Genomic DNA, 288358 nt, shown 5'->3' on the forward strand with positions numbered 1-288358 from the left:
TACTGCGGTTTATAGTCATAATATCGAAAATAAAATGTCAAAATATAAAAATGTCGAAAACAAATGTCGAAAACAAAAATGTCGAAAACATATATATATATAACACAAAAAGACAATTATTCGAAAACAAAATGTAAAAAAAAAAAAAGTCGACAATGCTAAAATACCAATGTAAAGTGTCAGCAATGGTAACGTTTTTATGATAGGGGGTTCCCCCCCAAAATCCCTCCTGTCACTCAAACCCCAACATTCACCCCATCTGCCCCCCGCACCCCCTCCGCTAACGAAACGCCAACAGAATGACCAGTAGTAAGGGTTAAACAAATAGGTGACAACCACGAGTAAAGAACCTTGTCTAAATACAGAGGAACAGATGACGGTTGTGAAAAACTGCCATTACCTGACAGAACCAAACGTCAGAGCGGACTACAGTAAATTCAATAGAGCTACTTCAGGCTAAAACAGGTAATATTAACATAATAAATATGTAACTAGATATTGAATTAGAAAAATATATTACTATAAATGTGTGACAGGAATAGTAAAACATTTGTTTTTCCTGTTGTTTTAGACTAAAAACTGACAGAAAAGATGGAGTATATAGCTTCACAAAAGGGAGGAAATCAGCTGGTTTACAATGGATATATTTACTATAAAGAAGCAGAAAAAAATAACGCACATATTGGAAGTGCACTGAATATGGAAGAACAAAATGTAGCGCACGAGCAATAACGGAGGCTTCTAATATAAAAATAAAAGGCGTGCACCACCATCTCCCGGATAAAACAACTATTATAATTTAAAAAACACTTCACGAGCTCAAACAAAAGGCAGTAGAAAACCCAGGTCAAGCAAGTGGTACAGTAATATCGACAGTATGTGACAAGTTACCGTTACACATATCGGCACAAATGCCTGGTGAAAAACAAATGCAGCGTACGGTAAACCGAAAAAATCAACAGAAAGAAAATGTCCCACCAGCACCGATGATATACAATGATGTAACCATACCAGATGTGTTTAAATTAACTGAAAAAGGAGACAATTTCCAACATGCAACCATAGAAATAAACAACGAAAAAATATTAATATTTTCAACAGCGACAAATTTCCAGCAACTGAGTCAAAGCCAAATATGGCAAAGTGACGCAACATTCAAGGTATGCCCCCAACCATTTCGGCAATTTTATACCGTTCATGGAACAATAAATAACAAACTTATACCGCTTATTTATGTTTTGATGCCAAAGAAAAGCGGAGAAACTTACAAAATCGTGTTTAACAAAATTAAGAACACTGTACCAGATTCACAACCCACAAATATAATCATGGATTTCGAAATAGCACAAATTAAGGCATTTTCTGCAATGTATAAGGATACAAAGATACACAGGTGTTTTTGTCATTTTACTCAAAGCATTTGGAAGAAACTACAGAAACTGGGACTAAGTACAAAATACACAGAAGACAGTACTAACATAACATAAACAAACTTTTCGGTTTGGCATTTGTTAGAGAGGATCAAGTTATACATTTTTACGAACATTTAATTGACAGTGAATATTATAAAAACCAAGAGGCGGGAAATTCAGACTTGTTAGATTACATAGAGTGCACTTCGTCAGGACAATTAACAAGGAGTGGGACAAGACGAAGGCCCAAATTTAACGTAAAATTATGGAATTGCTACCAAGCAACATTAGAGGGAAACCAAGAATAAACAATGCATTGGAAGGATGGCATAGCCGAATTAATAGAAATGTCAACACAAAAAACCCAAACTTATGGCATTTTTTAAAGGAGTTACAAAATGAACAAACACATCAAGAATTTCGTCTCTCGCAAACCATTTCACTTGCAAACGCAGAAATAAAAAGGAAGAAATACAGAGACTACGAGCAGAAACTTGAACAAATAGTACACAAATTTTAGCCAAGATAATAAAGAAAACTACCTGGATTCTATAGCTTATAATTTAAAGTGTTAAAAGTACTCAGGTTTTCGTAGAATCAGCGATCCAGTATGGCAAAACCCAAACGTATCCAAACACACCAACCACACCAAACAAATCCAGGAATCCCAAAGTCCAAGAAGCAATCCATAGGAAAATCAACAAAAAAATCCAAGCAAAATCAAAATCTGCAGTCTGAAACAGTTAAATCCAGTTTTTTTGTATTTTCGACATTTTTTTTCTTCAAATTAATATTTTCGACATTATGACTTTCGAAAATATTGCATTCGAAAAAAAGACTGCACACCAGCTACTGCTGTCTTTCAAATGGAAAGTTTCCATCATCTGCTCAAAGAGCTCTAAGTGCTCCCAAACAGAGTACTTAGCGTTCTTATGATAAGGCATGATAACGCTCCTTATCGCCTTGATTTATTTTAAGGGGTCCTTAAGGAAGGCCCTTTTTGGCTTATTGGCCTTCTTAGTTCGGGTAACCCTGGACCATTCCTCCTCTGACTCAGAGGCACTGCTGCCAGAGGTGCTCGTCTGGTCTTCTAGGTTCTCCCGGATTCTGCGAGCCTGGGAATGGCTGGCAGAATGTGGGGACCTAGTCTCCTGTGTCCTGGTGCGCTCAGAGGTGCCTTCTGATTCCTCCTTGCTCCCAGGATTTGATGGGTACCCCCCCACTGTCCTAGCTGGGCAGATGTTTTCAAGATGCCCTTAGTGCACCTACTCTCATGGAGTTCCCCACTAAACTTCACAGTATTTGGATACCCATGCCCAGATGCCCGTCCCTTCATTCCTGGGAGGTGCTGGTCTATGAGCCCCATACTTCTGATTGGATTGAAATCTGCCATCCCCGTGGCGCTGGGCTCATGTGCGCCAGTGGACATGGGGGTGGCAGAGTCCAGTGATTGGAAGAGGTGAAGGCCTCTGGTACTAGGGTTCCTGAGGTTATGCTCAGGTGTTTCCCTTTCCCAGCGAACCTCATCTCTATCAGCCCCTGCTCCCTGTTGCCATGCCAGAACCTGAGCTTTCTGTTCCTCAATCAAGGCCTTAGTAGTCTCTATCAATCTCTCTTGCATGAATACCTGCCTGTGGAGCTTGTCATTGTTCTCACAGAGAGCCTCATTTTCTCTCTGTGCTTCCTGGGTTGTTTTTGAGTACTGGGCCAGTCTTTGCTGCAGGAGGGTTACCTCCTGAGTCATGTCCATACTGGCCTGTTCCTTCCTTGCTAGAGCCTCTTCCACCCTCCTGGTGTGCTCTAACAATCTTTCATGCTCTTTTTGGAGGTCACCCAGTCCCTGCAGGGCCAGGTGATTTTCTTCTACTTTCTCTTTTAAGTGACAGACTTCCTGGCCTAAGTTGTCCCTTTTCTGAGCAAGAGCCTGCCTCTTTGCCGCCAGGTCGTCCATCTGTCTTTGAAGCGCACCAGCTTTCTGGCGCTCTTCATCAAACTATGCCTGGGTATCCAGGTCTTTCAGAATTAATGTATTACTCTCCTCTTTTTCTCTGTCTAGTTGGCTTTGCAGGGTGGCTATCTGCTCTGTGCATGCCCTATTGAAATGTATCTGTTGCCTCAGCTTTTTCTGGCTCTGCAGTAGAGAGTCCAAACTTTTTTGGTACTCCTTCTGCAAGGCCAGAATTCTGGTATCCTGTTCTGCCTTTTCCTGCTGCAGGATACCCATGTCCTCTTTTATTTTGACTATGTACTGTCTACTCTAATTTTCGGACTCTTGGCCCCTCTGTAGCCTCTGCTCAGCAGAGTCCAGATCAGTTTGGGCCTTTTTTTTTTCTTTTTTTTTTTTATTTAAAATTTTGTTTTTGATGCAAACGCATCTTTACAAAATATCAATACAATTCTTATGCAATTCATTACTTTACAACATTATATACAAGAACTTTCATAGTTACAAATGTTAAAAAAAATAAAACAAGTGAATATAATGGCTATCCTTGCAACATGTGTCTACAACAAATGAATGAAGGCTTTACAGAAAAAATAATGAATTAGATTTGATTACAAAATTCACTAACATAGAAGTTATAGCATGTGAATTAGAATGAAAAGTAAATGTATCGACTTATAAACTTTAAGTCACATTAAACAAATTTAAGGCTGAATCAATAATTTTCACTAGACGAACAGTTGCCAGAATGATGGAATTACAAGATCCCCACATGCAACGAGACCATATCAATTCTCTCCCGACTTGTGAATGTGTGTTGGTGAAAGCATAGAAGTTAGACATTCTAGCTGTTTCAAAGAAAGGACATATAAGAAATAGATGTTTTGAGGTTTCAGGGATATTCATATCTTTGCAGAATCTGCACGAAGTATTTTCCACGCTCTTAGCATCTTTTACCCAATGTTGTGTGCGTACGTTAGTATGAGAAAGATCTAAACGGACGCGCATATATTGCATTCGAATTTCCGCACTCGGGCATAGCAAAAGATAGGGTAGGCGTGGAACTTGATTGTGTCTAAAGGAAGCATATTCAGAGAATGAAGAATAAGATGCGATTTGATCACAGGTATTTGCCCAATCATTCCAAAAAAGACGTTTATGTGCAGTGATTAATTGATGCTCTAGATCTTGAGGGGCGACATTTATTCCGGAAAGAATCGAGAATATACGCTTTTGAAAATTCTTTATCGACCTTGGATGTAAAGTATGTAACATGAAATAGAGGTCTTCATATAGTGAATTTTCAATTGGAAAATTCATCTTGGCAAAGATTTTGAGAATACGCCAATTATACCGTGCAGACAGCGAATTAAGGCCTAATTTGTGCCGAAGGATAGTATTGGGAAGATATGCAGGTAATCCCAAAGTAGCCTTCCATAAATTCACTTGAAGTTTATTCAAAAAAGTGGATAGATCTAAGAGGCAAATATCAAGACCATATAAAATAATTGCTTCCACTTTCTTGGAATAGTATTCCAGCAAAGGTACCAAGGAAAACCTCCAATATTTTCGAAAAATTATTTTCATTTGATTCTGCAAGGGTATGATTTTTCCACATAAAGCTTTATGCCAAAAGGAAGAAGAGGAATTGTTGGCGAGATTGTAACCAAGATAAATAATTTGGTCAACAATTTGTATACGATTTCGATTTATATGCCAACAAAATTTGCCCACCTTTTTCTTAGAGGATAGAACTAGGATGTTGGATTTAGCAAAATTTATTGTGAGGTTGTTTGCTACACAGAATTGATAGAATATTTTGAGTTTTTTCTGGAGACCTGAGTGTGTGCTATCAAAAAGTAGCACATCGTCCGCATATGCTAGCCATGAGAGTTTAAGCTTGCCAAGTCGAACCGCGTTAATCAATGGAGAATCCCAGAGATCTTCAATATCCGACAGGTAGAGGTTGAAAAGTACTGCCGCGATGTTACAACCTTGTTTCACACCAATTGATGTAGGGATAGCCTCCGTCAGTAGGCCATTGTTGGAAATTCGAACTCTGAAGGAAGTCTGGTGGTGCAGCATAGCTATAAGTGCAACTAGAGGAGTCAGGAATTTTAGTTTTAACATTTTTTCCCAGAGTTTACTGCGAATAACGCCATCAAATGTGGAAGATAGGTCTAGAGAAGCGATAAAGATGGGTCCAGTAAGGGAATTATGTACCCCCGCAGTTAGATGAGCTAAAATAGTTGCATTTAATTGGGTTCCCAGATTTTTTCTGAAACCTGTCTGTACTTTATTTAATATGCTTTTTTCTACAATATGTTTTTCAACATCTTGTAAAAGAAGTAATGCGAACACCTTAGCTGCGACATCAATCAATGCTATGGGCTTAAAATGTAAAGGATTGTTTAGCGGCCCTTTCTTATGTAAGGGGATAATAGTGGAAGAAGTCCATGAGGCTGGATGCCTTTTTGCGACAAAGATAGATTGGAAAATCCTTAGAAGTGTAGCAGCCCAGAATAGCGGGTCATCTTTGATGACACAGGGTGGAAGACCATCAGGGCCTGCACATTTTGAGCTTTTCAATTTAGATATAGCAAAGAGGACATCTTCTAAAGACGAAGGACAAAGCAAAGGAATCTGTGAAAGTAACACCTTAATATCAACTTCTTTAAAGCAACTTGGTAAAAGATATTTTTGTTTAAAGAAAACAGCCCAAGAGTTACCATCTAGGGTGGTTTCAAAAGAGGGTTGAATACAATTGTTAGCACCCCTAAGAATTGTCCATATGTCCCTGATATTTTTATTGCAGATTAGTCTCACCATATTTTGATTCCCAGTTAAATGATGAGAAAGACGCACAGCCTTTATTCTGTTTTTGTGGTTCCTTAATAGATCTTTTTTAGCACCTATGTAGCTAATACTACCCATAGAGGCGAGTTGTTTTTTTAGAGTTCTTAATGCTGTGTTTCTTTCATGCTTGAGTTTGCCTAAGCAGTATGCTAAAAGACTATCAGCATTACTTGCATTTTGGTGTTTTGCCAAGGAGTTTGCAATGGTAATTAAGTGTGATTTTATCATGTTAAGATTCCAGGCTAATATGGTCTGAGCATTGCGATCATCATACCTGGCAAGGGGCCACCAATCACGATTTACCAAAAAGGTTATTTGGTGGCAAGTTGAAGTGTTCCATCTAATTGAAAGAAGATGGCGATCACTGTGGATTAAAGTTAGAATTTGGGATCTATCAAAAGAAACTGATTCCACAGACAAAGTAGTTGATAGTATAGCATGGTCTCCATACGAAGGGAAATTCGTGTTAATAGGAGAGGACAAACCTGAGAGATGGTTAGATACAACTATATAATCAATGGACGAATGAAAGTTACCCCTCTGCCATGCAAAAAAGGATGCTTGACAATGAGGTTGAAGTACAACAAGATCCCAGTGTGAGAGAGATTGCACCCATCTTTTACCATTTGCAAGGGCGTTCTTAAAGTGATGGGATGACATGTTAAGTGAAGCAGAGTTCAAAGGTTCATATAAGAATGCATTAAAATCACCACAAATGATGATCAGATGCAAAAAAGCATCCACCAGCATGACATTCAGAATATGAATAGCATAATCTAAGCAGAGAGATTCAGGATTCCAATATAATGAGACTAGCATAATTTTTGTCTTCACTGAGAGATTAATATCAATAATAGTGGCTAGACACGGTTGGTAATAGTTTGAATTATCGTAAAGAGAAGCTTATTGTTAAGTAACAATGTGAGTCCCCCACTGGGGCGACCAGCCGGGGGAAGAAAAGCACCATTGTGTACAGCAGTAAATCCATCAAATTGAAAATCATAACATTGCATTGTTTCTTGTAAAAAAAAAAGAGAAGGTAGCTCATCAAAGTTCTTGTTGTTATACCATATTTGCAAGTTCTTAAAACCACAACAATTACAACATTGAATAAGGAAATGTTTACATTAGGATTTTGAAATTGATGGAGGGTTAGAAGACACAGCTGCATCAGATAGTATTCCTGAAGGCAAGATTCCTAAAAGACCATTTAAAGCGGATGTCAACGGAGCTAAGTTTGAGAGAATTTTTTCATTTTCTAAGGAAAAGGATGAGACGTTGTCAGCTGTAGCATTGATTTTGGGTGGCGGTGGAGGATTAAATTCAAGGAATTGCATCGCCTTTTCAAGTGAAGGAAAGGCTTGCAATTCAAGCCCCAGAAAAACAAGATCCACCTTGTGTTCCCAGATGACTTTTGCAATGATTGGTGACAATACCTTACACAACATCCTGTTGTTGTTGATCGGAGGGAGCTTTATCCATTCAACATCCTGGGAAACCAAACTGCGCAAGGCAGGAATTTTATAAAGAGCATTCATCAAAAATGAACGATTGATAGACACTCGTCCATTTATTTGAGAATTACTTGACCATCCGATCATAGTCTGAGTTTGGGCCTTTTCTAATGCCTGCAGTTGCCTACTTGCCAGATCTTGGCCTTCTGCATATTTAACCTGTATGGCTCCAATATAGATATGCCGCTATTTTGGCAATCTTGTTTTGCTCATCCTTTGCCTGAGGGGCCATATATAGTTCACTCAGGGCCATATGTAAGGGACCCTGGTCTTTCAATGTATCTAACCCTGCTGCAGTGATATGTTGTGTGATTGCCTGCAACCACGCATTCTGATCCTGCTCTGTCCATTCACCTCTCACAAATAACTTATGCAAAAGGTGATCTCTAACCAATGTCGCCATTCTGGAAATATTGATTTCCTTCCTGATTTACAGAAGTTTTCTTTTATTTTTGCAAAACAGATTGTTTCCTTAAAGCGTTCCCTTTTGAGGGGTGCTTTTACAGTGCAACACAGCGTGGTCGCCCAACAGGATTTATGTACCCTGTCAGTTAGCACACTGTATTAAGCTGTCACAAGTGGTATATCTAATCCAGAAATCCCGTACGAGCCCCCAATCTGTAAATTGTTTCAACCCAGCACTCCAACTAAGTCAATGACTAGCGTGAGAGGCCCAGCTGGGACCCTTGATTATATATTTTTATGTCAAAAGTTATTTTATTTCTGAACGATGTACCCTTATATCACGCCCCTCTCTATGAATCTCCCCGGTCTCACTGAACCAAGAAGTAGATTGTTTTACAGAGTTATAAGATTTATTTGAAGGATTGAACAATATATATTTCACACTTTTATGAATTATGAACAATATCTAGGCCCTGGGTCTCTGCACGCTTCTTGGACTGGATCTGACGGGTTGGTTCTGGGTTACAGCTCTGCTCTACTGGTTTGGATCTCTGGGTTCTAGCAAGCATCTTGGCAAGAAGCAGAAAAACAGCACAGCCCGGCTGTTTAATTGGTTGTGCCCCTTGGAAGTTTGGGGTTAAAATCAGGTTGCAAGATTTTAAAGGCCAGCTGAGAAGGGTTCAGCTTTGGATTGGGACTTCTGCTTCCAGAGTTCTGGAATCTTGATCTGGGTTCTGGAGTCTTGATCTGGGCTCTTCCTGCAGAGCGCTTCACCAGTAAAATCAGTTGATGGGTGAATGTGTCTCTAGGTACTCAACAGTACCTATTTATGTATTTCTTAAGGAGGTGGGTAGGCTAATTATACTATGCCCAACCCTCTAGGCATCCGATAGGTCAGTGAAATTCCTCTCCCCTGATTTGAGAAGGAAACAGTGTGTCATAATGTGTCATAGTGATGCTGCCATTTACAATCCAGGGAGAAACCTCCCCTTTGTTCCTGTACAGAAAATCTGTTTTTCATATAAAACTTATTTCCAATATCAACAACTTGTTAATTATACATATTTACATTACAGATTAAATAATGCACATATCCATCAAAGTCTCAACTTCCTAAGAGTTTCGGTTCACAAATTACAGTTTTTCGAGCTTTTGGTTGGTTACCCAGTGTCAGATCTGTACCAATTTTTCCAGATACATGCACATAACATCTGGTCATACTTCGGTGAAGTTTCATACTTTTAACATTATCACAACTGCTACAAAGTCAATATTTTGATAGTTCAGTCTCTGAACATCGCACAAATTCCAGAGTAGTTTTAAAACGTGACCAACCTTTTAATTTTAACAGCACTATATTTACAGATTTTTACCAATTTTGTTCAGTTTTCTATGAGTCTTTTTTCAAAAAGATATTTTCTATGCTCTCTGAATAAACAAAACTGCTTGTCTCCGCCCCCAAGGTTTTGGGATGGGCCACAGAAGTCCCAGGCTTCTTCCTGCCACCAGTTGTTTTCTGTCACACCCGAATTAGCATTTTCCGTTCAGTCAAGGGAGTCTTTTGTTTCTGGTCAGAGCAACAGGCCAAAGTCCCATCCCATTTCCTTTCACACATCCCTGCCAGTTCTTCAGCAGATGGCAGGGGGGAAGATTCCTTTGTTTGGGGAGAAACTGTGGAATGTCTTTGAAGCTCAGTGTGGCTGGCTTTAACTTACTTTAGAAACAATGTTTAAAATAGTCTTTCACTAAAATACAATTTACATTTTTACAAATATATCCACAAATCGCTTACTTCCAGCCTTTTGTCACCCTATATTGCTTTTGATGGGAAATCTCTTCTTTTCCATACTTTGATTTTAAGTATGAGTTTAAATCGACAGGTTAATTAAATACTGGCTTCTGACACAGGCGAGCAGCGGTACTGCGCCCATTATTAACATATTTTTCCAAGCAAGCATCTTTGAATGTGGATTTTCCTCTGATCAAATATGTTTCTGCTGACATTGTGCTTAGGTGAATACTTTAAATAAAGTGATGTTTAACACCCAACAAGGATTTTGGATCTTTTGTGAGGTTTGAAAACCATGATTTTTGCACTTTCCACAGCCAAGGAAAAATTGATTTCTAAAGCAGTTTGGGTTTTCCTTTGCACTGCTTTTTCAAGTAGTTTTATTTTCCTAAGTGGGCAGCCAAATGATAGGTTTTGGCAGTGGTCTCCTGTGTTACCAGTGACATGGGCAAAATGGATTGGCGGCCTATTTTTCAGGTTTTCCTGTGCACTTTCAGAGATTTTTAGCACAAAGATCTTTTTGGCGGCCATCCTGTTTTTTCTGATGCAGGCAGCGCACAGTGCTGTTGCAGGGCATGGACTAGTGGGTTAAAGCATCCCACAAAAGCTAATTGAAGACTACACAGAGAACACATGACCATTGGTCCATTTATTTAAGGCCACGGTCAAGTGGGAGTGGAGTCCGGGAACAATATGAGGCAGTAAAACTACTCAAGAGGAGTCTTTTCCAAGCCCCCTGTTTGGCTTACCCCATAAAGAACAAGGAGTTATTTTGGAGACAGGGTTCTCAGATACTTGCTTAACAGTGGTGTTATACCAAAAGCCTGACAAGGTCATCAAAGTAATCCTGTACGCAAGCAAGACTTTGTCCTCTGTGGTGGAAAAATTCAACAATTGCAAAAGGACACTTCTGGCAATGGTCTGGGCATTGAAGAATTACCGCCCATTCATCTAGGGGGAACCACCATAGTGGAGACTCCTCACAAACCCTTGCAAAACTGACAAAGAGACCACATCCGAATAGGGAATGTAAGCAATTCCAGAATTACTTCCTGGATTCTGTACATGCAAGGCTTTCCTGTGGAGGTCAGATATGGCCAAAACAAGAAGAGTCCTCTTATCTCAAGGATTGCCTGACAGAAAACTGTCTCAAGGACGAAAGTCTAAGGAAAATCTGGAGGCGTACCTTACTTCCCTGCACAAAGTCTATGAGGAAGGGACGTATCAGAGGATACCCACAGTTTATGTGGATGGGTGCTCCTACTATGTTGACAATCACACAGAAAAATAACTAGTGGCTGGCATTTGGAATCCCTGGGTGAATGATACCCCGGAACCCTTTGCTTGGTACATTATTGGCCCCCCAAGTAGTCAGGTGGCAGATTTGATGGTGGTACATTAAGCCATCCTCATTGTCGTGCAACACCAACTCAAAGAACTGTTCATAATCACTGATTCAGATTATGTCAGGAATGGGTTTGTGGAACAACTGATTAATCAGAAAAATCTATGCATGCTGTGTGCGAATAACAAACCGCACAAGCACCGGAAATGTATCTAATCAATTGATGAGCTGGTAACCTCTAATGAAATGATCATCTATTGAAAAAAGATCAGAGGTCACTCCCAACATAGGGATCAGACCAAACTGGGAATGAATTGGCTGACCAGTTGGCCAAAACAGGATCCATTCACAGGGATCTCATAGAAAACAAATCCCTGTTGGGGGAAATCCAGGTCGCTGCTGTCACCAAGTCAAAGACCCATGCCAAAAATTGAACTCTCAACTGCCCAGTGGAGTAAAGAAACCCCAAATGCAGTTTTGATTACTGCACAAAAAGAGGACCCAATTATTGGGAAATGTTATCAACAAATTGAAGACCCCATGAATTTTCCTCTGACAGAATCCAATTAAACCGGGAAAGAGAATCTCCTGGTGTTAATGAAGTTTTCCAAAAGGTTCAGAATCCAAGACGGTTTGTTGGTACACACATCTATATCTGGATGTGACCAGTGGTGGTACCTACCTTATTCCGAAGCCTGATGTTCAGTTACACCCATGACACAGCCACTATCGGTCATAGGGGTTTCATAGACATTAGAAATCTTTCGCAAAGTCGCATTTTGGCCAAACATGGGCCAGGACTTTGCCATCTACTTAAAGGGGGATCTTGTGTCTTGTGTGTGCTCAGTTTCACCCAAGTTGTTTCACACACAGGGTTCCCATACAGAAAAGGAGAATGCTGTGGTCAGATTTGCAAGTCGATTTTATCAGGCCAATGGTTTCCTCCTCTAGAGAAAACAAGTATATGTTGACCATGACATGCTTGTTTACCAAGTGAGATGCATGTTTTCTGGCCCAAATTTTAAGGCAGAGACAGCTGCTGCACTAATGATCAATCAGATCTTCTCTCATTTTGGCCTGCCCCTAAGGATTGAGTCAGACCGAACAAGTCATTTTATCAGCAAGATGATGACCAAGATGTGAGAGTTACTAGGGGTAAAGAGAAAACTCCACATTTCTACCGCCTAGACTCGAGAGGGGGAGCTGAGAGGTACGATAAAACAAGTGTGGGCATCTTGAAGAAGTTTGTGGTGACTCTGGACCAAGTTGGGACATCCGACTGCAGCTTGTCCTAATGGCCATCAGGTCCACGCCATCTTCTGCAACCAAAATGTCTCCATTTGAGCTCATGACTGGATGAAAAATGGTGCTACTTCAGCATCTGCTCTACAGAACTCAAGAGCAGGCCCTGATCCACAACCCATGAGTACATTGAAAATTTAAGGAAACACCTTCAGCATGCTTTTGCTTATGCTCAGCGCAATTTAGAGAAGTCAACAGAAGGAATGAAAGCCTACTACGACTTAAAAACTACCAAGACGGAGTACGAAGTAGGAGACAGTGGGCCTCATTACACGGACGGCGGTAAGGGTTAACGGTCACCGTTAATGGCAACGGTGACCGTTAACCCTTACCGCCGTACTACGAGGTCCCTTTGCGGGTTGGAGGAATTAACGCCTGCTTCTTGCAGGCGTTAAGTACCAACCCGCTAAGGGACCTCAGAGCTAATTACGGCACCGCAAAATTGCGGTGCCGTAATTAGCGCCTTCCCCATTCCCATAGAGCCCTATGGGGCAGAAATGGGAATGGGGAAGGGCAATGGCGGAAAGGGGATTTACCGCCCCTCCAACCTTGGAATGGGGCGGTAAATCCCCTTTCCGCCAAGGCGGTGCCGGTAATTTACCGGCATGGTCCAGGGTGCTAATAGCACCCTGGATTACCGCCTTCCGTGTAATGAGGCCCAGTGTCTGCCTGTACAATTTCCAAAGGAACCAGATCAAGGAGCGGAAGGTCCTCCTCTCTTAGCACGGTTCCTTTGAAATTGTCAATAAAATCTCACCTGTTGCCTGTAAGATCTGCATTGCTGAAGGAGAACATATGGAAGATAAATGGGTTCATATCAATCAGTTTGTAGAGGAGAAGTACCCCTGCCGGAAGTCCCGCCGTCATCCTGCCTATATGTTGGCAGCCAGAAATTGCAGCATGCGCAAGGTCAGTAATCGTACCTATACCTCGAAGAGTCCTTGAACCAAGGTATCCATTGAAAAAACCCTATATGTATCCGCAAAGAAATGATGGTCTTCTGTTGGAAGTTCTGGAAAGTGAAAGTGAATGAAAGAGAAGACTTGTGACATCACATGAAGCAGAAAAGACGCACCCAGAAGAGATGCCAATGAAGAAAGAATATAGACCTTTTAGACCTTTTAGAATCTGGTTAGGAAGTAACATTTTGAGAGCTAAATGAAGATTGCACGTGCGGAGTGTCAAAAATAGTAAGGGATCATAGGGGATCAACCCCCTCTCCCGAACCACAGAAGCCGAATAGATCAACCTTCCTACCGTGGTTGGCACGGGCGTCTGAATATTAATGTAACAGAGAACCACTTGGCCCCGGGTTCTAATTCAATCACACAATCATATGAGCGATGAGGGGGCAACCTCTCAGCTCCCCCTTTGTCAAACACCCCGGCAAACTCCATAAATGGGTCTGGAATACCAGCAACTACAGATCCCACCTTTTGAATGTCAGATGCTTGGACTGCTAAAAATAGAGCCGGACCACTTTTTTCCTCCAAATGTTCTTCACACCCCACCTTTTCAAACGTCACCTCCCTCATAACCCAATCAATACTGGGGTTATGCTTTACCAACCAGGGCATACGTAAACTGAGGTGCTGCTATCAGGTCAAAAACAATCTCTTCTACATGGCCTGATCCACACCGCATCTGAAGCGGTTGGGTTTGTTGGCAAATAGGACCCGAAATCAAGGGGGACCCATCTACTGACTGTACCCCTTCCACCTGCACTTTCTCCCACAAAGGTAAACCCAACCTCTTGAACTGATGTCAATGAAATTCCCTGTAGCGCCTGAATCCACCATTGCTGACACCAATTGTTTTGTACAAGCAAATAATAATGTTACCAACAAGTACAAATGAGAATTATTCTTTGCTACCGTATTTGCTGCCCAACTGGGGAACTTATTGAAAATAGGACCTGACACTAGAGTTCCCCCTACGGCCGGCCCAATCCTTTTCCCGCCTCCACCTTGTTCCTTTCATTTCTCAGTCCTCTTTTTGGTGTGTTGGGACATGTTCGGATATAATAACCTGGTTGTCCACAGTACAAGCATGGTTTATTAACCTTGCGTTGTTCTTTTTCGGCCACCGACAACGGGCCCCAGACTCCCCCGATTTGCATCGGCTCTCCTTCACTACTCCTCATGCCTCTATTCTTGTCTAATAGTGCAAAACGTACCGCCTCAGTTCTCTTCTTGTCTCCCTTTTGCTCATTCATACGATGATCTAATCTCAATGCCAAATCAATCATAGCTGCACACAATGCAGGTTGCGGTTCGACTTGTGCCATAGCATCCTTTAGTTCTTCTCTCAATCCCTGATAAAACAATACAGTCTGCTTATTCTCCGGCCAATCTGTTTCTATTACTAATCTGTTGAACTGAGTGAGGTAAAATACCAAATCCCACGTTCCCTGTTTTAATGCCAGTAATTCCTCGTCTTGGGCCAAAGAAATGTCTCTACGATCAAACAGCTGTCCAAATTCTGCCAGGAACCCATCCCATTTATATAATAATGGGTCATCTTTTTATACTAATGGCATGGTCCATGCTGCCGCATCCCCTGTTAGATATGAGATTACAAATGCGGTTCAGGCCTGGATGGTTTCAATTACCCCTAATAGGGGGCTGATAATTCTGTCAAAAATCATAAGGGATGATAGGGGATCGACCCCCTCTCCCGAACCATAGAAGCTGAATAGATCGACCCTCCCACCGTGGTTGGCACAGGTGTCTGAATATTAATGTAACAGAGAACCAAGTGGCAGCCAATGGGGGAAGACAGAGTTGAAACACTCTGTGTATAGGCGCGTTACAAATACCATATCATATCATATCATATCATATCAGGGAAAGGGGGTGGATTGACAAAGGAAAGATGGGGAGACAACATACAATTCACAATTCCTAATGTACAACCTCCTACCAAGTCTGTAATCCTAATCCTGATCACCCACCTATTGCAGACTCTAGAGAATCCTACCTAAACCTGACCATACATAAAACATGAATCACCAACATAATGCATCAACATTGACATGGAACCACATAAGCAGCAAGCTGGATGAAACAAACAAGGAAGCTGCTTCCATTATGAACTGGACATGAACACATGGCCCAAAGGGCAGGCAAGCAACATAACAACATTAAGCAGAGCAAAGTATGAGGACAGAACTCTGCCCCCTAGATTCAGAGACTGGTACCCAGTGTCCGGGATTGTTGCACACACATCAGCATAATCATAGCATGAGCTCGTGAATTCCCTGGTAGATATATATATATTTATTCACACTCAAGAAAGGACTATTGCCACCTCATAGACCTTTCTTCTCGCAAAGGCGAGCATAGGGCTCATGTAACTTAATTGGCATACTCCCAAAACATAAAGACTTCAATCAGGAAATAGACACCCTCGTGTCTCATATGAAAAACATGTAACAGCAACCAAAAACACTTATCTGTATGTCTGGGTGCCTCGTAAGCGCACCCGGACTCCCAGCAGTAACACCGTAAACCTCTGTGAACTGGACGCCCACGGCCGAGGAAAGCAACGGTGCACGGAACTCCAGCACTGCGTAATAACTGGTCCAACGTGCTCCCAGCTGTCTCCGGCACCCGTGCCTCCCGCGTGGGACATGCTCACTGCCAAAGAGGGGCAACGATGCATGGAGCTCACGCACCCCTTAACAGCCTGTGCTTCCAGATGTCTCCGGCAAACCGAACCGTCAGCGCAGAATGCAGCGTGGCTCTGCGCATGATTTAAGACCTCGCCTGCATACTTCTTCTTCCTCTGTGAGAAAACCGCTTTGACCGCCCGTGCTGCACAATCAACAATTATCAGCACCAGTGCACGGGCAGCCGATGGTTTAGTTAACGCCTTAATCACCCGCAGCTGGTTAGTGATGCGAGAAAAGAACTACAGTCGCCCTTCAGCCTACTGTGAATTGCAGTTTTCTTGTCATTTCCTGTGATACAGCCGTCTGGGCTTGCCCCAGTTCGAATTTCTGACACGGAGAAGCACTAAATAAAATGCCAAACCATTTTACAATTGTATAGACGCAGTAACGAAGGTAGACAAATTAATCATGAGGCTGGCTACGTAGTGAATAGATTGCAGGTGGTGCACCAATGTATATATATAAGAATGTATTGAATCTGGATGTTCCGCGATGCATTTTAGCATACTTGGACCCCATGAATGAAAGGGCTGGAAGTGTGACACAGCTGAATCGTGTCAAGAGCCAGGGCCGTCAAGAGCCTGGTTATGTACTCGAGAAGATACAATAACGTGACAAGTGAGCTGAGCCCCTGTGTGAGGTTTAATGGAAACACATTGCCAAGGTTTCTTCATTTAATAGTATTGAAAGCAATGAAGGAGCTCAAAACGTGGTCTCGAGTCACATGGTCAGATGAAAATAGACTTTGGGGTGAGCTACACCGAGACCAGAAGATAAGGCCATGCCTTCACTCCCTTTTATTCTCAGGCAGAGTGAGCCTGCACTAGGCTGAGTTCAAACACATTTAATTGAATGGCAGACCGCAGGAGTGATGATGGATGTTGGGCTAATTGGGTGGGGAGGCATGACCAGGCCAACCCCCCAGCACCTGGGGTACCAGCTTGCATGCTGCTAGCAAATGGAATATTCCAGAAGGGTACAAGCGTGCCAACCAATTGTAGAGGGCCACGTAGCAAAGAACCCTATAGTTTTAGAAGCCAATAGAAAATGGTGTATTACCCTAACACGTAAAATGACTTGAACTTGGAGTGGGCTTAGTTGTCCATCTGACTTTAGAGACCAAATCACAACCCCATGCCCCACAGAAAGTATCTGTAGGTGTTACTACTAAGCCTATCATATCCCCTAGAAGGTTCTCTTATTTTGCCATGTAGTATGATGTCACTTATGATGACTTTTTAGTATAAAGTTGTGTTTTTTATGAAATATTTTCGAGAACTCGTTGAGCAAGCTGTGCGGCATCCGTAGAGGTCGGTTGTACTCCCTGTTTTAAAGAATTGTTATTAAAACAGATAATGTTTGCCAACTTCCTGAGTTGGTCGGATTATTAATATATGAGTAAGATCTGCATCCCCATCCATCTCAGATACTGTCACCTCGTCTTAAAGGACCAACTCGGGTTCACTTGGTAGTAGAGAGAGGATGGTTTCAAAGACCCATCGATTAATAGGCTTTTAAAATTTCTGAACATCAGTGTCCTCTGCCATTTAGCTGGCACATCACGATGCGTCCTGTGGAGAGCGGCCGATAAAGAAATCTTGCAAGAAGACTGATACAGATGGGACAGGTCCCTCTTTTACAAAATCTCTCCTGGTTTCCATAGGTGCTGAGCGGACCGAAGGCAACAGTGAAATGCGAATGGTAAGTAGATTGAGCAGACTGGCAAAATATGAGAATGGGGATTGTTGTAAAAGTGTAAGGTAACGGGGGTTGGTTGGTTAATATATGACGAGGAGCGTCCATATAGAGCCCAAAATCCTAAGCTCAAGGAGCTTCTCGGACGAGTCATTTCATAACCCAAAATGGGTACTTTGGCGGCACATGGACAAGGTCCGTGAGAGGGAATGATTCAAACTCCTAACAGGGTATTTTAGGGGCAAAAAAAAGCAAGCAAAGAGCACTGAGGAGATACATGTTGAAGTTGATTAGTTTGTCTGTTTGTGTATTTTATGTATTGAAAAAGTGAAGTGTCAAAGAGCAACAAAGATAGGCTGTGTTGAGTAGAGATCAAAAGCTAATATTTATCTTTTTAGTCATTGTCAGCACAGATTGAAATAGGTAGATTAGAGTGAACTGAGAAGTAGAGGCTTTGAGCGGTGCCTGTTTCTGCACGCTCATATTTGTTATTTTTCTGAAAAGTATTTTGTGTAAATCAATGATAAGTATCGACAGTCAATTGAGACTCTTCATAATGGGGGATGTTACTTAACTGATGCATCTTTGCAAGCAACTGCCAAAACACGCACCCAAGCTCAAACAATATAGTCTGTAGTGGGTTAAGGGTACCGCAGATAAAATGTTCATGCCATGGCCGCAAAGGGGATCTCAGTCAAAGGCGGTTTTGCAACACATGACCACACACTTGCATGCTGCGTACACAGGAAAGAAATTGGAAAAGAGGTTAGCTAGTTTAGAGCTTTGGAAAATGTACCAGGAGGAATGAGAAGATCTGCCTCCTGAGGATTGGTTGCTTAATCAGTGTAGGGAGGAAGGTGTTAAGCCTTCTGCTCCCCATACCGCGCTTGAAGTAAGTGGCAATAGTACAAAAGATGGAGGATTGTACCAATTAAGGGAACTAAAAGCGGCGACAGGATATAGTAATCCGATACATTAACCAGCTGCTTATAGCAGTGACGAGAGCCAAGAAAGGACTGAAGGAAAGGAGGTGATCTTTAAGGTTTTACAAAGCAAAGAGGAGAAAAACACATCCTTAGATAAAGAACTAGCGATTAAGAGATGGAAAGGAGAAAAGGATAAACTGACAGGGTTACGCTCATACAAAACAAATGGGTTGGTGGACAGATATCGCTCAAACTCGATGGGAAGAGTATTGAGGAAGTAAGGCAAGGGGAAGATCAAGACAAACAAGACAAAAAAGATAGGGAACGAGAGAAATGATTGAAAGAAGATGAATATTAAAGGAAGGATAGACAAAGGCGAGAACAAATATATCAGGATGAGCAACAAAGAAAGGAGTAAAGGGCAGAGGAGCAAAGGAAGTATGGCAACAGGCAGAGAGCAATCAAAGAAAGAGACAAACTAGAAAAGAAGAGAGAAGAGGAAGAAGAACCGGAATTATGAGATAAAAGAATGCAAAGACGAATAGACAAAGAGGTGCATAGGGCAAACGAAAGAAGGCAAGAGAAAAGACAGGAGGAGGAACGAGTTACATGGGAAGTGAAGAAACGAAGGAGAATTAGGTGAAGAAATGGAGCAATAAAGGAGACAGAGAGCACGCAACATTGATCACATTCAGAAAGAGCTGATGGAACCGAGTCCAGTAATATCGTGCGGTGACCTAGAAGAGTTTCTCCCGTCGCAAGGAGAAATGGCAGGACAGTCTTGTAAAAACTGATAAAAGGGGGATGCCTGGAATTGTTATCATTAGAGAATCAGTACTTTTTGTTACAGAACCATTGCCCATTATTACCCATTGTTAGAGAACCATTATTTAGTATTATCCCTTTAGGAATCATTGCATCCTGTTTAGCTATCCATTGTGCATTATTGAAGTAGACACTGTCCACATTATTAGACTGCCACTTTGTATGCATTAGCCATTTGCATTATGCATTTGAAGAAAGAAATAGGCCCTGTTTTATGAAGGGTTTGCTTAGTTATGTTATTGCCATATATGACAGAAAGATGTGCTTTTAGAATGATATGTTTGCATTATAGCGCTTGCCATTAGGAGAGAAACGTGCTAGGCACTCGAGAGAACAAATGAGGCCTGAAATGACATACTGTCATATTTGGAAATGCCACATAGAACCATTTAGAATGACACATTGTTATGTTCTTGTAGAGACACATTTAGAGATATGTTACGTACACATGTATGTATGTAGAGTGTGCACTTAGAATATGTTTGATATGTTTGCATATAGATAGCGCTTGGATTTGCGAGAAGAAAGCGTAAACGTTCGGAAGCATTTAGATGGCATAATAAAGCCATTCTGATGGAGACAGAGGGGCACTGGGCTCAGTGCGCAGATGTTATGGTACACTGTGAGGAGGAATTTGTAAACAATTTGGTTGATAAGAGGTCACCTTTGTCCGAGTGGAGACAGCCTGGCTAATCAGCATGGTTGGTGTGCCGTGGAGACAGCAACGGTGGGAGGGAGCGCGACATGGGAAGATGGGAGAGAAGCCTTTTCAGGCAATGAGATGCTTCAAACACAGGCACAGAGAGAGGATTTTGTGATGCAGACAGAGACAACAGTGCAGTGAATGGAGAAATGGAGGAATAGATGGTGTTTTGCACCGCACACAGAAGGCCAAGGCAGAGATATGATGTCCAATGTCACGCTGACAGAACACGACTGGCAGGCATTGGTAACAGAGAAAGAGATATTCTTAGCTTAAAGAATGTAAGTAACCATGGGAATGAGTGCGTCATTGGAAAGTATAACCAGAAGTGGAGTGCGAGAGAGTTGGGGTAAGTTGTGGTGGGAAAATCCGATGGGCTAGTGGCTGTGGGAGATGGTGCTAGATGCGAAGAGGGAGAGGTGTCTTGGTGCAGCAGAACCTGATGAGGCCTTGGTGAGATTGATCTGGCAGAGGGAGAGCGAGGCCCGGCTCTGAATGACTGGCTGATTGCAGAGTAGCGGGAGAGGAGATACTTTTCAAAGACAGAGCTGGAGAGGAGAGAAATGCAAATGGGAAGTATGGTTTATGGCCTAGACTGAACTGATTGATTAGAACAGACACTCACACACAGAGTTTTAGGTTTGGGAGAAGAGGAAATCAGGCAGGGATTGTCTTAGAGAGAGTGAAGTATGATGTGGATTGGATAGGTTTGATCCTGCATGAAGGAGAGGGATGCTGTCGCTTGCATTAGACTGCATTAGAACCACAGGCTTGCATCATAGGCTTGCATTAGAAACCTGTAAATCTTATAGTTATTGCATGGTAGATTTGCCCCAAAATATAAAAGGTGCAAATTAGATGGTTGCAATAGTTTTAGTATTGATTGAATTATGCTTTGCTGTGCATAAATAAATGTATTCTATTGTTATAATTGAATCGATTCATGTGTTTTCTTTGTGTCTTGTGTTATTGTGTCTATAGGTATATGTATTTTAGGAGTAATCTAGGAGTAACACAGTGCACATAGGCCCTGAGACACAGAAGCAGGGGGGCTATAGTGATCCACACCCCCTAGGAGATTGTCTAAGACCGGTGCATGGTTTTCCAGGGGGGCAAGACGACGGTAGGGATTTGTTTTACAAACTAACAGTCTAGGGTAAACCCAGATAAGAATTTTGAGATAGGAAGCATCAGAGATAGGATCGATAAAGCTAATCAGGAGATGAGGACAAAAGGTGAATCGGGAAGCAGGGGAAAAGAAGGTCAATCTAGTCGCCCAGTCACGAGGCAAAGAAGGAAGCATGTTTAGTCTCGAGGACAGAGCCTTGTCCTTAGATAGGCTGACTATAAATAGGGATGAGAAAGATGAAAGCCATACTAGTTGGTGACTAGATATGTCAGACAAAAACAGACAAGCCTTCCATGGGGAGGAGCGAGAGAGTGCATGCGGTCCTGAGGGATCTCGGCAGACAGACAAGGAAGTGAGATGGTTGGATTTTGACCAACCTTAAGATAGGATGCCAGACCCTTTGGTGTACCCAAAGTGACCTAAAGGAATATCATATAGTGAGAGGGGGGAATTGCCACCATATGTGAACAGGCTGAGGTCATTGCCCAGCAGACGGAAATCAGGAACCATTGTCCCCGGATTGCGGATTTGGGTTCACACACTTCCCCTTATTGGAGAAAGGAGGGTCCAGACTGCAGTATATCCCTTGGCCTCTGCTGGACAAGGATACTTTAAGGTCGAAACTCAATAGTTTAATGGCGGGTGTAGGAAAATTGATATATCAGCTAGAAAAGATGACAGGAGGAAGTACTCTAGCCATAGGGGACATTAAGGGTCTCCTAGCAGCTATTCTTGGGGGAAGGGCTGATGACATTTGGACGAGACCAGGTTATTTAAGTGTCACTGCACAGAACACAGCACATGACGGAGCACCATTTAATAGTTGTAGGGTGGCTGTTTGCAAAGGGCTCAGGGTACAGTATCCTGTTACATCAGATATTGGTGAAATTATGGCACATAAGAGAAAAGATGATGAAGATCCGCTTGCTTACATTCAAAGTATTCAGGAACGGTGGACCTTGGAAATGAGGGAGCCGTGGGGGAAATCAGTGCCAGTATTTTACCACATTCTGTGTCAGGGATTGCCAGAACAAGTACAGAGCCAGCTCAAGAAACTACTGAGAATGGAAGTGAAGCCATGGGCAGAAATACAGTTGACTATCACACATCATTGCAGGCTGCTGCATGAGAAAAATAAGAAGGAGGATGCTAGAAAACCTGAGGACGCTATGTTAATTCAGAAGAAATTGTCAAAGTACGCTGTAGGAGGAGCAGTATTGACAAGTGGAAGAGGGTTGGGAATGCAGCAAGCAGTGGGTATGTCACAAGCGAATAACCCACCCAAACAGATCAAGGGGAAAATGGGTTCTCACCGTGAGGCAGAGAGGTGGTTTTCAGAATAATCAAGGTGGCTTTTAAAATAACCAAGACGGGTTTCAGAATATGCAGAATGACAATCAAAATAATAAAGGAGGGCAAAATAGAAGGCTCCCTTCTGTATCTTGGACATGTGGAATGACAGGGCACATTGCATAAACATGTGGAAGCCAAGGGTATTTACAGAATGGGCAATTCTCAAGAGGGGGGATAGCTCATCCTCCAGCATATAGCCCACAGAATAGGGGTGGGTTTGCCCAAGATCAGACAGTGTATCAAGCACAAGTGCTGCAAAATCCAGCAGGCTTTGCAATCACAGCAAGCACCACTGAATCCGCCACAAGGGCAGTCACAGCATGCACCCATGCTGATACAGCAGAGTGCAAACACAGGACAGTTATTGACACCTAGAGTATGGGGTGTCACTGTTGTGGGAGGAAGTCATTTTCCAGGCACAGGATTAAGCATGTACCCACAATAGGACAGCTCACAGGGTAATTTGATGTGTGCAGTACTATCGGTGCCACCAAATCCTCAAGAGGAACCAAGGGTTGATGTTACCATAGGAGGAAGAACCTTTTCTTTATTAGTACACACTGGGGCAACTCGCTCATATATACGAGAGGGAAAATATCAATTTTTGGGAAATGCCATGAATGCTCAGGGCTTCTCTGGAGCTACAAGTACAGTTCCTTTCACTGATGAATTACCGGTCTCAATAGGAGAATGTGACATGTCTGTTCCATTATTATATTCAAGGCAAACACAGGTTAATATTCTGGGCCGAGATTTAATGACGAAGCTTAACATGACCATTTCTTTCACTGATGAAGGCATAGTGTGTTCCGCTCCAGGGATATATTATTTCAAAGTGGGCCAATTTATCATGGAATTTACAGGCCAAATAGCTCTATAAGAAATGCCATTAGAACGAGACGTCTTTCTTTATGGGGTATCCATTTTGTTGACATGGCTACCCGGTTTAGTGGGAACAATTATGAGGCTACCTGATGAGTTTTCCTTCAGGCCACAGATACCTATGGATGAAGAGGGGGGACAGATTATTCCCCCACAGCTGCCGGCAGCCATAGTCCGAGGGGAATTGGCCATGCTCAAAGGATTTCATGACGAGGGCATGCCATGGAGAATGGTAATTGCCATTGGGGAAGGGTATAGATTGACTGACGTCACATATGAAGATATGTTTAAGGATGATCCGTCAGACGATGAAGTAGTATTCAAGATGAGTATTACATATTGCATCAGAATAGAGAGAAGGGAGATCCCACTGCGAATGGTGACAGTGCGGCAACGCACAGAATTTTTTGATGAGGACAAGGAGAAACTGCCAACCTCCTTATGGACTACAGGCCCCTATGATGTAGACCTATTGAGGGGGGTGGGAGAAGTAAAGATTAAGCTTAAAGCAGGAGTTATTTTTACCTCGAGAAAGGCAGTACCCAATGTCTTCAGAGGTGGATGAGGGTTTTTTGTCGACTATATCAGCTATGATGGAACAGGGTATCTTGGTGATGTCAGAGTCACCATGTAATACTGCTGTGTGCCATGTGAAAAAATTTAAAGGGGGTTGTGGAGATTAGGACATGAGACCAATTAACCAGATTTTAGATGCAGAGTTTCCTCTAGTTCCGAATCCTGCCACGATATTTCACTGTGATTGACTTGAAAAATGCATTTTTTCTCAATCCCATTCCATAAGGTCTTCCAAGACCTTACATCATTCACGTTTCGACAGACTAAGCTGAAGAATACTTGTTTGCCCCAGGGGTACTGTGAGTCTCAATCGATCTTTAATAGGGTCCTGCAGATGGACCTAAGCAATATTGATTTGCCAAGTGTCTTGCTGCAGTAGGTAGATTACGTTTTAGTTTGCAGCACTGCAGAAAAGTGCAGACAAGATTCAATTCAGTTAATGACTATCCCTGCACACAAGGGATATAAAGTAGACAAGGATAAATTGCAATATTGTCAGGAGGAGGTATTGTATATAGGCCAGTTAATTTTGCATGAAGGAAAGAAAGTTACACCTGAAAGGGCTGAGGCGATTATGAAAATACCAAAACCTCACACGATAAAGAAAATGTAGCAGTCTCTGGGATTGTGTAACTATGTTAGAGAATGGTTATTTGATTATAGTTCATACACGAGACCCCTTCTGCAGGCTTTAAAAAAAAAGCCCAAGTGAACAAGGAGAAAATAGAATGGTCGGAGGAAATGGAGGAAGGGTATTAGGTATTGAAAAAGCCAATTTGTACAGCTTCAGTTTTAGGAATTCCCAATTATTCTGTGGAGTTCTTCCTGTTTTCACACACAAATGGAACAGTTATGACAGCGGTGCTTACACAGAGGACTACGTTAGCGTACAAACCTCTGGCATATTATAGTGGGATTCTAGATCCAGTTATGAGAGGACATTTTCCTTGTGCACAATCGCTGACAGCAGCCGTGCTCGCTATTGAGAAGTCTACAAGCATTTCGATGGGGTGTTCCATGACTTTATTTGTTGAGCATGCATTGTTTGCTACTTTGGAGAAAACTAAGGGTACACTGACATCTCAGAGGGCTTCTGCATATGAGGTAGTTATATCAAATCCAGCAATTAAAATAGTCAGGTGTAAAATAGGGAACGCTAGCACGTTTGCAGCCGAACCTGTGACAGTGGATGAGCAAGTGCATGATTGCTCCAATTACGAGGAGTTCTATGATGAGATCCCAAGAATGAAGGAAAATGCTCTAGCGGGTGGGGGGGTTCTTTACTGATGGGTCTTAAAAAACTGATAAAAATGATGGGGAAAGGCATTCAGGTTCAGCTTTGGTAAGGCAGAGAAGTAATGGGGAATTTGAAGTGGTAGCAAGTATAAGACTACCGCCTCACTTTTTGGCAAAAGCTGCAGATTTAGTGGCTCTTATTGTCGCATCCGAGAAACACGCAGGGCTAGCGTCAATCGTGCACACAGGGCTAGCACATTGGAAAAGGAGGGGCTACCTCAAAGCGGATGGCACTCCTGTGCAATACGCTGCATTATTGGACAGGCTTATTAAAGCACTACAACTCCCAGTAGCCATCACAATAGTTAAATGTACAGCACATACTAGGAGAACTGATTTTATCTCACGCTGGAACGAAGCCGCAGATAAAGAGGCCAAGAGGGTTGCACATTCTCCAGATATTACTAGTTTTGATACTCCAGATGTAAAGGAAAAAAAAATCACGATTATGATTGTAAACAAAGTATTTAATAATTTGTCTTGAACACAGTTGACGGAAGTTCAAGGCAGTGCTCCACAAGAAGAGATGGAGCTATGGATAGGGGTTCTTTATCCTCCTCTGAAGCATTGTGGCGACAGGACAGCACTGGTAAACGAGTGATGCCTGTAGCCTCATTAAGGGTAGCGCCAGAACAGCTACACTATCCTGTGCATGTAACTAGGGAAAGCCTCGCAGCAGCTATTGCAGAGGACTGGCTTGTACCAAGTTTGTTAGAACACGTTGCCTTTTATCTAGTGTATTGCATCGTATGTCAAAAGTTTACCGCTTGCCACACACTGTGAACAATCAGAGGAGTGATTCCTCGACTGAATGGTCCTTTTAAGCATTTACATGTCGATATGCTGCGAAGTATGTAGTGGATATAGGTGTGCCCCTTTTCGAGATGGATTGAAGCTGCTCCATGTACACACCCTGATGCCACTTTTGGCGTGAAGTTTTTAGTCTGGAAAGTCTTTCCTAGAAGGGGAGTATGTGAGGTGCTGAGATACGACAATGGACCCCATTTTCTTAATGAAGTATTCAAAAAGATTAGCCTATTGCTTAGTATGAAACATACATTTTCTTCTGCTTATCACCTGCAAGCAAGCAGGATATGTGAGAGACTCAATGGTTTTCTCAAGGAAAGAATCGCAAAACTCAAATTGACACTGAAAAAGGGATGGCTGTAATGTCTGCCCCTTGCATTATATGCATTAGATGAGCAACGTGTGTATTTGACATGTATGATCGCTATTTTCTCTGTCATTTTAGATCAACTCATGCAGAATCGGTGTCGATCTCAGGACACAGATGAAGACCATTCAGCAACCGGATCTAAGGAATTACCTGTACCTAAATTGATTGCTGGAGATTTCGTTCTGATACACAACTTCACTAGGAAGTGGCATGAGCCCCATTTCAGTGGAACATACATTGTGGAGAATGTCACTCTCTCAGCAGTAAAAGTTCAAGAAACGCATGCCTGAATTCACTTTGGAGAATTGAAACTGTATGCTGGTGAGACCAATACACCCCCATCCGATTCGGAAGCAAGACATGAAGAAGCAGTTTAGCATGTGCAGATTCGATCAATGACGAGGAAGAAGGACCCTGAGATTTCGGATTAAATAAATGCAAGTGTGCATTTGGACTGTGGCTTGCCTCGAACACTAGATATTTTAGCTGGAGTGCAGAAAGTAGAAAGGAGTGAAGTGCTAAAAAATGCCCAATCTCGATTTTATCTTTGACAATTAGAAGAGGGAGCAGTTCCCAGATCTTTCCTCAATGAGTTTCTCTTTTGTCAGATTCAGGGTCCTATCTGACGTCGTGGTTCATAACTCCTTCTCGCTGTCTTTGTGTTTATACTTAGAGATTACCCTGATCTTGTTGGGCATAGCACTGACATTCATACATTTGTGTAGGATCCTGAGAACAGCCCTGCGATTAGAAGATTGTTGGCAGCGATAATTGAGCAAATTCAGCAGCTACCTGAGCATCTAACAAGGCTGCCTGATTAAAAAGGGGTTTTCCTTCCTTAAAAACACAGGCACAATGTGGTCCATTGAGAATGATGCAGTTCCAGAAAATGAGCAGACTCAATGTTGTGTAGAGAGACGCCAGTGGTGCGGTCTCATATGTGCATAATATATGTATGCTCAGCACTTATCATGATGTTTCTGTTCTGGTAATCCATGCTGCTTACCATGTTGGTTCCAGAAAAGTAGAAGTCCCTTTGATTCTCCCGACTCCAGTGACCTATGCAGAGTTAGATGTTGTAAGGAGACTGAGGCCAGTAACACATGTAAGGTCACCTATTTCTTTGACAGTGTTCCTAGGAATTCCCCTGTAGGAAGGTCTGTTTTTGACATGCACCATGATCCTTTTGTACACACTAATTATACAAGAAAGAGACCCAAGAGAAGTGTAAGGGAGGATGGTTATGAGCTAAATAGTTATCCAGGCAGTACAGCACATTTGGGGAACAACATGCGGAATCAACACATGAAGGAGGTAGGAAAGAGCATCTCTGAGGAGGATTGCTATGCTTATGGTCTCCTATCTTAGGCTATGGGGAAGGCCAAGATATTCATAGCCATAGATGTCCAACAGCTCATTGCCTGACTCACCTTGCACTTTGCCATTACATGAGGTCATTTCCAGGGTCGAACAGCATCCTTGATATGGGTGATGGAATGGTCGGCCCCAGAAGAAGATGATTATGTTCAAGATTTGAAGACTAGAGCAAGAGCAAACACCAGTGATCATGTGATAAGATACCTACAGCCTGGAATGAAGGGAGCAGAAATCCGATGGGAGATAAGCAAGAAGCTCAATTGCCAAGGAAAGGCTCATGAAGAAATATGAAGATGAATGGAAAGAGGCCAGATGCAGATCTGGGGGACAGTACTTTCTCCAGATGGTTGGGAAGAAGGCATAGTCATATGCAGAGCTGTGGCAGTAACAGGACATCACAAACCTGTTATAAATCGTGTGGAAAAGGGATACAAACCTCTATGGCCGAGGCTTGCAAAGTTGCTGGCATTGGCCGAAGACAAAGGAGGCCCATTGCAGATGGCGCCTCTGGTTAGTGCAGAGCTATGCTTCAGAAATAATAGCACAAGAAACGTTGGAGAAAATAATCAGTACAGTCAAATCTTCGATGTACCAGGAATGAAGGGTGGGACAGTAGTTACAATAGATCACTACTGGGCCTGTGGATCCAGAGCATACATGAAGCTGCCCAGAGAATGGGGAGGACTGTGTTCTATAGTGCTTGTTCATGTTCCAGCATTAGTGATTCCAAAGAGTGACCTGAACAATGGTGAGTTTCCAAAAGCAGATGCTCATCTAAGAAAGAGGAGATCAAGTGGATTCCTCAATCAAAGAGGGAGAATTATTTCTTAGCTAAGTAGATAGAAGCCTTCGATTCTGTTGTTCAGCCAGACTTCAGCAGTATTCGCGACAATCTTCATGCCAGGGATCCAGACGATGGCAAATGCCAAATGGTTACAGATAACCATATGGGAGCTTCTACAGACGATCAACACGACCATAAAGGGATTCAATGCTATCAAAGAAGAGCTGAGAGCCATAAGACTGGTGACTCTTCAGAATAGATATGTCTTGGACATGATTACAGCCTTGGATGGAGGTGGTTATGCCAAAATCAGAAAATCATGTTGCAGATGCATACCTTCTCACAATGAAGGGACTGAGATCTTGACAGAGGCCATAAGGATGTTGACAAACTTGCAGGTCAAGATGGAAGATGAAGTGGAAGATATTGCTGATGACAGCTCGTTTGCGTTAATCTTCTCATGGATTCCACAATGGATGGCGATTATATATTCAAGTTTCCTGGAGCCCTGTTGGTGATGATCATGCTTGTATTCTGTGTGGTCAGAATAATAATCATACAGTGCAAGAAGACAGCAAAGAAAGTGACAGGAATGAAGATCATAATTGATGTTTAGTCTGGGTGTGTACCCAAAGAGCTGACAGATGAAGAAATCAGAGACTATGTTAAAGCCAGTATTCATGCACCTGAGGGAACAAAGTTCCTATATCCGAAAAACTACAAGAAGTATATGGGAAGATGGATTTACTGCAACCCGAATGGGCAATGCAGTCTTATGACCTGAAATGTTGATGAACAGGTGAAATCAGCAGGATGTCTGAAAGGTGTGATAAAGATATGGGCCCTCATTCCAAGGTTGGTGGTAGTCATGGCGCTATTAGCGCCTTGACTACCACCAATAACCGGACCGTGTCCGCCCTTGTTCAATGGGGACTTACCGGTCCAGTCCGACCTTGGTGGTACCAGTATGTCCCCATTGAAAAAGCCATTCCCCATTCCCATTTGAAAAAGCCATTCCCCATTCCCATTTGAGCCCCCAGAGGCTCAATGGGAAGGCGCTAATAACGGTACCGCATATTGCGGTACCATTATTAGCTCTGAAGTCCCTTAACAGGCCCCGTCCATAACGCCTGGTAAAACCAGGCTTTAACGAAGGGACCCACTAAGGGACCTCGGAATAGGGCACAAAGGGATTATCGGCACCAATGTCCTTAATGGTGCCCGGTATCCCTTTGCGCTCACCTCGTAATGAGGCCCATATACTCCAAAGAAGCACTTATTCAGAAAATAATGTCAAGATGTGAAGACCGATGGGAGAGTGGTTGATAAATCAATCAGAGGGGGGAGTTTAGAGGAGAAGTCAAGTACCCCTACCAGAAGTCCCACCCCCATCCTGCCTATATGTTGGCAGCCGGAAATTGCGGCATGCACAAAGCCAGTAATGGGACCTATACCGTGAAAAGTCCTTAAAACAAGGTGTCCATTGAGAAAACCCTATATCTATCTGCAAAGAAATGATGGTCTTCTGGAGGAAGTTCCAGAAGAAGTGTGAAAGTGAGTGAAAGAGAAGACTGGTGACATCACATGAAGCAGAAAAGACTCACCAAGAAGAGATGCCAATGAAGAAAGAATAATGACATTATAGAATCTGATGATGAAGTAACAAATTAAGCCACATTTAAGTAACGCAAATAGACAAAGTAATGAGGCTGGCAACGTAGTGAATAAATTGCAGGCAATGTGCCAATGTATATATATAGGAATGTACAGAATCTAGATGTACCACCATGCAGTTTAGCAAACTTGGACCCTGTGAATGAATGGGCTGGAAGTGTGGCACAGCTGAATAGAATAGCTGACAGCGAAGGAAGATTCGAGAATGCTTGCCTGGCCCAGTGTCAAGAGACGGGGCTGCCGGGAGCCTGGTTATCTACTTGAGAAGATACAATAACATGAGAAGTGAACTAAGCTCCTGTGTGAGGTGCAATGGAAAAACACTAGAAGTGCCAAGGTTTCTTCATTTAATAGTATTAAAGCAATGAAGGAGCTCAAAACGTGGTCTTGAGTCACATGGTCAGATGAAAATAGACTTTGGGGCGAGCTACACAGAGACCAGAAGATAAGGCCATGCCTTCACTCCCTTTTATTCTCAGGCACAGTGAGCCTTCACAAGGCTGAGTTCAAACACATTGGGCCTCATTACGAGGTGGGCGGTAAGGGATTACCGGCACGGGTAAGGGCACCGGTGCCGGTAATCCCTTACCGCCCTACTATGAGTTCCCTTTGTGGGTCCTCCCTTAACACCTGGTTTTACCAGCCGTTGAGGACGGGACCCGCAAAGGGACTCCTGAGATAATAACAGTACCGCAATTTGTGGTACCGTTATTAACGCCTTCCCCATTCCCATTGAGCCCTATGGGGGCTCAAATGGGAATGGGGAATGGCTCTGGTGAATGGGGAATTACCAGTCCCGCCGACCTTGGTATGGACCAATAATTGCTCCATTCACCAGGCCGAGTCAGAAGGGTTTTGGAGGCAGCCATGGCTACCTCCAACCTCGTAATGAGGCCCATTTAATTGAATGTCAGACCGCAGGAGTAATGATAGATGTTGGGCTAATTGGGTGGGGAGGCATGACCAGGCCAACCCCCAAGCACCTGGGGTACCGGCTTGCATGGTGCTAGCAAGAGGAATATTCCAGAAGGGTATAAGCGTGCCAACCATAGAGGGCCACGTAGCAAGAAGCCCTGTGATTTGAGAAGCTAATAGAACATTGTGTATTAGGCTAACACGGAAGATGACTTGCACGTGGGGTGGGCTTAGTTGCCCAACTGACTTTAGAGACCTAATCACAGCCCCATACCCCACATAAAGTATATGTAGATGTTCCTATTAAGCCTATCATATCCCCTAATAGGTTTTCTTATTTTGCCACGTAGTATGATGTCACTTATGACGAATGTTTGGTATAAAGTTGTGTTTTTTATTAAATGTTTTCTAGAACTCATTGAGCGAGCTGTGTAACGTCCATAGATGTCTGTTGTACTCCCTGTTTTAAAGAATTTTTATTAAAACAGATCATTTTTGGCAACTTCCTGTGTCAGTCTGATTATTGATGTATGAGTAATATCTGCATCCCCATCCATCTCAGACACTGTTACTTCGTCTGATAGGACACACAAGGGTTCAAGTTGAAGAGCTGTAACCCCAGACAGGCACTACGACTGATTAAAGAACCCAGTGATGCTAGAGCCCAGGAACCATCTGAAGAATGAAAGGAAAGAAGGGAAACCCAGATGGAGAATATCACAAATTTACATTGAGTAAAACAATCCATACTTGTAGAGAATGTATCGAAATTAGAGAAAGATAATGTTGTTGAATTGTGTATGTCAAGTGAAATCAATCTTAACATTTGGTTGCAATGTATAAACTGTTGTTTTGTTGTTCAAGTTGTTTGTCTATTTACTAGGGAAAGAAGTACTGTATGAAATACTTAACCTCCCGTTTACTCTCGGCAGATTCAATAACTCCTCACGTTCAGAGCTTGGGAGGTTGGAGTTTCCAAAAAGGGAGGAGTTTCCAGGACCAAACCCCAAAATCCAAAAAGAGGGAAGTGCAGACCAGAGAGCTACTCCATCAGGACAGGAAAAGAGCGAATGTGCTCCAACGAGGAAATTCATGGAATGAACCAAAGCAAAAAGAAAACAAAATCCCCACTCTCCTTTGCTCTTTTCCATATGGGTCAACCGAGTCAAAGACCCAGGGTGGGGGGGGGACTTGTGGAGTAAAAATACAGTCCCAGAATGACAGTGATGGAGAGGCCATGCCAGGTCCCATTGTGAGAGTGGAGCTGGCTAAACGTGGGGTTCTATTGCAATATAAAAGCCAGTATACAATTGTGATTTCAACATGAGGCCTAGTGAATGAGTGAATGGACCTCCCTCCATTTTGTTAGAATGCACAGGTACGCAGCTGAAGAAGAATGCATCTCAGAACTGAATTATTACTTACATTGTCCAATGTATTCCAAAAAAAACAAGTGGCATTGGAGATGCTAACTTTATAGCTAACATTTTGACCACAAGACCTTTTGGGCTGGGCCCACCAAGGAAACTGGTCTGGTTATCAGTTCAAATGTTAAAAATACAGAGGGAGAGATTGGAACTATGGTTATACATTTTTGGACGATATTTTTTCCTCCTCCTTTAGCTTCCATAACCCATCCCTCCCCACTTCTGGTCCTATCAGCAGCCGGTGGGCGTCTTGGTGGGAGGTGAAGGGAGAGTGCTTGCCAATCCTTAACGTGGGAATTATGATAATGTAGGAGTGCCATCAGACCTATAAGAGGTCAATTGTGTATCAGCACAGGGCTTTTTCACTTTATTCCTGGCGTTTGTCTACTGCTTGACTCTTGCGAGGAACAACTAGCAGAGATGCCTTAATCCTTGCACTGGAGGCAGTGACAGGGAAATCTAGAAGCTAGCTGAGACCCCCATCAGAGGAGCAGAGGAAGCTTGTGTGGAGGAGAAAATCCTTGACTGAAACCCTTGACCAGATATGTGCTGTCCTCACAGGAGCCCTGCTGTTTGTGTGGATGCTGCATAACCAAGCCTCCCATGTAAGTAGACATATCCCAAAGCCATCAAAAGTGTGGGGGGGACTGCCAGCCTTAATCTTCATCTCACATAACGGGTATCGGGCGGTACTGGGAAGACCCTTTGAACATTTTATCAAATCCAATTCAAATTAATTCCACTATAGACAATCACCCTATCCAGTTAAAGTGAATTGTGTTGGGGACTACCTGCCTTAATACTTCCATTAAATTGTGGGGCGGGGATGCTGGGTAGATCCTTAGCCCATTGAATTGAAGTTAAATCAGTTCATTCCCATATAGAAAATCATGGGATGAGTGTTGATAGAGTTCAAAACTAACACAGTTCATGCCCAGTGCGTTAGAGCCAGTATAGACAATAAAGATTTGGGTGACTTTCCTTCTAAAACCCCTGACTCCTGTCCAGAAAGGGGGGTCCTGAATCACAAAAGAAGTAATTCTAAAACATTGCCATTCAAGTGAATGTAGTGTGCAAAACGAAATTTCCCATTGATTCCCTTGCATCCAAACCCAGAATCTCCAAACCCTGCATTTCCTTGGGGAACAAAGTAGTGTGCAAAACAAAATTCCCCATTGATTCACTTGCATCCAAACCCAGAATCTCCAAACCCTCCATTTCCTTGGAGAGCGAATTGTGCAAAACAAATGTTCCCATTTATTCCCAGTGATTCCAAAGTCAGAATTACAAAGCCTTACATCTCATTTATAGGTGTGTTGAAAAACGATTTTCCCATTTAATTCATTTTTCCCAACCTTGCCTTTCACATAAGAGCCTAAAAAACGATTTGCCCATTTGACATCCTTTTCCAAACCTTTCTTTTTAAATAAAAGCTAAAACGATTTTCCCATTGAGTTTCTTTCTCAAACATTGCCTTTCAAAAAATAAAGCCAAAACGATTGTCCCTTTGCGTTTCTTTCTCGAACATTGCCTTTCTCAAAATAAAGCCAAAACTATTTTTCCATTGTATTGTGAAGGTTTCTTATTAGTTAATTTGCAATTAAATCTGATGTAAATTGTGACTGCATATTTCAAATTTCTACCTGTATTGTTTTAATAACAAAAAGTAATTTGGAGTTGTGATATTGTGCAGTGCCACAGCATTGGTGGTTGATGTTGGTTGCTGGTCTTCTTTGTCAAACCTTAAATAAATATATATATTCTTACTATACACTGGCCTGGTTCGTAGCTTATTAGTGGTACATAGGGTATTTGTTGGGATGATGCAAAATAAGTGGGAGGCCTCACTAAAGTTGAATCTGTATAAGCGCTTTCAATCAATCGTGTCGGAAGCGGCCTCTATGCTTGTGGTTGAGTGTACGAAGCATATCGGGGGTGCGGCTTGACATGGCTACACACGCTGCAGTGTCCTTTCCTCTTGCAGTTGGACGTGGACACGGAGGGACGCGGAACGCGGCGCCGCTGGCAGATCGCTGGAAAACTCGCGACTTGCAGCTCGCTGGCTCCGTTTCCTGGTACAGCGGCATCGGCCGGGACCCGGCGTTTTTTCTCTGCGGTGCTGCGCCAACGGGAGCCGCTGCTGCAGTACAGTAACGGCACAGCGGCGGACCAGCGGAATAGCTGTGGTGCGGCTCCGTGTCCTTGCTGGACCTTACTGATTGGCCTTTTTTGTGCAAGGGCCCCCTTGGGACATTGCAGGAGGTGAGTGAAGAGCCGGGAGTGTGCTGCTCGTGGGCTAGTTGTCATGTTATCTGGCCTCCATCCAGTGATCTCTCCTCCTGACGCTCTGTGCACAATAATTGGCCAGTGTAGCACAACTATAGTGCTAAATTAGCTAATTTTACATATTTGACATCTGATGAGACCCTGATTCCTGTGGACCCTTGTAGTGTGCAACCCTTATTTATTTTGGCTTGTTGTTACGCTCACCTGGTGTCCACGGGGGCGTCAATCTGAACTGGGCTGTTGTTACCTCTTTCCACAAAACACGGGGCGCCGAAATGATGGACTGGACCGGACCACCCAGCTTAGCTTGTTTTTCCCGTATGAATATTCTTCTGTAATGGAGAAAAGGGAATTAGCCACCTGCGGGGGCTGGGCGCCAACCTCACCTTTCCCCACTCCTGCGATCTCTTCCCACAAATTACTTCCGAACTCTTGCTATGTTCTCACCTGATAGTTTGGAAAGATGAGCTCTCCATCCTGCCTCGAGGGCAGGGGCGCGTAGATGACCAGTTACTTCACTGGTGTGGGATGTTGGAGAGTTGCAGAACGGTATTGACTCCGTAAGGAAATAGTTTGAAAAGAGTTCAAAAACGTCTGGCCTTCACTCTGTCCAAATTCCCTAGGTTGCCTTAATAGTTCTTGAGAAGAGTTCCAAGTGGCAACCAGTAAGATGCAGGTAAGTGTTTATGAATTCAGTTCAGTTCGATAATGAAGACCTGGTCTAACCTGTGACCCTTTCCTTTTGCAGGCGCTGAATTGGTGGAGGTTCCGGTGATTGCGGCCTCAGGCAGTAATCAGGTAAGTCTGTAGCGGAATTCGGTTTCCCCTACTTGCGCTTTTGTGTTGCTTTAGTTTCCCCTTTGGGGCCGGGGTACGGCGGAGAAGTTGTGGAGGCGCGCCGACCCGAGATGAGGTAAGTACTCCCTGTGGTATCAGGCAAGTCCTGGGGATTGCCTTTATTTTCTGGGAATGCTCCCTTGCTCACCTTATTGTCTTTATTTCCACAGGTGTTGGAGAGCGGCCGCTGGATGCTGAAAAGCGCGATGGAATGCGGAGGATTGCTGCGGGTGAGTTCCCGCGCGGCGCTGCAGGATGCCAAGCGGCGCGCGTCTGATGATTTCTTCCTTCTAGGTCAGAGCCAAGAAGATTCAGGATTCAGGTAAGGATTGCAGGTAAAACTCCGGTTCTAACCTTCCCTCTGCTTTCTTTCAGGTTTTCAGGAGCTCCGGCATCCAGGCGGGTGTGGCTAAAGACTGGAAGCTGCTGCAGGCACGGTGAGCGTTACGCTGCAGGTGCAGAATAACGCGATGCATGGGTTGCTGTCAGGGCGTGGTTTAAATAGCCTTGGAAGTAGTTCCAAGTAAGTATCCTTCCGCGGCCCCACCCGAGTAAAAAATAGTTCCTAGGGAAAAATAGTCCCTCCTAGGCCTCATTTGACTTCTGGTCACTGGCAGCATGGTCTGCCTCAGGTAAGTTAGCAGCATGGTCTGCTTCAGGTAAGTCTTTGACCATGAGCCTGGCGCCCATGGCGCCAGGAATGATTCTGAACTTATGAGCCTGGCGCCATAGGCGCCAGGACTGCACCCAAATAGCCCCTAATTGGGGTTTATGGGCTTGCATTAAATGACATGATGCCGGCTTCCAGAGTAGCTGGGCCAAACCTGGTTTCCCAGGGGCAGGCATCGTGACACTTGTGTGGTCCACAGGTGCAGTTGCTGGGCCTTGTACTGCTGCACCTTCTTGGCTCATTAGAGCAGAAGTTACAAGACACATTTAACCTGGCTTATAGATCACATTCCCAGGAGACTGTGGGCTTTGGTCTTTGATCCTGGGTGCTTCGATACCTTGACTTTCGTCCAATTCTCCGGCCTTTGGGTGTAAGGACTTATTGGTCAACCCCTGAGGCTGTGGTTCACCTTTTGCTATCATCCGGGGTTGAAGGGAATAATAACCATCTCTCATTAACCCGCATATTTATTATCTAAACCTGTACGGGAAAGTTTCCCTTCCTCTGAATAGACAACCTTGGTGGCCATTGACCTCCTTCCCTCCCTTGACATGCAGGAAGGGAAAAAGTCCTCCCATTCGAGCTACAACCTATGGAAAACTAAGACCCTACATCTAGAGGGGAAGATGGAGATCCATACGAAGGGTGACAAATCTAAGAAGAAGGCGAAATACGCCAAGCCAGCGGACCAAGACTCCATCACCGAGTTCTTTCCAGTAAATCCTCCTCCGGAAACAAACTCAACTACTATCGAAGAAACCGCAGTCCCAGGCTCTAATGGCAGTGCTCTAATGAGTACTATCAATTTGACGACATTGACAACAATTCCCTCTTAGACCTGTGCCTAAATATCCAGAGAGGGATGGCATCCCACACACCTCTGACGATAATAAGCGGCTCATTACACCATAATAAAAGCAATATGAGCACTCCTTCTGGACTACATAACTCCATTGGAAGTAGAGGACGTTTGTCTGCCTCCCCTAATTTAGCAATGGCATCTATGGAGGACCCACCTGACAAAGAGGACGTGGACTTGGACTACCAACATCCTGGCTCAACTGAGATTGCCGAGTTGCAGTCATCAGTTGCTGCCCTACAATTTGCACTCAAGATTCTTCTTCAAATGTCAGGTCGTATACTGACTAATACCAACACCCTTATCATGGCATTAGACCAGAAGGATCATCTTCGTGAAGAAGCGGAAGCTAATCTATCTGACGCCTTACATTTTGTGGAAGGAAGTGACAACCAGGACAACATGGAAGGTGTTGTAGCCAAGCCATCAGGAACCATAATCAGTGTTGGAAACCACGACACACCTCAAGAGAATGCTGCTGATCCTGAGACGACACAAAGTCCTTACGTTTTCTTCTCACGGAAACAACATAGACTGGCGAGGAAGGCGCTTAAAAATAAAAAATCCAAAATAAGTGCCTTACCCTCTAATGCTGAGCCACGGTCAGGGCTAGACATACGCTCAAAAAAAGCTACGAAAAAACTAGCTAGAGCAGCTGCTGTCATGATGCCTACCCCCGGAGCACCAGGCCAGGCCCAGCACCCCCGGGAGCAGGCATCACGCCCTCGGGTAAAAGCCCAGCGGCCCTTTATAGGGGCTCTTTGGACTCTGTCCTGGCGCCGTTGGCGCCAGGCTCATGTTGGACATCACTCCTGGCGCCATAGGCGCAAGGCTCATAAGGGGAAGTGTTTGGTGCACTTACCTGAAGCAGACCATGCTGCACACTCACCTGATGCAGACCATGCTGCATGAAGAACCAAGCCAAATGAGGCTTAGGAGGGACTATTTTTCTGAAGGAACTATTTTGTTACTGGGGTGGGGCTGTGGAGGAATACTCACCTGGAACTTCTTCCAAAGCTATTTAAGCCACGCCCGGACAGCCACACATGCTTCGCGTTGTTCTGCATCCCAGCAGCTGAACGCTCACCGTGTCTGCTCCTCCACCTGGACTCCAGCCACGCCCGCCTCGAACCTGGAACACCTGTAAGGGAGTAAGAGAAGAGAAAGGTGAAAACCAAGAACTTATTCAACCTTCTTACCTGCATCCGGAATCTTCACGCCAGCATTCCTGAAGGAAGACTTCCATTTAAAAGCACCACGTTGCTCGCTGCAGCGCCGCGCTTCACTCACCTGTTCCCGAGACGCCGCCCGGCTCCATCGCGGCTCTCAGCACCGGTCGCCACATCTTTGCACCTAGGGGAGAGAAGAAGAGACAAAAGGTGAGCAAGGGAACACAAGAGGAAAGCTGAATTTTCAGCCATATTACTTAACGGCTTTTCTTGGTGAACCATTCCACATCTCAGGTCGGCGCCGCATCTTTGGCAGGTACCGCACCCCGGCCCCTATGGGGAAAGGACATTTCCAGCCATATTACTTACCGGCTTTTCTTGGTGAACCATTCCACATCTCGGGTCGGCGCCGCATCTTTGACAGGTACCGCACCCCGGCCCCTATGGGGAAAGGACAAAAGACATTACTGCGGAATTATAAAGACATTTAGAGGGGTCGCCCTCATCACTAACTCACCTGATTTACCACCGACAATTTAACCCCTCAACGCATCGCCTTTGTTCTGCACCTGAAATAAAGGACAGAAAAGACAACATTAAAAGAGGCTCACACTTGAACTTTTGCATCTTCATACTTACGGCGTATCGCTCAGAAAAGTCAAGTGGATGCGCCAGCGCCATTCTGAAAACCAGTGAAGTAACTGGACGAACGCGCGCCCCTGCACCAGAAGCAGGATGGAGAGTTCATCCTTCCAAACCATAAGGTGAGCTTAAACCGGGGGTTTTGGAGGAATCAGAGAAGAACGAAGAGGGCAAGGGGGGAGCAAGCACACTATTCAGCAGACAGTTAATCCCCTTTCTCATCTGCAGAAGGATATTCCTACGGGCCCGACAAGCAAGATTTGGGGGTCCTGTTCAATCGGTGGTCCGAATTCTGCGCATCACGCTTGAAGAGGCCACAGCAACCCAGACCAGCACCTCCGTGGGAGCCAGGTGAGCGTTACAGCTGCACTGGCGCCAACGGCCAAAGGTTCCCTCGCTGGCTGGTTGGTGCCTGAAGACAAACCCATTAGCCCGGACGTGGGCAAGGAAAGACTTAGACTTGGATGAGGACCTTTTGAAAGATTTAGATCTAGAACTGGAACCTAGCTCACCAGTAGTTACTGATCTACCATCAGCACCCGTACAAGAGAGAAATGTATTGGTGCCTGCACATCCTGAACTTGGGACTGATCCTAAAGACATCAATGCGAACCGAATCTGCCTCATTAAGAACCTCTATCAGAGTGGCAAAAACACTTGGCTTGCGCGATCTGAGCTATTAGTCAGACTCTATTGGATTCCCCAACTTCGAGCATTGATGTCAGACGACTTTATGTTTGTAGAACCTCTGTCAGGTCCGAACCCCTACGTCTCTGCCTTACATTGCACTTTTCTGTCAACAGCACGGCTGATCAGGAAATACAAAGAAGAACTTAGGGCTGTTGACGTAGACATTGACGTGGACCTGAATGAAGTGGACCCTAACATTTGCCCTGACGTCACTGCAGCTCCAGTTACTGCGCTTAATTGCCTTAAGCAAGCGGATATGAAAATTCTTGAACTTGCCGAAGTCCAACAAGTGCTAAAGTGGCTAATGGAATCCCTCCTGGGGGTTCTACACAATCATTGAGCCTTTTCTTTTCTTACCTGGAATTGCAGAGGCTTTGCCCACTTATTGAGGGCAGAGGGTTCCGTTGACTCTCTTGGTAAACATAGCTGCATTTGCCTTCAAGAAACCTGGGCAATGGACCCTCTGTTATGGGATGGTTTTGTTGTATATCAATCTTTCGCAAACCGGGGCATAAGGGGCCGTCCTTTTGGCGGTTTGCTCATTGGGGTGGTAAACACAATGGTTTCCCGAAGGGTCCACTGTGAACTTGAGGATTACCTCATGGCAGTGGAGGTTGAATATGAAGAGGAAAGCTGCTCTTTTAGGTTTCTCCTTGTTAACCTCTACAATCCACCAGGTACTGATATTAGTGAATCCTTACAAGAAACAGTACAGGCCCTAATGTCATCTTGGTTAATGAAACCTGGTAACACCGAAGTGGAAGTCATGGGGGATTTTAACTGCCACATGATTGGGGAGGGTTTTGTATCACCTAATTTCTAGAAGAACGTAATCACGGGGAGAGTGAATCTCTTAAGATACCCTTTTCTAAGGCCCCTACTTACCCGCCCTTTGAAGTTTCCCTGGTGGTCATTTGGAACAAAATTAAAACTCTTAAGTCCTCAAGAGCCCCTGGCCCGAAAGGGCTGGCAAACGTAGTGATTATGAACTACCCCGAATTCTGGGCGCAGGTGTTTACAGTTCTCTTTGAAAAGGTCTTAGCGGAAGGGAGAATCCCGCATTCTTGGCAAACAGCAGTCCTCATCCCCATTTTCAAAAAGGGCAATCATGCCGATCGCAACAATTACAGGCTTTTATCAATGTTGGACATATCAGGCAAACTTTTGCCTCACTGTTGTTAAGCGAAATACAGAAATGGGTTGACGAGGCCAACATACTCAGTAAATTCCAGAGTGGATTTCGGCTGGATTACTCCACCTCACACAACCTCATGGTAATGGACATAATTCGCACACGGGCGCTCCCTAAGGGGCCGCCTCCTTTGCATGCTTTATATATTGACTTTAAGGCTGCCTTTGATTCCATCCCTAGAGACAGGCTGTGGCTGAAACTTGAAGCATTGGGATGTCCGGAAGGTCTCTTGTACTACTTGAGACTCCTGCATCAAAACACTTCTGCTCGCCTCAGGCTAAACCAAGAAGGCAACATGACTAAAAAAGTGATCCAAAACAGGGGGGTAAAGCAGGGTTGCGTTACTGCACCTCTGATCTACAACCTCTATGTTTATGACATTCCTGCAGTACTAGCCGAAACTGATAATTCCCCACCTAAAATCGGCGAGGCGCCTTGTACTGTACTAGCATACGCTGATGGCTGTCCAGTCATTTGGTCGAAAGACATTTGGTCGAAAGACAAATGGTCGACGGAATTTGGTCGAAAGCCAAATGGTCGAATTTTTTTTTATTTATATATATATTTTTTAGGTTTTCATTTAGGGAAAAAAAGGGTTTTTAAGAAAAAAAGGGGGTTGGGGGGGGCCCCCCAAAAAAAAAAAGAAAAGTGAAAATAAAAAAATAAAAATTCGACCATTTGTCTTTCGACCAAATGGTGTCGACCATTTGCCCTGTCAACCTTTTTTTTTTTACCAAATGACTGGTAACCACGCTGATGACCTGGTAGTGTTTGACAACACTATCAGTGGGCTACGGCGCTCTGCTACTACCTTATGGGAATATGCTAGTACGAATGGTTTGACCATCAACTTAGACAAGACTAAAGTGCTCAGATTCATTGGGAAAAGAGTCTCACGAGTTAACTTGATGGTGGGTAAAACAAATATACCTTATGGTCCCTCCTACCGGTATCTCGGAGTTGAAATTGAGCCTAATGGCGATTACCATTTATGTAGACAAGGTCGCAAAATCAGGGCAGCGCAAGTTACTGCATTGATTGCTGCATTTACTAATAAGCAAGCAGGGTGGCTTTACGCTGTGGGGGACACAGCACTTGTATATACAAGTATTCATGCCCATGATCACCTATGGCCTTGAAGCCCTTCTCTCGTTTGACTTAGCTTGGCTCCAAGTGATGGAAGGCAAATTTTGGCGTCGCATATTGGGACTGTCCCCGGGAGTACCGTTGGCTTTGATAAGACTGGAACTGGCCCTTCCATCACTAAAAGCCACGGTACTCAAAAGGAGAGCCGGGTTGTACCTCAAAATGATTAGTTGTTGCTCTAACCCTCTATTGTCTGTGATACACCAAGAGGTGGTCAAAAAACACACCACTTCACCCCTATTTAAAGCAATGACTATATTTTTCGCTGACATCGGTTGGATACATAGAGGGGTAGCTTACACTAAGGAAGTACATAAAGCACTTGGGAAAAGGGTGGACCTTTGGGATTGGCTCGAGAACTTTTCACACTTGAGCACTCTAAAGAGCTATCATTTCATTAAATACAGATTGTACACTTATATGAAGCCCCGAGCCTATCTGAACCTCTGCCCTATGAAAAGACTCAGACGATTTATCATCCTATTTAGATTGGAACAATTACCTACTCTGAGGATCATGGGAGCGAGAGAAAATATCCCAGTCCCTGAGCGAGTCTGTCGCCTTTGCAAGTCACCTGAATGCTTGGAGACAGCTAAACACCTTCTAACGGAATGCCGGTCACTAACTAGCACTATATTACTGCATCTTGGTGAATTTGTACATAACCCCCAATCTATCTGCGAAATGCCTTTTTGGCTATACTGTACTAATACTTGTAATATGCATTTGTTCATAGCCCTTTACAATGTATGGCTAAAACTCGAGCTAAATCTGGGCCCATTGATTTGAGCAACTAGTGACCCGCAATGCGAAGAAAATATAGGGCAGTACGGACTTGTTGTTGGTACAGCTCGAACTTAAGCTGTATATATGAGTTTGATGTGAGTTGCTATTGTAAACACTCATATTACTATGTGCAGTGTACATGTCCTCATAGCATTCCGGGTCAAGTTAATAATAACAATGATATTCTGCATCTTCTTGTTGGCACATGTTATATTCATTTGTTTCTTCTTTTTATTTTATTTTTCTTGTATATTTGTGCACATTTGTTGAACATTACTTGTGTATTGTTTTAAGGACATTTATGAAAATTGTTTTTCTATGAGTAAAGTTTGAATTTACTTTCAATCTGTATCACATTAAATAATAAATAAATAAATAAATAAATAAAAAAATAAATAAATAAGCAAGCGATTTGGGTGTGCGCCACCTTGCTGGGGGGGCAGGGGGAGGGAACTACCTGAGTTGAGTGTGAACAACTAATATAAAGCAACTGTTTCACTAAGAATATTGTGCTATAGTTGCAAAGATGATAAAAAATTATATTTTTCTGATATGGCAGATTCATGAGAGCCTCTAGTTTCATGGCTTTTACATCACAACACCAATTATTAAAAGCTGGAATTCACCTGACACATCAGTATGGAAAGTGCAGTCTTTCCGTATCTAGACGTCTTTCATAATAAAGCATCGCTGAGTTGAATATACAGGGAATGCAGTGTGTCAAACTCTGTTCTCTTTGCAACTGGTGCACACCCACAAATTCTAACCAACAGCATTCTCTCCATACAGTGATTTATTTGTGGTTGCCATAGTTGCCATAGTAGAGATGACTTTCAGACTTTATGATCTACTTGAAATATTTTCGGAAAGAAGAAAACCATTCTACTTTCAGGAAACATTTGATGACTAGGATGTTTGCTTAATCTGGGTCTTGGAGTTTCTGTTTTGCAGTTCTGGATTTGTCTGTTTTTCTATTTTAGCACCTGGATGTCTGAGGGCTTTGGTGCTTTATGAGCAAAAATAGATAGATAGATAGATAGATAGATAGATAGATAGATAGATAGATAGATAGATAGATAGATAGATAGATAGATAGATATGCGAGTCAATTTATACAAATCCTTTCATTTTCAATAATCATTTAAATGACTACTAAATAAGGATTCAATATGCAAGCACAGTTAAGTGAAAACGTACAACATTGTTGAACACTCCCTTCACCATAGAATGTATAGCATAAACTAATAAATAGGTTGAGTGTGGGATCTCTGCTTTGGAACATCTGTAGACATAGCAAATGACAGCAGTTTGTGGTATAAATCACAATGATGTAATATAGCATAACATAACATACATTTGCTATATATAATTTCTTAGGAAAAGGAAAGGTATGTCTTGTTAATAGAATTAACAGAAGGTCAGTTTAACCCTGTTTTCTCTTTTGTTTTTCCCCTCCCACTGTCTTCACAATTGTCTTACTTTAGACTTTGTGTATTTTTTCAGAAAAAAACATTGTTTGAATTATTTGCTTTGGGAAAGCACACATAGATTATAGCATGTTTGTCATCTAATTTGTTCAATAACATATTAAAAATAAGACACAATGAACATTCGTGCCTGGGGAAGGCTGCTCAGCCATTCAGGTGGCTGGAACAGCACGAGAGAAAACTCAGTCTCTGCCGCTGTTTCCAGCCACCCAAGACCCTTCACTGGATGGCACCATCTTTCTTTTTTATGCGGGGAGGCAACAGGGAGCCTCTCCTCCCCACTGCAAAACAACCAACCCCTCTCCCACCTCCTCCCACCCTCCCCACTTACCTACAGGACCGGTGCTCTGGTCCTGGCACTCCTCCTGCACCCGGCTGCCATTGAAAAGGAAAAAGGAATGAGTCCCTTTACCGATGGAGGCTTCAATCTTGGTTTTTCTTTTCCTCGTGAGATTGGCATTGCGCATTAAGTGCAGCCAATCTACAGAGCAAAATTAAAGAAACTATTTTCACCCCAGGCAAACCTCAGGGTGTGAATAGCAATCACGCCCCAGCAGGGGGGTATAGAGGCATGCAACATCCCACAGCCATTGAGAGGTCCTTGCTTCACTCAGGCCTGCAAGGCTTGTGCTTGCGGGCTGTTCCCGACCATGTTCACCCCCTGCTGGTGCATGATTGCTAAATTAATAAAGACACAAATTAATGAATTGTTGCGTTTTGCAATATTTATTGAAAATTGCAAAGTACTCAGATGAGCGTGGGTTCATGAGCAAATGTAATGGGAAAGTTCACTTATTTGGCTTCCTTTGAAACATGTGGGCTTTTTTTATCTACCGTAAATGTAAGATGTGCACATTTATTAGGTACAAGCAAGAATTAATTAAATCAAATCATTCTACAACTGCCAGAAAGCAATATGTTCTACAATGGCAACGCCCCTTGATTTATGCAGACAGAACAATCAAACACCTTTGGGTACAGATTGTCAGTCACGGGGCAGCAATAAGAAAATAGGACACACGTTCTCCTATCACGATACATTTCATTAGCAGTCATGGTTACAAATCAAATGGTATAAAATTCTTTGGCATACGACTCATTCTTGCCATCAAGTGCGGACGCAATTATAAACTTAAATGAAGACAAACAGAATCCAGATGGATAATGATCTTGCATTTTGTGTAAATTGGTTTTAATGTGGACCAAGAGATGCAGATTTTCCTGCATCACTGAACATTCGGGATGTCTATGCTTCATCATTTGATGATTTCTCTCCTCAATCTTGTTCTATCTACAGCTGACATATCTTGTATCTGTCCCCTTTTCTCTCTACTTACATGTAACTGCTCTTTTTTTTCAACAGGGCAACCATGACTCCCAAGACTCATGAGACCTTGACACAGTCCAGACTACATGTGGGGTACAGAACTGAATATACATTTTCTCTCTGCTCTGTCCCTGTATTATACGCCGTTAATGGTACCCTTCGGTACATGTATATATGCTGTATATTTTTGTAACTCACTGTAACTACTGCTTTTTGTAACATGTTTAAGAGAATGGACATGTATATATGCTGTATATATTTGTAACTTCTGTAACTACTGCTTTTTGTAACATGTTTAAGAGTATGCGCCCGGTTGCCCCTGGGCCTGTTTTTTTTGCGCTTTATAAATAAAATAAAATCAAATCAAAATCAAAACCATGCTAATTCTTAAGTAATTGTATCCTCACCTTTGCTCTATAATAAAGATGGCTGGTTCTTTTTGTAATTGGATTGAACACATACGGTTTACAATTAAACATGTGTACTTACAATTCATATCAAATAAACACAATGTTAATATACAATGCATACCTCTCAACAACCATTAAAAAGACATCAAAGCACATTGTTCATCAAGAGGTTCATACAATTTATATACATAGTGAGTTACCACAATTATCATGGAAGTTTGGTTGCCATTCAGAAGACGATGCCAACGCTGCTTTGAACTTACTTCTGCTATATCATGAACGATTTTAGACAACATACTTAAAATGAATTCATGTGTTTTTTCACACTGCATAAAAAGATATTTCACCATTGCACTGGCAGTTGTTAGTTTAGATAGCCTACAATATGTCTTGGTTTGAACTATTCCTATACGAGGTCCTCAAAATCCGATGCGCCTAATAAGTTAAACCTAAAACTCACATTGACCTATATTTATCATGTGGGGAAAAGTCCTAGTATGTAGGCTTTACATCTTGTTTTCTAAAACTGTCCTTGTATTCCTTGAATAATACATATTTGTTCAAGGCTTCATTTTGCTTCGTCCAATCATATTATTATGCTTTATATTTCACCTTACTCTGATTGCTGATTTAACATTCCCAATTCCATCCCAATTCATTCACATACCCCATACCTTCATTGACAAACTTCATAAGCACCTGCGATTTACAACCTGCAACTACCTGGGTTAGAATTTCATACAACGAGCCCTTGATTGGATTGTATATCTTATGTTAATGTTAATGTTAAAGGTCATTTGTACCGCGCACTATCACCACCGAAGTGGTCCCCTGGCAATATCATAATTCAGTTTTATAATGACCAATACATCAATTGCATCCCTAACTTCTGAATGAGTCTGTTATTATTATTCGTGTACCCAGACATAAATGGGGCTGGCCACTTCAGAATCCTGACATAGCAGCTGTTGAGTTTCATATTTAATTTTCCATTATTATCCTCCTGGCATTTTCCATCCAATTCCCAAATAGTTATATTGGCCCTCCTTTCTTTCCCAAATGATTTATTTTCCATTCCAAAATCAAAAAATGTTTTTAACGTATTCATTTTATGTATTTATTGTGGTGTTTTACACAGGGACAGCATGCAGAAAGACCGCTTTGTGGCACTGAAGCAAGATGGTTGTTGGTGAGGGAGCAGGCGAGTGCTAAGGTTGCAAGCATGAGGGCGGAGTCCTGTGGCCCAGGTTGCCTATGGCAACATTGCAAAGCAGGCATGAAGAGAGGAGATAGAGGAGAGGTTGACATCCAAAGCAACCCTGTGTCCTGCATCCCTGGGCTGCAGCGGCTGAAACTGCAAGTGGGGTACGGGGACCAGGCAAATAGTTTTATAGTAAGTATTAGCAAAGGGTTGTCACCTCTGAGGTTCTGGGATTGATGTGGAAGTTTAAGGGAGACAGGGAACCTATAATTAATTAAGCTTTCAATGTATCAGGCAACACCAACAGTATCTTTGACTTCCCAGGGCACTCAATCATAGTGTTTTCAAAGTTAGTGTCCATATCTAAACACATATCATGTTCAGTTGTTTCTTTGTATATGCATCTGTGTGCTTGGGGGATCTGAGAGAGATGAGTGCACTGTGTCAGTAGTCATGCATGACTGGCTACTGGCGCAGGGACATGCCAGAGGTAGGTCCTCTAAAATGGGGAACGGTTTATTAACAAACAATGGCTGCTTTCTACAATAAATCATTGCTGTCAGTTATGATGCTGAATCTATCTTGATTGATCTGGCATTATTTCGCAATTTTCAAGTTACATAAATCAAATGCACAATCGTAAAACGATCTCAATGTAGCAATTAAAATGAGCAAATAACTCATATAGAAAAATATTAACCAACCCTTATGTATCACCAAATTATTTACAAATTTTGAAAAATTGTCATAACAACACAGGAGATTTATTCTGCCATTGAAAGAAGGAAGTATAGTGACAGTTGATATTGTAACAAGCCCTTTTCCTTAAGGAAGGGTCTTAGTATTTTTGTTCTAAGTGGGTTATACAATGGGCAAAAAAAGAGCATAAAATGTATGGATTCCTACACTGTGGAAGAGCAAATACATGTTATTTCCCCATTAGCAATAGGGACACATAAGACACACGCGAGCAAGGGGGAGCATCTTTTATAGCAATTAATTACAGTTATGATGCGGCACAAATCAGTAGTTTGAGCTAAAGCCAAATTAAATGTAACCATTGCTTGTTGTTCTTCTGCATGTTCCCTGTCCTGCTGTAATAAATCCATGAATATGGATTAAAGCTCCACACCAGTTGCTTTTGCTATAATGACTGGGTTCTCCCACCGTTTCTCACCACCAGACACCCAATTGCATTCACTACATTCGAAAACTGTTGAAAGTGTGTTGACTTCTTTACACCAGAATAAGAAATGCGCCAAATGCCCAATTTGAATAGGGTGGGCCAGTGTTTGTACACATCAGCACAATCAATTGCGAATGCTAGGTCCTCCTATGTCACATGAAAAGAGGTGTTAAAACCGTGTACATATTTAAATAATTGCAGGCCCAACCTAAACCCTTACTGCGGAGTATCAGTTTGCTCTAGACTTTAGACACAGTTTCCCAACATGCAGCATTTCATGAAACAACACTTTCCAGATTGTACCTGCCAAGGTGCTCTGGCCCAATTCTTTAGGTACTGGTCAGTGTGGATACTCAATCTCTGGGACCTCCGTACTCTCCACAGGGGCTTGTTCTCTCCCCGTTCCACTGGAGGAATTTGCAGGACTGCAAACTGCCCCTTTGAGCTCATTTATGAATGTTGCTGGCTCTGTTTCTCTCAACATGTCTCTTTATGCCTGTTCTCCCTCAAGTGGGAAGAGCTGAATTAGCATTATCCATTTCCCAAACCTTGGCCTCTCTCGCAACAACCACTTTTATAGCCAAGGAACAGTGGCAAGTGTTACAGTGGTGTTGGTGTACTCATATATTCATTTTATCTAAGGACCTTTTGGTGCGAGCCATGCCCTGGATTTTTGGGTTTCTGCCAGAGCGTGTAGGGCGTTATATAGCTTCACATTGTTCTACCTGTTTTTAAACCTCTCAAATCAAAAATGTGCATTAGAGTTTGGACCAAGCAAGTGACTTCAGATTGTAATTTATCATATCCTTTATAGATCCACTAGTGGAAACGCTTGTGTAGACGGGCTAATGTGCATAAAGAAATATATTTTCAGTGTAAATATATTATGTGGTGTATTTTAACATAATTTATGTTAATAGAGAAAGATTTTTAAAGAATCTTGCTCCTTTTACGTGGTAACCTTAAACAAAATCTCACAATCTATTGAAAGTTAAATATAGTACATACGGTCAATTGTTCTATATGCTCCTCATTGTCTTGGATTCCACTTATGGGTTTTGGACTCAAATATATAATGTTGAGGGATGTCAGAGTAATACAATTGAAGTGCAGCATGATTTGAAGTAGACATGAGATCATAAAATAAAGTCAATTTAAGTGAAATAAAGGTAAAAATGTACTTTCTTTGCCACTTTTCATCAGGCTGACTACTTCTGCACCATACAGTCCCTTTGATTGCATGGAGCTGGCAGGGAGACTTCCTTCCATCATGGCCGCCCGGACGGGATCCTGCCATTGAATGGCTGCACCCACTTCCTCCCCAACAACACTGGTGCCTGGCAGGTGACCGCCGGCCCTTCCCAAGTGCATTGCATATAAATTCCCATATACTGGGGTGAGCCCCCTCTTCACCACTTTTCATCAGGCTCACTTCTTCTGCACCATGCAGTGCCTTCAATTGCATGGAGCCGGCAGGCGACCTCCTTCCATCATGGCTGCCCCATGCAGCATCTGAAACAGCTGATTTTAAAATTTTACCCAGAACCCAAGGAAACCTTTCATTGGCTGGTTGCACCCACTTCCTCTCGACAACACCAGTGCTGGCAGGCGACCATCGGCCCTTCCCAAAGGCCCACACGAAGGCCCATGTCTGAGCCTGTCAGAGCGTGAAGGAGCACCTCTCTGCAAAAACGTTTAGCGAACTTTCAACACTTAGGGTTCCATTTGCTTTCCCACTCGCACTGAAAGCAGCCATGATGCACAACGATCCATCCTCATTGCCTGGACATTATTTCTGTTTTTATCACTGCTGTATGCTTTCTCCCCTTTGTCCCTCGTCAGCTGCCTGTAAACCACTACCCATACCACCACCATGTCATGCATGCCTTAGAGTGCCTTATGTAAAAATCATATCTAAGTGGTCTTTGATCCATGCAAGCATTTTTGTTTTGTGCTTAGAGTGCCTTGTGTAAGAAGTCATATCTAGGTGTTCTTTGATCTATGCAAGCATTTTTGCTTTTGTGCTTAGGGTACCTTTGTGTGCCATTCATGTGGATGAGACCTTTCATCCACATGACCTGTTATAGCCCCCGGTAACATGAGCTGAGGCTTTGCCAGTCTGTGTAATCACACATATTTGACTCATATGCTGCTGGATGTAGCCCCCCGTAACATGAGATGAGGCTTGCAAGTCCATGTAATCATACCTTTTCTTTTTTTTATTTTATTTTTTTTATTTGTTTTAGTTGAAATAAATCAACCTTTCAAATACAAATACAAAATACATAAACATGTAAAACTTTATATCGTAAAATTTATACTAAAATTAAAACATAAACTCAAAAAAACCAAAAAAGAAAACGGGATAAATAAGATGAACCTAAAAGAAAAAAACAAATATTAATTGAAAAAAGGGAAAAGGTACAGAAAAATTAAATACAATTGGATAATCAATTAATTGGTTAATTAGCTGATTGATTACTTAGGCTCTAAGTTTAGGCTTAAAAGAAAATTTACAGTAGCAATCTGTAATGGCAGGTAGCCTGAGCCTAGAACCAGATACCAGGTCAAATCTTGAGATGCGAGATATAAGTAATTGCAGTGTCGCGCATAATGAATTTTGCTCAGGGGACGAAGAACTGTAAATTCCGTGATAAGGTGCATCATGGTTTCACGAATGTCCATCGAAGTGCAAAAGCGGCAAAAGTTCTCCGAGTTACTCAACAGTCTTCTTTTGACTTGTAACTCTCTAGTGCCCCACAAATTAAATCGTAATTTTAAAATATGATGCCGATATTTGGGTGATGGACAACTGATTGAATAAGATGGTAAAGTACGCATTTTCTTGTGTGGAAAACGAGCTTCATCAGCATCATGATATGCAAGACATACAGTTTGAGTTGAAATCCAGTCTGTATTATATATTTTTAGTTTGGCTTTTTCTGGATTTTGGATTAGTAAATCTAATGATACTTCTGCTTGGATTAGCACACGATAGACATTTGTTAACCATGATTTAATGAACAGCTGTTTAGATGAAAAAATATATGATGAAATATATTTTAGTAGGACTTGTGATGTGGTAGACAACAAACATTTCCTAAAGAAGGAACATTTTCACCAATTGAAAAGGGCCTGTATTGAAATTAGACCAAGCTCATGTCTTATCCAGGCAACTGGGATGCAGTTCGGAAGATGTAGTATTCGACACCAGTATTTTGCCTCCCATTTTGCCAATTGTAGAGACGGGATTTCTTGAAAGGTTTCCAAGCCATATAATAGAGCTGGAATAGTTTTTGCTGTCCAAAAATGCCAGGCTGGCAATACCGAGAATTTGCCAAATGTGTACATTAGAATGCTGGCTTGCGATATAAAAGATGTTAATCTTGTTTCCAGCTGCAAAAGGTGGCCTGTTGGATGATTTGAACTCTCAAACATGATGCCCAGATAATTGTAATAGGGCACCCTATTAATCGGGGTATTGTTCAGTGACCACACGTAAGAGAACGGGCATAGCCTTTTTGGAGAGAAGACTACGATTTGGGTTTTTGTAAGATTTACTTTTAATTCATTAGTCTCAGTGTAGTTAAAAAAGGCGTTCAGCAGTCGCTGTAACCCCACTTGGGTTTTGGAGATCAGGACCAAATCGTCTGCATATAAAAGGGTTTGAATTGTATGGCCGTTCAGTTTTGGTGAATCTGAAATGACTGTGGACAGATCCTGTCTTACATCTTGTATAAAGTAGTTGAAGATGGCAGACGCCAACAGACAACCCTGTTTAAGTCCTCGTGAAGTTTGAATTTGCTTTGACAACATCCCATCTAAAGTTAAGCGGACCTTGATTGATGTATTGGAGTGAAGGGCATATATTACATCCAATAGGGTTGCAGGACAATGATCTCTCTGCAATTTCGCCAAAAGAAGAACCCGACTCACTGAATCAAATGCTGCATTGAGATCGATGAATGCAAAAAATACTTGTTGTTTTTGCTGATAGCATTGCAATTTGATTGAATTCAAAGAAAATAAATGTATTGATGTACCCATGCCTGCAACAAAGTCGTTTGATGGGGGTCGCGCAAAAATGCTTGGAGGGTCCAGGCATTGAATTCAGCAAGGATGATTTTAGCAAAAACTTTCCCAGGAGCGTCAAGAAGGGCGATCGGCCGATAGTTGGCTTGGAGGCAGCGATCGCCCTTCTTGAAGATCGGGATTATAATGGATGTTTTCCAGGAGCTAGGAATGATACGAGTACGGACAATGGCCCTCATTACGACCCTGGCGGATTTTTTCCGCCATCGGCGGACTTTTCCGCCATGGCGTAAAGTCCGTTTACGCCATGGCGGATGGCGGACTTACCGCCCCATTCCGAGTTCGGCGGGGCGGTAAGTCACCATTGACCCATTTACCCTTCCCCATTCCCATTTCGGCCCCATAGGGCTCAATGGGAGTGGGGAAGGCGTTAATTACGCCACCGTACATTACGGTGGCGTAATTAACACCAAGGTCCCATAGCGCCATGGATTTTTACGCCCGCAAAAAGCGGGCGGAAAAGTGACCATGGCGCTATGGGAACTCGTAGTTGGCGGTAAGGGGTCGGCGCAGCTAACGCTGGCGCAAACCCCTTACCGCCAGGGTCGTAATGAGGGCCAATGTTATTAAAAATGAGATATAGGATGTGTGACCATTCTTTTGGGTATGCCTTAAACATGGAGTTAGACAGCCCATCGGGACCTTGCGCTCTTGATGAGCTGATTTGCATTATGATAGAACAGATTAATGTGTCTGACAATTGAAGTTGCCAGGGGGAATTGGTGGCTGATATATATTTGAGATCATCAAAAGCTGGGTCAGCACATAGGGTGGAAAAGTGCATGATCCACTCAGCTTCAGAGACGCCATTAATTTGTGCGCCACCCTGTAGATTTGTCTTGTGATTATTTAACAACTGCCACATTAGTGCCAAGTTTTTGTTTGACATGGCGGCTAGCATGGAGATGCTGTCTTGCTGAGACTGGAGCGATTTCCTATTTCTAAGCCAGTTTTTATAACGACATTTGGAGATATTTAAAAGTTGTCGGCAGAACGGACCATTCTGGAAGAGTATTTGTTTTCTAATTTTCCGATATTCAGCTTTCATATTCTTGATTTCAGGATCAAAGATGTGTGGGTGGCAGGCACGATTGTGCCGCAAAATGGTCATATTTTGTATGAAGGGTTTTAAAAGATCTTCATATTGCACCCCATTGGAACGCCACTCATTTTCTTCCAAGATGTTCGCTAGAGTCTGGATCTTGTGAACATTCCAGCTGAGCCGATTTCTTGCGGTGTTAACTGTTGTCACAGCATGTTGGGCTTGAGTGCGCAAGACGTTTTCAAAAGTCCATGTGATCTGTGCAACCAGAGGACAGTGATCGCTATTTGGGTGAGGACTGATGGAAAGATGTTGAACATTTTGAGACTCATATAGATATAATCTAGCGTGCTCGTACTGACTCCACGGTGCCAGGTGTAATTCGATTGAACGTCACCCTCAACCGAACCATTTAACCTATGTAAATTTGGGTCAAACATCATGTTTGTCCATTTTAGTGCCGATTGAGAGGGATTGGATATATCACGACAGTCCAAGTTGAGATCTCCTGCGACAATAATATGCGTGACAGACTGTCTAGAGATGGTGAGATTTAAGATTTCGTTCATGCCATTGTAAAATTCATCGTTGCTCATGGTGGTGGTATTACGATAGATGTTTACCAATGCCAATTCTTGGGAATGACCCAAGATGAGGACTAACTGAATCTGGGCACCTACTGAGGCCCAGGGTGTAATAGAAAAGCCACTATCTCTATGGACGCCCACTAATAGGCCCGAGGAGGGACGACCGCTGCTCAGTTTGGATGGGAGAAGCGAGATTTCATACCCATCCCAAACCGGGCAAGTGATTAGCCAAGTTTCTTGTAAGGCTATTAGATGATGAACAGTGGTGAATTTAGCAATGATAGAGGGCAAATGAGAATGACCCCTACTGTTCCAACTTAAAAAAAGAATCACATCTGTATCACCTACTATTGGTGGTTACTGATGATTAAAGCCATCATTTTGTGTCCCATCAGGCTTCCTCTGTGCTCCACAATAAATGTTGGATTTACGCATGAGCTGTTGAATTTTTGGAGGTGCTTTTTCGGGTTCTTCTACTATGAGAAAGCCCATACTGAACAATTGCATTTTGCATTGCCAGATGGCGTCTCGAACTAGCCCTGAAGGGATCCACAATCTGACGATTGAAGATGATAATTCTGAAATAAATTCTATTTGCTCTATGTCATTGGACGCCAGATTTTTTAGATCTGCGATGTCTCTGAAGATGTTTAGAACACTTTGGCAATTCAAATCGTAACAAGGGAACTTGCCCTCTCTGCATTTTAAAATAAGTGTAAAAAGAAAGTGTTCACGTCGTGGATTTAAATGACGTGAAACTGCCTGAGTGTTGGATTTCTGTGGAGCCCAATGCAGGTAGGGAGTTTCATGATCTGTGTTCGCATGATTGTGGGTATCTACTTCCCTCTCCTCTTGATATGCAGCAGTGGAATTTGGAATGAATTGACCATCCGAGGCTACTGCAGACGAAACTAAGGAATGTTGTGCTTTTGCTAAACTGGGAGCCAAATAGTCATCTATTTTTTGTTTGAAATTCTCCAGCTGAGATATAGATGCAGGAACAGCCGTGAGATCTGTCAAGTTTTGTTCACTTTGTTTGCCGAGTTGATTTACAGGGGCCCCCACATCCACAGATGGCAAATTGTCACAAAGGGTGCCCACTGTAACTCGATTCAAATTATTATTTGATTGTCTATGGCCCATTGTTTCCTGTTTATGATCTTTCACAAAGAATCTCATATGTGCATCATTTTGTAATTTTAAGGCCGCGAGTTGTTTGTCGGCCTCGATATTCTGATCTATGGATAGAACCAGCTGCGACAATGGAGATAAGGGAGCACAAACATGTGTAACATTATCCTGTACGGGTATCCGCAAAGGCATTAACGAGGGCCCAATAGGTAGCTTTGAAAGAACTGGGTGAAATAAGTTTTGTTTGGTACTAACTTTGATTTTATCAGCCAAGACTGTGGCAGCCATGGGCATCAATGAACAGGAATCAGATAAAACGGCCTGACCGGCCCCCTTCAAGGAATGACTGGTCAGAGACGAGCCAGACAAGACTGAAGGTGGCGCAATCAAGGTTGAGGGGACAATTACTGATCCTGTAGACAAGATTTCTTTCTCTTTGAAGGCGGTTGATTTGCCCAAAGCTTTGAAAAAAGAATTCAAAGTCTTTTTGGTTTGCCATATTTTTTGTTTTTTTTAATGCCAGCATTTTTTTTGGAACAACCTTTGGGTTCCGAACTTTCAGGGCATCTAGATGGCCAAGTCCTTGTCCACTTTTTCTTGTACGAGGCAACTCAGAAGGTGGACATGGCACTTCAGGTTCAAATGGTTGATGAATTTGGGCCGTCGAAGCAAACTGTTTCTGCGAGGATACCATGTGGGGTAGTTGCTCGATTGGTTGAATGATACCAGTAATCAAAGGTAGTGCACTAGCCCTAGTACTGGCTACCTCAGCAGCATGAACGAAAGGAACCTTCGGCGTCACTGATTTCCATACTCCCTCCCCCTCAAAAAACTCGTCACTCATTCTGAGCCCAATAGGCGATGACACATTTTTAGAAAGAGAGGAGTTATAGTGAGCCAACAACCATTTCATTAGGTCGTCAAACTGCCTGGATTGATACAACACTTTTGTGTCCAAAGATTCGAACAGTTTGCACAGACTCATGATGGTTGTATTAATGGCTGTCATTGCTGGTTGCATCATGATTGTATGTTGTAAAAACAAATCTGATGCAGTTTTCTTAGATGTTCTAGGAGTGGGAAAGGCAAATTAATGTAACATAGAATGAGGAGACTGTGATTGTGATTGATCGATCGTGGAAAGTTTGCTGCACTGAGAGTCAGCAATTGGGTGGACAGTCGTGCTCCATGGAATGGGGGACTCACTTTGACTGGCATGTATAGACAAGACAGTTTGGTCCTGCAGTAATGGGGGAAAGGAAATTGGAGAAATGGCAATGCGAGAAGAAGAAAGACGCGGGCAATTGCGTGTGGAGGCCAACATTGTGATATCCGATACAGGGCGTGGATTAGCTGTCACACTAGGTGTTTTTAGTGAAGAGGGGATGTCCTGTATGTTGGAGTATTCTAATTTCTTAGTAATCCCTAAGTGGGATGTTGACATTGAAGAAATTGAGACTATGGAAACATCTATATTGTCATCAAAAGTAAATTTAGATTTTGTGGGTAACACAGTGCCTGTTAGAATGCCGGAGTGTGCAGAATAAAAATCTTGTGGTAAGGTCCCGACCTCGTCATAAGTGGCTTGATTTACGCAACTTGTAGAAGTAGCATACAAATTTGGAATTTGCGGCGGCATATTTGTCGTGAGCCGGTACGCCATAACTAGCTAGATTGGATGCTTGAATGCTTAATATTGATAAATCTTTTCTCAACCAAATGACAAAGGTATCTAAATTTGAAATGGAGGTATATGCCAATTTCAAATCTCATTTTTGGGAGCTAAAGTACCCTTGGTTGGTAACAAATGATTAAGGCCAGACTCCCGCACCGCCACTCCGCGCACCTCGCACAGCGAACAGTAAACAGTAGTACTCGCTCTGTGCGCAAGTGTGTGTTGGAAGTCAGGCAGGCAAGGTGTTGCCACTATAGACGTCCTCCAGGCTGGCTTCGAAGAAATTAGCACGGGGAGCGAGAGAGATCCGGGCAGCAGGTCTAGCCAGTAAACAGTACTCGTAGTACTCGCTCTGTGCGCAGTGTGTGTGCGCAATGGCGGCAGTTGATAAGGAAGCGGGAGGAGTCGTGGCCAGTGATGGGGAGGGCACTCTGAGTGGGAAGCCTTGGAGCTTCCTGTGTTGGAAGTCAGGCAGGCAAGGTGTTGCCACTATAGACGTCCTCCAAGCTGGCTTCGAAGAAATTAGCACGGGGAGCGAGAGAGATCCGGGCAGCAGGTCTAGCCAGTAAACAGTACTCGTAGTACTCGCTCTGTGCGCAGCATGTGTGCGCAATGGCAGCAGTTGATAAGGAAGCGGGAGGAGGCGTGGCCAGTGATGGGGAGGGCACTCTGAGTGGGAAGCCTTGGAGCTTCCTGTGTTGGAAGTCAGGCAGGCAAGGTGTTGCCACTATAGACGTCCTCCAGGCTGGCTTCGAAGAAATTAGCACGGGGAGCGAGAGAGATCCGGGCAGCAGGTCTAGCCAGTAAACAGTACTCGTAGTACTCGCTCTGTGCGCAGCGCGTGTGCGCAATGGTGGCAGTTGATAAGGAAGCGGGAGGAGGCGTGGCCAGTGATGGGGAGGGCACTCTGAGTGGGAAGCCTTGGAGCTTCCTGTGTTGGAAGTCAGGCAGGCAAGGTGTTGCCACTATAGACGTCCTCCAGGCTGGCTTTGAAGAAATTAGTATGGGTAGCGAGAGAGATCCGGGCAGCAGGTCTAGCCAGTAAACAGTACTCGCTCTGTGCGCAGTGTGTGTGCGCAATGGCGGCAGTTGATAAGGAAGCGGGAGGAGTCGTGGCCAGTGATGGGGAGGGCACTCTGAGTGGGAAGCCTTGGAGCTTCCTGTGTTGGAAGTCAGGCAGGCAAGATGTTGCCACTATAGACTTCCTCCAGGCTGGCTTCGAAGAAATTAGCACGGGGAGCGAGAGAGATCCGGGCAGCAGGTCTAGCCAGTAAACAGTACTCGTAGTACTCGCTCTGTGCGCAGCACGTGTGCGCAATGGCGGCAGTTGATAAGGAAGCAGGAGGAGGCGTGGCCAGTGATGGGGAGGGCACTCTGAGTGGGAAGCCTTGGAGCTTCCTGTTTTGGAAGTCAGGCAGGCAAGGTGTTGCCACTATAGACGTCCTCCAGGCTGGCTTCAAAGAAATGAACACGGGGAGCGAGAGAGATCCGGGCAGCAGGTCTAGCCAGTAAACAGTACTCATAGTACTCGCTCTGTGCCCATACCTATTTGACTCATATGCTGCCTGATGTCGCCGCCCGTAACATGAGGTGAGACTTGCCAGTCTGTGTAATCCTACCTATTTGACTCATATGCTGCCTGATATAGCCACCCTGTAACATGAGGTCAGTCTTTGCCAGTACGTATAATCATACCTATTTGACTCATATGCTGCCTGATGTATCCCCGTAACATGAGGTGAGGCTTTGCCAGTCCATTTAATGATACGTATTTGACTATTATGTTGTCTGATGTAGCCCCGTAATATGAGGTGTGACTTTGCCAGTCTGTGTACACACCCCATTGTATGTCTGTAACCATATGCTCTTTTTTGCATTCAACCAATGTATCATGCACTTTCTGTAACTAGTGTCTAGATGCCTGAAGGCTTTGTGTGCTGAAATGAATGCAAATTAAAAAATTTAAAACACATGAAGAATATTATTGATATAATAATACATACCAAGAAATATTGCAATGAATAATTACAAAATACATATGTACATTGAAAAGAAATAAAAGTAATTCATTTTGTTAGAGACCTAGTGCTTATTCAAATGAATTTCTGTTTATATGCATTTTAAAAAAATGTACATATTTATTTAGTGTATGCAACTTGAAGTATGCTGGTAAAGTGGAATCCCTGTCTTGGGCCTTTTCTGCAGCTTATTGCATGTTATAATTGTATGAATACATATTTTGTTCACCTGGAAGATGAACTTGAAGTCTTATTGTTGTATGCATAAGGCAACATCTCCCTCTAGCGGTGACAACAGGCGAAGGGGGCTGGGCAGCTTCGAACAAACATACACCTGTTCTTTTATTATATAGTATGATAATGTAACAAAAATAATTGCATTAATAACACACACACATCCACTTTATACTTCATGCATTATCAAACTGAATACTTATTCAGATGAACGAGGCACAAGCAATCACTATTGAAGTCACAATAGGTTGAGCAGTTGTGTTTCATTTACTACTACAGTGCAACTCTTTCGATAAAAAAGGTAATGTGAAAAAGAGAGAAGAGAAAATGACAGAAACATTTAATTCATCATTCAGCAAGGGAGAATAATATTGCATGCTTTACTCCATTAAATAGAAATCATTCAATGGTGCCGGGGTTATCCCCCAACATTTACAAATAAAAGAATGGGAAAGTTAAACCTATGTGCAAAAAAACTCTGCCCTGCCCTTTGATTCAGGAAGGGAGCGAAATAGAGGGATTTGTTTTTCCACTCTTCTTTACACACCACTTGTCACAAAATATGTGAGGAAATAAAAAAAAAGCCTTTAAGGTCACTTATTGAATCGGAAATATCAAAGCTCCCAGAATCTTCTTTGCATGCCTTTATAAACTATGAGGTAATTTAGCAAACAGGATACATGTATTTGATCAGGTGTACCTTCTGAAGAACGAAATTCCAGCCTGCCAGGTGAAAACATTACTTGTGCCAATCAAATCTATACAGATGCATTTAGCATTTGGGGCATGAGCTTAAATTCAATGGACTTCTCAAGATTATTGTTAAATTATCCAGCTGAAGCCTTGGTTAGTTTGCGTATTCACCTGCCTGTAACCACGTGTCCACAGAGATAGTTCCTAGCAACACGGGCACAGGTTTCTCAGCACATACGCTGACCTAGATAATTAGATTCCACTCCCAGTCATGCACCACTGATACAAAGATACACCCAAAAGCCAAAACGAATAACAAAAAGATACAAAAAAACATTTCCGAGATAAGCAGTTTTAAAAGCTCCCCTTCTATACCAGCCTCCTATACATCTTCCTATATGAAGACCATATTTCTGTTTATTGTTTTTCCTTTGCCACTGATTTCCAACTTCTTTCTGACAAATCCAGTATTAAAGACATTGTTGAGTACCCTTTGTCTTTCATGGTTGCAAGGTGAAGATACAGTCCCATCAGCTTCCTTGCCGACCTCAACACCTCATTGTGCATTTTACATTTGTCATGTGTCAATGTGATGCAGTCCTCTTAATCCCCATAGACATACCAGTGATTTAACATAGTTTTGTTTCTTCAGGTTTTTGTTTTTTTAGTTTCAAAAGATTTTATTGTGAGCAATCAACATGCATGCCAATCAATAGTCATTAATAATGAACAAAAGTAGATGTCAAGGATTATACATGGAACATCAACAGTATTGTTTAAGAAAGTGAACATGACTTACAATCATGTCAGGCATGTATCAAAAAATGGGTCTAGTTAGGTGCAACAAAGTTTTGAAAAAAGATAAAGGGAAGTGGGTGACATAACAGTATCAAACAAAACATATAACTAACAAGACAGACAGGACATAACACAAACACGGGTGAGGAGGGGAAGGGTTTGAGGGATACATAGTAATAACATTAATTATAGTCTGCATTAGATAAAAAGTCAAGAAAAGGTTGCCATTTCAACATATGTTTGCTTATTAGATCAGGAGAGGAGGCTATATAATTTTTTAACCTATCAATATTACAAATATTATTCCAACAACAATTATAATGGATGTGATGCAAATTTTTCCAATTGGTAGTAATAGTTTGGAGTGCTGCCAGAGACATAAATCAAAGAGCAATCTAGTATAATCATTGGCTATTACAGTTTGTTAGAGGGAGCTTCCGAAAATGAGAATATCAAAGCTAAAATCTTGTTGGGTTCTGAAAATAAGTTTGATTGTTTGCCATACAGTGATCCAGAAGGGCTTAACATGTTTACATTTTACGAAAATATGCTTAAAAGAGCCTGAGACCTCTGAGCAACTCCAGCAAAGGTCATTAGGTAGAAGGCCACATTTGAAGAGGGAGACAGGTGTAGTAAAGGCCCTGTGGTGAAAGAAAAACAGGGTTTGGGTTAGGCTGGCTGATGAGGTAATTTTCGAGATGTATTTCCACTGTTGAGGCCAGATATATTGAAGGTTTGTCAATGTACAATCGTTTTTCCAGTCATTGTGTAGTACTCCAACTGCTTAAGTAGACATCAGGGATGTATAGATCAAAAGAAGCAGTACTATTAGACTTCAGTATGTAAAACAGTCTTAGCGCATCAGGTGTGCTGGAGTTAAGTAGTTCATAATTTCCAAGCAGAGCTACAATAATGATCAAATATTGTTTCATGGCAGAGGCAGACAACTGGTATTTGATAGCAAAGTCTCTAAAAGTAATGGAAACAGTTTGTTTAAAAAATTGGTTACAATATTAGCAGGGTAATTCATAGATTTTCGCACAAAAGTAGCGCACGCGGCTGGCGCACAGTGTCCCTGTGCGATACACTGTGCCAGTCGCGTGCGATAAAATCCATTTCATCGCACAGCGTATTCATGGATTTTAGCCTCCAAAACCAGCCGTGGCGCAGAGTGGTGCAGCGACCCTGCAGCAGCGCCAGTTACGCCCCCAAGAACGCCCTCGCGCAAGGAAAATCCATCAAAATCCCCAATTCATCGCAAATGTCTGCACTAACCCTGGACCAGTTTACAGGGCTGCCAAACAGCAAATGCCAAGCGGGGAACGTGTATTTCAGGGGTTTGCGGGAAGTTTCACACGCAATCCCAACAGGGTCCGTGTATTTCAGGGGTTCGCGGGAAGTTTCACACGCGATTCCATCAGGGCACGTGTATTTCAGGGTGCGCGGGAAGATCCACACGCGATTGGCCTGGGTACGTGTATTTCGGGGTGCGCGTGAAGTTTCACACGCAAATCCTGCCGGGTAAGTGTATTTCGGGGTGCGCAGGAAGTTTCACATGCGAATTCAGCAGGGTACGTGTATTTCAGGGGTGCGCGGGAAGATCCACACGCGATTGTCCTGGGTACTTGTATTTCGGGGTGCGCGTGAAGTTTCACATGCAAATCCTGCCGGGTACGTGTATTTCGGGGTGCGCGGGAAGTTTCACACGCGAATTCAGCAGGGTACGTGTATTTCAGGGGTGCGCGGGAAGTTCCACACGCGATTGTCCTGGGTACGTGTATTTCGGGGTGCGCGTGAAGTTTCACACGCGAATCCTGCAGGCTACGTGTATTTCTGGGTGCGCGGGAAGTTTCACACGTGAATTCAGCAGGGTACGTGCATTTCAGGGGTGCGCGGGAAGTTCCACACGCGATTGTCCTGGGTACGTGTATTCCAGGGGTGCGCATGAAGTTTCACACGCGATTCCATCAGGGCACGTGTATTTCAGGGGTGCGCGGGAAGTTCCACACGCGATTGCCCTGGGTACGTGTATTTCGGGGTGCACGGGAAGTCTCACACGAGATTTCAGCAGATTATGTGTATTTCAGGGGTTCCGGGGAGTACTACATGTGAATTGGCCGTGTGGGTCCTCCCAGGTGTTCCCTCTACACCCTCCACGGCCCCTGCAGGCAGCCCACAACACAGGGGACTACCCTGCACCCCTGCTCATGTCCCGTAGGCAGCCCATCCACCATGGGCATGCCCCCCCAGCCAAGCCACATTTCACCTTGCACTACTGATCAACAACGCATGTCTCCCAGCACCCCCACCCCCCAGCAGTCAGGGGCACTCTCCACCAGGCCCCCACACATGTCCAACTCATGTCCCCCTGCACCCCCACCCCCCAGCACTGTGGGGCACCTGCCAGCAGGCCCCCACTCATGTCCAACTCATGTCCCCCTGCATCCCCACCCCCCAGCAGTTAGGGGCACCCTCCACCAGGCCCCCACACATGTCTCCCAGCACCCCCACCCCCCAGCAGTCAGGGGCACCCTCCACCAGGCCCCCGCACATGTCCAACTCATGTCCCCCTGCACCCCCACCCACCAGCAGTCAGGGACACCCTCCACCAGGCCCCCACACATGTCTCCCAGCACCCCCACGCCCCAGCAGTCAGGGGCACCCTCCACCAGGCCCCCACACATGTCCAACTCATGTCCCCCTGCACCCCCACCCCCCAGCAATGTGGGGCACCTGCCAGCAGGCCCCCACTCATGTCCAACTCATGTCCCCCTGCATCCCCACCCCCCAGCAGTCAGGGGCACCCTCCACCAGGCCCCCACACATGTCTCCCAGCATCCCCACCCCCCAGCATCCAGGGGCACCCTCCACCAGGCCCCCACTCATGTCCAACTCATGTCCCCCTGCATCCCCACCCCCCAGCAGTGCAGGGCACCTTCCAGCAGGCCCCCATACATGTCCCCCAACACCTCATGACGATCCATAATCATGGCCCCCATGCCCCCTCAATACACTGCCTACGCCACCCCAGTCCGAACACACCACCAGGTATGACATCCACCCCACAAAGAAATCACCAGCACATGATGCATCCCAAATGGCTAGTCTGCACATCAACATATATCCGTCAAACCCACACAATGACAGCATGTGAATGATAAAACACACATTGTGACATGCATGAAACCAAAGAGAGAATACCACACATTGAAGTACCAAATTATAATGTATTAAACAGAAAAGCAAGGCAATGAAATGTAACAAAAGAAAATGGAAATAAAAAATGAAATCCAGCATGTCCAATAAATGAAAAAGATGCATGAAATCCAAATGAAAAGCAATGCAAAAGCAAGTCTCCAGAGTGTCAGTCTGAGAAAATAAATCCAAGGTGCAAAAATAATAAAAAACCATTGATCCATGGAAAAAAAAAATCAGCAATCCAAATCCATTGTCAAACTATGTACAAAGTGAACATCCAGGGTCCATGTTCCCAATCCTTTAAATGAAACCTATAAAATAAAATCCTACCTAATGAAGAACTATATACAAGAAGTTGGGGCATTGTCCAAGCGCCCCAAAATAAAACAAAACTGAAAGGAAACTTAACACTAAAGAACTATTTACAAGGGCAGCGGGCTAGTCCGACGGCTCACTTCTGGATGTTCCGGGCCAGGGCATCATCGAACTCCTGCTCAATGTCCCGAAGGCGGTCCTCTTCCATGGCCCAGAGGGTCCGCAGGGATGATGACATGTTCTCCTCCAACTCCCTGCGGATTGCCTCAAGGCCCTCGGAACGCCTCAGGGCCCTCCACATGGAGTTCTGCGCCCTGACCATCGTGAGCCGTGCCTCTACCGCCCGCTGCCGCTCCGCATCTATGGCGTGGCCCAACCGCTCCCACACGGAAGACACTTCCCGTCCTGGGTCCTCCTGCCCTCCGGCCGATGCCTGCCCCTCCGATGTCGAAGGCCCCGAGCCATCATGGCTCCCACCTCATTGCTGCTGCTGCTGTGCCTGTGCCCGTGCCCTGGCTCCTGCTGCCTGCACATCCTCCACCGGCCGGGGTGCAGTCGTTGATGTGGCCACCCCTGCTGGACGTCCGACTCCCGACTGTGGCAAGGATGTGTCCTCCACCAGCCTGGCCGCACCGTCAGAGGCAGCTCCACAGGGCACCCAGGTGACAAATGGGTGGAAAGATGGCACGGAGGACGACTGGCGCATAGGGTGTTCAGTTGAGGAAGGGGTCGGAACAAGCTCCAGCAAACGGAGGAATCCGGCCTGGGTGACCTGTCCCAGTAGGCCGACGCGGTCAACGAGCCATTCAAGATGACGTGCAGTCTCCTCATGAAAAGACTGCAGGTCACCTCGCATGGCCCATTGATGCAACGCCACACCAGTCAGGACAGGCTCAACCCGTACCTGGATAGCCACGTCCGCAGTTGTTGTAAGCTCATCCCCTGCCTGAAAACGGGTCTGGACGTAGGCATCCCTGCTGGTGCAAGATGATGCAGTGACAGGATCAGTGACAGGATTGCACACAGGCACCTCCGCGGCGGCCTGTGCTGCCTCCTGTCCCTGGTCCTGCACTGCACCACTAGCACCAGTGGAATCCCCACCTCCAGACCCCGTCTCTGTCGCTTGCACGGCCTCCTCCTCCACCAAACCCCCCACCAACCTGGATGACTCCGTGCCATCTTCCCCCGTTGGGCCCTGTGGGGTCCCAGCTGCCCCTTCTGCTGCCGAGGAGTCCAACTCTGACCTCCGCCTCTTGGACCTTCCCCCTGCAGTTGCGGCCTGGGACGCGGCACCGGACTCCTCACTCCCCGACGAGATGACAACCTGGGAGGGGAGCCGGACCTTGCGTCTCCGGCTGGCGGTGCGATCCCTGCCGCTGTGCTCCACAGCACCTTCTCCGCCCTCTTTATCAGTTGACGCTGCAGACAGGGAGAAATAAAACACAGGCATCAGGGCACTGTACAATGGACACATACACACATGACAGTTGTACATGAGTGGCATTGGCAAACCTCAGACATGGCATCACAATCACCAACACACATGTAATTTCAACTCGCACACATGAGCCATACCACAGCCATATCACAACAGCCAGCACCATCCATACACATACAACAGCATGAGCAGGCAAAGGTGAGCCAGACATCACATGCAACACAGGGAGTGCACTACACATGCACACACACCACCACACTTGCATGCATGTGTACACCTCTGCCAACTGTCGCAGTGTTGAGATCGGCATCCATGTCACATCTGCCAATCAGGCTTCCACATCCCGGTGTCACATGCATCCATGTTTCATCACTGTTGCACCCTTGTCAAATACACACACATGCACATGTACACAGTGCAGATACATGCAGCTGAAACCAACATCCATGTGTGACATCACGAACATGCCTACTTACATACACATTCATTCAAACATGTGTGCCCACACATCTGCATTTGGCATGCAAGCCTACACACACAAGCACCATCCATGTCTCACACATGAGAGCCCTCGCATGTGTTAGCCTCACGGCCCTGTACACCCCCCCATACTTGGCCCCATAAAAACACATGTGCAACCTGCACACTACTGGCACACCACCACACGCAGAGCTTACAATCAGGATGCATGTACACTTACCGCTCGACTCCAGACAGGTCTGGCTCTCAAGGACCTGGACGTGAAGCGCTGGGGATATGCGTTCCAGGACCCTCATCTGATCTTCCGACAAGTGGCCCCGGCGCCCCTTAGCATCCGCTGCCTTCACGAGGCGCCGGGCCTTGTTGAGGGTCCTGGACCTGAAGTCCTCCCAGCGCTTCTTGACATGATGGAATAGTCGGACTGCCACCCCCTCCGCGTTGATGGCAGTCACGATGTCCGTCCAGATCCGAGTCCGTCCTTCCTTGTCGGCGCGCAAACTTCTGAAGAGGGCATCATACTGCCCCAGGACTTGCTCCACCAGGACACCAACTTCGGTGGCAGTGAATCTGGTGCCCCTCTGCCTCTCTGGCCGGGGGTTGCCAGTGGTGCCAGATGTTGCAGTGCCCGACATGACAACCCCAGAGGCAGGAGTGGGTGGGCAACTGGGTCCTGGGGCTGGTCTGTGGAGCGATGGAATCCCAGTCGGGAGTCTTCGGTTCCAGCAGGGGTGGTCACAGCAACAGCACCCCTGGCTGATGTGCAGGCAGCAAATGGCAGGGCACGTGGGCAGCAGGCAGTCAGGCAGCAGCAGATGGCAGGTGGGAGCGTGCTTGGGGATATGGGGGGCAGTAATTCGGCCTTCTGGGCAGGAGCGTGGTCTTCCGTGTGCTTACGCGTGGCCAGCTTGATACGGAGTGATACGTGAAAATCCAGCACGTCTGCGTGTAATTCGAGGAAAGGGCCTTAGCGCGTAAGCGCGTCAGCACACGTACGCAAATTCATTGGCCCAAAGGCCCCCAGCGTGTAGGCGCGTCTATGATGTTACGCGCACGTGCGTTTTCCATGGCGCGTAGAAAAAATAAGCACGTCAGAGTGTCATAGCGGGTAATTGGTGGAAAGGGCCTCAGCGCGTATGCGTGTCTGTGACGTGCGTGCGCGGGCGTTTCCCTGTACACGGGTGCATGTTACATGTCCAATGACTGCACGTTAGAGTGTCAGCTCGTGTAATTGGAGGATAGGGCCTTAGCGCGTACACGCGGGAGTGACGCTGGATGTGTGGGCATGTTTAAAAGGTACGTGTAGAACGCCATTTCCTTGTACGTGCTTTTCGTGGAGAGCGAGTGGGTCAAATCTGTACTTCTTGTCGGTTTACACGCGATTTACTTCACGGCGTTCCAAGTTCGTACTCCCTGTTACCTCTGACAGCTTTTTCTCTTTTTGTCTTTTTCCTGGGCCTGTTTCCTCAAACAGCGTTCACTTCTTCTGTTGTCCTGTCTCCTCAGACAGCGTACAATTCTTCTTTTGGCGGGGGTGTTGCCAATGCGCACACACGCGTCTTTTTAATGCTATTTTTCCAGGCAGACGGTGAGTCGCGCATGTATTTAACATCTGTGCTTGCCCCTTGTGTCGCGTACCCCTTCAGAGGTCATTCTAGGCTGCGTGTGACACGCATACGTTCATTTTTGTGTTTCTGGGTGCCACAGCGTAGTGCAGGTTTATTTTTCCACGCACGTGTACGTGCACATTATCTCCCTTTTTTGGGGTGCCTGTGCGTTGCGTGACCCGTCATCTTCCCCCAGGGGTCACATACAGCCTTGCTAGAGCACTAGGGTACGAATTCCATCTAGTACCCTACCCCTTTGACCCCCAATTGCCCAGGACAATAGTTTACTGCAACTCCCATACGCACAACAACATCAGTGCCATGGTTGGGAGGCGAGCACGCGGTAAGGGTGGCAAAGGTGGGCGAGCCTCAAGAGGTGGGCATGGTGGATACGGTAGGGGACGTGGCCGGGACTTGCAGGGTGCCCCTAGTCCCCCATGTGTGGATGACCAGTCAGGGACACCCATGCCCCCCCCCCCCCGGTTGAGGGTAACGTGGCTGACACCATCCCTGCTCAGCCCTTGTTGGACCAGCCCATTGTGGCACCAGACCTGGCACAGGGTGACTCCATGGCTGACTTCCAGGTCAGCAGGTCTAGGCCACGTGTGGCAGTGCACGTTGGTGTCACCAGGCCACGTGGATCAGGGGCAGCTATGTCATCTGCTGCCCCGAGTAGGCAGGGTGGGGAGGCTGCAGGGGCAGCTGCGGCTCCATCCACCCCAGCTCTGAGTCTCCCAGCCAGGACAGTGTTGGTCCCAGTCCATCCTGCTGACGTTCCCCCTGACTACATCACACTTCAGCTAATGCCTGCACCAAGTCCCATGGTGAGTGTTCATTCCCACACTCCTAGTCCACAGTCCACCGGGGCTCCTGCCCCTAGTGTCCAGAGCGGCGTAGGACACTCAGGATCCCCACCACCTTCCAAGAGGAAGAGGAAGAGTGCTTGTCCAGTACAGGCTGATGCCCAAGACACGGCTACACAGTCCGGCCCGCCAAGGAAGCCCAGCTTCAATCAGGCCGAACTTGATGCACTTGTGGAGTATGTGTCCGCACATGACAGCGAAATGGTGATTACTGCAGGATGCAAGACCACACCTGCACAACGTCTGGCACACTGGCAGACCATCGCGGACATCATAATTGCCCTTGGATTCGTGAGGTGCACAGCTAATGATTGCTACAAGCGCTGGAATGACCTGAAGCGCAGGGCAAAGAAAAAGCTGGCCTCAAGTCATGCCGTTACTCTAGTGACTGGAGGTGGGTATCCAGCAGAGGACATTGAACTCACTCCACATGAGTATGTTGCTGGGACCTACGTCACGGAGGGACGGATCCAAGGCGTGGGAGACCTGTCAGATTACGAGGCATTGTCCGGTGAGTGCACATGCATGTGTGTGTCATCCATGTGCATGTTGTGTGTGAGGGCTTCTGATTGAGTGCCAGGTGAGGGTGTGTGTGCCTGAGTGGTTTGGGTCACCCATGTGCTTCATCCAATACATTCTGCGCACCAGGATTTGGGTATTGCAGTATCCCTTCTGGCAACAGTAGACATTTAGCCCAACCTCACGCCAGTTGCCCTTGAAGTGTCATCTTGCGGCAACATTGTTGCGTATTATTCTTTGTTCATTCAGGATGATTGTTTGCATTCCACCACTTTCACTAGGCATTTCTCAGTCCTATTGTCACATGTGTGACATGGCTATGGCACATGCCATCTGTGTGATGGCATGTGTCATGTATGTGTATTGGACATGCCAATCACAGGCCAATGTGTGATGGCACTGGTAGCCAGCATGCAGCAAATGTGTTGGTCTTCCATCTTGGTGTCATCAATGTGTGCCATTTGCCTCCCCTTCATACGCATTGACGGTGCATGCATGGGAGGGTTATAGTCATGTGGGACATGTGTCAATGAAGTACTGGTTCTGTTGCTTCTCAGCCCTAATTGTGTGCCATGGTGCTAATGCCTGTTCCCATTTCTTTTCTTTCATGTCTTTGCAGGGGATGACGCACTTGATAATGCTGGGGTTGTGGAGATGGTGCAGACCCAGGAGGGGTCTCAGGCCTGACCGGGCACCAGCGAGGGACGTGGTGTGGTGGTGGGTGAGAACCCACACTTGCTGCAGACCATTCTCTCGAGGGGTGTCTCTGGGTGCACCTCCCCCGAGCTCTATTCAGGTGTCGATTCGGATGATGAGACCCATGTGGCGTCGCAGGTAAATGTTTCTGGGAGGGATTCTGTACTGTCCAACCCACATGCACCAGGGGTAGAACCCTCATTGGGGATGTCAGTGTTGGTAGGTCCGCCTTTGGTGGTTACGGATGCAGGGTCACACTCCGCAACATATGATCCTGTTCCTGGGCCAGCAGATCAGAGGGGGAATGCAGTCCTGCAGCCTCAGGCAGTGCCGGCACAGCAAGGCGCAGTTCGCCTTTCCCCAGACAGGTGTGGTGCCCGCCGACGCGGTGGCCGTATCCCACATGGCAATACCGCATGGGAGCAATCCATATACGGTATGGCAAACCAACAGGCAGCATCATCTGAGATTATGGCTCAGGCCATGGATAGGGTGGCCACTTCCATTGTCCCGCAAGAAAGGCTGATGGAACAACTACAGCAGGCAACATACTCCATTTGCCAGTCACACAGGGAGGACATGTTGGCGTCCAACAGGGACAGACGGGCGGCACTGGAGACTCTGCGGGAAGCCATTTCTATAGAGTCCCAGGGCCACAGGGAAGCCCTGAGGGTGGAACTCTGTCAGCTCAGGGTGACTCTTGTTGAGCTTGAGGCTTCAACTGACACGAGGACAGAACAGCAGCTGGAGCGGCTCACACGTACGCTCTCAGCTGAGATGCAGGCAACTAGGGAGGAGGTCCGGGCATCCCGTGAGTTGTTGCATGGGGTCCTCCGCACGATTATCCTCCAGAACCAGACCTTCCACACCCGCATGCTTGCTGCCATGGAGGACCAGACTAGGGCTTTGCGTGGGCTGCCTCCCATAGTACCACCACCTCCTGATGCAGCTGCAGAGGGTGAGGAGAGTGACAGCAGCGATTCTCTCACAATAGGGTAGCCGTGCAGGCCATGAGCCCATGGAGGTGTTTTTTTTCCCCAAAATCCACACAGGTGGGTTTTGGTGTGCACCCTGTCCTCTGACCTCCTGGGTGGCCTCCCCCACCCCCCCCCCTAGCCCATACATGGTCATTTTTGATTTTTGATTTTTTTTGCAGTGTGTTGCCTTGTGTGGCTCCCGTGGGCATACGCTGTATTGTGGCTGGGCACATGCAGGCTTGTCCTGAATTTGGGTTAGATGCTTGGGTTTGTGTGACACAAGCCCCTCCTGCTTCCCGTTTCCATGGGCTTGCAAAGGGTGTGCCCAAGTGACATTGACTTACACAGTGACGTTGGACTCCCATTTGCTGTGTGGGCAGTCTGTAGTCAATACTGTGTATACATTCCTAGTGCATATTGTTGTTGTATTGTACACTGCATGGTGTATTGATATGTGCCTCTGCATCCATCTCATCCTCCTAATTTGCAGGTCCATTCCTCATGTCTTCACAAGGCGGTCTACTTTGGAAATGTAGTCCATGTTGTAAGCAGTGCACCTACACTTCTGCGTGGCGCTAACACTGTACAGTTGGAAGTGGTCGAAGTGCTGGCATTATCAGGTAGTGAGACTACCAATTTTTAAAATTCGTACTGTCATGTTTATGGTAGGTTTGAGGTTGTGTAGGTGATTTGTATTATTGCTAAATATTTGGTAATGTGTGTTGTTGGTCCTGCATTACTGTGAGCATTTCATGTGTGGCCAGTTTCCATTAGGGACAATGTACTTTGTGACACTTGTGTCATGTTGTGGGGATTACTTTGTTTGCTCTCACATAGCATGACATGCCATGGTGTGTTGTGTGGCGGTGCCGGGGAGGGGTTGGGTGACATGGCACTGTTCTCGTGTTGTATTTTGCAAGTGGGTATTCATTTTTGCTGCATAGAAGTGTGTCTTTTGATGACACTGCATTGGTGGTGTTTGTGTAGGTAGGGATGCACACATTGTGACACTTCCAGGTGAACAATCTCAGGCTGCTATGGTTCTGACAGTTGACTGTCCCTTCATTCATCATAATTGTCAGATTGAGTCATCATTGATTGTCAGATGGTATGTGCCAGGGCTGTGTGCACTCCACGGGGGTGTGATTTCTATGTGAAGTAATTAGCCACCAGCTGCGTACGGGCTGCCTCACCCCGTGCCCTTTGCCCTCCCATGCACAGCGGGCGTGCATTTGGTTGGGGATGTGGGGGCACCACCATGTCCACAGCCAGGCCCCGGCGTGTTGCAACATTGTGCAGGACACATGCTGCCACTATGATCCTGCACACTACTGGGGGAGCGTATAACAGCTGCCCACCAGAACGGTCAAGGGAGGGAAAGCGTGACTTGAGCACTCCGAATGTGCGCTCCACTATGCCCCGGGTTGCAATATGGGCTGTGTTGTATCTTACCTCGGGAGGCGTGATGGGGTTCCGAATTGGCGTCATCATGTGGGTGCTCAGAGGGTAGGCGCTGTCCCCTGGGGAGGTGGTGATGGGTATCATTAGTGGGGTAGTGACATTACTCTGTATCTGACATGCATGCGTGTGCTGTGGCATTTATACTCACCAAGCAGCCATGCATCGCCATGCCGCCCAGCTTCCATGTCCCGGTTTAGGGTTGACATCCTGTAAATGAAGCTGTCGTGGGTGGACCCTGGATAGTTGGCATATACTGAGGTGATGATTCCCTTGGCATCACATACTACCTGGACGTTGATGGAATGCCAGTGCTTGCGGTTTCTATAGATGTGCTCAGATGCCCTGGGGGGACGTAGAGCCACATGGGTGCAATCAATGGCACCTAGCACTTTGGGGAATTGTGCGACCCTGTAGAAATCCTGGCTGACAGCCTGCCTTTCTGCAGGTGTTCTGGGCAGGAATATGTGCCTGCGGACTGATGGGCGTGCAGTGATGATGTCCAACACCTGGTGTAGGCACCGTGACTGCGTGGCCTGTGACACCCCCCCCACTATGGCACTTGTCCGCTGAAATGATCCGGTAGCCAAGAAGTGCAGTACATTGAGGACCTTCTCCAGGGGGCTGAGTGCTTGGGAGCACAGGGTAGGTGATGTGAGGTCATCCTCCCACTCACTGACCAGGTTGAGTATTATGTGAGGTGGAAACCTGTACCTCCCATACACCTGGTCATCAGGCATACCAAAAAGGCTGGTTCTGGGTGTAAAGATTCTGGCCCTGACTATCCTCCTCCTCCTCCTGTGGTATCCCACGTCCACTGCTGCTAGGAACGGTATATTCATCCTGGCTTGTTTGTTGTTTGCGCACACTTTTATGCTGCGCGGGTCGATGTACGCCTGCTTCCTGCGAGTCGACGTGCGCCTGCTTCATGCTGGCGTACGTGTTTCCGGATTGGACCGTCTTTTTTGGCGCGTTGTAGGCGACCGTGTAAATTTTCCCGCCTACCCCAGGAATACACGTAACACGCTCTCCCAGGCCCAGTCACGCGTAAATCTTCCCGGCCACCCCAGGAATACACGTACCCCACTCTCCCAGGCCCAGTCACGTGTGGAAGTTCACGCGAACCCCGTAATACACGTACCCTGCTAATATCGCGTGTGGAAGTTCATGCGGACCCGTAATACATGTACCCTGCTGAAATCGCGTGTAAAACTACCCGTGCACCCCTGAAATACACGTACCCAGGCCAATCGCACTGCTGGGGGGTGAGGGTGCAGGGGGACATGAGTTGGACATGAGTGCGGGCCTGCTGGCAGGTGCCCCTGACTGCTGGGGGGTGGGGGTGCAGGGAGACATGAGTTGGACATGAGTGGGGGCCTGCTGGTAGGTGCCCCTGGATGCTGGGGGGTGGGGGCGCAGGGGGACATGAGTTGGACATGAGTGGGGGCCTGCTGGCAGGTGCCCTGCACTGCTGGGGGGTGGGGGTGCAGGGAGACATGAGTGGGGGCCTGGTGGAGGGTGCCCCTGACTGCTGGGGGGTGGGGTTGCTGGGAGACATGAGTGGGGGTCTGGTGGAGGGTGCCCCTGACTGCTGGGTGGTGGGGGTGCTGGGAGACATGAGTTGGACATGAGTGGGGGCCTGCTGGCAGGTGCCCTGCACTGCTAGGGTGTGGGGGTGCAGGGAGACATGAGTGGGGGTCTGGTGGAGGGTGCCCCTGACTGCTGGGTGGTGGGGGTGCTGGGAGACATGAGTTGGACATGAGTGGGGGCCTGCTGGCAGGTGCCCTGCACTGCTGGGGTGTGGGGGTGCAGGGAGACATGAGTGGGGGCCTGGTGGAGGGTGCCCCTGACTGCTGGGGGGTGGGGGTGCAGGGAGACATGAGTTGGACATGAGTGGGGGCCTGCTGGCAGGTGCCCTGCACTGCTGGGGGGTGGGGGTGCAGGGAGACATGAGTGGGGGCCTGGTGGAGGGTGCCCCTGACTGCTGGGGGGTGGGGTTGCTGGGAGACATGAGTGGGGGTCTGGTGGAGGGTGCCCCTGACTGCTGGGTGGTGGGGGTGCTGGGAGACATGAGTTGGACATGAGTGGGGGCCTGCTGGCAGGTGCCCTGCACTGCTGGGGTGTGGGGGTGCAGGGAGACATGAGTGGGGGCCTGGTGGAGGGTGCCCCTGACTGCTGGGGGGTGGGGGTGCTGGGAGACATGAGTGGGGGCCTGGTGGAGGGTGCCCCTGACTGCTGGGGGGTGGGTTTGCTGGGAGACATGAGTGGGGGCCTGGTGGAGGGTGCCCTTGGATGCTTGGGGGTGGGGGTGCAGGGAGACATGAGTGGGGGCCTGGTGGAGGGTGCCCCTGACTGCTGGGGGGTGGGGGTGCAGGGAGACATGAGTTGGACATGAGTGGGGGCCTGCTGGCAGGTGCCCCTGGATGCTGGGGGGTGGGGGTGCAGCGAGACATGAGTGGGGGCCTGGTGGAGGGTGCCCCTGGATGCTGGGGGGTGGGGGTGCTGGGAGACATGAGTGGGGGCCTGGTGGAGGGTGCCCCTGACTGCTGGGGGGTGGGGGTGCAGGGAGACATGAGTTGGACATGAGTGGGGGCCTGCTGGCAGGTGCCCCTGGATGCTGGGGGTTGGGGGTGCAGGGAGACATGAGTGGGGGCCTGCTGGCAGGTCCCCGGCACTGCTGGGGGGTGGGGGTGCAGGGGGACATGAGTTGGAAATGAGTGGGGGCCTGCTGTCAGGTGCCCCTGGATCCTGGGGGGTGGGGGAGCAGGGGGACATGAGTGGGGGCCTGGTGGAGGGTGCCCCTGGATGCTGGGGGGTGGGGGTGCTGGGAGACATGAGTGGGGGCCTGGTGGAGGGTGCCCCTGACTGCTGTGGGGTGGGGGTGCAGGGAGACATGAGTTGGACATGAGTGGGGGCCTGCTGGCAGGTGCCCCTGGATGCTGGGGGGTGGGGTGCAGGGGGACATGAGTTGGACATGAGTGGGGGCCTGCTGGCAAGTGCCCTGCACTGCTGGGGGGTGGGGGTGCAGGGAGACATGAGTGGGGGCCTGGTGGAGGGTGCCCCTGACTGCTGGGGGGTAGGGGTGCTGGGAGACATGAGTGGGGGCCTGGTGGAGGGTGCCCCTGACTGCTGGGGGGTGGGGGTGCTGGGAGACATGAGTTGGACATGGGTGGGGGCCTGCTGGCAGGTGCCCCACAGTGCTGGGGGGTGGGGTGCAGGGGGACATGAGTTGGACATGAGTGGGGGCCTGCTGGCAGGTGCCCTGCACTGCTGGGGGGTGGAGGGGCAGGGAGACATGAGTGGGGGCCTGGTGGAGGGTACCCCTGACTGCTGGGGGGTGGGGGTGCTGGGAGACATGAGTGGGGGCCTGGTGGAGGGTGCCCCTGACTTCTGGGGAGTGGGGGTGCTGGGAGACATGAGTTGGACATGAGTGGGGGCCTGCTGGCAGGTGCCCTGCACTGCTGGGGGGTGGGGGTGCAGGGAGACATGAGTGGGGGCCTGGTGGAGGGTGCCCCTGACTGCTGGGGGGTGGGGGTGCTGGGAGACATGAGTGGGGGCCTGGTGGAGGGTGCCCCTGACTGCTGGGGGGTGGGGGTGCAGGGAGACATGAGCTGGACATGAGTGGGGACCTGCTGGCAGGTGCCCCTGGATGCTGGGGGGTGGGGGTGCAGGGAGACATGAGTTGGACATGAGTGGGGGCCTGCTGGCAGGTGCCCCTGGATGCTGGGGGGTGGGGGAGCAGGGGGACATGAGTGGGGGCCTGGTGGAGGGTGCCCCTGGATGCTGGGGGTGGGGGTGCTGGGAGACATGAGTGGGGGCCTGGTGGAGGGTGCCCCTGACTGCTGGGGGGTGGGGGTGCAGGGAGACATGAGTTGGACATGAGTGGGGGCCTGCTGGCAGGTGCCCCTGGATGCTGGGGGGTGGGGGTGCAGGGGGACATGAGTGGGGGCCTGGTGGAGGGTGCCCCTGGATGCTGGGGGGTGGGGGTGCAGGGAGACATGAGTGGGGGCCTGGTGGAGGGTGCCCCTGGATGCTGGGGGGTGGGGGTGCAGGGAGACATGAGTTGGACATGAGTGGGGGCCTGCTGGCACGTGCCCCTGGATGCTGGGGGTGGGGGTGCAGGGGGACATGAGTGGGGGCCTGCTGGCAGGTGCCCCACAGTGCTGGGGGGTGGGAATGCAGGGGGACATGAGTTGGACATGAGTGTGGGCCTGCTGGCAGGTGCCCCTGGATGCTGGGGGGTGGGGGTGCAGGGGGACATGAGTGGGGGCCTGCTGGAGGGTGCCCCTGGATGCTGGGGGGTGGGGGTGCAGGGGGACATGAGTGGGGGCCTGGTGGAGGGTGCCCCTGACTGCTGGGGGGTGGGGGTGCTGGGAGACATGAGTGGGGGCCTGGTGGAGGGTGCCCCTGACTGCGAGGGGTGGGGGTGCAGGGAGACATGAGTTGGACATGTGTGGGGGCATGGTGGAGGGTGCCCCTGACTGCTGGGGGGTGGGGTTGCTGGGAGACATGTGTTGTTGATCAGTAGTGCAAGGTGACATGTGGGTTGGCTGGGGGCATGGCCATGGTGGATGGGCTGCCTGCGGGACATGTGCAGGGGTACAGGGTAGTCCCCTGTGGTGTGGGCTGCCTGCAGGGGCCGTGGAGGGTGTAGAGGGAACAGCTGGGAGGACCCACACGGCCAATTCACGTGTAGTACTCCCCGGCACCCCCAAAATACACGTGGGCTGCTGGATTCACGTGTGGAACTTCCCGCGCACCCGGAGTACACGTACCCTGCTGAAATCACGTGTGGAACTTCACGCGCACCCCGAAATACACGTACCCTGCAAATTTGCGTGTGAAACTTCCCGCGCACCTTGGAATACACGTACCCTGCTGAAATCACGTGTGAAACTTCACGCACACCCCGAAATACACGTATCAAGGACAATCGCGTGTGGAACTTCCCGCGCACCCCGAAATACACGTACCCAGGCCAATCGCGTCTGGAACTTCCCGCGCACCAGGAGTACACGTACCCTGCTGAAATCGCGTGTGGAACTTCACGCGCACCCCGAAATACACGTACCCTGCAAATTTGCATGTGAAACTTCCCGCGCACCCCGAAATACACGTACCAAGGACAATCGCGTGTGGAACTTCCCGCACACCCCGAAATACACGTACCCAGGCCAATCGCGTGTGGAACTTCCTGCGCACCCCGAAATACACACACACGCTATTTTTCACACAGCAGGTGTCCGTGTTTGTCGCGTACCCCTTTGCACCTCATTTGTCCTAGAGGGCTACAGTATGGATCCGTCATCATAGCTGTATATAGGTGCTTTTTGTTAGCGCACATTTTGGCGCACATTTTTTTCAGGCGCAGAGACGCTACCGCCTGCTTTCTTGTGGCGGACTTGTTTGGCCCTGTGCGCGTCTTTGCCCGTGCGCTGGTTTGCCCTATTCGATTCCATGAATACGAGTTGTAGGCGAGCGTGTGGGAGTTCCACGCACTTGCCTCCTGTACTTCCCCCGTGACGCCCACATTTTCACGCGTTGTTCCCCATTCCGAGTGTTACGCCCCGTGTTCCGCCTACTTTTGTTATGTGCGCCGCGCTATGTGCGATTTCGCTGTGGCCGTGGCGCACGCCGTTGGAAGACCTGTGAGCCGGCGTACGCCGCGCACTTTTTCAGCGCACATCCAATATTTTTCTCGCGCACGGACTTCCATGAATCGATGTGCGCTGGTTTCCCTGCGATTTTCGCACTTGCACTGCGATTCGCACGTTTTGGCACCTCTGCGCCGGAATTTTCGGTGCACATTAATTCCATGAATCGGCCAGTTAATGTTTTTAGATAACCATGGCTTCCACAAAATCGATTTGCCTTTTACCTTAATGCCAGATAAGAGGAGAGGTAAAGAAAGAGATTTTGGTAAGAGATGGAAACATATATAGTGTGAGATATGATGCAGATTGGCGGATACAAGAATATTTCATAAGTTTATGCTTGTTCTTAATGAGGTAAACATCTGACAGGGGAATTGGGGAAGCCATGGCTTTCTCCAGAAGCACATAATTGGGTATGTATTCTGATTCCTCTTGGACAAACCACATCTGTACTTGCTTGATAGCAAAGGCCATGTGATATTTTCTCAAATCTGGAAAGTTGACACCACCCAAAGGGCAGTTTTTTTATTTTTTATTTGCTAAGCAGTATTCTACGCCTTCCTTTCCCCCATAGAAATCCGATTAGGCAGGAATCTAAGGATTTGAAAAAGGAAAGGGGAACGGGAATAGGTAACATATATAGAAGATATAGAATAAAAAGGGGGGGGGGCAAAACCATGCCATTTAAGGGTTCTAAATAAAAAATCCAACTCAACTCTGTCAAAAGCCTTTTCATCATCTAGAGGTACTACAGCATTGGGGTCCTTGATTTGGTGTATTCCAAGGACCCCCATGCTGCAGTAGCCCTAGATGCCGAAAATGCTTTTGACAGAGTTGAGTGGGATTTTTTATTTATTAAATCTATAATTCTAGGAAGAGTCTAATGTTGGAGGAGGATACTCTGCCCTTGATGCATCCAGCCTGATCCTTTGAGGATATTGGGAAGAAAAGGGAGGAGTCTTTTGGCAAGAATGTTTGCATAAATCTTACAGTCAGTGTTAATAAAGTGGAATTGGCGATAGCTTTGAGGAAGTTCGGGGTCTTTAGTGGGTTTGGGAAAGACAATAATCATAGCTTCAAGAAAAGAGCCCTGCACCTTCCCTTCTGATATGAAATGAGAACAAAGATCACTAAGTTTAGGAACCAGCAGATTAGAAAAATGGGAGTAGAAATCAGTGGGAAAGCAATCAGGACCGGGAGCTTTGCCTTTCTGAAGAAGTTTGATTGCTTGAAAAATTTCAGCAGGGGTGATTGGATCATTAAGAGATTCAGAATCTATTGGAGAATATGAGTTTCTTGGTAAATTGTGCAAAAAATCATGAATGGAAGAATTATTAGGAAGAGCTTCAGAGGCATATAGTTTAGAGTAGAAATCTGAAAAGATTTGAAGAATATCAGTATCTGAGCGCTTTCTATTCCCTAGGTGGTCTTGCAAGGTGACAACTCTAGATTTTTCTTTTTTTAAATTAAGGTAGGAAGCTAAAGATGTACTTGCCGTATTGGAAAGTTGTTAAACTTTTGATTTATATTTGAGCATACATAGATCCAGACTCCTCCTTTAGTTTTTTCTTTTTATTGGCAACAAAAGATATGATGTTGCCTCTAAGAACAGCTTTGTAGCAGTTCCAATTGTTTGTTGTTGATGTGTCTTGATTTTTGTTTATAGCAAAGTAATTAATATGCTGTAGGGTAATAATGGGTGTAAATGACACATCAGTCAGCAAGCTACTATTAAGTCACAATCTATTTGATGGTTTAGAGTTGCTGGGAGAATGTAGTTGGATAAAAACAGGAGCATGATCAGAGATCGTGATAGATTCTATTTGGGCTTTCAGGAGAAGACTAGCCATGGAGTTGGAAATAACAATATAATCAAGTCTAGAGAAAGATTTATGGGGTGCTGAATAAAAAGTGAAATCAGAATCTGTGGGGTGAAGCACACGCCATGCATGGCTGAGGCCCAGTTCCAATATAAAATCAATGAATTGTTTATGGGATGTAGTATCAGTGAAACAAACACTGGACTTCCTATCAAGAAAGGGTTCTATAACTTGATTACAGTCACCACAAACTATCACATTGCGAGGATTAACCTGGAGCATGTGATTTCTAAGTACCCTCCAGATGTTAGGGTCGGGGGAGGTTGGGCCATAAATGTTGAGTATGGAATACTCTTTAGAGTTAATCAACAAGTTAAGCAAAACCCATCTTCCCATATCATCAGAATCATTAGATTGAATATTACATTTAAGAGACTTGTTATTAAAGTTATAACACCATTTCTTTTTCCATCTGCAGCGCTGGAGAATACCTGACCAACCCAATGCTTCTTGAGTTTTGCTGCTTCTTCAATAGAAACATGTGACTTCTGGATGCAAGCAATTGAGGGTTTCAATCTATTTATATGAGATAGTATTTTTTGTCTCTTAATTGGATTATGTAAACCTTTAATGTTCCAAGAAACTATATTAAGAGGCATGAGTGTGGGTTAAAGTGTTCATAAATCATAAGGTATAGGTGAAAAGAAGCAATATGAAAGTTGCAGACATTATGGTACCAAAAGAGTAAAATGACAAAGCAAATTGATATGAAGTATAACAATGTATCCAGGATAACAAATGAAAACATAAAGGGAGAGACACATAAGGAAGGGGATACAACAGAAGGAGGAGGCATGGAGTTTAGCAACAGTGAATTATACTCAAGAATAATAGGAAATAAGGTGACGAAAAAAAATAGCCACACCAGTCCATGCTACAATAACAGAAACATGTGATGGGGGTGGGGGGGGGGGGAACGACTAGGCCCGCCATTACCTCGCTCCGGTCGAGAAAACAGAAGAGTGGGTTATAAAGTCTTCAAGTGATAGGAGGTAACGTATCCATGTCATTCCTTTTCTGAGATTTGATATATCTACGCAGATCCGATGAATTCTGAAAGGTTGAGGATTGCCCATTGAGAGTAACCTTAAGAGAGGCAGGGTGTATGATGCCATATCTAGCATTCAATTGCCTTAAGACAGGCCTAAAGGCAAGGAGCTCTTTTCTTCTTGCTGCAGTTGCTTTGGTTACATCTTGTGTTGTAAAAATAAAAATAAATCCTTCCCATGACAAATTTTTGATTAGCCTAACTTTTTCCATAATAAGAGTGACATGAGTAAAATCAAGGACAGCAAATATCGTCCTGGGTTGGTTGTTGGATCTTTGCAAGGGTCTAAGAGGGCCAATTTGGTGTGCTCTTTGGATATTTAGTACTGAGGCCGAGAGGTTAAGTTAAGAACGCTAGGAAAAAACATATATAGGAAGGCAGTAGGGTTATCTTTTTCAACCCCCTCAGGAAGGCCAATAACACAAAGATTATTTCTTCTATTCCGATTTTCAAGATTTTCGGTCTGTTGTTGTAGAGCTAATACTGTGGCCTCCAGTGTGGTGACTTTATTAGAAATATCCTCTGCATTACCAACCCGCCTTCCAACCTCATTTATCCTGGCTTCAAAGATAGACCCCGTGTTATCCAGTTGTTCCAGCTCAGTATTAGTGTCTTCCTTGAAAGGTTTAAGAGCTCTGATTTCTAACAATATAGTTTGCATAACCTGGTCAGTTAAGATTCCTATGGGTGGAGGAGATTCACTTTTTTGCCTTTTAAGCGTAGTAGATGATGAGGGTGGCCCATCTTTAGATTGTGCTTTCTTTGCTGCCATGGTGTAAGGTTGTAAATAATACTTTCTCTTTCCCCTCTCTAATTCTCTCTTTGTCTTTTTATCTTACTACTATTTTTACAGCTTTTCTTTTCCTCTTTCCTGTTCTAACTTTCTTTTCCTTTGTCTCCTGCACACCTTTTCCTTTTCTACCCTTTTTCTTAGTGTGTAACTTTATGGTTTTCGTCTCCTTTTATCTCTCTTTCTTTCTCCCTTTCTTCCTCTCTTCTCATTATCCTACACCTCTCCTCCTTTCACCCCAAAAACTGCCACCCTGACCATATAATCACCCTAGTTTTAAAATAGGTGTGAAGCGCCATAGTAAAGCATGTATGTGGAAGCAAAAAAGAGAAAAGGGGGAGTCAGGTTCAATTTTATGAAGGGAGTAAATATAGTGGCGTATATCGTTCTTCTTTCTTTTCCTTTCCTCTTTTATAAAGAAAAATCAGCAGGAAATGGGTGCCAAGTCAGTAAAAGCAAGCAGAACTCTCAAAAACCCTTTCTTTTCCCCTTTACCCGTGTTATAGGCGAAGAGGGATCCCGTGAGAGGCAGCGGCCCAGCCTCCCGGAAGAAGACTTTGTTGAAGAGAGACGCCAGAACATCCACGAACTCCTCCGATGACTGGAAATCAAAGCAGAAGGCTAATCACGGGTAAGAAGATTCAAATGGAGGTAAGTGGATTCGTTTTAAGGATAAATGCGTTCCACGGGAGCAGAGCTGAAGGCTTAGCCTGCCATTCTCCTCGGCGCCAAGCCACACCCCCGTTTCTTCAGGTTTTCAACCGCATATCATTATTGTGGTAGAAGAAAAAAACAAAATGCGACTGAAGGTTGCTTAAATGTCAGTAGCATTTAAGTGACTTGACCACACTTTTGTGTGCTATGTAATCTGTATGCACAGATGCACTTTTAAGTATTAAAAACTTTGCTAATTTCCACGTCATTCAGCCTGCAATGCAATGATTCATCATGGCCCATCAATGATCCTAGCATCCCTGACATCATGCACAACTCCATTTATGCAAAACTCACTTTGGGTCATGGTTTTCTGTTCAGGGTTAATAGCCCTGTGGCTGAGGAATGCATGTTAGTACTCTAACCATCAAGCACAATCCCATCCCCTTAAAATTCTACCTGGGTTAGCGTCTTCTACCCAGGGTCAATGCACCTGCTGCTAAGAAACATATTTTCCATTTTCTTCTTCACAACGTAGATAGCATCCTACGAGCAGCAACATTCAGTGGTGTGGTCTCCTCTCTCTTCATCTTCCTCATACCTTGCCTACACACTTGCCTGGCACCTGTTTTAGGGCACAATGGAATTAAGACATACTCTGGTAGATCTTCCCCACAGAGTCCAAGTCAAATTGAGCAAACTACTGATGGCAGTTCCAAGACACCTTTCAGTTAACCTGGTCACATGACATATGTGGATCAGTATTTGATAGCAGAACTTCAGCCGCTGCACCTAGTAGCCTGGGGATGTGACAGGGCACACGCAGGTACATCAATGATGTTACAGATGTATCTTATCTTGTGAGGCTGCACTTGGCATATAGGGGCTGGGGATATTAGGCTGCAACTGGCACATTATGTTAGTGCTTGGGCATTTGAGGATGTTCTTAAGATATAGGTCTGGACTTTGCCTGTGCTGGCAATATCTATGCATGCTAGCCTACACCACACAAGTAAAGCTGTACCTAGGTGGCAGTATCTGCAATAAAAGAGACTGCACTTAACATATGAAGGTAGCCTATTGTACTATGATCAGGTAGCTACCATGGTACTGATGTAGCTAAACATATGATTGTTATAGCATATAACACAGGAATTCATCTGACCTATTTTCTACCCAGATCCAATAGGCTATACTTAGCAAATGATTGCAGTACTTGGGAATATGAGACCCCAAAAGACATATGAGGCTGAACCTGGAAAATAGTTGCTATGTTTATGTATAAGAGCCGAAATCTGGCATAATAACGGTCTACTTGGGCATATTACTATCAAGCGTTAGCATTTGAGTGTGTATCTGGTATGTTGTGAATCTGCATGGGTGTATAATCTTCCAGAATGTTCGGTTCTGAAACGTTTGCCTGCCACTAGCTCCCTTTGTTGTTTGTCTTGTCTTGTGTTATGTGTGCACTGAGGCCTGAGGAGGAGTTGTGCGTTATAAGAAATAGATAATAATAATAATATAATAGCTTCAGATGAGAATATGGGGTAGCAACCACAATATCACAGCAGTCAATGTGCATGCTAAGTTGCAGTTAGCAGTTAATAGCTCATCTCAGAACATTCTCCTATCCATACACAGCCTCTTGCCCCCACCCACAAAGCCAGCTTGCAAAGCTAGAACAAGGTTTTTTATTGTATTATTATTATTACTAAGGTATTTATTGAGTTCAGAACTAGCTTCGGGAAGCAGAAGAGCACTTTGTAATCATAGGGGTTGAACAGGGTTAGGGAGCAGAGCAACAACGGAGTGGGTATCTAACAACAGGGGAGGAATGCCAGCAGTGGGTCTACAAGTAACCAGGGAAGGAAACACACCCAGTCTCAGGTATAGTGGGGAGTGGATGGTGTATGGACCTAGTTGTTAGAGAGGAGCCATTCCTTGAAGAGGAGGGTCTTGAGCTCCTTCCTGAACTGTTGAAGCGAGGGGGGTGAGTCGGACTTTGATTGAGGGGAGGTTCCAGAGTACTGGGTCTTAAAGGTTTTTCCTTCCTGCACCGGTGGAGTTCAAGTCTGCACATGTCATTACTTCTGGTGGATTGTTGGCCCCGGGAATGCTAAGTTTCTCAGTGAGGTATCTTCGGGGCTTCAGGGTGAGAGCCTTACAGACGATGCAGCAGGATTTTAAGATGGTACAGGCTTGCAGCGGGAGCCAGTGCAGTTCGATGAGGGTCACGCTAATTTGGCTGAATTTGCGCAGTCGGTGGTTGAGTCCTGCTGCAGCATGCAGGACATATGTCACAGGATCCAGGGTAGTTGCTGGGAGCCCTTCCAAAAGGGCATTGCCACCATCCAGTTGGGAGAGGGCCAAGGCTGGAATAGCAGATCTGAAGTTGTTTTCTTGGATGAAGGGCTTGATTTTTGTCAGGAGAGAAAGCTGATACCAAGCCTTTTGTGGCTTTCTTGTTATGTGCTGTTTGATGGGTAGGTGTCTGTTGGTGTCAAATTCAAGGGACTTGTGGCAGGTGGCCAGCTGGGGTGTGAAACCCTCGAGGTCCACAGCAGAGAGCCAGGCCTGGATCTACAGGTGTTCGGTGCTATTTGGTGCTTCACCTTCTATGTATTATATACGGAAGTTGCAGAAAGGGACCCCCATCTCCAAAATGTCATCCTCATAAGATAAACATTGGAAATGGCCATAGCTGTCAAGATTGGACTACTTCAAGAGGGCGCAGATACAATAGGTTTTCCTTAAAAAAAAGCAAAAGCAATAGTTCCAAAACCAACCAAGAAGACGTGTCCTTGTGTGAAAAGATCTGATGCCGGCTTCCAGTGGAGCAAATAATTATGCTGTGCAAAACCCATAGCACCTATTGGTCACCTGGTCCCATGTATCTAAGCAGGCTGACCCAGCACTACAGTCTTCCCCGGAGTCTGACATGTGTGGCGACAGGAACATTTTACCCATCGCCTCTCAATTTTAAAAGGACAACAGCAATAGAGCCCTCGGTGTAGGGGTTTGGCAACATCGGAGAAACTGAAGTCAGATTTGCAATTGGACCAGAATGATTTAAAGCCCATCTTTTTTCCTCATGCTGGTGATTAAATGCGAAAATAGCGTGTTCGCTGCAGGCGAACAGTACAGATGTGTGACTGTACATTACAATACATCAATAATGACATTCTTATTCTGGAACGTTTGCGTTGTCTTTCCTCATGCAATCTCCTGGTTAGCTGCAGAAACGGGAATGCCACTTGAATGTAGCTGTCAAAGTGCTCGGGATCTTCTCTAAATTACTCTCGTGTTAATATAAGGTGACATCTGGAGCGAGATAGCAGCATCTGGACATGTGAGATCCCGCCTAGCATATGCATGTACCCCCGCATATAACAATAATATGATCTCATCAGGCTTTTATACAGAGCTCCATTTCTAGACTTCCCCAACTTCTGTGCGCTTACACCCTGCCATATGATGACTGTGTACTGGTAAATAATACTATACCCAGGAATATCATTGTACACCTGCACAGAAACGCATGCTCCTGGTCAGGTGACACTGTATTTGGGCATATAATGCACGCATATAGCTGAGGATAGCTCAGGGGCAACGTGCTCGCCTTGGACCACAGGTTCGATCCCCGGGTCCACGCTTAGAAACCTCTGGCTATTAAGCGCGTTATTAATAACCTATCATATCATTGGCTAGAACGTGGCATAGGAGGAAACTCATCAACATTTAAAGTGTTTACTATGTTTATAACGCTGCAACTAACACATGATGAAACAATCTATAGATGTGAGACTGCAGCTTGCCTTTGATATCCTTACCATGTCATATAATATGGCACTTGAAAGTAAAGGAGGTGTACTTGACTTCACATGGCATATAATGGCAGTCCATCACCACTAAGGGAGCATTGTGGGGCTATACGCGGGCATGATATGAGGCTGCATCTGGACTTTAATTGCCAGAGATGTGGGCATGATTTAATGGTCTGAGCATATGATTGGAGTACCTCAGCATTGCGGGATGTACCTGGGCATATAAGGCTTTACCAGGAATACACGTCTGTACGCGGGCATGTAGTGTTTAGCACAAGCATGCGAAGCTGAAACCTTTCGGTTTTGGTGATTTTATAATTAGTCTGGCCAACCCATAGCTGCTTGTTGTAATATCTCGCCCATCACGAACTGTTTCTGTGCATCCTTTGTTGGAATTAATTAGATGTTTGTTATGTAACAGACTTGATCTGAACATACATTTTTATTATGGCGCTACAATTGACCTAACCAGTCCTTTGTGAATGCAGGCGCTTCAACTGAGAATGTTTCTGCATCAAATGCTTTCACATTCTTTGAATGTGTGGCTTGCAGATCGATTTCTCATTTTTCCAGAGATCCTGTGCAAATTTGCCAGCAAGCCCTGACGAGCCGTTTAGAAAACAGCTTTAATTATAATTCAACTGCCAGAGAAACCTTATCCAACCACTGCCAGCAGTCTAATTCAGATGCAGTCTAAATTAATGTACTCCTATTGGACAGGGAATGTAATTTGGGGCTGGCAAGCAAAACCAGGACCGCTTTACTTGTCTGAGCTGACAATTACTTCCAGTGAATTGCTTCATCTTCAGGGACAGAACGTTTACATCTACATTACCATGCTTTACTCGCCCTCTCACTGCTCCACTCAGGGCTTCTTGCTATCACTGGTTAGCAGTGGGAAGTAGGCGCATGCTGTTCCCGTGTTTTGCCCTTACAAGATCAGGGGCACTTCAAAGTGGGACTATTTTACTTCCAAGTTGTCAAAGTTGGTAGTAAGATGATTTTTTTTGTGGAATTGTAAGCAACTACCACTCCGATTGAGGGTAAACATTTGACAAGTAAAGGTGCATCTTAAATCTCACACATGAATGGTTTTGTGATTCATTCTTCTTTGCAAATTGTAATTCATGCAAATTAAAAGATGCATTTTTAGCTTAAGTGTCCTCGTCAGATCAGGCAGTAATTTTTGCTTCTTCCTGTGACACTGCTCTTCCGGATGCGAACATTTCTGTATAGCAGTGTTGGGGAAATCAGGGAGCAGGCTCGTATATGCCAGCTCGTTCCTATTTCTTTGTTGGGAGCCTTTTGCCTATTTTGAGGTGGTGAAATGGTTGTTTTGTTGCTTATTTGTAGGGCTGGGAACAGTGGATTTTCTCATTAAAGAGAAGGTTTGGAGGAGGGTTCAAAAGGTTTGGAACTTGCAGACCACCACTGATTCACCGAGAGCTAGGTTTGTGGCAATTGTAAAATGTTTCAGAACAGTAAAGTTGAATACCTGAGACACTGGATGGTTAATATTTCTGATACTGATTGCAAGTGGTTCCATGAGTTAACATCCCGGCAAAAATATCACCGTACCAAAATATCGCCATATTTTTGCGGCGATATTAAGGCATGGAACCTGCGGGGACACCCCCGCAACCCCTGCATTATTTTTAAAGGCACAGGGGACACCTCCGCAACCCCCACTTCCAAAAACCTCAAAAATGATCTCCCCCAAAAATATCACCTATGGCCGTTCCAGACGACCATATATACGGCGATGTTTTTGGTGGGGATAGTATGTAGTGATACCTTGGAAGTATATAAGGCCATACTTGTAATTTGCCTTGTGAGTGAGACAAAGAGATTTGAAGGCTCCTATGATCTACTAACGTCCCTGTGCGTCTTGACCCCTGTGGGGGTGGGGGCAAAGCTACGGTCCAAGCACCCAAGTTCATGAAGTCCAACAAGCCCAACTCAGGTCTCGGTGGAAGGGATACTAATGCCATTTGCAGTCACATGCACCAGGACATGGAGGAGGATTCTGCCCTGGCAGTTGACAGTCATCTATTGCCGGGGGCTGGGGACAGAAGATCGCAAACCCCCTGGCCCCGGATAGATGATGCCCACTTGTGGGCAACGGAAGCCCAAAAAACTCATGATAATGACACCTCGGAAAACACAAATGTAACTCGCATTCCCTAAACGATAGCACCATCTTCCCCTGCCCGAACCCCCAGCCAGCCCGTGCTGATCAACTTCAAAATCATTGCCACCCATTCCTCCAAGTCTGCAGCAATAAGAATGAGGGCGGGGGTGATAAAACACGATCTCCTACCAGCAGATCCCAAACTACCACAACAATAATGGAATGCAATGAACTCCATGTCCGCTGGGGAAGGGGGAGGGGAGTGGAGTTCCTGCAAAAGGACCAACATGGGACCTGCGGATGTGCTGACGCTGGTAGATCTTACGGGGGACAATGGCAGTTTACATTCTGGTGTTGCCCCTTCTGGCATAATATCAATGCCCAATGTTGATCACAATGGGGTGGATGATCAAGGTGCCCATGCTTGCTAATGTAACCTGGGCTTGTTTGAACTGTTGTCCATAAAAAATGTATTATTGTTGCTACTGGAACAACAAGTGAAAGGATGAGCCAAGGGAGAGGCTCTAACCATCTAGGGGAGTATCAGGGGGGACCTAATCACCTCGCCAAATGTGCTGCCATCAGTAACAGCTGCCAATACCACTTTGTGTTCTACAATAGCAAACCCTGATCTTGTCAAGTCGGGGTATACTGGTGGATGTAAAGAAAGCCTGAAAAATGGAAGCCCACCGATTAACACAGGGCAGCTGGCTCCTTTAGTTTTAAGGGGGCATGTGCACAGCACAGGCACACAAGAGCCAACGCCCCACCCACCCTTGCAGCTTTCTGCTAGTCGGGTTGCCATTGGGCCAGAATGCGGGCAGAAGGTGGCTCTGGGCCCAATGCCCCCTCGAGAAAGCCAGCTAGTGGAGTAGATCATGGGTCAACCATTCGTACTGCCATCTGTAGCAAGGTAACAGTGCCTGGCAGGGGGGGAGCAATCTACTTAAACTCCAAAAACTGCCCCATAACAGCCATGACCTAGGGAGGCCGTTGTGAATAAGTGTATTCACTGGATCCGTGTTGTCCGGGGTTGTTTATTTGTAACAAGTGAAAATAATGTAAGGTGCACCATGCTGGCCTATCAGAGGGACAGCTCCCATGACTATGTCCAAATTGAGTTTAGGGTGCCAAGCATGGGAAGAAGCATACTGGGATTAATCAGGAGATGCCACCCCCCAATAATTACTATGATTGAAGTTAGACCTTATCCTTATTGGCCTATAGACCTGCCATTGCTGGTCTGTCCTCACAGGCACAAATGCGGTCCTCTTGGGAAAAAGGCCAGGGGGAAAACTCCCCTGTGATTAAACCCAGTTTGCTAAGTAGGGAGACAGCTGGTTAGTACCATTGGGGAGAAGGATAGACCAATGGAAGTGTGCACTGCCTGGGACACAAGCATGCCACAAGGGGCACGATATACAACCAACTCACAGCAAGGAGGGAATATTTAATTTGTTGTTGTTTTTGATTTTTATGTGTCATGATGTACTTTTATGGCCTTATGACCAAAATAAAGTTGATGATGATGATGGTCTAAAGAAACCAGCAGACATTTTTCTTAGCTTTAGTGGGGTGGCCATAAATCATACAATGGAATATTAACCTTAAAGATTTGTACTGGGTGGTGTGACAAATATTTGGAAGGTTGTCACTTCTCCCTGAGGGGGAGCTCTCCCCAGGAGGCCAGGGAGGTGAGACTGCTACCCGATAGTCCCCCCGGGGAGGCAGAGGGGACCACACCCTGTGGGAGCAGGAACGACTACCCAGGGAGAATACAGTATTCGCCACTTCAATCCCCTCAGCCACACCACCCTTGCATTGTAACCCTATATACATGTGTCAAGTAGACAAAATTGCAAGTACTTGGATGAGAAAGAATCTAGTCAACCCAAGGGAGAAGTATAGTATGAATACTGGGACGAGGAAGAGTCTAGTCTACCCAAAGGAGGACTATAGGACAGATACTGAGACGAGGAGGCAATGAGGAAGCATGAAGAACACTCCTGAAAGCCCTAGTGAACATTCTAGTGATTCCCGAATTCCTATTCATCAAGTCACATTCAAAATAGAAGAGGGAAAACAAGACTGGGAGGTCAGCACCCCTGTCCCCCTTGAAGGTGGTGCAAACAAGTCAGTGGTGTGGCAGAGAGAATCAAGGCAGGCAGGGATGTGAGGAAAGAAGATAAAGCATCTTGCCAGGGTCAGAAGCGGAAAGGTCCTTCTCGCTACTGGAAAGCAGCTGACTTACCTAATGGAGAAAGAGGGACTGCACAGCCCGAGTCAGAGCAGCTCAGAGGGAACCAGCAGCTTTGAAGCTGCCATAGTTGGAATGAAGTAGGCAGAAGTCACGCCAGGACCAAAGGCGAGTCCCAGGACCGACCGAAGCCCACAGCAACTCTCCCTGAAGGTAGGGGCCAACATGGGCCAGTCGGGGGTTACAGAAGAGAGGCTAATGGTCCGATAAGAAGGGTGGAGATACCCTTGGAAGAAGGGCTGAGAAAATAGCCTTGGAAAAATACAGTGGGGAAGTAATATGTGAAGCAGTATGGGTCTGGGACCCGCACCCACAAGAAGGAAAGTTCATCAGTTATCGTCATAGTCACAGTACCTGCCAGGTTAGTGAACCAAGTCTGCCACACTACCAGCAGAGAATCCAATGGTTTTGGGACCCACACCCGCAAAACTGGAAGCCAAGTCTACGTTGGGGAAAAGTATACAAGTCATAGAAAGAGGACACAGGAAGAGAAACATTCCCCCTGGTATTGTGAACTGTGAATTTACCCCGAGTAAAGGCCAGGGGAAGGGAGTAATTCCCTCAGCTAAAGATCTCTTCTAAAAATTGGAACTGTGATCTGTTGTCCAGAAGAAGGGAGCCATTCTTCTGGACCAAGAAGATCCACTACCTCTTTAGTTTAGTTATAAGTGTAAGGAAGAGAAGTAGGATTTTGACACCGGGCAGTGGACTCTTGATTTACACAGACATCCTGACCGAATCCTTAGTATTTTTAGTTTTTAGTTGTGGTAGGGAAACCCCTCTTAGTGTTATGGAGAAGAGTTGCTCTCTTTATTTCCAGTATAATAAATGTTTATGCCAACAGCCATGCCACCTGTGTCTCCGTCTCCTCCTTCTGCACCATTACAGTGGCTTGTTGTTTGGCAGTGGTAGACTGAGGGAGCTCAATATAGATGCAAATGGCATAGTCAAGCCAGGCGAGAATATGTCCTTGATAAGGCTCAATTAGGGGTATGTAAGAAGAAAAGAGGTAACATTGCAGGAAACATTGAGAAGGTAGTTGAAGGTTTGGAAGACTTTGTTAATTTTCTGTTAAAGGGAACATTTGTCAACAAATATAACCCTAAGCTTGCCTATTGATTTGGCATGGGCATTTAAGAAGAAATGGAGGTACTTAGCAGGAAAATCTGGGTTTTATTGCCTGAGTTAATACATGCTTTTTAATATCCTGCGACAGTGTCAATGCAGGATTAAGAGCCATCACAAATATGTATTAGCAAATTGGTGGGTCTAATCACAAGGTAGTTGATGTTGAAACCTTTTAAGATTTTAGCAAAGGCTAACATAGCATGTTTAACACTATGAAAGACTAGGAGGAGCATTGATGGACTTCACAATCGATGTTGTGGCAAGGCAAGTGAAGATTCCAAATGTTATTAGGTTGAATTGGGAAACGGTTTCAGTCAGGACAAAACATGAATAGAAACACACATATTGTGTTCCAGGTTTTACATGAACGTCTCATTGGTGATGTTTCAAGCACAATAGAAAGGTCTAGCATAATTAGAGTCCGAGGCTGGTAGGTGTTACATTCTCAGGATAGCTCATGGGCAGCACATTTGTCTTGGAAGCAAGACAACTCAACGCAACACAAGTTTGAATCCTGATCCCACGGTTAGAAACCACTTGTTGCTATTAAGTGCATAATAAAAAGAACACTTATAATTATAACTATAGAAATTCTCTAATGTCCAAACGTCCATGTGCAGGACAAACGGCATGTAATATGTATGTATGTATGTATGTATGTGTGGGATGTTTAAATCACACCTAGCTAAAAAGTAATACAGTGCTGTATATAAAGAACACACCCAGGGGGTCATACATAGGATGCAGGGGTTTCAGCGGAACTTGAGTGTATATGCAGAGTTAGGTATAGTGAGGATCTGGTTCTGGGAGAGTAGAGATGATTGTTGTGATTAGGGATAGGTGAGATGTTCCCTGGAGTATAGGATGGAAGAAGCCAGCCAAATCTGTGTTGGTAGCTTCTTCAGGAGATATGGTTTGTGGCAGGAAAAGGCATGTTTTCTGTATTCTTCCCTACTGAAGTTCTATGTTTCCAATCAGGTAATGTTTTGACTTCCGGTGGTGCACTGGCCTCCGGAGATGGGGAATTTATTGGCCAGGTAGAGCAGTGTGTATTGGTTGTGACTGCTTTGTAATGTATGCAGGATGAATTGAATATGATGAGCGCTTAACGGGGAAGTGTGTGTGGCTCCTTGGTGATGTTGTTAAATTCTATTAGCCCTGTGATGAAGAATTCTGCAGCATGCTGGACAGCTTTCAGAATGACCAAAGTGGTATCTATGACTCCTGGTGTAGGGCATTGCTTTTATTAATGTTTGTGATGATCAGTGATAAAAAATACTGTTCTTTAACTCGAGGCAGGGATGAAAGCCTTGATTTGGCTGATGAACAAAAGACAGTATAATGTTGCTTGAGTCTTCTTGGTGATGTGTGTTTTGAATGAGAGGACACAATGAATGGTAAAGCCTAGATATGTTGTACAAGGGGAGAGTTGATTGAAATATGTTGAAGTTTGTAGTCCTCAATCATCATTCAGTGTTTCTGGTGTTTCTGGCTGCCAAAAAAGTTGTATATTAAAGTAGAGGGGGAAAAGGGTGAGGCAAACCCAGTACTCGAAATAGAGAACAGAAGGGTGGAAGGGAAACCCGGAGTGGATTCTATGACAATATTGGTAACAGAGGAAAACAGGGAAAAAGCAAAACACAGGCAAGGGTTGAAAAGCCATAGTAGACAAAGAGGACAGAAAGGGGGAAGAAAACCCAGAGTGGAGTTAAAGAGGGAAATAGGAGTAACACAAAAGCGGTAGGGAAAACACAGAGTGGAGTAAAAGTGGTAAGTAGGAACAATACAAGAGGAAATAAAACTTGAAGTGGAGGTGAAGGATGGCATAATATTAGAAGATTGGCGAGAGAAATGTATACCCGAAGTGGAGCAGGAAGCACTGACAAAAGGCCAAAGTAGTAGTGAAGAGTCATTGAGAAATCAGCAGGAGGAGGGCGTAGGCGAAAGTGAGGAAAGTGAGAGTGATACAATGTCAGGTATCCAAATGAGGAAGATGATTTAGGTCTGGATGAGCTTTGGAAAGAGAAATAATAGAGCCATCAAGAAAAGAGGTCACATGGTTAGTAAAATGCTGAAAAGAGAGGCAAGGAGACAGACCGTCTATTTAGAAGTAGGAGGTTCTAGGGGGGGCAGGTCAGGCCCTAGATAGGTTTACTAGGGAGGAGAAGGTTCCAGCTGGGTTCAGGTAGCCTAGTGACAGTACAGTGAGGTGGTGGAAACTTCCAAAGAAAGAAAGAAAGTTAGTATAGAGTAGTCATTTTGTCTTTCTCCTTGTTGACCCCACCAAGATCCTGGTGTAGTCTTGGGGTACGGGTCCCGGAAAGCACGTAACTAGGCTCATAAAAACAGAATGAGAATTTGCAACATATTAAATGGAGAGGATAGAAGTAACTCCTTTGAGACTCTGGAGCAGTGCCGGCAGCTTAAAATCTTGAACTGCCACCCTGACACTCAGAAAACCATTGCAGGAGACAGTGGAAGAAGACACTGTTGTATTATATTTTTCATTGGGAAGACCCTGTTTATATTTCGGTTGGCCCTCCCCTGTACACAGTCTGTAACCAAATTTGTTAACTTTGGTCCTCTGGTCTTGTTGTGCTTCTTGGTCCCAAATGTCCAGTTTGTGACAGTAACCATCGAGACGCTTGGAAAACATTTCATGGTGTGTATGCCAGTGATGCATGTCCCACGCCACTACCCAGGAATGGCCCTGTTAGCCTGGTGGTCAACACTGATTCACAAGCCTGGGGTAGAACACACTAGATAGCTCTGTGGCTGGAGCGGGATACGCTAACGGTGTTTGACAGTTTGGCACACTTTCCACAAAACCCCATATATGCCAGTTTTAACGGATTATGTGAAAAGCATTGCAAAGTGTTTACGTTACTTCTGAAGGTTTGCCTTTAATTCCCTCTTCTCTTCATGCCACAGTTGTAGCCGCTTTGGTGGTTAGTCGCTTAGATTATTGTAATTCTCTTTTTCGTGTCCAACTCCTCTATCTCACTGAGTGGTTCCAGCTTTAGCCAAATCTGCCTGCACAAGTTTCCACTGGTACCCCATATGGATGTCACATTTTACAGATGCTTCAATCCTCCACTAGCTTCCTGTGTCTGAGCGGGTGAAATTTAGGTCGCTATGTATAGCCCACCTTGCAGTCTATGGTCAATGAGTGGAGTACTTGCAACTTAAGTTTCTTCCATACTCTCCTGGGCATTCTTTATGCTCTTTTAAATTGTGGAATTCCATACCCATCACTCTTAAGAGCCACAGAAGACAATCTCCAGTTTAGGTGTCTTTTGAAAACCTTTCTCTTTTAGATACCCTGGCTTGAGCTATGGCTGTTCCCTGTCTTGTTCATTAGCACCAATGTGCCTTTGGCAAATGCTCTCTATATGAATTCATTTAATATCACATAACATAACATACCACAGTGCCGTTCCAAGACCCTAAAGCTATTACCTGCGGCCAACACTGTGTATTCTTTATCAGTCAAATGTTGGAATGGATATCATTATCGGCTGTTCTTAAAATGTACTCGGACAATCGCATGCAAAATGATTGAATGGTGATGAGGTTCATTAACAACAATAGCAAGACATTACATAACGTGAATAGATCTTGCACACTTTTTACAGTCTGGCAGAAATGCAGATTTGTGTGTTCTATTTAGTTTTACACATACGAATAAAATAACTTTTCAAAAATCAACAAGCGTGTGTTATTATACATATTAAATATGACAACATAATAAACATAAACAACCAATCTGTTTATTAATTGTAGAAATATGTATTTATAAAAAATACATATTTAATACAGAAAGGAAAAAAGGTTATAGTTTGTAGTTATACGATGCTTTATTTTTGGACAATTCAGAAGAGCACACGTTTCATCAATACAACATAACATACATACAATTCTTAAAACTACCTCATAGTACATTTAAAAATCTTACTTGATTTCCAACATGACGTACTCTCCATACCCACTTGAGGTATTTGCTAGTGGCGAATACTGCAGGTGTATCAGCTGAATTTAAGCAACAGTCCATTGCCTCAGCAATTGTCCTGCAGCCTCGATCCAAAAAAAGTGGTTTTAGGTAGAACATTCTCAATGGTAATGCAACTGGGCACAGCAATATGAGGTTTTAACCCTTGCTTTGGAATTGGTAGTAATCATGCAGGGATTGCACCAATAATCGTCTAAACCCATATCGCCCAAACACCCCTTAACATGGGATGCCCATTTCAAGGAGGAGCCCCCTTGCTGGCATAGGACATCCATCAGTGCATCTCTGTATTTATAAAGTTTGTCATTGGTCCACAGTCAGACCCAGTAAAGCAATGTTCATAATTGTCACATTGTTTCAATACACTGCATGCCAGTCTCAAAAAGTACTGGTAGGCTTGGTCAACAGGTCGGCAGACCATACATACTTTTAGGTACTTATTCTCAATAATCACCAGGGGTTGAGTGTTCATCTGCCCCCACAGCTCCACCCCATACATTGCTGCTTGCCTGGCCTGAGCTTTATAGGCTTCAAGTGAGATGCGCGCTGCCCCATTACCATGTTCCATAGTGAACCTGGCAAGTGCTCTGCCATACCAGGCCAGCGTTATCCTTGCTTTGTCCAATTGCATGGACCAGCTGCAGGATGCCATCACTCTCACACCCAAATAATTATACAAAGACACTTGCTCCATTTCCCCTTGATCCAGAACCAACTGAGTCCCTTTGGTTTCCCTCTGGCATTAGTGTTAAAGACCATGAATTTTGTCTTACTAACATTAAGTGCCAGGCTATTTCTTTTGCAAAATGCAACAAATATATCCAGCTACTTGCAGACGCCTGTAGATGTTAACAATAAGAGAAATGCGTCATCCGCAAACAGCAAGTCAGGTATATTATCTCCAGCTAGTGATGGGGCTTCTGTAAACTCACTTCAAACAACAAATGATCTGGGTGAACCCGTAACCACAATGACACTTGAAAATGGTTTAATAAGGATTATCACAATGACAAGACATTACATGATTTAGATAATTTGGCCAGAGACCACACATTACCAACATTTAAGATACACTGTATTTAATAGTGATTGTGATACTTGGTACAAGAAAAGAGTATTTCATAAACAATTCATCTACCCAGAAAGGTTAATATGGGAAAGGATTACATACAGGTTTAACACCAGAACTGTGAGTGTGCAGTTTAAACATTGAAAAATCTGTGTTTCGGCCTACGGCATATTCTGTGGGCTACTTGTTTAGTAGACCTTCACCTGGACGGGAAATTGATGCCTGGTCTGAGGCTGGCTGTCCTACAAAACAAATGTAATATGAATGAGTGTGGGTCAGTGTACAGGAAATTTCTTTAAAGTGCTCAAAAATAGCCAAACAAGGCCCTTGAAAAGACACGCTTACTGTGCCTTTATGCGTAAGCACATAGATTCAATGTTTGAAATACGCCAAGGGCGTAACGATCCCCCGGTGGTCCATCTGGGAGTTCTATAAGAAAATGATATAGTGGCCTTTGTTCAATACCCTCACTCCTATTAAGTAATAATGTATATACATAGAGTAGTGTGAACCAGATGAGCCACTTACCCAACTGGTAAGCAATCTGAGGCCTGCGAGGCTCTGCGTGGATACCGTTGGGTAGGCCACAAGGGGGTCCTTGCATGATGCAGTGTCATCCCGTGGGTAGGTTAAAAAATAATAATATACAAGAGCATAAGTTATTGCCCCCAGCTGTTAGAATGTTGTCTAAAGAGAGGCCCAGTCCCAGGGTAGACATATTTTCTCAGGCATGTGGCGGCAGCCTGAAAAGGTGCACTCATCTTGGTGGTCTGACATTCATGAATAAAGGTCTGGGCTGAACATACACAGGGTCAAAATTATCCCTGTTGTGTACGTTTGTGTGAGGGTGAGGTCTGGTAATCATGAATGGTGGTCTGGGTTGAATGTACATAGGGACAACATTATCTCTGTTGTGTATGTTCGTGCAAGGGTGCAAGGGTGTTTTGCCACAGTTTCCCACTGCTGAATGGGGCAAGCAATAAAACCCAACTGTTTTGCAACGTTACTGCACCCGCCTCCGCTGAGTGTGATTCCCAATTCCATTCTCCAAGGATGGCTACTACAATAAGACCTCCCATTCCAATCAGCCACACAGGTGCCCTCAGACATTGGCTGATAACGGCTCTAGTACGTCTCAAGCTGAAAAACTCTCTGTGTGACTCTATCACCTGACCATCACCCACATGTAATTAATCAAGTAGTAACCGACCTCAGCCTCCGGTAAGCTCCAAATGGCAGTAGACATCAACCTTTTGCCAGCTGGCTTATGCCACAAGTGTTCCCAGTCGCAGATTTTAACTCCACAGCAACTTTCTCTTCCTCTCCTCAGTGGGGGTGGGGCCAACTCCTGTGACACTCTCAGGAACCGGGCCAGCTTGCAACAGCAGTAGACAGCACCCTTTTGTCAGCAGGGAAAAAGGTTATACCACAAACATTTCAATATATAGCAAATGGGTCATTCGCACTAATGAGACAACCACCTTTGAGGGATGTGTCTCCTGCAAAGCATCAACACTTCAGAGCTATACAAGGCAAGGTCATAGAATTGTGAGGGTATGGATAAAGATTCCTTAAACCCCCAAGTATTCCACTGGGCTTCGGGAATGGGCGAGTGGGATCTGTTCATAGGCGTAATTGTTCCAGGTGTATTTAGAGGGCTGTGTTTGTTAGAGGGTAGCAGGGGCACCAGGTTTTAGCCTTTCCAGAATGTCTTGTTGGGTATCATTACCTAAAACAGATGTTGGGATATTTAAATCAGCAACCGCCTGCATGAACTATGTCCAGACATTGGGGGCCTTTTTTATAGAAGTGGGCTGTCGACGCGCAATACCCCTTACAACATTGTGGAGGTTCGAGCCCATTACAACCCTACCTCTGTAGAAAGATTCTCCCCTATCGCTGCACGCCGCCACATCATTTACAAGTTCAATTTTATGTAGTAGTTGTTCCGCGATAGGATTATAGCGCTGGCTAAGTATATTCACCATGTCTGCCACAACACGGTCTACCGCCGATGGTGCCTTCACACTGCTACATTCAACTGGGGGCATGTATATGGTAAGCTTGTTAGTTTCTCTATCCCATTGCTTAGGATGATTTAAGTATTTATGCAGAATATTCATGTATAAGGCGTCTTTATCATGTGCTGCTAACTCAGCCCTTTTGAAAACATCTTTCATTTCTGCGTCGAGCCGCATGTTGGCAACTTTTCATACATTCCAATCCGCTGGGGATGTAGGGAACACAAGACCTTCTAACTGGCGCTTGACCACCTAATATATCTTGTGAGCGTGCTCCATCCCTGACCCCAGAGCAATCTTTTGATTAGCGGTAGGGCTATGCCTATGAGAAATCCTATGAATCCACTGACTTGAAAAAACACTTTTCTTTTAGCCTGTATCGATATCTGCTTATTAACCAGTTTCATGCTCACACCCTTTTTCTTTTTCAACATACTTACTTGATGGTGTGTTAGAGGGACGTGTCCCTTTAAAGTGTTCTGACCAATCTCTGAAAAAGTGGCCACCAGTCGCTGTGGCTATAATGGGTTTGCATTGTTGAGGGGTGGCATATATAAGCATTTTGAGCAGCGCTATGTTCCTCCATATACGTGTCAACATGATGAAAGCACAACCAGTTACTGACCTGGTATTGTGGTTAAGGGTGTTTTATTGATGTCTTTTTAAGAGTGTAAACAGCGAGCATACCCGATGGGAATATGTAGGTGCATAATCTATAATCCTCTGGAGTGTTTTTTTTTAAATCAACCAGCAGATATCCATTGGGCTTACTGTACATGTCTTTAAAATCCTCCATGAACAATTGAATTTTGGATGGATACATCTGGCGACCTATCATGGCTAGCTGTTGCTTATCATGGGGGGTTTTAAATAACACGATATAACTAGCGTTTAGCGTTATAGACCTGTTACTCTTGCCCTAGTTGAACAGGTTCTGCACAATATAACAAATGCTTAGTTTGCGTTGATGGGAATATTGAGTAAGGGATTTTTCTAATTTGGTGCTTTGACCACATCCCGTCATCAAATCATCCACAAAACCCATATTTTGGCAGTAGTAAACGATTGTCATTGAGATTATCAGGCATACATTCTACAAATCGAAGGTGTTTAAAATGTTGCAAGGTTGTATAAAAAGGCTGCCAATGGCTGTACAGCCAAACAATATTGTTGGCTATAGCGTCATCGCGGTGTGGGCATTTTCTAGAAGGTTTCTGACAAAATAGCACTTGCCGGAGCTGGAAGGTCCAGATAATAATCACGCAAATGGATGTTCCATAACACTAAATATTTAAAAACTGTATGGATGCATCAAGCCACCTGGCGCCACTGTACTTTTATCAAACACAATGCTGAGAGTCTTCTGCAGAATCTTTGTGTTAATCTGCCACTGCTTTTTTCTTATCACAGGTGATACACAGATGTGTTATAGCAATACCTGCATCTCCCTGTTCAAAGGACTTTATCATATCTTTTAAAATATTAAAATTGATCTTGGATGTATTGTTAACATTCAGTTCCATACTGACAGTCCATAGAGATGTGCATATGTTTGGGGTCTGCAAATGCAAATTCCACAATATATTTTCCGGGGGATAACTCTAAAGTTATATCCCCTAGATAATCACTGGTGGGTGAGGTGACATTCGGTGTCATGATACAGAACCCGCTCTTGCAATTTCTCCATCACGGCATACTGCTTCAAGTATGTGTGAGCGGTTGTGAATGTGGCTATGACTATATTGGTATTGCCAAAAGTAGTTAGATACTCCACGGCATATCGCCCGGATAGACAAGCTGTTTCATCATCTATGAACACAAAGCTGCTCATGTTGTAAGAATTATCGAATCGATAAGTATGAAGCACATCACGGTCTGTGATGATGGTTGTGTTTTGCAAATTAACTCTTTGTGCAAACTTGCTCCACAGTGAATTAAGGCATCGTTTTGCCAACAGCCACAGAGCGGGGTTGTCTTCGATTTGCTCCATAAGTGAGCGTATACGCTGGTGTTTATATTAATCATTTATAAAGGCCTGTTTTGCAGCATCGTCCACACAGTGTGATGGGAAGCACAAGGCCTCCTGTTTTTGTATGAGGAACATCTGAATATAGCTACAGAAGAGGTCTAGGGTGATTGTTTTAAAATGCCATATCTCGTGTATGCGCCCCAGGTGATAGCTCTGTTTCAAGTGGCCTGTAATGCTTTTGTCCACCAAGTACATGTCAGCCTTCACTATTCATCCGTGTGCCCGCACCCTACTGCTTTGTCTCGATGCATGTACGGCAAAGCGGAAAACTTTAGTTTACCACTGCATCTATAGGGTAGCACGAGTAAGTAAAGGCATTGCGTGAGCATACCTCACACCTGATCAGACCAAAATACTGGTCTATATCCCCAAAATTGCACAAATGATTTTAGGGTGCACTACAGGATATGGTTTGTCATATTGCACTGATAAGCATTAGCTGGTAAAATCTAGGTACTGTATTTGCTCACCCTCTGAGATGTGGTGGTGTAACTTAAAAGCATTCTTACAACAACCATACAATGCATCTGTGGGCTGTAGGCGGTCAGGCAGTTTCTTCTCTTTAAGAAAATGAACCACTCCTGTATTGTTTTTCATAATTGTGTGCCACTCGTGTTCCCAGATATTGATGATGTGAACACCCTGACTAGGTAGAAAAGTCTGTTTCAACAGGGTGGGTCTATACAGCAGTTCATAAATAGTACCCCTCAAAGTAAGGAAGTCCCTGGCTGGATAACACTAGGTACATCAATGATAAAAACAGCAGTTGAATTTGAAGGCTGTTTCCACCCCGTGAACCAGAGCATAGCTATCCAGTCAGTATTTACTGTAGCATTTTTCACGATAGACATTTAGCGCATATTGTATTGTGATTTTCTCGGTCTCTGTGAAATATAAGAACCACTGAATTGATGCTGTGCATAAATGTTTCTGCCACCTGTAGTATGGATCCTGGGGCAGCAACGCGATTATTTCAGGTTTTAGATACAGTGGTCTGGAGAGCTACATACAGCAACTAGCCAGTGTGATACCTTTAAAAGTATCGACGTATGGCACATGTAAGCTGCCCTTCACATGTGTTTCACAATGGGCCATTTGAATTATACCATCCCTGAATAAATTACAAGCCTGTCCCAAAATGTTCACATCTTCTTGACAGTAAGCCTTTAACTCTTGGTGAAAGCCAAACATGCAGCGCTTATTCACCTTATAACATATCATGAAATGGTCTTTCTTGCTAGGCATCCTGTAGTGAACGCCGTATTAATCTGGGGTGTGGGATCAGGCCTACATAGTTCTGGCTATGTGACATGTTGAAAAGTTGTGGAAAAAAAACAAAAATTCACTCCTTCACCAGTTGTCAGAGTATAAAGTAGCACTTGTACCCTTTGGCATTATGAGCTAAAACGTTGTACCCTATGTATATGCGTGTTACAAAGGTGGTAGCGAAATCACTGTTAGGCAGAATTTTATGCAGCACCCTTTGGGAACACTACACACAATTAAGACTACAAGTGACAGTACAATTTTACCTTTGGTACAAGCCTGCACTACACAGTTATAGGGGTAGCAGTAGCGGAACAGCCAGACTTATCTCAAGAGTAAGTGAGCAGTACAAATAGTTACACAAAGGACAGCAATTACTATGGTTCAGGCAAACACTGACTCAAGGTTTCTAAGTAAAAGAATATATATTTATTTACTCAACAGTTGTATAACATTTCACTATTATAAGCAAGTTAAAAATCACAATCATAAATACACCACAGCACTTCCCTTAAATTCCAGACAAGTTAAGCTCACTAAACGAAGTGGGAGAAAAATGGCACTCCAGCAATTTAAAAGGGAGGGAAAGACAAAGTTCTTAGAAATTAGGCAAAACCACAGGTAAGTAAGCAGGGCAACTGAACAAGAGAGCTACAAGGTTAAAATCAGATAGAAAAGGCTTAGGGCCAAAGTCAATGGTTCAAAAGACTTTTTCTCAAGACAACAGGTTCAATGTAGTTCGTGGTAAAGTTCGTGGCACAGATTATGGACGAGGTTGGTTGGTACAAAAGTTAGTTCAAAGAGAAGAGAAGGACAAGCCCTCGGAATGGAGAAAGGTTCAAACACTTTCACCGCGGCTGAGCGTAACGCACAACCGGATTTGCACAGTACCTTAAAACAGAGAGGGAGCTGTAGCTGAGGCGGACGTTCCTGGTGGTTCCTGCAGGCTCACGGTTCCTGAAGCGACTGTCAGACTGACACGAAGTAGGAAGACTGGAGGGTCTTGTGCCACCCAGGGAAGAAACCAGCAGCAGAGCAAAACAACAAATAAAAGGTGCGCTCCTTAAAACCCAAGCAGGGTCCGACCTTCCTGGCTATCCGGCCCACTGTAGCTCTGTGCAGTGAATTTGACCAGAAGAGGGGTCCTGGCTTGTAGTTTGGGCGAACTGGTTGGTTCCACCAGCTCAAGGGAAGAAGTTTCCTGGAGGATCTTCTCTGTCGTCTCTTCTTCCAGTCCTTGTTGGTTCTTTCGTTCCAGTGTTTACTCTGCTCTTCCAGTCCCAGAGACCTGCTTTTTATGCAGTTTTCCCCCATTCATAAAGCCTTGCTGTCAATCACACAGCAGGGTGGCTGGCCTGGCAAGGCCAGTCCCCTTAGCCAATCAGACAAGAGGGCAACTTGGGTTACTAAGGCAACCTATGGTAGCGGTCTGAACATCCCTCCCTCACATCCTGCCCCTCTAGACTATCAGGCGTCTTAAGGAGGGCTTCTGTGCAGAAGCCCGCGAACAGACAGTGAACAAAGGAATCATTCCCGGTTTGGCGCACAGAGAAAAACACGAGAAAGACTTTAACAAAAAGAAATGGCGGATCAACCCAGCCGGAACCAAAATAAAATGTATTTGGTGAAGCGGGTTTATGTTCGAGGCTGCTATAATAGCCTGGAACAATACCACATTTATATAATATAATCGTGGTAGGAAAGTTAGGGTAGCTACCACTGCCACCAGCCAAGTCTTAAAGTTAAGGGAGCGAAACAAGGCTCCAAGAGGCACAGACAAAAAGGGATAAGAGTTAACCCTTTCCAGTACTCCATGTAAGATGGGGTGTACTCGGTATGCATTTTAAAGTGACTATATAAAGTTAATGGCTACTTTACCTGTTTCTGGGGGACAGTAGTCAGCCCCAGAAAAATTGAGTCATTGGGAAGTCTCAAAGACAACCCTGTGTCACTGCACTGAAGGTGCTGTGTAACACATACAAAAAGTGGTGCCCTGGAGTAGGTGAGGCTCCAGTGCCCAAGATCACACAAAAAATGAAAACACACACAGCAAAACACATGTAAGAGTGGGGAAAAAGGCTCACACTCTTACCAGGTGAAAAAAATAAACCCTAGAAATCCATCAAAGCTGCTGAGGGACTCATTAGGTAAGGGAAATCAGCCATTTATTGAGTATTCACCCTAATAATCACTTACATACAAATCACCCTCAAACTTCCAAAACTGTTGCCTGTTAGATGGCTGACATAAATATAGTTTGACTGATGGGTTATATTCTCTTGGCGGGACTCCATGTCATAAACAATATAATCATCACTTTTATTCTGAGATCTACCGGCCGTCATATAACACAGGTGTTCATCCGTGTTCACAATGGGTACTTTACACACTGAACAGATTATCCTGTTACAGTTGTGACTCTCAGGCAGAAATGTCCCACTTGTGAGGCAGTCAATGCGTGACTCACACATGACAGCACCCAATGAAGCTTTCTTAATGTGCGTGTCTAGACATGCCCACAACCTCACAAAGGTGTGACAGCACAGGCATTTTGAAGGTGTCATGGGTAGCAAGCACATAGTTGGGGCAAGCTGGGTGGAGGCTTTGCAGGCCTGGCATAGGCACACAAAAAGCCCATAGCAGATACCTTATTTTAATTCCTTCCTAGTGTTTGTAGAAACTTCTTGGTTACCACTTCCTGTTGCCAAAAAGGAAGTGCATGACAGTTCATGAGCTCTCTAGTGTTCGGGTGTGGCTGGCTATATAAGCCACACCCAAGATTCTTCCAGTGATTCGTGTTGCTTACTGTGAGCTGCATCAGCAGCACACTTGCCGTGCTCTGGATCAGCCAGCTTCTGCTTACCTGCTCCGGATCATCCTGCTTCTGCTTACCTGCTCCGGATCATTCTACTTCTTCGTACCTTCTCCGGATCATCCTACTTCTGCTTACTTGCTCCAGATCCTCCTGCTTCTGCTTACCTGCTCTGGATCATTCTGCTTCTGCTTACCTGCTCCAGATGAACCTCTGTGCTTTCTCCATGCCGCAGCTTTCTCCGGTCAAGAGGGGACTTCTACACCGGCACCTGTAAGCACAAAGAAGAACAGCGTTAGCATGTGCTCTTTAGTAACACTGCGCATACTCACCAAATCTTCCAGTGGCGCTGGAATCCAGGTCTGTAGTCCGAGCGCTCAAAGCCCTGCAAAATAAAGAAGAGACATTATTCATTGCGCTCGCTCCAATAACGCAGAGACTTATTTCACTGCGCTCTCTCTCATAATGCGGCGCATACTTACCAAAGCCTCTGTGCATACTTACCAGACCACCAAGTCTCCACTAGCGCTGAACCCAGACTTGAGGCGCTAATACCACATGATGCACTCCTACAAGTGAAATGAGAGACATTACCAGGCGCGCTCAAATCTAAAACGCTTCACATACCTACCAGCTGCTGACTTCTACACGCAGCGCTACTCACCCACAAAATACCTTGGCAAACAAAGACAATACGGACAATTCTGGACACTCAACATCCTCTGCGCAAGTTCACTTGTGGAAAGGACTTTCTAGCCAGTGAAGAAACAAGCGCCTTCAACACTCGGACTCGCTGGGAAGGCATATAACAGCGTGTGGCATCAGAACTCAGCCAACAGACATTGGCATCATTCATATGAGTGAATCGCGCCCCTGCGAATGCAGGATGGAGTGCACACCCTACTAAAAATCAAGGTAAGCCCTTAGGGGACATCACAGCACACAGTAAAGAGAAGGGAAGGGCCCAGGGAAATCAGGTGAATTCAGGTCTGAGTGTACATCTTGTATTTGACAGGAATCTCTCTGGGTGAAACAGGGGAAGTGAGAACTCAGGGTCAAGGGAGGCTCATCCATCGCTCCTGCAGAGACACAGGTGTGTGTGACAGAACATGAAGCCTCCTCAGTACCTCTGCCCAAGCGATGGAAACCTCAGAGGTAGACCAGCTTTCCCTATTGTTAGGCGAACTACGGGCCGAGGTGCATGCAGCCCGCTCTGAGACAAATGCCTTAAGGCACGAATCGGTAGTCAACAGTGACAAAACAGGCGACCTGGCAAGACAGCTCTTACAGACCCAAGCTGGTCTAGCACCCCCGGAACGCTTCTCTGGGGATCTCAAGAAATTTGGAGCGTTCATGAATCAATGCCGCCTACACTTCATATGCAAACCAGACACTTTTGAGAATGACCAAGCTAAAGTAGCTTTCGTCCTCTCTTATTTAGGAGGGCATGCGGTGGACTGGTCTGTCCCATTCGTGCTTAGGGACGACCCTTTCCTGCGAAATTACCCAGGTTTTCAGCATGAACTGGAAAAACTCTTTGCCCATCGGACTCGAGGTCAGGCCCTGGATGATGAGTTACTATCTCTGCGACAGGGTGGTCAGGATCTTATTTCATATGTTGCCACATTTAATCGTCTAATAGCCGAATCAGGTTGACCAGAGAAGAAAGGAATAACGTTATTTTATCGAGGACTGAGAGGAGAATTAAAAGATGTCTTGGCGCAAGTAGTTAATCCTCCCGAAGATTGTAGTGAATACATGGATCTAACTATGCAACTAGACCACCGGTTACAGGATCGCAAAGCCGACCAAACCAGATCAGAACATAGACCAGTGCATATCTGACCAAAAGAAGCGTCCCATCGACAGGCCTCAGAAACACACTCAGAGCCCATGCAATTGAGTGTTCTCAGGGGACCACTCACCAAAGCACAGAGAGAACGGAGGTGTCAGGAAAAACTTTGATTATATTGCAGCCAATTTTGTCACTTCCTCCGGAACTGCACGGTTAAACCACCACGGAAGACAATGGGGGTACTAGATAACACAGGGGAAGACACCAAAGCCGAAAACTCCAACGCCCGGCAGATGTAGAGGTTGGTCTGTCGAGCCAGGAACGGAGCACTCAGATCTCACATTTCAGTATTCCTGTGGTTCTGGTAGATCCTTCAATGCCCACCCGAATGCATGCCCTTAAGGCTTTTATAGACAGTGGGGCTATTGGGAACTACCTGGACATAAACACTGCAAAGACCTTGGGATTGGCATTCCACCGTAAAGACACTGTTGAAAGCGTGACAGCTGTAGATGGCACACAACTCCTTTTGGGACCAGTAACACAGTGTACTTCCACCCTCACCTTAATCTGCCAAGATGGCCATAGTGAAAGTATTAGATTCGACCTTATCGCTGCGCCCCAATTCCAGCTGATTCTTGGAATACCGTGGCTAGAGACGCACAACCCAAAGATAGATTGGTGAGCTCGAACCTTACTCTTTTCCAAGGAATGCGCCTCTTGCTACAACAACAAAGGGATCCAAAAAAGCCCATTGTTAGCTTCACAGGAAAAAATAGCAGGTTTAGGCTTGGTGGGCACCTTACCAGTGGAATACCAGGAGTTCCAGGATGTGTTCGCGAAGGAGCAAGCTAATACGCTACCACCACATCGAGTTTATGACTGCCAGATCAATCTGCAACCAGGGGCACAAGTACTGTGCAGACGCATTTATGCATTAACCGATGAAGAAAACACTCATCTACGGACCTACTTGGACCAATACCTGGCCAACGGCTTCATTAGACCATCTAAGTCACCAGCCGCCTCCCTACTCTTCTTCGTACTGAAGAAAGAGGGGGACTTAAGAACGTGTATTGATTACCGGGCCCTAAATCAAGTCACCATAAAAAATAAGTACCCGTTACCTCTGATACCACTACTCATAGACCAGGTGAGACAAGCGAAGATTTTCACAAAGCTAGACTTACGCGGCGCATATCAACCAGTACGCATGAAGAAAGGGGACGAGTGCAAGACTGCGTTCTGTACCCGTTATGGCTTGTATGAATACCAGGTCATGCCCTTTGGGCTTTGCAATGCCCCGGCTGTGTTCCTGCATTTTATGAATGATGTGTTACGGGAACTCCTCGATGTCTGCGCTGTCGTCTACATCGATGACATTCTGATTTACTCCACCACTCCCCAAGAACACATAACCCATGTGCGAGCAGTACTTCGCAAACTGCGTATAACCCAACTGTACGCAAAACTAGAAAAATGCTCCTTCCACGTCACCATGGTGGAGTTTCTGGGTTATGTACTGACAACTCAGGGAATCAAGATGGACAATAGAAAAGTTGAGGCAATCCTCACTTGGTACTCATCCACGTCTACAAAGGGAGTACAGAGTTTCCTAGGGTTTGCAAACTTTTATCGATGATTCATACCAGGATTTTCACATATTGTACATCCAATTACGTCCTTGCTGCGCAAACACCGAAAGTTCGAATGGACACCAGCGGCGGAAGAAACCTTCCGAGCCCTCAAAGAAAAATGTTCCTCAGCCCCAACACTGCCACACCCACAGCCTGATTTACCATACATCGTGGAAATGAACACTTCAAGCATTGCCATGGGGGCCGTATCGTCTCAACAAAATCCTGAAACCGGATGCCTTCATCCCATTGCCTTTTAGTCAAGGAAATTCTCCCCAGCAGAAATAAACTATGCGATTTCTGAGAAAGAACTCCTAGCAATCAAGAGCGCACTGTGTGAATGGAGACATTACTTACTTGGAGCAAAACACACCATCACAATCGTAACAGATCATCGAAACTTGCAATACTTACGCTCAGCAAAAGCTCAGTCTTCTAGGCAGCTTCGTTGGGCCCTATCCTTAATGGAATACGACTTTGTGATCACCTACTGCCCCGGAGTTAAGAACGGGAAGGCAAATGCGTTATCCTGCATTTTCACAGGAGAGGAAGTCTACAATGCCCCTAACCCGGTGGAGATCATATCCAGCCATAAAATTCTCAGCTTCCGCATCGGCACATCTCCGTTAAACACACTGTAGGAAGCAATAAAGAGAATATGTCTGAAGAAGACCTACTGGCTTGGGACACGAGGGAGATCAGTTCACCATTCAAGACAAACTACCATACTACCAAAAACGCCTCTACGTTCCAACTAAGTATCTGCAACAAGCAATTATATCAGACTACCATGACTCGCTGTTAGAAGCCCATCTGGGTATAGCCAAAACCATGAAGAAAGTAAGCAAATCTTATTGGTGGGCAACTTGGCGAGAGGATATTGCCACCTACATAGGCACCTGTGAGCACAACACAAAACATCCAGGCAAAAACCAGCTGGCCTCCTTCAGCCAATCACCATTCCGCCAGTGCCCTGGCACACAGTATCAATGGACTTTGTCACTGACTTACCTCCTAGCTCAGGCTATAATACCATCCTCGTAGTAGTGGACCTCTTCTCCAAAATGGCCAATTTCATAGCTGTAAAAGGTATTCCCTCAGCTCAGACTCTGGCACAGGTTTTTCTAGACCGAATCGTCAAGTTACACAGATTCCCTTCCGTAATTGTTTCTGACAGAGGCAGCCAATTTGTATCTCGTTTTTGGAAAAAATGTTGTGCCTTGGCAAGAGTAGAAGTCCGTCTGTCTTCTAGTCACCATCCCCAAACGGACGGCCAAACCAAGCGCACGAACCAGACCATGGAACAGTATTTGCGCTGTCTATTGCACCAAACAAGCCAAAGCTGTACAGAAATAATATGGATGGCAGAGTATGCCTACAACAATTCAACATATTCATCAACCCAAGCAACACCCTTATTTACTATATATGCTCGAAAACCCAGAACATCGGTCTACGATCTGCCAGAAAACATTGAGAAGCCCGCAGTAAAGAATCTGCATGCCAGAATCATGAAAGCAGCCAGAGAGGCCAGCAAGAACCTACAGCAAGTCAAAGAAACACAGAAAAGAAACGCTGATCACCATCGATGAAAAGCCCCAGATTATCAAGTGGGAGACTCGGTCTGGCTGGCAACTATACACATTGCTTCAAAGGGTCCCAAAAAAATTCAGCCTAGATACATCGGCCCGTATACAATTGAAACAGTGATTAATCCAGCAGCCATGAGACTGGCGTTACCTCAACATATGCGTATACATCCCGTATTTCATTTGTCATTATTAAAACCAGCACACAAAGGAACCCGAACATATTAGATTCCAAACTAGTACAAAAGACCCTGTATTACTTGATTGACTGGAAGGGGAATGGACCCCAGGAAAGATCATGGGAACCTAGCACACACGTGCATGCCCCCCGATTGGTGCGAAAATTCCATCGGGACCATCCTGAGAAACAAAGACCCACACACACACCATTAGGAGAGGACTTGAGGGGGAAGACTGTAATGGGTACCAGGCAGGTAATTGGGGCAAGCTGGGTGGGGACTTGGCAGGCCTGGCATAGGCACACAAAAAGTCCATAGCACATACCTTCTTTTAATTCCTTCCTAGTGTTTGTAGAAACTTCCTGGTTACCACTTCCTGTTGCCAAAAAGGAAGTGCATGACAATTTATGTGCTCTCTAGTGTTCAGGTGTGGCTGGCTATATAGGCCACACCCAAGATTCTTCCAGTGCTTCGTGTTGCTTACGTGCTCTGGATCAGCCAGCTTCTGCTTACCTGCTCCGGATCATCCTGCTTCTTCTTACCTGCTCCGGATCATCCTATTTCTGCTTACCTGCTCCGGATCATTCTTCTTCTGCTTACCTGCTCCGGATGAACCTCCGTGCTTTCTCTACGCCGCAGCTTTCTCCGGTCAAGAGGGGACTTCTACACCGGCAACTGTAAGCACAAAGAAGATGAGCATTAGCATGCGCACTTCAGTAACGCTGCGCATACACACCGAATCTTCCTGCGACGCTGGAATCCAGGTCTGAAGTCCGAGTGCTCAAAGCCCTGCAAAATAAAGAAGAGACATTATTCATTGTGCTCGCTCCAATAACGCAGAGACTTATTTCACTGCGCTCTCTGTCATAACGCAGTGCATACTTACCAAAGCCTCCGTGCATACTTACCAGACCACCAAGTCTCCAGTAGCGCTGAACCCAGACTCGAGGCGCTAATACCACACGATCCACTCCTGCAAAGGAAAGGAGAGACATTACCAGCCACGCTCGAATCTAAGACTCTGCGCATACCTAGCAGCGGCTGACTTCTACACGCAGCGCTACTCACCCACAAAATACCTTGGCAAACAAAGACAATATGGACAATTCTGGACACTCAACATCCTCTGCGCAAGTTCACTTGTGGAAAGGACTTTCTAGCCAGTGAAGAAACTGGTGCCTTGAACCCTCGGCCTGGCTGTGAAGGCACATAACAGTGTGTGGCATCAGAACTCAGCCAACAGACATTGGCATCATTCATATGAATGAATCGCACCCCTGCGAATGCAGGATGAAGTGCACACCCTACTAAAAATCAAGGTAAGCCCTTAGGGGACATCACAGCACACAGTAAAGAGAAGGGAAGGGCCCAGGGGAATCAGGTAAATTAAGGTCTGAGTGTACATCCTGTGTTTGACAGATATCCCTCCGGGTGAAACAGGGGAAGTGAGAACTTGGGGTCAAGGGAGGCTCATCCATAGCTCCTGCAGAGACACAGGTGAGTGTGACAGAAGGTTTCTCCTTCAGCACTACACACTCCTCTTTTAAACACAAGCACCAGCAATACTAGCAGCTGTGTTTATGTTTGCTATTGAACATGTGGTGACAATGCTTACAGAGGATTTTAGCCCAGAGAACTTGATGGGCTATACTGTAGAAATGGTTGTCATTGTGTAAAACATACGAAGGGCCTCATCAGGAGTCTGACGCTATCCCAGCATTAATTCCGCCGAGCAGAATTAGCATTACTGCTGTGTCCTGCAGCACAATTAGCAGTCAATCACAATGTGTCATCGACACACACACCACTTCGACAGTAATGCTAATTCCATTCTGCGGAATTAGCACAAAAACAGGGCATACAGCCCACAGGCCACCGAAAACCGGTGCAATTACTGTTACCGCAATTAGCACAGTGGAAACAGCGTCATCGCCAGAACGGGAAGCATGGCGGTGGTCATCTTTAAAAACAGAATTCACCCTGGATCCCCCACTTCCTGCAGCCATCCGAAAACAAAAGCCACTGGAATCATGTCACAGGAGAGGAAACGAGGGAAGGTGCCTGAAAACCAACTCTGAGAGCCTAAATTCAGTGAGGGGCAGCTACAAGTCCTTAATATTGGCTTTAACGATCTCAATGACACACAAGCCCTAGCAGCATCCAACCTTCTGACTGAACTAGGTTACACCCAAAGAGTGTTCGAGCCTACGCACATCAAAGGGAGAACACTAGATTGGGTTGCGAACCATAATTTCAAAATCTCTACCCTTACTATCTCACCTCAAATATGGACAGATCACCATCTGATATCCTTCTCCTTGGACACTACAACCCCTAAACGCAAAAACCCTGTGCACAACCTGCACTCACCAGGAACAAAAAAAAATATGACACTAGACAAACTACTTCCCGGTATCATGCCCACTTTGAACCCTCTACCGAATAACCTTAAACCTAACGAAATAGTGGAAGAATTTAATAAAATTATGAATAAAACTCTTGAGGATATCGCTCCACTAAAGCTTAGAAACAGTAAACCACAGAGCCACCTGAATAATTGGTTCACCTAAAAAATCTTAGACTAGAAAAAAGAAAATGGGAAACTACTTGGAAAGCTCACCCCACGAAGGAAAACAAACTGAACTTAATTAATATCTCATCCCAATTTAAAAAAGAAATAATCTCAGCTAAACAAGAGACCTACAACAATAGAATCACGCATGCCAATTCAAGTACGAAAGAATTGTTCTCCATACTTAGAGAACTGGAAAATCCCATAATGCCTCAAGACAACTGCCTTAAAGATAAAAAATGGTGCTCCGAAATCCAACATGCACTGGCTAATAAAGTCCTAAACCTCCAAAAGAAAATAGAACAGAAATGAGAGACATTAGCCACTTCCACACTGCCCACTACTAAAACGCCATCCAACTCTGAACCATCCTCCCAATTCTACTTCTCCAAAGTCTCCATATTAGAGGTGCAGAAAGTAGTACTTGGGCTAAAACCATCCAATTGCAAAGGAGACCTCTGTCCAGCACAACTCATCAGATATGCTGCACGAGACCTAGCACCTTTTATCTCCAAACTGATTAACGCCTCCTTTATCACAGGCACCATCCCGAGTAACCTAATAGAGTCCTGGGTGCTCCCACTCCTCAAAAAGCAAAACTTAGACCCGGCTATACCCACTAATTATAGACCGATTACAACTGTACCGTTCCTCTTGAAGATTCTGGATAAGGTGGCATACATCCAAATCCAGAACTTCCTAGAACAAAATCAACTATTAGGCTCCTGTCAATCCGGTTTCCGCCCACTGCACGGCACAGAAACGGCATTGATCAACCTAAAAGCCCAAATAGACAAATTACGAGACTCTGGAAAACCAGCACTGCTCCTCCTATTAGATTTATTCGCGGCATTTGACTTAGTGGATCACAAAGTATTGTGTAACCACTTGGATACAGCAGCTTACTTCTTCACTGAGGCCATAGTGTGGATCCAATCATTCCTCAATGACCGCACCATGAGAGTCTTCTCCCCTACAGCAGCCGCAGACCCCATACCCATCACCTGCGGTGTGCCACAGGGATCATGCATCTCACCAACGCTATACAACATTTTCACTAAGCCCTTGTTTGATGACCTGGATCATCTGGGTATCATGTATACTAATTACGCTGATGATACCCAGATCCTCCTCCCACTCACAGGGGACTATGGAAAGGACTCAGCATTGGTGAACAGAATTTACAGCATCATTCAGGCATGGATGGCAACCCATGGCTTATGCCTGAACGATGATAAAACCAAGCTTCTCATCTTAGGTACCACCTCCCTCATCAATAAACTAAGTACAAACTACTCTTACTTCATCATTGATGAAAACTGCATACAAGTAGCCAAAGAAGTAAAAATGCTAGGTATTTACCTTGACTCCACCGTATCATTCTCCAAACAGGTAAATACCCTAGCCTCTTCAACATCTTACACTTGTAAACTAATTAGAGCAGGAAAACAATTCTTATCTCAACACAGCTGCCTAACATTAGCCAGAGCCCTAATCATCTCCAAATTAGACTACTGTAACTCTCTGTACATCGGAGCCTCTAAATCCACAATCAACAAAATTCAGATACAGCAAAATAATGCCCTCCGAGCAGCATTGAACATTCCCAAGAGAAAACACATCTCAGAAACAAGAAGGAAATATAAATGGCTTTCCACTTTTGAGAAAATCAGACTCAAAACTGCATCCTTCACACATAAGTCATTTCACAATAAAGCCCCACAATACTTAAAGGACAGATTCACTAGAACACACTCCACAAGACAAACAAGACTAGCCAATACCAATTGCCTTCAAGTACCCCGCTTGACACTAGCTACTATAGGCGAGCCAGCTTTCCAGTCAAAGCTGCTCAACTTTGGAATTAATTACCTACCACTTTGAGACTAGAACAATCTTTTACCAAATTCAGGAAAAATGTGATTAACTGGATGATGACAACAAATGCTAAATGAATGTTTAACTGTCTCCCCCTGCCTCTTTCACATGCCTGATACAAATGTTACTTGTCACATGCAGTAGATGTCTGTGATTTATGTCCTTGTAACCTGTAACCTGTAACCTTGCTCCAAGTTGTACATCTTCTTACCTGTTGCGCCCTTATATCCTAGGGTCTGGTGCGCATAATAAATACTAAACAAACAAACAAACTGATGAGGTGGTGGGACATTGTGACAAGCTATATGGAAACAGGCAGAGGAAAACATCAGAGTTGCAGAAGACTGCAATCTGGCAGGCAATAAACCAGAAGGTAAGAGCTGTTGGCATGGTCTCCTAGGATGCTGAAGACTGCTGCTAGCGGTGGAATGATATAAGGGTCAGAGTGCAGGGCCTCCTATCCCAACACAGGCAGGAGGCCATGGCCACAAGAGGCAGCACCACAGAGCCCATTGCCCTCACGCCTTGGGAGGAGAAGGCAAGCAGCATCCTTGATATGGAGGAGATTGAGTGAGTTGGCACAGGGGAGGCGTGTGCCAGCGGCCAGCAGGCAGGAGGTGAGTCATCCCCCCATATGCACATTGCAAATTACCAACCAAATAAAGTGTCCTCAGCATAAAATGTACTGATGGACAGGGACACATGCCAGCAGGTCCAGCAGCTGAGCCGGGCAGTCAGGGTGACCTGATGGGGTGCCATATCAGCGGACCTCCACAGCAGTCTGGGGGAGACCACAAGGTGCACCCCTGAGTGTGAAGGTGTGACAAGCGGCATATCCAAGTTCAATGCACCCCTCTCCCCTGCTGGAGTGTGGCGTGTGAGTATCCACAACACCACACAGCCATCACACCAACATGTGCCAGGCCCTGTCGGGCAGCCCCAATCATGTAAGGCATTTGAGCCACAAGGCAGTGTTCAACTCACAAAACCAAACAGAGCACTTCTGATGGCTGCACAACAGCGCCCCATTGTGCCATGGTAGTGCCTTGGACTATGCAACTAAATCCACTCTCACCAGGTGTGTGTCGCCAGGGGAGGAGCTGTGGGTGCATGCTGCTAAACCATAAGCCGGGCCTGGCGGCCAGCACTTGAGCATGAGAGTATGCCACAATATGCATGACCCCGCAGGGCCTCTTGCATACATGGTTGACCCAGTCAGCTGTATTTTCATGGACAGCCCGCCTTGGCCACACAAGGGCCAAATGCCACCTCGCCATGGGTCCCAGACACATACCTGTGAACAGACCCACCCTGCCGTGGGCTCATGTAATGGGCCTTGTACATCCATGCACTTCTGGCCACATGGGTGGGGTGTCACTCTGATCAATGGCCTGTGTAACTTGCATGCCAATGCATGTGAACCACAATGCCTGACAGCATGTCATTTGTCCCCTACAGCCTCTCAGGTGCCTCAGGAAGAGGCTGAGGAGAATGAGGCGGTAAGGCCCATCTGCGACTGGGGCCTCCCTTGCATCAATGTCCACCCCTGAATGGCGACCAGACAGCATGTGCAAGCACAAAGCACAGCAGGCCACACCAGGCCCCAGCAAGACCAGTCAGGCCTGCTGGTGGCAATCCAGGCCATGTGCCCACCCCACCTGCCTAAGAGAGCACCTCCACACCAACTGCACTGAAACATCCGGCCATAGTAACTGTGACTGATGAGACAGATTCTGGCAAGTGCGATGAACGCAGTCAGGAGCAAAGCACCCAAAAGCCACAGGGCGCTGTTGAATCATACAGCCCAGACAGCATGCTACACGGCCAGCAGGCCCAGATACCAGAGGGTGAAATGGACACCCCCTCATATGGATCTCCTTGTTTCAGTCCCGGCGTGCCACATATCCCTCAACCCATTGCCCAGCCCATACCTAGACACAACAACATGGAGAGGCGGCAAATTGAAATGAAGGCTATTGCCAACACCCATTCCCTCCAACTTCAGGCCATACAGGACTGCATGCAGGGTGCTACATGCAGGATTATGCAGAGCATGGTGCACAATCTGGGATAGGCGGCAGCTACAACTGCTGCACTGACAGTGTACGGCCAATGTGTGAGGGAGCTGACATAGGGCATCTCTGCCTTTGCAGATGTCATGCAACAGAGCATGGAACTGACTCTGCAACATTCCCTCGAGTTCTGCGACACCTACAGAGGGGTCATTGTCAAGCACCCCAAGGTGCCAGTCCAAGTGCAATCTGGGCCCAAAGTAACTTAAAGAAGCCCTGAGGGGGGAAGAGGCCACACAAGTGACTCTGTCCTAGTAGTTGTTTCCCACGGTGGGTATGTTGGGGTGGTGTTGTGTAGTGGGGGGAGGGGGGATAGGCTGTTGGAGTGGAGTTGTGGTGTGGGGGCAGGGGGATAGTGTGTTGGGGTGGTGTTGTGGGGAGTGGGGGGATACTTTGTTGGGGTGGTGTTGTGGGGTGGGGGATAGTATGTTGAGGTGGTGTTTTGCGGTGGGGGAATGGGGATTGTTTGTGCACTACAACATTAAATCATTGTTCAACTGAATTAAAGCAACAACGTTCCTCATTGGGTTTCATTCCGATTACAGCGTAACCCTGCCGGTGCTACTGGCGGTTGCCGCCGGACTCAGAATTAATTACTGGCGCCTGACTTCCAGTGCCACCGGGCTATTCCAAGTCCAGCGGCCAGGAAGTCTGGTAGCAGCAATTTCATTAATCCCCATTCACATAGAGTCCTATCGGACTCTATGGGAATGGGGACACAGGAGCGCCGGCACCGTTAACAATGGTGCTGGTGCTCTCTTGACAAGTCTGCCTACCATGGCCGCTGCGCATGGCAGGGTCAGACCTGTTGGGCACAGCTGCTCCGGCAGGCAGACTTGTAGTTTGCCAGTTCAGAAACAACGGTGCCAGTAGGCTCACCAGCACCATTGTTTCCAGACCGGCAAACTTATATTGAGGCCCAATGTGTTTAATCATAAATGTGGGAGTCTACACAGTGGTGCATGGTATGTGCCATGTCAAAACATTATAAAAAAATGTCCATTAGTTCCTGGCGAACCACCCACCCATTCGTAACGTCATCTCTGCAAATGCCACAGGCACAGTGTCCTCATCCTCTTGGGGTGGCATGTCCACATCAGGGGGTAGAGGGACATTCCTCTGGAGGCAGATATTGTGCAGCATGGCACACACCAGTACGATTTCCCCCTCTTTTTCAGGGATATACATTAGTGCACCCCATGTATGGTCCAGGCACTGGAAATGGGCCTTCAGGAGGTCAAAGTTATGCTGAATACAGACCCCAGTCCTGGTGTGAGAATGATTGAAGGCCAACTCCTGTGGTGTCTGTTAATCATGCACAAGTGTCATGAGCCAAGGCAACTGCGGGTATCCGGAATCACCGGCAAGGAGAAAGGCAGAGCCATGAATCACAGTGTTTTGTGTGGGTGTTGCTTTTCATGGCATCAGGGCAAAGGACATCATGTGCATGCATTTGTTGCTTAATTATAAGGCATGTGTTTAATGAAATGCATGTGCATGTTGTATCTATCGCCTCATGCATTGCATTGTGACAACATGCACCTTGTTCTCTTTCAGCAGATGTAATTTCAAGTGTCTATCGTCATGTCAAGATGACATTGTGGCTGTCTTGTGCCCGTAAATTGCTCTTGTGCATGTGGCCTAATGGATTATTTATTGGGCCTTCATAGGCTTCTGGGGCAGTGGCTCTATATTGATGGCTGAGTGTACCTATACACTTGGCTGTGGTACTGGATGATTGAATCATCACCTAATGTAACCTTGTCATTATGATTGTGTAATACATTGTGTACTGACAGTAGATAGGGGTTTTCCTTTGTGCTTCATTTCATGCGTCTGTTGGTCATTTTTCAAGGGGAAGGGAAATCATAAGGGTTTGATGTTTATAACAGAGCGGTAACGTGTTTCTCATTTTACCACAAAACTAAAGTACTAAAGTACAAGGAAGAGCATATATAAATATATATATATATATATCTGCAATGTCGGAAGGTGTGTGTATGTGTTTTGAATGCGCTTTATTCTGCATGCTGTGAAGAGAAGGCAGTGCCTCTGGAATGTAAGGAGGTTACGGAATATAAATAAGTCAGTAACACGAGTTACATACAATAAGTGGCATTCTGAATAAACTCACTGGGTTCCCTAAAAGTACTAGGTCCATGGAGTACCTGCAGTCAGCCAAAAGTGGGTCACAATTGTAATGAGGGAAAGTTTGTTCTATGATTGGGCGATAGTATAAAAGACATGCTTACCACTATACGACAAATATAAGGTAATTCTAGAAATACCAACAAAACTACGATACCACTAATATTACCGCCAATATAAGCTAACACTATATTATCACCAAAATAGAGTAATATTGAACTATCACCAATGGTAAGGCCAGTTTACTGCCGATCTACCACCAAATTACTACGGTAAGAAAATACCGCCAAATCCAGAATTTGCCCCAAAAGACAAAATCTCCAACAGACAGCTGAGCCACTTGTAGTGCCCTCTTGAGGTTTCCCATGAAGTGCTCAACCATGGCATTGGCTCTGGGACAGAGATGCGTGATTTATTGATGCTTGAACCCCATGTATTGGGCAAAGTTGGAAAAGTCTGCACTGTTGAATGGTGGTCCATTGTCGGACTTGATGACTTGGGGGACGCCATAGGCTGTATGTATTCGGCCCAGGACTGGAATGACTGCTGTTGCTGCTGTCGATGGCACAATCTGTACCTCTGGGTATCCTGAATAGTGGTCCAAAGAAGTCAACCGCCAGTCCTTCCATTACCTCACCTGGGAGTGGAGACATCTGTATAGGGTTTGCCAATCTCTCCCCTCTCAAGTGAATATAGATAACATGATAGGCAGATCAAATAGTTCCATCATTGTAGAAATCGGGATTAAAATGCCTTTATTAAAAGTAAAAAGTGCACACGGTACTGCGCATATTTGAGTTGGGAGGGCCAAGGAAATAAAGGGTGCTTTAAATATTACACACATCCCATAAGTGTATACGTTTACATTATGAATAAAGGGTACAAAGATGGAGATTCTTAATTAAATAAAGAATAGCTCCCTGAAGAAAAATACAGTGGCAGACAAAAATATGTTTCAAAATGGATACTGAAGTGCAAAATTGTTTCCAGTCCTAAGCCAGGTGTGGAGGACTATGAACCATGCCAAGAGTTTTCAGACAAGCAACAGAGGCTAATGCAGTTGGAGACAGTCTTTGTCAGTATCTCGCAGTGAGATATTAAGGTTTGTTAGGTTAAAAATGGAAATTTCCAGAAAAAGCAGACAAGACTGTGATAAGGCCAGATAGGTAAGGGAAGCTTAGATACAAGCCACAGTAACGTCTTTGTTGAGTCCACCCCCCGGTGCCCCTCCTGGGCCAGGTCGATGACTTGCTGTCAAAGTGACTTGGGCAGAACAATCCTGCAGCTCTTCACGATGATTTGATCCTTGGTGGTGGTAAATTTGTCCTGAATTAGTGACATAGCTTGTGTCTCATCCAGGTGTCTGGCCCTCTCTTTCACATGACAATCGCCAGTACTGGGTCAACCACTGAAGTGTCTTCCATGCTATCAGGAATGGTTTCATTTGTTGGATGATGTATTGTAGGTATGGATCTGGGATTGAGTGCTTGGGTTGTAGTGGTCCTGAAGAGATAGTCGTCTGGGTTCTTGTCCTTGCCCGGTCTATGGCAGATAGTGAATTTGTAGTCTTGGAGACGATGTCCCCAACTTTTAATTCACAGTGGCATCCAGCTTGTGGGTTACCATAGATGGTGAGAAGGGCTTGGTTGTCAGTGACCACTTTGAAGGCTTTCCCAAATAGGAACAGGTGCAAATATTCACAAGCGCAGACAACCGCCGGGCTTTCCCTTTCTGCCTGTGAATATTTCTGCTTGGTGGTCAGACTGCGGCTTGCACAGGAAATGACTTTCTTGATGTTTGGGGTCATGGGGTCATATAGTGCCAGTATAGCGCCTAGTCCCACCGGGCTTGCATACACTGTCACTTCTGTGTCTTTGGCAGAGCTGAAATACACCATGTCGGTGGCTGAGGCAATGCGTGAATGAATTTCTGCGAATGCAGCCTCGCATTCAGGTGTGCAGACAAAGTCCTGATTGTCTTTGCTTAGCTCAGGGAGCGGGGAGCTCAATGTTGTAAATGTTCTAGATAGTTGGAACAGTAACTTGCGAGCCCCAGGAATGACCCGAGGTCCAACACGTTCACTGGGTGGGGGGCTTCTTGTACAGCTTTGACCTTATCTGGGTCCGGATGCATTCCTTGGTCTGAAAATATGTGTCCAAAAAACACGAGGGTCCATTTGTCAAATTCGCATTTGACTTTGTTGAGCGTTACATAGGCCACTTCTAGGGCCATGCAGACATTTTGTAGGGTGTCGTTGTGTTCCTGGAATGTTTTGCCAAATACTAGAATGTCGTTGTTGTAGTTCAGACACCCAGGGATGTTCTTGATTACCTGTTGGATCACCTACTGAAAGATCTCGGCAGCCGGGATATGCCAAAGTTCAGACGCTTGAAGCAAAATAGCCCTACGTGGGTCACAAAGATGGTGATTTATATAGACTCCTGGGTCAGCTCTAGCTGATGGTAGGCCTTATTGAGATAAAGTTTTGAGAATATAGTTGCTACATCGAGGAGGTGGATCATGTCTGTTATTCTCGGGGCTTGGTGTTGCTCTCGCAAGATGCCATATTGGGGCGGCACATATATATGCAGAGACTGATAGATCCTTCTGCTGATTTCGTAGGGACCGGTACAATCAGGGAGACCCATGGGGTGGGTCCCACTACTGGCTCAATGATGTGGAGGTCCAGTAGGTGTCTTATCTCGTCCTCTACCTGCTTTTGTATATTTATGGTGATGCCCCTGTAATGGTGGGTGACAGGTTTAACTTCTGGGTCGATATGAAGTCTTACTTTGCAGTTTCGTAATTTGCCCAATCCTTTAAAAATGTTTGGAAATGCTTTGGTGACGTCCTCTTCTGAGGCCAGGTATTTGTGAACCATCATACGGTAGAGAATATGGATGAGTCCAATGTCTATGGCCATTTTAATGCTTAAGATACATCCACTGTTGGCTTCTGTGGAGAATATGCATAGCTGGATGCGGGCTGTGTGTGATTTGTGTGCACAGATTGTTGTAAAGGTTCCCTTGCATGGCAAAGGCCTGTTCAAGCCATAAGGGAAAATGTCCACCTGCGAGGGTGTCATTTTAGATGGGTGTGGGTGTTAACTGTAGGCCTCTGCACTCAGGACATTCACTGTTGCTCCAGTGTTGATAAGGAACTCTGTTGGCATGTTGTGAACCTGAACAGTTGATATGGGGCTGTGTTCCTTTGCCATCTAATTTTGTAGCACCCACACATACCCGTTCCTGCTCTGACTGTCTTGCGAGGATGACGATTCACTTCCTGATGGTGAGCGCACTTCCACGTAATGTACACTCTGTCGAGGACTGTGTGTGCTCTTTCTGTCAGGGGACCGGTGTGACCGTCTCAACTGTTGTCGCTGGTGTCTCCTTCAACTGGATGGTATCTTCTGTACTTGCGGCATGGCCTTCTATCGTCTGGTCGGTGATTGGGATGGTGCCTGCTGTTCCTCTGGGAGGCTGCCTGGGTGATTGGCACAGGGGTGTTCCTGCAGACCGCCGTGAAGTGGTCATCTCCCCCACATGCTGCACACTTCTGAACCTTATGCTGGGCATGTGCCTTCATTGGGAATTCATAGCCGTACCTGTAGCATGATTTTGCAGGATGACTGACCTTGTCGGGTGGTGTTCATGTCAGCTTCTTGATGATCTCCTGATCTGTGGCGTCTGATGATATTTTTACTCATCCCAGACCGACCACCTGTTGTGCTACCGCTAAGTCGGTGTGGGCCATCACCAGGATTTCATCGAGGGTCTGTTGTTTCTGGATAGGTTTCCTTTTGAATTCAGCAGTCTCACACCCCACGATGGCTTGTGAGCGCAGTGCTTCATCATTTGAGTAGCCATAGAATGCGCAGTCTTTCATGTGGATACGGAATCTCCTGACATAGTTGTACATAGTCTTGCCCCTCGCCTGCATGGTGGTGTGGAAGATATGTCTCTTGTAATCCGCGTTGGTGTGTGGAGCAAAATATGTGTCAAGTGCTTCTCAAATTTCTTGAAACGTTGTCTTCTCCTCATCAACTTACTCATATAGTATGTCCCGTACTGCTGCTCTTACTCCCAGGATTAATATGTTCTTTTTACGTTCTTCATTCATGGGGGCCATTTCCCCCACATATACCCTGAAGTCCTTCATCCACCTGACCCATCGTGTCCCCAAATTACCTGTGTCTGTGAGTTGAAATGCTTGGGGCAGTTGCCAAGGTGGCTTTGGTGAGAAAGGCCTGGCAGGAACTGTAGCAGGGTTGTCTTCCTCTGGCATCTTTTTATTTTTCTGTTTCACTGTTCTTCTTTACTGTGGCATGTGTATCTTCCTGTTCTTCCTCACCTCTGGAGGGTCAGGGTACCTCCGCCTGCGCTGGCTGGGCCACTAGCGGCCTAGCTGTTGATCTGGCAAGCTCTTCTGGCCTGGCATCCTTGGCAGCCTCTAGGGGGCCACATGCACCGAAAACTGGGGCTCAGCTGCACCGCTGAAGCCCGGGCTGAAGATCTGCTGCGTGCACTGCTTATTATGTGGCCACGCCTGTGAACCGGATCACTGCCGTCGTCCAGGCTCATTTACCCATGCAGCGCGGGCTGCTCTGAATAGCTGTGGTGCGTCACGCCTGCGGATTGACTTCTCAGTGAGTGTTTGGAATGTCGAGACATCGCCTGGTCCGAACCTCGTTGTAGCCAGTGTTGGAGAATGAATTCACTCTCTTGCACCGCTGATGTAATGATTCCTAGCGTGCCAGGCGCTCAGCATTGAAGGGAGGCCCACACAGTGTCAACTGGTCCTCATTACATCTGCCCTTCCGGCTTCCCATGCCATCCTTTTCTCTTCCTGTGTAGCACCCCTACCCTAGCTCCACCTTCCACATTCCAATGTGGATCGAATATGCCTCGTCCAAACCTCCTTGTTGCCAATGTTGGAGAGTGAGTTCACTCTCTTAGAGCGCTGATGTCATGATTCCTAGCATGCCAGGCTCTCAGCATTGAAAGGAGGCTCACACAGTGTCAACCGGTCTTCATTATATCTGCCCTTTTCGTCACATACTTTTCGCTTCCTGTATCCCACCCCCACCCTATTCCCACCTTCCACATAATGATGTGGATCGAACATGAACATAAACATGACAATAATCGAGCCCTTGCAGCTACAAATACCTTTACAATTTGGACATTCTTAAACTATGCCAACTTGTGCAAGGAGCCACATATTAACATAGTTACAGGCTTCATTTGTCTTTGCCACTCCGTTCCAGTGGTGGAGCTACGAGAGGGGCAGGTGGAGCGGTAACCCCCTCCTATGGACTCTTTGTAATGCCCTGTGTGCCCCTTCCCTGCTGGCAGACGGCTGATGCTCAGGCAAACGCCAATGCAAGCGTACCTGTGACAGTGCATGTGCTCAGTCATTATGCATGTGCTTAAACATTTAACTTTGCAGAACCAGCATGGGTTGTTTGTGCTGGTGGCAGCATGGAGTTATTGAGGACAGCAGCAGAGATGGGAAGTGAGTGGACCTCTTGCGGGCATCCCCCAGTAGTGCCTAGTAGCAATTTGGGACTTGGGACTCTACTCCCTGCCTCGACTCGGATGACCTTCCTGCGACTCCTGGTGCCTGAGAGCGAGTGTTAGTGTCAGTAGCACAGAGAGTGTCATTGAACCTCCTACCTGAGAGCTAAGGCCCTGCCCAGCCCCAGACACAAATTCAAGTGTCCTTTGAATATCGCTATGGGAATGTTACCAATGAACAATGAAAGTTGTTTGCAACACAAGCAGAAAACGGATTATGCAAATGAATTATTTTAATGTTGTGCTAAAGCCTCCAAAAAACGTAAAGCTTAATCTTGTTGAAGTAAATAAGAAGGCACATGGATCCTGGCAGAAACAGCAACGAGGTGGATGGCATCATGGCAAGACCTCATTTATAGATATGTTTTGCCTTACTAAATATTACATTTTTTTGAAACACATGATCAGCATTGACCCTGCTTTTAAAACATTGATTGCAAACACCATAAAGAATAGTATCAAGAAACACAATAATGCATGACATATTTCGGGTAGGGTGCCCTACAGATACCAGCATGCACTTCACAAATCACAAAAAGAGGACCAAGATCAGCAGGGTAAATCCCCTGACATACGGGCACCCCGAGGGCTTCAAAACTCGGAACTAGAGCGACAGTTTTACTTAGCGATGGGCATAAGACTGCTGGAATAAAATGGGGAGAATGAAGAATGAACGGACAGAGCTCCCACAAAGCAATACTGACGTTTAATATACATTGCAATCAGGTGGGGTTGAGTCTCCCCACCTGTGATGCTTCCGAACGTTTGCTGGGATTGCAGCAGCAATACGCACTGAACAAAGAGCTCAACAGTGGCAATCAATTGACCCATTCTGCCTTGAACAGCAGTCGGTTGGGTGAAATGATAGTGCATTTTTGTGTGTGTGTAACCGCCTTGAATGACCCGTTTTGTGTTCTAGAATAGTGCATGCTGGTCTTGTCTTGATTGCTTTTCAATCATCACTAACTCTTAGAAATGCATTAAAATCTGGACCAGACCTTCCTTTGGGTAGGGGTGTACAACAAGTGAGGAGAGACCAACTGACGGTCATCGCAGGGGACTCCCCATATTCTGACAGACCCAAAGCGCAAACCTTCCTTTCTGCAAACATGCTTTGGAAGGGGTGCTGCTATCTAACCACAGCGTCCCGAAGGTCCTGCCCATCAGCAGCCCAAGCTCTCTGGGCAGAGGCATTGCTAGGGTGTTGCTAAGAGGGCTATAGCCCATGTCTTTTGGTTGTAGCCCCGGATAGAAGCTTAGGGGTTACAACCAAAAAGCTAGCTAGCCCCGAGTCCTGAAAGTCCTGACATTAGCATAGCCTCGGACCTTTTCCAGATCTAGCAACACCCCTGTCTCTGGGGCATTGGGCAAGGTCAGGATAGAACAGTCTGCACTAGCTCTAATTCACTGATTCCTAACACAGTGACGTCAAGCTGACATGGGTGGGATTGTGCGCATGTGTAAATAATCAAATGTTACATTTTTGCTCAGGATCAGATTATGATCAGGTGCCGCTGCGGCACACACTAGGAGGTGACTAGCTATCATTGCGGTGTGCTGGTCCACATGAAAACAGCAGCAAGCGGAACAGCTGAGAGTGGGGCATATTAGGCGGCCCTTTGGAAGGGATCTACATTAGAACATCAAATACAAAAAGCTTGAATTACAAAATTGCAAAGCCCACTTGTTCGCATTTTGTAATTCAAGCTTTTTGGATTTCGGTTGTTTGTCCCCAGCCTGGCATTTAATGTATGCAGGGGACACGCCTGCATCACTGCTCCCCTTGTTCGGTATTATGGGATTCCTTCTTTTATACCTGGCCGAATGCGCACTAAAAAGTGTGCATTTAATGTTTTTGTTCCTCTATATTGGGGTAAACCCCTTTGGAAGCAGAACCATTCCTACTACCCCCACATCCTGCCTTTTGCAATATTCTCTGCTTCAGTTATTGTAGGGGAGCCCTTGCCCAGTGCCCTTCAAAAAGGTGAATTCTGGTCGGCCCGGTACAGGATGTAAGCACCACCCAACCAATTATGCATTTATCCACACAGTGCTTTATGGTTACATGCAGTCAATCTACCATGCTTTCTAGTCGTTTAAACACGTGTGCACAGAGTGGTGGACGTTTCATCAGTCTCATGGTATTTAGGTTTTACTCATGTGTTACATATTTCAGTGCAACATGGATAACTTAGTTGATGCACCTGTTGTAGAGACATTTTGGAAACTTGCAGAACACAGAGTCAAATCCTGAAGAGATTACTCATCTGAGGTTTATAAAATGAGCTACCATAGGACAAGCCAGAAGAAAGTTGCATTCATTAGCACCAGGAAAACCTAAAGTATTATTGCTCCCTTCTTTTTTGTACATAGATCAGCGTGCTACCCAATGGCAATATCTGAACATTTTTGGGGGGGCTTGAAGGTTTTTCTGCCCTCACCGCCTCCCCCACGTTCCATGACATTCAAAACCATCAGATGAAGGAAGCTCTGTGTTTTTTCTCTGAAAGGGGACTAAAACGAGAGCCCAGAGACCCTCTAGTAGGTAGTGAGCACTTTATACATACACAATTTAACAGAATTGAATGTGTTTAGTGTTCCAACAATCTGCCTTTTTTTTCTGTGTTTCCAATGCACACGAATGAGACATTTAAAGGGTTTTTTCTGATGTTGATCTGAATTTGTATGTGTGCCTGTGAGGAACAGCTGGCCCCAGGAATGGGAAACGGTGGGGTGACCTGTTAACCACCTAATTGTGTCTCAGTTGTCCTTTCTTGTGGTCTGTTGGGTACACATAAGGGGGAGCTGATTAAGCACTTTATTGTCCTGTGCAGCCTTAGTTAATTCTTGTATGGCCTCCTGGCTTTTTCTCACCCTATAAAAATAATACAATCCAAAACTAATGCGACCCAACGCAATGACTAGTCCAAACTTGACAACGTTACTGGGAAAGCCAAAAAATGAGAGGCAGTGGTGTTTCATGCCGTTCCATAATTGTACATTGCCGCAAAGAGTCTCAGATTGTTCATCTAGTTTTCTGTTCCCCTTCCCTGTTTCCCACGTGCAAGTCCTTTAGTCCAACTTTACGTTTCTTTACAATCAAATTCAGAAACATAAAACATACGTTTGGAGCAGGTAGCATGATGACAAATGACAATCATGAAACCTGTGTGGCAAGAAAACTTTGTAAAGCAGTAGCGCAGTGCTTAATTTGTGAGGGTGTTTGCCACCCACTTATTTCTGAGCCCCAGCACTTATTGTCTCAGACTCAGATTGATTAAGGGGTTAATGATAGCCAGAGCATCCATCAACCCCAAGGAGAAGGTGCGAGCTGTGGTTTAACCCCAAATGTGCCAACACTCTGGGGGAGCAGCTGTGTGTGGTGGCAGCAATGGTGGGGCACTGCCCGCTCACAGTGTCACAACAGTGCTAGAAAATATTTGGGCTCTGGGCACTTATGTTCTTACAAATTAAGCACTGGCAGCAGGAAATCCTGCTTAAAATAAAACTATTAATGTATTTTCCCTAAAGTCACAACATATTTCTAGATGTACTTACTGCAACACATCATGGGGCAACTCTGATGACTGGTTAGCAGTTATTTTAAAGCATAGTATACCATGAATGCGAACCAAACAGCTCAGAGTGTGATTTTGCTGCAGAAAAGGCGAGACATTAATTTACACTTTTACAAGCACTGGGCGTGACACAACAGTCCCATGTGGAAAGGTGTTCTAAGCATGAATGAGAAGAGCCAGACTAGCCTGATCAGCAGTTATTCGGATTAATTAATGTGTCGATTTTGAATTGTTAGTTGTTTCATGCTGAACTTAGTACATGTACTATATAACAAAAAAGGGTTTCCCTTTATAGCAGGATAATACATAATAGTCTGACCAGAAATACATTGGCCATTACATATTTTTCATCAGATAAAGTACCAATTTCGAATTTAGTGAGTTGTACAAAAATGAATACACATGATGGTAACATAATCCAAAACATTATGTTCTGATATATTCTACAGGTTCCCCTGGGTAGCTCTTTTAAATATGACTGCCCCTCATAACAGTGGTAGACTGGTAGCAGACATTGCCAGTGGTTGTAGGAATCATTGAGCATATGGAGTCCTTCAGGCAATGGGGACCAGATGATACTGAAATAGAGGCACATTTGTGTACTGAGGGAACCAATTCAAAGAAAAAGATCCAGAGATGGTAGGCTGAGTGTTACGCAATATTGTATGTAGTAACCCTGTGGGGGACTACACAAACCTTGTCCTCTTGGCAATAGGTAACCCAACCTTTGGTATAGGGCTGTACTACACAAGTTGGTAGAGTGACTAAGCAGCCAAGCTTATCTCAAGAGGGGTCAATGTGAGCTGTAGGGTTATACAAAATATGGGTCGGCACCACGTTGTGATTTGTACTGAAATTTAATTACTCTTCTATGAGTAATTTTAGAGTTGCTTTGTCCTGGAGCTCCCAGTCTGGAAAAGATCCTTTGGCATCCGGACCTCACAAACTAGCAAAACAGAAAAAAAGAAAAAATAAGGTGACTTCACCCTATTTAAGGCTCGTGCTCTCAGTTGGCCCTTGTCAGGGCTGCACATGTCAATTGAGTGTTTTCAAAGTTTTTTTCAAAGTAAAAAATGCAAGAAATCTGTAAGCAATTTCACGAGGGAAATGTTTAATTCACATTTCTAATTTCTGCGTCTCATATTTAACTTTCATTTAATGAGGCAACCAGTGAATACGTAGGTCAGCGTATTTGTAAGTACATATGCCAATGCATTTCGGTCTATGACCATCTTCAGGGCTGTACTCAAATCATATTCAATATTATTGCTAAACAGTTGTAAAATGTAGGACAATGCATCATATTACAATAAGAATGTAAATCACATCCCCCAAGTAGGTCCGGATTATGTAGTAGTTAAAGAAAAGAAAAACAAAAGGAAAAATGTGATCACTGCTCGACATTTAAGAAAACAAGTGTTGCTAACGTGTGAATGTAAATAATCTGTACCTTCCGTGCTGTTGTATTCCTCACGGCCACGTGTAAAAAATCTTGTTGTGTCCAACGCTCCTGTTAGGCAAAAGCAAAGACTATCAGAGCCCTTCTCTGTGATGGATGTCTCTTTTACACGTTAAACAGAGGGGTCTCTTACCTGTTGTTTGCGTACTCGCATTCTGGACCAAGGCGCATTCGCGGTGAAGCGAAATGCACGCGAGTGTAGACGCATTACTATACTCCCATGGAAATGGGGGCGGGGCGACGGGCAGCAGCGCGAACGCCGCCGCACGTACACCTCTGGCTATTCAGAGGAAGAAGTAACGTCGGCAGAATTACACACAGCCACACAAAATAGAGAAGACCTACTCAAACCCAGAACAACAAAGGAAGACACCACACTACCACTGGTTTATGTATCAAAGTACTCACCCCAGAGCAATCGCATTAAGGCATTCATTAAGAAAAATTGGAACACTGTCACATGCAACAAAAGAGTTGAGCACTTGTTTAAAGAAATTCCTACTTTTGCTTACCAACGAAGTGCAAACCTAAAACACAGATTAGTCCACACTAGACCACCACAGAAGAAGAGAAATACAGACCGCATAGGAACATTACCATGCCTGAATTGCAGTAATTGCAGTTACATTATGAAAGGAGAATCAGTGAACCATCCTTACACCGGAGAGAAGATTAAACTTGGATGTTATGCAACTTGTGAGACACCACGGATTATCTATGGAATCAAATGTCCATGTGGTCTGTATTATGTAGGCCAAACACAGCGCACAGCAAAGGCAAGGTGGAACGAGTACAGATCCTGTATTAGGAATAAGACTGCAAGCTCAGCAGTGGCCAGACATTGGCAGAATAAACAGCACAACTTGTCACAAATTAAATTTGTAATCTTAGAAAGAGTCCAAAGAAGAGAGCAACATGAAGATCTGCAAAAAAGACGTTCTGGTTCGACAGACTGAGCTCCTTGACACCAAAAGGAATCAATGAAGAGATCAACTACATGTGCTTCCTCTGATCCAGAGAGGAGAACACATGTATTTTCCAAATATGATCATTGAGAACTATCATTGTGTACTGTTGATTACATGATATTTAGATGTGATATATATTTTGGTCTTATTTAAACAAATGCAAGACTTTCTTTATCCTTAATCAGATTTCCAATCAGATTCTTCGAGTAAATTGAATATCTATATCCATGTAAATGATAGGACAAAAATAGTGTGAACGTCCGTCATTCGAATATGAACAGATAGAGGGTATCACTGATGAGCTTCATCAGCTCCCCCGTTACGCATCCACACACCCTAATTTCCAACCATACCGCGATCACACGCTTCATAGCATTTGTTTCTTTTTTGGCAGCATCTACGCACACCCACGTAGTCTACTTAGCATTGCGGGTTCCCATGGTGACAAACCCGCCCTTCCGTGATGCCACGGAGAGGTGGGGCCCGAGGCGTACGTGCGGCGGCGTTCGCGCTGCTGCCCGTCGCCCCGCCCCTGTTTCCATGGGAGTATAGTAATGCGTCTGAACTCGTGCGCATTTCGCTTCACTGCGAATGCGCCTTGGTCCAGAACGCGAGTACGTGAACAACAGGTAAGGGACCCGTCTGTTTAACGTGTAGAAGAGAAATCCATCACATTGAAGGGCTCTGATAGTCTTTGCTTTTGCCTAACAGGCGCATTAGACACAACAAGATTTTTTACACGTAACCGTGAGGAATACAACAGCACGGAAGGTACAGATTATTTACATTCACACGTTAGCAACACTTGTTTTCTTAAATGTCGAGCAATGCTTACATTTTTTTTTATTTTTTATTTTCTTTAACTACTACATGATCCGGACCTACTTAGGGTATGTGATTTACATTCTTATTGTAATATGATGCATTTTCCTACATTTTACAACTGTTTAGCAATAATATTGAATATGATTTGAGTACAGTCCTGAAGATGATCATAGACCGAAATGCATTGGCATATGTACTTACAAATAAGCTGACCTACGTATTCACTGGTTGCCTCATTACATTAAAGTTAAATATGAGACGCAGAAATTAGAAATGTGAATTAAACATTTCCCTCGTGAAAATTGCTTACTGATTTTTTGCATTTTTTACTTTGAAAAAAACTTTGAAAACACTCAATTGACCTGTGCAGCTTTGGCAAGGGCCAACTGAGAGCACCAGCCTTAAATAGGGTGAAGTCACCTTATTTTTTCTTTTTTTCTGTTTAGCTGTAGGGTTATAACATAGAGATTCACAGTGACAGGTATTCGAAAAACACGCATGCTCAAGGTCCCTTGAAAACAATAATTATTCAATAATTTAACAGTCAGATTTAAACTAAGACTTTTTTTAGAAGGGAGCAATATGCAACACTTAAATATACTTCATAAATACACACTCTCAGTTTCAGTAAATAAGTACATACCCTTTTGGGAGGGCACACAGACACTTCCTACACCCTGAGGTGACTTCAATTGTTAGCACACTGTGGGCATTAATATATCACTTGCACATTTAAAGCAATACTGAGGTTTGTGGCAAAAGGAAAATGTAATGGAAGGAAACAAAGGTTAACACGTTTCTCAAACAGCTATGCACCTTTCAATCCCCCAATGCAATATGATTAACCTTTTCCCAGCTATGCAAGTAAAGAATGTATGCCTTTTTGGAGAGACAGATCAGCACAATGTCAGAGGGTAAGAAGAGTCTTCAGGGAGCAAGGGCAGCCAATGTCAATTGGGCAAAGTCTAGGCGAGCTGAGGCTTTTCTTGAAGATTAGCACAAACGTATTGCACAATGTTAAAGAGAGTTTTGTTGTAAAACAAAATCACTGTTGGGCCACAAGCTAGGAGGCTTGTGATGGGCAAAGCTGCAAGCAACTCTGCAAAAGGCAGCAAATGCAAGTCTGAACTGAGAGCGATCAAGCTACACACAAGTGGTAAGTCCTAGTTCACAGCACCTTCAGTCTGAAGAAAAAGTTTCCAGCTGGCTTCTGTTCCTGTTGTAGTTCCTGCAGATCCTGTTGTTCCTGGGCCTCAGTCATTGGGACAAGAGGGAGGACATCTGGGGACTCCTGCACTATGGTTCAAAGGTCGGCAGTAGCAATGGGCACACTTCAGATCAGCCGCACTCTGCGGTTTCAGCTATTCGCAAATAGTACCACTGCGGTTCTTGGACACCTTGTGGAAGTTCCTCCCTTCTGGGGTCCAGCACTCTGTTGAGGGGGCATAGGCCTGGTTAGTCCTGCTTTGAGGGAGCCTGGAGGATCTTACTGGAGCTCGTGTCTGGCTTATAAACAATACACTTGTTTCTGGAGTTTATGTCACCTGGCACTCAGTTCCAGCATCCGCGAACAAGTACAGTCAGCAGGGAGAGGTGTTCCAGGCAGGGACGTCTTGGGCTGATTGATCCCACCAACTCAATGAGAGAAGTCCTCCTTGCAGGGCTTCTCTAGTTGATTAGAATTCGAAGCTTCAGTAATGCAGCAGGGCTTCACCGAGCAAACCAACGGTCCAGGAGGCTACAGCAACCTTCTCGTCCAGTTTCTACTTTGGTTCATTTTTCCAGTGGTCGACTCTGCCTTCCTTGCAAAAGACCTCAACTTGTATGCAGGTTTCTCCCATTCATTCACAGCCTGTCAGTCACACAGCAGGGTGACTGTCCTCCAAGTACAGCTAGCCAGCCAATCACCTTTGGGTGCATTCCTGTATACAAGGAGATGAAGCACAGGGAGTTTTGGGAACCTCCCTTCCTCCCTGCCTTGCCAGACATGCTGTAGCCAGAGGCAGGCTTCAGCAGTGAACCCCGCCAAAGCCAAATGAACAAAGGGACTAAACCTGGTTTGGCTCGCAAAGTAAATCTCAAGAAGGACCTTTCCAACAAGAAATGGTGAAAAAAGAAGACCAGGGCCCTTTTGACAAAATGGGCATCCATTGGTGCAATACTGCAGCTGAGGTTTCAGCCTGCTGTAAAAACGCACAATGGTAGGGAAAATAAACCACTGCCACCAGCCATTCATTGTAGAAAGGGTAACATAAACATGTTACATGAAAAGGTAGACAAAGGGGATACTAGGCAACCCCTCCAGCACTCTACATAAGATGGTGTGTGCTGGGTCTACAAAGTAAGAACAGGTAAGTAAAATCAATGTCACAATACTGCTCTTGGAAACAGTAGTTTATCCAAGAGAAGGTATTTAAACCTTTGAGAAATCCCAATTTTCAGGAGCGTGTGCAAGGTGAGGTATTGGTTGCTAAGAGAAAGTGGAACTTTGGTGTGAGAGTGCATGCAAGGTGTGTGAGTGGGATTAGGGGCGGGGGTGGGGAATTATGATTGAGAGTTATTGAGAAGAGTGGCTGAGAGAGTGAAAGAATGGTGGTTGTGGAGAAGGTGAGGGAGGTGTTGCTAGGGGAGGGGCTGATGGGGCTAAATCCCCGGGTCTTTTGATTGTAGCCCCAGAATGGAGCTCCGGGGCTACAACCAAAAGGCAAGCTAACCCTGAGTCCTGACAGTCCTGACATTAGCATAGCCCCGGATCCTTTCCAGACCCAGCAACACCCCTGTGAGGGTGGATTGGAGAGTAGTAGAGAGGACATTGTAATGTGAGTAGTAAGGCTCAGTGTGCAGTAGTGAATAGAGGGAGAAGAGTGCCATAGAGAGTAGTGGGGAAGAGGGTGCAGTTATGAGTAGCAGGAGGAGAGTAGTTGTGCATAGAGAGAGGAGAGTGAATTAGAGAGTGCAGAGATGAGAGAGTAGTAGTGGGTAGTGGGAGAGGGAGAGACTAGTGGAGAGTAAGTTCAGAGGGTAGAGGTAAGCAGTAGAGAGGAAGAGCGATGGAGAGAAACATCTGCGGGACAGGAGAGGGCGTGTGTTGAAGAGAAGGGGGAGACGGTGGGATGAAAATCAGGGAGGGGAGAAGCAGGAAGGGAAAGGAGACAAAGTGAGTTTAGGGTTAAGAATATAAATAAGAGCGTGTGAGGACAGGGCAAGTGGAGCCTTTGTATTTAAACAACACTTTACACAGTTGTACTCACCATTTAGATTTATTTTTGGGGACCTGTGGATGGGGTTCACCTAGGAACTACCAGGATTATTCAGAGAGAAAAGGTGGTTGCCTGTAGGCCATCACAAATAGAAAGACAGAACCTAGCTAATTGGGGTAACAGACCTCTAGTGACCATCTTGGGGATTATGGATTTATGGACAGAGAGGGAAAAGCTCAAGGGAGACGAAAGCGAAAGGTACAGTCCTTAATGAGCCCCTCTGCAGAATCTTCAATAAACACTCCTGAACGTTCCTTGTGAGTTGGTGTGTTCTTGAGGCCATCTGTGACAGTTATCATAAACTAAATGTGAACTTTACATTTCAATACATATTACTGTATGTTTTAAGACATTTCTGTTGACAATTGGAATTAACGTCCAGATACACTTTTTTCAATGCTTCCAAATTAAATCAAATAATTGCACAAGTTAATATATAAAAAGAACAATTTATGAATTCAACGTCTCGAAAATCAAACATACTGCTATTATGTGTGAACTTCATTTAAAAATCTGTTATTCCCAATATTAATTGCAAATCAAGAGCAGATCAAAACAATAGTGGTGATTATATAACAACATAGTTGGGGCAATTGTGTTTCTTTGGTTTATCATTGATGGGCCTGCTGGGCAATTTTGACATCTTCATTTATTTTTGAGCTGTTTGGGTGGCACAGGTCCCCTTTGGTCAATCCAGAGGAGCTCAGGGTTCTTCTACATGTGTTGTCACTAAATACCGTTTATGGGTGCTTTGAATCCAAATGGATGTGAACTGTGACCCCTATCCAGTTCCCTTCCCTTAGTTATTAACTTCTTTATAGCTGGTTCCCAGCCTGTCAACTCCGTTCAGGCGGTTGGGTTCTTCTCTCAAATTGGCATTGCGTGCCTTCGAGACTGAAGAGTAATGAATTCCCTGGGATTTAGATTTGTTTTTCCTTTCAGCACATGTTGATGGATTAGTTATCATTACATTGATCATAAAGTCAATACCAGGGTGTAGTGAGGTGCCAATTTCGAAGGCATCCTGGCGATGTATCCTGTTCCCATTCCTTTGTGCAAGAAGGCCATTAGCGTGAAAAGTCACCTACGTTGTCCTAGAACAAAAAAGGCACGAGTCCCCAATCTACATTTCTATGATTGATGCCAGGTTGCAATCACATGGATTCCCTACTCTACGGCAGACAGTAGGTCTGTAATCATTCCAACCCTTCATTCGTCTTTTCTCATGTCATTCATCCTTCAGTATACATGCAGGAAGCACTATCAGGAACCAATTCCCAGAACAAAAATATGTTGCTATTGTAAAATTATATTTTACTTGCTAGATAATGCATACTGCATGTAATGTAATGGTTCTCTTCTGCAGCTCTGATGTGATAGTGTGCAAGGCAAGGAAGATCTCTCTCATTCATATTCCTGCCACTGCACCACTGACTATTCCACCATGAATACTATGTACATGGCAAGTGATGGCGAGACACCCTCACACGATCTGTCTTACCTTCTGCTGCTAGCATGCCTTGCAGCACGTCTAGACATCACTGCTTTAACATAATGGGCCTCATTACGACCCAGGCCCTAATGGGTTAACGGCGCCTTAAAAGGCTGCGGCGCCGTTATACTATTGGCGCCTAATTACGAGGTCCCTTTGCGGGACCCGACCTTGACGGCTGGTTTTACCAGCCGTTAAAGTAGGGACCCGCAAATGGACCTTGGTGCTAAGAACGGTGCCGCAATTTGCGGCACCGTACTTAGCGCCTTCCCCATTCCCATTGAGCCCTATGGGGCAAAAAATAAGAATGGGGAAGGGCCATAGAGGAAGGGGGAATTACCGCCCCGCCAACCTTGTAATGGGGTGGTAATTCCCCCTTTCTCCATGGCGGAGTCGGTAACTTACCGGCATGGACCATGGTGCTAATAGCTCCACGGTCTTCCGCCAGGGTCGTAATGAGGCCCAATATCTTATTGTAGCGTTGCTCCATGTGCCCTGCATAGGCTGCTAATTGGGCCATGTATATCCACTGGCCTTTGATCGCCTCTCCTGCAAGTAGTTCTTCAGGAAGGCATCCTTTGGATTTGACTCACAGTTCTTTCCCATTCTTTTGATAAATCATCTCACCCCTGCATCCTCAGTCAGGATCCAGAATGACCCTATAACCCCCCTCTAAGGACCATCCTTCATCACATAATGACATTTTAGGATCAACCTCTAACTAGCAAGCAAGTATTTCTACTTCATACAGATAGCTTCCTAGTGACAATTATAATGTAATTATTATATAATTGTTCTTTTATTACACGCTTAATACGAGCCAGTGGTTTCTAAGCGTGGGATCAGGATTCAAACCTATGTTGTGCTGCGTTGTCTTGTTTCCAAGACAAACGCGTTGCCCTTGAGGTATCTCCTAGAGCTATTGTTCCTCCCCAAGGATTTCGAATTCGAATAGCTAGTCTATATTACTCTAATGTACTCTTGTGTTGTTTGTGTCTTGATCGTTTCCTTGTAATAGGTTTGATTGATTTAACATTTCTTAATATTACTTTTTTACCTAGATTAAAAAAGAAGCAACGTTATGTTTTCTTGTTTGCCTGTTTCACTTGCGAACATGGTTTTAAAAAAAAACAGAATGTTTTTTGAGTATGCAGAATTTGACCTACGCCTTGGCTTTTTACGCCACAGCAGCCCCACCCCCTCTGTCGGCATCACCTGCCTCCTTTCTCTGAGTCCCCTCAGTCAGGACCAGGAAAGTGTTCTTCTTGATCAGCTGTGAAGGTTTATTGAACTCTCCTCCTCGTTGTCCTCCTTGTACCCTGCTGTATCCCCCCATCCCTTAGTCAGGATCTGGAAAAACAGCACTTGATAACTGTTTTCAACCAAATGATTGCACCAATAGTTTTATCCGGACTTCAAAGTCGTTTAGATATCTCATCACACTATCACTTATAGAGGCGATTCTTTGGTGATCGGATCTCTGTTTACCCAAATATACTCCAATTGATCATACCTGCCAGGAGCTGCGTTTAACGTCCTTGTTTACTATTGCCAGAATGGAGAGGCTTGGTTTCCATATCAATATTAAATCTGCTGCGCAGGGATCTCTTTTGGGACTCTGTGGTGAAATAATGATTCAGGAAAATGTTCTCCAAAAAATGTGATATCGATAAAAGAATATAACACAACAAACACATCACAAAAACAATACGGAAATATAGATACAAAACAAGGCAGCCTGTTCATGTTAATGTTAAAGGATATTTGTACGGTGCACCATCCCCACTGGAGTGGTCCCCTGGCACTGTGAGGGGGTGAGTGTGGGGGTGGGGGGTTAGTAGGGTATAGTAGAAATAGGTAGAGTGAAATTTGTGATGTCCTGTTGGCAGCTTCAGTTCGGTTTTCACATCTCGCTGAGCGTAGATGCGATTTTCGGGTCAGTGCAATTCCCGCCAACATGTTAATGCTAATGTTAGAGGGTATTTGTATGGCGCACCATCACCACCAGAGTGGTCCCCTGGTGCTGTGAGGGGGATGGGTGCGCTGGGTTTAGTAGGGTATAGTGGGAATAGTTAGAGTGAAAGTTGTGATGTCCTGTTGTCAGCTTCAGTTCGGTTTTCACAGTTCGCTCTGTGCAATTCCCATGTGCTGTTGTGTATAGTTATGTGTTGTTTGTATGTTGTGTGCTGAAGTGTGTGCAGTCTTTCCTGTTTTCTGCTTTAATTCATGGTTACAAAATGTATGTAACAACCCTCTGGCGTCATGATGCCTATTTGAGGTGAACGAGTGCTCTGTGGAATACATTTCCATTTTCCACTCCTCTCTTTGACACACTTTTTTACTGAAATAAATATAGAGGGCAATATAGTGTTACAAAATATTAATTAATAAAACAATAAATAATGTTGGTGGTTTTACTTTTTACTTTATTTCCATAGGGATTAGCATGGCCATGGGCAGTCAATGGGTGGCTAAAACGCCAAGCAACAGCTGCAGGCTGTGTTTTCCTGGGGGCAGAGTACAGAAACTTTGCACCGGTGCAAGTGCAAAGTTGCATGGTATTAGAACTAGGGCATGGTTTGCCCTATTTTTTAAAACACTGGGAGACATTAGAAAACCATTGCACCACAACAAGTAAAGTTTGGCATATTAGAAACGCCAGGGCAAAAATTGCACTATTGCAAAACAGTTGAAATGGTATTAGCACTAGGTGGTTTTAATATGCAAAAATGCTATGCACAAATAAAAGCCTGGTGCTTTTAATAGGCAATACTTTACTTGTTGTGGTGCAATGGTTTTCTAATGTGTTTCAGTGTTTTTAAAAATAGGGCAAACTTTGCCCTAGTGCGAATGCTGTGCAACCTTGCACTTGCACTGGTGCAAGGTGTCTGTAATCTGGTCCCATGTCTCACAAACTTCGATTTGAGCATCTATTCCAAATGCGTTGATACATTCACAAAGATGACCTGAGCATTTTTCGGGAACTGTGCAATAGTGGAAATGATGATTTTGCAGGCCCATTTCCACTTATCGGTGCTGAGAGCATGCACCACGACAGGCCCTTAAAGGTTAACATGAGAAAACAGTTCTGTTCTTGTTTGAGGGATTTGAAAAAAACAACTTGCTCAGTCCATCCCACTGCTGGCTGTTTTAAAGAGAAATGAACAGAAGACGTTGGAGGGGTGATTTGAATGTGCACACCTTTTAAAGGGCATCCCACTTCTCACTCTGCATGCACTTTTCAAATGCACTAAATGCAATTGACAATTGTGCGTAGGGGTTGGAGGGAAAATGCGTCTCTGAATGTGTGCATCCACAGTATAGTGCACACATCCAGATGCCCTTCCTGAATCAGGCACACCTGTTTCTGATGCAAATGAAGGGCTGCTGGCACAATGTTTACCATAAACACTTAACAACACACCCTTGGCTTTGCCTTGGAATGATTCACCCTGTAAGTGATATCCAACATGTTATGAAATGCATTTATATTTATTAGTATGGTGTACATGATGCCGTATTTCTCAATAAGTGTACGTTCTATGTATATAATGTTACCAATCGTGGGCTTTGGAGCTGCGTGGCAGTTTTACAACTTACACAAAAAAAAATCAAGAAATTGTAAGGATGGAAAAGTCACCCCGCGCATTCTATGGTTGTAATTGAAATTTTGTTTCAGAAAATCTTAGATAATTTGTAGGAGTAGGAAATACATTGAAGCATTTAGGCAGGGATTGTTCTATTGATCTGAAATCAACAAATGCCTTTAAGCAAATCAATACCTGTAATCGACAAGTATGTATTTAACAATTCCAGCGATAGTCAAGCGATTAACTCGCAAGATACCAAAGTGTTGATGAGGTCACACAGAGTTAAACCCCTAATCGTCAATGCCTCATTCTCCATGGGGTGTACGATGCCCCATTCTCCGTGGAATATTGCAACTCTTTTAGTTCTGAGTTTTTCTCCTGCATTCAGACATAAATGGACGAGGACATGTTTCCCCGCTGACTTGGCAAAGCTGTATTCTGTCTCACAGGAGCTCGGAAGAATGGCTTGAATGCAGTAGTAATCACAGCACGCCTGCAAAATAGCCTGACAGAACATTGCTCCATTGTGGCAGAAATCACACACAATTCACTTGATTCTGACTGGGGTAAGTATAACTTTCTGCGGTTTTCAATTACTTGTTCGTGAATGAAAATGGGCGTGCTTTTTCTTTTCTTTGTTGGTGTGCTGTTACTCTAAATTTGGGGCTGTGAATTATACAGCCCAGTCTTTTTTCTTCACTCTCTGCTTCTAACAACTGTCATGGAAGGGATTGTCCATGAATCCTGCGTGAGTGGTCTAACTTAATGTTTTATTTATACAGGGCTGTTGTTATTAACTAAGCGTGGGAAGCGTTTGAGGAACACATACTCTAGGGCAGTGATATTCCAACTTTTTTTTATGGTGAGTTCCCCCTGTGTTAAAATATTGCTGTCAAGCCCCCCTTTACGTAAAAATAGTCTTACTGGCCCCTCAGATGCCATATCTGATTACATGTTCTATTGAAAGGGGTCACTGTACTCTGAAGAGCATCGCGCCCCACGCGGCTATCCTTCGGCCCCTTTGGGGTGGGGGGTTGAACCCCACAGTTTGAAAACCACTGCTCTATGGGGATATGACATGCCTTCAGAGTCACAGAACTATTCGTCATGTTATTTCTTCATCACGATATTTCTATTTTTCTTATGACTACATAGGAAACATGTATTGAACTTCAAGACGTCCTTGAAAGTGCAGCCATTCTTGCCAATTCTCTTCTACGCACCCAATTATACCCAGTAACCCCTAAACCATGAGTCTAAAGAACCCTGATAACAAGAAAGTGATTTTGGCCAGACTTAGGTCCGCACGGCAGAATTAAGAACCTAAAAATAGCAAATGAGGTGAGCTAAAAGATGTCCCATGTTCCCAAATAAGCAAAACAATATTAGTAATAATGAAAGCAGGTTTTATGAAGCACATATTGAGGGATTCCTCCTATCACTAAGGTGTGCAATAAATTCTGCTATTATCACCCAATGTGATAGTTTGAGAGTAAAAATAGTCTTACTGGCCCCTCAGATGCCAGTGTTAGAGGGTAAGTCTAAGGCTGTCCACTTCCTCATATAGTTTTCGTTCTAGGAGGGATGAAGGACTGCGTTGGTCCTCTTGGAAATTCAAACTTGCGACTCCAGGCTACAAAGCTAGTGAGGCAAGTGCTTAACTCACTGATCTATCTTTCACTCCTATCGAGAAAGAGGCCACCAAAAAAACAGAAAATCCTGGATCACAAGCTCTCACACTGAGTGCAACCTGTCCATGAAGGCATAGGCATAATAAAAGAGCAGGTTCAAGCTACTCTCACCGGAAACAGCAGCAAGTCAGCGTCAAAGAGTAGGAGTCAGTTTGCAGCACGATGCCATCTTTTTAAATGTCTTTCTATCAAGGGCCACACAAGGGGAATGTAAATATATGAGGAAGTGGACAGCCTTAGAGTTACCCTCCAACACTGAAGATTTTTTTACTGGGACATATACCATCCTGCTGGGCGAACACGTGGATGAGTGATCCACCATTCTTCTGTTTTTCTGTGTGAGACACTGGCACTCCTGGGAAAGAGGTTCATGCTGCATGCATGATGAAACCAACAATTACTGTGCAGGGTCATAGTACTTTAGCTTTGATTTTGCCAGTACCTTATGACAGGTGAATAGAAGATACCACAGGGGCAACATGCTGGTCTTGAAAACAAGACCATGCAGAGCAACAGAAGTTTGAATCCTAGCTCCGTGCTTAGGAAACCGAACTCAGGTATGGTGTTAGGCGTGTTAAAAACAATTAAATAGATAAAGAAAAACAGAAGAAGCCACATCCACCTGAGAAATATGTTGCATCTCTGTTTAGTTCAGGTATATCTGGGGTCACCCAAAGACATGGAGAACAAAGAATAGTGAAGCCATTGATGTGTGAGAACATGCAAGGACTACACAATCTGAACAGAGCCATGCAATTCCCTCAATAGTTGCAAGATGATCAGACTGAAGCTGTAAAACACACATTAAAGTAGCATAGTGATTATTTATGTTAATTTGGAAGGAATATAATGTAAAGCACTGTATGAGACCCCCTTTATTTTTGCATAATTTCATTAACTTTGGTGCTCACCCTAAGTTACTAGGGGAATCCAGACGTGGATCCCTTGTTCACTATTCGTAGAGAGGCACAGCTCCACCATGCTGATTAGGTCCATCCGGATCAAAACACGTGTCTGGGGTTGCTGTTGGTCCTCCTGTTTAGAGGAGAATTGCCTAGCATGTCAGTGCTGGACTGGTGCAGGGCAGGACAAAGACTGATATGTTTTGGATATGTCTCCTCTGTGAAATGTAGTGAGCTAAAGAATCTGGGTAAGCCTCTCGTAACCGGAACTAATGTCTGGCCGAGGGACTTCCAGGACTTCCCTTGTTGTAAGCATTGTACAACTTAACCATAACGTCCCTTTTAACAACGTTTTTTCACTGAATTTCATAGGTTTTTAGTAGCGCAACTTAACCATAACGTCCCTTTTAACAAAGTTTTTTCACTGAATTTCATAGGTTGTTAGTAGTGCAACTTCACCATAACGTCCCTTTAACATCGTTTTTTTACTGAATTTCATATGTTTTTAGTAGCACAACTTAACCATAATTTCCCTGACTTTATATACATGTAACATAGAACATACTGAACCCCTAGCTAGTGATTTTGATGTCCGCGGACAACCGCCATGTCCACGAACATATCGGAAATCTGAGCGTGGTGAATGTAAATTTAAATAGTGTGCCCCATTTCCCCTTTGAGGTTGGCTCTGAAAAGAGCCGTTTTTTTTTTGTTTTATTTTCAGATGCTTGACAGACACCTGTTATTTTGTATTTTTATTTTTTTATTTTTCTTACTTTACTCCTAAAATCTTCACATAACCTTCTACAAAGCAACCCTTTCATTCCAAAACAGAATGGCATTTCCCATAAAAGATAAGGAAATGCCATCGTCTTTAAAATAAACAGCATTACTGCAATCAGTATTCTCATTATTACAGAAGAACATACCAGCTCTAAGCATGAAAAAGTACCTTTTAGGCACAAGACAATCAGGCTTCAGACCTCAGCACGGAACTGAAACCGCGCTCATCGATCTTAAAACCCAGGTCGACGAGCTGAGAGACTCCGGAAAGATGGCCCTACTCCTCTTACTGGACCTCTCTGCAGCCTTCGACCTGGTGGATCATGATGTGCTCTGCACCCACCTAGAAACAGCTGCCCATTTCTCCACACATGCCATCGCATGGATCAAATCATTCCTAACCGGTAGAACTATGAGAGTCTTCTCTATTTCTGCTGCTGCTGACCCTGTATCCATCACATGCGGAGTCCCACAAGGTTCTTGTGTCTCCCCCACTATGTACAACATCTTCACGAAGCCCTTGTTCGATGATCTAGATAATCTGGGTGTCACCTACACTAACTATGCGGATGACACTCAGATTCTCATACCACTTTCAGGGGATTATGAACAAGATTTGGCCTTGGTGAACAAGATTTATCTCATCATTCAGGCATGGATGGCCACCCACGGGCTATGCCTGAATGATGACAAAACGGAACTCATCATACTGGGGAACACACAAAACATCAATAGATTAAAAGAAGAATACTCCTCCTTCGTCATAGACGGTAACACTATCAAGGTGGCAAAAGAGGTAAAAACATTAGGGTTTTACCTTGACTCCCACCTCACCCTAACCAAACAGGTGAGCGCAATGGCATCCAGCACCGCATATACCTGCAAGCTGATTAGAGCCGCAAAACCATACCTATCCACTGCCAACTGCCTAACCCTTGCTCGAGCACTAGTGCTGTCGAAATTGGACTATTGCAACGCACTATATATAGGAGCCAATAAACATACGCTGCAAAAAATTCAAACACTACAGAACAATGCTCTTAGAGCTGCCTTAGGAATTCCAAGAAGGGAGCATATTTCAGAGGCCAGAAGACAATCCAACTGGCTCTCCACAGCGGACAAAATCAAACTCAAGACAGCTTCTCTAACCTTCAAAAGCATCAACCATCTAGCACCCAAATACCTAGCTGCTAGATTCAACAGAAAAATCTCCACTAGACCCACCAGAGAAGCATACTCCAACCAGTTAGTGATACCCCCTTTTAAATTAAGTACGGCCGGAGGAAACAGCTTCCCGGTCAAAGCTGCCCAGCTTTGGAACTCCCTCCCGCCCGGCTTGAGATCTACCCAATCCTACGCTCTCTTCAGATCTAACTGTATCAATTGGATCAAAGAAAATGACCGATAGTCCTGCCCTACACCAACATAACCACTGTTCTATAGACGTACTATGAACATAATTATATACTCTCTATCTTCCTACTGCATATTTCCTGTATATATTATGCTATATGTATATATTATGCACAATGTATATTCTCCTTACTGTCCTGCATTATTTAATTTCTACGATGTATAACCACTACTTGTAAACATGCGCAACTTGTAAAGTTTAAAGTATCCTTGAACAACGCGCCCGGTTACCCTCGGGTCTGGCGCGCGCTATAAATAATAAACAACAACAACAACAACAACATGAAGGCACACATGCCTCGGTTGATTACACATCTAGCATTGTTTTGCTGAGGACAAAAAACTGAACTATTGTCGCATATTGCCCTAGGTACTAATCCAGACAAAATTAGTTTGGCATTTGGAAGGATGTTCATTACTGCTTGAATGAAGTGTTCCAAATCTGCCAACAAAGTAGGGGCACTGACATATCCCAAATGGAAAGCACCATAGTGCAAAACTACCACATGGGGACTGTTGATCCTGCCCATATCTTCACAAACTTGTACAATTCCCTGTACATTGCAATCAGGCACAGTGCCCCACACCACCTCCACTCCTTTAACATTAAAATTCTTTGCAACATGCCTGCATTGAGCATACTGTTGTAAACCATGCACAAACATATCTCCGAGCACCAACACCCTGACTTTCTCCACTTCTGCCATCTTCACTACACACAGTCTCTTTCAACACAAATCCACAACCTCGACATCTGATTGGCTGATCCGTACAGTCTTCTTTCCATGTTGGATTTCCTGGAAAAACCCGGATGTAGCACGCCCTGTCCACGAACAGCCGCGGTGTCCGCGGACACATCAAAAATCTGAGCGTGGCTCAGCTGAGGAAACGCTCGAACAGCTGTTTCCAGAGCATTCACTCACCGCGTCGCAGATGGGCAGCGGGTTCGGTGCGGGGTGTTCTCCAAGTGTAGTCAGGGCTCAGACAAGCAGGATCCTCCGAGATCCACGTTGCTTGTGCCCGCGTGGTCAGCAGAAGATGCTGGTGCTGAGGCAGAGGGGCTCCTGCCCTCTTGGTCGCCAGCTGGATATGTTTCATTCAGCTATGAAAAATATACATACGGGAAGACACAAGCTTGAAAGACAGCAATCCTTTTTGTGCAGAAAGATAATCAATAGACTTATGAGCACTTTCTGATAGTTCTGTTTTTTTTTATGGCTGTACTTTCCCTGTATAAGGTCATATTTGTATACATTGTAGTCACACTGCTTTCCTTACGGTCCAAACACATCAAGTGATACATATACCTAGGGTAAATAGCAGCTTTGAAACAGAACAATCATTTATTTGCATGAAAATAATCAGTTAAATTATGAATTGTTTCTGCTACTACTTGTGCTTTTTTGCTAAATTCACTTTCCCTGTATATACGCATATTGGTATGTGTTCTTTTGTCTTTGTGTTTTGTCTATAGTAATGCAATTATGTAATACATGTGTTTTATTAGCTACTTATTACATATTTCACAGTACACAAACATCTATTAAGAAAACAATTATCATTTCATTATTCAACATATTAACATTACAAATATTATACCTTCATCTTGTACACTGCACACAATGCTATGTTTCTGCATTGGTAGCTTAGTATACTAGATAGAACCCCATAATAGAATGCTATTTATATCAATGCATCGTTCAATGCACTAATTAGGGTATGATATTTATTGCAATGATCCTTGACACCTTTTTCGCAACATTATAATAAGAATCCCTTGTACACATATTTCATGAAAAGTACATACACATGTGATGTCATCAGTGATGTCATCAATGACATTTGTGATGTCATCTTTGATGTCCTGGGTGTTAGTCTTAGCAGTGCACGGTGGTGGCGGTTATGGTTGCTTAGCTTACCATAACTGGCGAATTTCAAGGGTTTTTCGGTTTTACTTGGAACCATAACGTCCCTTTGACAACGTTTTTGCACTGAATTTCATAGGTTTTTATCAGCGCAACTTAACCATAACGTCCCTTTAACAAAGTTTTTTCACTGAATTTGAAAGGTTTTTAGCAGCGCAACTTAACCATAACGTCCCTTTAACAAAGTTTTTTCACTGAATTTTATTGGTTTTTAGCAGCGCAACTTAACCATAACGTCTCTTTAACAAAGTTTTTTCATTGAATTTCATAGGTTTTTAACAGCACAACTTAACCATAACGTCCCTTTAACAAAGTTTTTTCACTGAATTTCTTAGGTTTTTTGTAGTGCAACTTAACCATAACATCCATTTAACAAAGTTTTTTCACTGAATTTCATAGGTTTTTAGTGGTGCAACTTAACAATAATGACTTTGACTTTATATACATATCGTATGGAACTGACTGAATATCTTCTACTGTACTTGATGTCCGCAAACTCATTTAATGTTCGCGGACATGTTCGAAGAACAGTACCACTACCTAAAAACTCTGGGGGGGTATGTTTGATTGTTATATCATAACATAGGAACATTTAACAAATTCAAAAAGAAGCACACAAACACATTATATGTGCTAATACATAAGAAATGTAACCCATATATACAACACACTAACCATTCATTTAAATGCACTATGTTCTAAAATGGAATATTCCACAAGAAAATACATTGGCTTCCAACATAATTACCTCACAAACATAACAGAACTGAGAACAAGAGCAGACCCACTGAGTACATAGGACATATCTTACCTGAAATAGTAAGTGTACTTCATTTTATTCATATATTTATAAACTTTCTGTATAAGATAAAAAAATATATTATCTTTTTTTTTCCTCTCACAGAAATGTCTAGTACTCTGGAATGGCTAGAGGAGAATTTCCCACATGAAGAAATGTCACAAGATAGTGAAACTAATGGTAAACACTTGTTAATCATGTTGAAACCCCTAATTCTCCTGTTTTTGTTTCTGTTTCTGCCTCACCTTCTCTGTCATAAATTATTAATACATGTTAAATAAAGTTGAATTTTTATATTGTGTTGTAAATAGTTTCGTTTTTTTTTAAAAACAATGTAGGTGTCCGCGGACAGTGCAGGTGTTCTGAAATGTTCGTAAATAAACGAAAATGGAGGTGTCCTGAAGAACACTATACCTGTTCGTACTGTTCGCTAGCAAGATGAAACTATTCTAAGAACACACGCGGTGTCCTGAAATGTTTGTAAAAAAAAAAAATTAAAGGGTCCTAAAGAACACTATATCTGTCCGTAGTGTTCGCTATCAAGTTTCAACTCTTCTAAGAACACAATTGGTGTCCTGAAATGTTTGTACGTAAATGAAAATGGCGGTGTCCTGAAGAACACTATACCTGTTCTTAGTGTTCGCTAGCAAGTTCAAACTGCTCTAAGGACACACGCAGTGTCCTGAATTGTTCGTAATTAAACGAAAATGGAGGTGTCTTAAAGAACACTATACCTGTCCGTACTGTTCGCTAGCAAGTTGAAAATGTTCTAAGAACATTGGTGTCCTGAAATTTTCGTACATAAACGAAATTGAACGTGTCCTGAAGAACACTATATCTGTCCATACTGTTCGCAAGCAAGTTTAAACTGTTCTAAGAACACACGCAGTGTCCTGAAATGTTCGTTTCACGTGTGATGCAATTTTAATTAGTTCAGGACCCGAACAGTGTCCGTAGAACATCAACGTGCATGCGCTAGCCAATCTCCATGCATTTGGTGTCCTGTGGACATGCGCTTCCTTCGCAGACTTGTTCGCGAACGGATCATATGACCGCGCCCACGCTGATCGCGTGTTCTGAATGCAGACACTGTTCGGGTCCCCGAACAAATTAAAAGTACATTTTCAATTAATCCATAATATTTTTCAATAAAATCTCACCATGGCACAAGTCCCACATAGCAATCCTGAGTTTCTACATACCTTTTGAAACTTTTCAAACTTTTTTTTGTGTTTGATCTGTCCGCGGACAGCACGCATGTCCGTGGACCGCGCACAAGCACCCCTATAAAACGCCACGCCCTAGAGCTTATTCTCATTGTGTTTCTGGCTATTCTTCAAAACACAGAGATTTTTGCTGCCACCTGCAGATTACACCATCATCGAGATGGCATCCCTGGCTGCTGAACTGCCACCTGGTGCTGCACCTGCTTCAGCACCACCCCACCCCCTCCACCACCACCACCTCCCCAAGGCCCTGAAGAGGGGAACAGGAGTGAGGATGCAGAGGAGGAAGAAGAGGATGATGAGAATGAGGTAGAGGAAAACCCTACTACCCGCACTAGGCGTGAGTCTTGGGTGTGGCGGTTATTTACCATTCATGGGAATGTTCCTAAGGCTCGTGCGAACCGTGTTACCTGCAATGAGTGCAAAATGATACTCAGTCGCGGGAAGCACGGTAAGTACAGCTTTGGGACCACTACTATGAAGCGACACCTGAGGTCATTTCACTCTGGGGCTATTTGAATGCAGGTTTTACCTTGCAAAGAACGTAGCAGGTTGATTTCCTCTACTTCATCCTCTGTTTCTGATCCTGTCACCACAAGGACTACCTCTGTGGGACAGCGTCTTCCTCAAGCTGCCTCACAGGCCATACAGAATGCTGATGACCCTTACCTTTCGAGGGTCACAGTTGTATGTATGTACTGTGACACAGTACTCTGCAGGGGGGAGCAACTTCGCAGTGCTTTTGAGACTATCGTCTCAGAGCACGAGAAGATCTGCTCACTACCCAAATAAAACCCACTCTACATCTTCCTCTATCAGCTCACCCTTTTTTTCCCTGTGGTTGGTGTCCCCCCTTTACCTTCCTTTCCCCTCCTCTCCTAGTGTGTTGTGTATAAAAAAACCAAAAAAAATACAAAATAACAAAAATCAAAAGAAAAATAAGGCTCTTTTCAGAGCCACCTTTCACAGTTAAAAAATACAAGTCAAAATAAATGAAGCAGGGCCCTTTGTATTTTTTAGAAGTCCGCGGACAGTTTGCGAACATTTAAAAAATTGGGTTGCTACCCTATCACAAACATTGCAATTTTCTCTGGGAGGAAGTGGTGGCTCTGAAAAGAGCCTTTGGGAGGTGTTTGTAAGTCAAAAATTATAAATGCTTAACACCTACTTCAAAATGAATGTTGTAATTCCAAAAAAGGTCGCAATGCATTTTGTACATTTCTCAGAAAAATCTGATATCCACCATAAGTAAGATGGACTCCATCTTTGCGAAAAATGTTTGTACTACGAAAAAGAATATTTTCATTGTGAAAAGAAGACATGCCAAAATCTTTTAGAAAGGCACAAACAGCTTTTTTAACATTGTGCCTTGCTTTTTCCATTTGTGGACCAAATGAAGAAGAACGAAGCCACATTTGTCTCTGCGCAATCCGTGAAAATATCACTTGAGAATTAGGAAACATGTCCATAACCTTCCCAAGTCCTTCTTTCATAGCAATTGCAAAAACATTCCAGTCACATGTCCTAAACTGTTCCCTCCACAATGAATTACAATTATGTCTGGATGTTGCTCTGTCTCCAAAGTAGCACAGAGAGGTAGCATGTCCAACCACTTCATTCCACCTACTCCATGCCAGTGTACTTCCACATGTGGGAATCCAAGATCTACAGCTACTCCACAGCTTTCTGCATGCACCTTCAACCAATATATCCATGAATCTCCCAAAATCCATACAATCTTTTTCCTAAAATACACAGACATAGCTATCTGTTGTTCTCTCAGCAAAAACAGTATATGAGAAACTCTCTTCCGGCACAACACACCCACTAAAATTTCCTGACCAATCCCTTTTAGTACTCATTCTCATTTGCATGACTTCTGAACCCAAAAATCCCCGGATGTAACTCCTGATGTCTGCGAACTACTGCCATGTCCGCGGACATATCGTAACATGAACAGCCCTTCTACCATTTCCACTTCACTCTCTCTGCCATTCCCTCATTGGATGTAGCTAAGAAATCGCATGACCATGCACCAATCACATTCAAGACCTCTACATCTAACTGCATCATCATAGATCAGCACTGCAAATGTACTGTGAATCTCTCTGAGTACAAATGTCATATCATTGGCAAGCACCATCTACCAGAAATACTGTACAAGTCTCCAAGATTTCTACTTGCAGCTCCATGCATATCCATATGCATGAACACAAACTTCAGGTATGCATATTTTCTGTACAGTAGATGAACACATTTTCAAACAGACTTTTAGCTTGTGTAATCTGTAAAATGAATTTACTGTATGTTTTACAATTTCCTAAAATCAACTATCACTTATAAACCTTTATACTATTTACTTTCTTTATACACACACACTCAAATCATGTTAAACTAACATTTTTTAAATGAAATATATAGACTACATATATTCAAACAAAATTGCATGCAAGCACAATCTATGTTTAAATCTTTAAAAAAAAACTTATACAATTTCATGTTTTTTTGTTTTTATTTATTTATTTACTTAATTACTTTAATTTAGACATGACATTAAGGCGCTATTACCTAGAACAGCTTAGTTACAGAAATAGTGGTATTCACTGGTATATTATAAATTTCACAAGACATGGTAAATATATTTGTTTTGCTACAGTTAGTCATTCAATACAATTTGTTCATTAAGAACATATCATATGTACTGAACTGATGCAATGTATCTTATGTAAATAAATTAGTTTAATGGTTTTAAAGAAAGCACTGAGGATTTCAATTAAAAAAATCAATATCTAAATTAAAAATGGCGCTATATACAAACAAAGTTACTAATTTGAAGCTTTTACAATTGCAGTGAAGACCAGTCTCCTGAAAAGAAGCAGCCGAATTCGAAGAGCAAAGAAGAACTAAGAAGTTACCTGTTAATTTAAGAAAAAAAGTAAGTAGAATATCACCATAATATTTGTATTATTACTCAAACATACTATAACATTAATACAAGCTATTTCTGTGCTTAAAAATAGAGATTGTGTACCATTTTTTCCAAAAATCTCCATGTCTTAAACAGCGATTTACAGCCAGAATGGCCCACAAATTCCTATTTTTGGACACACAAATTACCCAACTCAACCGCTCCAATTTTCATATTATAGAACAAACAACTGTTTTAATTGTATACATTAGATTTACTATTTGTACATTTCCACACCACTAGCTTACTTTTTTTGTCATCTGAACCCCAGTTTAGTAACACATAAATTCAAGAATACCTATCCCTACTAGTTGTAGTTCCCAATGCACAATCACATACCATTACATACATCTTTATCATCTTACTCAAACACTCATGCACACAGCAAACATACATTCCAGAACACCCCAACCCATATCTTCTTTATTTTTCTCAACAGACCCTAAAGAATGCCTACCAAAAGTCAAGTCCGTAGAAAGCAACGCAAAAGTAGAGCAAATGAAAATAAAAGTGTCCAACATAAGAATCCATCTCTAGCAGAATTTGTAAAAAAAAGTTGAAACAAAACAGCTAATACAGCCATTTAGTGAAACACAAGAAGTTTCAAGTACAAAAACTTTGCCCCCTCTATCAAATTGTAAAACAAACCAAAAAACAATTAACAGAAAATCGGCTATCACTACAGATAAAACTACTTCTTCAAATTTTAATATAGTGCAAAGTAAGCATACCAAGAAAAGTATTTTAGCCAAAATGTACCGTCACAAAGTCCTTCAAAATCTTATAAAAACAGGAGAGAAATCAGCTTCAATGCTTAAAACCTATCGTAGGAAATTAATCTTAGAAGCGTTGATGGACAGTGAAATTCTTCTCAAAACAAAGTTATTTATTTTACTGTTAAACAAAATGAAACCACTAACAAAACTAATAACTAAATTACAAAAAAGACTTCTCAATAAGCGAAATGTCAACGGAAAGAACTTCTTAAGTATCTGCAGAGGTGAATGAAATCACACTACGAGCACAGAACCATATTTTAATGAAGAAGCGTACAAACAAAAGCAAACCAATACCATTGCCATACATAGCAGTGGTCGAGGTTATGAAAAAGTGAATAATACCATAATGGAACAAGAAGTACTCCTTACAAAAATGTGCCCTGGAAACCTAGAATTACCCCTCCATTCAACTGAATCAGAACGTCTAGTGTACAAATGGCCATGCACGTCAATGTGTAACATTCCCAAACAATGTTTCAAATCTTTACACCAATTCCTCAATAAATATGTAAAAAGCAAAGACAAAATCAAAATTAAATTACTGCAAAATATGGATACCTGCCCAGTGCGCAAGTACACAGGACTACAAGGACATTCATTGGCCTGCATTACAGGACCTACTTGTAAAACCACTTTCCATGATATCAAAAGGATATCAACACATCATTCAACTATAAGAAATCTAGTCTATAAACTGTACTATGCTAAAAGTCCTGCTTTAGCACTAGCAAAGTTAAATAACATCCTTCTACATGGTACAGCAAAAGACCTACTTGAAGAAATTCACTATATCCAGAAAAAAATTTTTGGAAGTGAAAGCAATTTACAGAATGAAATAGCTTTAAACCAATTAAGCAACACTTTAGTAATACAAATACATAGTAAATACATAATACTAATGCTTCTACGTTACAATGCAGATGGTACCAAAAACAACTGCAAGCTGACTGGATTCACACATGGTCAAATATCACTTGGTAAGTAAACCTTCACAACAATAGATATAATCTACCACGCAAGAGCCACAACCAATTCAGGGCACTACACTGCATATATAAAAAAGAAATGTGGATGGTTTGAATGTAATGATAGTACCATTACTCTAAAGCAGAGATTACCAGGAAATCTTACAAACGCTTATTTGATGTTCTTAAAACCAAAATGTGATAACTAAACTGTATTTAATCCATAAGTAAACTTGTGTTAAAAAAATATAAACTGTTAGAATGCTCCAAAAGCTATCTAACTGCTCAAAGATTCTACAACAGCTAATCAGATAAATGAATACCACTAAATTAGACCAATAAAATACAGTTAGAATACGCCAATTGGTATCTAACTGTCCCAAAATTTAACAATATCCAAATAGATAAATCAATACCACTAAAATATATCAAAAAAATAGACAGTAGGAATACGCCAATTGGTATCTAACTGCTCCAAAATTTTATATCAAAACAAATAAATAATATGTTACTGCCCCAAAAAAATGCAACAAGCCAAAATATAAAGCATTAGCCAGAAACAACAAGTTAACACTGAAAACAAACAAATAAACTGTAGCATAACAGAAAAAGGGTTTTTTTTAAATCCAACATGGATTTTTTTTTCTCCCACAGACCCAATGATTTTAGCAACAAATACAGAAACTGAGCAAATTGCACAGTATTCTGATTTGTAATCTACTAAATATGAGGGTCCAAAAAAAAGTATGTTGATTATACAATGTAATAAGTCATTACAAAATACTAATGCTAACATGCTATTTTCTTTTATCACAGAAATTAACAAGAAATACATGTATTCCGGTTACTAGACCAAACAGTAAGTATACAATAATAAGGAGAACCATAGCAGCATAACACATCCATAGTATCTAATACCTTTGTTCCTTATACATTTGTTTTTCACCCAAAGTTATAAGCAAATATGAATGTGATATGCTGCAGTGGTTGTTGGGTGGTTGTTGCCAGGGCATAGAGTCTTGGGTGCATGGCCAATGGTCATGCACCCAAGACTCTATGCCCTGGCAACAACCACCGCAGCATATCACATCCATAGAGTCAAACATTTCAACTATGGTCTATGGAAACTTTTAATGTCCGTGGACATTATGAGTGTTCTTAGAACACTTTCAACTTGCCAGCGAACAATACGGACAGCGTTTTCAGGACCCCCCTACGAACATTTCAGAACAACGCGATAGTTCTTAGAACACTTTCAACTTGACAACGAACAATACGGACAGTGTCCTCAGAACACCCCCTTTTGTTTATTTGCGAACATTTCAGGACACCATGAGTGTTCTAAGAACACATTCAACTTGCCATCGAACAATACGAACAGCATCTTCAGGACACCCCCTACGAACATTTCACAACAACGTGAGACTTCTTAGAACACATTCAACTTGACAAAGAGCAATACGGACAGCGTCCTCAGGACACCCCCATTTCGCTTATTTGCAAACATTTCAGGCCACCGCGAGTGTTCTTAGAACACATTCAACTTGGCACAGAACAATACAGACTATGCCTTCGGGACACCCCCTATGAACATTCCAGGACACCGCAAGTGTTTTTAGAAATGTCTTCAGAACACCCCCATTTTGTTTATTTGCGAACATTTCAGGACACCGCGAGTGTTCTTAGAACACATTCAACTTGACAGAGAACAATACGGACAGCGTCCTCAGGACACCCCCATTTTGTTTATTTGTGAACATTTCAGGACACCGCGAGTGTTCTTAGAAGCGACTTCAGAACACCACCATCTTGTTTATTTGCGAACATTTCAGGACACATCGAGTGTTCTTAGAACACATTCAACTTGACAGAGAACAATACCGACAGCGTCCTCAGGACACCCCCATTTTGTTTATTTGTGAACATTTCAGGACACCGCGAGAGTTCTTAGAACACATTCAACTTGCCAGCCACAACCCCCATTCATATTTGTGAACATTTCAGGACACAGCGAGTGTTCGACAACGTCTTCAGAACACCCCCATTTTGTGTATTTGCGAACATTTCAGGACACCACGAGTGTTCTTAGAACACATTCAACTTGACAGAGAACAATATGGACAGCGTCCTCAGGACACCCCCTACGAACATTCCCCAGACATCGCGAGTGTTCTTAGAAACGTCTTCAGAACACCCCCATTTCGTTTATTTGCGAACATTTCAGGACACCGCGAGTGTTCTTAGAACACATTCAACTTGCCAGCCACAACCCCCATTCATATTTGCGAACATTTCAGGACACAGCGAGTTTTCGACAACGTCTTCAGAACACCCCCATTTTGTGTATTTGCGAACATTTCAGGACACCGCAAGTGTTCTTAGAACACATTCAACTTGACAGAGAACAATACGGACAGCGTCCTCAGGACACCCCCTACGAACTTTACCCGGACACTGCGAGTGTTCTTAGAAACGTCTTCAGAACACCCCCATTTTCTTTATTTGCGAACATTTGAGGACACCGCAAGTGTTCTTAGAACACATTCAACTTGCCAGCCACAACCCCCATTCATTTTTGCGAACATTTCAGGACACAGTGAGTGTTCAACAACGTCTTCAGAACACCCCCATTTTGTGTATTTGCGAACATTTCAGGACTCGGCGAGTGTTCTTAGAACAAATTCAACTTGACAGAGAACAATACGGACAGCGTCCTCAGGACACCCCCTACGAACATTCCCGGACACCGCAAGTGTTCTTAGAAGCGTCTTCAGAACACCACCATCTTGTTTATTTGCGAACATTTCAGGACACTGCGAGTGTTCTTAGAACACATTCAACTTGACAGAGAACAATACGGACCCGGTCCTCAGGACACCCCCATTTTGTTTATTTGCGAACATTTCAGGACACCGCGAGTGTTCTTAGAACACATTCAACTTGCCAGCCACAACCCCCCATTCATATTTGCGAACATTTCAGGACACAGCGAGTGTTTGACAACGTCTTCAGAACACCCCCATTTTGTGTATTTGCGAACATTTCAGGACACCGCAAGTGTTCTTAGAACACCTTCAACTTGACAATGAACGATATGGACAGCGTCCTCAGGACACCCCCTACAAACATTCCCCGGACACCGCGAGTGTTCTTAAAAGCGTCTTCAGAACACCAGCATCTTGTTTATTTGCGAACATTTCAGGACACCGCGAGTGTTCTTAGAGCACATTCAACTTGACAGAGTACAATACGGACAGCGTCCTCAGGACACCCCCATTTTGTTTATTTGCGAACATTTCAGGACATCGCGAGTGTTCTTAGAACACATTCAACTTGCCAGCCACAACCCCCCATTCATATTTGTGAACATTTCAGGACACAGCGAGTGTTCGACAACGTCTTCAGAACACCCCCATTTTGTGTATTTGCGAACATTTCAGGACACCGCGAGTGTTCTTAGAACATATTCAACTTGACAACGAACAATACGGACAGCGTCCTCAGGACACCCCCATTTTGTTTATTTGTGAACATTTCAGGACACTGCGAGTGTTCTTAGAACTGTTTCAGTTTGCTTGCGAACAAAACGGACACATATTGAGTCCTCAGAACACCCCCATTCAGTTTATTTAGAACATTTCAGAACACCCGTGATGTCCGCAGACAAATCGAACACAAAAAGAACGTCTAACACATAAAAAAACACAACTTTCATCCTATCTCATACACTCCCACCCTCCCCAAACACTGCTACACACCAACACACTCTACTAAATACAAATTTTGAACAAAGTTTAACCGCGCTGTCCGCGGACGACCGCGAATCCAAGATGGGGGCGCTACCGAAAATCTGACACGCTTCACGCTCCACGCCGTCCAATCAGCGAACACGTTGCAAGTCCGCAAACATCACGCAAGCCGATTGGCCAATCAGGACACTGTCCGCGGAGCGAACAGGGAAGTGTGTCCGCGGACGAACACAGATATCACTAATTTGTTTTAACCTACTTTTTGGTCATTGTAAAAAAAAACTACTGGACGGATTTTCACCAAATTTGCAAAAGCATGCTTTCGGGACCAAGCCGCTGCTCTTGGTCCAAATTTGGTGAAAATCCGTCCAGAGGTTTGGGCTGTAGACGCGAGCAAAATTTTGTTCCCATTCAGTCTATGGGAAAAAAAAGTGTTGGGACCCCTATATGTTGCCCCCCCTGGACGAATCCTCACCAAACTTTGCAAAAAAATTCAGAGTGACCCAAATACTTTTTTTGCAAAGTTTGATGAGGATTCGTCCAGGGAGAGCGAAGTTATAAGCCGTCCAAAAAGTGCTCTTCCTATGGAAACACCAACTTAACCATAACTACATGGGCATTACCGTGGCCATGTAATATATATATATATACTGTTATTATGTTCACATGTATAAATAACATTACCTAAACACAGTTATATATGAGATGCTATGTTTTTCTTAGGCAATATGTGTTTGGTTCATGCCCCATTTTTCTTGGAAATACCTGCAATGTCTATATATGGACTTAATTCAATGAAAGTTAACCTCCTGCAGTTTCACATTGTTCAGTCATTAACTATATACAGTTACCTAAGACTTGTCATATTTGTTTATCTTTTTTATATTACAAGTTGTACTTCTGAAGAATGTGTACGTGTGCCTTCAGTTTTATAGGCGTAAACACCATATTTACAATAATCCATATTGTGGCTTTGTTAGAGGGTAGGGACCCTTGCATGGGGTGGGGCAGGTTTTGCAGTTTTACAATATTTGTCTCAATCCTTCTGTGCCTTAGAGTGTGTGCTGTAACATGTTTTATGGTTGTCTTTTTTAGAGTTGCTGGACTGCTGTGGCTGGTAGTGGAAGATGAAGTGGTTAGTGGAGTATGTTCTGTGGGATTGTCTGTCGTATGTTTAATATTGTAGGCATGTAGTCGTGTGCACATGTATCTGAGCATACAAGATGAAGCTGGACTGGTCTCATGGTGACTGCCTCGCCTTAAGTGGACAAGGCATCTAGTAGAAACTACTGCTGTGGCAGGTTACACATTGTTTCAGTGTGAGACCTCAAACCATTAACACAAACAAGAATGCAGATTACCATAGATACATTGTGGGGGATAATCCTAAGGGTGATTGTAGGCATGTGTGCAGTGGTGGTTGTAGTGATTGTGGAAGAATACATGGTGTCAGTATTTGTTGTGGGCTGTCAGCGGAGGTGGAATAGGTTAATGATTTATGAGTCGTAGTGAGCTTGGTGTGTTTTTTCTGTGACAGTTTGTTGGGTGTACAATTGTAGTCATAGTTATAATGGGTGTGTTTGACATGGAGAACCTGTCTTTCCCTTGGAAGTGGGTGAGATGGGAGGGTGTGTTTGTGTGCTTCCCATAGGCCAAGATCACTTACATGTACAGGAGAGTATGAAGCCTCCACTGGATTAAGCTGGTTGGGTACAACTTCCTCTGTTTGGTGTTGACTGGTGCAAGAATCTTCATGCACATTTAATGATGTATCTGAAATCATATGTGTAGATGTAGTAATTGACACCTTTTACAGGTTTCTATTTAGTTCAGACATTCGCTAGTGTGAGGACTTTGTTCCAAGTGGCTAATATAGGAGGCCACTGGGTGTGCATTTCCAGTATGCATGCTTTCTCCTCTTGGTGTGATGGCATGGCAGAGAAGTATTGCATTTGCAATCCGATGCTATGACATGGCAGAAATGAGGAATACTTTAAAAAAGACAAATTTGTGATTTGGTGATACTGGTGATTGAGGAAAGGTGGAACATGGTTCTTTATTATGTTTAAAATAGTAACCTGCAAGGTTGGTCTAAGGATACATTGCAGGGTTAGCAAAATAGTTAGAGGTCGCCGTATGGAAGTCTTCTTTGGTCGTTTTTAACTAGGGATGTATTATGTCTTATAGGTATGAGTAACCACACAAAAACCTCAAGCTTGCTTCTCGTTGTTTCTGAGATGTAACTCAGAACTCTTCATCTGAATATATCCCCTGGTTGACAGCCATCTGTGTATAATTGTATATGTGAAATTGTTACTAAGCCTAGTTTTCTTACACATTATGTTTTTATCCTTTACTATAGACTTTATTTTACTAGCATATATTTTATTGTAGATATTCCTACTTTTAGAGTAGTTACGGTATCTTAGTTTGTAAGGTGCAAAAAAGTTAGCAGGCTCCCCTCTCTAGAAATAACATGGCATGATAACCTGTTCTGTGTTTTTTCCCCACTTTGAGAGTCCACAGGCATTGCTTTTTGCTCACTGTATTTTTCGCAAATTAGGAATAGCCATTTGCATATCAGTCTTTGTCCCGCCCACAAGCTCAGTCCAGCACCGAAAGCCAGGCAAAGCTCCTTTGAACAAGAGTACCAACAGCAAACCCAGACATGTGTTTCAGCCTTGCTGGGCCTCATCATTGAGGTGGAGCTGTGCCTCTCTGAGCACAGTGAGCAAGGGGTCCATTTTTGGGTTCCCCCGCGTAACTTAGGGTGAACAACTCCAAGTTCCTTTTATTTTGGTGCCGGACTGCCCTCATGGGCAGGACAAAGACTGATATGCAAATGCATATTCCTCCTTTTTGAAAAGTACAGTGAGCAAAAAGTGATGGCTGCAGAATCTCCAAGTGGGAAAAAAAACACAGAACAGGTTATCCTGCCATGTTCTTACTAGAGAGGGGCACCTGCTACTGCTACCTTTTCTGTTAGTTTGTAAGGTGGGCCTATCAGCTTTATGTGTGGCTGATGCTGCATTTCTTTTTACCTTGGGCAGATTTATCACCTTGTGCTAGTCTTGCCTTCTGTAGTGCTTAGGTTGTAGTACACTTGTGAAGCTGATTCTGTAAATAGCTATATATATATAGTTAATGTTCAGTGTGGTGGCAGAACATTGTTTGTAAAGCCACAACATTTCAGTGATATAGTTAGTGTTTTAGCTAACAAAGTTAAAGTTTTTTTTTTTCTAACAAAAGTAAGACTTTCTAAGAACAAAGTGCACATTTTCTACTAACATAGTTACAATTTTTACACACAACAGCTTTTTATGCTTATGTACTATGGGCCTCATTCCGAGATTGGAGGTAGTCATGGCGCTATTAGCGCCATGACTGCCTCCAATAACGATACCGAGTCCGCCCTGGTTCAATGGGGACTTACCGGTCTATTCCAACCTTTGCGGGACCGGTAAGTCCCCATTGAAAATGGAAATTCCCATTCCCATTTGAGCCCCAACGGGAATCGGGAGGGTGCAAATAACGGCCCGGCGCATGCCAAGACAGTTATTTGCACCCCGGTCCCCTAACGGGAACCGTAAGGTATGTTTGGTCCGACCAAACGTACCTTACTGGTCCCGTTGGAGGACCTCGGAATAGGGCGCAAAGGGATTACCGGCACCGGTGTCCTTACCGGTGCCCGGTATCCCTTTGCGCCCGGGTCGGAATGATGCCCTATGTCTTGTTGAATGCTAAACAATGTTAGTTAGCATACATGGTGTACTTACTTGAATGACATTTGTGAACTATTTGATTCTTTTGTTATGTCCAGGGTTTGTGGCTCCCCTGGTGTTGTATATCTTTGGACAATGCCTTGGGTTTGGCAGAATGTAAGGATACTCTGTAATGTGTAGAAAATATATGGTTTATTCATTATATTACAGTGATGTGTTTTAACATTTGAATGCCTTCCCTGGGCAATGCTATAGTGGCATCTAGTGACAATATTTCTTTTTGCAGCTTGACTTCTATATTATAAAATGGTTGGCAATTTGTCAGTGGGCTCACATACCACACGTCACAGAAGCAGCCTATGTTTTTCTGTCTCCGTTCCCAGTACCTTCTCTGGATGTCCCTAAGAAGTGGGTCTCTGTTGATGTTTTTTCACATTCAATCACAAGCTTCTTTTAAAGAGGGAGGAAGGTGATTGTGTTTACTAAACCAGTGCTCTTCAAGAGGTGGTCATATGCCCCTTTATTTTACTAATTGGGGGCTCAGTATAAACATGCTTGAAAATGCCTATACTAAACTGGGTACATAAAATAAACACAAGAACTTCTTAAGAATAAACAGCAACTAAAGTTAGTCACTCAATCTTGTCAATAAAACTGATTTTAATTAGTATAAGAAACAAAACCATTAATATGTAAGCTAACATCATTAAAAATAGTTTCACAGCTTCAGGTCCTCGAAATACCCAAAGAGACAGGCCCATTTCGTCACAGAAAAGAAGCTGCCAACAACTGGCCTATACAATCTGAGACCCACTTTCCTGAGGGACCATGGGCACACTAGCACTGGTAATTTTTCCTTTGAAACACACACGTAAATGTGTGGTAAGTAAGTCCATTGACAGCGTGCTAACCAATTAAAACTGTGACACAAAACTGAAGCCACAACAATTACAGAAATTCACAAGATTCCAGAGGAGTGTGCCTAGATGAACGCATGAAAATGTGATAATAATATCATACATCACTACAGCATGGTTACCTGTGTACACATTACGCATACCACCAGCAAAAGGGCACTAGCCAAAGCCATCTCTCCACCTTTCCATCGCACAAGTGGAGCCAAGCCTGTCAACATGTTCTTGCTATTTTGTGACTATTGATGGTACTTGTGTTCTCTGTGGAGACATATCCTGTTTTTAATTGTATGCTTTTTTTTAATCCTTTCATTATTTTTGATTGGTTATGCAATTTTTATTGGAGTGAATCTTTTCATCTGCATTTGTTTTTGTGCTGTATGGACTATATATTTATGTAATGTTCAATAAATTCCTTAATATCTGAATAAACGTATTTGCTTGTTTGCCTACACTAAATACTAATTTCCCTGGGAGATCCTGGGTATACTGGCACCAGAAACCTTCACACAAAAACACATGCTTTGATTTGTCAGAAGTGAACCCATTGACAAAGTGCTAATCCGTGTAGAATGTGACACAGCATGAAGCTGTGACAATTACAGAAATTCACTGGACCATGCTAGGGTATGATTCAAATCCTGTACTTATACATCCAGTTTGAATTTTAATAGACTCTACTCCCTAATCTGACCCTTTCTTGAAATTGTACATGCTGTGTATGTAACATAAGATGCAGCTTGTGAGAATGTGATGTCCGGCATGTCGTACTGCAACCCTTAATGGACCCAAGATCTCCTAAAAACCTAAAATCCTTTCCTATGTGAGATGAGAGCTCCTTCTAGCCCAGCACTGTTCTGCTTACTTTTCAGCCCCTCATGTGAACAGGAGCTAGGACAGACAGACGTAAGTTCTGTTGCATAGACATTCCTGCCTTTTTTTCTATTGTAACTTCTATTGTAACTACTAGCTCCATTTGAAACGTTGTGCATAATTTGACTCTTGACCACAACACATTTTTTTACATTATTGTTGGAGCCTTGCCGTAGCACTGCCACCCACAGATTTTAAGCCTGTGCCAATACAACCTTTAAAATACATTGGGCCTCATTATGACCCTGGCGGAACGTGTTAACGGGTGCCGCAAAAGGATGTGGACCCGTTAAACCCGTTCTGCCACATTACGAGGTCCCCTTGCGGGACACGGTAAGCACGCCTGGTAAAACCGGGACCCGGTAAAACCAGGCGTGCTTACCGGGTCCCGCGAGGGGAAGAGGGAGCAAACAACGGGCCGCTCGTAATCGTCCCGTTGTTTGCTCCCACTCCCATTCCCATTCAGCCCTATTGGGGCTGAATGGGAATGGGGAAGGTCCGGGTCCGGGTCTTTGGAGGGAGGAATTACTGGGCCCTCCGAACTCGGAATGGCCCGGTAATTCCTCATTCTGGGAACCCGGACGCGATTTCAGCCAATAGCGGCATGGCTACTGCCGAGGTCATAATGAGGCCCATTGTCTAAATGCATAGCACATGCATGAAAGATTTGTTTGCAAATCAAGTTGGTGTAAAATGCATTCTGCCCCGTGTATGTCTGTGAATTCGAAATACACACTCAGAGCCAGAAGCTTTCCCAGTGTTAGAACAGACACTCTTGAGAATGTGCATCCCATAGCCACAAAACCTGTACTTCTACATCCAGCCGGCATATCAAAAGCCCACACCCCCAAAAGGGCCACCTTTGTTGTGTTGTAACTTAAGGTGAACCATATGGGAATGTGATGCACAGCAGATTGTCAACCACCCTTCTACGGAACCCATGGCTTCCTTTAAAAATAAATTGCATTTCTTCTGGAGCTAAATCCCCCCACCCTTCCCCCAGCATTGCTCAGCTTAGTTTGCCACCCCTCATTCGGAGAGGACCAAGCACAGAAATAAGTGCCAAAATATCAAAATTCCAGCCTTTGTTCTATTGTAACTGCTGGCCAAGTTTTACACATTCAGTATAATTTGCCGTCAGACAATAACCCAATGCATTTCTACAATATGGCTCAAGCCTTGTGGTGGTGTTGCAGCGCTCAGATCCTAACACTATTCCAATTCAATCTGTAAAATAACTTAAAGGTCCCGAGATTGCAGCAGTGAACCAGGGGCGTTGCTAGGGGGGGGCTAAGGGGGCTATAGCCCCTGATCTTTTGGTTGAAGCCCCAGATAGAATCTCAGGAGCTACAGCCAAAAGACTAGCTAGCCCCCAGTCCCAACAGTTCTGACATCAGCTTAGCCCCGGGTCTTTTCCAGACCTAGCAACTCCCCTGAGTGAACCCCTCATAAACACTTCTACCCTCATAGCAAGAGTATTGTTTGTAAATTCAATAGAGAAAACACTGAACATGAAGAGCACCAGCATCAAGAGAAGTCCCTGAAATCTGCGGATGAAGATCCAGCTGCATTTGTCTTCAATCGTGAAGAAAATGTACATCTGCTGGAGAGAACCTCTTTGTACTGGATGAACTGCGTATTAAAATGTGTTTTAAGAAAGCAGAGTCATTTTTACAAGACTAGCAAAAGTAAACCTTACAAGACAATGAACTTGTTTTTCATTTTTGGTGATTAATAAAACAGTAAATATCACGATATTCCAGAGTGCTACAGAAAAGAGGAACTGAGTATGTTGGGATAGAGAATTGGAATGGGAGTAAACACATTTCGCAATGTAAATAGAACCACCATGGATTTCCCAGTCCTGGGTCAAAAGCCAGTTTCCCCCTTTGAATATAGTGTGGATTAGAAACCGAATGCAAATGCAACCAAAGGTAACAGGTCCCGGGAATATCATAAGGAAGGTCTCAGTAGACTTCTAACAGTCAGCTATTTCGGTTCCAGAGTAAGTGCCAGAGGAAGCGCATTCCATAGTATAGATTGGTTACCAAAACTTAACATCTTATGAAAAGCTGATATTTTACATACCAAGACAACCCTTTGCTCAAAATGCAACACGGCCACTTTCTGAACCTCAGTTTGTCATGTTTTAACCTTAAATGCAATAGAAATATATGATCACTTAGGAAATTGTTGATTTACCTTTCTATTTTTCACCTGGCACATCTGTGTTAAACTGCTGTACATTATACAAATCTCTTTTTCTTTAATCTTTCATAAAGGACCCATACTTAATAAGCAAAATATAACATTAAGTATTACCTATTTTTTCTAACCACCGTTATATTTGCTCTCTAACATCATTTGTGCCACTTAAATACAAATAGATCAACTGACTGTCAGGGGTTTGACGCACACGTTACACTTGGCGCTGATCTTTAGTGAGATAGGGTCTGTCTCTGCTGGAAGCCACAATGTCTCCAGGGATTTAGTCACTGGAGAGTATGTGAGCTCCAGAGCAGCAGCCAAAGGAAAAACCTCACAAGGGAGAACAACCTCTGGGTAGGTAGCGGACCAGGAAACTGGATGGGAGGCGGAGAAGGAATATGTACACACACTGGAGGCGGAAGAGCCGAAGGATGGAAGACTAACACTGGAGCACGATAACGCGAGGGCAGCATGCAAGGGAAGACGGACAGCTGGCAACAACAGACTCGAGTAATAAAGAAGGGTCCAGGAAGGAATATGGAATAAAGAACAAGGATAGGAATACCTGCTTGGCAAAGCATTGTGACGCGAGGAGCCGGCAATAACCTGCGTGTTATATATCCCCTGTTCATGTTAATGCAATATCTTGGTGTCGGGTGCCATCTTGGTGTGGGCACGTGGCGTCATGGTGCAGGTGTGTGGCATTCCGCAGGTGCCATTTTAGCAAAGGCCCTTGGTGAAACATAGTCCTGCTGTGCAAAGACAGTCACAGGGGTCACATGATAGTATCATTTTTTTTTAAACTAAGGAAGTACTGCCCATTCTATTAAAACCTCTGATGCCTCAAAGTTAAATTATGACAGATTCTGTGTCAATATTTGAACTACACTAAGAAAAAAGGTTATGCAGAACTTTTGTAAATTAGCCACAGATGAACTGTAAAATTCTGCGAACATTACTAAAATACCGGTAAAGCACTGTGAAACCATTCACGTGGTAAAAAAGGATTTGGTCTGTTTAAATCTTTAACCCAATAGTTCATTACCCTTACAAATGCTAGTCCTACTAATCCGAAATAAATTCACTCTCTACCAGCAAGCAAATTAATACTTACTTTCCTTTTCTTCAGAAAGTTTCACTCATGAATTGTTGATCAGCGGTGCACTGGGCAGGTGACTAGCGCAAGACTTTCATTGGTTGCAAAGTGACAGCTTCTATGTATGTATGAAATGAGAAAATCAAGAAAAAGGTCCTATAAGTATTGCAGACATTGAGATCTATGGCCCCTTTATGGTACTTGCGTAACTTTCGTCAGCACACTCTTTGTATGTGATCCATGGAATCAGTTATCGTGCAGACTTTTTGTACATCTTACGCTGGACCTGTGAGTAAGGATCAGTGAGAATGCCAAAGATGTGCAGATACTGCGTGTAAAAATAATGTTTTATCCACTTCCACAAGCTATAATCCACAAAGATTCATCAATTAATCCTCTTTGGCCACTAACAATAAACAGCCCCTTTATGCCACTAGTCTAAAGAAAATCTGCAGCACTCCATCTGCGGTCCCCATGGAGAAAAATTGCTGTTTTGTTTCTAAAGGAAAGGCATGTTTCACTCTAAGAGGCATGGCATCATCCGCCGTAGAGTCAGTACACGCCTTAGAATCCTTCTATGTGTCCCCATTTTAAGAACTGTTGAGTGCTCTCCTTCTACAGGGTCCGTGGGTCTGCGCAACACCCGTGCATTTCATATGCACGCTCTTTGTGTCGAAATTGTTTGGTTGCGGAATATCTGTGGATACCATGTGGAGCAACATACATCCACTCCTAAAAACTGCCAGCAGTCATTTATCATGGTCTCACCACCCCCCTTTGTTACAAGTCAAATATTTTGTTCCCAGAGTACATCATCCATGGGTCTGATCAGGATCCTCAATTCCTGTGACCAAAAAACACTGTATGTTTCATAAATAAATGCCATATCCAGGAATCTGGGGCATGCTCTCATCCACACTGAAACAGAACAAGCCTTGGTTGGGTTCCTAGATGTCTTCTTCAAACTTGTATCACTGCGCCTTTAGTACCATATCTCTACAGTTCCTGCATGGGCCCTACGGATCCAAGATGGCTGGCAATTTAAATTCTCCAGTCTGAATTCAGCCAATCAGAATCCACCATCATTCTGAAACCCAAATCCGGTGGATACCAGCAGACATTCGGGAACCCAGACCCAGCCAAACACATTTAAAATATGTTCTGGTTAGCCAATCAAATTGAAGCTTTTCAATTCAAAATTGTGGATCAGTGGATTGAACTGCCACAGTATCCATAGGTCAAAATGCTTCAGATATGTATTAACTACTGGACAGATGTTCACCCAACTAATAGTTTGTTTTCTGTAAGGAAGGCAACACTTCTCTATGGGACAACACTTGAGACCCATCCTACATCTTTGCCGCCCCTGTGACGAAACATCACAAAACATTCCATAAATATTCAGAGGGGGCATGCATACTTTTTTGCCAGGCTTCATGCACATCAATTCAATGGCATGAAAGTTATTAGCATCTCAATAATGCCTCTTCCTCTGGAAACTCTAACTTAACCATCAGCACAGAGTCACTGCCATCACTTCAGGTATATATCTGCCTGCACCATAAACACAATGAAACATTTCGCAGAGTCTTATCATATTCCATTCATGCTGTCCCTGTACCTTCATGGCAGTGTACAGGGCACTATGCTTCACTCTGCCATGTCTTAAAATCCCCAGAGGTGGCATATCACTTGTGGTGTCCCACAAGGCTCACATGTCTCCCCGACAATGTATAATATATTTACTAAGCCACTCTTCGACAAACTTGACAGATTAGGGGTAACCTACACTAATAATGCGGACGATACGCAGATTCTCATACCACTATCTGGCAACTTTGTCGAAGACACAGCTCTAGTAAACAAAATGTACCTCCTCATTCAGGCATGGATGGCCTCCCACGGCCTCTGTCTAAATGACGACAAAACAGAGATACTGATCTTGGGCTCCGACTCCAACCTAAAAAAACTGAGTCCCAATTACAGCAACTTCAACATAGATGGCAACATAATCAAGATGGCATCTGAGGTAAAAACTCTAGGCTTTTACCTTGATTCCACTCTATCCCTCAAAAAACAAGTTAATTCCTTGGCATCGTCTACAGCGTACACCTGTAAATTAATCAGGACCTGCAGACCGTACCTTTCCAAAACTAACCGCATCACACTAGCTAACGCATTAGTAATGTCCAAGCTGGACTATTGCAATGCCCTCTATGTAGGAGCCAATAAAACTATAATAAATAAAATACAAATCCTTCAAAATAACGCTCTTAGGGCAGCCCTTGACATACCCCGCAGAAAACATATATCCAACATCAGGAAAGACTACCACTGGCTCAAAATCAGTGACAGAATCCTCCTCAAGACACTGTCGCTCACCCACAAAGGGCTCAACAACTCAGCACCCCCCTACATTTCTGCCAAACTGACCAGAAAATCGTCCAGACACCACACTAGGGCTACTAATCCTGCTAGAAACCCCTAGATTTAGACGATCCAAAGCGGGCGGAGTTAGCTTCCCGGTCAGAGCTGCCCAGGCATGGAACGCATTGCCTACAGCGTTAAGGGATAACCTACCCTATACCAACTTCCGATGTAAGGTAAAAAACTGGCTCTGGTCCAACGACAACTAACACGGCCATGATACTCCTGAATCCTTGCCCATGACTTTTTCTGCGCTTACCCACTTACCTTTTTGTATACTCCTCTTACACTGTAATATGCTAGATTCTTCATCTCCAACTGCATTGACATGTATGTACTGTATTGTTATCCTCTTATACTTTTATTCCCTGTATGTAACTTAAGCTTAAGTAACCTTGTACCTGCTGCGCCCGGCTACCCCTGAGTCTTTGTGCGCATTATCAAATAATAAACAAATACAAAAATACAAATACAAATATTGGATGATAGCCAAACTCGTAATGGACAGTAACATACCTTTTATACCCTCGACATGATAAAAATATGACTGCGAGATGATTTATTTATTATGCCAGAAAAGAATTCAATGGAAAGAATTGCACTGATTACGTTTCTGTTTTACCTTAACACAAGGCTGCTATTTTACCTGAATGTATGGATGCATTAATTTAGGTTGTAAATACACAGATCTAGAAATGCACTCTCAGGTGTTCAACCCTCAATCACAACGCACTCAGGTGTCGGAATGCATTTAAGGTGAGCTTATTCATATGAACAATATTTACAGTTCTAGTTAGTGCTACTGCGGTGTGACTGTCTTGTTTTGCAAATGGACACATAGCAAACAGATTGCAAACACTGTATAACGCCAAAGCTTACAATAATGCATAAACAGCGGTTACAATGTTCAAATTCATTAAAATGAATGTGTCCGAAAAAAGCGAAAACATTCGAAGTAACATCCAAGTAGGCATGAACCGTGTGTAGAACTTGTTGTATATGTTCGAGCCGTGATTACTGTCAGGTTGTTCTGCTGGAGAATTGGCATTATAGCTCAGTAGGTTAACGTGGCTGATGGAAAGATGTGTGCACATCATACAACTTATATCTTTCAACTGTGACACATCCAATTACCTTGTTGCCTTCGGAAGCTAAGCACCGAGTGGCATCGAGTTCCGTAATTGTAAGATTTGCTACAGAGACTAATATGATGTTGGCGATTTATCATACCATATGACTCAAATAATTGTATATTCAATGTGAACAATTGATAAACCAAGTGTTCATTGTGTACGCACCATGAAACTGTTCTTTGTAGAAGAAATCCTGCTCCTTCAAAAGATGGGAGAGTCGGAGGATTAAGGACCCATTGGTGTGTTTGAAAACGAAATAAAGTCTTCAAAAAGGTGTGAGTTTCTAAAGGCTCGCCTGAGGGGCACATCTACACTGTTCGTGCTGCCTCCTTATGGGACGGAGCGGGTTTTGAGAGATTTCAAAGGGTAAGTCGCCGTTGCAAGGCAACCATGGAAGTACTGCTCCACATAATGTTGCCCTGCCAACTGTTGAACATGAAACAACTCTAATATATGGATCAAAAATGTTAGATACTTTCGAACATCAATCTGTAAATGCTTGATTGTTTTCATGTATTTCAGAAAAATCCTTTCTAAGTGAGACCCAGGGCGAGGAGGGTCATAATACAGGACCGAAGGAAGGTTTATGGAATTGTTGCAATAATGAGAGTCGTGATTTTGGCTAATGAAATGTGCTTTCATTAATTGACAAACGTTATTCGTGATTGCAATGGCTTGTATTTGAGATTTATTTATCGAATGTAATATGGAACAATGTGATGAAGATTGAATTGGATTGGATTAAGTTAATGGAGTGCTGATAATGAAGCATGAAGAAACAAAAGCCGGGTTCAAGGTTGCAATCTCTACTATAAGGTCGGGGGCGGCTGAAAGAATGTGTGATTACATTTGCTCAATGCCTCCTACTATCTGTGAGGTGCCTCTCAGTACTGAAGGCTTATTAAGGGAGGCACTGCAAGCCAGAGGCCCACAGAAGGCTCTTCAACTGGCAGGTGTCCCAGCAGTCTCCTGGTGGTGAAAGGGGTGCAATGGCCATGCAATGTCAGGGCTGGCACATGATACTCCTCTGGTTTCTTCCACGTGACGAGAACACTCGAGTGAATCCATTCTGCTGCGAGAGAGTGACCCACTCTCCCCCCTAAACCCCATCCCGATGAGATAATGTCAATGGGAAGGAGGGTAGCAGGAGCATCCAATTAACAATATGCTGATGAAATTACAATAGGCTAACATTCTGCCCTCCTCTCCTGCAAATTGCAAATTTCAAAATCTAGAAGAGCCCCACTTCGAGTGTTGGAGCTTGTTTAGAGAGATGGAAATACAGATTGGATGACCACATGGTGGTGGCAGGTTAAGTGGTAACCAAACCCACACAAAGGTGGAAAGCTACATGCCTGCTATCCAGCCCCTGCTTGGAGAGAAGTAAACACATGGTGATAAAATGCCACACCCTCCTATAGGCCATAAGAAAATCAGACTTGTAGTGTGCCGGATATCAGGCCTAGTGGCTGCCATTGTAGAATGCTGGTGCGTTGTGTACATTGGCCCTCATTACGAGGTTTCCGGTAGGCCACCGGTGCTACCGATGGCCTACTGGCAACCTCGATTTACCATTTCCACCACCTGATATACCGGTAATACCAGGATATTACAGGCGGCAGAGGAACAGTAAGTTCCCATTCCCGGGGAGTCTGATAGGACTCCCCAGGAATGGGTACACTGACGCACCGGCACTGTTGGTAATGGTGCCAGTGCTTCATTGATTTTTCTGCCGGTAGGGGCCTAAACTTCTGGAAGGTCAGGCCGGCCGCAAGTTCACTTCCCCTACCGGCAGACTCGGAGTAAGCCGATCCAGAAAAGGTGCCACCAACCGTTGTTCCCGGCAATTTATTCAGGACTGGCTAACTTATAATGAGGGCCATTGTCCTTAGCAGTTCGGATCCCGATAACACAACTTTGCTGTGTTTTTCAATGCCTCCCATTAGAAAGCTGTTACTTTCTCGATATTGGTCAGTGCATTTTTTACGTTTACTTGGCACAATAAATCTACTGTCCTTTTGGTCATATGACGCATGGACAAATCTCCTGGTGCTGTAAAATACTTCTGAATAAATTAATGCCAATTCATGCGCGACCTTGCCTGAATTACCAGCCTGAGTTTACAGTTTGCATATTCAGCTTTGAAAAGGACAGTTCACATGTTCCTAATGAAACTGCATTTCTTTTTCAATTAAAAAGGAGAACTTCAACAAGTTGAGGATATTTTTCAGAATGCAGAATAAACATCATCATCGGGGTGCTTTTACAAATAATGTCCTACTCATATTTAAAATGCAGGGTTTTATTTTGATGCCAAAGAACAACAGAGGGAGGCATTCAGCTAGAGGTACAGAACACAGAATGTGGAAACCACCTCCCCAACGTGGTCATTGCATTCTATCCCCAAGAATATTCAAGAGGGGGGTCATTACGAGGTTGGAGGTAGCCATGGCGCTATTAGCGCCATGGCTACCCCCTTACCGCATCCCGGGTCCGGGTCCCCTGAATGGGGAATTACCAGACCATTCCAACCTTGGAGGACCCAGTATTTCCCCATTCAGGGAACCCATCCCCATTCCCATTCCCATTGAGCCCCCATGGGGCTCAATGGGAATGGGGACCATGCTAACAACAGGCCTGTTAATAACGGGCCTGTTGTTAGCATGCTGGTCCTTTAGCGGCTCCCACTAAGGGCGCCTGGTAAAACCAGCCGCCATTAGCAGGACCTGCTAAAGGACTTTGTAATGCGGCGGTAAGGCGTTAACGGCACCAGCACCTTTACCAGCGCTGTTAACCCCTTACCGCCAACCTCGTAATGAACCCCTAGATCACACATTAGTTGCTCACCTCATGGGTCTGTTCTGCTCACTGCAAGTTTGAATCTTGGAAAGGCCTGCTAAGCTCGATAACCTTCTGAGGTAGATTATTTGAATATCACTGAATTGTGTAATAGAGCATTTGAATTGCTTGCACTGAGAAGTGAGTATCTTAATAGAAGGCTTAAAAGTGGGAATGTTGAAGAACTAAACACTATATAAAAAACTGATATTACAATCAACTGTTTTTGTCGATTGAGAACCCAATGAGTCAAATTCTATAACTATTAGTTTAATTTTGTCTTTAAGTGTTTACACTTCTCGCTGTGTCTCCCATCAATGCCTCCTAGGGGTCACAAATAGTACCTAAAGAACAGAGGTTTGTACAGAGACATGGGTTTCTTGTCTGGTCAATTTGAAGAATAGCCCATACAGCAGCATGCAATGTGATAACTTTTAACGTATCCCTCATGTTCACGTAGGAGCTAATAACTCTTCTCCCTTGCCAAGACACAGAAGTCATACATCATGTGCCATACCTTAAAAAAGGGACTGTTCACTGTTTTTAGCAGTGTACAGTGACTTTTGTAAAGTATTATTAAATATTAGCATCCAGGCGAGTGGTACAAGCCAATCAGGAGGTGAGGAATATGGGTTAGATCTTTCATCATAATCCTTCATTCCTTTCCAACCTCCTGTACCACTCCCTCAACTGATATGTTTTTTATATCACTGCTGGTGCCCTGAGCCTCCACCCCTCTCGACTTGCAGTCTCACTGCACCCCACAATCTGCCTTGCCTTCTCACTTCCCATCTTTCCCCACCACCACACAGTTTCCTCTCCTTTCATGATGCTGCTGCCTCCAGTACCGTACCGTTGTGGCGGCTTCTCCCTCCCCACTCACCGGCCACAATAACAAATTCCTTTTTCTGTTTATCATGCAGCCATTTTGTATTGTATTTGTTAATGGGAAGTCAGCAAACACAAAATGTGCAAAGACTTTTTCTCTTTAAAAAAGGAATATTAACAAACTGGACATTGGGCCTCATTACACAGTAGGCGGTGGACCAAGGTGCTATTAGCACCTTGGTCCATGCCGGTAAAATACCGGCACCGCCTTGGCGGAAAGGGGATTTACCGCCCCATTCCAAGGTTGGAGGGGCGGTAAATCCCCTTTCCGCCATTGCCCTTCCCCATTCCCATTTCTGCCCCATAGGGCTCTATGGAAATGGGGAAGGCGCTAATTACGGCACCGCAATTTTGCGGTGCCGTAATTAGCTCCGAGGTCCCTTAGCGGGTTGGATATTAACGCCTGCAAGAAGCAGGCGTTAAATTCTCCAACCTGCAAAGGGACCTCGTAGTACGGCGGTAAGGGTTAACGGTCACCGTTGCCATTAACGGTGACCGTTTACCCTTACCGCCGTCCGTGTAATGAGGCCCATTGTCTCAGGACGCACATAGTCTTAACCACCTCGTGCTGCAGCAGGGCCCTATGGCAACAGCACTGAGTCTGACAAAGGCTTGGACTGGTGGGCCGTTACCAATGAAGTACAACGCACACCTCAGGTTAACACTACTTTAGAATCATTGAAGTGAGAGAGTGTTCGGCCATTTTAATAAGCATTCAGAATTTGAAAAATTTTTAAATTGTGTACAGTTGTTTTCAGCAATTCAATTTTACCTGTGAAATGAAGATACAATAACACATGGTCAGCTTTTAAAAATCTGCACTCCAAGACATTTTTAACAATTACAGAAGTATGCATATTTTTTAATTCATTTGGCATGCTAATCAAAGCATTTCTGGCACGTTTGGAAATGTACAAAAGACTGGACTGCTTTAACATTGTGATAACAACTGCTCAGTCGGGCAACAGTTCTAAGTGCTCTGTCGACAAGCTAATGCTTCTGTTGTGTAGATTTAAAAATGTTAGATACAACGATTAGGGCACGACACTCTTGGCATGCCAGCCTGTGATATAAAACTCGTATTACTGTTTCTTTTCCCTCACTTTGCTTTTTACTATCCGATGAAGAAGATATTTTTTACTTCGGAAGCTCAAGCATTTTTAAATCTCAACATCATATTTTAAGTTAGTCTAAAACAGGTATAAAAACTCTAACGTTTGTTATTTCTTGTTAAATCTGGACTATTAAAGTGATCAACATTTTTTGCGCTCTTAAGGGCCATGAAGACCTACGGCCCGATTCCTGGAATATTTGGCCAGTTCAAAGTGACTTTGCACTGTTGAAAAGTGGCTTTGTACTGCCGACACAAATCCTGATTCATGGAACTGTGCAGAGTGTATTTTTGCCGTGCAAAGTCCGGTCAAAGTCATTTTGTACTGCAAAAATGACTATGCACTGAACTTGTCTGGACTTTGCAGCAAAAATATACTTTGCACCGTTCCTTGAATCAGGGTTTGTGTCGGCAGTGCAAAGTCACTTTTAAGCAGTGCAAATTCACTTTGAACCGGGCAAATATTCCATGAATCAGGCCCTTACTTTCCCTTTGGATGATGTTGTCTCCTCACTCGTTTACAGTTTACAGTTGCTACCGTACCGCCATACTAGGACTTCTGCTCGCAGGTGCCATTGCAGCCACCTGGTCTGTCCAGGTGGCCGTACCGGCACCCGCAAGCAGAACATGATGGTAGTAATGGTACCGTTATAAACGGTACCGCTGCTAGCATCCTCCCCATTCCCATTGAGCCCAATGAGGGCTCAAATGGGAATCGGGACGTACCGGCTCCGGCACCTGCGCAAGGGGAATTACGGGGTCCATTGAGGTCGGAATGGCCCGGAGATTCCCCTTTCGTGGGTGACAGAGCCGGATGCGAGTTTGGGGGTAGCCTTGCCAGTAAAACCAGCAAGGTTTCCTCCAACCTCGTAATCAGGCCCAATGGATTTTGTTTGTGTATACACATTGCTTGGTAAACATATTCTCCAAAAGTTCATAAACTAATGTTTGATTACCCTTTTATTTAATAGCATAGCACTCTTCAGCATAGGTAAACAAAATTAAAGGTCAAAACCCTCAAAAAGCAAAACATCAATAGAACTGTGTTTAGAATTCTAGGCCAAGTGAGGGAAAGAGCAAGTATCGAACTCAGTTTCTATTTCCAACCGATCCTGGTAGATGTAGAATCATACATTGAAGTATGTGCTACTTTAAGGATTAGTAGTTCCCTATACAAGTTTGCATAACGTTTTTTTAGAACTCTGCCATTTTGACCATGCAATTTGGCCCTCCCTCTAACCTTTATGGTTGATCATTTCTCCAGATGTTCACCAGCGCAAATATAATTACTAGTTTTACCTGTATTCCAAGGTACATTTTAGACAAAGATGTATCTCCCAATAAACATGCTATCCAGATTCATTTTTAACAATATATCTGGCTGTTTTAAAGTAGCACACCAGGATCTTAGCAGAAACGGCGCATTGAGTGTCCAATGTCAGTGCATCCACCTATCAAGTGTATTGAAGAGGAGGCCACCTTTTTTTATCGGAAATGGCCTACTCATTCCTTAGGGCAGGAATCTGCAATCTTTGACACCCTGGATGCTTTGGACTACAACTTCTACCTGCCCTAGATGACACAGTTACTGGTGTTGAATTATGGAGTTTGCAGTCCTAGTCTTAAACATTTGGAGAGGAGCAGGTCGGAAGCCCTTGCCTTTAAGGATCGTGAGTAATGTTTTTTTGTATTCTCTATCCATCAGGTTCTCTGTGTATTTAACTTTTTTTTATTATTGTCATGGTTTCTTGTGAAACTTTTTGCAAAAACTTTTATATTTAAGACTTTCACGTCACATCAAAACAATGATCCTGCAACACATCTTAAAGGGAATTTTGATTGAACCATCATAATTATCCAAAACAGGACAGATTACTCTTGTCCTTTACCTTCTTGGCCTAATAATCTGTCTAAGTAGTTAATGGTTGCACCAATCAGCATATAATTACGTCCAGCTAATAATGAAGACCACCACTCATCAATATTACCATTACGAGGAGCAAACTTCCCCAGAGCCACTGTTCTTTCTGCGATTAACGATGGACATTCGGTAACCAAATGGTGTAACGACTCCACGTGTTTGTTGCAAAACCGACAACTACTGTCAGTGGTGCTTTTTTCGTGCCTTAAAAGCAACATTTCTTTTGTTGCCAATAGGTTGAGTCTCATCCGGAAGAATTTGTCACAATGGTATTTCGACGGGGAAAATTGCAGATACTTCGGTACTTGATTCGCTGCTCGAACATCACTGTTTTGAGTTAAATTACATTTTAACTTCATTCGATTTTCAATGGTCATACTCCAATCACAGTTACTAACCTTTTTTATCACTACACAAGGATTGTTACATAGCAAATCAGGTGAGTCCCCCACATAATCAAGATTCTTTAGTATCATTTCAGTCCAATCTTTGGGTAGACCATTATAAGGTCTATTCAGAACTTTTTTTAGAATCTGATAGGGGGCTACAGGCCTGGGCATTATCATCTTCCTGAAAAGTGTGAAGGACTTCCATAGAATTGATGCACTCAGTGATTGGAGGCCTAATTCAAAACGAATTGCAGTGATTGAAACATATTTTGGCAGCTTTAACACTTTCCTCCAGAACCGAGCTTCCAGCTTGGTCCACAAGGAGGAATCTATGTTAAGACCTGCTTCACTTACAAATGTGGTTGCCGTCACCACCTTTTGGCGGTAGAACAGGATCACAGGCATAAGAGTGAATTTGCCAAATTCATGATGCAGTTGGGCACCTAGCAGGGCAAGAGTATTCATTTTGGATTTTAGATCTTCGGCCCAATTCCATTCTCGGATTGATTTATTGAACATGACACTGAGGTATCATGTTATCAGTTCTTGCAAGAACTTGTCGATCCACTGTCCACTTGAAATTTTGCCCTCTGATGCCGAGTTGAGGCCCAAAGGTGATGATCTTGTCGACATTGATTTCCATACTAATGGAATGCAGGTAAGTGCCTAAGTTTATTAATAGGCGTTGCAACCCAATTGAGTGGAGTCAATCAAATCCACGTCATCGGCATAAGTGACCAAACTAATCGGATGTCCATTGATCCGTGGTGGAATGTATTGTAATTTTTTTGTGCCTCAGGCATGTCAGCCAGATCCATTTTGAAAATTAGAGCGGCCAACGGGCAACCTTGCTTGACACCCCTTTCTCTCACGATCTCGTCAGAAAGGTCACCATTGGTATTTAGTAAGACACTGATGGATGTATTTGTATGCAGTTGGATTAACATCTGTAATACGTTGGCCGGGCATTGTGAGTATGCTTATTATTCCCACAAGAGTGCTCAATTCACCCTATCAAATGCCTATCGTAGATCCACGAAAGATAAAAAGAGTGGTTTGTTACTCTTTTGAGCTTCAAGCTTTAGGAAGTTGAGAAGAGTGACATTTATTTCAACACCAACCCCCTTAGTAAAGCCGGTTTGTCTTTCATCAATAAGGTTGCACTCAGCTGTCCATTTCGCCAATCTTATTTGTAGGAAGGAAGCAAACATTTTTCCAATTATGTCTAACAGGGCAATCGGACGGTTAGCCGGGTTAGGACAATCACCTTTTTTAAATATAGGCACAACTACTGCAGATTGCCATGAAGACAGGATCTTCTGGGTCTCTGCTAATTTCATAAACAAGGTTTCAATGAAGAATGACCATTGTTTTTTTATTTGTTTTCAAGGTTAAGTTGGAAAGTCCATCCGGACCTGCTGCCCTAGAGTTTTTAAGCGTCTCAATCGCCACTTTAATGTCTGTCCTATTATGCTCCAGCACCCATGCAATGGACGGATCGTTCCATTGCTTCGCCACTTGTATATTGGGAGATTTGAAGACCAATGCGAAATGCTTTATCCAGTATGCGGCACTTACTCCCACTGTTAGACTGCCCAGCTGGTTCCGGGACCCATCATTTATTATCGACCATGTTTCGCGGCTTTTTCATGAACAGATCAGTTGAAGCATCGTCTCTGCCTATTCTTGTTCACGGTGGTGTTTAAATGTACACACCCAATTTCGATATCTTTGATAGAGTTGTCTTTTTTCTTCTTGTACATCCACTAACAAGTATGTTTTTTTAAGCAAGTCCATGCATAGTTTTTTCTTCCTGTCTTGGATTGTTTTACTGAATGGATATTTATTTTTTACTGAATGGATATTTATGTTTTAATTTGTCGCTGCTGAATCCAGTTTCAGCTTTGCCGAATTGTGTTAATAAAGGCATATGCACGGCAGAGTTTACTCCATTTGCTGTCCCCAAGCCCAATACCAATGTGAGCTTGGAGATCTCTTGAGGTCTTATTCTTAGCCGGTTTAGGCCTTGGTTTATCTCCAGTGCCTCGTTATGGGTGTTAATGAAGGATCTTAAATTCATAACCCAATGAATGTTGATTGCGTCGTGGTTACTATGTCTCGTTTTTAAGATCCCAAGGGACTTTATCTTCACAGTGAATTCACTTGAGACTCAGATATAATTAATCGTTTTGTGGATGTTGTGTCCATTCCATGTCACACTTGCAGGAATGTCTCCAGTGGTTTGCCCATTCAGCATTGTACAATTCCTGTTCACAAGTTCGTTCCACGATGTTTTGCCCCTCCTGCCTTGAGGTTCTTCATTAATCTTCATTAATATTTTTTACTTGTCCATTAGGGTCGATCCAGGAATAATGAAGGTCTCCACATTTGATGACAAGGTACTTGTGAAAAGCCAACACGAATCTGTCAATCATCTGGGTGACTGATGATATAAAATTACTTGATGCAATTTTGGTGGGATTCCAATAGACATTAACTAATAGGAGGAAATCATCTGTGCCTTCCCCCTCACCTGAGATCTGGATCATGGTGCCTTGTACAAAGCTATTTCGGTGCATTGATCTGAGAACCAAAGTTAGTAGCCCTGAGAAGGGACGGCCTCATGCATTTTTCAAGGCTGGATTCAGTATGATAGAGTAACCTTCGCAGGTTGGGCCGGTTCTCATCCAAGTTTTCTGTAAACATATCAGATTGTGTGCCTCCTTTTTCAGTTCATTGTCCTGAAATAGATGCATGAAACACTTGGTGCTCCATGAAAATAGTGAAGAGACCTGCAGTTCACTATGTCCAGGCAGCTAATGATGGTTTGAAGAGGAGCGTCTTGGAGCAGCTGAATTTAAATTCCAAACGTGCCGCGATTTCCTTTGCTCCAATTCCTCCTCCCAGATGCTTCTGCAGTGAGCGCCTTCTATTTTCATTCCGTGAGGGGTTACACAAGCTTGAAGATGGTTTGGATTCGGATGTGATATTCGACGGTCTTCCAGAACCTGCATAGTTACTTCTTTCATAGCCAAATACAAGAAGGTCATCCTTGGCGGCACTCAAAGTATTGGCCACCAAGCGCGAGTGCACATGAAGTATTACCTAGTCTGAACAATGTTCTGATTTATATTCAATTATTTGGATGTCAGCAGACTCTATCAGGCTTAAAGCCGGAATGCAATTTAGAAGCTTCATGATCATTTGTCTGTTTAAATTAACTGTGTTTTTATCTTTTAGGATATAGTCGATTTCTAGTTTAATACCTGAGGTTTTGTTACCCGACTCATAGTGAAATGGCCTCTTGTCTCTTACTTACTTTTCAGCTTGTGAGGATGTAAATTTGGGATTCAACTTCAAGCCTTGGGGGCACATTTATCTTCGGTCACTTTAGTTGCTAGTTTCTTGAATGCTAGCGTTTGGGTGGTTCGGTGAAGTTCAAGCACATCCTTCTTTCTTTCTATCTTTTGATGTCTCTCGCTCTGTGGGGTATTTCATACCCTTTCAACTGTTGGTTTCAATAACCACTTCGCAATCATTATCGCCTGTCCCCTCAAACAAACTGTCTGATGCATCACTGTCTTTGAAAGCCTTGCCAATCGAATAGGTGGAAAGGTTTGCGACCAATCGAATAGGTGGAAACGTTTGCGAGATCTTCTGATGTAAAAGATTAAGGTTCATCTAGAGCATCCTAGTCAAGGTGAGGACATTTGTATGCCTGCTTCTGGGGCTCCTCCACCTTGCCCGGCACTTTGCAATCTTGGGTGGGCTTGAAATTTTTATTTCTCGTGATGCTTGAAAATTAAGATCGGTGGTGGAGTTGCTAGATACCTGATACATTTCTTTGAAGCATTCGACCTAGATGTACGGCCGGCTTTTCTTACTCGATCATCCTTATTTGCTCTTGCTTTGACGTTTGTCTTCTTGCCACCCAATTTTCCAACGGTGGCTTTTTTACATCCACAAAAATTCCAAAGAACACTGCTTTTGTGCAGGTCGTTTGAGCAGCTAAAGAGGGTAGTGTCCCATGGGGGCCTCCCATTGCCATGCCCACCTTTTTGGGGGCTGATAAAGCCGTGTCGCCTGCTGATTTTAAGGAGGTATTGTGCATTAGACTTATAATACAGGGGTTAGGAACATGCAGTGCTTGGTATGGCTCTTTTGAGACCACAGTGAGAGCGCGCAATCTCACTGTGTCTGAAGGTGCATGGCCCACATCTCTTTGGTTCACTGACTCCGTAAATTGAGGGCTCGATGAGTGGCTTTTAGAACTATTGTCACGAGCTGGCTGCCTCAATGGCTCCAAACTCAAACTCTTTCCAGGAAGGATAAAAGGCACCAAATCTTGTTTGCAAAGACATCCACAAGGCACATCATGTGTGGGAATTGGATGAGTATTGAGCCGCATCCATTTTCCACACTCGAGAACGGCATCAATGAGCTCAGTTTTTTGATCTAGTTCATTCTTGGCACACTCACTCAACCGTTGTTGCCACTTGGCTGAAACCTCAGCTTCCATATCTAGTCTTCTCGAAGTGAGGTCTGCAAATAACTCTAATACAATGGTCTTCACGTTGAATGCAGACAGTAGGGTGTTCTCACCGTTCATAGCATCATGTAAGGCTTCATACAGCTTCATAAAAGGAATCAAGGCTGTTGAGGTTGCGGCCATCACGTTGTTATAAATTTGCAAGCCCGCCACTACAAAAAGATGTTGTTTATTCGCTTGCTCGCCCTCATTTACATCCTAGTGAGGTGGAATGGTTCGGATAGTTGGATTTTCCCACCTCAGAGATTTCAGACTGTGCATACAGTTGGTAGACTTTGAAGATTCAGGTGGAATTGTATGTAACAGACGTTTTTCAGTTATTTTTGGAAGAGCAAATGTTTTGGCACTCAGCAGAGTGCTGGTCACCTATATAGGTTTATGACCAGAGTCAATCGATGATGAGTTGCAGTTTCTCATGTTGGCTGTGGCTGGAATTGTCAGAAAGAAGCAGTGGCACGCCATGGCCGTGATTTCTTGCTCATTTATGTGGGAGGCGGGACCACTGTAGCTCTTTAGGGTATGCTTGATGTGAAGGAAATCAGCTTCCAAGCGTTCTGCCAATCGCACCTCTCTTGCTGCTGCATCAGCAAAATGGAATTGCATCGTCTTCCCATCACTGCAGCCTTGCACCATGTTCGTGAGTGATGGAACACTGTCACAAGGAAGACCGATGCTCAGACTGTGCTTCTTGTTCCTACAACTGATGTCTTTAGGCAATTTACCAGGAGCTGTTATTTGAGCAGGATTTAAGCTCGAATTAGCTACAACTGTGTTAATTGGCTTTGTAGTGTCCGCTAGGCAACCTTCGAGCATCTCAGGACAATTATCTTCTTTCAAAATATTTGCTTTGTTGTTTGCACCAAGCTTATTCGTTAGATTGGCAGAGCAAACTACTTCTGCTACTGCCCACTGTTAAATTAATTCTTTCACCATGTTTCAGGTTTTCCTCCGTTACAATGGGAGGTTGGGACTGCAGGGCTTGTTCCTTTGGTGCAATTGGGCAACTTGTAAGGACGTCAATGCATTTACTCACTTCGAGCATTTCCTTATAGGTGACATAATTGCCGATAACTGCTGACTGTAGCATACAGTCTGTAGAAGAATCAGCGCGCAGCTTGGTTAACAAGGGTGCTGCACAAGGAGGCATGATCAGCTCATGTTGCACTTGGGTGTCGGCTGCGTTTAAAATAGAGTTGGTGGCTTCTTGGACTGGGGGATGACAAACTTTACTTGTTATCTCAGTAAAAATTGTGTGGTGTGGGGGGCTCTTCAGTCTGTAGAAGAATCAGCGCGCAGCTTGGTTAACAAGGGTGCTGCACAAGGAGGCATGATCAGCTCATGTTGCACTTGGGTGTCGGCTGCGTTTAAAATAGAGTTGGTGGCTTCTTGGACTGGGGGATGACAAACTTTACTTGTTATCTCAGTAAAAATTGTGTGGTGTGGGGGGCTCAAATCGGCAGCTGGGAGTGAGCCAATAGGAGATAGAAGAGTGGTGGGGGAGCACTCGCATTGACCCAAAGCACTACACTCGACATCATGCTCACCTTGGTCACACGGTGGAATGCCGCTGTTGTTCCTGGTGTTGCTAGTATTAGTTAAATCTCGCTTCCGCTGCTGCATTAAAAGCTTCTGGTGGGTTAAGGGCCTCACCTCTTGCAATATTACTTTCAAAAGCGGGCGAGTGTGAACAATCAAAGATGATTCAACCAAAGTCTCTACTTTAGTGAAAGATCATTAGATATGAGTGTAACTTTGAGGTGCTTCGGCACACGGCCTCCCCCGCCTGCTGGCTGACACGAAGAGACAAAGACTCAACGTCAGACTCCACGTCCGCTCCGCAGACCAGAGGAGTTTTTAAACAGTAGCCAGGGAGGAGAGACTGCAAACGTCCACAGGGCTTCTCCACAAGGTTTCTCCGACACAAAGACTCGACGTCAAACTCCGCCCGTATTTAACTATGCCAAGGGGATCAAAACTCACCTGACATCAACACTCTCTCAGTAAGGAGCCTATCATAAAGAACATAAGACTGCAATCCAGTATGCTTTACGAGAGGGCATCCTTTGGGGCCCATACCCCTTACTAACAATAAACCTGGACGAAATAGCAGCCCAAGAATGGAAAAATACCATTAAGATTGACGATTCGAATCCCACTAGTCTCGTCCATATATAAGAGATAAAGCATCTAAAGGCAAGTGAGTATCATCAAAACAGAGATCTGCTACCACGGACCACGCAACAAGAACAATCAAACAAAGGTTCTTAACTCTAAAATAGAAACAGATAATATCGCAGACGAATGATAGTACATCTTCTCCGCTTGTCAACATCAAAGACCAACAAGCTATAGTTGGGGAATCAAGTGAAAAGCATAAAAAAGGATGGTAGAAATGACACATTTAACATGGTGTCAATTGAAAGGATACTTCACTCGCTTGATGGTCTGATACTGAACCGCAAAAATGCGGTAAAACATCTGCATCATAGTCCTAAGCTACGATATATCACTTCTGAAGACATCAAGATAGTCCAATTTATGAACGAAAGGCGTACAGACTGGGTGATATTACATCTAAGATCCCCCTTAATCACACGGAGTATACTTGAATCAGCAAATGATTTTGCACCGCTAGGCTTTGAATTGAGAATTCATGAAAAACCTCATGAGGAAAAATATAGCTTAAAAAGAACAACCAAGTTATCAATTTCGAGATCATTAAAGCAGACTATAAATAATATGAAACCACCTACGCTGTCGCTTGAAAGCGATTGGAAATGAGAGATGAGAGAACAGTCGACTATTCGGATAAAAGTTAATTTTGCGATTAAAACTCTAATAATACAAGGTCCACATACTAGAGATGAGAAATCCAAGAATCATGAAGAGGAAAGAGATTGGGGCTGGGTCACTGTGGCCCTAGCAAAACAAATGGAGGACTAGAGCCACAACGTAACTAGGAGTGCAGGGTTGAATATTGGATCATAGAATTCTCATGGATTTCATAATCTCTTCAACAACGAAACCCTGAGCCTAGAGAAGTATGACATCATCTGCATCCAGGAAACCTGGCTCAGGCAAACCCCTATATGTGATGGCTATAGTTGTCATCTAAACCCTTTCCAAAAAGAACTGGGTGACAGACCCTTTTCTGATCTCCTTACACTTGTTAAAATGGGAGCAGGGCTTGTTGTACAAGAAACTAGAAACCCAGACCTGTTTTGCCAAACCCTCATTATTAACAACTCAATGGGTGGCCTGCAGGAACGGCAAACATTGATTATTCTTACCGTTTATCGGAGCCCTGGAATGAACAATTTTAAAACCTTTGTATCCATGATCATGAAACAACTTGATGAAATAGCCACTCATTACTTGAAATTCGCGGTTATTGTATGTGGAGACTTGAACATGAAATTGCTTGGATCAGAAGGAAAAGTCCTGGATAAGCGATTCCTGGATAAAAACGCACACAAATGGGTCCAAAATATCGAAGATAGAAACTTGCACTTAGTTAATGGCCAGGCGAAAAGGTGACATACCTGGCCAATTTACATGGTCAAATTTCAGAACCAAAAGGTGTCTAGACTACATGTTTGTTTCCAGAAATCTAGTAGAACTTGTTATGGAATTCCACATAAACAGTATGTCAACCAGTGACCACGATCTTCTGGAACTAATATGTATATGTCCAAGTAGGAAAAAACATCAAAACGTAAAAAACTACATTGAAGTGACGCAGGGCAAAATATGCTAAGAATCAAAGCTGGAGACATCAAATATATCCGAGATCTTTTGGGCAACACCGAAGGATAAGAATCAAATAGTGTTGGGTATGCAGGCTTATCATCAAGCTTCAAAGAAACAACTAAAATATGTCAAAAACCCTCATTTGAGCCCATCTACTTGTATAACAAACTAGTCATGGAAGCTAAGAGGAAATGACGGTCTGTAAGAGGATTCAATTCAACACTACAGCTAAGTCAATGCCTAGTCTGGGATACTGAATGGAAACCCTTATGGATATATCTTTATGTCCAGTTCATGAGTTCTGGATGACTACCCCTATATAACACCCCTCTCTTAGAATCCCCCTGACCCCACTGAGCCAAGAAGTAGTTCTGTTTTGCAAGTTTAAAAGGTTTATTTGAGAAATAAAACAAAATATAGATACCACGCTTTTATAATGAATTAATAATCGATATCACCCTTATAAATATAATGTTAATCAACAATGGGTAATCTGACACTAGCACACTTCTTGACAATCAATGAGGAGTTAGTATAGGATGGATACAGTAGCAAAAATACTTTTATGATTTCAAGGGAAAAGCAATGGGGAATAAAATGCTGTACAGAAATACTTTATATGATTTTAGCAAAAGATAAGATAATCACTTTTTCTCTGGCAATTCACCCCCCTCCCCTATGCAATGTAAGAAATGGAAGGAGATGGAAGTAAAACACACAGTTCTCAGGAATGCAATCAAATACAATACGAAATTCAATTCCCACCCCAGCAAGCTTAGAGAAAACAGGTATGTGTTTTAAAACGCAGGCCCAAGTGCTTTGAATGTGGTGGCAATGAAGTGAGAAATATGCTGAAAATGCTTTTAATTCCCTTTAGGAGGTTCAGGGTGAGTGAGAGATACTTGGGATGAGCTCAGGCTCACTTTACCAATGATTCATGGATGGTTATTAAGAGGCAAACACATTTTTAGCACAGGAAAGCAAAAAGCTGCTATCTTTTTACAGGTAAAGAAATCAGGCCAAAACGCAAATCGCAGCAAAATTCGCGAGAGCGTGAATCACGATTACGGCAAAAGTATAAGGAGTAGCAAGTCGGTTTTAGGTTCTTTAGAAAGCTTAGATTAGGAATTTCGTTCCTAGCCCAAACGGTTTCAGAGATACGGACGATTAAATAAAGGTAGATTTTCGGATTTAAAGTAAAACTCAAAATGACAGGGGACAGCTTGCAGCTGCAGAATTGACAGGTGCAGTTGTGCAGCTTTAAAAATGACAGATGATACGATTTCTAGGAGGCAGTTCTACTTAGGTTAAAATAGTTTGGATTAGATTATTTTAACTAAGAGATTGGTTCTGCACAGTTCTGCTAGGTACTCACAATATAAATTTGAAATAGGCCTCGCCACGGATCTGGTCAGGTTTTGGACTGGACTCCGGTTCTGGTCTCGGCACTTCACAGTGATCTGGGTCAGCTCTCTGGTTCTGCTCACAGCGGTCTGGGTCACTCTGGATCTCTGGTCTGGTCTCTGGCAATTGTTCTTGGCAAAAGAATTCAAACAGCTCGTCCGGCTGTGGAATAGTTTTCAAATGATTTTAAGGTTGCTGAGGCCTGCTGAGAAGAGTTCTCAGTTTGTGGGTTTAGGCCCTTGCTTTAAGTTCTGAAGTAAAGTTCTGGTCTTTGGAGATTGATGGATTTGAAGTCTGGATCTCTGGATGTGAAGTCGTCGGTCAGCATGCTCCGCAGCAAATGGAATTGAATGTCTCTACCTGTCCCAGCAGTCTCTTTTTATGTGTTTTGAAAATGGGTGTGTGCCTGGGCCTAGCTAAGCCTGCCCCTCTCACTTATCATTGGCCAATTCCTCTTCTCTCCCTTGATTGGGGAAAGGAAATGTGAGTCAGAGTGATGCTCTAGGTTTTATGGTCAAAGGAACCTCCCCTTGTCAGATTGCACACAAATGTATTTCTGACCCAAATACATATTTATCTATGCACCATTTTTCTAATATTATAGGTCCAGATAACATATTTTCTGTAGCACCAAACCATCCGATCCCTGTCTTTGTACGATGTCGTGTCCACTGATGACAGAATTCTCCCCTTTTCATCCAGATAACGACCTCTAAACCTTTCCAGATTTTACACAAATGTGCACCAGGGATATGGGTTACAGATGATAAAGTGTCAGATTTTTAACATGCATACATTTGGAGTGAGACCCTATTTTCCGCTAGCAACCCCCCAGAATACACCACAGGGTCCTAACGCCTCTCAAAATGTTCACAGAAAAATCACAAAAATAATGATATTACTTATATAATTCTGACAAGTACGCACTATGAGTTATCTATCTTTTTAAAATTATGCCCTGGTCAAAAAGGGGTGTGGCTTCCCCCATCACAGGGTGGAATAACTGGTTTATCCACTTCCCCCAAGCCAGCTTGTTCACAGAGGCACAGCTGCCCCCCAGTTTCTCCCAAGAGGAAGCTATTTTACGACGCCCCCAATATAACATTTGCCTGAGTCAAGGACAGGCCTTTGTTCAACTCCCTGTAGTCCCCAGCTGCCCCACCCCTTTCAATCAACAGGGCCACGTGACCTCAGGATGCAGCCAGGCCTGGCAGGGAACACAGCTGTTGATCCAGTTTCAACTCCTGTCGGGGGTAGTTGTCAGGCAGAATCCAGTTTCATTAAGCCAGGTTTCAGCTAAATGTCACTTTTTGTTCCCAGTTTTCTACATTCAAATCAAACTGACAATTTGTACCTATACATTAAATAATTACTTCCTTCAAGTCATTTCATAATATAGTTTTACATTGTATCCACCTCTTAGCAAGTCTTTCCTTGGTCTGGTTTTGTTTCATTTGTTCAGTTTTACACAAAAGTCTGGTGGTTTTAAAACGCCGGCTTTCTGATAGTGGTGAGTACTGGTAATGCAACCATTTTTGGGATTAAGAAAATGAATTCCCCACAGTTCTGAGTTGCTTTTTTGGCAATCAGCATTGCCATTCCCAATGGTTTCAGGCTACTGTGTGTGTAGCCCACTGGTGGTTTTAGGCAGTGCCCTCCTGTGCTCACAACATAGGCAAACATGGGTGGCAGCCTATTCTTCATGTTTTCCCTGTGCACTCTCTGGGGAGTTCTGGCCATCATGATGTTTTCCATGCCAGTACTGCACAGTTTTATTGTAGGGCTTGGATGCATGGGTAAAAACATCCCACAGGTCAGACATAAAATTTATCAGGAAATTATTTGAGCCATGCATGTTGGAGACCCTGAGAGTCTTAAGACAACAATATAAAAATTGGCTAAAGGCGACCAAATCAATGACAGCTAAGCAGGATGCCGAAACCATAATGAGGACGATCACGAGCCAAAACACTTGCAGGCCAATTCATGGAATTAATGTGCGCTGAAATTTTCAGCGCAAGCGTGCAAAAGCGTGCGAAAGCATGCGAATCGCAGTGCCAGTGTGAAAATCGCAGCGAAACCCACGCACAGTGATTCATGGATGTCTGTGCGCGTGTAAATCCCAGGATGTGTGCCAAAATTCTGTGTGGCGCACACTGGCGCACACGTCTCCAAACAGCATGCGCTATGCGCACAGCGAAATCGCACATAGCGCGGCGCCAACAACAAAAGTAGGAGGAACAGAGGGTGTGACACGCGGAATGGGGAACAACGCGTGAAAATGTGGGCGTCACGGGGGAAGTACAGGAGGCAAATGCGCAGAACGCCCACAAGCACGTTCAAAACACGTATTCATGGATTCAAACAGGGCTAACGCGTGCACCCAAAAATACGCGCTAATCCGGAAACACGTACGCCAGCAGGAAGCAGGCGTATGTGGACCCGCGCAGCAAAAAAGTGCACGCAAACAACAAACAAGCTCAGACGCCAGGATGAATATACCGTTCCTAGCAGCAGTGGTCGTGGGACACCGCAGGAGGAGGAGGAGGATAGTCAGGCCCAGAATTTTCACACCCAGAACCAACCTTTTTGGGATGCCTGATGACCAGGTGTATGGGAGGTACAGGTTTCCACCTCACATAATACTCGACCTGGTCAGTGAGTGGGAGGATGACCTCACATCACCCACACTGTGCTCCCAAGCACTCAGCGCCCTGGAGAAGGTCCTCAATGTACTACACTTCTTGGCCACTGGATCATTTCAGCGGACAAGTGCTATAGTGGGGGAGGTTGTCACAGGCCACGCAGTCACGCTGCCTACACCAGGTCTTGGCCATCATGACTGCACACCCATCAGTCCGCAGGCACATATACCTGCCCAGAACTCCTGCAGAAAGGCAGGCTGCCGGCCAGGATTTCTATGGGGTGGCACAATTCCCCATAGTCCTAGGTGCCATTGATTGCACCCATGTGGCTCTACGTCCCCGCAGGGCATCAGAGCACATCTATAGAAACTGCAAGCACTGGCATTCCATCAACGTCCGGGTAGTATGCGATGCCAAGGGAATTATCACCTCAGTATATGCCAACTATCCAGGGTCCACCCATGACAGTTTCATTTACAGAATGTCAACCCTAAACCAGGACCTAGAAGCTGGGAGGCATGGCGATACATGGCTGCTCAGTGAGTATAAATGCCACAGCACATGCATGCATGTCAGATACTGAGTAATGTCACAACCCCACTAATGATACCCATCACCACCTCCCCAGGGGACAGTGCCTACCCTCTGAGCACCCACATGATGACGCCAATTTGAAACCCCACAACGCCACCCGAGGTAAGATACAACACAGCCCACATTGCAACCCGGGGCATAGTGGAGCGCACATTCGGAGTGCTGAAGTCACGCTTTCGCTCCCTTGACCATTCTGGCAGGCAGCTGTTATACGCTCCCCCAGTAGTGTGCAGGATCATCCTGGTAGCATGTGTCCTGCACAACGTTGCAACACGCCGGGGCCTGCCTGTGGACATGGTGGTGCCCCCACATCCCTAACCACATGCACGGCCGGTGCGCACGGGAGGGGAAAGGACATGGGGTGAGGCAGCCCGTACGCAGCTGGTGGCTAATTACTTCACCTAAAATCACACCCCTGTGGAGTACACACAGCCCTGGCACATACCATCTGACAATCAATGATGATGACATAAGGGACAGTCAACTGTCACAACCATACCAGCCTGAGATTGGTCACCTGGAAGTGTTACATTGTGTGCATCCCTACCTACACAAACAACACCAATGCTGTGTCATCAAAAGACACACTTCTATGGTGCTAAATTAATTACCCCCTTGCAAAATACAACATGACAACAGTGCCATGTCACCCAACCCCTCCCCAGCACCGCCGCCCAACACACCATGGCATGTCATGCTATGTGAGAGCAAACAAAGCAATCCCCAAAACCTGACACAAGTGTCACAAAGTACAGTGTCCCTAATGGAAATTGGCCACACACAATATACTCTCAGTAATGTAGAACTAACAACACTCATGACCAAATACTTACCAACAATACAATGCAGCTGCACAACCTCAAACATAGCAAAAACATGACAGTACTAAGTTAAAGTAGTTGTAGTCTTACAACCTGATTATGCCAGCACATCAACCCCTTCCAACTGTACAGTGTTGCTGCCACGCAAATGTGTAAGTGCACTGCTTACAACATGAACTCCATCTCCAAAGTAGACGGCCTTGTGAAGACATGAGGAATGAACCTGCAAATTAGGAGGGAGACATGGATGCACAAGCACATATCAATACACCATGCAGTGTACAATACAACAACAATATCCACTAGGAATGTATACACAGTATTGACTACAGACTGCCCACAGAGCTCATGGGAGTCCAACGTCACTGTGTAAGTCACTGTCACTTAGGCACACCCTTTGCAAGCCCATGGAAACGGGAAGCAGGAGGGGTGTATGTCTCACGAACCCAAGCATCTAACCCAAACTCAGGACAAGCCTGCGTGTGCCCAGCCGGAATACAGTGGAAGCCCACGGGAGCCACACAAGGCAACACACTGTAAAAAAAATCAAAAATCAAAAATCAAAAATGGCCATGTGGGGGTTGGGAGGGGCACCCAGGAGGTCCGAGGACAGGGTGCGCACCAACAGCCACCTGTGTGGATGTTGGGAAAAAAACACACCTCCATGTGCTCATGGCCTGCACAGCTATGCCAATGTGGGAGAACTGCTGCTGTCGCTCTCATCACCCCCTGCTGCTGCATCAGGAGGTGGTAGTGCTATGGGAGGCAGCCCACGCAAAGCCCTGGTATGGTCCTCCATGGCAGCAAGCATGCGGGTGTAGAAGGTCTCGTCCTGGACGATTATAGTGCGGAGAACCCCATGCCGCACCGGACGTGATGCCCAGATCTCCTCCCGAGTTGCCTGCATCTCAGCTGAGAGCGAATGTGTGAGCCGCTCCAGCTGCTGTTCTGTCCTCAAGTTAGTGGAAGCCTCAAGGTCAACAAGAGTCTCCCTGAGGTGATGGAGTTCTAGGTTTATAGTCATAATGTCGAAAAAAAAATGTCGACAGACAAAAATGTCGAAAAAAAAAATGTCGAAAATAATAATGTCGACATCCTATACTTATAATGTAAAAAGTCATTTTTTCGAAAAAAAAATGTCGACTTTTTTTTTGACATTATGACTATAAACCCTTAAAACTATCAACACCTCACCCAACACCCCCCTGCCACCCCCCCCACACCCCCCAACCACCCTTTCACCCCTCATACTCAACACATACCAATTATTTATTTATTTATTTATTTATTTATTTATTCAATAAATAAATAACCTAAAAAAGGATCATTTACTATGGGGGGGTCCCCCCCAACCCCCCCTCACCCAACACCCCCCTGCCACCCCCCCACACACCCCCAACCACCCTTTCACCCCTCATACTCAACACATACCAATTATTTATTTATTTATTTATTCAATAAATAAATAACCTAAAAAAGGATCATTTACTATGGGGGGGTCCCCCCCAACCCCCCCTCACCCAACACCCCCCTGCCACCCCCCCACACCCCACCAACCACCCTTTCACCCCTCATACTCAACACATACCAATTATTTATTTATGTATTTATTTATTTATTTATTCAATAATTAAATAAATAAAAATTGTATTTACTATGGGGGGGTCCCCCCCAACCCCCCCTCACCCAACACCCCCCTGCCACCCCCCCCCACACCCTCCCAACCACCCCTCATACTCAACACATCATATATATATTTATTTATTTATTTATGCATACACTAAATTAAATTTCGAAAAAATATCGAAAAATGTCGACATTTTTGTTTGTCGACATTATTGTTTTTCGACATTAATTTGTCGACATTTTGACTGTCGACATTATTGATGTCGACATTATGACTGCACACCGGAGTTCTACCCTCAGGGCTTCCCTGTGGCCCTGGGACTCTATTGATATCGATTGGCGTAGAGTCTCCAGTGCCACCCGTCTGTCCCTGTTGGACGCCAACTTGTCCTCCCTGTGTGATTGGCAAATGGAGTCTGTTGCCTGCAGTAGTTGCTCCATCTGCCTTTCAGGGGGACAATGGAAGTGGCCACCCTCTCCATTGCTTGAGCCATCATCTCAACTGATGCTGCCTGTTGGGTTGCCATATCGTACATGGATTGTTCCCATACAGTATTGCCTGGTGGCGTACGGCCACCGTGTCGGCGGGCACCACACCTGTTTGGGGCAAGGTGATCTGTGCCTTGCTGTGCCGGCACTGCCTGAGGCTGCAGGACTGCATTCCCCCTCTGATCTGCTGGCCCAGGAACAGGATCAGATGTTGTGGAGTGTGACCCTGCATCCGTAATCGCCAAAGGCGGACTTACCAACACTGACATCCCCATAGAGGGTTCTACCCCTGGTGCAGGTGGGTTGGACAGAACGGAATCCCTGCCAGAAACACTTACCTGTGACGGCACATAGGTCTCGTCATCCGAATCAGCACCTGAATAGAGGTCTGGGGAGGTGCACCCAGAGACACCCCTGGACAGAATGGTCTGCAGCAAGATTGGGTTCTCTCCCACCACCACACCATGTCCCCCACTGGTGCCCGGTCGTGCCTGAGATTGCTCCTGGGTCTGCACCATCTCCTCAACCTCAACAGCATCAAGTGTGTCATCCCCTGCAAAAACATGAAAGACAATAAATGGAAACAGGCATTAGCACCATAGCACACAAATAGGCCTGACAAGCTACAGAACCAGTACATGATTTACACATGTCCCACATGACTATAACCCTCCCATGCATGCACTGTCACTGAGTTGGAAGGGGAGGCAAAAGGGAGACACTGATGACACCAAGATGGAATAGCAACACATTTGCTGCATGCTGGGTAGCACTGCCATCACACATTGGCCTGTGAGTGGCATGTCCAAAACACATACATGACACATGCCATCACACAGATGGCATGTACCATAGCCATGGTACATTCCACAAGTACATCCATATGTCAGTGAATGAGTACTGTCAGCCATCCATGTGAGATGGACATGATGAGATAAAAAATGCTACATAGTGTGACAAAATACGCATGTGCCACACACTGAAACACATCCAGTGTACAAAAATACAGTGATTGCAGGCCGATGTACACATCAATGGTTGTGCACTTCAACATGACAGGAAACAACTATCATGTTCCACATTCAAACAGGCCCCAAAAATGTATGTGATCAGGCCAATACTCAATCAGCCTGAATGGTCAAATCATTCACCTAATAAGGTAACACATGTGGGCCAATGTGGGGTTCATCAATGACAGAAGCATGTCACAAATGTGACAATAGGGCTGAGGAATGCGTAGCAAAAGTGGGAGAATTGAAACAATCAGCCTGAACGGACACTGGAAAATACAAACAATGTTGTTGCAAGATGCCACTTCAAGGGCAACTGCCGTAATGTTGCGCTAAATTACTACTGTGGGCAGAACGGATACTGTCACACCCAAATCCAAGGCCGCTGAATGTTTTGGATGAAGCACATGGGTGACCCATACCACCCAGGCACACACACCCTCACCTGGCACTCAATCTGAAACCGTCACCCAAACAACATACACATGCATTACACACACATGCATGGGCACTCACCGGACAATGCATCATAATCAGCTAGTTCTCCCACACCTTGGATCTTTTCCTCTGTGACGAAAGCCCCAGCAACAGACTCATGTTCAGTGAGTTTGTTGTCCTCTTGTGGAGACCCACCGCCCGTCACCAGAGTAGCGGCATGATTTGAGGCCAGCTTGTTCTTTGCTCTGCGTTTCAGGTCATTCCACCGCTTGTAGCAATCATCAGCTGTGCGCCTCACAAATCCAAGGGCACTTATGCGGTCCGCGATGGTCTGCCAGTGTGCCCTACGTTGACCAGGTGTGGTCTTGCACCCTGCAGTCACCAACATTTCGCGGCTATGTGCTGACACATAGGACACAAGTGCATAAAGTTCTGCGTCATTAAAGCAAGGCTTCCTTGACGTGCCGGAGTGTGTAGCCATGTCTGGGGTCTCAGCCTGTCGTGCCAGAGCACCCTTCTTCCTCTTCTTTAAAGGTGGGGTGGAGCCAGAGTGGCTTACGCCGCTCTGGTCAGTAGGGGCAGAATCACCGGTGGACTGGTTAGTAGGAGTGTGGGAATGCACAATGACCATAGGTCTTGATGCAGACATTGGTTGCAGGGTAATGTTGGCAGGGGAAACATCAGTTTGATGGACCTGGACTGACACTGTCCTGGCTGGGAGAGTCAGAGCTGGGGCGGATGGAGCTGCAGCTGCCCCTGCAGCTTCCCCACCCTGCATACTTGGGGCAGCAGATGACATAGCTGCCCCAGATCCACGTGGCTTGGTGCCAACAACTTGCACCGCCACACATGGCCTAGACTTGCTGACCTGGAAGTCAGCCTGGGAGTCATCCTGTGCCAGGTCAGGTGCCACAATGGGCTGGTCCAACAGGGGCTGAGCTGGGATGGTGTCAGCCACGTTTACCTCAACCATGGGGGGGCATGGGTGTCCCTGATTGTTCCTCCACACATGAGGGTATAGGGGCACCCTGCAAATCCCGGCCACATCCCCTACTGCGCCCACCATGCCCACCTTTTGAAGGTCGGCCACCTTTGCCTCCCTTACCGCTTGGTCGCCTCCCAACCATGGCACTGATGTTGTTGTGCATATGGGAGTTGCAGTAAACTATTGTCCTGGGCAATTGGGGGTCAAAGGGGTAGGATACTAGATGGAATTCGTACCCTACTGCTCTAACAAGGCTGCCTGTGACCCCTGGGGGAAGATGACGGGTCACGCAATGCACAGGCAGCCCAAAATCAAAAATAAACGTGCACGCAACCCCTCGTAGACCACATGCGTGAAAAAATGAACCCGCACTATGCTGTGGCACCCAGAAACACAAAAATAAGCGTACGCGTAATACACGCAGCCTACAATGACCTCTGAAGGGGAACGCGACACACGGGGCAAGCACAGTTGCTAAGTATGTGCGGAACTCACCGTCTGCCTGGAAAAAGAACGTCAAAAATACGCGCGTGTGCGCGTTGGCAACACCCCCGCCAAAAGAAGAATTGTATGCTGTCTGAGGAGACAGGACAAAAGGAGATGTGAACTCTGTTTGAGGAAACAGGACCAACACAAAATCAGAAAAGAGCTGTCAGAGGTAACAGGGAGTACGAACTAGAAATGCTGTGAAGTAATCGTGTGTGAACTGACAAGAAGTACAGATTTCACCCACTCGGTCTCCACGAAAAGCACGTACAAGGAAATGGCGTCCTACACGTAGCTTTTAAACCGGCCCACACGTACATGTCAGATACGCGTGTACGCGGGCCCTTTCCTCCAATTACACGCAATGACACTCAGACGTGCAGTTTTTCCACATGTGCTCTGTCATCACGTGCTATGAGGGAAACGCCCGCGTGCGTAATGTAATTTACGCGCTTACGCGCTAAGGCGATGACACTCGTACGTGCAGTTTTTCCACGTGTGCTCTGTCATCACGTGCTATGAGGGAAACGCCTGCACGCGTAATGTAACTTACACGCTTACGCGCTAAGGGTCTTTGGTCCAATGAAATCGCGTGCGTGTGCTGACGCACTTACGCGCTAAGGCCCTTTCCTCAAATTACACGCTGATGTGCAATTTTTTCACGTGCCAAATCCCTCCGTATCAAGCTGGCCATGCAAAAACACACGGAAGACCACGCTCCTGCCCAGAAGGCCGAATTACTGCCCCCCAGATCCCCGAGCACGCTCCCACCTGCCATCTGCTGCTGCCTGACTGCCTGCTGCCCACATGCCCTGCATTTGCTGCCTGCACGTCAGCCAGGGGTGTAGTTGCTGTGACCACCCCTGCTGGAACCAAAGACTCCCGACTGGGATTCCATCGCTCCACAGCCCAGCCCCAGGACCCAGTTGCCCTCCCACTCCTGCCTCTGGGGTTGCCATGTCCAGCACAACACCATCTGGCAGCACTGGCAACCCCCAGCCAGAGAGGCAGAGGGCCACCAGCTTCACTGCCACCGAAGTTGGTGTCCTGGTGGAGCAAGTCCTGGGGCAGTATGATGCCCTCTTTGGAAGTTTGCGCGCCGACAATGAAGGACAGACCAGGATCTGGATGGACATCGTGACTGCCATCAACACGGAGGGGGTGGCAGTCCGCGACTTACATCATATCAAGAAGCACTGGGAGGACTTCAGGTCCAGGATCCTCAACAAGGCCTGGCGCCTCGCTAAGGCAGCGGATGCCAAGGGGCACCGGGGCCAGCTGTCGAACCATAAAATGAGGGTCCTGGAACGCATATGCCCAGCGCTCTACATCCAGATCCTTGAGAGGCAGACCCGTCTGGAGTCGAGCGGTAAGTGTACTTGCATGTTGATAGTACGCTGTGCGTGTCGTGGTGTGCCAGTAGTGTGCAGGTTGCATATGTGTTTATGTAGGGCCATGTAGGGATGTGTATGAACATGGGCGTGAGGCTTCCACATGTGAGTCCTCTCAGTTGTGAGACACATTGATGGTGTATGTGTTGGTAAGCATGCTGGACAAATGCAGGTGTGGGAGCACACAAGTTTGAATTTCTGTGTATGTACATTGGCATGGTTGTGGCATGGATGGTGGTTCATAAAGCATGTATCTGCACTGTGTACATGTGCATGTATGTGTATCTGACAAGTGTGCAACTGTGATGCAACATGGATGCACATGACACTGATATGTAGAAGGATGAATGGCAGATGTGACATGTATGTCGATCTCATCACTGCAACAGTTGGAGGAGATGTAGACATGCATGTAAGTGTGGTGGCATGTGTGCATGTCTAGTGCACTCCTTGTGTTTCATGTGATGTCAGGCTCACCTTTGGCTGTTCATGCTGTTGTATGTGTATGGATGGTGCTGCCTGTTGCAATATTGCTGTTGCAATGTTCATGTGTGTGAGTTAAAATGACATATGTGTCGTGGAGTGTGATGCCGTGTCTGTAGTTAAACAATGCCACTCATGTGCAACTGTCATGTGTGTATCAGTCCATTGTACAGTGCCCTGATGCCTGTGTTTTATCTCTCCCTGTCTGCAGCGTCAACTGAAAAGGAGGGCGGAGAGGGTGCTGTGGAGCACAGCGGCAGGGATCATCCCGCCAGCCGGAGACGCAAGGCCTGGCTCCCCTCCCAGGTTGTCATCTTGGCGGGGAGTGAGGAGGCCGGTGCCGCGTCCCAGGCCGCAGCTGCCGAGGGAAGGTCCAAGAGGCAGAGGTCGGAGTTGGACTCCTCGACAGCAGAAGGGGCAGCTGAGACCCCACAGGGTCCGACGGAGGAAGATGGCAAGGAGGCATCCAGGTTGGTGGGGGGTTTGGTGGAGGAGGAGGCCGTGCAAGGGACAGACACAGGGTCTGGAGGTGGGGATTCCACTGTTGCTAGTTGTGCAGTGCAGGGGCAGGGACAGGAGACAGCACAGGCCACCGCGGAGGTGCCTGTGTGTAATCCTGTCCCCGATCCTGTGACTGCATCATTCCGCAACAGCAGGGATGCCTACCTTCAGACCCGTTTTCAGGGAGGGGATCCACTTACAACAACTGACCTTCCTCTCCCTGCGGACGTGGCTATCCGGGACCAGGTTGAGCCTGTCTTGCGTGCGGTGGCGTTGCGTCAATGGGCCATGGGAGGTGACCTGCAGTCTTTTCATGAGGAGACTGCACGTCATCTCGAATGGCTCATTGACCGCGTTGACCTACTGGGACAGCTCACCAGGGCCGGATTCCTCCGTTTGCTGGACCTTGTTCCGACCCCCTCCTCAACTGAACCCCCTATGCGCCAGTCGTACTCCATGCCATCTTCCCACCCATGTATCACCTGGATACCCTGTGGAGCTGCCTCTGACCCTGTGGCCAGGCTGGTGGAGGACACATCCCTGCCACACTTGGGAGTCGGACGTCCAGCAGGGGTGGCCACATCAACAACTGCACCCTAGCCGGAGGAGGATGTGCAGGCAGCAAGAGCCAGGGCACAGGCAGAGGCACACCAGCAGCAGCAGCAGCAACAAGGTGGGAGCCATGATGGCTCAGGGCCTTCGTCATCGGAGGGGCAGGCATCGGCCAGAGGGCAGGAGGACCCAGGATTGGAAGTGTCTTCCGTGTTGCAGCGGTTAGGCCATGCTATAGATGCGGAGCAGCAGCGGGCAGAAGAGGCATGGCTCACGATGGTCAGGGCGGAGAACTCCATACGTAGGGCCCTGAGGCGGGCCGAGTGCCACGAGGAAATTCGCAGGGAGTTGGAGGAGAACATGTTGTCGTCCCTGCGAACCCTCGGGGCCATGGTAGAGGACCGCCTCCAGGACATTGAGCAGGAGTTCGATGATGCCCTGACCCGGGACATCCAAAAGTGAGCCGTCGGTCTAGCCCGCTGCCATTGTAAATAGTTTTTAGAGTTAGGTTTCCTTATCGTTTTCCTTTTATTTGTGGTCAATGGACAATGCCACACACATTTGTATATAGTTATATTTTTAGGTAGTTTCTTAGGTAGGTTTCATTTGTTTAGTTGGGCTCATGGACCCTTTACATCGTTGGACAATGGATTGATTTATTTTTGGGATTTTTGCACATGGATTAATGGATTTTTATTTTGGACAATGGATTGTATATAGTTACATCATGGATTCATTTGTATTTTTTTTTTCATTATGGACATGGAGTAATGGTTATTTTTTTCAGGACAATGGGCCTCATTACGACCCTGGCAGAAATCGAAAAACGATGGCGGAAATGCAATACCGCCATCGAATAGCGCTCGGTGCGATCATGACCCGTCACCGCAAAGTACGGTGCCATTAGCGACACCGTAGTGAACGCCAACGCTAACTGCACCAAGTACGCGCGCGCGCGCCATGCCAAACCGTAATTACCACCATGGCGCAACGGTACGCGAATTCCGACCCTAGCGGACATGCACCTAATGCCATCAAGCACGGCGGAAAGTACCATTCCGCCATGGTGAGAAGTACGGCATCGCGAACCAACCGTAAACGGCCCTACTGAGTGCTTGTACACCGCTCCCTGGCCACATTGTACAACCCCCCGTAGGTGCAATGAACTCACACATGCAACCAGTGAAATGTACTAGTCATCCATGCCTGCCAACGAACAAATGAATCTCAAGAGGGCCCAATGGGAGCTGCAGGGCACAGATGGCACGAATACAGAAGCTATACAAATGGACATGACCTCAGTCTCCCACCAAGAAACGCACGCAAACACAGGCACCTGTGACCAGCAATATTCCGATAATCACATCATTCCACCAATCCAACTGGCTGACCGGCATCTGTAACACAAAAGCTAATCCCCCGCCCCTGAGCATGACATCATCAAAACAGTCATAATGGCAGCCCTTATCCCTGACCTCACTGGGCTCTGTAGGCAAACGCGCCCAGCACAGTACCACGCAACTATACTCCGAAGCTGGAACCCAATGCAGATCTCCTCACAATACATCGCTCCCCAAATAGGAATATGCCACATCACTCGCAAAGAAGAACGCTACACGGTTCATATCAGAATAGAAATTTAATGCACAACAAATTCGCCAAGCCCATACAGCCATTAGGCCATGAACTCCAAAATATATTTCATTATTGTGGGCTGCATCCGCAATAAATGACCAGCTACTTCTTGTGTGACGCCCTGTTCCTTCATGGTACACAGGGGCTACATTCCCGTACGAAAAGGCAACATGGAAGCGCCTAGAACTGCAGGGCCGTCCCAATAGGGAGGCACTAGTCCAGCTGAAAGGCCGAAATGTTGCTCCTAGCCACTAGTACTGCGTAAGGGCATGTGGCCCATTGGCGATCGTCCCATAAGATCGTAATGCTGCTCCACTGATTAACACGAAGCAGCAGGTGTCGGGAGTAAAATCCATCTGCAGGAGTGGCATACAGATGGCAGTGGCAAAAGGGGAGGAGATACCTGTCAACCAAATGAAATGAAAAAGAATAGTATGGCCATCAGAACTACATTTGAATTACTCACTTCAATGATCACACCAAAACCACAGCCATATGCATGCTAGCCCACTCCAAAGGATCATCACCACCCAAAAACCACTTGCGAATCATAACTATCTATATCGAGGTGAAAACACTATCACAAACGAGTGTACCTGTGCATGCGTCTGTTAAAACAGAATCCATCAGATGGGATTGGTAACGTGCATAGACACAAGTGTCTGAAGGCACGTCGAGACAGGGAGGGCTCAACAAGGCCAGATAGACGATGGCCCCACTATGGCAGCCCTGCATCACATAGCGCAGGGGAGGCGGATAGATTCCAAGAAGCCCTGTACATGGCAAACTCTGTATCAAATCATCTGTCCATGCATCCATACATCATTCCCTCATCCCGTAATGAAAACGCCTGTTTCCATACTCACATAACATGTGAAATTTCCATTGAGTCTGTGCGTTATGCAGCCTGCAAAATCCACTGTGCCCCAGCCCGTTATTCCAGTGTTGTGAAGTAACATGTATTTGGGAACGTCCGGCCTCATCGCCCACGTCGCTATTGCGCATCCCATACTATTCATATCAATCATTGCATCCTCGCCATGGCCCCTGTCCCAAGGACATTGAACAATAGAACGTTATATTTGCAGTCAGACCTGTGGGCATCTCCTCGCCGCTAGCTGAAAACCGAAAGCGCCGCCCTTCGAATTCCTCATTTGCAACATCAAGTCGAAAAGGCATCTGTGGCCGTTTGAAACCACAAATTAGTCCATCTAGTGCGGCTGTGTGTGAAAATGGCAACTGCCTTCACTCACAAATGGAACGCCCCGCCCGTCGGTGAAGCTCGGTACAGTGTTGCATGAGGGTCCACCGTTACTCGAGTACTACGTTCCACTGACCCTTCACAAGTCTGTTCGCGACTGCAAAGATTGTATGTGAAACAATGGGACCATAGCCGAATGAACATATCAACCAATGTTACACTGCCATCGGGTACAAATACATGATTGCAATAGCAAGATGCCATTCGTCGAATTGCAGCGTTGTGTGCGGGACGTGCTCGCCCAAAGGGGAGTGCAGCTTGCACAGGTGGAATGAATCACCACAGGTGGAGGCCATACAGCCTGAAAACACATAAATTGCACACCCAGTCTCCTCCCACAAGCACACCCACTCCGAAATGCTACCGGCAGGACTAGCCATGTTGGCCCTGGGGGACCTGATAGCACTGCAAGTACTCCAACTTCAAGAAGAAGACGAACACCAACTACAACCGGCCGCACGGCGGAGACGCAGGAGGAGGAGGAGGCCAAGGCAGGGCCAGCAAGGGCCGCCAGCACAGCCACTACCACCACGCAGGCAGCCCGCAATCCCACGCCTCCGAGCACATCCGTTCAACCTCACTGATGAGCAGATCCACACCCTCTACCGTTTGGACCGGGACACCATAACCGCCATTGTGGACATGACACAGGCTGACCTTGTCAGCATGATAGATAGCCCAACCGCCATCCCACCCCTACTGAAGGTGGTGTCTGTACTACACTTCCTGGCCACAGGCACCTACCAGCACACAGTCAGACAGTTGCATGGCATATCACAGCCACTGTTCTCACGGACACTATTGCAAGTGCTCGATGCCCTCCTGAAGCACGCAGACGACTACATCTCTCTACCACGCTCGGAGCAGGAAATTACCAACACAAAAGTGGGATTCCATGCACTTGCCGGCATACCGGGTTGCATTGGTGCCATCGACTGCACCCATGTGGAATTGGTCGTCCCACATGCCATGGAGGCCCAGTACCGCAACCGAAAACAATTTCATTCCCTGAATGTACAAATGGTGTGTGACTCCAACAGGATCATTACACATTGTTGTGCCAGATTCCCTGGATCAACCCATGATTCTATGGTCTTGAGGAACTCTACTATACCACGCTACATGGAGCGACACGCAGGGAACAGATCCTGGCTACTCGGTGAGTCTCATTTCATGCATGATGATGTGGGGTATGTGATGCGGCAATGACCTGGCAGGAAGGGGGGGGGTGCGTACGTAGCAATGGCATTCCTCAAAATTCCTTTCTTGTCCACATACAGGTGATGCCGGGTATCCACTGAAGAGGTGGCTCCTCACACCAGTCCGGAACCCACGGGACCAGCATGAGGAGGACTACAACCATGCCCACTCACGTAACCGTGTAGTCATAGAACAGGCATTCGGCCTACTGAAGACTCGTTTCCGCTGCCTCAGCAGGTCTGGCGGGGCACTCCTGTACCGCCATGTGAAGGTTGCAAAGATGGTCATGGCATGTGTCATGCTCCACAACATGTGCGTACGTAGAAATGTGCCCATGCCCCCTGACGCAGAACTGCAAGCACCTGATGATGGTCATGATGAGGGTGGGGATGTGGCAGCACCTCAAGGAGTCTGCGAGGCACAGGAGGGCCGTGACATTCGTCAGCATCTCATAGATGCATGCTTCTAGCACTCACGCCTGGTGGCTGATACATGGACACGGGACTCGTGGCACTGTGTGTGTCTGGAACATGCACAATATGGACTGTACGCCTATAATGGCCTCGTACACAAAGATCAATGTCCACACATCTCATTGCATGATCGTGCATTGTTTATGGCATATGTGATATCATGTTAAACACCCTATCGACCCGCCACCCAAGTGAGCCCAACACACCCCCTCCACCCTCCTACCTCCCCCCCGAACACCAGTGTCCAAAGATGCTCATTGTCAGTGGGCTGTCGCTATTGCAAGCCCCCTCTGCGGGTATCAGGGGCACCCCTGCCTGTGGAGCGCAGGTTCCTCCCAGATCTACGTTGGGGGCTGCCCTGGACGGAACTTGCAACGGATGATGTCTCTGCCTGCTCACGTCCATGCATGTCCCTAAGGGTTTGTGAGAGCTCAGTGAGCACACGGCGCACTGCGGCAAGTTCGGCACATACGTCTTTGGACGTCGCATGCAGTTCCCCCCTCAGGCTCTCGGTGCTTCTCTCCATTTGTACTCTCAGGCTCTCGGTGCTACTCTCCATTTGTACTCTCAGGCTCTCGGTGCTACTCTCCATTTGTGCCCTTAGTGTCTCTGTACTTCTCTCCATTTCTGCCCTAAGTGTCTCAGTTGATGTTTCTATGTCTGCCTTAGTGCCCCCACATTCATCGGCATGGTCCTTGAGGAGCGTGGCCAGTTGCTGCTGTTGCACGATTAACTGGTCGAGGGACTGTTGCCTCTGCTGGGCCATGGCCATTTGCGGTGGTGTCACAGAGGGGCTGATCACCTCATGTTGCCTTGCCACAGGGCTTGTGGGGGATGGCCAGTCGTCGTCTTGTGGGTGCCCCTGCGTGGTATCCTCATGGTGTATGGGATGGAACAGACAGGGGGATTGAGACAGGTCATGGATGGATCTAACTTCGACATCCCCGTTTTCTGTGTCGGAGCATGCTGCCATTAATGCAGTATCACCTATGGTGCTGCTGCCACCAGAAGCAGTGCCTACTGTGGCATCCATTGGGGGGACCTGTGGTGGTGGTGTTGTGGGCATGCTGGCTGCTGGGGTGCCTGTTGGAGTTCCCTCCTGTGTGCTGTCACTTGATTTGTGCTGCTGCCGTGTCTTGATGCGTGCAGCTGAGGTGGAGGGTCTTTGGCCGTTGGTCTTGGCCCTCTTTGCAGGTGTGCTGGTAGGGGTGTCCTGGAGCTCGTCGTTTGGATCGGACCCTGTGGTGGAGTAAAGGAGGGCGAGCGTTATTAATGGGTCTGTGGGAATTGGAATGGCAATGTATCACATGCATTGGGGTGGTACCTGAGGGTGATTTGGGTCGGGGCCTTGGAGGTGGTTTTATTTGTGTGTGGAGTGAGGGTGCAGTTGTTTGGCAGCCTGCAGTTAGGGTGTGCCTGCTGCACGTGTAGAGGGTGTTTTTAGGATTTTTAATTATTTATGTATTTGATGTGAGTTTTAAAGTGTGCTATCAGGCCTATGTATGTGGTTGTTCTCCTGGACATGTGTTCCTGTTGCACTATGTGGGCACGTGGTACTTCACATGATTGGACATTGTGGTTTTGGCATTGTTTTATTTGGGACACCTACCTGAATCTTCGGATGTCTGCACTCCTTTCTCCATCCCTCCGACTCTCTCTATGCTCTCCATTCCAATGGTGGAGGCACAGATTTCTTCCCAGGGGGTCAACTTGATGGGTGATTCCGATCCTCCCCCGGTAGCTGTGGCAATGTTGCGGTTGGCAGAAAGTATGCTACGGACGCGTATCCGCAGGTCGTCCCATCGCTTTCTGCATTGCTGTGGGTTGCGGGGTGCGGTCCCCACCGCACTTACACGCTGTGCCACCAGGGCCCATATGGCCTTCTTGTTCGCAAGTGCCGTCCTGGTCATTTGCGTGGAGAAGACGACGGCAGCATTCTCCTGGAGGGTCTCCGTGAGCACGGTGAGTTCCTCACGGGAGAAGTGGACCTGCCGCTTGCGGTCGCACGCTTTCTTCGCTACTTTTCCCATTTTTCTTGGTTTCACTAGGGTGGATGACGGGTTGGGATGTGTCTCAGGGTAGTATTTTTTATGGTTGTGTGGATTTTGTGGTTTTATAGGTGTACGGCGTGATGTTTCCCATTCCGGGACCATGCTTTTACTTCCGTTTCCGTATATTTACGGTCACCGTACTTTCCGGGTGGCGCTCAATGCGGTGTCCGCTGAGATGGGTGGCGGTATTGCACCTATGTCGCCGTACGGCGGCGGTGTGGGCCGTTTTGGGGTCATTTCCGCCATCGCGGACTTTGCACTTCCGCCATGGCGTGGTGCTCGTGCCCGATGGGTCGGAATGAGCCGCACTTTGCTCCATCGTGCAATGGCAGAAACGCTATTTACGCTATGGCGGTCCGGTCGGTTGATTTCCGCAAGGGTCGTAATGAGGGCCAATGTATTGTAAATAGTTGGACTATGGATTGATTTCGCATTTTTACTTATCATTATGAACATGAAACAATAGCTATCTTTTTTTTACCTTTTTTTGGATTTGCGTTGGTGGAGGGAGAGTTTGGACTTTTTTTCTTTCAAATTTTTTTGCATTGCTTATCATTTTCCTTCTTTCATCTTTTTCACATACTTTTCATTTCATGTTTGATATTTTGGTATGCTTTCATTTCATTTATTTATTTATGTACATAATACATTTTCATATTTTAGTTCCATGTGTGGGATTTGCTCATTGGGTTGATGCATGTGAAATTGTGTGTTTACACAGGCAATGCCAACCAGTGTATGTGTGTGATGGACATGTGTTGATGTACATAGTTGAGTTTTGGTTTGTGTCTTGAGATAGGCATGTCAGTGTGGGGTGGATTGGGAAATCACTGCGTCTCAAGAATGTGGTGGCGTGATGTGGTATTTTTTGGTGTGGAAGTGGGCCATGACTGTGCATCTTTATTTCGTGTAGGGGGAGACATGAGTGGGACATGAGTGGGGGCCTACTGGCAGGTGCCCCTGACTGCTGGGGGGTGGGGATGCAGGGGGACATGAGTGGGACATGAGTGGGGGCCTGCTGGCAGGTTCCCCTGACTGCTGGGGGGTGAGGGTGCACGGGGACATGAGTGGGACATGAGTGGGGGCCTGCTGGCAGGTGCCCCTGACTGCTGGGGGATAGGGGTGCAAAGGGACATGAGTGGGGGCCTGCTGGCAGGTGCCCCTGACTGCTGGAGGGTGGGGGTGCAAAGGGACATGAGTGGGGGCCTGTTGGCAGGTGCCCCTGACTGCTGGGGGGTGGGGTGCAAAGGGACATGAGTGGGGGCCTTCTGGCAGGTGCCCCTGGCTGCTGGGGGGTGGGGGTGCAAAGGGACATGAGTGGGGGCCTGCTGGCAGGTGCCCCTGACTGCTGGGGGGTGGGGGTGCAAAGGGACATGAGTGGGGGCCTGCTTGCAGGTGCCCCTGACTGCTGGGGAGTGGGGTGCAAAGGGACATGAGTGGGGGCCTGCTGGCAGGTGCCCCTGACTGCTGAGGGGTGGGGGTGCAGGGGGACATGAGTGGGACATGAGTGGGGGCCTGCTGGCAGGTTTCCCTGACTACTGGGGGCTGGGGGTGTAAAGGGACATGAGTGGGTGATCATTAGTGCAAGCTGACATGTGGCTTGGCTGGGGGGCATGCCCATGGTAGATGGGCTGCCTGCGGGACATGACCAGGGGTGCAGGGTATTCCCCTGTGGTGTGGGCTGCCTGCAGGGGCAGTGGGGGGTGTAGAGGGAACACCTGGGAGGACCCACACTGCCAATTCACGTGTAGGATTCCCCACGCATCCCCGGAATTCAGTACACCACTCTGACAGCAAAATCGCATGTGAAACTTCCTGCGCATCCCCGAAATACACGTACCCTGCTCAAATCGCATGTGAAACTTCTCGTGCACCCCCGAAATACACGTACCCTGCTCAAATCGCGTGTGAAACTTCCCGCGCTCCCCAGGAATACATGTACCCTATTCACACAGGGACAATATTCCAGGGGTTCGCGTGAAGTTTTACACGAGAAAGGGCCCTGTGCGAGTGGGGTACATGTATTCCTGGGGTTCGCGTGAAGTTTTACATGCGACAGGGCCCTGTGCGAGTGGGGTACGTGTATTCCTGGGGTTCGTGGGAAGTTTTACACACGAAAGGGCCCTGTGCGAGTGGGGTACGTGTATTCCTGGGGTTCGTGTGAAGTTTTACACACGAAAGGGCCCTGTGCGAGTGGGGTACGTGTATTCCTGGGGTTCACTTGAAGTTTTACACGTGAAAGGGCCCTGTGCGAGTGGGGTACATGTATTCCTGGGGTTCGCGTGAAGTTTTACACGTGAAAGGACAACACCTGTGCGCGATACGTCACAGACATGCTTACGCGCTAAGGGCCTTTGGTCCAATGACATTGCGTACGTGTGCTGACGCGCTTACGCGCTAAGGGCCTTTGCTCGAATTACACGCTGACGTGCAATTTTTTCATGTGCCAAATCACTCCGTATCAAGCTGGCCATGCATACACACACGGAAGACCACGCTCCTGCCCTGAAGGCCATTTTCCTGCCCCAAAGAGCCCCGAGCACGCTCCCACCTGCCATCTGCTGCTGCCTGACTGTCTGCTGCCCACGTGCCCTGCTATTTGGTGCCTGCACATCAGCCATCTGCAGGGGTCCAGTTGCTGTGTCCACCCCTGCTGGAACAGAAGACTCCCGACTGGGATACCATCGCTCCACAGCCCAGCCCCAGGACCCAGTTGCGCACCCACACCTGCCTCTGGGGTTGCCATGTTGGGCACATCTCCATCTGGCACCACTGGCAACCCCCAGCCAGAGAGGCAGAGGGCCACCAGCTTCACTGCCACCGAAGTTGTTGTCCTGGTGGAGCATGTCCTGGGGCATTATGATGCCCTCTTTGGAACATCACGCGCCAATAAGGAAGGACGGGAGAGGATCTGGCACGACGTAGTGGTTGCCATCAACGCGGAGGGGGTGGCAACCCGCGACATCAAGCACGTCAAGAAGCGCTGGGAGGACTTCAGGTCCAGGACCCTCCACAAGGCCCAGCGCCACACGGAGGGGGGCCGGGCACGCATGAGTAACATCCAGATGAGGATCGTGCAACGCGTAGGCCCAGCGCTCCACGCCCAGATCCTTCGGAGGCAGACCCGTCTGGAGTTGAGCGGTAACTGGCCAAGCATTGCTTTGTGAGACAGGGCATGTTGCAGTGTGCTGGTAGTCTGATGCTTGCCTGCATGTGTGACATAGGCCATGTATGGATGTGTGTGTGCAGGAACATCATGGTCATGCATGTGAGACCAGTTATGTGTGAACCACATGGTTGCTGCATGTGTTTTAATACAACATGGGGAGCTCTATGCGGAATGAACACATGAAAGCATGGCTGTCTCTGTTCCTGGACATGAAGGGGGGGTGAGGAATGGGTGCTGATGTCATGTACATGTATGGTGCATGTGTGTGTGTGTGTGTGTGTGCCTGAGAAGTGTGTGTGTGACTTTGAAACACCATGGATGCATGTGACTTTGAAGGCAACATCCTGGTTTACAGGGGCCCTTCTACATGGATTTTGATGTTGACTGCAGGTGCCGGGACTGTTTCTGCATGTGTGTTGTGTGCATTCACCCATGTATTGTGGAATGACAGGATGGAAGTGACATTTCACAGTGCCACTCATGTGTTATTGCTTCCTGTCTAGGGTATTTTGTACTGTACCCTGATGCTTGTGTTCTATGTCTCCCTCTACGCAGTGTCAAGTGAAGAAGAGGGCGTAGACGGTGCTGTGGTGCCAAGCGGCGGGGATGCCTCCACTGGGCGGCGACGCAAGGCCCAGCGACCCCCCCCAGGAATTACCATCATCCGGGAGCGAGGGGGCTGGTGCTGCGTCTGCCACAACGGCTGTGGCAGAAGGGCTGGGTGAGCCCCCACAGGGGCTTCCAATGGCGGAAGACGGTGTGGAGACATCCAGGTTGGTGGTCTCCACAGAGGAGGAGGAGCCCGCTACTGAGCCGCACATGGGGCCTGGTGAGGGTAGTACCACTGGTGCAAGTGGTGCAGTCCAGAGCCAGGGTCAGGAAGCAGCACAGGTCACCACGGAGGGGCCTGTGCATGTCGCTGTCCCTGACCCTGTGACTGCACCTTCATGCACCAGCAGGGAGGCCCAGTCCCAGGCCCGTCCACAGGTAGGGGAGAGTGCTATGTCATCTGCCTCTCCAGTACCTGCGGACAAGGGGTCACACGAACGTATGGGCTCCGTCCCGGTTGGTGTCACGTTGCGCACGCGTGTCATTGTGATGACGTGCATTCTTCCTGGGCGGAAAACGCACGCCATCACGGAGAGCAGCGTCGTGACGTGGCACTGCTGGGAGGGGCCCTGGTTGGTGGGTTCCTACATGTGTCGCGCACTCTGGCGGACCTCTCCTCCTCTGTGGAGACTATGCACCAGTCATTCTCCACACCGTCTTCCGGCCCAGATTCCACCAGGGCCCCCTGTGGACCTGGCCCGACCAACACAGCCAGCTTGGTGGAGCTCACATCGCTGCCACAGTCGGGAGTCGGCGGCTCAGCAGGGGTGGACACTACAACTGGAGACCAGCTGATGGAGGATGTGCAGGCACCATCAGACATGGCACATGGACAGCAGCAGCAGGAGCAGGCTCTAGGTGGGAGCAATGATGGCTCGGGGCAATCAACATCGGAGAGGCAGGCATCGGCCAGAGGGCAGGAGGACCCAGGAATGGGAGTGTCTTCCGTGTGGCACCAGTTGGGCCAGCAGATAGGTGCGGAGCGGCGGCGGGCGGAAGAGGCGCGGCTCACCATGGTCAGGGCGGAGTTCTCCATGCGTCAGGCTTTGAGGCGGGCAGAGTGCCTCGAGGCAACTCGCAGGGAGTTGGAACAGGCCATGAGTGCCTCCCTGCGAGACCTCTGGGCCAGGACAGAGGCCCGCCTCTGGCAAATAGACATGGAGTTCGATGATGCCCTGGCCCAGGACACCACAGAGTGAGCCGCTGGACCTGCCCGCCGCCATTGTAAATAGTTAGATAGTGTTAGGTTTCCTTTTGTTTTTTCTTTTTTTGGTTGCGCTTGGACAATGCACCACGTTTTTGTATATAGTTGTTTATTAGGTAGTATTTTTGATAGGTTTCATTTCATCACTTGGGCTCATGGACCCTGGATTGTTCATCTGTACATAGTTCACCATTGGATTATTCCCTTTTTTTTATTTTCACCATGGAGCAATGGTTTTCACTTTCTTTTTTCCCTTGGATTTGCTTTGTTGGACTGTGACTTTGGACACCATTTCTTTTGGATTTCTTTGGATTATGATTTCTTGCTTTTTCTTTTACGAACATGCAGCTTTTCTTTTATTATTCCCATTGTTGTGTGTTGGATTTTGATTACATTCATGTTGTGTTTAATACATTTTTTTCTTCATACTTCGATGTGTGGTATTATCTCATTGGTTTCATGCATGTCATGATATGGGTTTTCACATTCACTTGCACCCATTGTGTGTGTGTGACGGACATGTGTTCATTTACATACTTGCCATTGGGGTTGTTTCATGTAATTGCCTTTTCTATGTGGGTGGATGCAATACTTGGTTGGGTCTTTGGGCTGGGGAGGCTGGCCATAAGGGCCATGATTGAGGATCGTCATGACCTGGGGGCAGAGGGACATGAGTGGGGGCATGCTGGCAGGTGCCCCGCACTGCTGGGGGTGGGGTGCAGGGGGACATGAGTGGGGGCCTGCTGGCAGGTGCCCTGCACTGCTGGGGGGTGGGGGTGCAGGGGGACATGAGTGGGGGCCTGCTGGCAGGTGCCCTGCACTGCTGGTGGGTGGGGGTGCAGGGGGACATGAGTGGGGGCCTGCTGGCAGGTGCCCTGCACTGCTGGGGGGTGGGGTTGCAGGGGGACATGAGTGGGGGCCTGCTGGCAGGTGCCCTGCACTGCTGGGGGGTGGGGGTGCAGGGGGACATGAGTGGGGGCCTGCTGGCAGGTGCCCTGCACTGCTGGTGGGTGGGGGTGCAGGGGGACATGAGTGGGGGCCTGCTGGCAGGTGCTCTGTACTGCTGGGGGGTGGGGGTGCAGGGGGACATGAGTGGGAGCCAGCTGGCAGTTGCCCTGCACTGCTGGGGGGTGCAGGGGGACATGAGTGGGGGCCTGCTGGCAGGTGCCCTGCACTGCTGGGGGGTGGGGGTGCAAGGGGACATGAGTGGGGGCCTGCTGGCAGGTGCCCTGCACTGCTGGGGGGTGGGGTGCAGGGGGACATGAGTGGGGGCCTGCTGGCAGGTGCCCTGCACTGCTGGGGGGTGGGAGTGCAGGGGGGCATGCGTTGGTGATCAGTAGTGCAAGGTGCCATGTGGCTTGGCTGGGGGGCATGCCCATGGTGGATGGGCTGCCTGGGGGACATGACCAGGGGTGCAGGGTAGTCCACTGTGGTGTGGGCTGCCTGCAGGGGCTGTGGAGGGTGTAGAGGGAACACCTGTGAGGACCCACACTGCCAATTCACGTGTCGGACTCCCCGAACACCCCCGAAATACACATACCCTGCTGAAATCACGTGTGAGACTTCCCGCGAACCCCAGTTATACACGTACCCCACTCGCACAGGCGCTTTCACGTGTGAAACTTCCCGCGAACCCCAGTAATACACATACCCCGCTCGCACAGGGACTATCGCGCGTGAAACTTCCTGCGAACCCCAGTAATACACGTACCCTGCTCGCACAGGGCCTATCGCGTGTGAAACTTCCTGCGCACCCCCGAAATACACGTACCCGGATCCAATCGCATGTAAGACTTCACGCGAACCCCAGTTATACACGTACCCCACTCGCACACAGCCTATCGCGTGTGAAACTTCACGTGAACCCCAGTAATACACGTTCCCCGCTTGGCATTTGCTGTTTGGCAGCCCTGTAAACTGGTCCAGGGTTAGCACAGCCCTTTGTGCTGGATTGGGGATTTTGATGGCTTTTCCTTGCGCGAGGGCGTTCTTGGGGGCGTAACTGGCACTGCTGCCAGGTCGCTGCGCCACTCTGCGCCATGGCTGGTTATGGAGGCTAAAATCCATGAATACGCTGTGCGCGGAAATCGATTTTAGCGCACGAGGCTGGCACAGACATTCACACACGCACACTGTGCACCAGCCGCGTGCGTCACTTGTGCGCGAAATTCTATGAATTACCCCCTAGATATTTATGGGAACTACTAAATAACAATGGTAGATTTCAAGAGAGCCTTCTCACTTCCAATGTGTCATAAGAAGGCTGAGTAGCTCACTATACAGAGCTATGTGCCGCCTTAGTACAAGAAGATCATCAAGTTAAACACTCACCTAACCAATGGCATTTTGATTGGGACACTGAGGACATCGTGCTAATGTTCATTAAATTGAATATATCAAGAGCAGCAGGCCAGGATGACTTAAATAACTGTATGTTGAAAGAAAACCCAAACCTCTGGGCCAACTTCATACTGATACTATTCAAAAGAATCACGCAGTGGAAAAAGATCCTGTCCAAAAGAATCACGCAGTGGAAAAAGATCCTGTCCTCATGGACCAATGCAATAATAGTTCCTATATTCAATAAAGGGGAACACGAAAATCACAAAAATGATCGACCAATATCATTGTCTGATGTTCTGAGCAAATTATTTTGTTCAATTCTCCTGCGAGAACTGACCACCTGGGCAAAAACAGCAGGCGACTAGATCCGCAACAAACAGGATTCACTACAGGTATTTGCACAGGTTTCAATTTCTTCATCTTAAAATTCTTAAATTAAACGCCTTGAAAAAAAGAACAAAGTATTTTCTCGCATTCATTGACTTTGAACAGGCGTTCGGTATTGTGGACAGAAATAAATGATGGCGCAAATTAAAAACGTGGAATTGCCCAACTGACCTATTGGAGAAAATTATGGCATTATACTCTGACACAACCATCCAAGTCAGGTTGAGCATTCAGGGCCACACTACTGTGAACACTTTGATGCACAGAGGATTAAAGCAAGGATGCCCCCTTGCATCCATCTTATTCAACCTCTACCTATCAGACCTCCCTGAATCACATAACTTGGTCGCCGGATTCCCTCCAAAAATAGCTAATCACCATACACTGTGGATTCTTTATGCATACGATGTGGTCATCATCGACCAGACCCGGATTGGACTGCAGCGAAGGCTGTATGCGTTAGTAGACTACACCACAACTAATAACCTAAGGATACACATCAAAAAACCTGTATCCTGGAATTAGGGTCAAAGCAAGGAAAATGCATAAGAACCCAAGAAGCCTTGAATTGGAATATTGGAAACCATCAGCTAACTGAAGTCAACTCCATTGTATACTTAGGCGTGTTATTCAACTGTAGTATAAAAGAGAAAGAATGGATGGACATACTACGTAAAAAAATTAAAATGTTAACAGCACAAGCCAAAATGATTGTTAACAAATATGGTAAATACACATTTATTCCAGAGATTGTTTTCTACAAACAGAAGGTTGTTGTGATATTAATCTATGGAGTGGAAACTTTACTAAATCTATCCTGGAAGACATGGCCATTACTTGAAGGTCTCTTTTGGAAAAAAGTCTTATGCCTACCCAGGGGAACATCAATGAGCTCAATTAGGTATGAACTGGGCCTCCAATCACTAGAATCCCAAGTCTTATAGAAATCCCTCTCACTCCTAAGGAAATGTATAATGGAAGACCACTCTCCATCATTTGAATTTCTGAGAACGGAAGTGAATGGGAGACAAGAAGAGTTCCCAGACCAATGGAAGGCCATGTGCCAAATTAGTTTACATGAAATTGGGGCCACAAAGGATATGTTAAAAACAATCCTGAGATGGTTCAAAGAAGCTGGAAATATGACTGGATACTAACGCAAACTGTGAATTCCACCAACAGGATCTGCATTCACAGCATTTCTGAAAGACGATCTCTAAAGGAAGTACCAAACTATCCAAAACAGTTCCCTTCAAGGCACCTTTGGGAACTTTTCATGAGAAGACTTTGTTTTAATATGCTACCAATGGGAGAAATCTTATTTCTCTGGAAAAAAAACCCACATAACACCCTGTGGTGTAGACATCGTAAGAGACCTGAAGTTGATCAGTTGTCCAGCGTTGAGAACTCTGTAACTGGGAAAATGTGTTGACAACATGACATCGCTATCTGCGGATGACTGGTGGAATAGGATTGTGGTCGGTCTAGATGTAAGTTTAGTATTGGCAACAATGAGATTCCTGGAAAGTATCTTGGAAAGTGTTACATTGGAATAGTACCATCGGATAACGGACAAGCCAAGAAAAGCTTGATTGGAAGATGTCTGATTAATTGATGTTTTTAATGATGTTTGAAGTTGATGACTGAATGCTATGCGATTTCTATTTAAAAGGTTTGTACAAACCAAATTAAATTAATAAATAACCCCTGGAAAAACCCAAACAGGGCCCAGGCTTTGGGGTGGCCTCCATTCATATGCTTACCTGTCGTCCAACCATTCATCTTTAACATCTGGCTCTTCATGTTGACTGTCACAGCTGTCAGTGACTCATGAAACACACTGCCTTGTAATACAAAGTAATCAATGATCTATTTATCTTGACTTTCCTTAGCTTGAGTGTGCCACCTGCCCTCCGTTAGTTCGTTAGGGAAACTGCCTTTCCCCCACCCACCATGACACAATGACAACTACGCATTGGCAAAGCCAACCGTTTGGGCTTTTGTGTATGCATGGGAAAGGCATTTGCCAGGCACTGCCATAGTGGTATTAACTGACCATTCCTTACTGGCAAATCCCTATTTCTTTTACACACGCCAAACACGTTGGCTTTGCCAATGTTTGTTTTTAACAGGACTTCAGTGAAGGACATGAATAGTGCATAAATGGTTAAGATATTTGTATAACAACACTAGCAGGTTAACAGCTCCAATTGAGTCATTAACTCTCACAAGACTGCTTTGAAAAAACAGCTTACGTCCCAAACTAAAAAGTGCTTTCTTTTACATGAGCATACTCCCGCAGAAAAACACGTTTTTAGCAAAGATTGTTCACCCTGTTTTTCCTTGTCATTGCCAGCCTATTGAAACTTAGACTGGCACTCGTTCGAGGGCTGTTTGCTCTCTTCAGTCAGTAACCTAATCGAGAGATGTAAGGGGTTTGGATGACAGTAAATTGGGGTTTGACGTCTCCAGACCATTAGCTGCAACGTCGGCTCATGCTCCTCAACAGTACTGTGCAGCCATTACTAGTATACAGGGAGGAGCAGTGCATACATCACCCGAAGTCACAAACAGTATTTTGGGAACTGCGTAGCTCTGGTGCAGTTCTGCTTAGAAGCAAAACTGGGATGCTGAAAACCTAATCATAGATGCCAGAGGACTCAATTATTCCTAGCATTTATAGTACCCGTCTTCGCCAGCTCATCCAATTGGGTTGCATGGAAAAGTGGGAAGAATCTGCCTTTACAAACCCTCGTCCACTGATCTGCCAAGTTCCCTTACCCTCATTCTTTCAGCCTATCAAGGGGGTGAGTGTGAGTGCTACTGGGCAGGCAGTGGAGTCAGGTGGGACGGGGACCAGGTCTCTGCCTCTTTTCTCTGTGTCTGTTTTAGTCACGGTCAGTCATTGGATGCCCCATGTTTATCGACGTCTGTTCCCCGTCCCAGCTTTCAGGAATGCTCCATTTCATACAGGAAATAAGGGTGGATGCCTTTCTCTCATCATGTACCCAGCTACTGCCAAGTGAGGATCAGGGGTCAAACTGTGCCAAAAAAAGTGAAACTATTGCACTCTTCCACCCCTTTTCCCCTGCATCCCCCATTGCTCACCAACCCCATACTGACCCTCCGTTTCCCCCAGTTCAAACCCCAATCCAGGGCCTTGCCTTTCCTTCTCTCCACCCGCCAAAGTGTTTTACACCTGTATTATCAATACTGATGGTGCATCTGAAAACAACCACCTTACTTTCAGTCATTGTCCCACACAGCCATAGACGTTTTTATGGGAGGGCAACAGGGGCACTTGCCCAGTGCCCCCACCTTGGACGGGGGCCCCACAGGGCTGCCTGATCTGAAGAAGTACGATTCCATTGTTCACCAGTCTTAAATGGCACATGTCCGGATATTTTATGAGGTGCTGCTGAGGCTCTAAACCCATTGCCTTTCTGTTTTGACAAGTATATTTTGCCTTCATCAATTCATCATATAAAGCTTTCTGTGTTCACTGTGGTATACATAGTTTGTGTGTTCCTTATGGCACAACTCTGTTGCATTCTTTCGGTCCTGTGGGAATTGTGTTGATCATGTGCTATAGGCAACAGTGACATGCATATTGATAAATTGAGTGGCACAATGGTTCAGAAGTTAGCTCAGTTTGCGAAGCACCCATTGCAGAGATATGTGTTCATATGCAAAATTAGAACAGCACATTCCAGCAAAGCTGGCTGAAACTTTCCTATGTCTGAAGTTTATACATCTGCCTGCATATGTATCTGGTTTTACAGAACAACATCTGCGATTATCAGCAATGTTCCTGCATCGGATAGGGGAATGCTATAAACACCAACATATCATCCGTATGGTGAAGGTCTAGAAATTGGTTTGTTCAGATTGGGCGTTGCAGAACCTAAACAATCACCTCCAACAATGGCATAAACTGTTACTCCAAGAGGTGAATAAGTATCCAAATTCAAAACTATGGAACAAAAGCGTTTATGCTTGTATCCTGGATTTACCAGCAGACGATACAGTGATCCTGGTCAAATCATCTAATATATCTTACATTAGTGTGCTGCCTTCTGTGAGGTTTGCCTTCTTGCATGCTGCCGGTATCGTTTAGCCCATTACTTGATCTTTCTTCTTATGTAGGCCATTTGGGTGGAAGGGTTGGTAGACCGAAGAGAGCGGACAGATGTTGCAGGCCTCAGGCAAGCATAATTAGGGTCTGCTTGTTTGACGCAAAAATGGTTTGCTTTTTGGTAAAAGTCAAAGGTTTTTATGCATGTTTATAAATGAAAATGTCACAAGCCATTGTTTTGAAAGTATTTAAAGCTTTAAAATACAAAAGACAATCCAAGATTAAATTTGTTAAATCACATATATTGGTATACTGGTACTTATATATTTCCCTTGATGATGGACAGAATGAAGCTAGAATCATTCTCATTTTGCATAACACCCTTCTGTAATATTTTGTTTAAAAATTGTCATGTTTGGTAATGTGATTTGTGTGCTTTCCAAGTTCGTTTTTATAAAATGAGATTGTTTTAGTTCATGGTAAGAACTGGAAAAGAAAGTGTTCAAATGCAGAAATTGCAGAGTTGGCACAAATCCCAGCTTCACCCCTTCACCTATGTGTGATCCTGGGCATTTTATTTAATCTTGTATGGCCTAACCTCTCAATATTGCCAGTCCGTAAGCCTTTCAAAATTGTCGGCCCTTCAGATTGATTTCCTTCTCATGGTATGATCTTTTTAAACGCCTTATTCCTGGTTTCACTGGCTATAGGGTTTCTTCCACTTTAATAGTGAGCACATTTATATCGCACACAACAGGAATTTGTTCCTTTGATATCTAATGGCAACACTATTTGAAAACCATATCCCACTTCTAATCTCAGTCTGTCTGGATAAAGACACCTTCCTGGTAGCTTCCAATCTGCATCCACTATCCATGCTACGGTATGTGTAGCTTTCTCCTTCCTTCTAATTGGTCTCCTCTATCCATGTTGAGCACTTTTTCATTCTGTGAGGCAGCTAATGTGAGTCCTCTAATGTGAGTCCTCTGTCTATTCTGGGTTACACGTACCTTTTGCATACGCTCCTGCTTTAATACTACAACCTGTTGGATGCTATTGATAAAGTCTTCCGTATATATACTAGAGCAGAAGTAACCTCTTTGTAGATTGCTAATGTTGGTCTTTAAATGCTACTTGTTTATAATTCTGATTAGAGCAAGAATGAAGGGGGAAGGGGACTTAAAGGGAGTAAACATGCTTATTATGCTGCGAGACAGCATATCAACCTATAGGATGAGAGCGCGACGGGTGGGGGCGAGAGGCGCAACCAGTATTTTTGATCCCTTAATTCCTTTGGTTTGGTGGAGGGGGGCCCCAAAGATGTCCGTGCCCAGGGTCCCAAAAGTGCTTAAGGTGGCCCTGCACACAGCAAGTCTGCAGCATGCTCTCTTTGCCAATCACCCACCATTCGCACCTCTTAAATGTCATGCCAAGGACTATAGCCATGGGACATATACCTATTACCTGCGTTCACAATTGTGCCTGTAGCAATTTCATATTAATTGTGCTTAAATGCAGAAGACAAAACACTGAGGTGAAGGCAATGTGGCGACTCAGGAACGGGCGTTATGTCCCAATCAGGCTATTAAAAAGAAAAAAGAAAACTACCACCTGCAAGATTTATCAACAAGATGTGACACTAGACTCTAGGGAGCACAGGGACTCGACTAAGAGTGGGATGAGGGAGGTGAGAGACTTTGATGGGAGCAGGTGGTGGGGCCCAGGGACTTTCCTGGGAGTAGGGTGCGGTGAAGTTGCGCGATAGTTCATAGCCATTTGAACTGACTTACTTAGCCATTTCACAGACTGTTTGAATCGTACCCAAGGGGATGTTTTTTGTTAAAAAGTAAGCAAATTGTGATATTTAAAGAATTTTTATTCAGCAACAACGGTCAAAACTACTAGCTGCATAGTGAAGTAACTCATCAAACTGGCCCACATTGCCCAAAAAAGTGGCCCATTTTGACTAGCCCACAATAGCATTTTGCATTTTTGGTATAGGCCAGTCCGAGCCTGGCGGTCATCCATAATGGGAGCGGGGGTATTCACACAATGGCCCCCTCACCCATTATGGAGGAGTCAGGGAGCCAGCCCCATGAAGCATTTTACTCCATTATTTCAAAAAGAATCATGGGGGAAACCCCCCCGAACCGGCCTTGATTGGTTTGGGCTCCCTCACTGCGCTCGGTCGCTATGGCAAAACTGGTGTAAATATTTATGCTCCTCCACTTAAATAATTGGGAGCCCAGGGACTTTGGTGGGAGCAGGATGTGTTGGAGCCATGAGATAGTGGTGCGAGCAGGGTTTTGGAGAGCCCAGGGTCTTTGGTAGTGTGGGGTGGGGAGAGCACATGGACTCGGCTAGGAGTGGGAAGATGGAGGCCAGAGACTGTGATGGGAGCAGGTGGGGAGCTCAGGGATTATACTGGGAGTATGGTGCAGTGACGGTACACAATAGTTCATAGCCATTTGGACTTACTGTCCATTTGAGATTTTTGGGGGGACCCGGCCTGCCCACATTTTGATCGGGGGGACCGGGCCTAAAAAGCATGAAGACCACTACACTAGAGCAGCAGGGCGCAGGGTGCTGCTGGTGAGAGAAATTAAGTGAACAGTGGTGGATTTTACCAGCTAGTAGTGAACTCCCAGCACTCTTTGTCAACTCGGGCTGTGGAGGGCATTACGAACCAGTCTGACATGCAGAGCCCAGCATTATCACCTACATGAAATTCAGTTGGTATCAAGTGTTTCTGTGAAAATTGAAATAACCTTATGGTGCAACTTTAACTTAATACAAAAGGCATGTGATAGAACTAATGGATCGCTACCCTTATACCACAATTGAAAATCCCCAAGCTAAATGAAGTGAGGGTTGGTAACATTTTAAAGGTGAATGCTAGTTGACCTGATGAAGATGTTTCTATTGACCGAACATCATCCACGCGCTGAATTATGAGTTAATGCATCATAAATATACTTCTGCACTGTTTTCTGCTTTTTGCCAATTACTATTCAGACATGGGAATAGACTACTCACCTTGTTTATTAATTACGCAATACGTCTGATCTGGCCTGTAACTCGAGCCCCAGGCCATTACTTGACCAGTAATGCTCCAGAGAGAGAGGGTTTTACAGCTATTAGCACCCTGGAATGATTCACGGGATGCAAATAGCTTTTTTTTTACAGTTGAGAAACTGCTGAGTCACTGTTTCTCAAGTTAAAATAAATCTTAAAATGGCCATCACGGATGAACGGAGATACTCCTAGTGCCTTCTCCCTAATCATGGCAGCCATTTTTGGAGAAAGGAAGACATGGTTAGTGGAGGAAGAGGCTAGCAGAAAGTGTGAAGAGACAGCGGGAGTCAAGGTAAGTGTGTGCATGGGATGGGGGACACGAGCTTGGGGAAAGCGTTGTGGCGGATTAGTGGAGGCAGTGAGTGACTGGAGGACGGTGCACCAAGAGGTGAACATTATGACCTTTCAACTTTTCAAGGGGCTTGGAACATGGGTAATACTGTGAGGTAATGTCAACCTTCCTAGCTCTCTAATTGGTTGGGAGGTCCCATGATGTCCTCTTCAGGGTGCTAAAACAGAGTATAAAGACAGATTTCAGAATCAATAACTAAAAAACCCTTAAAAATAACAATTAGCTACACAATTCCCCTTGTTTCAAAACATCAGGCAGCACTATCATTAACAAAAACGTGTTTTCCTTCCATGTGTATCATTTTATAAATGCATGTAATCGATCTTTAAAATAGATTGCCTAATATAGATTTAACACCTCTGCTCTTACAGACAGATACGCCAGCTTGGGCACATAAGGGCTAGAAGAAGGTCATAAGTAAACCATAACTGGGCAATGTGTATCCTCTATATTTATTGTTGGCTGGTAAGAAAGGACATTTCAGCAAATGTCCTACACATTTAGAACCATTTTTCTGAACTGCTAGTAGTATTTAACTTACAGAAAAAGTGACTCATTCTTACACCGCTAGCTCATTTTACTTCTTGTATCATTTAATCTGGATGTACCAGTATCAAATATGTGTGACAAGGAGGGGCCTGCTACCTGCGGCTCTCCAGATATTTTTTAGTGCAGAACATCCTGAGTTGCGTTGGATGATGTTAGGTGGTGATGTTTTGACTTTTGTGAGAAACCAGAAGGTGTCACCCACTAGTCCCCTGGGATCTGTCATCCAGGTGGCCAGGAGTCATCCAGGTGGCCAGGACAAAGCAATCGTGAGGGTTCTTCGGGGACTGGGACACCAGATGGTGAGACGCTGTATCTGCATCCCTATAACATCTTTACCCCATCCTTCCAGCTAGCATATTTTTGAACCCTACCCCCCTTTTACAACACAAACACTTTCTCACAGACAGCCCACTATAAGAGAAACCAGACTAACAGCCGAGCTGTATACCTGTCGTGTACCAATAAAATGGTCAGGCGCGGTCAGGCAATTACTGACCATCATACACACCTGACTTCCATTAAGTTTCGCCACATGGATAAAAGGCGAAGCAGGAGAGCACACTCTGGGCGAAGCAAAGCACACAAGGAAACAGCAGTTTCGAGATGGCAGCTGAACGAGGGAAGAAAGACGGCAATACCAAAGGGATTGCACGGAGCGAAGTTCCCTTGACCTTTTAGACAAGGAACCATTACTTTCTGGAAACTTCGAGAATAGAAAGTATAAAACCAGGAAATCAGGCTGAAGAATCCTGCATTGTGTGTTGGAGATACCCGGGGCCCTCCCACATCAATAATCAAGACGGAGAGGATCTTCAGCCACTGTGGTACTGATCTTGGCTCCAAGAACAAAGCAGCGTCAGTGAAATGAACACAGCTGGTGAGTTGAGGAGACCGATACAAGACTGGTCTGTGTTGAAGCCAAGACTGCAAGCAGCAACATTGTATGGCGAGCACTGTAGCACACATTTTTAAAACGCGTGTGGTAAAAGACCAAGTGAAGTTGAACTGTTGATGAGTGATTGAACTTTAAAAGCTAGATACAATACCTTTGACAAAGTGGTCCGGCACTGTGCAGGCCCTCAATCGAAGGTCTCTGTAAGGTATTCAGCTGGGAAGTAGCAAAAGTGAAAGTAAGAAAGAGGTTATATCGAGAAGAGCACAAGCAATTGTGAATTGGAGTGGTCCTGCGATGGGTTGAGCAAAATCCTGTGCACAGTTGAAAATCTTTGGTTTCTGAAGTAAAGAAAGCTTGGCAAAGTAGACAAATTTGTTCTGAGCCCAACAGAGGGAGATCGTTTGAAAGCTTTGTGTTAAAGTGGGTCTGAGCCTGGCGGCAGGGGACCGGGAGTGTAGCGAAAATCACCTGAAAATGTGTACATATGAAATCCTAAGAAGAAAGGAACTTTAATGTTTGTCCTGTTGCATCAGGCCCTCTGAAATAGACTTTGAATGGCAAAGAGATTTTGGCACAGAAGGCCCTGATGTTGAAGTTTTGAACTGCATCCTTGTGCTAGAGAAGCCAGAGACTGTGCTAAAATCGAGTGTGCCGCCTTGTCCCATGCTGAAAAGGAGGGGAAGGGAAGCCAGCGGCATGAATATCCTGACATATAATTTCTCAACCACTTTCTTTTTGCATAACATTGTTTCCCACACTATTTGTATTTAGAAGTAAAGATTTGCAATAGGTTTATTAGTATACGTCCTTTTATTTTGACAGACTCGACTAGGACTGCGTTATTATTTTGATGGTTGTAGCTTGCTTCCATTTTTTACTTTTGGATTAGATAGGCATTTTTCAAACATGATTGAAGTTCAATAAACACCCTTGAACTGGGATCCCTTGTGTCTGTCTTACTGTTTGATACCATGCCTTCCTTACACTGTTCACAACCTGTAATTCCTACCATTTCCTTTTGCTTCTGTAGACAGCCTTGACAGCTCAGGGGAGGCTAAAAAGAATTGTTCTAGAGCCTGTTTCTTTTGGGTAATATTAACCACACCACCAAGTACTTTCATTGCCCTCTTCTGATGTACCAGAGTTTAATCTGAACCTAAAGCACAAAAGGGTACTTTTGTCTTGCTTATTACCCAATTGCCTTTCTGAAACTCACTCCACAAGTCTGGGTGTTTGCTTTCAAGCTGTTTTATTTCTGCTATGTACCATGCTATAATACTTGCATAGTTTATCAAATCGAGGGCGAAAGAGTGCTTAGCTTTCTTTCTTTCTTTCTTTCTTTCTTTCTTTCTTTCTTTCTTTCTTTCTTTCTTTCTTTCTTTCTTTCTTTCTTTCTTTCTTAAACTTTATATTTGCTAAGAATAAAATAGCATAAAAGCACATACATATATGAAAACAAACTGAATAAAGTGCGGATTTCAGTAGTCAACAATATTGTGAAATGCATATAATACCTCTACTTGTCTTTATATTTAAAAACAACATACAAAACTAAGACAATCCACAAAACTCCCTAACATTAAAATTCTTCATAAACAATAATATAATAATATAATAGTGCAACACCGAAATAACCACAATGCCTTTCCTCAGGTTTAAAGCCCTCCGCAAGTATGTGAGAAAGCACCAGGTAACAAAGACCGGATCGGCCATGAGCAAAAAAATAAGGGCTGGGCAACATTGAGTGAGCCTTGTTTCTTTTAGCAATGGTACAATTGTCCTTTTCCTGATTTCAGTGTAGTAGGGACAAAATAAAACACAAATGCAAAAGATCCTCCATTACTGCCTAACCGCACGGACAAGCTGGATTCTGCACATACCCCTTCTATTTCTTTGTCATGTCCCATAACAGCAACAGATCGAAGTGCGCTCTTGTCAGTATCCAACCATATACTGGTTTATTACTGTGTATCAGGTATGGCTGTAAAATGCCAGTTTTTGAGATAATGGTGTTTTTCCTGTTTCAGCCTAATAACCACCCCCTTGATTCATGTCTAAGTTTAATGGAGTTTAATGTACACGTTTTATAAAACTTCCTCTCCTCCATAGTCAGTATTTTCGCAGAACACTGTAAATTACAAAGATTCACTTGATTTAAAAATTCATGTACACATTACAAGTACTTGACAAACTCTTCAAGTGATGCAAGTTGTAAATCCCAGTTTGCAATTTCAACGTATCTGATAAATAAAAACTATGAATGTTGATTTTTCTTGAGATTTTTAAGCCTCAAATTCTTCCATTTTGGCCATCACATTCAGATTTGTCAGAACGTTCACAACGTAATTATGGACTGATTTTGTTTCTTGGGATCATCCACTTGTAAATGTTTAAGTAACTTCTAAAGCTCAAGTTCCGTCCTTTCCTTAATTTCATCATACTATTTGTAGAATTCTTTGATGATGATTTGAAAAGTTCAACTCTCTTGCTTCACCTGCTCTCATTGCACACTTCCCTGATAGAATCTTTGGTACAACATTCGCATCATAAAGTACAGTTGAGGTGGCCTCAATGCATGTACCATCCAAGAAACAACCAGTAGCTCGGAGCAGGGCCATTATTATATATAGCTCACCTGGTCTAAGCATCCAGTTCTTTGATAAGTCTTTTTTAGCCATAGCTAATTTTAAAACAGGCTTATAAAGGCCAGGATCCAATATTGCAACTGTTTTTGGTTCTGGGGTGACAACAGATGTTATTTTCTCCAACGTCTTCATAAATGTGAGCTATGTTTATGTGCTTGTTGGGCTTGCATCTATGAGTAGGAGTACACAGACTCTAGTTTCCTCAGGTGGAGATTCACTTATGTTGAAAGTGTAAACTGACCAAGGCGGAACAGTAGTGAGTGGTTCTGACTCTGTCTCACATTCATCAGTCTCGTTTTTTTCAGTGAGATTTCAATGTGTATCTAGCAAGTCTTCATAAAAACATTCTTGGAAATCAATCACTGCAAGACCTCTGCCATCATCCAAAGTAGGTCCTCAAACCTGTTGGAATCTAAAATTACCTTACACTTCGCTGTATAATCAGCAATTTGACTGATTACAGGATTCTGTGGTCTACACCCATTGGGAATGTTGCAAGATTTGACCTCAGAGAGGGACTGAGGAATCTTCTGCAGTGAACAAAGTGATTATGGTCCTGATATTTCAATTGCGCTTAGGACATCTGACTCTACCTTCTCCTGATAGACCACCATAACTGTCTGGTGCTATCTTCCTTTAACATATAGAGTATTCTCGAGGAAGTCAAGGTTGTCAGAAGCACAATAAACAAATCGGCCTCTTTGAGGGAACATAACATCCTCCGCACTCATCCATGTGTTTTATTACCTCTGTGGCAAACCAAAGGACTCTGGTGTCATCTATAGAAGCTCCTATGCTATGCAGAAATTGAATGATGAATTTGCTGTGGGTAGCAGTGTGCATTATGAGCTCAACTTCCACTTGCAAGGGCATTTTACGGGTATGCCATGTAGTAGAAGTGCTCACATCTGAAGCTTGTCATGGTGATAGCATTTCACATATAAACATCTGTGACAATTTATGAGCCCTGTTCATTACAGTGGTATCCATCTTTTCTGAATTACTTTTCAGAGCCATCTGTCCTTGACGGCATAACTTGCAAAATATAACAACTTCCTTTGGAACAATTGCCAAATGGACGGAATCATGAAAGGATCAACAGGTCAACTGGTCAGACCCAATGCCCAGCCATGCAAATCTTAAGACAGTCCAACAGGACCAACAGTGAAAGGCATCCACATCAACTAGCCATCTAGAACCACACCACCATTCGGTCAATGAGAACAAAATGTATTACCCTTGATAATGACCCTGAGAGGTCAAAACACCTATCGACTGACAACTTAAATATCCCTAACAATAAAAATATACAACCTATTTCAAACTAAGATGTAAAAAAAGACTCCTTTCCTTCAAGTGTGAGGTACCCGAGAACACACAAGTACCAATCCTAGCAAAAGGTTTGGGCAACGCCCCCACGACTCGTGATCTCACAGCCAAGCAGCTTACATATTAATGAAATAATGTCACCAGAAATGATCAAGTGTAGCCAAGCGGATTCAAAACCTTAGTGCCCAAACATCTCTACTTCCTTTGGAACAAATTCTGCCAAATTCACTGCTTCAAAACTTCCAGTGAATTTCTATTTTTCACAGGTTAGTACAATTATCCTTAAAATCATAGCTGATTCAAAAAGAATTCCCATATTGTTCTCAATATCCACAAATTCTTATTCTGCACGAGCGTGCAACATCTGCTGTTACTTTCAGTGAGGCTCGTTGTGGCTCAATTACATTTTTGGGATTACTAAATATAATGCCAATACATTCAAACCCTTCTTCTTTGAAACATTTTATTTGTTTTCTTGTTTTCATCTGTCCTTCTTCGAAAACATTGTTAGGTACAATTTTCCTGTAACATTTGCATTCCCCTCATTGTTGGTAAATTGTCTTCAAGGAGAAAATCACTGATTGAAGATTCACATTCAACATTTGTTGCTTCGTAAGACAGTGAATTTGGCTGCATCTTTCCGAGAAGTGTAGGCCTGTGTCGTAAGACATTCACACATAACATAGCTTGTGATAAGCAGTTTCCCTTGCATGAGGGTCTCCAGGATTTGTACATTCACTAAGATGAATCTTCAATGTGTCATTGTTAGACAGTTCGACTGCCCTCATCAAATGGATGCCTGCCGAATCAGTTGCTATCAAACATAATTGATTTATTATTTTTCCTTCTTTATTGCAAAAGAAGCATTTATTTCTGTCGTCCATAGGTATTTTTGATCTTGTAGTGTAGCTTCTTTCTACTTCTTCCTCTTCTTCAAGGCTGGAGATAGACTGATCTGGGCCACATAACTGCTCTCCATGCAATCTTTTGCTTCGATCCATGTTTGCCTTATGAATTCATTGCTTGTAGTGTTCTGAATTCCATGATGCTTTTTTAATTTTCAATTCTTCAGGTGTTATTTTGCCTAATTGTTGACGTATGCTCAAGTCTTCGTTATTGTTCCACTAGGCTCTCTTCTTAATGCACTCTATAACCTTTACATAGCATTTTGGATTAACCTTAAACTCAGCACTTGCCACTTGCTGGCTGCACTACCACATGTGTTGCTTTATTTATTTATTTATTTATTTATTTATTTATTATTATTTATTCTGTTCTCCTTTTGCTCCGCACTTTCCACTTCTCCCCCTTTCCTTGCACTTTTCCCCATTCCCTCCCCCATGAACTTGTGCATTCTCAATGTCACTGGGCCTAGCAAGATCACTATTTTGTTCTCTCCTGTTCCCATCCCTTGCCTTGTCGCACTCTGAAACACTTGTGTATGAGCACGATAGAAATAAAATATCAATTCAATTCAATTCAATTCATCCTGGGGAGATTTAGCCGATTCATGGAACAAATGTGCGCCTGAAAATGTCGGCGCAAGCCGGCGCAAGCGTGAAAAAGCAAGCGCACGTGCACGCGTGCGATTCATGAAAGGGCCTGCACGTGTTTATTGCGGGATGTGCACCAAATTCGAGCGTGGCGCGCACTGGCGCACACGTCACAGCAACATCCCGAATGCTGTGCGCGATGCACACATCGAAACCGCCCAATGTCGGCGCACACACCAAAAAGGGGGCGGGACACAGGGCATAACACCCGGAATGGGTAACAATGCGTGAAAAAGAAGGTGTAACTGGGGAAGTACTGCAGGGAAATACATGGAATCGAATACGGGAAACCCACGCATGCTAAAGGACACGCACAGGCGTCAACATGTCCGCCACACAAAGGCAGGATGAAGTGTCCCCACGCACAGTATAAAAGTGTGCACAACAACAAACAAGTATATACAGCTACAATGAATGCCCCATTTGTCGCAGCACTGAATGTGGGACACCGCAGGAGGAGGAGAATAGCCAGGCCCTGCAATTTTTGGCCCCAGCCCAGCCTTTTTGGGATGCCTGATGACCAGGTCTATGGCAGGTATAGGTTTCCACCTCATATCATCCTAGACCTGGTCAGGGAGTGGGCAGATGACCTTAGATCCCCCACCCTGTGCTCTCAAGCATTGAGCCCCTTGGAGAAGGTGCTCAATGTCCTGCATTTTTTGGCCACTGGGTCATTTCAGCAGACAACTGCCATAGTGGGGGGGGGGTCTCACAGCCCACGCAGTCACGCTGCCTACACCAGGTCTTGGCAATCATGACTGCGCGCCCCTCAGTCCGCAGGCACATATACATGACCAGAACTCCCACAGAAAGTCAGGCCGTGGTACAGGACTTGTACAGGGTGGCACACTTCCCCAAAGTGCTTGGTGCCATAGATTGCACCCATGTGGCCCTACATCCACCTAGGGACACTGATCACACCTATCGAAACCGCAAGCACTGTCATTCCATCAACGTGCAGGTTGTATGTGATGCAAAGGGAATCATCACATCTGTCTACGCAAACTACCCTGGCTCAACCCATGACAGTTTCATATACAGAATGTCCGCCCTGAGCCGGGCCCTGGAAGCTGGGAAGCATGGCGACACATGGCTCCTAGGTGAGTACAAATGCCTGTGCACATGCATGCATGTCACACACAGACAAATACACAAACCCAACTAATCACAACCATTATCACCTCCCCAGGGGACAGTGCCTACCCTCTGAACACCACATGATGATGCCAATCCGGAACCCCACCACACCACCCCAGGTAAGATACAACGCTGCCCATATTGCAACCAGGGCCATAGTGGAGCGCACATTCGGAGTGCTCAAGTCACGCTTCCGCTCACTTGACCACTCTGGCGGCCAGCTACTATATGCACCCCCAGTAGTGTGCAGGATCATTGTGGCAGCATGTGTCCTGCACAATGTTGCAACACGGCAGGGTGTACCAGTGGACATGGTGGTGCCTCCACCTCCCCAACCACAGGCACAGGCGCTGCCCATGGGAGGGGAAAGGGCAAGAGGCGAGGCAGCCCGGACCCAGCTTGTGGCCACATTTTTCACCTAAACTCCCACCCCTGCGGAGTGCACACAGGCCTGGCACATACCAGGTGACAATCGATGATGACAAAGAGACAGTCAACTGTCACAACCTTACCACCCTGAGAATGTTGCCATGGAAGTGCTACATTGTGTGCATTCCTAGCTACTTAAACATAACCAATCCCATGTGATCAAAAGGAACACATGTAAGGTGTGTATCAGCCCCCCCACCCGCAAAACAGGCCCCATGAAAATCCCTGGTATGTCACTCAAACCCTCCCAAACCACATCACCTGTGTCTGCCACACCATGACATGGCATGCAACAGCAAAATCCCAACACATGACCAATAAGATACAAAGTGACATGTGATAAATGAAAAGTGGCCAGAGACAATGACGCCTGACATGAAATCAGATGGAATGACTGACCAACAACCTCCCACACATACCAAATCATACACAAAAGCCTTCCACCAGTGGTAGCTTGAACACAGCACTGAATGCCTGTTCACATGGACATTGGGCAAGCCAAAATCCCTACTCCCGAACCTGTGTGCTGTGTGTGTTTCCTGCTAAACACTGCTCAGCACACAGCACAGTGAGCAGCCATTGTGTTGGGCATACACCTTGAGCATCACATGAAAAGGACAAAGAAAAAAATAACCTATTGACGCATGTACAGGATCCCCAAATGGTAATTGATCATGTGCTGCAGGGAAACAGCGGGCCCGAGAAGGCAATATGTGTGCACCTGTGGGCATGGAAGGGTGGTTGTACATGTGGTGGAGCATTGTGCAACAGTGTGTGTCAGTAGGGACATGCACTCAGTATATGCATGTGAAATCAAGTGACCATCAGTGTACTGTACACATCACATGTGAACACTACCCATGTGTATACCCCAGCATGTCAAAGCACAACAATCCCCTGACACCTGAAAAGTAAATATAACACAGGAACAGCCATTGACCAGCAGAACACATCATGTACATAGTACCCCACAATGACATTGTCAGAGAGTGCCCAAACACTGTAGCCCAGGGTTACTGTCCAACAACAAAAGGCCCTCCCTCATTTACACATCACCATGACCTTCTGAACAACTGTATCTGGGGAATGTAGCCTTCTCCCTTTTAGTCTACCTGGCTACAGGATCCCCCTACCCCTTGGTCTTCATGTGCCACCTTGAGTGTAAATAGGGTGCAGCCCTCTCAGAGGCCTCCTTGACTGGTAAAAATCCCAAATTGCAGAGAACTCCAAGGAGCCAAACCCCCAAACCAGGGAAAAATCCTCTAGGCACAAAAAAACCCTGGAAGAGTCTCCAATAGATTACTTGAAGTGGAAAAAAAGTCCAGGCACATGTACAAGCAGAATGATAGAACTACCAAGGTAGCACAGTTCAACAATGGTTCAACAGGATGGGTACCTTTTTCTGGAAACAACATACAATGAGGATGCAACAACTGATGGGTAGTGTCACAGCTCTGGACTCCAGGCACAGGAGTGGCACAAACCAACAACCCCCTCCGTGGTCTGGGCACCTGTAAGGTAAAACTTACACAGGCCTCCGAGACCCCGGCGGGGAAAGAGGGTCAGGGATCCATTGGTTGGACAGGCATTGGTATTCAGTATAACCGGAAAGAGGGGCAGGAGAGGGGAGTTGGATTGGCAAGGGAAAGTAGGCAAAATACAAAATACAACTATAGACAATAACACATAGTCAATCAGAGAAACCATGTTCTACATGCACATTGTACTAAATGAGTCAAATGCAAGACAAAGAGAGACTTATCTCTGGGGTGAGTGCTGGCCTCCTGCCTGCGCACTCTCAGGTCAGGTAACAGGATCAGTTCAATGCTGCAAAGAGAGCGTGAGTTAATAATCTGTGTGTGTTTACAACACACACACAACACCATTCATGCACCAAAGTAAGTGACATCTCCACAAACAAACTCTCTTGTCTGCTGTTATGTACGTATACGTTAGCTTGCCCCCGTGATGGTTCATACACTGTCAATGCATTAAGGCCGGCGCACGTGGGTGCGCCGTAAATGGAAGACCAATGCGTCAAGAATCACACATGATAGAATGGTCCCTGGCAGCCGTGGATTACAATAGGTAGTGCAAGGGGCAATTTGCACATGCAAATGATATGCACTGCACATGAGTCTGTACCTCGCTGGGTGTCCCTGTGCGCTGTATACCTTTCTGGCTAGGAATGCTACTGCGCTAATAACTCATCTTCTACGGAGCAGGGTGGACTGGAGGATATGTGCGACGGCCCCTGCGTGTGCCCCTGACAACTTGTAAAGCTACTTGGCATTTGTCCCTCAACGCATCTTATCTGTACTGTGCGCTTCTACAACAATATCTGGCCAAGCTCCAAAGCACTGGCGCTACTTAGCATGCATGTGCAAGTGGCCTGGTGGAAGGTTGGCTGCGTTGTGGCCACTTGTGCTGCTCACCTATCTTGGAGCTCCTGGAAACATGTCTGCTTCAGTTGGATGTCTGAGCACAAGCCCTGCGCTTCTGCTTGCGCACACATGGTTTCTATAGTACTTGGCCCTGTGTCTGCTGGCAAAGGTAGTCTGGAGGCTCATTTTCCTGCAGCAAGGTCATAAAACATATTAATAATGCTGGAAAGTTCCCTGTGTGTGTGTGTCTTCATGCTGGTTGTCACTGGGCCATTTTAGAGACCTACATCAGAACTCTCCCACCATCAGTGTGACTTTGACAGGCAAAGGGTGCAGGCTACCATCTACAGCATGAAGTGCATCAAGCACATATACAGGCAAGAAAATAACATACATCACAATCCACATCAATTAATGGACACATCAATCATGTACTCACCCAAATAGATTACAGACATGCCGTGGATAAAACCCACTCAATCCCCACTAGGGGTGTTAACATAAGTAGTACAGCAGCAGACAGGCCACAGATATGACGAAAGTCCAAAGCCCTTTTGTAAATGTTTGTTACACTGAACCATCCTTGCGAGCCCATGGATAAAGGAAGCAGGAGTGGCATATGTGAGTCAGGACCCCAAGCTGCAAACACATACACGAGACAAGCTTGAAGGGCCCAGCTGGAACAGACAGTGGATGCTTTCAAAAGCCACAAAGCACCACACTGTCACATGAATGCACAATAGACAAGCAATTTTAAACTATATTAACTAATTAAACTAACTATAAAAACCTACATTATCTAATTAAACTAACTATCAAAAACCATATTAACTAACTAAACTAACAAGAAAAATCAAAAATGGCCACATACGACCCGGGGGGGGGGGGCACCCAGGAGTATTTCGGAACTGCAAATTGACCACTGCTGCAAGTGCATCCAAACACACTATGACACAGGTGACATGCATGTAGACATGCATCACTAAAGCATCATCATCAATATAGCTCAAATCCATCTGCAGCTCGGCCCGTACCGGGTGGCATGGGCCAGGTAGATATAGTGAATTCCCAAGCAAAGCAAGGGCCTGCAACCAGGCATGAGGGACCATAAAGGCCAGTACCATCCGAGCTGCAGGACATGAGGCCTCCGCAACACCCCTCAGGGCCTGATTGAGCACATTGGGCTATGAATGTGCCCGATTACATAATTCCCTGTGGCAATCTCCACGCCCAGGACCCACCATAGTAGCTATGTAGGCCTGGGCATACACATACTGCACAACAGTGCACCTTCTGGATCATGCCAGTTCCACATAATGTGCGCAATGAGGAAATCTCACCAGTATCAACGTCAATCAACTACATATTAGTCAGTCAACAAAAAACCTGCGGAAGACAGATGTGTAAATGAACATTTTCAGAAACACATAAGTGAGTACTGGCAATGTTGCACTACACAACGTTGAAGCTTCTTGCATATGTACATGTGAAAGTGGTCAAAAACACACATTTCCCCATACACCTGTATTGTGAACATGACCAGCATCCAATACACCAAAGCAAGCAGTTACATCGCTGCTTGCTTTGATGTATGTGGAAGTGCACACCTACACACGTGAAGGATGCTCCACATTCATTATAACCCGATTGGCAGGCTACATTCAATCAGCGCCCTATGCCAGTTGGTATAGGCCACAGATTGACCAATCAACTCATCTAAACAGCCACTAGGATGCACCTGTGCCCGTCGCATACATGACAGAAAAGGTATGAAAAACAGTGCATACATGCCAGGTGACATTGACATTGCATCAGTGAGTAGTCATGTAGAAGGGTGTAACACAGCTCAGAAGTGGGTTGATGCAGTGCAGAACACGTGTACGTGACCAACTATCTACATGAACAAGTACATTAAGAAGTCTACCAATACACGTGAAGGCAGTGCAAGGGCAAGTTCAGGCATCACATGCAATGTGCATGCAATGGGTTGCATGGCTAGAAGCAAGCCCCCCATCCCCCTAAGTGAAAATGCAGGGAGGCATTGCATGGCAGCAAAAGGATGACCAGAGACCTGTGTATTGCCAGACAGTGTTGACTAGTGTCAATTGCATCATCTGAGTCAACTGACAACACAGCAGATGATGATGGGACAGTAAGCAGGACACATGATGAACCCTCAGTAGTACACCCATGTGTGCAGAAGCCACTACACCAGTTGAACAGAGTCAGTGGGCCTGAAACAGGGGGAGGCCTGTGCACCACACAGACTGTGACACCCTAAACCTGTGTGTGATGCTGGCCTGAGCCAGAGTGGGCATGGAATTGATGATCAAATGCCATGAAATGTAGGTCATCCTGGACACGTACTACTATGATCATCCTGTCAAGGACACATAGGGGCATGCATGGAATGCACATGGAGCATGAATGGGCACTCATGTCCCTGCGGAGCAGTTGCCATCTGCACAGTCCAAGTGAGACACCCTGCACCAAGGACAGAGGATGTACCCACTGCAAGTGTCTGGCAGGTTAGCTGGTGGAAGTTTGCATGTACACAGGAGCCTTGAACAGGCCATTGCAGTATGCCAACATGATGCACACCAGTGCCATTGTGGGATTAGGGGCGCAGGGGGGTGGAGGGGCAAGGGAGCATGGCTACGTGGAGTACACGCATGCAGGCAGAAGACACACGCACGTCAGTCATGCAATGACATAGTCCCAGTGCTGAGAGGAAAGACAGCCCAGGCTACATGCAGAAGGGCCAGTGAGCAGGAACATGGACCGGAGGGGCAGCCGGGTGACTAGCATGTGAGTAGGGTGCAAGTGTGGCCATGAGGACAGTCCCTGTCTGCTCTACATCACAGCAGTCACTCATCATTGAAGCACTGCATGACTTGCACATGTGAACCATGTACACATGACATGTAGTGGCAGTCAAGCACAACACATCACACAAGCAAACCACACATGTCCTCGACAAACATGCAACAACACTCACTGGACGGGGCATCAAAGTCCAGCATCTCTCCCACTCCTTCGACCATTCCTGCTGGTATGAACTCTGCAGCGACTGACTCGTGAGAAGTGAGGTCTTCCTCCTCAGGTGGTGGCCCACTGCCAGTCAACAGAGTCATGTTGTAATTAGAGGCACGCTTCACCTTAGTACTGCATTTGAGGTCATCCAATGCTTTTTGCACTCTTGAGCTGTGCGCACCTCATGGCCGAATGCACTCACACGATCCGCAACTTGCTTCCAGTGGGACATACGATGGGCAGCCGTAGTTTGACAATTCGGCCCCACTAGCATATCACGGTTGTGGTCCCGCACGTAGTCCACAAGGAAGTCCAGTTCCTGCACGCAGAAAGTCTTCTTCCTCGACGTGCCGAAGGCCGTAACTGTGTCTTGGGTCCCAGTCTCTACTGCAGGTGCAACCTTCCTCCTCTTGGACAGATGTCCTGACCCTGGCTGGCAAATGCCGCCCTGATCAGTATGGGCTATGGTGCTGGTGGGTTGAACCGAGGGAGTGGCAGGAGGAACGAGGACGGAAGCCCTGACTTGCGTCAGTGGCTGCTGGGTGCCCTGGGATGGACCCTGGGCAGCAACATCCGTTGTGCCAGGGTCATTGACCGGGCCTGTCCTGGATGGTAGACTAACCGGGGTGGTGTTGGCTGCATTTGCCCATGCACTTGCCAACACCCGGCTGGTCGGGGCACCAGATGACATTACTGCCCCAGGGACACATGCCTCAGTCAGGGCAGCCCTGCGTGCACCTACGTTGTGCCTCCTGACCTCCTGGAAATCTTCCAGGGACTCTTCAGGTGCCAACGCAGACTGCGCTGGCAGACCCTGAGCCTGGGTGGTGGTGTCCACAGCTGCACCTGCAGCTACCACTCCCCTTGGGCCCGTGGCAGTCGATGAAACGGACTGCCGTGTCACATGGGTGCCAGATGCAAAAACTGCATCTCCCATACCCGCAGGGGGTGGTGGCATGACTGCACCAACACGTGGCACAACATCGTGCCAAAGTGTCGCACCCCTGCCTCTTCCCCCTCTGCAGCCGCCCTGGGCACCCTGGAGTACCCCTACTCCCTGGTCCCCCCGGCCACTTCCCTGACAATGCCCGCAATGAGGAGTACACCCAGCTGAGGCGCCCCTCACCTTTCGTGGCCTCTCAGCCATGGCATAGATGTGGTAGTGCCGGCACAGATGTAGTAGTGCCAATGGGAGGTGTACATGACAATTGTCCTGGGCAATTGGGGTGAAGGGGGTGGTATACAAGATGTTAAAAGCACCCCTGCACCCGCAAGGCTGTATGTGACCCCGGTGATTAAGTGACGGGTCACGCAATGCTCAGGTACCCCAAAACCGAAGTAAAACTGTGCATGTAACCCCTGTAGCCCCCATTAACCTCCCGCAGTACGCGGTGGCACCCAGGGACATGAAATACACGTACGCATGGGACACACAGGCTACTATGACCTCGAAAACGGGTACGCGATACACAGGGGCACCCGCAGTGGGAAAAATAGCGTGCGTGACTCACCGTCAGACTAGCGTGATAATGAAAAACACATGTAGCCAATACCCCCGCCAAAAGAAGAGATACATCCTTGATCCGCTGTGAAGTTGTGATGGCGCGCAAAACAACACGAGGTAGGAACACACACGTCGTTCTCCACGAAAGGCACGTACAGCGAAATGCTGGCCACGCTCATTTTTAACCCATGCTGGGGGAAACGCCCATGCGTGTCACTTCTCTGACACGCTTAGGCCCTTTCCTCGGATTACACGCATTCACGCGCATACGTGATTTTTTGGCAAGTGTGGTTGCACCCGTGCTGAGGGAAACGCCCGCGCGTATCACGTCACATACGCGCTTACGCGCTAAGGACCGTTCCTCGAATTACACGCTGACGTGCAGTTTTTTCACGTGCCAAATCACTCCGTATCAAGCTGGCCACACGACAACACACAGAAGACCACGCTCCTGCCCAGAAGCCCATTTTCCTGCACCCCAGAGCACCGAGCACGCTCCCACCTGCCATCTGCTGCTGCCTGCCTATCTGCTGGCCATGTGCCCTGCTATTTGGTGCCTGCACGTCAGCCATCTGCAGGGGTCCTGTTGCTGTGACCACCCCTGCTGGAACAGAAGACTCCTGACTGGTATTCCATCGCTCCACAGCCCAGCCCCTGGACCCAGTTGCCCACCCACACCTGCCTCGGGGGTTGCCATGTCCGACACAACACCATCTGGCACCAGTGGCAACCCCCCCAGCTGAGAGGCAGAGGGCTGCCGGCTTTCAGTGCCAATGAAGTTGGCATCCTGGTGAAGCAAGTCCTGGGGCATTATGATGCCCTCTTTGGAAGTTCACGCGCCGACAATGAAGGATGGAAGAGGATCTGGAAGGACATTGTGGCCGTCATCAACGTGGAGGGGGTGGCAGCCCGCGACATGCAACACGCCCGGAAGTGCTGGGAGGACTTCAGGTCCAGGACCCTCAGCAAGGCCCGGCGCCTCTTGAAGGCAGTGGATGCTGAGGGGTGCTGGGTCCACCTTACCAACAACCAGATGAAGGTCCAGGAACGTATACGCCCAGCGCTCCACCTCCAGTTCCTTGATAGGCAGACAGGTCCGGAGTCGAGCGGTAAGTGTACATGCGTACTGATTGGACGCTTTGCATGTTGAGGTGTGCCAGGAGTGTGCAGGTTGGACATATGTCTTGGTAGGCCCACATATTGATGTGTATGTACAGGGACATGAGCCTGCCGCATGTGAGTCCAGTCGTGTGTGAGACAAATCAATGGTGTATGTGTTCAAATGCATGGTGGCCAAATGGATGTGTGAGTGCACACATGTTTAAATTTCTGTGTATGTCCTGTGGCCTGGTTGTGGTGTGACACATGGATGCTGGTTCCACCTTCATGTATGTGCACAATGTACATGTGCATGTGTGTGTATTTGACAAGTGTGCAACTGTGATACACCATGGATGCATGTGACACTGATATGTAGGAGGCTGATTGGCAGATGTGACATGGATGGCGATGATATCACTGTGACAGGTAGTGGAGATGTACAGATGCATGTATGTCTGGTGGCGTGTGTGCATGTGCTCTGCACTCCCCATGTTGCATGTGATGTCAGGCTAACCTTCGGATACTCATGCTGTTGTATGTGTATGGATGGTGCTGCCTGCTGCAACATTCCTGTTAATTTGCGCATGTGTGTGGGTTCAAATGATATGTGTGTTGGGGAGTGTGATGCCATGTGTGAGTTTTACACTGCCACTCATGTGCAACTGTCATGTGTGTATCAGACCATTGTACAGTGCCCTGATGCCTGTGTTCTGTCTCTCCCTGTCGACAGCATCAACTGATGAAGAGGGCAGAGACAGTGCTGTGGAGCACAGCGGCAGGGATCGCACTGCCAGCCGGAGATGCAAGGCCCAGCTCCCCTCCCACATTGTCATCTCGTCGGGGAGTGAGGAGTCTGGTGCCGCGTCCGTGGCCGCAGCTGCCAGGGTAGGTCCAAGAGGCAGAGGTTGGAGGTGGACTCCTCGGCAGCAGAAGGGGCAGCTGAGACCCCACAGGGACCTATGGAGGAAGATGGCACGGAGTCATCCAGGTTGGTGCAGGGTTTGGTTGAGGAGGAGGCCATGGAAGGGCCACACACATGGTCTGGAGGGGGGATTCCACTGGAGCTAGTGGTGAAGCCCAGGGGCAGGGACAGGAGGCAGCACAGGCGGCCGCGGAGGTGCCTGTGTGTAATCCTGTCGCCGATCCTGTGACTGCATCATCCCGCACCAGCAGGGATGCCTTCATCCAGACCCATTCTCAGGGAGGGGATGCGCGAACAACAACTGGCCTTCCTCTCTCTGCGGACGTGGCAATTCAGGAGTATATTAAGTCTGTCTTGGCTGGGGTTGCGTTGCGTCAACGTGGCATCCGGGATGACGTGCATGGTTTTCGTGAGGACTCTGCATGTTATTGGGATGCCTCATTGACTGCGTTGACCTACTAGGATGGGTCACCAGTGCTGGGTTCCTCTGTCTGCTGGACCTTGTACCGACCCCCTCCTCAACTGAACCCCCTATGCGCCAGTCGTCCTCCGTGCCACCTCCCGGCCCAAGTATCACCTGGGCACCCTGTGCAGCTGCATCTGACCCAGCGGCCAGGCTGGTGGAGGACAAATCCATGCCACAGTTGGGAGTCGGAGGTCCAGCAGGGGTGGCCACCCCAACAACTGGGCCACAGCAGGAGGAGGACGTGCAGGCATCAACAGGCAGGGCACATGCACGGCAGCAGCAGGCTCAAGGTGGGAGCGATGATGGCTCGGGGCCATCAACATCAGAGGGGCAGGCATCGGCCGGAGGGCAGGAGGACCCTGGATTGGGAGTGTCTTCCGTGTAGCAGTGGTTGGGCCAGCAAATAGATGCGGAGCGGCGGCGGGCGGAAGAGGCACGGCTCACTATGGTCAGGGCAGAGAAATCCATGCACATGGCGCTGAGGCGGACTGAGTGCCTCGAGGAAATTTGCAGGCAGTTGGAGGTGGACATGCCGTTATCCCTGCAAGACCTCGGGGCCAGGAACAGGCCCGCCTCCAGGACGTTGAACAGGAGTTTGATGATGCCCTGGCCCAGGAAATCAACAAGTGAGCCATAGGACTCGCCCGCCGCCACTGTATATACTTCATTAGTGTTAGGTTTCCTTTCTATTTTTCTTTCATTTGGGGGGCATGGACTATGCCCCACCTTTTTGTATATAGTTATTTGTTAGGTAGGGTATTTTGTAGGTTTCCTTTGGATTGTTGGGCTCATGGACCCTGGATTTTTACATTGTACATATTTCTGGACTGGATTTGACTTCATTGATTTTTGTTTACCCAGGGAGCAATGGTTTTCTTTTTTGTTTACCTTTGGATTGGGTTTGATGGACGTACGATTTGGAGCCTTTTTCATTTGGATTCATTTGGATTCAGCATTCATATTTTTTCATTCATTTTGGACATGCAGCCTTTTGTTTATTTTTTTTATTGTGTGATTTTCTTTCATTCCCTTGCTTTCATATTTAATACATTTTGGTTTCATACTTCATTTGTGTGGTATTCTCTCATTGGTTTCATGCATGTCACAATCTGGGTTTTCTCATTCACTGGCAACCATTGTGTGTGTGTGTGAAGGACATGTATTGATGTGCATACTTGTCATTTGGATCTATCATGATATGGGGATTTCAATGTGGGGTGGATGGAATACTTGTTTAGGTGTTTGTACTGTGGTGGCGTGGGGTGGGATTTGGGTGGCCATAGGGGCCATGAGTGTGAATCGTGATGATGTTTTGGGGGGTGGGGAGAAAAAAGAGGATCCAAAGGTAGGAGCCCTTCCGTCCCCTGCACACTATTGGTATCCCGTATAATAACGGTTAAGAATAAATCTAAAATAAAGCATAGATATATGGTGATGTAAAATATCTAATCATGTAATTTCAAGACAAACAAATGCTTCAAATTATAGAGTTCAATGGTTAAAGACCATTTTAATTGAAGAAATATACATCAATAAATCTTGTGATCCTGAGACCAAAACCAAATGTCAAATGATATACAATATACAAATTGTTTGGGACCTTGTGGACCCAGTGCGTATATAATCAAAACTCAAGTAAAAGATGGCTGACGCGTTACGGGATCCTGTCCCTTCTTCTAGAGCCAAGTGAATTGTAAACTGTAAGAAAAATGAAATGAAGAAAGCGCATGTCAGGTTTTTTGACTAGTAAATATTCCTAAACAAAAGCGCTCACCAAGCATGTAAGAAGGCAAAGGCAAAACCCATTAATTGTGGAATGATCCATTAAAATTCCTATATTTTTAAAGAACCAAAATATCGATCATATGTATTAAACCAATTACATATTCTTCCAAAAGCACCTATCCTCCAAGGGGGAGTTGGCAATGTGACCAATAAATAATCCTCACAGTTGATTTCTTTGAGTTATAGCCGAGATGAGGTGAACAAACATATTAATTATCTACATGAAAACATCACAGAAGATACCCAGATGTTGTTACAGGACACGGATTAGAAAGCACAGGTAGAGACTAACATACCTTTAAATAGTGTTCTTGAAAAGAAAAAGTGACAGCCTCAAGGGCGTGATGTACGGGTGTCGGTCCTCAAAATTCAGGACGAGTGAACAACTTCTCTGTCAGGGCGGCATTCTAAATGTTTAAAGAACAATCATATGATATAATAATAATGTCTGAACTGACTAAAACAGAATGTCACTTACAAACTCCAAGGAATAGGTGTATGTTCTGAGACATACTCAAAAATGCTAATAGATTGCCTGAGAAAGCAAGCTAATGGAACTCAGATAGTAAATGTAAAGGCATACCTCTCACTACATATGCAGTCAAGTCCAAGATAGTTAAATGCTCTTAAAAATGCTGCGGGCTGAAGATGGTGCCCAGTGGTAGTTAAGTCCTCAGGATGCAATGAGTTTCTCAAGTGTTCTAAAGAACGAATCCTACAACAAAATAAATTGTCTAGTTATCTATTGTCCAAATGCCCTAATGAATATAGTAGTATTATAAATGCAGGTGACCTATGGATAAGTACTACATTGAAGGTTCTAATGCTTACCCACAGCTTGGATACAAGTAGACCAAAATGTTGGTAATCCGGGATTCACGGTGTAAGCCGCTCGAAGGCTGCATCTAAAAATCACGCTCACGTTTTGAAACTTCTTGAAATACACAGGGTAAAGGCCCCGGCCGTGAGTAGAAAACTACAGGCGGAGCGTGCCTCTCAAGGGTTAAGGTGGGCTATGCTGTCGCTAGGGAAGCCGACCCAGACTGCGGACTGGTATCTAGGGGGCTGCTTGCAATGATCACGCTCGCATGGGCAACATAGATGACGGACTATGTGCTCTAGTCTAAGAACAAACAGGTTATACAGGAATCGATATGACACTACTGCTTATGTACCTAATGTACTAAAGTGTAGCCAACATCAATGAAAATATTGAAAAATAGGACGTTCCATGGTAGCAATGTTAAATGATGAGACAAGTACAATGGTGCTGTATATAGAGCAAAATTTGTGATATTCCGCTGCTGACGAATGTCACAAAAAAATGGGTTTAAAAAGAGACCAAATGAAGATATAAACAACTGTTAAAGATTATAGAGTGGTCACAGTGGCAGGCGGTGCTGGGTAGGTGGCAGGTAATGATATCCTTAATATACATTGATATTAACATTCCTACACAGATTAACGTTCATTACTAATTAATGGTGCTCTAAATGAACAACCAGATGCGTAGTAAATCTTTAAAAACTATGACAATATTCTGCTTGACAACCCATTCATTCAGCGGGCCGGTTGACAAATCCCGGACTTGTCAATGTTTAACAGGTATTCCACTGTACATTAATGCCAACTTCAAGTACACTGCCACAGGTGGATGATGCCAGTGCGAGCTACATGCAGATGTGAACACATACAGTGAGACAATGTTCTTGTCATATTGTAAAGGTCAACAGAAAGTAAAAACATATCCAGTTACATGTAGTTCAAATAAAACATCTCAAGGAAAACTCCTCATTGAGTCCTCTTGGGCTGAGAGTGTCCAAAAGATCTATCCAATATTTTTCTCTGCGTGATAGCGTTGATTGGTAATCACCCCCTCTATATGGTTTTTTGACAACCTCTAAGACCATGTACTTCACTTGGGCTACTGTGTGTGAAGATTGTGAGAAGTGCCTGGCAAGGGGATATTTCACATGGTTACATCTAATGTTGGACTTGTGTTCCGTTATTCTCTCTTTAACTGCTCTAGTGGTCTGACCAACATACAATTTACCACATGGACATTTGATGGCATATATCACTCCTGTAGAAATACAGGTGGCAAAATCCTTCAGTTTATATTTTTTACCGGTCAGTGGGTGTGTTACACATTCTCCTTTAATCACATTGTTACAGTGTGAGCTGGCTAAGCAAGGATATGTTCCCTTTTTCCTTGAACTTAACAACATCTGTTTTTCTTTCGGAGGCTTCTCGGCTCTCACTAGCTTGTCCCTAAGATTTTGTCCTCTTTTGAAAGCCATCATGGGGGTTTTTGGGAATAACTCCTGTAGGAGAGGATCACTATGGAGAATACCCCAGTGTTTTTAATACATCTCCCTACTTGAAAGCTTTGTCGGGAACATTTAGAGATGTAAAGTAGTGGTGTGTCTTTGTTTTTAACTTCCGGAGTCAATAGTTGTTCTTTGCTTATGGCTGAGGATCTCTCTTTAGCTGCTGTTAAAACTGAATGTGGATAATCCCTCTTCTCAAATGTGTCCAAAAGTTTAGTACACTCCATATCAAGGCCTGCAGGGTCAGAAATAATTCTTTTGAGCCTTAGGATTTGACTGTAAGGCAAGCTGTCCAACATAGATTTCGGGTGAAAACTTGAGAAATGTAGTAAGTTGTTCACATCAGTTGGTTTATGGTAGACATTCGTTGATATCTGATTGTCTTTGATTTCCAAGCAGACATCTAGGAAATGTAGAGACGGGGCCCCTCTTTCCATGGTGAACTTAATGCTGTGATGTGTTGAGTTAAGGTAATTGAAGAATGATGTTAGTTCCCCCTGTGTTCCACACCAGATGCCAAAGATATTGTTGATGAAACGTTTCCATAGTAGTATCTTGTCTGACCAATCACTATTTTCCAGGACGTGAGTATATTCAAACTTATACTTGCTGACCCCATTGATGTCCCCATGATTTGTAGATAGTAATTACCTTGGAATCTAAAATAGTTGTTCCTAAGTATCAGGTTCAGTAAGTTCATGATGAGTTGTGGATCTCCTCTGGTTGCTTGTGAATTCAAGAGTAGCCACTCCACAGATTGAATCCCTTCATCTTGCGGGATAGAAGTATATAGGCTACAGACATCCATACTAAAAAGTATGCAGTCATCACTCAATGCTCTAACTTCTTTTATACAATTGATGAAGTCAGTCGTGTCTTTAAGGTAAGTTGGAATTACTTGAATGAGTGGTTGTAGTAAACGATCAATGTACATAGCCAGTGGATTGAATATGCTCTCTGTTCCGGCCACTATGGGCCTGAGGGGAGGATCATTCCGGTTCTTGTGGATCTTTGGTAGTCCATAAAACACTGGTGTAATGGGATGTTGATTAATAAGAAACGCACTCGTTTTGTTGCTGATCCAGTCATTTTCTACAGCTTCTTCCACTACTCTCGTGATCAATGTACGTATTTTCAAGAGGGGATTTTCCTCCAGCTTCGTATATGTGTTAGTATCATCGAGGAGTTCTAAACCTTTTCTTATATAGTCCTTCGTGTCCATTACGACTATGGCACCGCCTTTGTCGGCTGGTTTTATAGTTATTTCTTCATCCTTAGCTAAGGCTTCAACATGATCCAGTTGACACTTCTTTACATTGTGGGGTGTAGACATCTTATAGTTGATCCGTTTTAGATCTGTGAGGACGTTTTTCTCAAACAAGTTTAAGATCGAGTTCTGAACACGCGGGTGGGGACATGAGTCGGGGCCTGCTGGCAGGTGCGCGTCACTGCTGGGTGGGTGGGGGTGCAGGGGGACATGAGTCGGGGCCTGCTGGCAGGTGCCCGTCACTGCTGGGTGGGTCGGGGTGCAGGGGGACATGAGTCGGGTCCTGCTGGCAGGTGCCCGTCAATGGTGGGTGGGTGAGTGGGTGGGGGGACATGAGCCGGTGCCTGCTGGCAGGTGCCCGTCACTGCTGGGTGGGTGGGGGTGCAGGCGGACATGAGTCTGGGCCTGCTGGCAGGTGCCCGTCAATGGTGGGTGGGTGAGTGGGTGGGGGGGCATGATTCAGGGCCTGCTGGCAGGTGCCCGTCAATGGTAGGTGGGTGAGTGGGAGGGGGACATGAGTCGGGGCCTGCTGGCAGGTGCCTGTCAATGGTGGGTGGGTGAGTGGGTGGCGGGACATGAGTCGGGACTCACAAGTGTGCTCACAAGTGCATGGTGCCATGTGGGCTGCCTGCAGGGCATGGTGAGGGTTGTTGAGGGTAGTCCCCTGTGGTGTGGGCTGCATGCAGGGCATGGGGAGAGGGGAAACAGCTCACCCGGCAGGGCCCACGATGCCAAATCGCGTATGAAACTCCCCACATACCCCCCAAATACACATACCCCACTCTCGCATTGAGTATTGCATATGAAACTTCCTGTGCACCCCTGAAATACACATACCCTGCTCGCACAGGGCTTAACACATGTGAACCTCCCCACGTACCCCACAAATACATGTACCCTGCTCGCACAGGGCCTATCGCGTGTGAAACTCCCCGCGTACCCCACAAATACACATACCACGCTGGCGCAATTCCTATCGTGTGTGAAACTTCCCACGCACCCCCGAAATACATGTACCCCGCTCGCACAGGGCCTATCACATGTGAAACTCCACGCGTACCCCACAAATACACATATCCCGCTCACACAGGGCCTATCGCGTGTGAAACTCCCCACGTACCCCACAAATACACGTACCACGCTGGCGCAATTCCTATCACGTGTGAAACTTCCCACGCACCCCTGAAATACATGTACCCCGCTCGCACAGGGCCTATTGCGTGTGAAACTCCCCGCGTACCACACAAATACATGTACCCCACTCGCACAGGGCCTAACACATGTGAAACTCCCCACATACCCCACAAATACATGTACCCTGCTCGCACAGGGCCTATCGCGTGTGAAACTTCCTGCGCACCCATGAAATTCGTGCAGGCTGCCCATCCACCCTCCCCATTCCCCGCAGGCAGCCCATCCACCCTGGCCATGCCCCACAGGCAGCCCACACCACAGGGGGGACTTTTTCAATGCAATTTATCTGGCACGAGTCGGGTACGTGTATTCTGAAGGGTGCACCAGGAGTTTTACACACAATTTTGCTGCCAGGAGAGGGGTACGTGTATTCCGAGGGGTGCGCGGGGAGTTTTACATGCGATTTTGCTGGCGCGAGAGGGGTGCGTGTATTCCGAGGGGTGCGCGGGGAGTTTTACACGCATTTTTGCTAGCGCGAGAATGATACGTGTATTCTGAGGGGTGCGCGGGAGTTTTACACACGTTTTCGGTAGCACGAGAGGGGTACATGTATTCTGAGGGGTGCGCGGGGAGTTTTACACTCGTTTTAGTGGTTGGGGGGCTGTATGCTGGTCCACTGGCCATTGCACCATGTACTGAATTTGTGCGCTGTTCATGGTGCACGGGGCGGGGTTAGGGGTGTAACTGGCGCTGCTGCAGGGTCGCTGCGCCACTTTGCACCACGGCTGGTTATGGATGTTAAAATCCATGAATACACTGTGCGCTGAAATGGGTTATGGCGCACGCGTCTGGCGCAGACTGCCGAACGCACACACTGTGCGCCAGCCGCGTGTGCCACTTGTTCGCTGATTTCTATGAATTACCCCCTTATTTCTTTTTTGACATAAAATACACAAGCAAAAGTCTGTTATCTATTTTCATGTTTTCTCTGATGGCGGAAGTTCAATTTTTAAATGACTTTAGATATCTGGGGGTATCGACATTCCGAAAAAAAATGTTTTACTGGAAGATAGATTCAAATTTCATGTTTTAACTGCTCTTAACATATTTTCACATTTTCATGCCAATTACCAGAACCTGTAACAAAATCGAAGGAAAAAAGGTTAGAAATCATTTTAAAAAATGAACTGCGAACAGAAACTTCGAAACAATAAGAGATATCAAAGTCTTTTAAGGACCTTCTTTATTCAGTGTTTATGATGAACAAAAATGTCCTCAGAAAATATTTGATAGGATCACTGTGAAAGTAGTTATAGATCAAATTATGGTTCATAAATTGTTGTGAAGGCCACCTTGGATTAATGATGTCACAAAGGCCCTCTGCCACAAATTCAGACACAACACCTGGTAACACATGAGTATCTACTTCATTTGCAATGCACCCCCGGTATTCATAACGTCTCTTCATTCTAAATCCCACGGAATTATATATGCTCCTCAACTAATATTACAACTTCAGTTTTGGTTATTCCCAGAAAAGGGTGTAGGTACCACACTTTCTTATTGTCTTTTCCTGTTCCGTCCCATCTAGTCAATCATGTGGGTGTCGACAACCTAGGCACGAGTTTCTGACAAACAGCACTTTTGGTCCATCACAGAGGGCATTTCTATGGGGAGAACAAGCAGTAACAAAGCCAACAGAATTCAGGGAAATATCTAAAGAATCCACTAGTGAAAAAATAAACTAAGGGTATTTGGGCTGTTATGTAATAGGGGGTATGGTTGACTTAATTTGCTTATGGGTGTTTAAAGTTCGAATTACTGAAATGTAAGCATTCTGTCACAACAAGCATGACTTATAGTTTATACAATGACAGTGCAGGCTCCTTAACAGAGTTGTACTTATCTTTGGCTTGGGGTGCCTTCCCCAATTTCGCTGAGCGAGTTGCTGAGGAGTGTCACAATTCTTGCCGTTCGCCGTTCCCTTGCCGCACCTGGTGAGCTTGCGCGATTCCCTTTCCTCAAGCGCAGGGCTCTGTCTGCATTCTTTGCCACTGCCTGGCCTGGAGCGTTCACAGGAAACCTTTTCTTTAGGCTCCGAACTCCACTGACCGGCAAAAAACGTCTTCCCTCTGCAAGCACTTACTGCCGCTGCCCCAGCTGTTAGCAAACCGCAACCTGCCCGTGCCTCCAAAAGTCAAAACAATCAGCAAGGAGCACAGGCATGTGCAGAGCCATTCAAAGACCCAGCGGCACATGCTGAAGACACGTTGCCGCTGAGGCTCATGGCAATCGTAGTCCCAATGTGGTCCATGTGCCTAAAGACCCACAATGTCACAGCTTACTTGGCAGTCCTTTGATGGCTGCGTCCACAGAATTTAGTAACCCCCCAAACCCTTACAATTTGATATCCCAGGGGGTCTGGAGGCTTAGATAGCAATATGATATGACATGATATGATATGATATGATATGGTATTTATAACGAGCCTATACACAAGTGTTTCAAGGCGCGATGAGGCAAGGGAGGGGGAACAAATGGAGGACGGACAGCGATCCTACTAGGCCAGGGGTCATTCAGATCACACAAGTGCGTGGGGAGGAAGAAGAACAGTGCAGTACATGGGAATAGATAATAACAATAAGTAAAAGTAGCAACCAGCAAGTGGCAAGTGCAGGGTAAGTGCAGGCATCAAGTGTCAAGTGCTGGTAGGGGGACTGTGGGATACAGAGACAGTCCCCAAGTGCGGGGGTTGCCAGGCAGGCAGTGCAGGTGAGTGAGATTGGCGGGTGAGGGACCTAGGCCCGAGATCACATGGTATCCAGGTTTCCAGTGCAATTCCATCTATTTCGATATCTACAACTCATGATATGTCCTGCTAAGAGAATAGAAAACAGTGTCAGATACAAGGCAATCGTAATTAAAGGTCTTTATTTAGTATTTCATGTTACATATCACATCACATCAGAAAGTGTGCACATGGTGTCATTTCAGTCTGCTACCTGGAAAGCCTGCATCCCCATGTGAAATATTACCTCAAATATGTGCAATTCTTTCTGAACCTCCTTAACTTTTTAACTTAAACACATTCTGAAACCTTTTAGGGATCAACACGTTACAATCTTGTTCAAAATCAAAGTGCAATCTTACTATCCGCTTCCTTTTTGATTTGTAGAAGTTATAATACCTTTTAGTGTCAGTCTGCAAAAAAAATGAACATTGTCAGGGTGCAAAGCTGCAAATTCTATGTAACTGTTATTTTCTTGAACTAAAAGCAAGCCTTGAAGTGATACCTGTCACATAACACTCCCAACATATTCTATTTCCTACTAACAACAGCTGGCCTCTAACTGTGAGCTCTGTGGGGGCGGCAATAACCAACGTGTGCCTAATCCTATTCACAGGTCAGGGGTTACTTCTATAGCAGTAGCTAGGTATCAAACTCAACTTGATTCAACCTCCCACACATCACGATAGGCTACCCAATCCCAGTTGCAGCCTGCCCAAGGACCTCATACAATTTGACTTGTTTGAGCCCATGTGCCATTCACTGGACCCTTGGCTTAAAAGGTAGACATTCGTTTTCTGCATTTTAAGATGCTATACTTACACAGGTTCTGCCAAGGCCACACATCTGTGGGAAGGCCAATATCATTTCCGAATCTCCTCAGTCAGTTATGATGAAGTATGTCTTCCAAAATGATGACAAATTGATTCTTCAAAAAGTCCTTTGCTTGGGCACAAGCAAAGTCTCACCCATGGCTACTCATGCAGCTGTGATGCTATGGATTAGCTGGGTCAGAACTTATCTTGTCATTGTACTGGGAGTTCCAATGTTCTGAAGCTCGGCCATGTCAGCACCTCTGTTTGTTAACTGTGCCCCAGTAACAAGCCCTGTCACTCGTTCCAGACAACAAAGCAGTCGCCGAGATACTGCTCGTATATACACACCACACTGCAGGGCTATATCTGTCCCATCACAAACCCGGTCAGCAAACTCCCTTTTACCCCTCTTATGCAATAACATTTCATTTTACTCATGCAGCCAGATAGTGTTTCCCCTTGGGCAACTTGGGAACTAAGAGGTGACCCGAAAGTCCTACAAAGGACTTGTGAAGGCGATGTTATCCAGTGATGCATTTACAATGACATCCCTGGACCCCAGCATATCTATCTCAGTAACAGTATCATACCAGAGAGACTGCAGAACTTTGTTGATGCCATTCTGGAATTCAGAGGGCTTCAAAGCATTTAAAACTGGTTATTGGATTATTGAGAAAGTTATATTCATCTTACCATTCATATGTTGGCAAAACATACAGGATTCTTTGGAACACATCTATTGGCCACTGTGACATTCAACGGGGTCAGATACGTTAACAAAAACAGAACATCTCATAAGTCTGATTTGCTGCAATACCAGTTTCTAATTCTTCCTCATCTACACCACAGCTTTCTGTAGCTACCATTCGCCCTCCTGTAAGTCATTTGATCACTATACTGCCAATTGATTATATTCCATGCGTTCTGGTTACCCATGCCACTCTAAGACCATGTTATCTCTTTTTTCCAGGTCCCAACTGCCATCTCAAAAATATAGAACAAAAAAACTGGAGAAAGGTAGATCTGACAGATGTAAAGGTTCAGGCCTTATCATCTCATCTGGGATTTTGAGCACAGGGGTGAACAGAGTCTTATTCCGAACTACAGGAGCTGGGGTCACTGGCTGCGGTTCATCTATTAACACCTTTAACAATAATCTTCTAAAATCCAGTTTGGGTGGGCTTCACAAGGATTAGGAATTTGGCCTGCTTGACACTCTGCTGGTTTTGGAAGAAATCACAAAAGTAGGTGTATCCCACAATGCCAGTCTTCTCCCAACTCACAGGTCCCTCGTTGCCAGGTGATGATAACCCTGCTCTAATACCAGGGCCAAACTTTCACTTCAAAAGTTGTTAACACCCATTTGAGATTCAGTTCCCTGTCAGGCCTATGCTTATTTGGTACAGATTTATACTTTTCTGAGAGTAGGAATTAATTCAGAGTAATTATTATGTAACAACATACTAATATTATACAGCCCCAATGACTTAATGTTCAGATGGCACCCTCTTTTTGCAATATGTGGCATACACCCAAGTGGGGAGGTCCCTGACCATCCTTGCAGGACCAGAATTTTTTTATTTTTTTATTGTGTTACAGTTCACAAAGAACTTTTCACAAATATACAGATAGAAAAATATAGTAACATATCAACATAGTAGTAGTTCAGCAACAATTACAGATTGGCTGTTAAATACAAAAAGAAAACAATCATAACATACTATATACAATAAAAAAGGTTAGGCATTTTGCACAGCAAATACAGGTACAAAAGACTAGCCATCACTATTCTCTAGACTCATAAGCAGTTTGACATCTTCTTCAAATTTACATAGGTGTTCCTTGGCCACTTTCCATATCTGAGTGATGGCAATAGTCAGATAATTACTCCTCCCAGAGAGACACCACAACCAGAAGTTCTCACTCTCAATATCATTAAATTCCCTATCAAGTTTGGCAAAATATTTGTTATAAATTGGACTCATCGAATAGCAGCAAGTAAGGACATGTCTTATAGTTTCCACCTTATCATTCATGGCACAGAGTCTGCAAATTCTTTGATCCTTCGGTAGCCCCCTCCAAGTTCCTCGGACCCCCAGGACATCAAGTCGATTGAGTCTAATGTCCATGAAGATTCTGCGATTAAGCTGTGATGGCATAAGAAGGAGGTATCTTTGAGGTTCTTTGAAGCTAAAAGGTATCAATGCGAAGATTCTCAGGGATCTCATAGCAGAAACCTTCTCACGGCTAGAAACCCAGTCCCACTTTTCTATAACATCTTTTAGGGATTTTAACACTGCACCTTCACCGTGTTCCCATCTGGGTTTCCAGCAGATTTTTTCAAACAATTGCATATTTAGTCCTTTAAATTTTTTTAAGAATCTCCATCTTACCCTCCTCCAAACCTTCCTTTAGGATATGTAGGAGAGTACCAGAACGTGCAAATTTAATTTTTATGTACAATTTGGCCCTATTATGTTCAATTTGGGTGGCCAGAGAAATAAGCCCTACGTCCAAGCGAACAGCCTGTATAGGTGTATAGTTATACAGACCCAGTAGTCTGCGCCATATGATACCTTCAGTGATATCCGCCCAGTCTGACCAATCCGCAAATGAGGTCTCTAATGCATATAGAAATATAGCCACAGGTTTTTGCTTATATATATTAATAATTCCCAACAGGCTATATCCAGCTGTCTTTTTAGAGAAAGACATGACAGCAGTGAGAGTGGCCATTACTTTAGCTCTTTTATTCTGCTGAACCAGCTTATTAAGAGTCTCTCTATCCCCACAGAGCTCATAACCCAGATATTTATAGTAGTTAACTTTCCTGATCACCCCCCAAAGAGCAAGGTATTACCAGCTTATTACAGCTGTTCCAACCCACAGCCATAAACTGTGTTTTGCCCAGATTGATAGTGAGCCCATTTGCACTTGCATAATCACAGACAGCAATTGCGCTATTGCATATGGCACTGTAGATGTTATCAAAGATAACGATATCATCGGCATAACATATCCAGCCAATTTTTTGGGAGCCCATTCTGGGGAAAGCATTCATCTTGGCTTTAAATATACCACCAAAGTCCACCTTGAATAGGTTGTAGAGAGTGGGTGCTAAAGTGCAGCCCTGTCTGACCCCTTTTGCAATAGCAACTGGCTCAGACATGGAACCTTCATTGTCAATACGTATCCTGGCCTTACTGTCATTGTATAGCATTTTGCAAATATATAGAAGATGAGATGGTATGCCAAGCAACTCAAGTTTAGACCATAATCTTGCCTGCTCAAAAGAGTCAAAAGCTGAAGAAAAATCAACAAAAAGCATGTAAAGCGGTAACCTGTTCTTACCCTTAGCCTCTTCAATGAGTGTATTAACTATAAAGATATTATCCCGGGTCGAACAGCCTTTACACAGGACCAGTATTAAGAATGACCAGGTAGGAGCTCTTCCACCTGGGTGCCAATGCTTATTTCCACTGGAAGCAACACATCAAAATATTATTCCCTGGCTGAAGAAAAGGACATGCTTATGGTGGCTCATTTGCCAAAGCTTCCTTCACCTGTATGTGAACAGACCTAATTTAAATCAGGTTTCTGCAACAGTCAATAAATAAACATCATTGAGATGAAGGTTGTATGAGCATTTTCCACTGCTGGTGATGGGGACAAATGCATTGATCATCCATACAAGACCGCATGTGAAATCAATCCAGCCTTCAAGATGGCAGTGCTTTTGATGTGAAGCAGCATCAGTGGTAGGCCCACATGCCACTTAAGTTTAGTCTCTGCACCTGATGACTTAGGGTGATGGGGCTGTGGTGGTTGTACTGTATATTTAGTACTGCACACAGTTCCTTTGTAAGCGCCTTACAAATGCACAATGAATAAAGTTCCCCTGCTACTGACTGGTATTTCAAACCTGGGTAGTGTTAAGGTGGTCCCAATCAAAAATCAATAGTCAATAAAGAAAGAAACTGAAAAAAATGGATAAAATACAAGTGCACGAGAACATCCAGCTTTATTCAAACATCAATCGCCTGGGAAAACACAAAAAAGCATACTCAAATGTCACAATTTAAAACACATGCTTTTAAGTTCATAATATGTTACACATGATGTCATAGTGATAAGAAACCATCTTCTACCATTGGTTAACGGAATATAGTACCTATACATCCTATACATGATGGCTACTGCTATTGGATATTCTTTAACTAATTGCTAATCCTAAGGCCAGCCCACTAAAAGCATTTACACTATATTTTGCTGCCTTATTGGTTGGCACCATGGTCTGCCGGCCAACCTAGCAAACACTATCCTAATTAAAAGGTAGATTTCTCATCCGACATTGGCACTTTAATGTGATGCCAGGAAGCATGGTGGGGAAGGAGAGATGAGTGGACTGCTATGATTCAATTTGAAGAAGTCAACTCCCTTCCTTTTCTCAGGCCTGAGACCTACATCTGCTAATTTGCTTGTGCCCTTGATGCTACCCCTGTGTCTGGTTGTACAACATAAATAGCAGGTGTGTTGTCTAGCTAAGACAGAAATAGTGCACATTACAAATAACCAGTAAATAAATAAAAATAACATGGTCATTGTTCCAATAATGTGGTAGGGGACAACAACTTTAGGCCTAATTTTCATCCATTTATTGAGTTTTCTGATATTCTAAACCATATGTGATGCTCTGTGTGTCTATTTATTAAGAGGCTGTTTGGCACACTAGCCTCTTACACCTGGAAATGAAATGCTATCTGTATTTTCTCACTGCTACAAATAGAAACTAATTAACTTTTTAGAGTTGCATGTTGTGCAATTCTGGGAAATATTATCTAATGGTTTTGATTCCCAGTTGGGTCCCCCGGTCACACAACCTTGACACCTGAGCATCTGTCTGGATATTGTGTGACTTGGGTCTGTGTGTGTGTAAAGCAGTTTCGATGTAAGGATTCAGTATTTCAGAATGAAGCTCTTTCACAGTTCTCTCTAAAATGGCCGTACATTGGTTCACTCTCCATAATGTTAACGTTCTTTGTGTCTCGTGCGTTGCATGCCACCATTTGTTTATTCACTGCCCACATATGATGCCATCTAATTCTACCTGTGTTCATGTCTATGCTACTTTGTGTAACACTATCTAGGTAATGTTGCAACCTTTTTAAGCTTGTATATGCTCACTACTTATTGACACTACTTTGTGTGGCACAACCTATTCTGCTCTTTATGGTGGCGGCATTGACCGTAATGTTTAAACTAACTGCTAACAGGTCACTTGTCATGTTTGTCATTTTATACGTACATTCACCTCTGCGATGTTCCGGGGGCGGGGCCACGCCTGGTGTTCATTTGATCAGCATCATGAAAGTAGAAAGTTCCTCAAGAAGGCTTTTCCTACTGAAATGGCAGCGGGCCGGATCGAGTGTTAAGGCCATTAGCACCCCGGGTTACCAAAACGGTAACCCAGGGTGCTAAAAATAATAGGTTTTTAATTCCTACAATGGGACGAGTGTGGCATCCCGTTATAGGAAAAAAACATTTACCAACATGGCCACCAAGGAAAGAGAAGGCAGGGCTCCATACAGAGCCCCTCTTCCCTTTCCATGGTGGCCGTTCTGAGCAGAGATAGGTGCGACTGAGGGGACGAGTGCTGCCACAGCCGCAATAAGGTAAGTTTGGGGCTGAGGGGATTAAAAATATAAAAAATGGGAATGGAGGAGAGTTAGGGGAAGATGGCGTTGGGGGAGCTGGCCGTCATGTGGCTTGGAATGTGGGCTTACACTGGCGGTTCAAGCCTGTGTTCCTAGCCACCTTATTGGCTGGCTCCCCTCTGCCAGGTGCTAATGTAGATTCTTACAACTGTATAATGTCCATCTGCAGATTTATGAAGGGACCATAGGGCAGTGGATGTGCCCCTTGTGTTGTATGCACTGCCTTTCCAATATTGTTATGCAAACATAAAACACACCTCCTATAGCAATCCTTGGGTATGTCTGAGAATTCTGGGGCAAACCAGTTCTGATATAAGATTGAAATTATCCCTCTTTTTCCCACATGTGCCAGCCCATGATGGATCCTGTCTTTATTGGGACAGAAGTATGTTTTCTGAGCAACCAATTTAATCTGTCCACAGAGAATCCTAGTGTAAACGAAAACCTTTGTGTAGCCAAAACACTATTTCTTTGAAAGGAGCAGCTTCCAGCATGAGTGCCAACTCCTCGTGTGTTCTGAAAGGGGGCAGCTCTTCTACCCTTTGTACTCTTAATTCATATTCAGTCTGAGAGTCCAAAATAGCCACCAATTTAGCAGGTGGGTCTTCAAAGTTGTTCCCACAGTTGACCTCACTATCCAAAGGTTAGTGTGTTTTAGACTTGATGATAGTCATTTGTTTGAGCTGCATAATAGCCTCTAGAAAGGTTTCCTCATAAGCATGATTCTTTGTATGGGAACCCACGAGATGATAACAGGAAGCTGCATTGCTTTCATAACTGTCCAAAATTATAAGCAACTCCAAACACATATCGTCTATACATATGTTACTGATTATTGTTCTGCCAGTTGACACGCAGATGTTAACGCATCCAACTCTGCTACTTATGCTGAAATAATGTTCAGTTATTTTCCACTCTCTATCACATCACCAGTTTATATACAGCTTACCCCACCACCAACTGTCCCTCTTTAACCCGATAATAAGAATCATTCATCAAATATATTAAATCAGCATTGTGTATAGGGGGGTCGACAGGCCATTTCTAGGTGTAAGGAGGAAGTCTGTGGTGGCCATCCAGCTATGTGGTTTAGTATCGTGTCAACTGGGGTTAGAAGTATGAATGGTGGATTCAGCACAGGACACCGAGTTAAGAGAATTGTTAATGAATTCATGAGCAATACATCATAATTATTTGCTTGAGCACATACTTGTTTTGTGTTTTGGTCTTCAACATCAAGGCAACAGCTGAGTGGAGAACTGCTACCTCTAGGGGAGAACCCAGAGTAACATTTGCACACTGTTGTACAGCTATGGCAGCAGTGTACACCGAACAGAGGGAGGCATTCCTGCATCTATCAGATCTAATTCCTTACTATAATATGCTATAGGTCTCTGATATTGGCAATGTGTTTGTGTGTGCACTGGTGATGCAAACTTGTATGCTTCATCACAAATATTACATTTCTTATTGTAATCAGGGAGACCTAAAGTTGGTGCTCCAGATAACATCCTTTTCACTGACTCAAACACTTCTACTGATTCTGGTGTCCATTGAAGTGGTGCTATTATGTTGACCGTCATATAGAGTTGTAATGGTATTATTATGTAGTTGGCATCTACCACTAGTTTGTGGTAGAAAATACATGATAGTAATCTGATTTGGTGCCACTGAAAAGGGCGGATAAATACTGAATTCGCTGCTTTCAGCTCCAGTACAAACTATGTGTATTCCTGCCACATTTTACAGGGGCTAGAAGTAGGTGCTATATCCCCTGCCTCAACAAAGCTTACATCACTGGTGCTATACCTTCTTTAGCTTCTGGTTTCAGAGGATACTGAGAAATGTGGGGGCATTTTTTTGACTCATCTGTTCCAATATTGATCAGTTCAGCATTCATAGTACAGCCCAGTTCATTATAATGCAATGACCAAAGAGAGTCAGGGAAGGCAACAATCAGTTCTTGCAAATCAGGTGACCAGCCACCAATTAAAGGTGATCTTGGATTCTCCTGTAGGACCTGAAAAGTGGTAAGAACTGCTTCAGTGTTATTACCAGAGACACTCAAGAGCACGCCATTAAGGATATAGTGGATCGCACAGTTCAACTTTCATAACAAATCTTTTCCTAACAAATTAACAGGCCCAGTGACATGGCAAGGAACAGACAAATTAATATTTTGGAAACAATGGGACCTGTTTTCTGATAAGCTGGCACTCGTGTATGCCAAGTATGGGAAAGTGTGTCAATCAATTTTGCACTGAACATGTGGCCCTTGGTCTATTGGTGTAATGTGGTATAAAGTGAGGTCATCTCTCAGGCTATCACAATATTACTTTTCTTCATTTTAGGTTTCATGTGGCTTATTCATTGTAAGCTTTAAGGCATCAGTGTAGGCAAAGGGAGCCTGTTATGGGGGGCAAGGGGGAATGTTTCTGTCAGGTCTGTACAGAAACGCATTCTTCTAACGAATCACCTGTTTGTAGTTATTGAAGGCCAAAGGATCTACATATTCCCCTGGCTTTTCCTGCTGATACAATTCTTGGACACCTCTTCCGTTGCCTCTCAAACCTCTCCTAAACCCACCCATACCTGCTGTGGGCCCTTGTCGCTGTCCACGTAGTTTCTGTAATTGTATGCACTAATTATATACTCAATTTCTCTTTTTTAGGTTCTAGGCATGTCAAGCAGCTATTCACTACCACCACCAGCTTAGACAATGGTTTATTTTACCACCCTATAAAAATAATCTTCTATTGGGCTTCTAATTTAAGATAGAGACCCTAGACAAAAGTGTTGGCAATCACATCCTGGCCAGTCTTATCAGGTTGGGTGACACCAGAATACGTAGTGAACACTATTTTAAAACAGTCAAAGTAGTCCACCTGGGACTTTCTTTCGTTCTCCTTTGTTTTGCTTGTACTGCCTTAATTGGTTTTTCTGGGCCCATCTCTGGGATGGCAGTTATGACTCTGTTTCGGGTTGATTATAATCTACATCTGCCCTTACTGCCTCAGGACTTGCCTAATGGGTGCCTGAAAAATTTAACTTTGTGGTCCATGCCTAGTGCCACCCTTTGCCATAGATGGTGTGCCGGATGGAGGCAAAATGGGTATCTGTAAGAACTTAGGGTCTACAGTCCTTCCCTTACAGGTGAAAGAGACTCTTGAGCGCTCACAACAGTCTGAGAAGTTTCTGACACCAGACCCGCTTGAGACTTTGGAGTTGCAATAGGAACAAATGCCAAAGCTGGACTTGCCCCTGCGCCCTTTGCAAAATGTGCAAATTAGTGAAAATGTCCTTCAGATCTTCTCTGGTCTCATCATCTAGATCATCATCTATAATTTGGGGATTAACTAAGACGTCTTAGGGTTTTTGGTCATTCCTCAGTTCTTAAAATATTAAGTTTGCCCACTAAAGCTGTCATTTGAATCCTTTAGCATCCTTCTCTTTGAGACATTTTGCCGATTCTGAGGCTTCCGCAGACCAAGTAGTATATGTCCCCCTGCTGGCTCTGACCTATTTTCTCTTTACATAACTCCATGGCATGACACAGTGCAGAAAACCATGCCAAATTATAGGTTCCTTATATAGGAAACTGTGCCTATTCTTGGGTTAAGTGGTGCCAGGCTTTGAGAAACTCACACAGAGTATTATTTAAATTGATAAACAGATAGTGTGAAGGTGTACCTTTAGGTGGTGTAGGTGATTGTTTTGACTGACCATTGCCCATTTCTCTCCCTTGGTTTTACCGTCACTTAATCAAAAGATCAATTGTCACAGTTCCAAACATACTATGCTGTGCAATCCTGAGACGGACGGGAATCAGTCAACAGAGACCTTGGTGAGTTGACCAGCAAGGGTTGGGGGCACTCACTCTTATTTCACCCTACCTAACCATATTTAAACTGTGCATCACAAATAAATAATCCTTTTCCTGTTACGGAATTCAAACATTGTTTTGAAATGTTATTTTTACTTAATTAGAAGACTAGAATTACTAGAAGGCCTCTAGGTCTTTAAAAGCCCAGAACTACTGGTTTACTATACCTTTGTCAGATCAGAGATATAACAGAAATCAAAACTGCCAATAATTTGCTAAATCAAAATCAGAACAAATATATCTCTTCAAATCTATATATATTTATTTATGAAAATGTGTGTGTGTTAGGGGTTTGCTCCAGCCCCATTACAGTTGGTATGCTGAAATGTTGGCCCAACGTCGGCATATCATTCTGGGGTGTATTGGTGATAGTGAAATTTGACCAACCCCACCCATTCGCTGCACAGAGCGCAGTCCGGCCCTGTGCTATCAGTATATGCGATAACAGGAGATTGCCTATTTTGCGATTGTTGGCTCCAGCCCCACAACAATTGGTGGACTAACATTTTGGCCCGAGGTCGGCATACAAGTCTGTGGTGTACTGGCAATAGTGAAATGTGACCAACCCCACCCATTCACCCTGCATATGGCGGGGTCCGGCCGTGTGCTATCTGTAGAGGTGATATTGGAGATAGCCAATTTTTGTGATTTTTCCAAAAAAAGGAAGTTAGGACAAAAGCCTGGCATACCAGTCTGGGGTGTACTAGCGACAGTGACATTTGACCAAACCCACCCATACGCCCTGCACATGGATGCAGCGGGGTCCGGCTGTGTGCTATCAGTATAGGCAATATTGGGAGTTTGACGATTTTGCGATTTCTCAAAAATAGTTTTGACACAATAAAACATACACAAGGCTATAGCAGACCCCGAAATGCATGTCAGCTCCAGTCCCGGGGAATGCTGGGTGTTACAGCTAGTATTATGATAATCAGCCAGGCAAAGATGAACATCCAAAAAAGATATCTTACTCAGAATCTTCAGCCAATGTTAGCATAACCCTGAAAACAAATCTGCATCTTGGTTAATCATTATGAATACCCTTTGCTTCCCTGAGCAGCCAACCAAGTACACCAATTTCTTTCAGCCTCCTCCTGACCACCTCTTTTGAATTTTTTTAACAGGACTCCTTACCTCTTAGTTTGTGTGCTCTAACTTTCAAGAGGGAAACAGCCTACAAGGTTGGCTTTGCTTACTCAGTACAATACAAGTCTGAGTCGTGGTACTAAACTTTAAGGGAAAAGAAGCTGACTCATAAATGTTGGATGATGACAGAGACAGCTTTATTTGTTGTCTTACAATCCAAGGAAAAGAGCATCCTACATCAGGAACTGACCACTCTAAAATGACCCACCTCGGAGACCCCTCACCTTTATAGGTCACTGGTTACCTGAAAGAATCAAAACCTAAGAACATTTGAGAAACATCAGCAGTCCTACAAGCACACACATCTGACTTTCAGCCAAATACAATAAATATGAAGTCAGTTTATATTAACTGTAATGAATTAGATGGTGTCATCACTCCTTTCCGAGAAGTGACCTCTCCCTATGTCACCGGGGGACGGTAGCCGCTACCTGATACTGACCCTGAAGGAGGATCACATGGGGGGAGGCAACCATCAAGGGAGTGACACGACACCATCAGATGAAACATGGTATCTTTTTTAGGAATACCCCTTCCATTCCACTTGCATTGAAGGCATATTGTCATGACTCCCTTCGCCCACCAATGGAAGCTGCTAAGAAAACCACCCCGTACTCTGTATACAAGTCAACAAGAACTAACTTATCCTACCCTGGATATAAACGTACTGGGATGAGGAAGCTAAGCAGAGTAATGAAGATCAATAGCGGCCAGAAGCTCAAGCTGCACTCAAGTGGTTGCGAGTGCATACTTGATCCTGGGACATTTAGACCACCAAACCAGCTGACGGGAGAGAGGAGCTGGCTGGGAGAATCTCATCATCTCAGTCTCAACCAAAAGACCGCTGTTTTGTTGAGAAGTCCGTTGCGCCAGCCGTCTCACAGAGGAGGCCAGGGAGAACAAACTAAAGGAGCCAGTCCAATGCGAGGACGCCATGAGAAGAAGAGAAGGGAATACTGAAAAGCAGCCTCCACACTGTTCGAGCATGGAGAAATCCAGAGCAAGCAAGCAGGAGCCACGAGGAACACAGATGCCACAAAGCAGAGGTGGCAGACCCAAGAAGAAAGAACAGGACACCGAAGAGCTGCTGCATGCTTGCTTACCATGGGAGAATAGATGTTCACCACAGAGAGACAGTGAGCCCACCCAAGGGAAGCTGGGACCCTGGGGCATATCAGCAACCCCACCAAAGGCAAATAAGAAAAAGGGAAGCATATGAAAAATAATAAGGGACTCCATATTTCCTAAAGATACATAACAAAATTAATACAAAATACTGTCCAAACGTTCATGTTTGCCCAGTGAAACATATGAGAAAAGTCCTGCCAGCAGAGTAAACCAGGCAGATTCAAGCTGCAAGTGTGTGAAGTGAAGCAAAATAGAAAGTCCTTTAAGGAGAGTCTACCAGGCAGATTCAAGCTGCAAGTGTGTGAAGTGAAGCAAAAGAGAAAGTCCTGGTAAGAGAGTGTACCCGGCAGATCCAAGTTGCAAGTGTGTTAAGTGAAACACCTGACAAAGCTCTAGCAGGAGTGTATACCAGGCAGATTCAAGTTTGCAAGTGTATCGAATGAAGCATATGAGAAAGCCCTGGCAGGAGAGTAAACTAGGCAAATTCACGTTGGGCAGTGTGTAAAGTACATCACATGAGGGAGTCCTGATAAGGATACATCAGGTATAGCCAAGGACTGTGTTGAAATTATATTGAAGAGGAGAAGAACTCTGGCAGGAGAGTACACCAGTTATCCTATAAAAATAAAGACTAACAGCCAAGTTGTTTTGCATACATGTTATTTTGCTAACCAAAAGAAGCCCAAGGAAAACTCACATCCTTAAAAGTTTAAAGTGCAGTGAAGAGAAATCCAGTGTAAGGGAGCCATCCTCTGGAACTGTGAACTTTATACATCTGGAACCTTTGTGTTGGAGTTACATCTTTCCATTTTGAACATTTGTACACTTTTCAAGGCCAGAGATGTTTCCCTTTTCACCCTAGAGTTAATTTCCACAGTGTGAGTGCCAGAATAGTATTTCAGACACAGGACATTTTGCTTTGGCCATCTTCACATTGGGCAACCCCATATTTTTCCTTTAGACAGGGAAATACCTCCTAGAATCAAGAATGTGAGGAATTTTCCAACTCCTCTTTGTTTTAATAAATATGTATGGCCACAATCATGAGGCATCTGTGTCCGGGTCTCATTCCTGGCTCCTCTCACAACCTAGAGAACCCACTTCCATTGACATTATCATATTACAACTTCCGAGCTGGCGATTCCAACCAGGGGCGTAGGCACCCCAACCCCATGACGACTTCCACACATTTATGAGCAACCTTATTGTCTTTTCCAGTTCCGGGCACTGACGTGGGTACCTGCGACCTTGGCACCAAACAAAACTTTTAGTCCATCACAGAGAATATGGGCAAACATCCATGGACCGAAAAGCATTGGCAAAGTCAGTGGGATTCAGGGAAATATCTAAAGAGTATGATAAAGGAAAAGAAACTAAGGTGCTTGGTACTGTAATATAATAGGGGGCTTATTGACTCATGATTACTTTCTGTTATGTCTAATTTATTTATTTTTACTTATTTCTCAAACTTTTTTCATGTAAGGAAAAAATATGTAATGGTTGTTTTTACAAAAGCTATTTTTAACTTTTGAGTTAATTAATGATACCATAGACTACATTTTTTGTTCAAAAAAATCATTGTGCGTTGTTAATATGTGGCATTAAAAAAAAGATGATGAGCTCCAAATGAGTGTAGAAAAATACTAATTTGAATTCATCCCAATGTTCTCATGGGAAATAATATTGATGTTCATCATACGATAATATCTTAAGCTCATTGGTACATCCCTTCATTCTGTCACAATGCATCATTTTCCTCCAGCAACGATCTTAACATTAATATGTGTAATCCAATTAGTTTACAACTATAAATAGGATTTATGAACAAATACATTAAAACTGTATTGTGATTACGGGAAACAAACTGCAATCAAGGAGTTTTGGATCATAGTTGGCTCTTGCATGCAAACTAAAATGATTAAGAGCCATCCACTAATTTAGCTATTAGGTAGTCAGTGTGATTAGCACATATTGACCGCTCCAGGGAGAGCAGCAGAGGCGGCGGCTCGTTTGCTGTGTTCACCGATTGCAGATGCTTTTTCTGAACTCAGCTGCGCCTTAAATTTTAAATGGCATCATGAAAACTCTACATTTCACAAACAATAACTCTATCAGATGGGAAACTGGTGCTATGCTACAATATCCTCCTAAATGTTTTCAATGCAAAATGATTAGTGCTTCCTGGAGGTCATTTTGATTCTCAGACATAGTGAAACATACTTGTATGGTTATTTTGTGACTAAATACATCTTACACAAAAGTATCTAGGACCGCATACAATGTATGGCTCTTGTTTGGGAGCAGTAGGGGCTACTGGCAATTCTACCCTATAACGGTGCTTCAATGGCGGGCACTGATATCGCACCCTTGTGAATTAATGAATCTATTAAAAGTAAGTAAGTCTGCGGCTTCTGCTGATTTCAATGTATAGGTTTTGTGTCCCATTTTCAATTAATGATTATGAACATGCATCGAGTTTTCAGTAAAGATTTTTTGAAAGGGCCTTTTATTGGCAGTTGTCGGGCTAAAAAGATCAATTCCGTTGATGGGACCGAGCAGTAGTTCTATGGTACTGGAGCTTATTATAGCACATCTTCTGCTCTGTGTTCTCTTGGGGCCAGATTCTCAAAAATAGTCAAGTCTGAGATGTGCCACAAATGCTCCAGAAATGGATGCACCGCATTCACAGAAGGGCAGGAGCACATGTGCGCAAAAGACTCGTCGAGAGGGTGGCACGCAGAAGCATTCAATGGGGCACTGCCCACAGAAAGTGAGCAAAGATGTAATCACACTGACAATGTTTACAAAATTCCGTGCATTAAATGCATAATGCTACTTTACGCAAACAAAGTTATAGATATGACTCAACAATATTCGTGTATGACTTTGCAAAGCTATCACCTGAGACATTTAAATAGAATATCCCTCCCAGCATGGGAAGGGATCCACATTACAAAATATGGCCACCAAAAAGTTGAAATTAAAAAATCATTTGCATTCTTGTCTTGTTCTTAGACTGATGCACAAAACACAAAAAGAGAATAAACCAAAAAGTGTGCATCTGACAGATGTGTCAGAGACGTGCGCATCTCAGGTGAGCCATGAAATACTGTCTTATTCGCACCTATTTTGTGCACAAAGGCCATTGTATGGTATTTTCTTTTTGAATACCTGCAGCACAATGAGATGCGCAATGGGGCAAGCTCATGTTTGCGCCATTGTGCATCATATTGAGATTCACATGTATTTGAGAATCTGCCACTTGGTGCCTTAGGGTCTGCAAGAATACAAGATGGGGTTGTTAGTGGGTCAGTGGTAGTAGATCAAATCTTACTATCTGATTGACTCAGCTAGTCCGTCCAGCAGTTACCAGGGCTTGGGTGGAGGTGGGCAATTTTTGTATCTGTGAGTGTTTGGGTTTATGCTGGGTGTTTCTATTCAGAATGCCTGAGCCAGGTGATGTTAGAGTGTGTGTCTTCCAAGCCATCAGGTCATCATTGTGTGTAGGTGTCCAGCTGGTGGTGGCCCATTACCTGCGTGTAGCACAATACAGGTGGCATTATGAGGAGATAGGAGTTGGTGGCACGTGACCAGAGATTTATTACGCATGAGAGAGTTTGATTTGTGTGATACATGTTTTGCATAAAATAGAAGGTTCTTGTGGAAAGGTGTTTGTGGAAAGTTGTAGGTTACAAAGTTGAGAGTTTAATGTAAGTCACAATAAAGGTTCATGGCTTTGGTGTCATGGCGTGAGTCCTTGACATTTCTAACATCATGCCAAGCATTCGACTTGGGACAGTAATCACGCCCAAACCGCACTGCAGTGACTATGACAGCATGATGGAAGGTCATGGGATGTCACTTTCACTGGCAGTATGATTTCTTAAAATACGCCACTCATGAAAGGGGTTTTAAGTGGGGGAATGTTAGTAACATCTCATCAGTAATTAATTTTATTTTTAAGTGGGATCTTGTATCCAAACAATGGTGTTCTGTGACAATTACTTCTTTTAGGGCCTGATTCATGTAAGAGCCGCGCCGAGAACAACACTGAGCGAGCCTGCGTGCATACGTTTGTTTCTGTGCTCTGTGTATTCATGAATCCAAACTTGCATTTCAACCGAATGTGCTGTGCGAGGAACGCCCTGAACACACCCTAACGCAAACCAAAACCCAAGCAATATCCCAAGTGAAGTGACACCCTCTGTGTCCACCCCTGACCCACCATCCAGCACCCATTTGACAACACGTGAGCTCCCTCGCAACTCAAGGTTGCGCCCCTACAAAAACGCAGGCTCACCCCCGTAAGTAAAGGCGGCATCCGTGCAAAAACGCATAAGCTCCCTCATAACATAAGGCTGAACCCCCAGCGAAAACGCAGATGCACCTTCATAAAATCAAGGCGGCACCGCAGTGAAAGCACATAAGCCACCTCCTAAGTCAAGGCTGAACCCACTGCGAAAATGCGCGAGCACCCTTCTAAATCAATGATACGCCCCTGTGAAAACGCGGGTGCATCCTCGTAAATCAAGGAGGAACCCTTGCAAAAATGCGTGTGCACCCTCGTAAGTCATGGCTGAACCCCCTGCAAAAAGGCATGAGCTCCCTCGAAAATTAAGGCGGCACCCTTCCAAAAATGTGAGTACACCCCATCAAGTCCAGACACCACCCACCAGCCACCCTCACCTCAACACTACCTCAGGCAGCACCCTGACTGTACTCCCCCCTACACACACAGCCCTCACCTCTGACACTGCCCCCAGGCAGCCCACTGAAGTCCAGACACCACCCACCAGCCGCCCTCACCTCCAGCACAGCCCCAGGCAGCCCCATCAAGTCCAGACACCACCCACCGGCACCCTGACCTCTGACACTGCCCCAGGCAGCCTCCTCAAGTCCACACACCACGCACCAGACCCCCTCACCTCTGACACTACCCCAGGAAGCCCTCTCAAGTCCACACACCACCCACCAGCCCCCATCAAATCTGATACTACTCCCAGGCAGCCGCTTCAAGTCCAGACACCACCTGCAAGCCCCCTACACCACCGACACTACCCCAGACATCCCCCTGATAGTAATCCCCCCTCCACACACCACCCTCACCTCTGACACTGCCCCCAGGCAGCCCCCTCAAGTCCTGACACCACCCACCAGTCCCGCTCACCTCTGACACTGCCCACAGGCAGCACCCTCAAGTCCTGACACGACCCACAAACCCCACTCACCTCTGACACTACCCCAGGCAGCACCCTGACAGTACTACCCCCTCCCCACACTGCTCTCACCTCTGACACTGCCAGCAGGCAGCCCTCTCAAGTCCAGAAACCACTCGCCAGCCCCCCTCACCTCCAACACTACTCCAAGTCAGAACCCTGACAGTTCTCCACCCTCCCCACAATGCCACCACCTCTGACACTGCCCCCAGGCAGCCCCCTCAAGTCCACAAACCACCCACTAGCTGCCCTCACCTCCGACACTGTTCCCAGGCAGCCCCCTCAAGTCCACACACCACCTACCAGCCCCAGTCACCTCCAACACTACCCCAGGCAGCCCACTCAGGTCCACATACCAACCATCAGACCCCCTAACCTCTGACACTACCCCAGCAAGCACCCTCAAGTCCAGGGATCACCCACAAGCCACCCTCACCTCAGGCACTAACCCCAGGCAGCCCCCTCAGGTCCACACACCACCCACCAGACCCACTCACCTCTGACACCACCCCCCAGGCAGCCCACTCAGGTCCACATACCAACCATCAGCCCCCCTAACCTCTGACACTACCCCAGGAAGCACCCTCAAGTCCAGGGATCACCCACAAGCCACCCTCACCTCAGGCACTACCCCCATGCAGCTTGTTCAAGTCCACACACCACCCACCAGCCCCACTCACCTCTGAAACTACCCCAGGCAGCACCCTCAAGTCTAGAAACCACCCACCAGCCCCCCTCACCTCTGACACTACCCCGCAGGCAGCCCCCTCAGGTCCACACATCATCCACCAGAAACCCTCACCTGTGACACTACCCCAGGCAGCACCCTGACCGTACTCCCCCCTCCCCACACCGTCCTCACCTCCAACACTACCCCACAGGCAGCCCCCTCAGGTCCACACACCACCCACCAGCCCCCCTCTCCTCCGACACTACTCCAAGGCAGCACCCTGTCAGTTCTCCACCCTCCCCACAATGCCATCACCTCTGACACTGCCCCCAGGCAGCCCCCTCAAGTCCAGAAACCACCCACTAGCTGCCCTCATCTCCGACACTGCCCCCAGGCAGCCCCCTCAAGTCCACACACCACCTACCAGCCCCAGTCACCTCCGACACTACCCCAGGCAGCACCCTGACAGTACTCTCCACACTGCCCTCACCTCTGACACTACCCCAGGCAGTCCCCTCAAGTCCACCGAGCACCCACCAGCCCCACTCACTTCTGACACTAAACCAGGCAGCACCCTCAAGTCCAGATACCACCCACCAGCCCCCTCATCTCTGACACTGCCCCCAAGCAGCCCTCTCAAGTCCAGACACCACCCACCAGGCTCGTCCACCTCCAACACTAACCCAGGCAGCGCCCTCAAGTGCAGAAACCACCCACCAGCCCCCCTCACCTCTGAAACTACCTTCAGGCAGGCCCCTCTAGTTCAGACACCACCCACCAGCCCCCCACACCTACGACACTACCCCAGGCAGCACCCTGACAGTACTCCCCCTCCCCACACTGCCCTCACCTCTGACACTACCCCCAGGCAGCCCCCTCAAGTCCTGAAACTACCCACCAGCCTCCCTCACCTCTGACACTGCAACCAGGCAGCCCCCCAAGTCCAGACACCACCCACCACACCCACTCACCTCCAACACTACCCCAGGCAGCCCTCTCAAGTCCATAAACCACCCACCAGCCCCCCTTACCTCCGACAATACCCCCAGACAGGTCTTTCAAGTCCAGACACCACCCACCAGCCCCCTCACCTTCAACACTACCCCAGGCAGCACCCTGACAGTACTCCCCCATCCCCACACTGCCCTCACCTCTGACACTGCCCCCAGGAACTCCCCTGAAGTTCAAAGACCACCCAACAGCCCCCCCCCATCTCTGACACTGCCCCCAGGCAGCCCCTGCAAGTCCAGGCACAACCCACCAGCCCCACTCACCTCTGACACTGACCGCAGGCAGCCCCCTCAAGTCAAGACACCACCCAACAGCCCCTCTCACTTCAGCCACCAACCCCAGGCAGCATCCTCAAATCCAGACACCACTCGCCATCCCCCACACCTCCAACACTACCCCAGGCAGCCCTCTGAAGTCCAGACAACACTCACCACCCCATCACCACTGAAAATACCCCCAGGCAGCACCCTCAAGTCCAGACACCACCCACCAGCCCCCCCTCTGCTTTGACACTACAGGCAGCCCTCTCAAGTCCACATACTACCACCACCCCCCCTCACCTCCGACACTACCCCCAGACATCCCCTCAAGTCCAGATATCACCCACCAGCCGCCATCTCCTCTTATACTACCCTAGGCAGCACCCTGCAAAAAAACAGCCTAATACATGGCTGCAATTCCACCGAAACTCTGTGGTCTGCCCCCAGCATGAAACACATCTCCAACATGTCCACAGCGAAACATGATGAACAGGAAGCAATGAAGATCAATCCCTGAATGGAGCATCTGCTGTCATTCCCTGGCAGACCTGAAACTGCAGTACCACAACCATACAGCACTATATTGCTCCAACCACACTCTGGCCACCTCATCCCCATCTGACAAGTGAATGCAATGGAAAGTGGCAAGTGCATATTGGCCCTGGGTCATTGCAAAGGCATCAAAGAACAGTAACATTGGACAGACTGGATTACAGTGGCAGAGGGTGAGTAAGACATGAGAGCAGGCAGTGAGTGACTGCACATGCTGGTGGGCGTGTCAGCAGTACATGGGAGTTGTTAGGCAGAATTACATCCAGTACCCTTTGGAAACACTACATACAATTAAGACTACAGGTGTAAGCACAATCTCACCTTTGGTACAAGCCCGTACTACACAGTTGTGTAGTAGCAGTGGCTGAGCAGCCAGACTTATCTCAAGAGGGATGTGATTAGTACAAGATGTTACAAAAAGGACTTGCAATCACAGTAGTTCAAACACTATTCAAGGTTTCTTGGTAAAAACATATACATTTATTTACACAGTCAGTTAGAAAACATTCCACTAGTAAGGAGCAGCTCAATATCACACTATAATACACCACAGTACACAACCAATAAGTTTCTGAACAAGTTAGGCTCCCCTGAAGTGGGAGCAAAATGGCTTTCAAAAGGCGTAGAAAGACAAAGGTTAAAAGAATTAAAGCACAATTACTTTCATAGGCAGGGCAAATAGTTTCAGTTCACTACAACAGGCAATGAATTCAATAGGCCTGGGCCAAAGTCAAAGGTTCAGTGTCTTGGATAGGCTAGCACAGTTCTGGTAGTAAACGGTTAAGTCTTCGCAAATGTTCTTAGAAGTAGTTTGCCAGAAAAAAGAGTTATAGGTCGGGTTAGGAGAGAACAAGACTCCAAAGTGGGGAAAGTTTCACAAACTTTCACAGCAGCAGAAAGGATTTCCTGACTGTATGTGCACAGTACCTTAAGTATGAAGAAAAGCTGTAGCTGAGGCAGTTTTTCCTAGCAGTTCCAGCAGATCTTGCTGTTCCTGAGCCTCAGTCGTGGGAACAAGAAGGAGGACGTCAGGAGGTTCCTGCACTGCCCCGGGGAAGAGGCCACAAGCTTGGCAAAATGTTGGTTTTAAGGTGTGAGTGCCTTAAAGTCCACAAACTGGTATCCTTCTCACTGTCTTTCCGGTTTTCAACAGCACTCTGATGAAAATTCGACCAGTATGGAGGCAGTGTTCAGGCGGTTTACGAGTTGGTTGTTCCCATCAGCTCAAGGGAAGAAGTCGTCCTTGAAGGGGCTTCTCTGTCGATGGAGTTTCAGGCAATTTGGACCTGCAACAGGGCTTTACCGGGCAAACCAACGCTCCAGGAGTTGCAGCAGTCGTCTTCCTTCAGCTCGTCTTCAGTTCTTTTGTTCCAGTGGTCGACTCTGCTTACCAAGTCCCAGAGACTTGCTTTTAAACAGTTTTCTCCAATTCATTCCAGCCTAGCTGTCCCTCACCCAGCAGGGTGGCTGTCCTTCCCGGACAGTCAGCCAGCCAATCACACCAGAGTGCACTCAGGTCTACTGGGAGACTAAGCACAGGGAGTTTCGGGCACGTCCCTCACATCCTGTCCACCCCAGACACACATGAGCCAGAGGAGGGCTTCAGCACTGAAGCCTGCCAAAGGGCATTGAACAAAGGGACCAAACCTGGTTTGGCGCGCAGAGTTAAACACAAGAAGGACCTTTCCTAAAAGAAATGGTGAAAAAAGATGACCGCAGTGTGTTTTTACACAGGGGTCTTGGGTGCCATATTGAAAATCATGGCTGACCCGATTTATAGCTACCGGTGTTAGCGGTCAGGAAAAATCATGGTAGTTCATTCTAAAACCACTGCCACCAGCCATTTCAAGAGGAAAGGGTAACATTTGACTTTTACATGAGTGTTTAGACCCAGGGGATGCTAGGCAACCCCTCCAGCACTCTATAGGAATATAGTGTGTGCTGGGTCTGTGAAGTTAAAAAGACTAGCAAAGTAAATTTAACTTTACATCTTTACATGCTCTGGGAGACAGTAGTCAGTCCCAGAGAAGGTATTTAAACCTTGGGAAGTCTGAAAGACATCCCTGTGCCACTGCACTGAAGGTGCTTTGTGACACACAAGAAAAAGATCATGCCTATGGAGTTGTTTAAAACCCAATATCCAAAGAATACAAAGATAAAACAAACATCAAACTACACGAAAGAGTGGGAAAAAGGCTCACACTCTTTACAGATAAAAATTTAAATCCTGGAAATGCAGCAAAGTTGCTGAGGGTCTCAAAAGGTAAGGGAAATTGCCACATTCTTGAGAATTCTCCCTAACAATTGTCCCCCACCCCCAGAGTAAGGGACAGGAGGATTTAATCCACTCCTGGATGAATCTCCCTGCTCCAGTCGGTCAACATCCTGGAGAGACCATCAGCATTTTGATGGTGACACCCAGACCTGTGTTCAATGGTAAAATCAAACCCTTGCAGGCTGATTGAACATCTCAGTAGTTTAGGGTTTTCCCCTTTCATTTGCATCAACCATTTCAAGGGTTGGTGGTCAGTCTGAATCACAAAAATAGATCCATACAAGTATGGTATAAACTTCTTCAGTGACCACAGAATAGCAAAGCATTCTCTCTCAATGGTTGCCCACCTTGTTTCAGGTTCCTTCAGCTTCCTGCTGATGAAGCAAATGGGGTGCTCCCTACCTTTCTCATCCAGCTGACTCAGAACTGCACCTATACCTGTATTGGAAGCATCTGTTTGGACAATGAGGGTTTGGTTGTAGTCAGGAGCTCTTAAAACTGGAGCTTGACAAAGGGCTTTCTTCAGTCCTTCAAATGCTTGAGTGCACTCCTCATTCCACCTAACCGTTTTAGGAAATGTGGGTGAGGAGATCACATTCAAGGGAGAAGCTATGGTCCCAAAGTTCTCTGTGAAGTTCCTATAGTAACCGGTGAGGCATAGGAAGGCTCTCACATGGGTTTAAGTAGTAGGGGTGGCCCAGTTCTGTACAGCTTGTACCTTTCGAGGTAATGGCCCCATTTCACCTCCTCATCCCTCATGTCCAAGGTAGACCACTTTTCTCCGACCAATTTGATACTTACTCGCCTTTATGGTCAGATGGGCCTGCTCAAGAGCCTGCAAAATATATCCTAAGTGATCAACATGTTCTTTCCAAGTAGGGCTGAACTCTGCAATGTCATTCAGGGCGCCATGCAGAAGTCCTCTATCCCATTCAGAACTTGATTAACCATCCTTTGGAATGTTGCAGGTGAATTCTTTAGTCCAAAAGGCTTTACCTTAAACTGGTAGAGACCTGCTGAGGTTGAGAATGCAGTTTTCTCATTGGCATGGTCTGACTTTGCTATTTGCCAATTGCCTGAATTGAGATAAAATGTACTGAGGTACTTGGCTGAACCAAACGTGTCCACCAGTTCATCTTTCCTTGGTAAAGGATGGGCATCAGTCTTTGTGACTGCATTAAGAGCTCTATAGTTCACACAGAATCTCAACTCCTTGGATCCTGCCTTTGGCACTAGTACCAATGGACTAGACCATGGACTTGTAGATGGCTCTATTACCCCGAGATCAAGCATCTTGTTGACCTCTTCCTTTATGTGGGTTCTTACATGGTCTGACATCCTGTAACCTCTGTTTCTAACAGGTAAACAGTCACCAGTGAGAATATCATGCTGGCCCCAACGGGTCAAGCCTGGTGATAGTGAAAACAGGGAGGCAAACTGATTTAACAGAAACTTGCACTCCTCCTGTTGTTCCAGTGTCAGATTAAAAGAGAGATTGAATCCTTCTATCTTCTCATCTAAAGGCTATCATCTGGGTAGGTCAGGTAGAGGTTCACTCTCCTCATCCTCTTGAGCTGAAGCTAGAAGCAGAGCTCCTACTTCTGGTCTTGAGACATAAGCTTTTAGACAGTTGGTGTGAAAGACTCTGGGAGACTCCTTAGGATTGCCTAAGTCCACCAGATAGTTGACCTCTCCAAGTTTTCCCACTATCTTGAAGGGTCCTATCCATGTGTCCTATAAGGCTCTCTGCCTTGTAGGTACCATAACTAGAACGTGCTGGACTTAAGTAAACTCAACCATGTTGGCCTTCTGGTCATGCCAATGCTTCACCAGAGCCTGACCTGCTTTCAAGTTATCTGATGCTTCTGCCATCATGTGTGACATTCTCCTCCGGAGGAAACCTATCACATAGTCAGTGACTCTCACTGGCTTGGAGGGAAGGAGCACTCTCCAACCCCTCCTTAATTAGGGCCAAGGGACCTCTTACTGGATGGCCATAGAGAAGCTCAAAGGGACTAAATCCAACTCCCTCCTGAGGGACTTCTCTATAAGCAAATAGAAGGCATGGCAGTAGAAGGTCCCACTTTCTTCTAAGGGGTTCCTCTAAAGCGCCTATCATGCTCTTCATTGTCCTGTTAAATCTCTCTACCAATCCATTTGTCTGTGGATGGAAGGCAGTTGAGAACTTGTAAGTCACTCCACAGTTTTTCCAAATGACCTGCATATAGTGGGACATAAAATTGGATCCCCTGTCAGAGATGACTTTCTTAGGAAAATCCACCCTGGTAAAAATACCAAGAAGGGCCTTAGCAACAGTCTGGGCTGTAACAGTCATCATAGCTATTGCTGCAGGATACCTAGTAGCATGGTCTACTACAACCAGGATAAACCTGTTGCCTGAAGAAGTTGGAGGGTCTAAGGGACCAACAACATCGATTCCTACCCTCTCAAAAGGGACTCCAACCACTGGGAGAGGAACCAAGGGTTCCACTTTCATGGCACCACTCTTGCCAGATGTCTGACAAGTGTGACAGCTCCTACAGAATGTATCTACATCAGACCCCAACTTAGGTCAGTAGAAATAAAGAGAAAGCCTTTCCTTAGTCTTCACGAAACTCAAGTGACCAGCCAATTGAATCTCATAGGCTAACTGTAGGAACTGTTGTCTGCATTCCAGAGACACTACAAGTCTTCTGTTGTCTCCTGGAATAGACTCAGTAGGTTCACTGTAGAAGAGGCCATCTCCCCAGTACAACCTATGCTTCCCTGGCTCTTGCCCTTCCAGCTAGGAAGCTGCCTGTTGGCGCAGACCTTCAAGAGTAAGACACTCTCTTTGACCTCTGCTGAAGTCTGCCCTACAGGGTCCACCTTCTGCCAGTAAAGACTGCAGCTCAGGATGGTCTGCAGGATACAAATCTTCAACAGGAACAACATCCTCTTCCAGCTCTGATTCCTCAGCAGCTGATTCAACCACACTAGGTTGTTCCTCAGGCTCAGCTTCGGCTGGTGGAGGAGTCACAGGTGTAACTTTGGACAGTCCTCTCAGGGATGTCCTTGTAGGTAGCACAGGTGTGCTGGCTGGTTTCTTCCTTGAGACTTTAGGTTTCCCTTTTTCCTCTTTCTTCTTAGAAATTGCAGTCAGTAAATCCTGTGGAATGGGGGTTATAGGTTCCCCTATAAGTTCCCCTGGAGAACCTCTTAAGGTACTCTCTCTGACCTTCCTTGTCTGCTCCTCTTTCCTTTTGCTGGGAGGCCTGGGGGTGCTTGATACAACTCCAAGAGTTGTTAAGTCATTCCGCAACAGGACTCTCCTAGGTACTTCACTCTGCACACTCACAGGTATCTTGACAGTCATCTCAGTGCACTGGATGAGAGCTGGTAACTGTTGAAGCATTTGGACAAGACCTCCAGCAAGCTTAGTGAGGTATTTGGGCACCTTCACAACATCATCTACCTTGAAAAAAGATTCATCCACTACAGTAATGCTGGCCCCAGTGTCTCTGATGGCAGGGGTCTCCTGACCATTCACAAGAACACTGTCTTTGTAATACTCTTTACTATTGTCTGGGATGAAATTGTAGACCTCTAAGTTCTGTTGTTCCCACAGACCCAGGGACACTGAAGAAACACTGGCTGAGACTTTCATGGGTTCCTCAGCCAATAGGTTTAAGTTTCCACTTGCCATTTGAACATCTTCCTCTGGGGAGAAGGCTAAGGAGACAGTGTGGACCCCTAAAGGTTTACCCTTGCATCTGGGATTCCATTTCACATGGTCAGTGGCCCCACAAGCATAACATTTTCCAAATGTCTTTATGAATGGGGGTTTGGCTTGACCCACCTCTAGTTTAGCACCGGGGTTAGACTAGCCTGATTTGGTTTCCAATGTGGCTTACCTTTGTTATTTTTGTGTCCCTCCTTTTGATTGGAGGTATCGGAATTCTCTTAGTTATCTTTCTTGTGCTGCTTTGCCTCACCCCAGAATCCTTGTGAGTAGCCGTGTTGGCAACCCACAAGTCAGCAGCCCTTGCTAACTTCTTTGGATCAATTTTCTTAGAGTCAGCCAAGTGCTGACTCAGCTCAGGAGAGCAGGCATCATAGATAGACTCCAACATAAAATAGATTTCTCATACCCTCATAAGTGTTAACTCTGTAACCCTTAACCCAACCATCTGAGTTTTTCAAACATTCACACACCCAAGTAGCCCAAGGGGCAACATCATGCTTTCTGAGGGTTCTAAACCTCTTAAGATACTGGGAAGGAGTTTTCCAAAATCTAGCTTTCAAAGCTAGTTTCACACTTTCATACTCCATCCTGTCTACTTATCCCATCGCCATTACAACATCAGATGTAACTGGGGGTAGCCTAGAAAAAATCCAAGAAATCAGCTGATTCCCTATAATGTTCTGAATCCCATGGGAATATTCAAAAGTTGCCAACCAATCCAAAATATCAAGCTTAACCTCATACATACTTACTGTATCTTTGGGCATTCAAGGCCTCTTAGGACTGGAAGACCTAGAACACTCTGGGAGAGAACCATTCTCAAGAGACAATTTCTTCATTTCAACAGCATGTTGTAATTCCATTTCCCGTAGTTTAAGTTGTTGATGTTTGCTTTCAGTTTTAGATTGGATTATTTTGAATACTAGTTCAAGTCTCCTCCTCTCAAGAGAGACAAACTCTGGACTCAGTGTTGGACCTGGTGGGGTCCCGGTGGCTAAAGGTTGAGGCCTAATAGCAGGTAGAGGTAAAGTGAGGCCTACACTTGAGACTCCTCTGCCTCATCTAACTACTCAATAACATTTGAGTTGGGCTCTGAAACATTATCATCCTCATCATTATTTTCCACATTTGCTGAAGGAGTAGGTATAGCAGACCTACTTCTCAGACTTTCAAATTCCAACAACTTTTCTATAAATTCATTCTTTTTGCCTTTAACGGTGAGGTTCCTAGATTTACACATTTCTCTCAGTTGATCAACTGTTAAAATGACTAGGGACTCATGTCTGTAGCTTTCCATATCAGGCATGATAAAACAATTGCTTTTCTAGTGGTGCTTAGCCTTGTGAGGGTTTATTTGAACAAAGGTAAGAGCAGCACTCTCAATGTAATAACTATACTTTATCCTCACCACTGTACACCAGTGTTAGGCAGAATTACATGCAGCACCCTTTGGGAACACTACATACAATTAAGACTACAGGTGTAAGCACAATCTCACCTTTGGTACAAGCCTGTACTACACAGTTATGTGGTAGCAGTGGCTGAGCAGCCAGACTTATCTCAAGAGGGATGTGAGCAGTACAAGATGTTACACAAAGGACTTGCAATCACAGTAGTTCAAACAAACACTATTCAAGGTTTCTTGGTAAAAGAATATACATTTATTTACACAGTCAGTTAGAAAACATTCCACTAGTAAGAAGCAGCTCAATATCACACTATAATACACTACAGTACACAATACGTTTCTGAACAAGTTAGGCTCCCCTGAAGTGGGAGCAAAATGGCACTTCAGTAACTTTCAAAAGGGGTAGAAAGACAAAGGGTAAAATAATTAAAGCACAATTGCACAATTGCTTTCATAGGCAGGGCAAATAGTTTCAGTTCACTACAACAGGCAATTAAATTCAAGAGGCCTGGGCCAAAGTCAATGATTCAGGATAGCACAGTTCTGGTAGTAAACGTTTAAGTCTTTGCCAATGTTCTTAGAAGTAGTTTGCCAGAAAAAGAGTTATAGGTCGGATTAGGAGAGAACAAGACTCCAAAGTGGGGAAAGTTTCACAAACTTTCACCGCTGCAGAAAGGATTTCCTGACTGCATGTGCGCAGTACCTTAGGTATGAAGAAAAGCTGTAGCTGAGGCAGTTGGTCCTGGCAGTTCCTGCAGATCTCGCTGTTCCTGAGCTTCAGTCGTGGGGACAAGATGGAGGATGTCGGGAGGTTCCTGCACTGCCCAGGGAAGAGGCCACAAGCTTGGCAAAATGTCAGTTTTAAGGTGTGAGTGCCTTAAAGTCCACAAACTGGTATCCTTTTCACTGGCTATCCGGTTTTCAACAGCACTCTGATGAAAATTCGACCAGTATGGATAGTGTCCAGGTGGCTTACGAGTTGGCTGTTCCCACTAGCTCAAGGGAAGAAGTCATCATTGAAGGGGCTTCTTAGTCGATGGAGTTTCCGGCAACTTGGACCTGCAGCAGGGATCACCGGGCAAACCAACGTTCCAGGAGTTGCAGCCGTCGTCCTCCTTCAGCTCGTCTTCGGTTCTTTTGTTCCAGTGGTCGACTCTGCTTTCCAAGTCCCAGAGACCTGCTTTTAAACAGTTTTCTCCAATTCATTCCAGCCTAGCTGTCACTCAGCCAGCTGTGTGGTAGTCCTTTCTGGACAGTCAGCCAGCCAATCCCACCAGAGTGCATTCAGGTCTCCTGGAAGACTAAGCACAGGGAGTTTCGGGCACCTCCCTCACATCCTGTCCACCCCAGACACTCAGTCGCCAGATGAGGGCTTCACTGAAGCCCGCCAAAGGGCATCGAACAAAGTGACCAAACCTAGTTTGGCGCTCAGAGTTAAACACAAGAAGGACCTTTCCTAAAAGAAACGGCAAAAGAGATAACCGGAGTCTGTTTTTACAGAGGGGTCTTGGCCGCCATATTGAAAAACATGGCTGACCCGATTTTTAGCTACTGGTGTTCGCGGTCGAGTAAAATCATGGTAGTTCATTCTAAAACCACTGCCACCAGCCATTTCAAGAGGAAAGGGTAACATTTGACTGTTACATGAGTGTTTAGATCCAGGGGATGCTAGGCAACCCCTCCAGCACTCTATAGGAAGATAGTGGGCCTCATTACGACCTTCGCGGAATGGGTTAATGGGCTCAGCTAATGTAGGCGGACCCGTTAAAGCCGTTCCGTAAAATTACGAGGTCACCAGGCGTCGTTACCGGGTCCTGTGAGGGGAAGAGGGAGCTAACAACGGGCCGGTCGTAATCGGCCCATTGTTAGCTCCCTCTCCCATTTCCATTGAGCCACACGGGGGCTCATATGGGAATGGGGAAGGTCCGGGTCTGGGTTCCCAGAGGGAGGAATTACCGAGCCCTCCGAACTCGGAATGGCCGGTAATTCCCCATTCTGGGAACCCAGTAAAGGAGCCCGGTTTGGAGGCCCCGTGTGTGCTGGGTCTCTGAATTTAAAAAGACTAGCAATGTTAATTTAATTTTACATGCTCTGGGAGACAGTAGTCAGTCCCAGAGAAGGTATTTAAACATCGGGAAGTCTGAAAGACATCCCTGTGCCACTGCACTGAAGGTGCTTTGTGTTACACAAGAAAAAGATGATGCCTATGGAGTTGCTTAAAACCCCATATCCAACGAACACAAAAGTAAAAAACACATCAAAATACATGAAAGAGTGGGAAAAAAGGATCACACTCTTTCCAGGTAAAAATGGAAATCCTAGAAATCCCGCAAAGTTGCTGGGGGTCTGAAAAGGTAAGGGAAATTAACACATTCTTGAGAATTCTCCCTAACAGGAGTGACATAGGTATTGAAAAGTAAAATTGCAAGTGATGTAACCAGGCCACCCGTACACAGCGAGCCCACCACAGCAACCACAATGTCAAATACACACTACAGCCAATAGAGTGTGGGCACATACACAATCACAAGCATGTGCAAAGGGGACACATGAACAATATTGGACATTAAATCCAAACAATGTGAAAGTCTGCAAACATACAGGAACAGGTGCATGAAGTGTGGAATGTAAACATATAAAACCTGTATTTAATGAAACTATATACCCCATAAACTGGGAATGAAGATCCAAGAAGTCTGGGGGAAATAAGGAGAAATTAAATGATATGATATGATATTTTATTTGTATTGCGCTCGTACACAAGTGTTTCAGAGCGCGATAAGGCAAGGGAAGGGAAACAGGGGAGAACAAAACAACGATCTTACTAGGCCCAGTGACATTGTGAACGTGCAAGTGCATGGGAAGGGAAAAGGGGGAAAAGTGCATGGAAGGGGGAGAGTGGAAAGTGCGGAGCAGAGGATGGACAGATAAATAATAATAAATACAAAAATAAAATAGATAGTGGAGCAATAAGCAGGGGTAGTACAGCCAGAAAGTAGCAAGTGCTGTGTTTATGGCAGCAGACTGGGTAAGTCTGATAAGTGCATAAAAAGAAGACAACAAATGTGGCGGTGGGGAACTGTATGGGTACAGATACAGTCTCCAGTCCAAGGGGTGGCTGGGAGGCAGTGCAGAAGAGTGGCAGGGTGAGCAGGTACCTAGGTCAAGGAGACAGAGGGTGGCCAGGTGTACAGTGCCAAGAGAGAGCAGATCAGCAAGGGAGGAGGGGAGCAAATGCAGATGCAAAGAGGAAGTTCTTGAGGTGCTTCCGGAACCGGAGATGGTTCTCCTCAAGTTTTAGAGTGGAAGGGAGGCTGTTCCAGAGGGAGGCCCTGGCCAAAGACAGAGATCTACCCCCAGATTGTTTTTTTGAGAAACGACTGACCCTTAGGGAGTTAGAGGTGGAGGAGCGAAGAGCTCGAGAGGGGAGGTATTTGAGGAGGGATAGCTGAAGGTATTTTGGACCCAGGCCCCAGAAAGCCTTGTGGACAATGCAGAGGGTTTTAAATTTAATCCTTGCATCCACTGGGAGCCAATGGAGAGATTTCAGAGCTGGAGAGATACGATCCCACGGCTTGAGGCCAAGGACAAGTCTTGCAGTCCTGTTCTGGATTATTTGCAGAGGGCGAAGAGTAGAGGCAGGTAGATTTAGAAAGAGGCTGTTACAATAGTCCAACCTAGAGAGAACCAGAGCTTGGGAGACAGTGAACTTCTGGGTGAAGGAGAGGAAAGGAAGAGTATGAAATGAAACCTATACCTAAATAACTATATACATAAACAGGGAAGGAAAGTCATCAAAGTCCGGGGCAAAGGGAAAAAAAAACATAAATTAAACTTATACCTAAATAACTAGATACGAAGGCAGTGAGCTAGTCCTCCTCATCAATGTCTCCCAACCTGTCGACCAGAGCTGAATCACACGCCATGTCTTCCTCCCTCCGGCGGGCCTCCTTTGTTTCCTGGAGGGCTTGCAGGGTTGACAGCATCTGTAGTTTGGCGGCCAGTTCTGACCTGCAAGTGGCCTCCTGGATGGCAGCCCGCCTCCTCAACCGACGCAGCACCACCTCAGCCCTGGCCACCATCACAAGTGCCTGCCGTGCCCTCTGCCTCTCTGTCAGGTGCTGCCTTTCATAGTTGCAGAACATGGAATAAATTGCATTTAGCACACCCACATGATCCTTCTGCCACAAAGTCACCACCTGCCTCCTTGGTGTTGTATGCCCTGAAACAGTCCACCTCCTCCTTGTTGTCATCTGCTACCGTTGTGAACAGTGCATGTTCCCTTGGTACGCCCTATGACCTTATGACGATTACAGAGGCATATGGCACCTGCACTGCTCTGAGGTATGATATGATATGACATGATATAAATCATTTATAACGTGCCTGCACTCCAGTGTGTCTAGTGCTTGCTTTCACTCCATTGCCTGTGCCCCTGTCAGTACCTGGGTAGGCACAGTGATCTCCTCAGCTGATATACTTGGGACTCCACCTTGTGCTGGGTTGTAAGCTCCACCAGACGGGCATTGGGGGTGGGACTGGTGAACAGGAGTCAATGCTGGTATGTGGCCCGGGAGGCACCCCAAAGTACAACAGGCGAACACAGGAGGAAGCAGAGGAGATGGTTGCAGCAATGAACCACCCATGGAGCCCACCAGGCCTGCTGCTAGCAAAAAAAAACAAATAGGTGATGGCTGGAAGGTTTAGAATGAATCTTAACCACCGGCATTGCTCTGGGCAACCCTCCAGAGCTTTGTTCTTCACCTGCCAATCCATTACAGAGGGGAAAGACCATATGCAAATCAGGCTTGGCCCCACCCCAAAATGGGCAGTCCATCCCGAACTGCTATGTCACATCCCTTCTGCACGAGACCACAAGCATCCCCAAACATCTTTCGGCCTTGTTCAGGCTGCTAGCAATGCCACGAGGCAGTACATCTCATTGTGATGATACCACGAGTTGCCTGCCCATCATCACGTATGACTGCATTCTGCCTCATCAGGACGGCCAGAAGGGGCAGCACCTGATCCCTGATGGACACATGAGCTGGCAAAGGGATGCTGGTCTGGGTGGAAGCATCCCGGAGGTCATGCACTGCTGCATCCGATGGCCCAGGGACTGGATTTTGCACAGGCACTTCCATGGTGGCTTGCACAGCCTAATGCCCCTGGAACAGGGTTGCAGCATGCACACCCCCCTCGCCACCCCCACATGACCCCATGAGCTGCGCTGCAATGGCCACTTCCTCCGCCTCCCCTCCGTCAACCTGAGTGACTCCAGGGTGTCTCCTGCCATGGGTGGCCCCTGTGTGGCATCACCCGGTCCCATTGCTGTTGAGGAGACCCCTGCCACTTTCATCTCCTTTGACACACCCCCAGCAGCCACGCCCAATGGATCAGGCGCTACCTCAGCCACAATGCTCCCCGAAGATGAGCTATCACGGGGGAGTGGCTGGGGCTTGCTCCTTTGTCCGGTGGAACGGTGCCCGCATCCATGCTCCACAGCACCACTTCTTCCCTCTTCTTCAGCTGCAGCAACTGTGATAAAGGAGGTATCAGGTAATATTATCCCCATAAATAATTTGGCCATAAATATAGTCGCCGGGAAATGGCATAGGCGACATTATTTATGGGGATACTTTATGGGTTAAATGGGAGCGGGGATGCGAGGGTGTCCCCCGCCCCCTTAAAAACAAATATGGGTGTTGCAGGGGTGTCCCCCGCAGGTTCCATATGGTAATATCGCCACAATAAAATTGCACCATTCTTGTATGGCGACATTTTTGCCGGGATATTATCACATGGAACCCTAAAGGAGACACAGAACAGCGGCATTAGTGTACTGTGTAAAAGCCTGTGTGATATCAACAACATTCACAGGAACATGAATTGTCCAAGGCACAACCAGCAACATCCACACTCACACACACGGAGAAGCAATTCACACCCAAACAGACACAACAACCCAGGCTCAAAGTCAACCACATTGATGATGCATCCACATGCAAGAATGGTAAAGTCCATGATGCAACTTGATGCACATCCTTGGGAGACATGCTATAGGGGCACGGGCTGGGCAAGGAGTAAACTGGTAGGATGGATAAACATGTAATTGTAATTGGTTATTTATAACGCACGTAATAACCAGAGGTTTCTAATTGCAGATTCGGGGATCGAACCTTTGTTACCCCGCGTCGTCTTGCTTCCAAGGTGAGCACGTTGCCCCTGAGCTAACCTTGCATGTGAACACAAATGTGCGGTGCCACCACCGCGGACACATTGTGGACAAGACACACTGTGGATTTCTGGCCACCAGAAGTCAACCATGATTGCCCCACTCACAGCATGGCCATCTCAACACGTGCCTGGCCATATCTCCCCACAATCACATCAAACAGCCTGCCTCTGTCACAAGGCGCCCTGTGCGCATGCAGAAGATACATGCATTAATTGCACAGGCATACATGAGGATGCCATGACCCCAAGCACTTACACATGGCATGCACACATTTCAACTCTGAGTACCCAAGCTGCACCATGACAGATCACATCAGAGTCCCAGAAACTGCAATTCTCCAACTTGACTACACCAAACATGGGCCCCACATCCTCATCTGGCAGCATTGCCATCCAAGCATGTCTCAGCCACAAGTGAGATTGCATGTGCACGCTTTGCACAACTCTACAATGACACACACTGCAAATACCAGCAAATGTCCAATCCACAGATGTCACACCTCACACATGGGAAGCATTGTCTGGGGTGTCACTACAGACATGCAGGTACATGCACAAAACACATGCACCATAGAACACTGCACTACATGCCTACTCACCAGCAGACTCCAGATGTTGTTGCCAATTGTAGACCAGGATTGAACCTGTCCAGGACCGGCAATTGTTGTTGGAGAACCGGCACCTGCCTGCACAGTGCAACCTCCACAGTTGCACTGGCCTTCAGGGCACACATGGCATTGGTGTGGGTCCTGGATTTTAGGTCCTCCAAGCGCTTGTGGACAGTCTTGTAGCAGCAGACTGCCAATCCCCCCACATTAATAGCAGCCATTATGTCCACCCAGATCTGCTTACGGCCTTCCTTGCCACATTGCTTCACTGGGTCGAAGAAGGCATCATAATTCTCCATGACCTTATCCACCAGGATGCCAACTTCCTTTGAGCTGATGTTAGCAGCCCTCTGCCTCGCTGCCGTGGGGTTGCCACCCTGGTCAGAGGAAGATGGTGCTGACAAGGCAATCCCCGAGACAGGTGTGGGTGGGCAAGGTGGTCCTGGAAATGGGCTGTGGAGCAGTGGTGGTGGAATGATACTGTGGGAGTATGAAACAGCAGCTGAGGTGGCCAGAGGGCCAGAGACAGGAGCAAAGGCAATGGCTGGACAGCAGGCACTCCCAACGCAGTACTGGTGGGCAGCAGGCACCTACACTGGACAGGCAGAAATAGGTGACAACATGGGAGGCAGCAGAGGACAGGAGGAGGCAGGTAAATTGGCACAGAGGCAGGAGAGTAGTTCTTCCGTGTCTAGCTACGATAACAGAGCAAAGGTCCTTAGCGCATAAGTTACGTGACACGCGCTGCTGCAGCACGCCAACTGCTGCCCAAGGCATTGTCATGGATACATGCGAATGTGGAAATGCAACACTGTTTGTGCGCATAAAGGAACGAAGATGGACAAGTGCAGATTACGTGTATTAGGGGTGCCACGCAATCTGTTCCCTTCAAGTACCACGTACATACTTTTTTTGTGCGAGGAGTTTACCTCTGCGCATAGCCGGATGTTTTTTTCCCAGTTTGGGGCCTGTGTTTTGTCACATATGCATTTCTTCTTTTTAGGGGTGCCATTGCATTTCGCATACTGCTTTTTTGTCTGCCAGAAGCTTTCTGGGTGTTGTGTATGCAATTTGTGTCTTTGGAGGTGCCACTGCATATCGCTTACCACTTTTCTTTTTATTATGAAGGTTTCCAGGTATTGCATATGCAATTTTTGTTTATTCAGTGTGCCACTGAGTATTGTGTACTGTATTTCATTTGCATTTTGGGGTTAATTTCAGCCTTCCTGGGCCACACATCTACATTGCACATCATGTAGATTGTTCCCTTACTCATATTGCCCAGGGCAATAACTGGTGTGTCATCCATTCATCCCTTATACTTATGACATGAGTGGAAAGGCCCCAAGAGGGAAAGGGGGCAGATGGGGTTGGGGATGTGGTGATGAAACATCTGCCCCAGCTCCAGGAGGACATGGTATGCCCCAATCCAAAGGTGGCCCGGCACCTGGACGCCAACGTGGTTCCAGTCAGACAGGGACAGCACCAACACCCGATCCCACTCATGGCAGGAAGAGATGCCCTGCACAGCAGGAAGACGCTCAAACCCAAGACACGTCACAGGACACTGACCCGCAGAGGAAGATGAACTTCACTGATGAGGAGCACCAGATCGTCATTGACTATGTGACCAATCACCATTGTGGCATTTGTCTGTATGGGGGGAGCACCCATACACCCGCACAACGTACGGTGCACTGGCAGCGTGTCACGGCTCAGATCAATGCCTTACGGGTGGAGATGCGTACTGCTGAACAGGTTCCGAAGTGCTGGAATGATCTCACCCGTTGCAACAAGCACAAGCTGAGTGTCAACCTGGTCTCTGCACTGGCAACTGGAGGGGGGCCAACAGGTGGGGAGCAGCTGATACCGGAGGAAGAGGCCACAAGCCAATTCATCCTCCTTCAGCAGGTGCAAGGCGTGGGAGGCCTGGAGAATTATGAAGACTTATGTGGTGACTGGCTGTCATTTTGCATTGTATATTTTGCCTGTCATGCATGAGCCACCTTTTTGGGCAGTGGCACATCAGGCTGCTGTTGTAAGATATCCCTGGCTAATGCATGTTTTCTGACGTACAGTCTCATGCCACATTGCCAACATACTGTGAGTACCCCGTGTGGCGGGCATGTGTGGCACATGTCTGTGTGACATTACACATCATCCACAGGGTACTCCCCTGGTACATGGGCACGATCTGACACTTACATGTACTGTTGTGTGCTACATTTGTGTAGCGTGTCACTCTGCACTGCCAGACAGGTGCATGCAATCAATGTCATGCTGAGTTACATGTTACATTTCTCACCTTCTCCTATGTAATGCCTTGTTATGATGTGTATCTGAGGTGTCTGTCACTGAGCCTTGTGGTGTGTCCTAAGTGAAGGTGCATGAGTGCCCACAAACCAAAGCCCTGAGTTACAGGCATGATGTAAAATCTTGTACTAATTGGTGTAGTACAGTGTTCCGCCATCCACTGTATGTTGGACAATGGCTGTTGTTGGGTTGTCATGCAGAGGGTGGCATCCTTGGAACATGAAAATCACACGTTGCTAGACAGCACATGTTATTGGTCATGTAAATCATGAATGGCAATGAGTGTAAATGGCTTAATTCCATTCTACGCATGTGCATTGTAGTTGTACAAATATGTCAGGGTAATTACATTTTAAGTCACCTATCTGGCGTCAAAGGCCTGAATGTGTCTGCCTGTTGATATTTGACAGGCACATTCCTTGTCACTTCCATCATTGTGCTGTGCTGGGCAGTTGCACAGACATTGGCCTATCTGTGAACTGGATGCATACACAGTTCCACATCACTGTGTCATCTGAGTGGTAAGGCCAGACATGTCAGCTACATTGCACGCCCAGATGTGGCATGATGGCTTGGTTGCAACATGTATAATTTCATAGGTATCTGTGGCAGTGCTGGTTCACCATCTGAGTATGCACGTCCATGAACTTTTCACCCAGCATTGTGGAATGATGTGCATATACAGGGACTGCATTGCAAACAAGAACACCCATGCTGGAGACATTGCTGTGGGGATTGATTGTTGCACACACTTGCCACTCGTGGACCTTGAAGGAACTTCATCACCATGTCCAAATACTTTGTCTCAGGATATGTACGATACACTCGACATTTGCACATACACAGCCTCTCCACCAGCAGGGTTGGTGCAGGAGCAACAGGGCAGGGACATACCACTGAGATGCAGATGACACACAGCTCTCAAACAAACCTCATTTCCCTTCTACCACTCATCCTCTCTCATGCACTATTGCCTGTCTGCTATCCATGCATGGTGTACTGGTACCCACCGTCTCTGCCCCAATGCCAGTGACACAGAGAGCCTACTCATTGGGACACCTGCTCCCTCTTTCCCTCCCACACTCTGGCCGCATTCCATGGGCCCACTCCCCTCGCCCTTGTGTGGGTCAATGGACCGTGTTGTCAACTTCAAATCCTCTCTCCTCTCTTCACTGCACGGCCTTGCCTTGTATGCCTACTTTCAGCTGCACCTACCCAGAGGCATTTTCCCTTTCCTCACCTTCCCCCATGACTTCAATGTCTGCAGTTCCCTATACCAATCCTTATTTGTGTGTCATATGTTGACCGGTGTGGTCTCTGTGGATATGGGTGGATGATTGTTGCCATGTGATGTTCTTCAGCATTGCAATGTCACATGGGTGGTTAATTTCCCTGGTATGTGTGGTGACATGACAAACGCATGGTCCATCATTGTGCATTGACACAACTTTGGTGTGTTAATGTGTTAACTGATGGCATGGACACAACCAGGAGAGTGAGGGATGAGGGAACACTGGTCAGCAAATGCTATGCATCTGTTGCTTACAGCTCAAACTGTGTGAATGCACAATGTGTGATGCCTGCGTGTCTAGCCATTTGTTGTTTTTAATGTGCGTTGATGCAAATGTACATTTGTGTCTCGCTGCGCATGGCTCAATATGTCTTTCTCTGTCCATGTGCAGGTGAGGATGCACCAGATGCATAGGCGGAGGAAGAAGAGTTAGTAGTTTGTCAGACCACCAGTGGAGGACGTGGTGTTGTAAGCCATGAGAACCCACTAGTTCTCCAGGCCATCCTCAGTCATGCTGCAGACTGTTCAGACTCAGATGGCCCTGATGTTTAACCAGATGTTCATGCCTCAAAGAGGGCAAGGGTGAGTGGCTCAGTGGGGGGCTCAGATGGGGCCCATGAGTCTGCAGCGGTGTGGCTGGCTTTACAAGGCCAGTCAGTGGTGGGTCCCCCATCAGCTGTGGTTACGGCTGCAAGGCCACCCTCCCATGAATTGGCATCAGGCCCTGGGGATGATGTCCAAGGGAGGTTTACAGAGCTGCAATCAATGACAGGGGCAACACAGTAATGGGCATGGTCCCTTGCATGAGGTCACCTTGGGCCCTGCATATATGGTGGATGTGTGCAGGCTAGGGAGATAGAGTGGGAGCAGCAGATGTTGCATGCCGCCATCCGACATGGATAAGATGGGCAAGACCATGACCCCACCAGTGGCCGGGATAGAGCAACAGCTGCAGGTCATGCCGTCTTCATGCCGCTCCCACAGACTGCAAATGGAAGCCAATATCAAGGGCTGATGGGCTCATCTGAGGTGTCTGCACAGGTCCTTGCAAAAAGATACTCAGGCACACAGAGAGGTCCTTAGGCTTGAGATGCAGGCCATAAGAACTGCAAACCATAACAAACTTTCAGCCACAAGGACACTGATCCATGAGGAGATGGTTACCTTCAGGCAGACTCTCTACGAGCAAATCAATGTATCACGGGTGGGCAAGCATAAAGACTCTGCAGCCATCTGTGAGGAGATGCACTGAGACCTCACTGCCCTTACTCATCTGGTGCATTCAACCGTGTCACGGCTGGCCACGGTCAGTGAAGCCAGGCCTTGGCACTGCATGGTAGGGGTCCAACACCACACCCGCCTGCAGATCATATGCAGGTTGAGGGTACCAGCACAGACCAGCCTCCAGGTCCATCATTGCCATGATATTCATGAGCCCATGGAGGGATTATTTGAGTGGAGGATCAATTGCACCCTCCCTCTGCCCCCTTCCTGGTTGGACTTCCCCTCGACCCACTTTTGGATGGACTTTTTTTTCTTTTGTACATGACCGTTGTGTTATTGGGGGGGAGTTTGGGGCCCCTTGATTCGGCATGGACACTTTTTGGTTGTTTTTCAATCCCTCTGGGCCGGATGGTGGCATGTGTTTTTTTTTTCCATTGAGATGGGCAGTTGCCATCCCAAAGGCATGATGAATGCAGTTGTGGATATGCAACCATGCACGGTGGTGTCTACTGCCCTGGCTGCCATGAGGTGGACAGGATGAGATGTGCAGGTAAAAATGGGCATATGGAATCTTGACACATATGCGCTGTATACATGCTTGAGAACTACGGCTGTTGAAATGCAATGTCCCATGCTGTTACAGTGATCCTGATTCATCCGTTACTGCACTCCATGGGATGTCCACCCTACAAACTTCCACATCCCTACTTCCATGGCCTTTGCCAGGCACTGGCCCTCCCTAGACATATTTGGAGGTACAGTTCCCAGTGAAGGTGACGAGTGAATCACATTGTGCCATCACTGTCAGCAGGTGAACATGTGCACTGTTTCATGTTGGGCCTGTATTATTGGTTGCCATGGTCTTTGCATGTATGACACATTTTTACTAGTTTGGGGTGGTATCCCTGAGTCACAGTGAATGTCTATCCAGATGTGTGTCTGTCCATATGCTTGTGTGTGTATGTGCTGTTATACTTCTGTGAGGGTGCATCACTTTGGTGTATGCACTTACACAGTAGATGCAATTCATGGGAATGATTGGGCATCACTTGTCACACTTTAGCCATTGGCACTATTCCATTAATTCTGGAAGTTTGTACTAATTGACTGCATGCATTCTCTGGGCATATGCACTCTGTGTATTTCTGTTAACAAACACTTGCCTCACTGACCATGATGATGGGCCTCATTACGAGTATGGAGGTAGCCATGGCGCTATTAGTGCACCATGGCTGCCTCCATACCGGGCTCCAAAACCGGGTTCCTTCAAAGAGGAATAACTGGGTCATTCCAACATTGGAGGACCCGGTAATTCCTCCTTGAAGGAACCATTCCCTATTCCCATTTGAGCCCCCATAGGGCTTAATGGGAATGGGGAGGGAGCTAATACCGGGCACGTAAATAACGGCCTGTTATTAGCTCCCTGTTCACCTCGCGGGACCCAGAAAGGACGTCTGGTTTTACCAGACGTCTGT

The sequence above is a fragment of the Ambystoma mexicanum genome, chromosome 10 (genome assembly GCF_040938575.1).
Source record: "Ambystoma mexicanum isolate Mex_15411 chromosome 10, UKY_AmexF1_1, whole genome shotgun sequence".
In the NCBI taxonomy this organism is placed as follows: Eukaryota; Metazoa; Chordata; class Amphibia; order Caudata; family Ambystomatidae; genus Ambystoma; species Ambystoma mexicanum.